This window comes from Lepidochelys kempii, chromosome 6, assembly GCF_965140265.1.
Source record: "Lepidochelys kempii isolate rLepKem1 chromosome 6, rLepKem1.hap2, whole genome shotgun sequence".
NCBI lineage: Eukaryota > Metazoa > Chordata > Testudines > Cheloniidae > Lepidochelys > Lepidochelys kempii.
In genome coordinates, this window is record NC_133261.1 from 77,350,997 (window position 1) to 77,639,354 (window position 288,358).

The 288,358-nt window shown below is 41.4% G+C and overlaps 1 protein-coding gene across 7 annotated transcripts; it reads right to left on the reverse strand.

Moving 5' to 3' along the window:
* Nucleotides 1–6,624: 6,624 nt before the first annotated feature.
* Nucleotides 6,625–129,065, reverse strand: SPRED1 (sprouty related EVH1 domain containing 1). Of its 7 annotated transcripts, none has more exons than XM_073348859.1 (7): nucleotides 128,060–129,065; nucleotides 116,931–116,974; nucleotides 66,355–66,529; nucleotides 45,987–46,155; nucleotides 44,308–44,357; nucleotides 20,230–20,385; nucleotides 6,625–11,626 (listed from the first exon to the last, which is right to left on the reverse strand). In XM_073348859.1, exons 2-7 carry the CDS (start codon nucleotides 116,960–116,962, stop codon nucleotides 10,967–10,969), a joined length of 1,242 nt encoding a protein of 413 aa, XP_073204960.1. In that variant the 5' UTR covers nucleotides 116,963–116,974; nucleotides 128,060–129,065; the 3' UTR covers nucleotides 6,625–10,966. The 7 variants fall into 7 exon arrangements, with proteins under 7 accessions (XP_073204960.1, XP_073204963.1, XP_073204964.1 ...); XM_073348862.1 differs by lacking the exon at nucleotides 116,931–116,974 and adding an exon at nucleotides 83,379–83,499 and having other exon boundaries at nucleotides 128,060–129,063; XM_073348863.1 differs by lacking the exon at nucleotides 116,931–116,974 and adding an exon at nucleotides 102,254–102,323 and having other exon boundaries at nucleotides 128,060–129,063.
* Between the last annotated feature and the right edge of the window lie 159,293 nt (nucleotides 129,066–288,358).

Below are 288,358 nucleotides of genomic sequence, written 5' to 3' on the forward strand. Positions count from 1 at the left end.
ATAGCACAGGTTAGGAGAAAGCCGATCAGCCGATGAATCGGCCGCGAACGCGTTTCCCATCGAGTTAAAATCTATTTTACAAAATGAAGACTACCACAAAGAATAACGTTATATGTTGCATCCGATGAAGTGAGCTGTAGCTCACGAAAGCTTATGCTCAAATAAATTGGTTAGTCTCTAAGGTGCCACAAGTACTCCTTTTCTTTTTGTGAATACAGACTAACACGGCTGCTACTCTGAAATGTTATAATTGTGATGAAACAGCTTGATTTGCAAAACTGCTACCTGATAAGACTTTAGCCTTTAATTACAAGACACAGAAAACAGCTGGATTTAAAAAGATAAAAGATCGTGTGACTCTTCTTTTTTATAGTAATAAGACAGGCAGCCATAAGCTTGTCCCTCTTCTCATTGGCCACTTTCATAACCCTTGCTGCTTTAATCACCTCAGTAGAGCCAAACTGCCAGTAATATATGTTGACAGCAAAAATACTTGGATGACAAGATACATTTTCGACGACTGGTTCCACAACAGCTTTGTTCCAGCTGTTTGTAAGCATCTGCAGTCGAAGAAACTCGAAGCCAAAGCACTTTTGCTTCTTGACAATCGTCCAACCCATCCTCCAGCTGAATCAGTGGTATCGAGTGATGGAAAAATTGAAGTGCTATACCTACCATTCAACACAACATCCAAAATTCAACCTTTAGACCAGGGCATTATTCAGAATTTTAAAAACAATTATTGATGGGAGCTGATTTTGGCAATCGTGTCATGCACGTCTTCAGGCATTTCTGAATTCCTGAAACAGTTAAACATGAAGGAAATTATTTATTAGATTAAAAAAGCTTGGGACGGAGTAAAACAAAAGGTTTCAGAGTAACAGCCGTGTTAGTCTGTCTTTGCAAAAAGAAAAGGAGGACTTGTGGCACCTTAGAGACTAACCAATTTATTTGAGCATGAGCTTTCGTGAGCTACAGCTCACTTCATCGGATTGAAAACTGCTGGATGAAGGCTCTTGGTGATGCCTTTTTTTCAAAGACGGCTCAGACTCTGAAAACTCCAGCAGTGGCACTGATTCAGAGCCAGATTTTGAAGGATTTTCGGAAGAAGACATCCTACAAACATGCACGCAGACAAAAAGAGGATAAAAATAAACTTCTCTTTCAAATGATAAAAGATTTTAGTTTGGATACGTCACCGGAAACCACCACCAAGGGGCTGGAGATGGATGAAGATTGTCCGACTTCAGAATTTCTGTCCGAGGAAGAAATATTAACGGGCTGCGAGGCTATGTCAGATCGTGAAAGTGATGGCGAGGATGTTGTTGAAAAGGTCAAATTTTCACCCACAGAAGCCCTTAGTACTGTAGAAACTGTTGTAAGATTTGTGGAGGAGCAAAATGCGGAAAATATCAAAATCATTCATCTGCGGCGAATGACAGACTTCATAAGAAAGAAAAAAAATGCAAGCCAGAAAGAGTGGAAAATAATGGCGTTTTTTCCTAAGTGAGTCATAGACACTTTTTTCAGTGTGGCCCTCTCAACCCGCAGTTCGTTAACACGCGATCATGATGGCTTGACTCCTGACATCTGTGCGTAAACGGGTCTGCACTGTATACTGCATACATGGCGACAGATATTTGGTAATAGAAATTCTTCAGTCTAGCAGACCAAGGTATAACAAGCTCCAATGGCCGGAAGTTGATGCTTGACAGATTCAGACTAGTAAGGTGCAAATGTAATGGTAAGGTTATATTAACCGCTGGAACAACTTATCAAGGGCTATGGTGGATTCTCCATCACTGGAAATTTAGACACATCCAATCTTGAGTTCAAAAAGATATGCTCTACTTCCAATAGGAGTAGATTCAGGAAAGTCCTGTGTTATACAGTAGGTCACTCTAGATGACCACAAATGACCCCGTTGGGCCTTAGAAGCTATGAATATAATGGGCATTTTCACTGTTCATTTTGCAGCAAGTAACATAGTACTGGGCTGGTTAGTTAAATAACCTACAGATCGACAGAGGGGAATGAAAACTTCAAGCTGAAGCCTGCTCTTATCAGCTATAAGAATAGGAAATAAAGTGAGGGGGAAAAGGTGTTGATGCTGCCTTATTTTTATAATGCTAACAGAGTACTAGGAACTGTACAGAGAAGAGACAAGATCTCTGCTGCAGTTTATAGTCTAGCTTGATCATAATATTCGGCAAACACAAAGATGGTATCAACTGATTTTGTACCACAGAAAAGCAGCAGGTTTCAGAGGTCCTTGTGTATTAGATGATGGTCCTGAAAGAACTTAAAGGTGACCTGTGTAAAGGTGACCTGTTTATGCACTCGTGTGTGAGATTTAAAATCATGTTACCTAACGTGATTTCTCTTTTCACCATCTAGAGAGACACCCTTTTAAGACTAGTCATGACGTTGGCTGTAGAAGTAGACGCTCTGTGGTATCAGCATTTGGGCAGAGTTCGGCAAACGTAAGCGGTTTCAATAGACTCCTCTTGGCTCACCTTGTTTACCTGCATCATTGTCAAAGATTTTGATGCATAGATAACTAATCCTAATGAAGATGTATTTATAGGGCTTCAGTTTCTTGGACTTTGTTAATTTCATTTTTGGGTGTATTTTTAGCAATTTTTGACTTGTGTTGCTTTCTAAAAATTTTTCTTCCCAGGGTTTCCTTGCATATACTGTAATGAGTAATACATGAGAATGGCCATACTGGGTCAGACCAAAGGTTCATCTAGCCCAGTATCCTGTCTTCCGACAGTGGCCGATGCCAGGTGCCCCAGAGGGAATGAACAGGTAATCATTAAGTGATCTATTCCCTGTTGCTCATTACCAGCTTCTGGCAAACAGAGGCTAGGGACACCATCCCTACCCATCCTGGCTAATAACCATGGATGGATCTATCCTCCATGAATTTATCTAGTTCAGGGGTTCTCAAACTGGGGGTCGGGACCCCTCAAGGGGTCTTGAGGTTATTACATGGGGGGGGGTCGCAAGCTGTCAGCCTCCACCCCAAACCCCACTTTTCCTCCAGCATTTATAATGGTGATATATAAAAATGTGTTTTTAATTTATTGGGAGGGGGGGTGTCACACTCAGAGACTTGCTATGTGAAAGGGGTCACTAGTATAAAAGTTTGAGAACCACTGATCCAGTTCTTTTTTGAACCCTGTTATATAGTCTTGGCCTTCACAACATCCTCTGGCAAAGAGTTCCACAGGTTGACTGTGTGTTATGTGAAGAAATACTTCCTTTTGTTTGTTTTAAACCTGCTGCCTATCAATTTCATTTGGTGACCCTCTAGTTCTTGTGTTATGAGAAGGAAGGAATAAACTTCCTTATTTACTTTCTCCACACCAGTCATGTTTTTATAGACCTCAATCATATCCCCCCCTTAGTAGTTTCCAAGCTAAAAAGTCCCAGTCTTATTAATCTCTCCTCATATGGAAGCCATTCCATACCCCTAATAATTTTTCTTGCCCTTTTCTGAAATTTTCCCAATTCCAATATATTTTCTGAGAGGGAATGACCACATCTGCATGCAGTATTCAATACGTGGGTGGTACCATGGATTTATATAGAGGCAATATGATATTTTCTGTCTTATTATCTATCCCTTTCTTAATGCCCAACATTCTGTTCACTTTTTTGGCTGCCGCTGCACATTAAGCGGACATTTTCAGAGAACTATCCACAATAACTCCAAGATCTATTTTACACATTCATTACGGTAACATATCTTTGTAATATTCCCTAGTGCATTTTGTCATAGTACTATTTCAAACAGCACTACGGTAAATATACTAGAGAAACCTTCCTGTGTACGAGCAAGGTCTACACAGACCAATTAATTCACAACACTTTAGAAACCAGGCTGACTATTGAGTCTGCATTACTGTAGACAAGCTCTTAGATACAGGTACTGTAACTATTTCTAGTGTTTATGGTTAAAACTGAAAATCAGATGCCCCATGCATTTATCACGAGAGGCTAAGAACATATGATTTTTTTCCAGCTCTAAGTGCATTACTTTTAATTAAATCTGCATGTTTTCCCTCAGAGTCACACTGTATTCTGATAGGTTTTGCTCTCTCTGTGAGATTGTCAAGTCAGATGGGTTTAGTATGGACTTTCCCCCGGTATGTGTTTAAATCTTTACTTCTATTCAAAAAAATTTTTTTTTGAATAAGGGGTCAAACTCAGCAGTAGCTTTTACTCAAGATTTGTCTGTTTTCATGCTGTGCTGGTTTTCAGAAGTTTTGAAAGTGAGTTACCTACATATGTACAGGGCCCAAATCTGGATATCCACACATCCTGAGGTCCCTTCCAACCCTGGTATTCTAGGATTCTATGATCAGATGAGGAAACAAAATTTTGTACCTAGAGCCCTGCAATCTGTGGCTATCCGCATCCACAAATCATTTTTGTGGATACAAATTTTGTATCCGCTAAGGGATCTACATGTGGATTTTGCTTCTGCATTTAGGTTCACCTTTCCTTGCTCTCTAGGGCGTTTCAGGTGGTATTTACATTTTTTTGTCATAGAATCATAGAATACCAGGGTTGGAAGGGACCTCAGGAGGTCATCTAGTCCAACCCCCTGCTCAAAGCAGGACCAATCCCCAATTTTTGCCTCAGATCCCAAATGGCCCCCTCAAGGATTGAACTCTCAACCCTGGGTTTAGCAGGCCAATGCTCAAACCACTGAGCTATTCCTCCCCGCAAACACAAGACAATCCACCAGGGCCTTCCAGATCCTTAAAAATGGGCATGATGCCTTTGTGAAATAGTTCCTGTGCATTGTTTATTTGAAACTGACCTTACTTAAATTATATGTTCCTAATAATTCATTGGCTGATATAATTCTTTAGGGAATGGAATTTGGCAACAGCTACCGTTCGCAACTTTCACTGACAGACAGCAAACCTCTGAGATGGACTGACATTTCAGCTACTTTGGAAATTTGGAAACATTTCCCGCTCACACCTTTTAAGTTCCTAGATCAAGGCATAAAGATTAAAGCTACCAATCAGATTTTCAAGGTAGTATTTCTATTTTCTTTGTACATAAATATAAATCTAGTTCTTAGTCTTTCATACTACTACAACTTCAATTTTGTTTCCTCCAGAGTGAATCTAGTTTGTTTTGTTACAAACACAGGTATATTTCCCACCTTTTATTTGATTTCAGGATTTTTTTAAAACTTATTTTCAATACAATGTATAGTAAGTTCTCTTGCTGACATGAATGTCTGTCTTCACACTGTTAAAAGTACATCATGCTCTGTACGGTAATTGCAAAGCAATTAAGAGCAACTGGAAAGTTTTTGCACTCTTTTCCCCTTGGACTTCTAGCTGCAAGCTACAGAGTATGTTATGTGTTGCCTTCAGGTCTAGATTTAACTTTTTGATACCCCAGAACCTGAGTTTAGTCTGGTACTCAATGCTAAAAGCAACCACATCTAGGCTTTTGCACAACCTGCCCTTCTAAAAGAACAAAACAAAGGTATTTGTCATCTACGAGTTGACAGCGGCAATGGTAGAGATGGATTTCTTGAGGCAGACAGTAGGGACCCCCTACATTTTAAATTATTGCAAATAGACCCTGCTGGAATACTACATCAAGTGTCCTTTGGTACTTATGCATTTCAACTTGGAATTTCCCCCAGGGTACTCTCTCCTCCCCCCTCCCCGCCATGGGATGTAGAAAACCACAAACTTACTGGTCTCTGTGTTAGTTTGCCTACTTCCCTTTTATGGCAATATCTACCTTTTCTGTCTATTAGCTGCTCCAGGAAGTCAGCGATGTCAATCACATGCTCAGTCCTTTTGACCATAACTAGACCAACTATCCTCAGGTATTTGTTAGATGTGTGTATTCACACACAGGAGTAGTTTGAGGAAGCATGCAGCAAAGCCCCTCTAGACATTACTTTATCATGTGTAACAAATGTGAGGGCATTTGCAAGAGCTAGAGGTACATGAAATTCAATTTAGAACAGTCTGTACTAAATTCTGACAACTGACCTTTCAAATCATATCCAACGTTGATGTTTTCTATAGGTCCACCTTTCACTGAATTTCTTCTTTGTTGAACAGATTTTTGTCCTTCATATACTTGCTAATTTATTTTCTATCCTACTCAATTCTTCCTTCTGTAGTAAGTGTTCATTTTTCTAATGTTTGTGAAAAATCTAAAAATTAAAATCCAAATATGAGGTTATAACAAAATTGGTTCATTGTCTTGCATGGTTCAACAGAAGTTAAACAAACAAATCTGATATAAGCAGCAAACCTAAAAATAGTCAGCTCTACGGTATGACTGCAGGGACAATTCATGTTGTACTATTTATGAACACAGAGTAATCTGGAATAGGCAAGTATTTGATTAAGACATAATAGTAACACCTTTAAAACTGATAGAGTAAAGAATGCAAGAGCTTCAAAGTAACACAGTGGTTGGTAACTTTTCAAATGTATTAGAGATTTGATTACACTTTAATTAGTAAATATTAATGCTATATGTATTCTATTCTCCAGCAACAATACTTAAATTCTGATGTACTGTTCTGAGAAGCCCCAAAAGACAATGGAAAAAACATGTCAGCAGTTTAATTTCATGATAGTTTTAATCAGGTAATTGCAGAAAAACATTGAAACTGTTGTATGATATTATCTGATGTCAACTTACAAGTGAATGATGTAACAAAACAGTTACAAACTTATATATGCATATTTACATTATATACTCAAAAGTAACAAGCTATATTCTTATACATAGAAGAAATACATCTATGACATGAGTTAAACTAAATCATACATCATTTAGTAGAAAGAAATAGCTGTTAAGATTTTAATGGAAATAATATACAAGTGAGGCACTTTTTGAGGTCGTTAGGGTGGAAAGCAAATGGCACTAAGCAAAAGAAGAGGCAGTGTTCACAAATGAAAATCTATGTACAGATTACACTGTAACTTCAAATACAACTGTTTCTCCACTAGGTAATGCTTTAGAAATCTCAAAACTAACAACAACTTTTGCAATTTAAGAAGCTTTAAGGAAAAAAATGCTTACGTTTATCAGTGCACCAAAGCATATGGAAGTTTTAACCACTTGGCTGCTGACTAACAGTACCATAAGGCTTCCTCCCACCCAGTAATCCTTATCTTGATATTCCTTTAAAGTCCAATTTAAAAGTTGTGCATTATTTACAAGTGGGTTTTCAATATTATCCTCTAGTACACATGGAAAGATCATCCAAAAGAGAACAAGTCAGAAATGGGAGTGCTACATTTCAACATGCAAAAAATCGATGCATTCTTTGAAATAGTTTATCCAGAGCATAACTCATGCACTAAGCATCCCTCACTTTGTTCTGGACACTTGTGAATGTTATGCAACCATTTACTGTGCTGTTCAACAAATAATTACTTACCACAGGTTTCTCTGTATTTTGTTTTAACCTTGCTTAGAAGATTATAGGCACCCCACTTCACAACTGTTGGGCTGATGGTGTGCTTGTTCACGGTTGTTTAAAAAAAGCTACCCAAAGAATTAAATTCCTCTATCTACACAAGTGTTTGTACCACCATCTTGGAACTAGTAAAAACCCCAAACAAAGGCAAAAAAACCCAACCCAGTTATTCTTGGAGGTCCACTGGTAGAATACTTTTTTCAGGCACCATTTTAGCCATTATCTTGATTTTAGTGACACATACTTTTATATTTTAGGCCCATCTCATATAATCTATGGTCCATTTTGCAAATGTGTACTCTAGCAAACACTATTATATTTTTAAAGTCAGCTGTAGTGGAAAAATTTAAAAGTTATAAGATCTCAGGAATCAGAGTAAGGATTCTTATTCCCACTTCCAGTTTAGGATAGTTTTTACTAAATTCATACCTCAAACAATGTACTGTTGTATTTAGCTGGCCATTTGTATGGGAATATAGCTACAATACATGATTGGGCTATGTAATCATGCTTACCTTTAGTTTTTCCAATAGGTGGTGCCCAAGTGCTACAGTTGACCTCGTTCCCCAAGAGACTAAATGCTTTCTTTTCATAACTGTAGACTTCACCATGTCAGGAAAGTGAATCTTCTGTGGCTGTTTCCTAAAACTTAGGTCTCCCGTATGGCAGCATAGAGCTCTGTTACAAAGTCACATGACTAAAATTTGACTTCTGACTTTTCAGAAAAAAATTGTATTACGTTTCCCTCTTCCCTTTCAAAAACTTGAGAAAAGATTTCAGAAGGAAAGGTAAACTTCACTTAACACTGCCACAGACAAGGGGTGGGATGCAAGGGACAGTCCCCGAATGGTTTTGCGAAGTGTCTACTTTTGAATACTCAGAAAGTGCCTCCAAAAGTGAATAAGAACCCAAACAGTAGAGAGAGGCATACCTCTCTGTGCTCTACTGCATCCAACCCATGTGTCAGTGTACATCATGTAATTCTTTTAATCAGTCTTAAATTGGGTGAACTGCTAGAAAGACCCATGGTAAAAAAGATGATAATGGAATTAAGTTTATTTTTTTTAAATGGATCGATTTTTTTAAAAGAGTAAAGGAAAGGATGGGGGCAAAATTTTAAGAGCAAAGTGGTTAAATGCAAACTGAAAATATTACTGCACACATTCAGTAAAAATATTAAAGCATATAAGTTGCATATAAAATACAGTACAGGACCAGGAGTTGCACTATGCTGAATAGTGCTCAGAGGAAATTCTTAAACTCATGTTTTCCTGAAGTATATACACAATACAACTCTACATTATTTTCCTATACAGCCAGCAAGTTCTTTTCTTAGGTTGTTCATACCTCATTCAATCTTGTTAAAAACCTAGCACTTACAAATATTTTTTATTCACAAGGAAAACATTCCCATTTCACTAATGAATAGTTTAAGTAACAGTCTATTCTAGGCAACCAAGTTTATCTGAAAACATGTGAAGCATGAAAATCATCCAGAGTAGCAGCTTTCAAATATATAAACAGTAAAAACGAGACTTAAGACTGCTGCTACAGTGTCATATTCTTGGACTTAGTTCATCCAATCAATTTTTAGTACAAAACTAGAAGCTCTTTCATAACTTCTACAGTTATCAATATATTTGTCTTCTTTTCAATGTGAAATAATACTTCAAGATGCTCTATGTACACAATGCTGTCAATTCGAGCTGTCATATAAATATAAATGTTTTCTTTAAAAAAAGTATTTTACAGACAGATAGTGTTATATACATTTGTTCAGAATTGGATTCCTGGACTACAGAAGAGAACTAACAAAAGCTTTAATATAAGTACGAAAGAAATGTTACATACACCCACACTGGAAAAATGCATAGAAAATTAAGAAGGTAATTTTTTAAAAATCAACTATGCAACTTTTTATAGGAAGAGTGTACAAAGGACATTCTTTCCCACTCCAACGCTATTGGGATATCTTCCTAAATGAACAAATGCCTTTACTTTTGTTAGAATTTTAACATGACATTAAACAAACATTATGAGTGAATGTATTTTGTTGTACCATGTAATAAGAGTCATGACAACTTGTTTAAAAATTCTCTAATAGTTAATGTGTTAGAATATTTGACCAATTGCTCTGTAAATTAAACATTTAGTAATACAGTACCATGGCCAATTTTATATATATTTTGTGTGTGCGCACACACAAATACGCACACGTATGCACACGCTCTCTCTCTCTCAAAAAAGTTTACTCCAATTTTTCAGGGGTTGTAAATTGTTAATTTTTTTTTAAACACAGAATAATTTTATTCTTGCCAGTTTAAATAAAAAGATTCTACAATGAAAAAAATTTTAATTTTTATTATTAATCTTTCAGTTTAATCATAGTACTTGATAAACAGTTGAACATAATCTTAGTTTAACAGACGGATAAATTGAGAACACTGATGACATGCCATTACAACTGCCTTATTGGACCTTTCACTTTGCGGAACATTTGTAAATGCAATAAAATATTTTTTGGAAGACACCCCAAAAGAAAACAACTTGCTGGCTGAGTAACAGAAAACAACTTCCTTTTTGCTATATTGTTGAAACCAAAGTCATTTATATAGAAAAATAAATGTTGTGTTCTTATTAGAACATTTTAGACAATTACATCTGTGCTTAACAAAAAAAATATTGGTCACTCAAGACTATAATAATTAATATTTTAAATGTTTTTAGAGATTACCAGAATGCATGGATACAACTCAATACAAACTGTAGCTGACGGGAAATAGGACTGAAAATACCGATTTGTCCATCTGGAATAGAAATGCTACTAAATAAACTAATTAAATATTTAAAATACTAACATGGAATGTGACTGTAGATATGATTCATACCTACTATATAACTGGAAAGGGGAAGGAAAGTTTAATATGTAATAATTCGTACCTTACACATTTAGTTAAATATAAACATTTGTTATTTATATATAAAGTTGCTTCCAAAAATCTATTAATAAGTGATTTAGTTGCACTTAAATCAGTTTCATTTCTCATTTGCCAAGTATTAACTTTTCTTAGTCTTAAATCAACTGTCATTAGTGCACTTGTAATTTCCTCTCAAATCATTTGTAATTCTTTTAAGAGCCCCATCACCTAAACCATGAATGTACAAAATGGCAAAAGTTAATCCCTTTTAGTATAACTGTAGTTTATATACTCATTTTATAGCCAATAATAAGAAAAGGCTTCCTTTTCCAAACTCCTTCACAACTTGCAACGAAACACCATGCACTGAAAGGAAATAGTTAGGCATGGCTACTAGCATTTGTAAAATGCTAAGGTCTGACAAGTCTTGCTGCTTCTTCCACATCAGGCTTCTCTTACACGAGATAAGATTTCCTCCTGCTTGCCAAAAGCTTCCACAAATCCAAGACAGATGCTTCCTGGAAACAAAGATTTTCAGCTCTATTCGGCACTAGACTGGTCATCCAGCAGCTTTATGCTTTCCTCCACAGCAGCCACACACCTCACCACAGTGATGGCATGCTCTCAAGGGGAGGTAGCAGCACATACATGGGGCAATGAATGACAAAGCTATCAGGGCTAACCATCGTAAGCAGAACTTGTCATCACTAGTGTCACATGAGCAGGGGTCAGAGAAATCTCCTTCAGAGTCTGACATGCAGTGATATAGCATGCTCTCTGCACAAAGCATGCAACTAACTTGGTATATGCATCTTTTAATAGGATCTGGAGCATCCTGACATTTCCCCCTGCCATTCTCTTCATGATTAAATCTCTCCTGGCAGTATACACAGCGAGAACGCTCACCATCCTCTTTCCTTCTTTTTGACTTTTTAAATTTTAATGAGGAAGGCTGTGTTTTAAATACCACAGAACTCTTCGGGTCTTTTAGTGAATTCAGCTTAGTCCCATCCCCACATGGATATAGATAGTCCGATTTTTTATTGTCAGACTTAGAAAACTGTATATTGGAGTCCACCTCATCCCTCTCCAGATCATTTTTCCACATGTCAGGATGTCTGTAGTCTGCATAACGACGTATTAAAATATCACGAGGATTTATTCTAACAATTTCCTCTTCATCCTGAAAGCTGACGTGTCTAATGGATTTCAGTGGGACCTGAAATGGTAAATAGAAGCATCTTGTTAAATTATGTACAGGGACACAGTTAGGTTAGTACTTCAGTCACCATACAAATCAGGGCACAGAACTTTTCCCCATTGCCAGGAGATAGTGCTTTCAGCTTATATATGACCTAGCACAATCTGCATAACAGACTTTTACAAGGTGTGAGCTCAACTTATCTTGTGAAGCAGATGATCAAATAACGTACAGGTAATAATGCAAAAGCCACCACCATCCATTCTTGAATAATTTCAAAATACTTTCTAATGGAGTTGTCTCTGCTTACTGAAGTAGTACTTCACAAGAAATGCATTAATGCTTATGGTGGGAGCTCACAGCCAGTTACCACAAAAAGAGTTTTTAGAACACAGCTGGCATCTATAGGAAATTTTGCAAAACCAAGATCAACATAACTTTTTCATAGTTCTATAAAGATTGGCTGGTGATGAGAGCCATCTTTCACTACTAATGAAAATAAGTTTGCTGTAAAGTTTTAGCTTATGAGCAACGATTAAAAGCAAACAATCCTTTCCCATCGCTGCCAACAGCAAACAAGTCCCTCAATTATAGGGGAGGTTAACCTCTGCTGAAATACTTGAGATTCATGAAGATTTAGTTGGCTCCATGGAATAAAGTTCAGAATCAGCCAACCTTGCCAATGGTAAACACACTAATATTGTAGAGCAAGATAGAGAGGGCAATTTTTGAAAAGCTGCAGGGCACAGTCCTCAATCAAAATATAGCAACAGAAATCTAAGGTACTGTAGTGGTGCTGGGTCTTTAATAGCAAGCATATATACCTGACTTCAGCCCAGAATGGGGAGTGGGATAGCAACGAATGCTGGGAAAGGTAGCACTACATAAAATTTTATAGTTCTGTCTTTAGTGCCTCATGGGAACAGTTTGTGCTTTATGCGCTCCACAATGGCCCTAAGAAACACTAGACATAAGGAAAAACCTGGATTGGGGCTCTCCATTAAGGCAGCTAGGGCAGCAGAAAGGATGGGCTGTGGGAAGGACCTGTTAAGAGGCCTAGAGACAAGCAGAAAAGAAGGCAAGGGAACTTTGGGGAGGACTATATTGTTCAAGGTCTGAAGGTATTATATAGAAGGACCTCCATGGAAGAGTGAAATAAATGAAGGGAAAGGCCTGTGGCAATACAGTGATGGTGCAGGCTTGAGGCCTGGCACTGGCGCCTGCTTGTTCAGGTGTCTCAAACTGGGGATTCCTCTACAGCAACATAGACTTCAGAGGAGGTGGAAGAAATCCCACAGTACACATATGTGATAACTGCTCCCCAGGGAGCATGAAGTTTTATATGAAGTGTTTTAGTATCTACAATAGTTCCATTCTTGTTCGCCATACAAAATATCCAATCTTTCTTTGAATCTTGCTGAATTCTTGACTTCTACAATATCCTGTGCAGGGTGGATTGATTTAAATCAGAGGTGGGCAAACTATGGCCTGCGGGCCACATCCGGCCCGTGGGACCCTCCTGCCCAGCCCCTGAGCTCCTGGCACGGGACACTAGCCCATAGCCCCTTCCCCACTGTTCCCCCTCCCCTGCAGCCTCAGCTCACTGCACCACCAGCGCAATGCTCTGGGTGGTGGGGCTGCGAGCTCCTGGGGCAGCGCAGCTGCAGAGCCTGGCCTGACCCAGGGCTCTGTGCTGCGCAGCGTGGCTGCCTGTCCTGGTGCAGCCGCGCCACCAGCCACCGGTACTCCAGGCAGCATGGTAAGGGGGCAAGGGGGGTTGGATAGAGAGCAGGGGAGTTTGGCCTGGTGGTCAGGGGTGTGGATAGGGTCAGGGCGGTCAGAGGGCAGGGATCACAGGGGTTGAATGAGGGCAGGGATCCCCGGGGAGCAGTCAGGAAGGAGTGGGGGGTTGGATGGGGTGGCGGGGGGCAGTCAGGGGCAGGGGTTCTGGGGGCGGTCAGGAAGGTGTGGTTGGATGGGGCAGGGGTCCCGTGGGGTGGGGGCAGTCAGGAATGAGAGAGGTTGGATGGGGAGGCAGGAGGGCAGCCAGGGGTGGGGGTCTCGGGGGGGGGGGGGGGGGCATCAGGGAACGGGGGAGTTTGATGGGGCAGGAGTCCCGGGGGAGGGGAGAGGAGGAGGGCTGGGCCACGCCTGGCTGTTTGGGGAGGCACAACATCCCCTAACCGGCCCTCCATACAATTTCCGAAACCCAATGTGGCCCTCAGGCCAAAAAGTTTTCCTGCCCCTGATTTAAATGAAAGCAATTTAAATCACTGACGGTAGTCATGATTAAATCAGGAAGCAGGAAACCTTCATTTAAATAATTGATTTTAATCTTGCTCTGCATTTGCACTTTAGGCATTTTCCTAAAGAAAAGCTGAATCTCATTTGTCTGTAACCATGCTGATCTGCAACTAAATAGAGCCTTTGCATTAAATTTGATCCTTTTTGCTAACCAGAAAGATATACTGTATCTATACATATTTCTTTAAACAATTATACAGATGAAAATATTTTTTTTCAGATTCTTAATTTTTACAATATTATTTTATAAAATGGATGCATTTTTGTAAAATGGATATATGATCCATTTCTTATTTACTAGATTAATTAACGCAGAAATTGGGCTTGTTTTTGGCTTAATTGGCATGAGTTGCTTGTTGGCTAGTTTTTGGCTTGTACCTTCTTTTTTTTTTTTTTTGATTGGCTCCTGGCAAGCAGGGGAGAGAGGCCAGAGTGCATAGCGGGCTGACTGCAGTCCCAGACTGCATGCCGGGGTGGGGGTGAATTTAGTCACATAGTCTTGGGGTTCTTAGGGATTGGCTTGTTTTGAAATTGGATTTGCTTGATTTTTGGCTTATTGTGAAAGTCCGGGTGCTTATTTACCACGTGAAAGTTGGCAACTATGCTTAAATGTGCTGGAGACTTTCTGGGACTTTCCGTGACTTCTGAAGTGTCTGGTGCTGGCTCAGGGGCTACCTGAGCTGGGCAGCCCCGAGACCAGCAGCAACAATTTGGATGTGTGAGAGGGGGCTCAGGGCTAGGGGCAGGGGTTTGGGGTGAGGGGTGGCGTTTACCTCAGGGTGGGTGGCTCCCCCCAGCATGTCTCTGCAGCTCCTAGGCGGAGGGGCCAGGGGGCTCCGTGCATTGTCCGCAGGTCCTGCCCCAGCAGCTCCCATTGGCTGTGGTTCCCAGCTTGTGACAAGAGCAGCGTGCGGAGTCCCCCTGGTCTTCCCGCCCCCTAGGAGCTGCAGGGACATGCGGTGTTGGGTAGAGAGCCTGCCAGCCTCACCAACCCTCCCCCAGCCCCAGTGGGGGTCCTGGGCCGTGCACCACTCCCAGCCCCTCCCTCCCAGCACCAGTGGGGGTCCTGGGCCGCATGCAGCTCACCTCTCCTGCCCCCCAGCGGGGGTCCCAGGCCACCCACCCAGAGCATCCACACTCTCTCCGGACCATCCCTGCAGCCCCCTGCCAAAGTTTTAGTTAGGGGTATATAGTAAAAGTCATGGACAGGTCAAGGGCTGTGAATTTTTGATTACTGCCCGTGACCTGTCCATGACTTTTACTAAAAATACCTGTGACTAAAATGTAGCCTTATTTATAACTGATTTATTAAACTAAAGGACATATCTGTAGTTAGTGAACTGAATCATTGCTTCTGGTCACTATGGCCTTCAAGATTTTAAAACTAGTTGATCTCATCCTTTCACATCTAGTTGTCATTAATACACTGGAAAACAAGCTTCCTTGCTTTTTTCAAATCCCAATTGGTTTCTTAACAGTCTGAAAGAAATAGTTATAGAACTGAAATAGTTCAATAAACTGAAATGAAGAAAATATTCTCTCTGCCCCTGCAGAAAAGGCTACTGCTGTGAAAAGCTGGTTTAGCACTTCAACAAACTAGTTTCAGGTGCTTAACCAGTAACTTTCACCCATTCAGCCATTTGGAAAAGTATTTCCTTTTATCAGTTTTGAGTTTGCTACCTTTACCGAATTCCAGTATTCCAGAGGTCACCTCATCCCAGAAAGGATACTGAAAGAGACTGGGACCGTTTACCATAAAGAAAAGACAAATAAGACAATAAAGGCATATGAAATAATGAATGGAACTGAATAAGCAGATAGAGAACTTCTAGTTGCCCTATCTTGTAATACAAGGAGTTGGGAACATTAAATGAAAATCCATTGAAAGGAAATACTAAGGAGCTTACAATCGAAGTATCAGAGGAGACAACAGCTGGATGCAGACAGGCAATAGTGAGGCAATTATGTTCAGTATAAATTAGCAGCAATCACAGCACATCACATGCATAACCTTTATTGAGTGCTTTATTGATATCAAAACACAGGTGAGTTTTAAGGAGAGATATGCAGGAGGATAGCATAGAGCTTTTGCATGTACATATTGCAGAAACTCCCCATAAAATAAGAGGCAACTGAGAAAAAGCATAAGTCTCAGTTCAGCCATAAAATGGGAATACTAGTACTTAACTTCCTCACAGGGTACTGCAAGGATGAATTCACCTAGGTTAGCAAGGAACTCTGGTAGTATGCTGGGGGTCATATAAGAACCCAGACCAAGAGAATGGAAACCCTTCAACTTTCCAGTCAGTTTTTTTCCTCATTCTGCTCTCAGGTGCATGATTTGTGAACCTTCTCACAGAAAAGGCTGAGGGGGTTGAGCCCCCTAATTTAGCAAATCCACATGATACCATAGGCAGGGGCCACCTGTGAGGACACGGTGGCCTCTATACTATCATTTAGACTGTACAGAAGCTGTTCTGTCAGGGATATCCAGCCCTTCGGACTGACATTCCCTTGGAGCCCTTCTCAGTGTGGGTTTCCAAAATGCAGAGGAAGAACTATTGCTGAGTTGCTCTGTGAGTTTAGGGGTGGCATATGCCAAGAAGAATATTTGTTCCCTTGGCCCTAATCCACAGAAAGTGTGAGGATGGGCTTCCATTTGATCTAGGAAAAACTGTGTGAGCAGAGGACTTATGGCATGCAGCCACTACTACTACCTTCTACCTTTTTCATGCTTCCCCTGGGCCTGAATTAAGAGGTTAGGGCTCCCTTCTGCTCATGGAAGCAGAGATATCCCTAAAGGTTAGGAAAGTTTCTGAACAGAAGAATTTATGGTTTTAGCACCAGAACTGGATATGGATAATCAGTTATTTTTAAAATATTTACTGCACACTTTGTCAAAAATCTGTTCATTCTTTCCTTAGAAGTGTATTACTCTATCACACATTTCCCTCTAAAGGGGTCCTTCACCCACACAACATGCTGAAAATGCATTCTAATTAAACGGAAATAAGTCATTCCTTAAAAAAACTGGCTAACTAATAAAGCATGAAGGACTTGATTAGGGTTAATAGTCCTGAAATTTGACCTCTTTTCCCCTCCCCCTTTATGTTTGTAAAGCTTGTTATTTTTATTTATTCATTCATTCACACACATGGATACTGTACCCACTTCTCCTTCCCCAAATCACCCCCAAATCTACCACCTGCTCAAATGTTTCAATGCTGATATATTAAAAACTTGCAGCAGTCCACCGCAATAGCAACCTCATAACAAATCAGTGGTCAAGGGAGCAGGGAAAATACCTATAAGGAAAGAAGTTTTAGTACTGAACTTCCAAAAGTTTTATACATGAAGAGTATGAAGTAATTTTAAAAGCTAGGTGATACACCTTGATAGTGTCCTTTTAAACAATTCAAAAGCAGGAAGTAAAGAAGACTACAACAGAGTATGACCCAAGATCAGTTATGTACAAAACACTGTTGGCGAAATAAATTATGTTTACAGTGTGCTTTTCATTCAGAACAATCTCATTCTCTAACTCAAAGTCAGAGTATATACCTGCATCTACATTTATATATTTCAGAATTCACATCGCCCAATAGTGAAACATGGTCTCTCCTAATACTATGTAGCAACACTACACAGCAGTTTGAAAAGAGAGTGAGAAAGAATACTATAACAAATTGGAACTCCGGCAAGAATTTCATTAATAAAATTACCCAGCTGAAAATTAGTTGGAATACTGGTGCTAATGTGCTTAGTGTCGCTAGAAGTACCAAGAGATTAATAGCTTCACTGTGGTCAGGGCCTTAATGTTGCATTTTGTTTGAAAGGCAGCACATCCAAACTAGGCTTGGACATTTGTTGAATACTGTACATTTCCCACGTTTTCCTAGATGATGTCCCATCCAACAAAGTGGGCAGATCCAACTCTGCTTAGTTTGCAGTCAGCCTACAATGGTAGGTTGAATACACAATTATACATGAAAGGTTGGGTTATGGCTGAATTTCTTTACTCTTGTCCATTAAAATTCTTAATCATAACACTGCACTAAGCAGTTTTGTATGCTATGGTCAAGATAAAAATCTTGAATTTATTCAATGGATGGTTAAAATATCCCTGCACCCAAAGAGGGTTTGTTTGAATATATGTATATATGATCAAAATAAAACTTACTGGCATTTACCTCATTATGCAGAACGCCACATACATATTAGTGTATACATAATTGAAGCCCTGCACATTAAAGTCAGGAGAAATATACATTCATCTTTCTATATTTCTGTAAATGAAAAAATCTAGAACCAATAGAAATCAACAATATTCCATGCTCTAAATGAGGGTTTATGCTAAAGAGGGATGTGAAGGATGCAACTGGTCCTTAGGTTTGAAAGGAATGCTTTAGGAATCTAAGATTACCTCAGTTTCCACCGATATTCTACAGTCTAAATTTTAATGTTAGTACTTCATGTAAAAAGCTGTAATAAAGCATTTTTATAGAGACGTATGTTCAAAGCACAGTAAAGACATTAACTAAGTAATCTTTACAATATTCCTTTGATGGGGGTAGTCACATATCCCCACTTCACAACTACGGGGACTGAGAAACAAAGGTCTGGTGACTTATCAAGGAGACTATGAGTCCGCAGCAGAAGCAAGACAAACTCAGAAACTCATGATTCCCAATCCTTTGCCTATTTCTCCAGATAGGACTGTCTTTCAAATCAAAGAACAAGGTTTATTTTACTACTTTTGGGTAATTAGTCAACTCCTGCACTAGTTGATACAAGTTTGTGAAAGGGGAGCTTATCTTTATTTGGAAGAATACCTAATGTATTAGAGGGCTCCCTTCTTATGCTTTTTCCAGGGGCAGAAGTACATTCTAATAAAATGCACTGAACTATTATTTGAACTTCTACATTTTCAGTACATGTTACGGACATACTCTCTAGAGTTTCCCTAGTAAAAAGTTCCCCAAAACGTCTTGGCATATAGTCCTCGATAATAAATTTGTTACCCAAGTCAATAAAAATGCTTACTACTTCTATCCTGTCTATCAAAAACCTTGATGCTTTGACACTTAAGCAGCAGCAAAATGCACACATCCTATTGGAAGACTAAGGTCAGTATTTTCCTTAGTCTTAATATTGTATGTAACACTATGTTTTGGAAAGTGTATTTTAACATTTGAATCAGTAAAGTGCCTTTTCCTGGGTCAGTGGTCTTTTCCTTTTGTAACTATTTATATATTGTTTTCATGTTGTACCAAACATTATATCCTGGTCTCTGACTGCTTACGATGCTATAAATGAAGTTTCTCTAATAATATTAATTAGAAAAATACTCTCTGCAATACACCCCAAGTATACATTTATTTATAATTTCTAACCAAAACAGTTTTTCTGTACTTGCCAAAAATGTTGTTTCACTGAGGACTAAGACCATGGCAAATTAAAAGTTTCAAAAATAAATGGCTTATCAAAACACAGAAATGTGTAATAACGACTTGAAAAAAAAAATCAGAATGTGGAAATAATGGTTTTTCACCTAATCTGGTTAACTCAGGGATGGCTAAACAATTTTACAAAACTTAACCTCCAAAACGTCCTTTGTGAGGTAAAAATCCTTTGACATTTCATCCAAAGAGGATATATCTACCACATTTCAGAACGTAAGGACTGCAGTACGTACATATAGGGGCTTATAATTCAAGTGTCATCCCAGCCATACCTATGTAGTGTTGGATTAAATGACTAATATAGAATTACATGGTCAGTGAAACAAGAAATGTTTCTATGGTTGGAACCAGGGTTGGCAATTTCCTGGGAAAAAACTAGGTTAGGATAGGGCACTGGCAAATACCAGTTGAAATTGGAAAAAATAAAATTAGAATATACTAATGAAAATTACTGAAAAATATCTAGCAATTTAAATAATAGTTTTGCAGTATATATAATATTTAAAATTGAAATGAGTCATAACATGTATAACTTCCTTGAGGAAATACTGAAAAAAAATACAGTGTCTGATGTTCAATGTCATATTAAATATATTAGTTTACACCTACTGCAATTTTACGTTTTATTTGTAGAATTTTAAATCAATCTCCGAATCTATGTCTTAGGTAACCACAATTTGAATATGTAACTAAAACAAAGTGTAACGTGATATGCATTAACAAAACAGTTTTTAAAACAGAAAATGCCTTGAACTGGAACTAACTAGTCTTTCCCAGACTGGTAACAACAACAGTTTCACATGGTAAAAATCATATCTGTAAATACCAAGCCATCCCCGGTCAGAAATCTCTTACCTGGTTGGGTTGGCTGGGAAAGTAGGCTCTTCTAGAGTTCAATTCCTCAAATGTCGAGGACCTTATATTTGGACTTTTATAAGGTTCGCTGGTTACTACGGTTTCATGTTGGAAAAGGTGTTCTTTTAATGAACTGGAAATATCTTCTTGAATTGCCTAAAATAGAAGAATTCAACTTTATTCTGTTCTTGATATGGATTTAACGTTTACATAAAAACGTTACTGGTCCTGTGCAGTAGTTTGTGTTTAATTGGCTTATTCAAATCTTTTCGGATCTCTACAAATCTTTAGCTTGTTCGGTTTTATTACAGTGACCACCATTATCCACAACAGTTGAAGTTTGACCTTTTTCAAGAACATCAGATTTTACCACCCAGTCAATTCTAGTTTTTAATTACATCTGTCAGTGCTAACAGAACTTTATATGGCATGTGGGGAGGTTGTTTTTTGGGAGGCAGCTAACTGGGAACTGCCTCATTCTGATTCACTACATCCTGTCCTCAATATATCCCAGCTCATTAAACACCTCAGATTCTTTAAGATTATCTCCATTCTGTTCAGTAGATTGATCGTCTGCACATACAGACCACTGTTCAACCAAAGCACACTTCCTGTTCCACAATCTCAAGCTATGAGTGGGATGTATCCTGCAGATATCTTAATATACATTTTCCACATGGTCTTAACCTTGTGCCCAGTTGTTTCATGTAAACTTAGTTTCAGTATTGGATAATCATTATTAATTTTGTGTATGCTTGCTGTGACTGTGTGGCACTCAGCCCCAGTATCTATTTTGAAATTCACTTTTTGTTCATTTATTTTCCTGTATAGCAAGCCAATCTGTTAAACAAACTTGCTTTCTAAACTTGAGACCCAAATAGTAATTCTGTTTGTGCATCACTACTCTCAGAACCTTTTCCTTCAGCAGTATGTCTGAGAGGTTTTTTTTCTTCACAATTTGTAGTGAGAGCAATACAAATTTGCAAACACACAGTACAAGCTACTGTCAAAATAAAAAATAATTAACACCTTTGTGGACATTTCTAGAACAAACAGTATTGGAGACTGGACTAAACACTCCCTCCTAGAAGTGGTTCTTCCATGTCAGATTTGAAGTGCATGGGTGGGGTAGAGAGACTTGTATTGCTGCTGCCTATGCTGTATTCATTCTGTGGACAGGGAATTTCATTCTTTTGGGCAGACTTACTTTGTCAGTACTGAAACAATTTAAAAAAAATATTGTTTGAGACCTTGTGAATGTTTCCTTCTAACATGTATCTTGTAAAATATATATGTATATATTGGAGAGTTTGAAGATTTTATGGTTTGATATTCGTAGAGATTTTTATGTAAACGTTAAATATGAGGTAGTCATATTTAGACTTCAAAATACACGAGAATTTTCCATTTTGGATGCAAATCAAGGGCTTTGGCATGTCCAAAAGATACAGAAAGTGCAAGACTCTGAACTTTTAACTCTCCTTTTGGTAGATATATGTTTAAATCATTTCTTCTTTAAATTAGCTCTGCATCTGAAGTATACAAAAGCACCATGTTCTGCATCTTTGAAGAGCTGGATGAGATGGAAGGAGAAGTTACTTATCTTACAATAACTTGAGTTTGAGATGTTTTGCCCCTATGGGCGCTCCACCAAGGGATGTGTGCACTCTTGTGCCCTCTCAACTGGAGAGTACAAAGCAGTGTCTGTGGGCACGGGGCGCATCACTCACCACCGGACTGGCACCCCCTCGTGGCACTCTGGGGATTATCTCGAGGCTGATGCCCATCTGTAGTTTGCACACAGTCACTCTGTCTCTGCTATCCGCCTGCTGCCCCTCTCGCAGCCTCAGGAACTACAACATCCTCTTTAAAAAGAAAAGGAGGACTTGTGGCACCTTAGAGACTCACAAATTTATTTGAGCATAAGCTTTTGTGAGCCACAGCTCACTTCATCGGATGCTCATGAAAGCTTATGGTCAAATAAATTTGTGAGTCTCTAAGGTGCCACAAGTCCTTTTCTTTTTGCGGATACAGACTAACACGGCTGCTACTCTGAAACATCCTCTTTGTGGCTCAGCCCTCTGGCTGTGTCACTGTCCATGTTCCCCCCATCTGGGTGAATTTAACTCCTCAATAGTCAGACAGTCCCCTCACTCACTGCCTCAGTGCCACTTGCCTAGTGGCTGAGAGGGGAACCTGGGCCTGCCCTCTTCTCTGGATGCTAGCCCAGGGACCCTCAGCTCAGCAGTCTGGGCCTTCTCTCTCTGGGCTCACTGTTCTATCCCTGGTCTGCTTTCTACTACTGGTTCCCCTTCTCTTCCTGGGCCTACCAGTTTCCCAAAGCCTCCTCCCTCTTCCCACGGAGTGAGTGCCTTTTCCCAGCTGCCGCTTCTCCTTTCAGCTCCTGGGCTTTATAGGCCCTACAAATTCCTGGCCAGCTGAAGTTCCTTAATCAGCTGCCTAATGGGTTAATTGTACCATCTAGCCTGCATTAAACCCTGCAGGGTGAGTGTGGGGTAGTTACCCCACCACAGGCCCATGCTTGTGCAAAGTAGCACCTTGTGCCTCCAAAGCAAGGGATATAAGGAGGCAAGGACCCACTGCCACTCAGTTCCTTCTCAGCTATTGAGAGCCTCCACAGCCGAGAGGAGGAGGACAGGAGGTGGAGCACCCATAGGGACAAAACATTTCAAAGACCTCAAGTTACTATATGGCAGCTATCTTCTCTTTTATGTCCCTATGGGTGCTCCACTGTAGGAGAATCCCAAGCAGTAACTTAACAAGGAGGTGGGTGCTGAGGAGGCACATCCAAGACAGTTCAGAAGATTGCATCACCAAAGGTAGTAGCATCCCTGAAAACAGGAATGATGGTATAATGCTCGGCAAAGGTATGAATTGAATCTCTAAGAGATTCAAGTCACAGTCCTACACATTTCTGATATGGAAACATCCTTCAACAGAGCTATATATGTGGACTGAGATCTAGTGGAATGTATTACCACCCTGTGAGGGGACTGCATCCCAGCAGATTCATAGCAGGTATAAAGACGCACCCCGAAACCCACTTTGCCAGTCTGTGTGTGGGGAAATAGGCTATCCTTTCATTCTCTCAGAAAATTATACAAATAGGAGAGGCCCAGAAGATCTTAGTCCCATCAAGGTAGAAGGCAAGGGCCCTTCTGACATGCAGTGTATGTAGGCTGGTCTCATCTGTGGAGGTATGAGGTTTTGGGTAGAATACTGGGAGTTGATTAATCTTCTGATTAATGTGATATTCTGAAGAGAACTTTGGGAGGAAGTGAGAATGAGGGCATAGTATCTTTTCTTCATAAAAGATGGTATATGGCGGGCCAACCTTAAGGGCACCAAGTTCTCCCGTTTGTCTAGCTGAAGCAATGGCAATGAGGAATGATGTCTTGAGGGAGAGCTGGGAGAGAGAACAGGTAGCTACTGGTTCAAAGGTAGGTTTCCTTAGGGCATTAGGAAAAAAATCGAAGTCCCAACTGGGAGATCTGATTCTGTACAGGGGGAAACAAGATGGTTAAGACCCTTGAGGAATCTAGCTGTAGTAGGGTGGGTAAAGACTGAAAAGCCTTTGATAGGTGAGTGCAAGTCTGTAATAGTGGCCAAATGTACTCTGAGCATAGTGACAGGTTTTCAAATCCAACAGGTAGCCAGGATTTTGGAGACCAGGACCTCTGAGGCTTGGGAAGATTAAAGAAAACACCAGGAGTGGAGCGCTTCCATTTTTGAAGGTAGTCTAGCTCCATACTAGAGAACCATCTAGGAACCATGTTGTCAGGTTCAAGAAGGAGGGATTGGAGTGGATCAGGTCCCCAAGCACGGAAACAGGAGATCCTTCCTGAGGTGAAGTTGGTGAAGTGTTGCCACAGAGAGGTGTAGCAGGCTTGAGCACCACACTTATCTTTCCCCGGACAGTGCTATGAAGAGAACCTTCACTCTTTTTTGATGCAGTTTGGAGTCAGGTCTTGAGGATTAAAGGTAGAGGTGGATAAGCATACCGTAAGCTACAGGGCCACGGTGTTATCAGGGTGTCTCCCAGTGAGTTGTGGCCATATCCTCACTTGGAGCAGAAGAAATGGCATTTTGTGTTCTTCAGAGTGGCAGAGAGATCTGCTTCTGGGAAACTCCAGGTCTGTCAGATGCTGTGGAAGACCAAGTCTTTGAGCTTCCCATATGTGGTCCTGATGGAAGTTCCTGCCCTGCAGGTTGACAGAATACATCGTAGCCATGTTGTCCAGCATAATCCTGAAAGACTGGCCCTGTATGGTGTCGAGGAAGTGCTGGCAAAGATACCTCATTGCTCTTAGCTCCAAAATGTTGATATGGAGCATGTTCTCTCGCGCAGAGCACTTGCCCTGGGCTCTGTCCCCTGGAGCTAAGCACCCCACCCCAAAAGAGAAGTGTCTGTTGTGATGATCTTTGATGGTGGGGGAATGAGAGAATGGAGTTCTCTCACAAACTTTCAGTGGATCCTTCCACCATCTGAGAAAGCCCAGAACTGTGATACATTTGAAGATACTGTCTGTTCAGGTTATGCTCAGATCTTAACCATAGCTGAAGGCACCTGAGGTGTAGTCTCGCATGAGGTCTGACAAACATGGAGGCTGACGTGTATCCCTAGAGTTGTAGGCAGGACCTTACAGTTTGCAGGCTGGGCTGTATTGTCAAGGTTAGACTGGACTTAGCGGAGACTCACACTTTGGGGAGATAGGCACTGGTGACTCGTAACTCTAGAGAGGCTCCAGTGAAGTCTATTCTTTAGACTGGAGCCAATGTAGACTTAATTTGATGGATACAAAGGCCCAGAGTCTAAAATAGAGCTAGAGCCTTGGATGTTGCCAGCTAGACCTCTAGAGCTGATCAGCCCCTGAGGAGCCAATTGTCTATGTGTGGGAATGTGCTATGTCCATGGATATAAATGGGGTACCATTGCTGAGAGAAGCTTTGCAAAGAGCCTTGGGGCTATGGAGAGCCCAAAGGGAAGGACTTGTACACTGGTAGTGTTCTGAGCTTATCCTGAATCGTAGAAAGTGTTTGTGGGATGGGTGGATGTCTACATAAAAGCAGAAATCCCGAAGATTGAGGGCAATGAACCAGTCTCCCGGATCTAGGGATGGGATTTATAGTGGCTAATGTCACCATCCTGAAGTGCTGAGAAAGGATGTAGTTGGTTTAGGTTTCTTAGGTTGAGGATTGGTCTCCCAACTCTGCCCCTCTTGGGAACCGGGAAATAGTTGGAATAGAACTCTCTTCCAACAAACGCTGGGGGAACTGGCTTGGTTGCCCCCAAGTGTAAGAGAGACTGGACATTCTGTTTCAAGAGATTTTAGTAAGAGAGGTCCCTGAAGAGGGATGGGGAAGGGGGGCTGGAGGGGAAGGGAGATAGAATGGAAGTGGATAGAATACCTCATGTTAATTACTTCCAAAATCCATCTGTCTGAAACAATATGTTCCCCGGCTGGGAAGAAGTGGGACAATCAAGCTCCAAAGGGGACTGGATGGAATTCTTCAGCACAGGATTCAGTAAGGTAGATTACTTGAGGTTTTTGATCAAAGTATCAGAATTGTTTTAGACAGAGGTGAAAAGGTTGTTCTAGAAGAGGGTGGTCTCCCTTCTTTAGGCCTAGATCATCATCTCTGAAAGTCAAAAAGTCTGGAAAAATCCTGCTGTGGGTTGTACTATAATGGCCTAGATCTCTGATATTTGAGACCTACTGTCTTTTTGTCATAGGCAAGTAAATTCCCAGTGACAGCAAGATAGTCTTTCAGACAGTGGAAAGAGGAGTCTGTCACAGGTGACTAGCTCAGGTCCTTCAAAAGAGATTGAATTCTTAAATTAAGAATTTATCTGTGAGTAAGGTGTGTGTGTGTATATAAATAAATACACACACATACACCCCCACCTTACTCACAGATAAATTCTTATATATATATATAGGAATTACTGGGGTAACATTAAGAAAAGCCATACACTCCCATCCCCACTAGAACTCATAGATCTGTCCCTTGGCCTACCCAGAGGGGATTTTTATAGCACCGTGTTAACTTTTACTCCTGGGGGAACTGTGCACCAAAACATTTTTAAATTCTGCAAATTTTATTTGTTAAAATAACAACGCCAGTTTCAATTATTTTGGCAATTTATTTCAAAATACCTGTCAGCAACTATGTCTGTAACAATACAGTCCAAAAAAAAAAAATTCCCGCAGGAGTAGAGAATAAAGAAACCCCTGTTTCTCTGCCCCCGCCCCTTCAGAACCCAGTGGGGGAGGGGAACACCTACACCTTCTACCCTCCTCGAGCCCAGCCACAGGTCCCCCCCAGCTCAGACACTCTCATACCCTCTCTTTCTCTAGAGTCCAGGGCAGGGCCTCCCCAGCCCATACACCTGCACTCCCTAACCCACAGAGTCCAGATGCACAGCCCTGCTGCCAAGACTTGGCTTGTACCGCCTATACCCCAGCCGTGCCCCCCACCCTGCCCCATCCCAGGCACTTACACCCCCTCCCCCGACACTCGCACCCCTTCCCCCCAGACCCCAGCTGCAGGCCCCACTGCAGCCCAGACAGCCACACCCCACAGAGCTCAGGATCCAGAGGGAAAGAAAGCCTGATGCTGGGTCCCAGGCTTGTGTGCAGTTTTCTACACACTGCCTCTTTTCTTCAGGGCATGTGAGGAACTGCAGCTCCGGGAACCCTCCAGATCCCTCCCTCTCCCACTGAGCAGTATTTTCTATTTGAGAGCTGGGCTCTGCCAGGTCCAGCGGTCCCTAGTGCAGCTCTGCAGCCCATTTCTGTTGGAGAAAAAGGAAATTCTATGCGCACATTAATTTCTGTGCAAATTCTGCATGCACAGTGGTGCAGAATTTCCCCCAGGAGTCAACTTTGCAGCTGCACCCTCAAGGCCCTGGGGTGGAGTGTAGTCAGAGGCTGAAACACCAACCTGCTTGTTCTGCAGGAGATAAGCCTGCTCCACCACTTCAATTAGAACCACCCGCAGAGTTTTTCCTTTCACCTGACTCCTTGCCATAGGTATTCCTGTGCTCAGTATGACTGTTTGGTTCATGTCATAACTTTAATGTTACTCAGTACTTTTGAATCAGTCTAGTCAATGCTTCAATTTTTGTGCCAATTAATTTACCATCTGTGTGTCAAATTGGGAAGTCCAGACTACTGGTGTTACACCATTCAGGTTTGTGTCTTTTTGCCATGGTAGTTTTAAAAAAATGATTCCTGATCCCTGTCCTCCCCTGAGAAGTTCCCAAACAACAACAGAAGTATAGATTTGAAGGGGTCTTCACAACATACTGCAGAAATATACAGCGTTTGCACAATATCTAGAATGCTTAAATTTAAATGAACAACAGAAAATGCAGTGTTAGGCCTAATCTAAGTCATCTTTTAGTTGCTGTTACTGAAATTCTTAAGTGTTCTAAAAGCATGCATTTCTTGCTCTCCAAATCAATTTTTTTGATATTACAAATTTGGTTGATAAAAGGTAATAGCATTAATGTAATATACTTAGACTTCTGTAAGGTGTTTGACAGATCATTTTGATTTCAAAAAAAGACTATTACCTTTTGTAACTGTTGTTCTTCGAAATGTGTTGCTTATGTCCATTCCATTGTAGATATGCACTTGCCACATGCAACGGTACTGGAAGTTTCCTCCCCAGTGGTATCCGTAGGGACCCAGCTCTGGCATCCTCTGGAGTGGTGCATGTGTGAATCACTCAGGAATCAGGAGCCATCACCTCTCCCACCCCCCCATCAGTTTCTTCTTGGCGGAACTCCAACAGAGGGGAAGAAGGGCGGGTCATGGAATGGATATGAGCAACACATCTCGAAGAACAACAGTTATGAAAGGTAACTGTCTTTTCTTCTTTGAGTGCTTGCTCATGTCCATTCCATTGTAGGTGACTTCCAGACAGTACCATCGGAGGCAGGTAGGAGTTCATGGACATGTCAATTGCAACACAGCTCTGCCAAATCCAGTGTCATCTCTGGCTTGCTGGGTGATGGCGTAATGTGTTGTGAATGTGCGTACCAAAGACCACGTTGCGGCCCTGCAGACGTCCTGGATAGGGACGTGCACTAGGAAGGCAGCTGAAAACGCCTAAACCCTAGTCGAGTGAGCCTTTACTATCGGTGGAGGCATAGCCTGTGCCAACTCGTAACAAGTATGGATGCAGGTAGTGATCCAATTCAAAATCCTCTGAGAAGACACCTGAAGGCCCTTCATCCTGTCAGCTATCGGGACAAAGAGCTGGGTCGATCTGCGGAAGGGCTTGGTGTGCTGCAGGTTGAACGACAGGGTGCTCCGGACACCTAGAGAGTGTGCAGCCGCTTCTCCTCATTGGTCATGTGAGGTTTTGGACAGAACACCAGGAGGAAGATATCCTGGTCGACATGGAAGTGCGACACCACAGTTGGCAGGAGGACCGGATGGGGCAGCAATTGGGCCTTGTAAAAAACTGTGTATGGGGGCTCCAAAGTGAGGGCTTTAATCTTGGAGACACATCTCGCCAAGGTAATAGCTACAAGGAATGCAACCTTCCATGACAAGTGGGAAAAGGAACAAGAAGCCATAGGTTCAAAGGGCAGACCCATAAGCCTGGAGAGGACCAGGCTAAGGTCCCACTGGGGAACAGGGTCCCAGACCGGTGGAAAGAGTCTTTCAAGAACCCGATCAACATCTCAGGCGACAACATCGACCTACCCTGAATGTGATGATGGAAGGCCGATATAGCAGCCAGGTGCACCTTGATCAAAGAGAAGTCAAGCCGTTGGTGCTTTAAGTGAAGCAGGTAATCCAGGATGGACTGCAGAGACAACTCAGTTGGGGAAGATATTCTGCTCTGAAGCCCAGCAAGAGAAACACTTCCACTTTGCCATGTAAATTGCTCTGGTAGAGGGCTTTCTGCCCTCCAAGAGTACCTGCTGTACCCGACTAGAGCTGGCTTGTTCCTCTGGATTCAGCCACGCAGCATCCAAGCTGTGAGGTGGAGAAAGGCGAAGTTCGGGTGCAGGAGTCGACTGATCCTGCGAGAGTAGGTCCAGGTGGCTGGGAAGTGGCCACAGGCTGCAACAGCCAGGTTCATGAGCATGCTGAACCAATGCTGGGGCGATTATAATGACCTGTAACTCGTCCCTTTTGATTTTTGACAGGACTTTACCAATGAGCAGAATTGATGAGAAGGCGTACATCAGGTCCTCTGACCAAGACAGGAGAAAGGCATCGGATAGCGAGCTTCTGCCGAGCCCTTGGAGAGAACAAAACTGATGACACTTTCCGTTCTGTCTGGTGGCAAACAGGTCCACTTGGGGAGCTCCCCACTTCTGGAAGAGCATTCTGACAATCTCCGAGTGAAGGGACCACTCATGGTAAGAGACGCAGCACCTGCTGAGGCAATTTGCCAGCTTGTTCCAGATGCCGGGGAGGTGCAAGGCTTCCAGGTGGATTGCATGCTGGATGCAGAAGTCCCACAGAGGGAGGGCTCCTGGCGCACAGGTGACAATCGAGTTCCCCCGTCTGTTGACATAGAATATGGAGGCCACGTTGTCCATCAACACTTGCACCACCCAGCTGGACTGTTGGGGAAGGAAGACATTGCAAGCTAGGTGGCTGGCTCTGAATTCCCTGACATTTATATGCAATGCAAGCTCCTTTCAAGACCATAACCCTTGAGTCCGCTGTGTACCGAGATGCATTCCTCAACCGAGGTGGGACGAATCTGAAATCAGGGAGACCATGGGTTGTGGGCTTGCGAATGGCACACCTTCCAACACCAGAATCGGGTTGCACTACCACTGCAGAGAGGCAAGTACTCATGGAGGGATCGTGATGACTTTGTCTAGGTGATGTCTGGAGAGTAGACGGATGCCAGCCACATCTGGAGGAGACGCAGCCTGAGTCTTGCATGTCGGACAACATACGTGCATGCTGCCATGTGCCCCAGTAGTCTGAGATAGACCCGGGCATTGGTGAGTGGATGGGCAGTGAAGTGGCAATCAGATCTGACATTGCCCTGAACGTGGCCTCTGGCAGGAATGCTCTGGCTTAGGTAAAGTCACGTACCGCTCTGATAAACAATATCTATTGGACTGAGATCAATATTGATCTTTGTTCATTTAACAACAGGCCCAGAGCTTGACAAGTGGCTTGCAACATCTCGACACTGTGCTGGACCTAGAGCAGCCCTGTGATGAGCCAGTTGTCGAGGTACAGGTAAATCTGGATACCTTGACGTCTGAGGTAGGCTGCCATCACTGACATGCATTTCGTAAACACCCTTGGCACCACTGCTAGGCCAAAGGGAACACTGTGAACTGGTAGTGGGTGGTCCCAACTATGAAATATAGGAACCGTCTGTATGCATGAAATAGCAATGTGTGAAAGTAAGCATTTTTCAGATTGAGGGAGGTATACCAGTCTCCTGGATCCAGGGAGGGAATGATGGAGGCTGTGATAAATGAAGGGGTGGGGGATAGCTACCTATTATGGACCCAGCCAGCAAGTTAGCTATAAAATCCCTCTTAATAGCTGTTCTCTACTTGTTTTACCTGTAAAGGGTTAAAAGTCTCACTGCTATGCACAGGTAAAAGGAAGTGAGTGGACACCTGGCCAAAAGAGCCAATGGGAAGGCTAGAACTTTTTAAAATTGAAACAAGACTCCCTTTTGTCTGTCTGTTTTTTGTTCGCCAGAGAGAGAGAACAGGGCAGCAACTATGCTGTAAGAAGCTTGGGCCAGGTATGAAAAATCATCGGTATCATACCTAGAAACTACTCACTTGAAACCCCAGATATGTAAGTAGATCAGGAAATGTCTAGGAAGATGCAATTAGGTTTCTCTCTCTTTATTTCTTTATGGCTTGTGGACTCCTCTGTGCTAACCCCAGATGCTTTTGTTTTGCTTGTAACCTTTAAGCTGGACCTCAAGAAAGCTATTCTTGGTGTTTAATTCTTATAGTTGCTCTTTTTTTTCTTTCTTTTTTTAAATCTAGCAATGGCCTGAGTTTTCAGATTTTTTTTTTTTAAATAAAATTTACCTTTAAGAACAGAATTGGATTTTTGGGTCCTAAGAAGTTTATGCACATGTTGTTTTATTAGCTGGTGGCAACAGCTAATTTTCTTTATTTTTCTTTCTCAGCTCTTTCCCGGGGGAGGGGGGGGGGGTGAAAGGGCTCGAGGGTACCCCATAGGAAGGAACTCCCAAGTGCGCCTTCCTGGGTTCTCAAAGGGGTTTTGCACTTGGGTGGTGGCAGCATCTACCCATCCCAGGTCAGAGAAAAGCTGTAACCTTGGGAGTTTAATACAAGACTGTAATGGCCAGTATTAATTTTTAGAATCCTTGCGGGCTCCCACCTTTGCCCTCCAAGTGCTAGAGTGGGGAATAAGCCTTGACAGAGGCCAAGACCACCATGTGAAACTTCAACTTCTTGAGGTATTTGAGGCTCCGCAGATTGAGGATGGGTTGTGGCCCCCCCCCCCTCTTGGCTTTTGGGATAAAAGGCACAGAGGGAATTCCTCCATGGCTTCCACCTGCAGAAGGCCCTGCACCTCCTAAGCAACTAGATGCTTGTGAGAAGGGTCCCTGAAGAGAGATGTGGGGGGATAGAAATAAACTGTAGGGTATATCCCCCTGCTACTATGCTGAGGACCCACTGGTCTGATGTTATAGAGGCCCAGGCAAGGAGGAAGGGGGACAAACTGTTAGAAAATAACAGGGGAGCAGGATCCAGGACACAGGCTGGAAGGTTGTCCTTGGGTGTATGCTCAAAATGCTTGCTTGTTACCTGGTTGGTTATGAGTGGAGCTCAAGTGAGCTGTGGGTGCTGGCTGATGGCCTTGCCAGCGCTTATAGCCCTTGCGGAAGGGCTCTGACTGAGGTTGGTTTCCAAACCTGTGGGGCTGTTGCAGCTTAAACTGCTTCCTCGCTGGCCCAGCATGTAAAGGCCCAGGAAGAGCAAGGTAGCCCTAGAGTCTTTCAGGCCATGTAATTTACTGTCTGTTTGCTCCAAAAACAGTGCCACGACATTTAATGGGAGGACCTGGATGGATTGCTGAACCTCCATCAATAGGCCCAACAACTGCAACCAGGACGTCCGCCTCATTGAAGTTACCAAAGCCATGGTCTGGGTCGAAGAATCTGCCGCACCTGAGGCCGCTTGGAGGGCTTCCCTGGCCACAGCTCTGCCCTCGTCGAGGATAGCCAGAAATTTATTCCTGGACTCCTCTGGCAGCAAATCTGTAAATCTGGCCATGGACTGCCAAATTTAAATCATAATGGCCAAGTAAGACCTGATGGTTGGCCACTCTCAGCTAGAGGCTGGACGTAGAATAAATTTTCTAACAAAGATCGAGCCTCTTTCCCGCCTTGTTCTTAGGTGTCGATCCTGGTTGGTCCTGCCTATTGCGCTCATTGGCCACTGACACAACTAGTGAGCTTGGGACAGGGTGGGTATAAAGATACTTATACCCTATAGTGGGGATTTTTCTTTCTGCCTGCTTGGAGATGGGGGGCACGAAGGAGGGTGTCTGCCACAGAGCCGTAGTAATTTTTACCACTTGTGCACTGGCAATGCCACCTTGGAAGTGGCTGCTGCATTTAGCACATTGAACAGGGAGTCTGAGGGCTCCACCAGTTCCTCGGCTTCCAGCCCCAGGTTAGAGGCAACTCTCTTCAAAAGCTCTTGGTGGGCCCTTGCATCATCCTGAGGAACCAAGTGAGAGGGCCCTGCTATTGCCTCATCAGGCGAAGATGATGATGAGGCAGGTACAGATGGGTCTGCCAACTCCGCTGCTTCTGATAAGGGAGCTTGGCTGAGGCTGGCCAGCCCTGGGGAGTCTGCTCTGACTTTGCGACCGAGTCACGGTGCAGGCAGACCAACCTATGCCCCTGTGATGGGTGGGGAAATCCCCCATGTGTTCCATAGTTGCCAGGGGGTCAGCCACTGGCCCTGGTGCAATGCTACCCCTGGTAGCCCAGAGGGGAATGCCAATGCCCCTGGTGGTTGGCATTGGCCTGCGAGCAGGGTCTCCTCCTTGCTGTCTGAGCCCGAGGAGGGAGAGACTTGTCCGGGGGACTGGGATGGTACCGAGGCTACCTATTTACCCCGATCCCGTCAGCTCTGGCTGTGGACATCCATTGAGGACCTGTAGGGGGGCAATGGCTCTTGGTGCTGTGACCCCAATGACCAATGGTAGCGTTCGGCAGATCAGTGATGGTAACCTGATGATCGATGCCTCACAATTAGAGAGCGGTGCCGCTTTGTAGATTGGGAACAGGAGCGAGAAGACTGACTGTCAGACTGTCAGTGTGCTCACGGTGAACTGTACTGGTGATCTGGCGACCAGGCTCTGGCATCTCAACCCTCTGGAATGGTGCTGTGAGAGCGGCTTGGGTGCTCCTGGCACTGGTGCTCTGGGCTTTGGTGCTGTGCATCTGTGCCAGGCTGCTGGCGATCGATGCCTAGAGCCCAAGGAACGGTGCCTAGAATCTGGGGACTGACGCCAGGGACTCTGGCAGGCCAGCTCCACATCTGGGGGTTGGTGGCGCTGTTCAGGCAAATGCTGACGGGGCACCCACTGTGGTGAGGAGCAGTGCCGCACTAATGGAGACCGCTGAAAGGGTCTCAAGGCAGGTTTACCCCTTGAATGGGGAACCTCAGCGGCCAGCATGGGCAGCACCGGAAGGGACAGTATGTCCTGAGTGGATGAAACCACCAGGTGCTGAGCACCTCTGCCACTTCCTGGAATGGGGGCAGGTCTTGACAGCTCAATGGGAGTTAGAGCCTGGCCACCATCCAGAGGGGAAGAGCTGCCCCATGCAGGTCTACTCTCCTCCAGCTCTCTCCTTCCCTTTACGGGACATAGGAGAACGCCCCCTCCTGGCCATACTTTGCTCTTTAGCTGGTATAGGGGATGGGGAATGGTGCCAGTCAGAGGTTGGTGCTGGCTTGGAGCAGAGTCCAATCTTGCCGGCTCTGAGGCCAGTGCAAGGGCCGACTCCATAAGGAGCGCTCGGAGACGAATGTCCAGCTCCTTTTTAGTTCACAGACTGAAGCTCTTGCAAATGTGACACTTGTCACTCATGTGGGTTTCCCCTAAACACTTCAGGCAGCTTTCATGGGGATCACTGATTGGCAAGGGTTTTTTGCAGCTGTCACAAGGTTTGAAGCCTGGGGACCAGGGCATGCCCCATCCCTAGGCTGAGTCCCGCACAGGACTAACTGACTATTTTTAAATTAACACTAAGGAAACTAGTAACTATACAACTTTGAACAACTATATACAACAAATTCACTACTGGACACAGTACAGACAGGAAATCTTGCGAAGCAAGGAGACATTCCAGCACAGTCACGGGCAGTAAGAAGGAACTGAGGGATGGGGGAGCCGGTGGCATCCCTTATACTGGTGCATACGTGTGCCACTCTAGAGGGCACCAGAGCCAGTCCCCTACAGGTACCACTGAGAGAAAAACTTCCGGCACCAGTGCACGTTGTGAGCACACACACACCTATAATGGAATGGAATGGATATGAACAAGCACTCGAAGAACTCCTCTAAAGATATAAAATTAACATGGAACACATGAAATGGATTAAAAGCTGGCTAACTGCTAGGTCTCATATGTGATTGAAAATGGGGATTCATCATTGCACAGGTTTGTTTCTAGTGGAGTCCTATGGGGATCGGTTCTTGGCCCTATGCTATTTAGTATTTTTAAGTAAAGACCTGGAAGAAAACATAAAATCAACACTGAATGTTTGCAGATAACACAAAAATTGGGAGAGTGGTAAATAATGACGAGATCAGGTCACTAGTACAGAGAGCTCTGGATTGCTTGGTAAGCTGGACTCAAGCAAATATGTATTTGACCAAATGTAAATGTATACATGTAGGTAAATATACATATTTAGGAACAAAGAACGTAGGCCATACTCATAGGATACAGGACTCTATTCTGGAAAGCAGTGACCCTGAAAAAGATTTTGGGTGGAGATCGATAACCAGCTGAACATGAGCGCCTGATGCAATGCTATGGACTAAAGGGCTAATGCAATCTTTGGATGCATAAATGGGGGAATCTTGAGTAGGAAGGTTATTTTACCTTTATACTTGGTACTGGTGCAACCAGTGCTGGCATACTGTGTTTAGTTCTGGTGTCCATAATTCAAGAAGGATAATTATAAATAGGAGAGCGTTCACAGAAGAGCCAGCCAAACAATTAAAGGATTAGAAACATACCTTATACCAGATTCAAGGAGCTCAATCTATTTATCTTAACAAAGAGAAGGTTAAGGGTTGACTTGATTACACTTTAAGTATCTATATGGGAATATTTAATAATGGGACTCTTCAATCTAGAGGAGAAAGATATAACATGATTCAATGGCTGGAAGTTGAAACTAGACAAATTCAGACTGGAAATAAGGCATAAATGTTTTATAGTGAGTAATTAACTCTCAGAACTATTTTCCAAGGGTAATGTTGGATTCTCCAATGACCACTTTTAAATCAAGATTGGATGTTTTTCTAAAAGATATGCTGTAGGAATTATTGTGGGGAAGTTCTATGGCCTGTGTTTTACAGGAGGTCAGACTAGATAATCACAATGATCCCTTCTAGCTTTGGAATCTATGGATCCATGCTCTGGCATAAAAAAGAAAAAAAAAGGTAAAAAACCCTAAACATTGGATTTATTGTGCAAATTTTGAGAGCTAAACTGTCAAACAAAGGCACCTAAGTTGTATCTACAAAATTTGCACATATTCAGCCATGTAACAGAAGTATGCAAAGCATCCATTTGTGTATGCATTAGCATAGTTTGGAGGCACATCTTAGGGTAAGTCTACACTGCAGCTGGAAGTATAAAATTTCCTGCTCAGGTAAAGTGTACGCATGGCTAGCTTTGAGCTAAAGTGCTAAAAAATAGCAACATACAAACAGCAGCATGGGTTGCTATAGTACGTTTTGTATTGCGTTCCTTCCTATCATCTGTCCCTATTTCCTTGAGCCCAGCTTACCAAGCGATCCAGATCTTTCTGTATTAGTGACCTGACCATTTCGTTATTTACCCACTCTCCTCAATTCAGGGCAGGGTGGAGATGAGGAGGAAAATGTATTGGAAAATCATAAGGTAATTGAGGAAGGTAAACTGTAGAAAGGTCGACATTTTGCCTAATGACACAGACAGTGTCCTTTTAATTATCTTCACAGTTTTTTTCCTTTTCAAAATATCAGAAATGACTATTTAAACAAAGCTGCTTACTTTATATGGGTGCAAAATAGTTAAGTGAACCAATAAACTTTTTTAGTGAACTCATAATTCAGAAATATCCAAAGCAATTTTATTAAATTTGAAAAAAGCTTTACTTTGGACAGGATATATATGCCAAGTTTTAGTCCAATGTGAATTTTTATGGCATAGTTATGAACATCTGAGAAACAGCATTTATAATGGAAATACTGACAACTTGAAGAAATCCTAGAAACAAACTCCAGTTACACTGAAAAAAATTCTTTAAATAAGAACCAAGCATGTAAAATTTTCCTTAAGAACAAAATTTGTTACATTAAATATATTTTACACAAACACACATGCACATCCCCCTCTTCTATTTTCCACAGCAATTACACACCGCCCACATTCAATATCCTTTTACCACAGCCTGCAAAGTTCAGCACAAGCATAGGTTAGTCAGTATCATCTGTAAAGTAATCTACGCCAGTTTTTAATGCACAACGGAAATCTGGTTTGCTCCCAGCTGCTGGTATAATAATTACTGTCCTATGGTTGCTACGAGATACTAACTTTTTTTTCCCCAAGACTACTAAAACATTTCTGTGCTCACAGGCAAAAGGATGCTGGGAAAAGCAATAAAATGAATCCAGCTGTAGCTCTCCAGTGGAATTCAAAGCCAGATGACAGCTGTGGAGAAAATGAAAACCAAAAAGCTTCTCTCTTCTTCAAAGCTTCTCTCCTCACTTTTCCCTTCTCTGCCTGGGAGAGAATTCAGCATTGTTTTGCAAACACTGTTAAAAATGTTCTGCTTTCAGTATTCTGAATGATTATACAGAAGAAAGGATAAAAGACCACATTTCCCTTACTTGTATTTTGCATCCATGAGGCCTGAAATTTTGCTGCCTGATTCTAACCAACAGGTGAAGGTTTTAAGTAATTTTTTTTTTCATTTGAGTAAGTGAAACAGATCTCAATAAATTTAAAGTAACCACCTTCTGCTTTAGCTATTTCTTAGACTGATGGAGCAATTTTCAGATTTGGCAGTAAAGCCTTCACTACAATCAATCACATGTATTTTTTGGCCTAGATTCTGAAAGTGTTGAAATGTTGTCAGGATTAGTTTGAATATTTTTAAACAGTTTAAGGAAAAATAAATAGGACATATGACATATATTCCTTCTCCTAAATCTGCTTTGCCTAACCACAATGGAACACTAATGTTTTTTGGTATCAGATTTGGTATACAAATTCATAAACCATAACAGGAGGTGGTCTACCTTTGAAAAAGCAAATAGGGAGAGATTAACACAAATTATTAGCTGATTTAATCAGAAAAAAATAGTAAAATTCCTCTTCCTTGTTTAGTATGCACTACCCCACACACAGAACTGCTATATTAAATTTAAATAAGGAATACGGATGACTGTCACATTTACTGCTTTGAGTTAAACCTAATTAATATGCTATATGCAAATAATTTGTGTAGGAATTTCTTAACCCTGTAATACATGAAACAAATGAAATTACAAACATCATAGTATCGCTCCTGAATTAGATTGCAGTTACTTGTAAGAGGCCATGTGTAACTTACTTCATACATATCTACAAAATTTGCATATATTCAGCCATGTAACAGAAGTATGCAAATGTGTACTTCATACACAAATGGATGCTTTACTTCATTTTCACACAAAAACCTGGACACTCATTAAACATTATCTTTACAAAAAGGAACATGACCAACTTACATCCTGTCTGCTGCAGTAAGACCATTTTAGATAATGTGCGTGAATCACAAGCCTTTTTGCTTGTGCAGGATTAAGTGCTTTGGCTAAAAACCTGAAGCACTTAATCCTGACAACAACAATCAAGCACTTCCTTGGAGTCAAAGAATATGACAATATTTCTGTTTTTAGCCATCAAGTTTAAATTTTCCTCTGTCTTTACCTGTAGCAGGAAACTCAAGGAAGAACTTCCTGTCTTAAAAGTACATCAAAACTGTAGTGAAACAGTGTTGGTGGCCTGTTGATCACACCAATATACCTGAACAACAAAATCTATCAGGCATTGTAACATATTTGATGTACGTATCTCGCAAGTCTCAAAATCAAAATTTAAAATAAGCATATCAATTTGAAAGAAATATGCAAGTATTCCAACAATACTGTATGCTTAGACTTCACTATCAGATGAAAACAGATGAAAAAATCTTGATTAGTTCTTCACTTTTGGTTTAGGATTCTTAACTTCATTTAAAAATAAAAAAATCACCCCTGTATCTATAAATTTATATTTGGTAGAGGAAAACAACTATGGCCAGCCACTTAAAACTGCAGGTACACCGAATGCAAAAACATGCACTTCAGCTGAGCCCACATGTCCTATATTTAAACAAGAAAATCCGATAAATACATGCCTCATTACTTAGCGTCCCACACATGAGCAATAATTGGGTATGTGTGCACCCACTGTACTCTCAGGTAAAAATTTGTCCTTTAGAGTGTTTGCTTGTTTACATGTGTTTGCTTTTTATGTTTGTATGTGGAGATATATACACATACACACACACCATTTATGACTGCACTAACCTTTTTATATAAATTTACATTTGGAATTAATGTAGTAACTAGTTAATAAATTGTACTTAAAATGTTAAGTTGAACCTACTGTAAGAAAACTGTTTTTGAAAAATAAATAATGTCAGCTAACCACTTATGGTGGTGAATTGGTATTTTATGGTGCTAAACAATAAAAACATGCACACTGAGTGCTAGCAGTGAAAGTCTTCAGATATAACACACAAGTGATTTAATAAATGGTAGCATTAGTCTCACTGTAATCAATAAATATAGCTGTACCATTCTTTCACTTAATAGCAGTTTGGGAAAAACTGAAGTGCTGGTTTTTTCTTTAAAGTATGTTTAAGATTTCAATACTTTGCAGTTGAAAAGTAAATATTAAGCTATATAGTCTGAAGGGCAAATGAAAATGATCTCAATTGAGAAAGAACCTGTTAGATTTGGTTGTCAGCTGGGAATTTTCTTAAGTTTCTTCAGGGTTCTTCATTTACACAACCTACCTTCTCTCCCTCATTAATTCTAGATAGGCATCCTTTAGCTTTTGTATTAGAAGGTATGAACTCATTTTCATTTTTTAAAATATTTAATTATTCATGTTCTGTGTTCTGTCTTGTCTTTACTAAAATTGTGTGGGGCCAAACTTGCATTCTTTATACTAATAATATTCCTATGGATTTCAGTAGCAGCAGAGCTTATGCTCTAACATACATTTCTTTCATTTAAACCAAAAAGCCAGCTGAACATAAAGTTACAGACCCTTAAAAAAAAAAGTTATAAAGCAAGAAGTTCAGTTATCACCAAACTTAGCTCCCACACATTAGAGGGATTTTATAACTGTGTAATGTTGTTATATATCATCTTTTAATAGCTCTACACTAGTAGTAGTATAAAGTGAGTCCAGAGACGATACGTAGATTTTTACTGTGAATTTCTAGGGTTTTGACAGGTTTACATAACTAGTTATTTTATAATAAAATGTATTATATGCTAAACATTGTATTACACATTTTACAATATTTACTATATGCTTAATATTATGATATTCTTACTGCACATGTACACAATCCTTTTGTGGGATTTGTGTAGTACAAAATAATTTGAGAAGACTGCAAAACCTTGTTAAAAAGGTGGATTAACAGTTAAGAACCTACTACAAATATCAGCAAAACATCTTTGAAATCTCAGTGAATTTGTCTAGCATCCAAACAAAAAATAATATGAACTACAGAATTCTGGTTTATGGTAAAAATAGTTGCTACTGTGCTGTGCTGTGAATTTCAGGACACTACCGTTTGTAGCAATATCTTTATCAATTTGAATACAAGTCCGCCACCTTGTATTTTAACTACAGATTGCGAGAATGAACTCTGTATTGGACATATTACAACAAAATTTTGGTTTAAAGCAAGTGGATTATGCCTCAAAGCTTAAAATAAATATTTTAGCATTTTCATCTCTGAGCAAAGAACAGTTCAGATTAGGTCAATTTGGGGCTTATCTTTTAGATGTCTCTGCCAATATTTTAAACATGCTCCTGCTCCTCTATTCCCCCCTCCTCCCAATTTTTTTTTTTTAAACTAAAGGCTTATTGTGTACATATACTGAGTCATTAAAATTTAAGCATGTATCAAAAGAAAGTACTACCTAATAATTGGAAGATATGCCTGGACTAGAACAGTGGAATGAGGATGAAGCCTTTTAAGATTTAGCGCAATAAAACTGGATGAGCTCTGTCTCTCCAGATATTTAGCACAGGAGCTTTTGTCAAGGAAGTGATTATAGACCTTTTCATATAACATACCTCCCAGAGTCCAGAGCTGGAGTACTTGCCTTGATGGAAGAGAGGTTAGGCTCTCAAACAAGGGGGGTGTAGTCTAGAGGGTTAGGGTTGAAGAGTAAGAAAATTACATGGTACAATCAATGAAATCATCTAGTGGTGCTGCTGTTATGCTAATCCTGCAATGAAGTAACATAAAAAGAGCACCGAGCCCTACAGAAGCATTGCTGTACAGGGTCTGGTTGAAATTTTAACTATAATCAGCCTAGCACATCTTAGCGTGTGACAGATTCCCCAACTCTTCCAGTCCGTAGAACACATATGGATAAACAGAAAGTTCAAAATTCAGTCAGAATTTGCCTTGTGCTGCAGCTTCAGCAAGGAACTCCTCATACTTCAAAGGGGGAGAGCTGATGCATTTTGTTCTGCTCCACGTGTGACATTAGTGCCAATTATTTATGGTTATGTGCAAATTAGATTAAACTTAAACTTCTGATCAACCCAATCTGTTCTGAGCAGTGGAGGTGGTAGAACACGGAGCTGAACAAAACTTGGCAGTTGTGTCTTGGGTAGGTGGGTCCTCAAGGGTATCTAGAAGCATAGCGGGATGGGGTGCTGCTGTGATTCCTACGGATAATGGTACTGGAAGTCAGGGAAATCGTAGGCGAGATTGGTGCAGCTGACTGTGGGAAGGAGAAGGAGAGCACGCAGGTGCCTGAAACTAATATTGGGCCCCTCACCCTGTGGTAGTGGTGCTTCCTCCTCAGGTGCTCCTTTCTTGCTGGGATGCAGCAAGGGGAACTGCAATAGAGGGGGTGTCTGGCTGCCTGTTCAGAGACAGAGTGGCCAAAACAGAACATACAAATAAATGTTTGCAGCCTTCCCATAGCATAGCAAAACATGACGTGCAGGAATGTGAGACAGGGTGCCAAATGCAAGACTGCATGGAACCTGACAGTTCTGAAAGGGACTGTTGGTGAAATACCCAGAACGGAGATTATTTTTATGATACCAACTTCATACTTCCTTAACCTCCCCAACAAATGGCATCTAACTCCACCACTACTTCACACACTTTAACAACAGTGAACTACAGACCTCCTCTACCCCATGTGAAGCTGTAAGTGTGCTCTGATCATGCCTCTTCCTGCCCTCAATGCACTCTCTACTCTAGGGAAGTAGGAAACGAGGGTGTAGTGCTGCCTATGCCAGCCTAGGATTCCTCCATACTGAGGGAATCCTGAGCTGCCCAGTTAATGCATCTTTCCAGAATGTCATCCCTGGTGGCTAGAGTAGTTGCTCCAAATAATTAATAAGCCTTAATTTCCCCCTCTAATATTCACATGATTGTAGAAGTTTTGGTTTCACTAGCAATGTACAGTCCTTGTCTGAAAATGTAAGTGGGCTACCCAATAAACACGTCTTTTTCTGTCTCATCTGCTGTGTGAATTTCTTCATTACCAAAATATCCCTTACTTTACTATGCCATGCAGATAGAATGGGAGAAGTTTTTTTTGTTATTTGTTTTGCCACCAAGAGACAGATCAGAAATATGACTACAATAGGGATTGCTAGTCATGATGGCACTTTACACTGTGTGTTCTGGACTGTATGCGATACTGTACTCAGATGAATTTGTACACTAATCTCAAACTAATTGCTATGAACAGGGGTAACAACCATCTTTTGGGAAGGCAACTGACTCTCCACTCTCCCTATAATACAAGTAATTCTATTATAAACTTGTCTAAATTATGTTAAAATATATAAAATTTTATAAAGTGATTTTCCCTAACAATATTATAAAGATTATTGTTCCTTCTATCTATACTTTATAACAGTGCTCCCAGTCTGTAGTGTGTTTCCCCTCAAAGGGGGGGGGGCACAGAGGAACAGTTGGGGGTGAGGGGACACGTGTCAGGGACCGGGGGGGGGCAGGAAGGGAGCACCACACAGCCCTGCTCCACCCTCAGCTCCACTCCACCCTCAATTGCAGCTCCACTCTGTCCCCATTCCCTCTCTGTCCTCAGGCCCACTCCTGCTCCTTCCCAGTTCTGACCCCAAGCTCCTCTGCTAGCCAAGTCCGCTGTAACGGACCAGAGGGTGGGCAGAGAGATTCCATTACTGGTAAGGGGGGGGGTGGGTGTGACAGGAAAAGTTTGGACACCACTGCTTTAGGGAATTTCCATCTTTAAATCCCTATTTTATTGTGTGATAAAATTAGATTGCTCTTGCCTATCCACTTGCACTACAATCCTTTCTATACACTGGAATTATATTAGTCCCTCACTAATAGTTTGTTTCTTAACCAGGACCTCAAATTATACAGGTAGTCTGCTAATCTTATCTTTGTCATTTTGTGCATTTTATATTCTAGCTCAGAATATTGGTAAAAAGGCAATGTGCAGCACGAGAGTTTAACATCTAAAGACAAAAATCTTTCCTTCAAAAAGTTGCTTTAGAATACCATCAGTTGTCTGAGTGACTCTGAAGTCTTTAAGGAGAACCGCATATACAAAAAAAAGAATCTTTTATTTAAATGGGATATCTGAAAAGGCGAAAAAGTAAGATTTTCTTTGTATTTGCTGCATAAAATAGTGGGACTTACATGGCACACTTATAAATGAAGAAAAGCACCTATGCTTTATTCGGAGGTGACATGGGTTTTTAATTATAACACAACTTGGTAGTTATTACTACATATCAATTTCAGAATACTCAATGGTGTCTCTGAATAAAGTGCCGTAATTTTTTGGTGGCAAATTTTAAGGAAGCTTTTAAACTTCTAATCTCATTGTTGTCTACCGAAATTGCTCAAGAACAGTTCAAATAAAAATTAATCCTGTAATGTTGCTAGGGTCAATAAAACCTTTAGAAGATGTTTAGGGACAGCTTTAATTGGGGCACCAGCTTTATTTAAAATTATCTGAAGTTTTCCAATATGACTAACCTGTTTGGATTGGACTCTTCCCACCATTTACTCTATGACTCTTTTAGGTTGTGTTGCACACCCTCCAAAAAAACAAACCAAACCAAAAACCACATGACCCTAATCATGCCCAGTGCCAGCAGAGTATACAACACCACAATGCTATTCTGGTCAGCAAATAAAACTGTATATTTTTGAAAGACCCAGGCTCCTCTGCTTTTCTTTAAATGTTACCAGAGGATCAGACTTTGTTTCAACAGGACACACATTCCCCTAGAACAGACAATAAACTTAAAAATTGGACTTTTAAAATGTCAAACCATCTCCTTGTTTAATATGCATTACAAAGATAAGAGAGAGGCTGGATTATAAGGTACTTTCCAAAATACTGAATCTAGAAAACTTAATTAAACTTAAAATACTATAAGTACTAGGAAGAAGCAGCAAAATAAAATTACAGAAGTCAATCAACTGTCATTTGCTCTAAATTATGCAATTGGCATAAAAGTTAAAACACCTACTTGAAAGCCATCCTCAGCCACTTCAGTGTCACTGTGCAATGGTGGACAACCTGTGGAAAAATGAAAAGGGCAAAAATAAACATTTGTTTTACTTCCTTCACTATATATTGCTTCAATCATTCCATCTGAACCTCCAACAACAACTTAGGATATAAAAACTGAACTAAATACATAGACCTTTAAATAAGTAGATCAACTGCTTTATCATTTATGCTGTTGAGCCTATAATACAGGTTCCTAGTACTTCTGCTGCTCTTGTCAGCATGGTCTTCTAACTAGCTTGCAGTTCTGCTTTGCTGTGTTCTTACCACTGCATATTTCTAGTCACCTATTTATTTGCTTTCCTCTCCTTGTCTTGTAAAAGCTTCTCCCCCCACCCCGCCCCAGAAATCTCTACCATGAATCAGAATTCATAGATACTAAGGTCAGAAGGGAATTAAGAAAGCACCCTTTTTTGGATTAAATATTTTAAGCATTAATATATTTTGTGCTACTCCCTCATACTAAAATCTTGCAACTCCCAGAATTATGTCTTAAGCTGAATGAATTGGTAAAAAGGCAATATGGTGCGCATATCTAAAGACAAAAATATTTCCTTCAAAGTTTCTTTGGAATACCATCAATAAGTGCACACAGACAATACACAAGGATCCACATTAAAGGGAAAAAAAAGTGTGTGCTCAAATGTTCATTGATTAGTCTTGCATTTTCTCTCAGAGCTCAACTCATGACAAGTCTTTTTAATAGAACAAAACAATTCGCATTCTTCCTTTTACTAGCACTGCTTCATGCACATAAAAAAATAATCTCAGAAGGATATCTACATAGAATATTAAACTCTCCATTGTTTGACTTTCCCTTTTATACGTCTGAAAGGTACACTCACTCCCTTTTCCATTGGCAAATATTTTTTTGCCTCCTCCCCATTTATTATGTTTCTACCTCAAAACAGTCTTTGTTTTACTGTCTTTCTTATGCATCAGTTTCTATGATACAAGCACAGCTCTGGGACTTTGTGTCAATTAGACCAGTGCTTAAGATTTTACATGAGACATTTTCTCCACAGATCCTACATAAAATTCATGCATGCACTTACTTCGACAGTGTCTGCTAAAAAAAATTACTATGAACGAAGCATCTCAGCAAAGAAAGTGATCTTAAAGGTGTCTGACCATTCAGCTACATAGTTCACATATTAAGGACATATAATTTGACATGCCCCTAGAGATACTAGCATGAATCCATTAATATATACAAAACAGTATCAACCAATGGGAATGATGGACTTGTAGTTAAAAAAGCATAGGACTGGGAATTTATGGATATGGTCAAACCAGTCACATCGCAGGCCTCTGGTATGATCTGGGTAAGTCACTAAACCTCTCTATGCCTCTGTTTTCTCATTTGTAAAATGGAGATAATGCTTCTTCATTACACAGGCATATTTTGGGAATTAGTTCATTAACAAAATATTAGGATCCTTAGATGGAAAGTACTAGAGAAATTCAAAGTATTATTAAACTGTATAACCATTACAACCACAGTCTACTGTAGAACAATGCAAATATTTAAGTACTTAACAGCATTACATCAAAATACTTTTTACGGTGTCATTTCACAGGGTTAATACGGATACGTTTAAAAAACAAAACAAAAAAACCCCAAACCAAGACACACACCTTGAGAGAGATCTTCTACAGCTCTACGGATGCCTCTGTCAAATGCTCGTGCATCAGCAGGACTCTGAAATGTGAGGCCAAACTTCTTGTCATCAATCTTCCAGTGGTGAAAAGTTGGGGTAACTTTGTTGTAAATGAGGTCCTTCTTTAATGCACATTCCAAAACCACCTTCCAGAAATGAAGAGGAAAAAAAATTGTAATTCTCTGAAAATATCACAAATTTCACAAAGAAAGAATATTCAATATACATCTTTGGAACTGTACTTGAAAAATGACTTCTTAAATACAGTTAACAAGTCCTTGTTTAATTTCTTCCCAGTACAAACAAGCAGTTTCAACTAAGGCCAGGTCTACATTAGAAACTTCTGCCAATATAGCAGTGTCACTGAGGAGTGAGATTTTTCTTTAGTGACATTTCTATACAAGCAAGAGCCCTAGCGTTGGCATCATTTTCCAGCATGAAAATGCTTTTGCCAGTATAGCTTTATTTTGCTTGCCAAACCAGTATAAGCTATACTGGCAAAAACACTTTTTTTGCCTGTATAAGCTGCATCTACACAAGGAGGATTGTGCTGGCATAGCTCTATTACAAAACTTCTGAGTGTAGGCTAGGTCTACCTTGAATACTGTGTCAAAGCCATTTATCTCCACCTTCTACAGGAGAAGTCACTGAGCGTAGAAATTAATATAGTAGCAGGAATGAATATCTGTAAGTAAGCCAAACCTACTTAAAACATTAAAGAAAATTTAAAAGCTGAAAACAAGCAGGATACAGACAGCTGTAGTTTTGCACTCTATTTGCTAAAACAGCCAGAAATATCATTTAAAAAATATCTATGATTTGTGTTGTACTACATTTGGAATAAAAACAGTGTTAATATTAAGAGAAAGAATATAAACAAACATCTGACCACAAACATACTCCAGGCATATGCAGTTTGTCCAGTTATGAAACAAAACAATCTTCCTATCACTCTGCCATTTTTCTGTTTTAAAGTTATCACACAGTAAAGTTCAGTTATATTACATTTGTTGCTTAAAAACGTCAATAGTGAACAGCCTGTAACAGGGGCCTTCTTATTTCATGTTTTTGCAGAGCTGTTTAAATTTAAAGCACTTCATGATAAGTTGTTACATGCTATTTTTTTCCTTTAACCGGCTGCCATATAGTCTTTTCAGAATGCTAACTTCAGCATTTGTTTTGTACTACATTTTGTTACACACATACAACACAGATAGGAAATATAAAATCTCTTATAGTAAATGGGAAATAAGGATTATTTTGAACACAGTACTTGGTTAAAGATAAGATTCAATCAATGTTTTCTGCAGATCATTTTTACCCACTAATTATAAATACCTCTTGAAATCAAAATTATGTTTCCTTCCACCCCCCAAGATTCCCTCATCACAAAAGCATCTTTGCCATTGGATTGCACTATATTAGGTTCTTATGCCAATCTCTGGCATTTTTCTGATGACAAAGTCCTATATTTAAAACAGCTCTGAAATAGACAACATTAATTATTAGACTACCTATTTTAGCCTTCCTTCTCCTCCCAATACAGGATTGTTCCTCAGTCTTTTTTAAATGCTTTGTCTAGTCCATTTTGAAGTATGTGATGTGATGGAACTTCCTTTGCTTCTCTTGGGAAACCGTTACACAGTTAAGGTGAATTTCAGACTATTTATTTTCCTATTTGGCTTTTGTATTCTTTATTCATCCCACTTTTCAGAATTCAATTGCCTTCTATTGCTACTCCTCTCTATGCAATATTAATTTTAATTTAGATCTTTTACTCTTTCCTCACATATGAATCTCTTCAGATTCAAAATTATTTTTGTTGCTCTTCTGTCAATTCCCTACAAATGGTTGATATTGAGGTACTCTATTCTAGGTATAACTGTCTATGAAGAGAGAAATTATGGCCTCTGTATACCTGCCTTTACATGTGCATCAAAAAACCCCCAAACCAGCCGTTGTCTATTTTTAATTTGCAGCCCACTATCACCCTGTGTCACTTTTGGTACTAGTGCTTTGTAAGTTTTTTCCTCCAGCTCAATGTCTTCATTTTGGATTGTTCCTCTTCTTCCCCCAGTATTAATATTTCTTCTTCATTTTAATAATATATCACCAGGTCCATCTGTATTATTTGTGTGTCTTATGCTGTTCAAAATGCCCCCTAATCTGGAACCAAAATTATGTTGTTTATACTCTCATCCACAACGAAAGATGTGAAGTACAGGAACACTGATTCCTGCAGTACCTGACTGGACATCTGCTCCCAGCTGTGTTAATCTAAACACCATGAGATAAATTTAAATGAAGGAGGGGAGAAAAATCAGTGCTTTAATTTTGATGCTAACATGTGACGGAAGTCTATTTTGAGACAAATGTCCTTTACAGTTGCATTAACCACCTTGCACCAAAAACTAGCATTTCTGGATGGCAAGAATGCTTACACAAGAGACATTAGCAGAGTCAACCTCCAGGCTGCCTATAAATTATAATGCTATTCACAAATCCAGACTGTCACCTGATCAAAAGAAAGGGGGTTTGGCGATTTTTTTTCTTTTGCTAAACTGTTTTATGGAATATCTGTTTTCTATAGTGCTCAATATATTTCTCTATGTGAAATACATATAGATCCCCAACCCAGTTTAGATACTAGGATAAAGTCTAAGTTGCAAGCCCATAGCCAGATATCCAAATTACTCCTGATACCCTACGTAAACCCAAAGGCCCTGTTTTCCCCTCTGTAGCATGGCCAGAAGAAGCAGAATGTCAAGAAAGCCTCCCCCATTTTCTTAAGCCCACAGATGACCCTCTGTGCTAAAGGCAAGTAGTTGGGGATTTTCAGGAGTTCCACTTCCATAAAGCGCTTAGAGATCTTCAGATGAAAAGAGTTATGCAAACTTGTTAGGAATTATGTTCATATGGACCCATGGAGTATCTACTTTTTTCAGCATGTGTCCCTGAAACACCAGCAGATTTCTGGATCGAATGAAGCAACATTATTCCATTTCTATAGTGTCTGGTCTTGCCCATCCAGAGTTTGAGTTGTCTTTCAGCATTAAATTATACCAGTTTTGCCGACACTCTGCAAATTCCCTCATCCCTCTTGTTGGATGGTACAAAGGCCAATGGCAATACATGCAGATGGTGCAGGTAGATAACCTTGATCTCTGGCAGATTTCATGGCTGGAATAAATCAGGAAGGTACAATCTGGTCCCACATCTAAAACAGTACTTAAGACGGTCATCCAAAATTTGAAATTTTCTTTAAAAAGCCCCCAACTCAATATAATGCTATGATATAATTTCCCAAAATAGGAAGAATAAAAGATTTCATCCTAGAGAAGGGAATCGCAGAGAAAGGCTCTTACAGTAATGCTTGGAATCCAGAGAAATAGCATGCAAGAACCAAGCTTCCTTATACTTCCTTACAAATATCTTGGATTCTTCCATTCTTAAAGTGCTTATTAACCTCTCATCTTTCTTAATACAACAGCCCTCCTGGAGAGACGTACAATATTGTGCCACATCCAACAGGATATCTATTTAGGTCCCTGCATATTCTGTGGTTGAAGAATTTTCCCTGATCCAAACAATGCTGCTAAATCATTCTGTAGAACAGGGGTCTCAAACACGTGGCCTGCGGAGTTATTTCCTTTGGGCCGCCACGCTCCCCTCCAGCATCCCTGCTCCTCTGCCTACCTCCAGGCACTTCCCGCTGCCAAGCTTAGCACTTTCCAGGAGGGAACGTGGAGGAACAGGGAGCCGTGCGCCGAGGGGAGGAGGTGGAGAAGAGGTGGGGCAGGGGCAGGGATTTAGGGAAGGGGTTGGAATAGGGGCAGGGAGGGAATGGAGTTGGGGTTTGGACTTTGGCAAAGGGGTTGGAATGGGGCGGGGAAGGGGTGGAGTGTGTGTGGGGGGGCTTTTGTACCTTTATATGAAAAGGTGCCAGCGATGCAGCCCTTGGGCCAATGTAGACGTCCTCATGTGGCCCTCGTGGTGATTTGAGTTTGAGATCCCTGCCGTAGAATCTAAAAGTTTTCCTTAAAATAGGTACTACCCATGTTTCTGATGATAAACTTGGTTCATGTTTCCCGGGTTACGTCAATGCAATTTTATCTTCCCAAGCCTGCAGATATCCTGAAACATGTAGTGTGGAGGTGTGAACTGGCCTGCTCATAGTAAATGATTAACTCAAACCTAAATAAGACAATCTAAATATCAATACCTATTTCTCTACTCTGCTTTTCCTACAATCCTGAATTGCCTGTTCTGATGCTTTCCAGGGGCACTCAGGGTTATGAGGCAGCTCACTATCACCCATCCATAGTGTAAGGACTGTGTCTGCAGTGGGTCAGCTCCATGACTCCATCAAGAAATCCCTGGGTCACACTTACAGATGTCATGCTATTGTTTGCACCTCTAAAGTGGCTATGATTCCAGCTTCCCTACCTCCTGCTCCTAACCCTGTGTTATACATGTCATTTTAAAAAAAAAACAAAAAACAAATATCTGTGGTATACTAAAATATGAAGATGTGGGCATAGTCCAAAAACTGGGTTTAACAGGGGCTACTGTTCTGATTATTCATTTTGATACTGAATAAAAACCCTCCACTAGAATACTCAGTTGAAGCTGATGCAGAATTCTCAGTTTCATACACCATAATCCAAGGACCTTGCTCACAGAAGTTAGGTTGCATTTGTCATATCATACATATAATTTTGCATCTATTTGGTATAATACTTTTTTTAAAAGATACAATTATTGATTTGAATTTTCTGAGTAATTTTTTTGTTTTTAAAAAGGATGATTTATTACTCTACCATTCCAGAAGCTAAATATTTATACTTTCAGATAAGATGTACATAATTGTTTCCATGATTCTGGCCAGAAAAATGTCATTTTACTACCATCACCTATTGTTACCAGCCTCTAATTCTGCATCACATAATACTTATTATTTTTCCCTAGTAGAATGTGTGCATATATATTCAAGAGACAGCATGCACGTGTACATGTGTGCTGTGAACAGAAAATATTGCTTGCTAAATTATCATGCATCCCACCTAGTTTAGATTTTCAACCTAATTAACATTTCATTGGTTTGAATGCCATAATCTCATAACAATTACAGCAGAGAACCTATAGACTTCATGAGAACACACAATGGACAAAACACTAAAAGGCTACAGAAATAAAGCTATTATACTTTTTAAAAAGTACAAACAGAATATTACTTCTGTGTAGTGCAAGTCAGAACAATTTTATATCAGGAGCATATGCAGTCTCAAAGTAATAGTTTAGACCCTAGAAGCAGAATATTAGCAGAGATTAATAAATTCTTAAGTACAGTAACAAAGTGATGTGGTTTTCCTTTCTATCATTATAAAAAGCAACATTAATTGTGTGTGTCTTTAATTGCCATTCTCAAAACTTTGCTTAAAATTGGCAAAGGTGTTTGAAGCAAGTTTTGATCAGAGTAAGCAAGTCTAGACTGAAAAATTCACGCTTTCAAACAGTTTAATTTATTTTACACAAGATTAACACTCAAGATACCTGTATTACTGCACAGAAAAAATTTTCAGTGAGTATAAAAAGACATTTGGTGTACACCTCCTTTTTGATATGATTAACTGAAAACTTCTATCTATTAGGAAGCTAATTAAGCAAGTTATAAACTCTAATTGGCTTCCAGCTGTGCTAACAAATTATATCTTTATATGTAAGTAGATACTGTCCCATAATAGATCACAAAGGGCTCAACCCTGCAAACACGTATGCATGTAATTTTACTTGTGTGAATAGTCCCACTGAAATCAATAGTATAAATGAAGCCCTCTATCTATTTTCAAAAAAATCACTAAAATGTGGGAAAGAAAAAGGAAAGCAGAGAGGTTTTACTTTTTGGGGAAATAGTAGGCACATGCAAGAGAACAAACAGTGACCCACTATGCTATTACAGCAATCTACCTACAATCATGGGCTACAATTATATGCAGCAGAAAAATACTTAGGTTTGCAGGAGAGATGTCACCTTGGCCAAATGTGGCTAACACCAATGCCAGGACATCTTCTGTTGTGTTACACCAGTAACTGCCACAATCGGCAGGGCCTACTTGGTAGGATCATGTAACTACAGTCTTGTTTAAAATGTGCATTAGACCTTGCTACAACCAGTTAATTTCTAAGGACTAGAAAGTCAGACACCCTTATTCATGCTGAGCACCTTAGTCCTTGAGTAGCCCAACTGATTTCAAGATGCTCCCAATTCATGGGGACTTCTTTGGGTGGGGTGTGATTGTCTATAGTGCATTTATACAACCCCATGTAAGGAAAGGCTCATGGTTTGAAGACTGAAGCCACCTATGCGAGTCTCCAAGGGAGGGTAGGGGAAAGAGAAATCCTGTGCCAGTCTCTGTCCTTCTGTTTAGGGGACTAAGGCCTTCTGCAGATTGAGATTATAAGAAGGATGATGACAGGGTGCTAAATCCTCTTCTTGGGGCTAGGGTGACCAGATGTCCCAATTTTATAGGGACTGTCCTGATTTTTGGGGCTTTTTCTTATTTAGGCACCTACTACCCCCCACCTCCTGTCCTGATTTTTCACACTTGCTATCTGCTCATCCTACTTGGGGCACATGAAATGGGAAGACCCCTTTTGGAATCCATACTTTGTTTCAATCTCCTTCAACTCTGCAGAAAATGCAAAAAAGTTGCTCTAGAAGAAAGCCCAGAGAGAAGGAAAGTGTTTCCATTTGCTTCTCACATGGATTGTGTTGTAGGAGGAAAGAGATGTCTTTGTAGAAGAAAACAACAACTCCTGAAGCAAGCCTCCTTCTCTCTGGGTTCACAAGAAGGAGAGGTTTGAAGATTTTCTAGATAGAACAAAAAATTAAACCCCTAAGGGAAGGCACCGCCTCATGACTCTGCATTTTGGGCGCAGCCTTCTCTGATCCTCTGGAGACAAACATTCCCCGTATGGCACCACTCTGTTTTGCTTCCCCTTTAGAGTAGCCCTCCAGACAGGATTAAGAAAGGGCTGCCTTCTTGCCTGCAGATTTGTATTGATGAGAAAAGCCCCACGGGGGCGGGGCGGGAGGGAAGAGCTCAAGAAGGAAGATTCTACTGTTCCACCCAAGAAAAAATATAGCCAAAGAGTTTAGGCAGACTGTGGAGGGGCTTAAAGCAAGAGACACAGACTGCACCCAAAGTGGGAGGTTTAGGCCATCTGATCCCCCCATCATATAGTACTGACTCCTACTCTGGGTGCTCAGAGTAGTGCTTCATCTACAGACATTTTGGAAGTCAGAAATCTACTCTGTTTGGTAGTGATGCTGGGAACATCAATTCAGGCATCTTAGAGCAGGACTTGCTCTGGTTCTTCAAAGGCAAATTAGCCACAACCACTCAAGGGGCAGAAGGGCTTACTGAAGGCAATATCTTGTCTAAGGCAGTGTGTGCTTTATTTTGCAATGGGGAGGGGACTGAGACAAACCCCAGGGGGAAACCTGGGGAGGGACCAAGTTCCTGACCACACAAGACACAAATCTCTGAGTCCATCCAGACCCTGAGGGGTGAAGAGAAGCTACCATAGACTTATGACTTGCTCTTATGAGTTTATCTGCCACGTGACAGTGAGCAGAGTATACTAGGGACTGAATTTATGGAGAGAGAATAGGGGGCGGCACCCTTTTTCCTGAGAAGGGCTCCTCTAGAAGCACAGCTACCATTTGTTTAAAAATTAGTTTTGTTGCTTCAGCTGATTTGGCTCTGCAGCTGGTGCACCAAATCTGCCTTCTGAGAGCTACGGAAGCAGAATAAAAATTGGCTGGGTCTTCAGGGGTTGGGCTACTTCCCTTCCTGCCAGTCAAGATAGATAAATATCCATGATTTCTATGTGTATGTTTCTAGTTCTTCACTTTCTTCCCATTTTATTCTCTTAAATGGGAACATTTTTTTGTTTATTTCATTTAATTGGTAGCAGATTTTTAGAATTTTTTTCTCTTCACATTTAAATAAAATGCCCAGGTTTGCTGAGAAAGACAAGTCCATGGCCTCATTAAAATCTTTATTATGATAACATTAACGGAAAAGACAAAACAGATTAGCAAGTGACTTGTGCTTTGTTTTCAACTGACACCATATGCCAATACCTTGAACTTCTAGCGATCATGCTGAAATACTTTAACCAAGCCATACTCCTTCAGGATTTGCAGCATATAGTCAATAGGACTTGTGCTCTTAAAAGCACATGAAAATCCTACCTTTAGGTGTCTAACTCCGGGATAGAAGCCTAACATTAGCCTTCTATTTTTGAAAATTTTGGGCTATGAAAGAAAAACTTCAGACTAACTGTTAATGTATTGGAAGACTAAATAACTTTTCACTGTTAACACCAAGTCAATTTTGATTTGAAGAGCTTTTAATAAAAATACAATTATAGCTTATGATGCTGAAAACACTTATGCACATGCTTAACTATAAGCACGTGCTTAGTCTCACTGAAGTCAACTGATCTATTCAAGTAACAAACATTATCTGCCCGTCTTAGCATTTGGAAGATTAGGGCCTTATTTTTCAATATTTTGTTTTTTGTCTATAGCGATTTTGTAGCAGTCAAGTAAGATATCCCAGCTATAGTGGCATTTTTAAAAATTATAAATGGTGGTTTTAAAAAAGTTTTATTATACACTTTATTCTCAAGATGCAATAGAACAAATTTCCAAATTAGATTCACAAAATCCTCAAACTCATCTAAATTACTCCACCCTGTAGCAGAACGCTGAAGACCCACTCAAAGTTCTGTCTCATACTACTGTCCACAGATATGTTTACTAGCCATTTACAATAAACCCTGTAAAAGAAAAAACCACTTCCTATTTGTAATACTGTTTTCCCACAGTTGTGTATTTGCTCCTTGTTATTAGAACAAATAGTAGCATTTATTTTCTGAAGAACATTTAGTATGAAAAGATAACAAATCATGTAATTTATTTTCTATCTAGTAACAGTAAACAAGATAAATCAAACTTTGGAGACACAACCCAGTGTCCTGCTTAAAAAAATTTTATTTTAGCATAATTAAACAAACTGTAATGAGAGGAAGTTAGTCACCTTGTGCAGTAATGACGGTTCTTCGAGATGTGTCCCCCTAGGTGTGCTCCACTTTAGGTATATGTGCGCCCCTGCACCTCTAATTGGAGATTTTTGCTAGTAGTGTCCGTTGAGCCCGTGCATGTGCTTTCCCTCCCTAGTAGTCTGCATCAAGGCTATCTAGCACTGTGTTGACGAACCTCCTTCACTTCCTTCTCCACCCCAGAGCCCTATAGAGAACTCCGAAGTAGAGGGGAGGAGGGCAGGTTGTGGAGCACCCATAGGGACACACATCTTGAAGAACCATCAGTACTGCACAAGGTGAGGGACTTCCTCTTCTTCAAGTAGTGTCCCTATGAGTGCTCCACTGTAGGTGACTCCTGAGCAGCACCCACCACTGGAGGCTGGGACTTCGGAATGGAGTCTGTTACTACAGAGAGTACTGTGGAGTCGAAGACAGCATCGGGAGCCAAATCTTCAGTGATCACGTAATGTTCTACAGAAGTATGGGCAGACGCCCAAGTCATTGTTCTACAGACTACTGAGATATCTCTATCTTTAAGGTATGTAACTGAGGTAGAAATTGACCTCATGGAGTGCGTATGGACTCTGGATGGAAGCAGGTTGAGCCCTGGATAACACTGATTAATGCAACCAGAGACCCATTTGGATAGTCTTTGAGCCAATATCACAGAGCTTTTAGATCTTTCTGTGGATGAAAGGAAGAATTTGAGGGATTTCCTGAAGTCCTTAGTCCTGTCCAAGTAGAATGCTAGTGTCCTTCTAACATCTAGCATATGCAGAATCATCTTCCTGTTGTCACAATGTGCTTCTGGGGAAAAAAACAGGGAGATAGAGCTGTTGATTCATATGGAAAGTGCAGAGAAAGTAGGGAAAAATTTGGGATATGGCCTTAGAGTTACTTTGTCTTTAAAGAAGGCCATGAATGATGGGTGAGCCATCAGGGCCACTATTTCTCCTATGTGCCTAGCTGAAGTGATGGCAATTAGAAATACTGTCTTCATGGACAGGTGTGAGAGACAACAAGTTGCCATGGACTCATAGGGAGATCTAGTAAAAGCCCTGAGAACTATATCTTGAAGCACTTCCGAGTTCAGTACCCACTCATGGTCGTGACACAAATTCCGACAGACTGTCGGCTGTCACGTTCTGTATCCCTGGTAGATAGCTGAGAAGAGCATGTTGTGATGGATGCACCAGTTCCAAAGTTCGAGTGCTTCCTTGCAGAGTGATATGGAAGGTCACTTCTGTGGAAGGCCATTTGCCCTGAACCTTGTAGATGTGCAGGTGAGCTCCCCAGCCTATTAAGGAGGAATCTGCCCCAAGGTGGGGAGTGTGTAGCGGGAGGAATACTCTTGCTTGTACTGCATCAAGATTTGTGCTGATTAACCCCAGTACAACGACTGGAGTTTGTGTGCCGCTACAATGAAAATAATCTTGGAGAATACCTTGGGCAGAGCAGTCTGTACTGTTAGTGGTCCTGCCCCAAAGGTAAACTGTAGGAAATCTCCTGTACGATGGTTGTACTGTGATATGGAAGTAGACATCTTGTAGGTGGAGGGCTGGAAATCACTCTTCCTGCTCTAGAGCTGGAATAATGGCTGCTAGTGTGACCATCTTGAACGTCCACGCGTCCCGTATTTGTTTAATGCCCTTAGATCTAGAATGGGCCTCCAACCTCCTTTCGCCTTTGGGAAATCAGGAAATAATGAGAGTAGAACCCCTTGCTACTGAGTTGCACCGAGACTGGTTCAATGGCCCCTAGGCACAACAAATGATATATTTCTTGATGAAGTAGATTCTCATGAGAAGGGTCCCTGAAGGGGAATAGGGAAGGAGAGTTGGAATGGGGGCCACGATGAGAGATCAGGGAAATGACTTCCTCTTGGCCACTGTCAGACTTGTCACTGGGTAAGGGTAGCACTGACTGGGGTTTTGACGGGTACACAGCCTGATGACAAGAATGATTCTGGGTGCCAGAATGTGCTCGGTACTGGGGTCCTGGTACCAAGTAATGGGGATTGCAGTTCTTCCCCAGCCATCACGTCTCCAGGGTACCAGAGCTCATGTGGTACGATGGGCTCACTTGGTACCACGGAGCAGTGTCTACGGTACTTTTTTGGTATTGGTGGTTGAGAAGGGGCAGAGCACTCCTTGGATGAGTTTTGTTGCAGCTGGTACAGAAAGTTTTGTCGATGCCACTCTTTTAGCAATGGTATGGTAATTGTCTTTCCCTGGGTACTGGGGCCACAGGTCTCCAGGGTACCAGGGCTCATTTGGTACCGCGGGCTCACTTGGTACCGGAGAGGAATGTCTGTGGTATGTTGTCAATACCAATGGTTGGGAAGGTGCAGAGCACTCCCTACATGGGAGTTTTGTTGCACCTGATACCAAAAGGTTTTCCTCTGTGCCGTTCTTTTTGAGACGGTACAGTAATTGTCTGTCTCCTTAGGGGGTGGTACCATTGCCTCAGAGCCTGACTGCCTGAGCCCCTGGCTTCTCCAGGCGGTGTAGCTGGTGCCACAGAGCAGACTTCATAGCAGAGGCTCCTTTCTGGGTACCGTGCTTCAGAGTTATTGTTGCTGTCGGTACCGAGGTGACCGCCCTGGGGAGCCGCTCCGGCTGGCCAACTACTCAGAGCCTATGCGTTTCTGGTGCTGTTGGTACTGTGGTGGCCGCACTGGGGAACCCCGCTGTCTGGCCAATGACTCGGAGCCCTTTTTATGAGCCTTCACAGGGAGAGTCTGCTGTTTTTTTTCCATGACTCTATCCCCTTTCAAGTTAAAGACTCCGGGGATGATCTGGGGTCACCACCAGAGTCTCCTGGAGGTTGAAGTACCTTCGCCATAAGGAGCAGTTTTAACTTCTGCTCCACAGTTCCTGCAAGACTGCTGTTTTAGTTGTGGCAGGTGAAGCACTTCTGTGAAACTCTCACAGGCACCAGACACTGTGTGAGCGTCTGGCCATTACAGGAATTGACTCCTTGCAGGACAGGTGCCTCTGGCGCAGGGAGAGCCGGACATGCCCCTGGGCAGGGGGCTATCATCCTCTAGCAGTGGGGAATGCAGAAAAAGGTCTTCTTTACGCCTCTTCTTCCCCCCCCCCCTTTTTTTAAGCCGAAAAAACTTAAGAGGCTACTAAACACCTGGGGGTAGGGGTGGGCATACTCTCAGAAAGAAAAAGAACTTTAGTTTCCTGCCCTGTCTTCTTCATTTTTCCTTTAATCCCAAAGGAGTAAATATATAAAAAGGAAACACTAACTGTCATAAATGTAAAGGGAAGGGTAAACCCCTTTAAAATCCCTCCTGGCCAGAGGAAAACTCCTCTCACCTGTAAAGGGTTAAGAAGCTAAAGGTAACCTCGCTGGCACCTGACCAAAATGACCAATAAGGAGACTAGATACTTTCAAAAGCTGGGAGGAGGGAGAGAAAAAAAGTGTTTTTTGGTATGTGTCTGTTGGTATGCTGCTTTACCGGGGATAGAACAGGAATGGAGTCTTAGACCTTTTAGTAAGTAATCTAGCTAGGTATGCGTTAGATTATGATTTCTTTAAATGGCTGAGAAAAGAATTGTGCTGAATAGAATGACTATTTCTGTCTGTGTGTCTTTTTTTTGTAACTTAAGGTTTTGCCTAGAGGGGTTCTCTATGTTTTTGAATCTAATTACCCTGTAAGATATCTACCATCCTGATTTTACAGGGGGGATTTCTTCATTTCTATTTACTTCTATTTCTATTAAAAGTCTTCTTGTAAGAAAACTGAATGCTTTTTCATTGTTCTCAGATCCAAGGGTTTGGGTCTGTGGTCACCTATGCAAATTGGTGAGGATTTTTTACCAAACCTTTCCCAGGAAGTGGGGTGCAAGGGTTGGGAGTATTTTGGGGGGAAAAGACGTGTCCAAACTACGTTTCCCAGTAAACTCAGTTAGAGTTTGGTGGTGGCAGTGGTTATTCTAAGGACAAAGGATAAAATTAATTTGTACCTTGGGGAAGTTTTAACCTAAGCTGGTAAAGGTAAGCTTAGGAGGTTTTCATGCAGGTCCCCACATCTGTACCCTAGAGTTCAGAGTGGGGGAGGAACCTTGACACTAACTATTAAGGAAAACAAAAAACAAAAACTACTTACTTATGCTAATGACGCAGATAAGGAAGGGACAACTGCTCGCTCTGAGGCCAAAGGGGTTGAGTGCTAGATAGCCTCATGGCAGACCACAAGGGAGGGAGAGCACATGTGCGGGCTCAACAGACACTGCTAGCAAAAATCTCAGATTAGAGGCGCAGGGGCGCACATACACCTAGCGTGGAGCACCCATTGGGACACTATTCAAAGAAAAAGAAATAGTTCTATGTATTTTAGCATGCAAACTTACAGTTTAGCAGCTTTTGAATTTAATTAGCATTCTGGAACAAGTACGCCCGTTAATATCTTTCCAACTTCTAGTTAGAAGAGACTGAAAAACAGGATGGAGTCTCCTAAAGTGCTGGATTTATATACTGAGGTATAGTGCGCCTTCTTTATACAAATGCATCCCTGCATCTCTCAAATTAATCAAAAATCCTTTTTTTCCAGAAAACATGTCACCTATTCCATCTGTCACTTCTGATGGGTGAACCAAATTAAGCCAGCCTCCTCTTTTTACTTTTATACTGGATTCCACTACAAGGAAGAACTGGAGAAATGTGCAAGCCATAACAGAAAATCACCATAATTAAACAAAAAGCCAAATTAGTTGTCACGCATTCTCATTTAACAAATAAGATTTACAGAATTCGAAAACCTTGAAGCTTTATGCTAATATATATTTAATGACAAATATGTCTCTCTTTACACAGGCTAACAGAGAAGCAGACCTGACCATGTTAAAGTGGAGTGTAATTGTTCCAAGTAGACTGGATGGAGACAGATCTAGGTAAGTGATTAACAAGCAGTCCTCAGACTTACGTGGGATGCCACTTACAACGCATTTCAATTGACTGCCTGTTTCGTCCCTACAACGCTTGATTTGCATAAAGTTTGCTTGAAATCACCCCCTGGTTGCATTATAGTAGTATGGAGCTGGCAGGGATCGCTTCTGATTGGCTTTGAGGCAGCAGGGTAGCTGCCAGGTTGCATTGCCACTTGTTTTTGATTGGCTCCTGGCCCCGGGCTTGCCAATCAGAAAGCTTGAACAGTGATTGGCTGAGGCTCAGCATTTGTGCTGTTCTCCCTGCCTTTCTGAGCCTATGTTGCCAGCATTCTGAACATCATATGTGAGTTTATATGTTTATTTGAATGCTGTTTACAAAATATAGTGTACAGTAAATACATTGATGTTGCAACATTAGTCATCTATAATTCATTTAGTACAAAAATCTGGGTTATTGTGGTGAAAATAGTGTATCAAGCCTGTGTTATGGAACCAATCCTCTGCTTCATACCATTGATTCCTATGGGGAAAGCGGTTCTGACTTACAACAGTTCGACTTACAACACAATTCGTTCCTCGAAATTGCATTGTAAGTCCGAGGACTCCCTGTAATAAAGGAGGAAGTGTGTAATTATGTCTAGGGTATTTTGTGAGACTACTTTACATTCCAAAAGAGATCTATACAAGCTGGGTAAAGTTGTCCAGTTGCAAGCCTCCTTTAACTCTCCTAAATTAAATCAATATTCTTGTTGCCACCACTTTGACTTCTTTCCTAAACTACTATCATGCTGTTTGTCAATATCATGCAACATTTTAAACATATTATTTAGAGAGATTGCACTGAGTTTCTTAAATTGACCATCACATGCAATTCTGAAGGCTCTACATAGGATCCAGCTAAAGTTTGTTCATCACTAATCTTTAAGTTCTTGAGTAATTAAAAGGATCTTCAAAGTTAAGAATTCAGTTCAGAATAATCGGTAATTGCTTGCTAAATGCTTTCTATTTAGTGAGGTTACTTTAAGATAAGCTTTCCTGTCTACAATTTAATTGGTCAATCCACACTCACAAATAATTCTAATAAACCCTAACAATGTAAATGTTAAAAAAAAAAAATCAATCCAGGCTGCCTGCTAGAAATACTCGCAATTCATACTGATCATATATTTATGCTATCAATAAATGAGCTTCTTTTCAAGTTAATAGCAAATTACAGACAAAGCAAACACTCTAGCCTGCTTTAAATCAGAAGATAAAAAATGAAAATAAGACAACAATTTCATGGGAGTAAAACAGAAGAAGACTAATTTAGGAAGACTGTATATATTCATGAAGGTAAAAAAACACAAACTTCTGAAAATTCTACTTTCCATAGGCCAAGAATTCATATGGGTAGGATGGGAATGATATTGGAAAGGAAGCCATAGTCACTTGTGCCCCAATCCTGCAAAGACTTACACAAATGTTTAAAAACTTTAAGCACAAATAATCCCACTGAATCTTATAGGATTACTCATATGCTTAAGTCTTTGCAGAGCTATAGCCTTAATAACCAAAACATTACAGGACATACTATGCAAAGCTAAAATAGTTAGTCTTTCCCAGAAATCGTAGAGACAGACTAAATAAATATATATATTTGCTGTATCCAAAGATTATTTAAAAACAAACTGAAAATATAATTAAGAGGCCCACTTTAAAATTAAAGACTAAATATCGTATTGAAGAGATTCAGGTTTGAAGATCTCAGCTGCAAGAACACATACTGAAACTTTCTTGGAGACACTAATGCCATTCAGTGACCATATAAAGTAAATTTTGAAGTGTATAAAACAATGCTTCTGGAAAATTTAAACTAATTTGCTTTTGAAAAAACCACCATCTTGCATCCTATGCAGCCATCATCATAATTATAGTTATATATAACTATTTCTCAAAATCAGAAGTTGATAAGGATATTCTAATCTATATTAGAAAAAAAAAAGGATTTTGTGAAGGATCCCACAATTCCTATGTCACTTGTTCCACTTTGAGTCACAGTGGTCTCTACAGGCTCTTTTGTGGAGGAAGACTGAGGCTTTCTCCATTCCTTTGAGTTTAACAGTTGTGGTGTCCAACTTTCTTGACTTAAGGACACAGTTCTGTTTCCTGTCAGAGCACTAGCAAATAACTTGATAGGGACAAGACAACCAAATCTCAACTCTGTTCAGATTTAAAAACAAAACAACACACTTCTTGTCCATTTGAAGAAAAGAGAAGAGAATGGGCCAAGACTTACATGCTTGAACATAGAATCTACGATAAGATCCTTCAAACTAGCAACTACACAAATTTTAGCAACGTAGGAAGGAGGTTAATCTAACAGCTCTTAGCATCATCCGTTTGTTCCTTGATTCTAAGGGTATGTCTACACTGCAAGTAAGCCTGTGCTTGAGCCTGGGCTGAAGCCTACTCCCCACATCTACACTGTAATTACACTAACCCAGGACTCGACAGGGCTGGAGGGTCCAAGCTCAATTTAAGCCACTACCCAAGGTCTGAGCCCTGTTGCTTTGCAGTGTTGACGCAGCCCCCTTGACTTGGGCCTGGGAGTCAGCTGGAAGTATCCCACAATTCTATAGGGATACTTCCTTAGTCCTCTCTATCCCAACAATCTGAAATCCAACCTATTGAAAACAGAATAGGTTTTCCACCTCCACCCTTTTGCAAAGAGCAGCAGTTCAAGTGAGCATTAACTCATTCTCTTCTGATCACTAATCTGAAAGCTTGCTATCAAAGAGCCTCCTGGTTTTGGAATGGAGAGCAAACTGATCAAGACTTTTGCTTAGTGAGCTGCTTCCTGGTAATGTGCAGGGAGGGCAGTCACGTGTCTCAGTCCCAGGGCTAGAGTGGCCACATTTCTGGGGGCCCTAGGGACTCTGGGATATGGTTACTTTGACTTGGGTCTGTGCATTGCAACATGGACACCAGACCACCAGGTTCAAGCAGGGGTTAGAAAAGTCTTAACATAGGGTTAAAATACAACGGAGATGCTCAAGCTCAGGCTCACCTAACGAGGGTCAGCTGACTCAAGCCCCATTAACCTTGGGCTTACATTGCAGTGTAGACATACCTTAAAAGGCTGTCTTACAGTGTGCTACAGTTCCTCTGATTAAATACTGTCTGAGGATGTCCCCACCTACCCTAACTACTAGCTGGATATGGGGTCATTTATTTTATCCTAACAGTTATCCTAAATCACCTAAGGTATCAGATCTTTCTGGTTGAGTCACTAAATTAGCTTTTGATTACCGCAGCTTTCCTTTGAAGTCAGGGACAATACAAATGTACAGCTCCCTTCTACTCGCTTACCAAACATCTATCCCCATAATTACCTACACAGCAACTCCTTTTCCAAGCTGTATCGGTATCTGTATTTTACAGGAACTTCTCACATCGTTTGCTCAGACTGCACTGGAAACAAACTTCTTGCCTGCATTCTAGTTATCTTCCTCATTCTACTGGAATTCATTTAAAGAGGCACCTTCCCTAGAACTTAAGTAACATCTAAGTACAGGTGTAGTCAGGTGTACGTCAGTAGTACAGAAAAAAAATATAGTATTGAAATTGGTGATGGGGTGCACACACACACGCATACATTCAGATTAATCAACTTTTGGTGGATGAGATTCCAGAAAACTAGATAAGGGGTCTGCCCTCCAGGACCAGAGCGTGCTCATGCCAAATGCAAAACCTCACTACCTTCTCAGTGAAGCGGATACCAAATAGATCCACATAAGGCAGGAACCAAAAAATTTGGTCCAAACAAAAACAAACAAAAACACAATACAACTGATTTAATTTCCAACGCCCCACCTCACATCACCTTGGTAAGTCTGTCCATTTGCTACTTTTGAAATGGGCTTAACCAGTTCTAAAGGTTGTAGTTTGATGTTTGAGTAAATAGTAAATTTGCACTTTATTTTCAGTTTGAATACAGAGTAACCACTAAAACAGATTTCCAAGGGACGTGGTGAATCCTCCATAATTTTGTGTACTGAATTCAGTATTAGATGGTTTTCTAAAACACATGCTTTGGTCCAACCACATGATGTTGGGTACATTACAGGAAATTACCTGTGTTATGCAGAAAGTTCAATTATATGATCATAATGATACCATCTGGTCTAAATATCTGTGATCCTACAACATGAAAAACCAGAAAACGAAAAACAAAAAACCCCAAAACCAGTACTGGGTGAATATTTTCTTTTTATATCCCTCCCCCCTAAATTCCTGAACAGGAACTGAAAGACCTCTTTGTGCTCTAGAACCAGAATGAGAGAGAAGGTCAGAGAGGATGTGTCTTGGGACTGCATGAGGAATCTCCCCAATTTAGAAAGCACAGCTTCTGGACATACTACCAGCAAAGGAAGAGAAAAGTTTCAGACCTCCTATGTGAGGAACAAGTTTTGAGATGTCAGGACTTTGGAGGAGAAGCTGTTTCAAATGGTAGCCTCTCTAGCTCATGAAACTGGGAGCAGAGGATAGAAAGGACTGTTCAGGCAGAGTCTAAGACGACTATGGCTGCTTGCAAAGCCAGAGAAAAGGATTCAAAGATTCTTGTAGCAAGCTCTCCATTATCTGGTCTGCAAACAACTCTCTGGAGATGCTTCCTGCTCCAGTCACTTCAATGGAGATTTTTTTTGTGTTGAGGGAAGTACTGATTGAGATAAGGAAAAAAGAGTCATTCCTGCAGTCTGAAGATAATTTAACTGACTTGTCCACATGACTATAGTATGGCTGGATTAACTTTGAAAATGGATTTTCCCTTTTGAGTGGATCATTGATTTCATAATCTTTATCAGAGAATCTAAGATTTGGAACAACTGCTCTGATCTTCCTACACATTTTTAAGAGCTTCTTTAGATGAGAGAGCAACGGGCTGAAGGCTCTTTATTTGTTACAGGGGAGTGAATAAGATTCACCAAGTTTGTCAACTTCAGTACTGGTATTCACCAAGTTTGTCAACTTCAATACTGCTATCTTTTCCTTCATGCTGAACTAGTCCAAGGATGATGGGGAAAGTTTGCCCTCTTCCACGGATGACTGACTTCTGAAGAGCTGATGGATCACCAAAGCTCACCAAGAAACTCCTTTTAACTGCTTTTCCCTTTTTGGTCAAGTCACCCCCTTTTATTCAATCAAAATAGCATGTTGCAGAGAGGGATCTGGCTGACAGCCTAAGCATGTCACAGGTTGCATTGTGCAGGGGGAAAAAGAGAGAGTGCTACTTTGATGGAATTTAGCACCGTATTTAAATTTAGAGTTTATGGCGGTCTGGTCAGAGGCTGGTTAGAACTAGGAAAAAAGGTGTGTGAGAAAAAAATCTAAACAACGTGGGATCACTAATACCCTCAGCTTCTGAGCCTGCTGGGTGCTGGACAGTGGGAGGCGGAAGAGGGTCCAAGGCTTTCAACAGGGTTTAGGAACCAACCACCACTTGCCATGGGGATGGTGACAGCATCATAGGACCTCCTTCCTAACAGCTGAGATAAAGGCAGAAAAGTTATCAGTACTGATGGAGGAGCAGGTATTCACATGTGAGAATTAGCAACACAGATCTAAAAAGCAATTCTATCTTTTATCCTAGAAGGAAACTGCACATTTCATGCATGTAAGAGATGAAACTCTTTTAAAGAGTTCATAGTCCTGAAGTTTGGACTGCAGGGGTGTAAAATGCAGCATGCACTAGCATGCTGCACTGTAATTCCGCTTGGTGGTTTTCAGGCAATGCAATGTTTTCTAGTATTTATTTTATCAGAGTCCAGACAGGTTATTTTCAAGCAATAACTAAAGAAACTACCTTAGTATAAGTGCAAAATTTGACCCAGAATAAAATGTTTCTAGTACAAGATGGAATTCCTTCTGTACTTTTCTTTTTAAAAATAAACTTCAAGAATATTGCATGCTTGTACTTTTCTACTTTCCAGCATTTTGCTGACTTCACTGATTTTGCCAGTGCACAAACAGAAAAGAGAGGTTAGTTTGAAACTCTATTAGAAAGACAGAGGGGAGAAAAACTAATTGTTTGCCAAAAAGTGTATTTTTGAACTTCTGAAAGGGCAACACTTAATTTTAGAGATACAGGAAGAAAATTTAAAGAATCAAAAAATAAAATACTTGCTCTTTTAGGCATATGAATATTTAGAAAGTGTAAAATCATGCAACAAAGAGTGGAAACAACTATAGCTAAGAAGTTTAATTATTCTGTAGAACAACAACATGTAAGTGTTACTTTTAGGCTCTATCAAGTTATACATATGTTGTATTCATAATGTGATTTGTTACCGTTTTATCCCTGAGTCGTTCTCCGTGGATAAGAAAATCAGCACAGCTGTTCTCTTCCTGACGAATGACTTTGAAGATCGTAACACAGCTTAGTCCACCTCCTCCAAGTGGTAACCATCCACCACTTGAGTCATCCCGGGTCATCACCACAGCTCGCACTCTTGCATAACTATTACTGAAAGAGATGCAACATGAACAAATTAGTTTTTCCATAAACACAAAATGACTGAGCACCTAATCTTATTTGAAATACCAAGACCACCTTAATAAAAAATAAATGGCTGTTAAGTGCTTTCTAGTTCACAACTGAAAAGAGAGCAGATGCTACAATCTGGAAATCTGCCCAATATTAAAACTGACTTTTAACATGCTTTTATTTTAAATCTAACTTTAAAAAATTGTTTTGTATGCCTCTCCTTTTCCTTGGTCACTTTCGATATAATTTCTTGTGGTAAATATCTGGTGATCAGAGACATTAGGAAAGAAATCTTACCAGCCAACATTAGTCTTAGTAAAGACACAAATGGATTTAGAAACCATATATTTAATGGTCTAACTATATCTAGGAAGCATCACTTTTGACTGAAGACTAACTATAAAGTGAGTCAGGTTTCCACTATCAGTTGGACAGAAAAGTAAACAAATGAGAAAGGGCTTGATCCTGCTCCCACTGAAATCAGAGTAGGAACAGGCCCTAAGCTAGGAAACCTGTTTTTTTTTTCCAGTTTGCTTTACAAACTATATGTTTTCACCAGTTTCATAACTTATGTTTATAAGCAATAAATAAATAAATAAATAATAAAAGTAGCGGGTATACTACAGGGTCCCATGAAAAAAGAAAATATTAACTGACAATAGATATTCCTGCTGATTGAACTATGCAATTGTTATGAACACCTAAAATTACCTCTTGTACTGAAGTGGCATTTTTAAGAGAGTACTAGACTTATTTTAGGACCATTTGCTCCCAACATCATCTTTTCTGTTTGATACATGATGAAATTTACTTACATTTTATATAGCTCTTTCGAAATACTGTAAAGCAGAGAAATGCTAAAAATTTTAATTTAAAAAAGCGTGCTATATTAATTCTTCAAAAGTCTGACAATTTGTTTTGTTTTTTGTTTTTTAAAAAATGGAAATGCTAGTTTATGACCTCCAATTTGCAACTTCTTGTGTTTAAAGGAATTAAAGAGAGCACATGGTTTATCCAGGAACTTGTGTGATTGTCCCATTTGCACAATCATTTATGCACTTTATAAAAAGCAATCCACTATTTTACAAGAAATGAGGACCATTTGTCTGGCTTACACTGGGTTTCAGAAATCAAGTTTGCATAGTTACGCCACCTGAATGATGTTATATGAACTATGAGAACTGAACTAGAAATTTACAAAAAGATATCTGTACAAGAGTACTATTTATAATCAAATGCATCTTTTTGGGATGTGGGAGAATGTTTTATTACACAAACAGTTAAATTTTAACACATTAAGAATTTCTGATATTCCATGCAGATCTTTTCAAACCTTTTAACACACCAAAAGTCATTGTTGGGCTTTCCTGCTTTAACTTGTAATTCAAATAAATAAAATAAGCATTATGATGTAAATATCTAATGATCAAATACATAAAGCTGTGCAAATGGGGCTGTACAAACTGGAAAATGAAACAAAAGTATACAAGATCATTTTAGCTTAGGGGTGACAAATGAAATACAAGTTGTTCACTGAACCTGTGTCTTTCATCGCTAAAAATTGGTAGCTCAAGTAAACATTTGCGGTCTGTGTAATGACACCGATGGGAGCCATTTTAGCACCATCATCAATTAGCAGCCTCTCCTTCACCAGGAACATCCCAAAAAGCATCAAAGCAGCACTGCCATGCACTCACTCATTCTTATATTCCCAGAAGCAGCCAGATGACCAAGTATGAGTCTCAAACTTAATTTTTCACAGTGCAGTATTACTGCGAGTCTAATCATTGGTCTCAGATCTAGATTAAGAGAATTTCAGTTGTAAAGACAAGATCTTAAAGTGTCTGCTTATACATTTAAAATCCATTTGCTTCAGACTTTCCCTGGTCACTGTTCCCCTGGCAGCAATATAAACTGCTCCTTTTGAAGGAAATCAAGGATATTAGGGCTTCCCTGTAAATAAGGGGGAAAAAAGTGTGCAATGCCACAATCTTGTCTGACAAAATATTACATTTCTGCTCTCTTTCCACCAGGCCAACTTCAAAATTTAATGTAAGGAAACTGTAGTTCACAAACCAGCAGAATGCAGTACCTTGAGGGGTTTCAGACTAAAGTTTAGTACTTTCCTTTATATGTTTACAGAAGTACTGCTACTTCCAATGTTACTAATCTGTACTTTTACTATATCCCCAAATACAATTTACAGATACAGAGAACTTCCCTTTGTCCAAAAGCTCTCCAAGTTACAGTAACACCATCTTCACATTTAACCTTATGCTTAATTGTACCATCTAATCAAGTATATTGAACTATGACAACATTCAAACCGTAGACATTTTGATCAACTACTGTGAAATCCATTTATACAACTGATAAAGGCCAATTAGTGCAAGATTCCAATATAAAAATTCCTAACACAAATAAAGATGGTACAGTACATTCACAACCCCTTCATACTAAAATGATGAAAACGTCTCATCCAAACATCAAAGGAATAAACTAGGGCTGTCAAATTATTTTTAAAAATTGTGATTAATCGCAGTTTTAATCGCACAGTTAAACAATAATAGAATACCAATGTAAATTCATTATAAATATTTTTGGATGTTTTTCTACATTTTCAAATATATTGATTTCAATTACGACACAATACAAAGTGTATAGTATTCACTTTACATTTATTTGTATTACAAATATTTACACTGTAATAAAGATAAACAAAAGAAATAGTATTTTTTTCAGTTTACCTCATACAAGTACTGAATTGCAATCACTTTACTGTGAAAGTACATTATGTGGGGAAGGGGGAGAGAGGGCAATTACAGATAGGACCTGGTAAATGAAAACGAACTTGTCTATCTTAGCGATTGGCTGTACAAGAAGTAGGATTAACTGGATTTGTAGGCACTAAAGTTTTACAGCGTTTTATTTTTGAGTACAGATTAAGTAACAAAAACAAATCTATATTTTTAAGTTGCACTGCAACAACCAAAAGGTTAATTTTTCAGCATCTTTTGCAAATACAGCAGAGATGGCTCTAACTTTCTGCCATTGGAGTTATTAGTCGCTAAAATCTTTAACACTTCACATGTTCATGTGCCCTAGAACTCAATCTACACTTGGGAATTTTAAGAACAAATTACTACTGCGTGCTACCACTGGCTTCTGTAGACAAGATTCCAAGATCTTTCAGAATTATCACCAAGTCAATTAAACCTGTGACATGACAATTAAACCTTTGACAGTCTTTAAAAAATGGAATAGTGGTAAACAGAACTGGAAGTCTCTACTTAATCTCACAAGAGCTATCACAAACAGCTGAAAAGGGGCAGCAGCTTTACCAAGTCTTTTCTAAAACTCCTTAGTGTGACCTTAGAGTCAAAGATCAGTTTACATCAATTATGAACATATAAATTACACCTACAAGAACTGGATGCCCTCAGTAAGAAAAAAAGAATGCAGTTACCTGAGAGAACACTGAGCTACAGTTTGTGAATTAAATAGAAAAGGTTATCCGAGAGTACAACTATACTCCCTTGGCACTAAATTAAAAGCTACTAGTTTCACAGAGTGGAACAGGTTTCCCTTTCAGATCTGTAACCTATCTGCTGTACACACATTAAACTGGAAACAAAATTTGTTTTAATACATCATATCAGAAATTTATAAAAAATGTCTTGAGTTCTGACTGGATAAAAGTTCAATGAAGTCTGACTGCAAAGTAGCATCCTTCATTAGTAGTACAAGATACTTCTGAAATTACATTTGAAACAAAAGATAGGGAGTAACTAGCATGTCAAATATAACTATTAGTGGGGCAACAACAATGCAGATATAAACCCTGAAATCCCAGCTTGATCAAACCTTATAAAAAAAGTTACCTACCTTTTGTAACTGTTGTTCTTAGAGATGTGTTGCTCATGTCCATTCCAAGTAGGTGTGTGTTCTAATCTTAAACACAAAAAAGTTTACAAGAAGTGGAAGATTGGACAAATGACCAGGGATGAGTATAAAAATATTGCTCGAGCATGCAGGAGTTTGAAATCAGGAAGGCCAAATCACATCTGGAGTCGCAGCTAGCAAGAGATGTTAAGAATAACAAGAAGGGTTTCTTCAGGTATGTTGGCAGCAAGAAGGAAGTCAAGGAAAGCGTGAGCCCCTTACTGAATGAGGGAGGCAACCTAGTAACAGAGGATGTGGAAAAAGCTAAATGTACTCAATACTTTTTTTGCCTCCGTCTTCACGAACAAGATCAGCTCCCAGACTACTGCACTGGGCAGCACAGCATGGGGAGGAGGTGACCAGCCCTCTGTGGAGAAAGAAGTGGTTTGGGACTATTTAGAAAAGCTGGACGTGCACAAGTCCATAGGGCCGGATGCGTTGCATCCGAGAGTGCTAAAGGAGTTGGCAGATGTAATTGCAGAACCATTGTCCATTATCTTTGAAAACTCATGGCGATCCAGGGAAGTCCCGGATGACTGGAAAAAGGCTAATGTAGTGCCCATCATTAACAAAGGGAAGAAGGAGGATCCTGGGAACTACAGGCCACTCAGCCTCACCTCAGTCCCCGGAAAAATCATGGAGCAGGTCCTCAAGGAATCAATTCTGAAGCACTTAGAGGAGAGGAAAGTGATCAGGAACAGTCAGCATGGATTCACCAAGGGCAAGTCATGCCTGACTAATCTAATTGCCTTTTATGTTGAGATAACTGGCTCTGTGGATGAAGGGAAAGCAGTGGACGTGTTGTTCCTTGACTTTAGCAAAGCTTTTGACACCGTCTCCCACAGTATTCTTGTCAGCAAGTTGAAGAAGTATGGGCTGGATGAATGCACTATAAGGTGGGTAGAAAGTTGGCTGATTGTCGGGCTCAACGGGTAGTGATGAATAGCTCCATGTCTAGTTGGCAGCCAGTATCAAGCGGAGTGCCCCAAGGGTCGGTCCTGGGGCCGGTTTTGTTCAATATCTTCATTAATGATCTGGAGGATGGCATGGATTGCACCCTCAGCAAGTCTGCAGATGACACTAAACTGGGAGGAGTGGTAGATACGCTGGAGGGTAGGGATAGGATACAGAGGGACCTAGACAAATTGCAGGATTGGGTCAAAAGAAATCTGATGAGGTTCAATAAGGACAAGTACAGAGTCCTGCACTTCAGACGGAAGAATCTCATGCACCCCTACACACTAGGGACTAAATGGCTAGGCAGCAGTTCTGCAGAAAAGGACCTAGGGGTTACAGTGGACGAGAAGTTGGATATGAGTCAACAGTGTGCCCTTGTTACCAAGAAGGCCAATGGCATTTTGGGATGTATAAGTAGGGGCATTGCCAGCAGATCGAGGGACGTGATCATTCCCCTCTATTTGACATTGGTGAGGCCTCATCTGGAGTCCTGTGTCCAGTTTTGGGCCCCACACTACAAGAAGGATGTGGAAAAATTGGAGAGAGTCCAGCAGAGGGCAACAAAAATGATTAGTGGACTGGAACACATGATTATGAGGAGAGGCTGAGGGAACTGGGATTGTTTAGTCTACGGAAGAGAAGAATGAGGGGGGATTTGATAGCAGCTTTCAACTACCTAAAGGATGGTTCCAAAGAGGATGGATCAAGACTGTTCTCAGTGGTAGCGGATGACAGGACAAGGAGTAATGGTCTCAAGTTGCAATGGGGGAGGTTTAGGTTGGATATTAGAAAAAAAACTTTTTCACTAAGAGGGTGGTGAAACACTGGAATGCGTTACCTAGGGAGGTGGTGGAATCTCCTTCCTTAGAAGTTAAGGTCAGGCTTGACAAACCCCTGTCTGGGATGATTTAATTGGGGATTGGTCCTGCTTTGAGCAGGGGGTTGGACTAGATGATCTCCTGAGGTCCCTTCCAACCCTGATATTCTATGATTCTATGCTACGTGCATGATCGTCGGAAGGTTTTTCCCTAGCGGTAACGGTTGGATCGGCTGTGGGGCCCGTGGAGTGGCGCCTTCATGGCCAGGTATATATGACCCACTCTTCCGTCTCCCTTATGTCGGAGTATCCGGCAAGAAGGAACTGATGGGTCTTAAAATGGAGAAGAGCAACACATGTCAAAACAACAGTTATGAAAGGTAGGGAACCATTTTTAATTCTTTGAGTGATTGCTCATGTCAATTCCAAGTAGGTGACTCCCAAGCAGTCCCAAGGGAGTCGGAGTTCACAGAATTGCAGATTGTAGCACAGCTCCACCAAATGCAGCATGGTCTCTAGCCTGCTGCATGATGGTGTAGTGCGACATAAAGATATGACGAGACGACCATGTTGCCTCCCTGCAGACATCCTGAATGGGGCCCTGCACCAGAAAGGCTGCAGATGAAGCTTGAGTTTTCATGGAGTGCTCCATCAATGCTGGGGCTGGTATCTTTGCCAGGTTGTAGCACATCTTGATACAGGAAGTAATCCAAAAAGAGATTCGTTGAGGAATGAGACCGGCAGTCCTTTCATTCTCTCAGCAATGGTGAAGAAGAGTTGTGTTGACTTCCTGAACGGCTTTGTCCACTCAACGTAAAAAGCCAACGCCTGTCTAACGTTCAGGGAATGGAGCCTGCATTCCCTGTCATTAACATGTGACTTTGGGAAGAACGCTGGTAAAAAGTTGTTAGAGGTTCGAAAAGGGGCATCATGAGCCTTGAGAAGACCAGGTTAAGGACACAAGGGGAACCAGTTGCCACACCTGGGGGTACAGTCTGTCTAGCCCTTTAAGGAAGCATCCAACCACGGGGTTAGCGAATACCAACTGCCCACTGTGTGTGGGTGGAAGGGGGTAATAGCTGCCAGGTGCACCTGGATTGATGAGACTGCCAGCCCATGCTGCTTTAAGTAGAGTAAGTAGTCCAGTATAAAGGGCATTGAGGACTGCAGAGGAAGGGTGCCCTTCTGTGCAGACCAAATAGAGAACCTTTTCCATTTGGCTAGATAAGTGGCTTTCTACTGCCAAGAAGAACTTCCCTAACTGAATCAGAGCACTGGAGCTCTAATGGGTTTAGCCATGGATTTTCCATGTGGTGAGGTGGAGAGACTGCAGGTTGGGGTGCAGAAGGCAGCCGTGGTCCTGCGTGATAAGGTCTGAAAACAGGGGCAATGTCATGGGTGGTGTCCACCAAGAGGTTCAACGCCGGCACTATGAGAATCAGCAAAGCCTTGTCCTGCCGGACCTTGAGGAGGACCTTGTGGATTAGAGGCAACAGCAGGCATGCATACAGCAGGTGCCCCGTCCATGAGAGGATAAAGGCGTACATGATTGAGCCAGGGCTGTGATTCAGGAAAGAGCAGAACTTCTGGCACTTCCTGTTGCTTCGTGTCATGAGATCCCTACCTCAAGGAGATACTGCGGACGATGTCCTGTTGGAAAGGTTTGGAAAAATATACTCCCACACAGACTGACTGTGAATCGAGCCACCACAGGAGGGACTCGAGAGCCCGAGGAGAAAGCATGACCAGACTGTCCTGATGGTCCCGGTTTGATCTGTACGCTTAGGCCAGGCACGCCTGGAGGGGATGGAGCTGCAGCCTTGCATGCTACACCACATAAGTGCACAGTGCCATATGCCCGAGTAATTTTAGGCAGTTTCTAGATATCGTGGTGGGGAACCAGTGGAGACCTTTTATGATGGCGCTCATGGCAAGAAAACGAGACTCGGGCAGGAATGCCCTGGCCTGGGTGGAATCCAGGAGGGCCTCAATGAATTCTATTGTTTGAGTGGGAGCCAGAGTCGAATTTGCCATGTTGAAGAACATTGTAAGTACCAGGTTCACATGTTCCTCCACCTGGGCTTGAGACGGACCCTTGATGAGCCAGTTGTCTAGATACGGGAAGACTTGCACCTGACACTTTTGAAGGAAGGCTGCCGCGACCGCCATGCACTTGGTGAACACCTGAGGAACTGCTGATAGGGGAGGACTATAAATTGATAATACAAGCTGCTGACCACAAACAGGAATTGTCTGTGGGAAGGGATTATGTAGATGTGGAAGTACATGGAAGTCCCTCAAGTTGAGGACAGTGTACCAATACCCAGATCCAGAGAGGGAATGATGAAGGCCAGGGAGACCATGCGGAACTTCAGTTTTTTCCATGAATTTGTTGAGGTTTCACAGGTCTAAAATGGGCCTGAGCCTGCCTTTGGCCTTGGGGACTAAGTAGTAGTGGGAGTAGAATCCCCTGCCCCTAAAATCCAGATGAACCTCTTTTACCACCCCCAGCTGTAGGAGCGTTTGCACCTCCTGCACTAGAAGTTGCTCGGGAGAAGTGTCCCTGAAGAGGGAAAGGGAGGGCGGGCGGGTGGGAAGAGAATATTGCAATTCTACTGTGCTCAGGACCCGAACGAACGATCTGAGGTTATTTGAGCCCAGGTACAGTAGAAATGAGATAGATGGTTCACAAGGGAGGGGAAGGATCCGGATATTGAACTGGCACTCTGTCCTCGGGCACACCTTCAAAAGTTTGGCTTTGAGCCTGAGGTCTGCTTAACTGAGCCCTTCCCTTGGCCGGAGGAGGACTGAGAAGTGCCTTCTTCTGCCCCACTTCCTACTGTAGTCCTGTATAGGTGGGACAGGGTAAAATCGTTAGGTGGTCTGGGGCTTAAATGCCTTTCTTTGTGGGGCTGGTGCGTGCAGCCCCAAAGACTTGAGGGTCACTCACAATTCCTTAAGGCTATGCAGCCTTGAGTCTGTCTGTCTGTTCAGCAAAGAGGCTGGAGCAGTCGAAGTGCAGGTCCTGAATTGTGTTCTGGACCTCATGTGGGAGCCCCGAGACCAAGAGCTGCATCTCATAGTTATGACCGTGCCCATAGTGCAGGTGGCTGAGTCAGCTCAGTCCAGGGTTGCCTGAAGAGAGATCCTGACGACCTCCTTTCCCTCCTCCAGAACTGCTCCCAACTCCAAGCGGCAGTCAGCTGGGAGCAATTCTTGGAATCTGGCCAGAGAGCTCTAGGAATGATAAGCATAGAGGCTCAGGACTGCTTGCTGATCCACTGTGTGAAGCTGGACCCGCCCCGATGGAGTAGACTTTCCAACTGAAGAGGTCCAGCTTCTTAGCATCCCTGGATTTGGGGGTAGGCCCCAGTTGCCCCTGGAGCTCTTTGTGGTTCGTCACCTCCAACACCAGGGTCCCCAGAGGTGCTCATATCCCTTAGAAGGCACAAAGTATTCGCGTTCTGCACCCTTGGCTGTCGGCGGGATAGAGGTGGGTGTGTGCCTTGGTGGTATTCTGTATGGTTTTGATGAGGGGCAGAGCCACCCTCAAGGGCCCTTCAGGGCCAGTATATCTACCATGGGATCTGTATCCTCAGAGACCTCCTCTGCGTTCAGGTTCTGGGCCACCCTCCCGAGCACGTCTTGATGGGCCCTGGTGTCCATAGCAGGCAGAGTGGTGGAGGTCCCTGCTATCACCTAATCCGGGGAGGATGAGGATGACTCCCTCGGAGGCACGGGGTCTTCTTGCCCCTCTGGCTCACAGGGATCCCCTTGCGCCACCCAGTGCCACAGCCGCTTCAGTGAAGACATCTTCATCAGCCTGGCCTTATGCATCCTTACCCCAGGGAGGCTCCCAGGCTACAGATGTAGCTGATGGAGGGATTCGTGCCTCCGACTCCACTGACAGGGACCTGGAACCCGGACCCTGGACTTGGGTGTCCAGAAAGGCCACTGTGTCAGTCCCTGCCACTGCGGAGGCCAGGATATTACAGGCACTGGCTGCCCTTCATTTTGCCTAGGGAAGTGCCAGGAATGGTGCCGGCTCTGCCTGGAAGCATAGGAGTCCACCTTCGCCTCCAAGGAGAAGTCCGAATCTGACCAGGGCATTGCAGATGGAGACTGTGCCGGGGATCGGTGCTGTGGTGAATGCAATCGGCACTGCATCATAATGGGCTTGCCCCTATTCCAGATCAGCATTGGTGCCAACGATGTTGCTGGTGCACCTGCTGGTGGAGAGAGGAACTGCGCCATCGTGGCAATCAACTCCCTGGCCACCTCGAATGTAACCGGCATGGAGGGAGCATCCAAGTCCTCCTCCAAATCTTCCTGCACCAGGGAGTCCACTGTGGCTGGACTCAACGGACCTCCCCCGAGAGGCCAGAGTCAACAGCGCCAGTCTAGGTGGACCCAACTGGGGATGCACCCAACTGGCACCTGCCTGCTCTGCTGCCAGCAGGGGAGAGCCCCGTCAGCTCTTTTTTTCTTGTGCGGCACCAGCGACTATGACCAGTGCCTCGCACTAGACCTGGTCCTTGGTGCCAAGGAATGGCGGTGCCATTGCCCTTTGGATGAGTCCTTCCTCGGTGCTGGGGCTTCCCGTACTGAGTCCGGTGTGCTGCACACTGAAGCACCTGGCGCCAGTTCAGCTGGGATTATAAACCACTGGAATATACTACTAAACATTAACAGTTCTTCCTTCTTCCATCAGCATTGCAAAAGTTTAAGAACCTACTCCCATGCAATTTCAGGGAAAGAAAAACACACCACCTTTCAGTTTTTACAGTATTCCACTTTTGAAACTACCAGTGCCAATATTCTATTCTCACATTCAGCGTTGCTATGCTTTTATTTAACCTCATACAACTGTATATAAATTGGAAATGTAACTCAAAGAAATAGTGATCGCATCTGAAGTCACACTGTGAACCTATGGGTAGAGCAACTACCCTGTGCATATTATTAGAACTCACGCAAAATATTTTTCAGCATTTTAAAACTATAAAGTCACCTCCAAAAATTGGATCCACAACTGGAATTACTAACTGTAATGCATGTGACACTGGCTACCATCTAGGATTTCATTTATTTTTTTAGATAGGTAAATACTTCCCCCTAATTTGTTTCAATATTGCTAAAATTTCTATTTGTAAGTATGTAACTAAAATGTCTTAACAAAATTAACTTTTTGTAAATATAGCTAACATAGTACAAGATGAATTCCCATAAATCCATGGTCAGTATATTATGGCAAAGATAGTTGTTATATTGGCTAAGCAGTCAATTTGTCAGGGAAAAGTCAATTTGTGCAATGGAGTGTCTAACAGATTGATGCATTTTCACAATGTTGGAAGAGGGGAGAAAAGAAACTTATATTATAAAAGTCTATGTGCCAACTACAGGACCACTATACTATAAAAGGACACTATACTATAACAAAAACCCCTCCGCCATGCTCTACGTTGGCATCTCAGAGTGAGCTCTTCCTGGATCCACACTCCCTACCTCAGGTTGGTGCTTTGTAAGCCTATTTTAAGTTTTTTGTTTGTTTTTTTTGTTGGGGGAGAGGGCAATATAAAATGCTTTTGTTTGCTCTTTGGGAGAGATTGCAAGAGCTATTCTTCTGCCACTTACAGTACCTGATATCCAAACAGGAGAGCACTTTATGCTTGCAAAGAGACAGGGCACGGGAGCCTTTATGTATATATAATTAGAAACAAGATAAAAATGTGTGATTACATAAAAGGTATCGTACTAAACACCAAAATAAAGTCAGACAAATCTACCGTTTAGGTTAGGTGAATATCTGTACTTATAACAGGGTGCTAGTCCTTTGGGCACCTGTGTGGAATGGGATGTTTGCTTTAGGTATGTAGCCCTTTGAAAATGGCGTTTTGGGAGTAGCAGCCTCCAGATGGAGGACATGACTAAATCCTAAGAGAGATGCCGCTTACACCAGCAAATAGACTGTCAGAATAGCTGTATCTTCCCAAAGGCTTTTGCTGTCCCTAGCTATGTTGGTTACTGATGTGATTTCCTATTTCCCTCTCTCCCCCGCCCCGGATACACATTCCTAACTGACAAAGCTATGCTGGCAAAATTTTTAAGTGTAAACATAGCCTGAGAAGAGTCATGTGACTGCAGGATGAAAGCAAGACCACTGCTATAGAAGAGGCAGCCTACTCTCAAGTAAGGGAGAGACCAGAGTCTTGGCAAGACCTGGAGAAGTGGGGCTCTGGACAGCAACCACGCCTAGGAAATGGAGTCCACCAGCCAGACCAGATCCAAGAATTCTTAGAGGGAGTACAGAAGGAAACCCAAGGAAGGGTAAGAATAAAGGGCCTAAGAGGAAGGCCAGGTGATAAGAAAAGGAAATACCTCCAAATGCTGCTGATGGACAAGGCTGAAATGGATGACTACTTCATTATTTAGGGTCTTGGGGTTGGAGAGCCCCACACCTTGGGGCAGAAAGGACTCAGACACTGTTTTCATCTTGCAAAGCCAGGAGAACTGTTTATTGTATTGTGACTTAATAAATCAGACACCAAGAAAGGAGATTTTACTCCAGAACGCATTGAGAGAGAGTTCTGAGGCATGAATGACTACTTATTCCATTCCCAGAACCCAGACAGTGTAATATACTTATGTTTTCTTGAATTTTATTAATAATGATTCCTTGAAAGCCAACTGAACAAGATCACTAGACCTAGGTTTTCCTTATTTAAAAATGTAGATTTAATATTATGACCATAAAAATGCTTTAGTGCTCTTCTGCTCCCAACCTCCCACTTGACATATTAGAAGCCCTCACAGTATGCCCTACAACAAAACACTGTTAGGTCCATAATAAATGGACAATTGGTAAGAAACTGATCTGAATTCAAGAGATGATTATAGAAAGCAACTAGGCATTTAAGAAACATGAAAAATATTTTTACAGTGTCCTTTTAGTAAACACTATTCCTTATTCAGGTGTGTGAGCGAGAGAGAGAAGGAAGATGGTTTTAACAGTTATCATTACTTTTCCCCCACAAGGTGTGTTTAAAATGGTAACCATTCAGAAGGTTTAATCACTAGAACATACTCAGAAGCCACCTCCAGCAAGAGAGTAAAAAAACCCAAAACAAATAAAATAAAAGCTAAAGCTCCTCATTTAGGACACAGTAGTAACTACAAGGGCAAAATGTACTACAAAGCCAAGTATTTATGTTTGAAGCAAAGAGTCTTTTTCTGTTTATGATGCTTCTAATGTCCTCTGAGAATTTGTTCACTCTCCTGTGCCCAATTCAAAGCCTTCCTAAAACCCACTTCGCATTATGAAGCCTGGAAGTAGAGGAGAATGTACGTAACCAGTATTCCCAACTCTCAAAATTTTATTGCCGCTCCACCAACTTTTGGGTGTTTTTTTTAACCTCACGAAAAGACGAAAGGCTGCCCACTCACAAATTTTTCATTCTTCAAACTAGCCACCATCTTCCATTACTATCAATGGGGCTAAAGCCAGCACTATGGCCGCCATTTCTTTACAGTCTATCTGCATATGGAAGTGACGTTGTCCTTAATAAAACCGACTGCCACCTCCCACTGTTTTCAATGAGATTGAAGCCATGCCCACAGGCAAAATGATTCCACTCTGGTTCAAAGGGCTAGACAAAAAACAGGGTATGTGGGGAGCAGCACAGACACTGTGAAGGTGGATATGGAGAGTGAGGGCGAGCAGGCAACTGCAGGGAGCCAGAGGTGGATTTAGTGATTGCAGAGTGTGGGGAGTGCTGTCCTGTCTCAGGCAATGTGTGAGCAGAGACAGGGTAGAGGGTGTCAGGGAAGTGTTACTTTTTGCAAAAGGCTAAACCAATTCCGTATTGTTTTTATTGTGACACCATTGCTTATATGAATGAATAAATTCTTTATATGTATATGGAATTCATCAACCCTAAAAAGGTAAAGAGTTCTATGTGAGAGTGTAAACCAGGGGTTCTCAACTGCGGGTCGGCACCCCTCAGGGGATTGCAAGATTCTTACATGGGTGGTCGCAAGCTGTCAGCCTCCATCCCAAACCCTGTTTTGCCTCCAGCATTTATAATGGTGTTAAATATATAAAAAAGCATTTTTAATTGTTGGGGGGAGGGGGAAAGTTGCACTCAGAGGCTTGCTATGTGAAAGGGTCACCAGTAAAAAAGTTTGAGAATCACTGGTGTAAACCATTATGCGTTAATTAGGTCGGCGGTTCTCAAACTATTTACCATCCAGCCCTTTTTAAATCAAAGGAAATAAACTAGGAGGGGAGAAAGTCAAGACAGTGTTAGGAAATGGATAGCAGTTCTCCTTTCTGAGGTGTGAGGAGAGGGTAAGTGAAGTCTCCATCTGAGTAGCCAGGGAGAGGTGTGCATTAAAAGGTTGACTTTTCAACCTAAAATCATCACACACATTGGTAGAGGAGCATAGAGGAAAGTTAAAAATCAAAAGACAGACTTAAAAACTATGATTTGATGGTTTTTAAAAATCTCATTATTTTGGGGTCCAGTCTCATCAGCTCCAATCTCATCCTAATATCTGATGTCCTAAGGTTGGCAATACTGTCTACCAAGAAATAAGAACAAGAAAACTGAACCATCAGGATGTATATTACAGCCAAAAACTATACTAAAAGGAATATTAAGGTTGCAAAATTAAACACTCAAAGTTAGGAAATACCAGAATTAAGGTTAGTCACACAACCTTATTTCAGCTTCCCTGTTTGGATACAGTTTTAATCACATACTATTTCCCCCCCATAGAACCCTTGTCTCATGCAGTTACTGAATATTTATTTTTATCCTCCACACTCAATGTGTTGCTCCACTCCTTATTTAACACACAACACCCAAATATAGCACTGAATACAAAATTATTCATTTTTTTCTGGGATGTTTCTATGGTACTCTCACCAGCAGTTTATTTATCCTTACAACACTTCTGTGAGGTTAGGTGGTAAGATCCCTATTTAATGGTTGCAGAATTGAGGCACAAAGAGATTAAGGCCAAAATTCTCAAAACTCTCCACTAATTTTGGATGTGTAACTTGGAACATCTAGGGCCTAATTTTTCAGAGTACTTAGCATATTTTATATGTTCAAAGCAGAGCTCCCATTTACTTAGTTGCAGGTTTTGGGGGTAATATACTAATTAAAAAAAGTGAGAAACAGAAATTCTATCATGTTGAACATGGGCACACAATATATTTTTTCCTAACCTCATTCTTGAAAAACAGCTGAGCTGTTGTAGCTGAAACTTAAAAAAAGTAAAATAAAATAAAAAGCCAGAGGCAGATACCCTGTATGGGGAAATTCAGCTCAAACAAGTAAAGTTTGCCAAAGCTATAAGCAACTGAAAGAACAGGATCTTATAATGGAAAGTGTTGGAAAACCATAACTATAACAGGTGATACCAGTTGTGTTTGTAATACTATTGGTTATTGAGCAACAACAACAACACAAAAAAACAAACAAAACCTTATTGCCATCTTTGCCCCTTACATCATCTACCTGTCTGTCTGATCCTTACTTACTGTGCCACATTAAGTCAAAACTGTACACTTTTAGGAGCAGAGACCAATTTGCCACTTGTGAGGTACCTCCACCAGAATGCTTGGAAAAAGACAAGAAAAACCAAAGAAAGTTTTACAAGACCTTTTAAATAAAAACAGCACTAGAATACTTTGGTATTTTGTCTGAAATGAAGTCTGAAAACACCAACATTTACAAGGAAGACAGGCTTTGTAACTTTTTCAACCAATTCACCAACCCTAGGACAAGTACAGGTATGTATCCTAAGGCAGACTTAAACTGAATCTTAGATGACCTGACAGACAGACAGATAGACAGACAAAAAATGCAGTCAGACAACACCCAGCCTCCAAGGAAACAATTCTGCAACATTTTATAAAAAAATACAAAAATAAAGTTTGGAGTCAGCAGTGGCTTTTGTTCTCTCTGGAATAGCACTGGTTATTACAATTTATGATAAAATATTGGCTTAATAGCAAACAATTTTCAGTTAGTGTTTGTATCTGAACAAGCTAAAGTTCACCAATTTACAATTATTTAATTTTCTCAAGGCCAGATTCTGCCATCCTAGGTATATATAGACCGTATCACTTTAGTAACTAGACACCTCCTGGCTATGTGAGTGCAGTAAGACGACACAGTCATCTTGGTTAAGGATGGCATAAAAATCACCCTCAATGTGCACGCTGAGGTGTGGACATGTTTGGAACAAAATGACTTGTTGATTAATTCTTGATAAATCAAATGAGACTGGGATATTTAAAATAACTAAGTAGACTACAGTAAAATTTTACGTGTAAGCGTGGCTGCTAAGAATTCATGCCACCCTCCACTCATTAAAGTTTTCAAACGAAGTACCTTTGTGTCTTCGTCTATGCTGCCCCTCATGCTTGAGAGAAACTCTGTAAACATCCACAAAGCTACTTCATTATCATCCTTCACATCCCTAACTTTGCTATGATGCCTTCAAAACAAAACAAAAATACACCATACCCCCCCACCACCATCGCACAGTTGGCAATGGTTAGAGGTCTCTGATGTGCTGAGACCACTACCTATCACGCCAACCAGTACTGTCTTACTGTTTCCTTGTACGCCTCTCTGTCTGTAGACATGTTATCTCTTGTCTTTTACTTGGAGCAGGGAGCTTCCTTTTGTTCTGTCTTTGTGCAGCAGCTAGCACAATGGGGTTCCCACCACTAGAGAAACACTACTACTAACAACATTCCAGATCCACCTCCTCACATGGGTTGTGAAGCTCTAAAGCCGGCAATACCACAGGGGCAGGTTGCAGCTACGATACACAAGTGGTCTCTGCATCCCAGTGCCTCCAGCTCTCTGTGGCAGCTCCTTCCACAATAAGTGTCTGGCATATTTAGTTAGACCAACTGCAGAGCCACCGACAAATTCCACCACCTTTTCTCCCCAAGGGAAAATGGCAGTCCAGGCCTCAATCCTTCAATTTACACCTATATTCAATAAGCTTACTCTTAATTCAAACGGTTCCACATGAAGTAGAGAATCACAGAATTAAGGTAGTTAGATCCTACCTTTAGTTTAAACCTACCTTTCCACTCTTATATCTGTTTACAAAGTCCATATTATTCTTTGTTTCCCTTCCCACATGGGTTGGGTGGGAAATACAGGCAGAAACACATCAAATCAAGCAGTCCTGAGCAAATACATAACTAAATAAAACAGAGAAAAGAATTTTCATTTTTTAAAAAAAGTCAGTGTCAATCTCTAAATGGACTATGAGCTGTGTGTGTAAGTAGTATTATGGATTATAAAAATATGCTGAACAAAAATATACAGTGTTCTATAGCACCTGAAAGTATTATTACAGTGAAGTTTGTGTGAACATTTGCATTATAAAGACTGACTTCTAAAAAGAGGTAAGTTGGTTATATAAATTTGCTCCTAAAATGAAACTCTGTAGTTAAGAGTTTTAGGTAAAGCTATCTTAAAAAAAAACAAAAACAAAAAAACCCCAAGAATATCCCCATCATTTTAGATATTTGTATTAGTAACTAGTAAATTTTAGGGCTGTCAAATGATTAAAAATAATAATCATGATTAATCGCGAGATTAAAAAATAATCACGATTAATCACAGTTTTAATCATGCTGTTAAACAATAACAGAAGGCCATTTATTTAAATATTTTGCGGGGTTTTCTACATTTTCAAACATACTGATTTCAGTTACTACACAGAATACCAAGTATACAGTGCTCATTTTATATTATTTTTATTACAAATATTTGCATTGTAAAAAGATAAACAAATCAATATTTTTCAATTCACTTCATACAGATACTGTAGTGCTATTTCTTTATCATGAAAGTGCATTACAGAGTGGGGAATTACAGGTAGAACCCCATAAATGTAAACAAACTTGTTTGTCGTAGCAATTGGCTGAAGAAGTATGACTGAGTGGACTTGCAGGCTCTAAAGTTTTAGATTTTTTTATTTTTGAGTACAGTTCTGTAACAGAAACAAATCTACATTTGTAAGTTCCACTTTCATGGTAAAGAGATTGCACTACGGCACTTGTATGAGGTGAACTGAAACATACTATTTCTTTTGTTTATCTTTATTACAGTGTAAATATTTGTAATCAATAATAATATAATAAAGCAAGCACTGTACACTTCGTATCGTGTTGTAATTAAAATCAATATATTTGAAAACGTAGAACAACATCCAAAAATATTTATCATAAATTTAAATTGGTATTCTATTATTGTTTAACAGTGCAATTAAAACGGCGATTAATCATGATTAATTTTTTTAATCCAGTTAATTTGTTTTGAGTTAATTGCAATTAATTGGCAGCACTAATAAATTTTCTAGTTTCAAAACAAAGAAATGACTTTGTCCCTTTAAGTGGACTACTAGCTTGCAATCTTTCATTAGATTTTCTTTTCAACAGCAAAAATATGTAAAGGAACAGCATACAAGTTAGATTCAAATTTTGATCTAGCTTAAAAAACCCTATGAAATCTAAATCCTAATTTTAAATCCACCACTCAGTGAATAAAGAGAAGATACACAATAATTAGCATGCAAGGCTCCAGAAACTGATTTGCATTAGCTGTTCAGCTATTTTCTCAACTGCATACCTTTCAGTAGAGAGACTATAATGCGGCATACAGACAAACAAAAGAAAAATGCTTAGGCTTCTATGTAAGCAGTCCTTAAAAGAAGAGAGGAACTGTATGATGCAGGGTTGTTTTAGTGGTTTTGCAGCTGGTCACTGGTAAGAATCCAGATAAAGTCAGTAAGGAGCCAGAAATGATTTTTAAGTAGCCTATGTGCAACTTCATGATTCATATTTCTACAATCCCAGTCATAATCAGCACTGTTCTTGGCAGTCTCAAATGCCTCAAAGGGACTGAAAGGAATGGTGACAACTATGCTCTGAATACTCCCTCTAATTCAGAGAGTTGAGGAACACTGGCAGGATATCATAAGGAAAGCCTTTGACAGCTACCACTTAATTTTAACTCCTGTGTGGCTAGGCAACTTTGTTTCCAACTACTGCCAAGCTTTCATCATCATAGAATATCAGAGTTGCAAGGGACCTCAGGAGGTCATCTAGTCCAACCTCCTCCTGCTCAAAGCAGGATCAATCCCCAATTAAATCATCCCAGACAGGGGTTTGTCAAGCTTGACCTTAAAAACTTCTAAGGAAGGCGATTCCACCACCTCCCTAGGTAACACATTCCAGTTCTTCACCACCCTCCTAGTGAAAAAGTTTTTCTTAATATCCAACCTAAACCTCCCCCACTGCAACTTGAAACCTTTACTCCTCGTTCTGTCATCTGCTACCACTGAGAACAGTCTAGAGCCATCCTCTTTGGAACCTCCTTTCAGATAGTTGAAAGCAGCTATCAAATCCCCCCTCATTCTTCTCTTCCGCAGACTAAACAATCCCAGTTCCCTCAGCCTCTCCTCATAAGTCATATGTTCCAGACCCCTAATCATTTTTGTTGCCCTCCGCTGGACTCTCTCCAATTTTTCCACATCCTTCTTGTAGTGTGGGGCCCAAAACTGGACACAGTACTCCAGATGAGGCCTCATCAATGTCGAATAGAGGGGAACGATTACGTCCTTCGATCTGCTGGCAATGCCCCTACTTATACAGCCCAAAATGCCATTGGCCTTCTTGGCAACAATAGCACACTGTTGAATCATATCCAGCTTCTCATCCACTGTAACCCCAGGTCCTTTTCTGCAGAACTGCCGCCTAGCCATTCGGTCCCTAGTGTGTAGGGGTGCATGGGATTCTTCCGTCTGATGTGCAGGACTCTGCACTTGTCCTTATTGAACCTCATCAGATTTCTTTTGGCCCAATCCTGCTATTTGTCTAGGTCTCTCTGTATCCTATCCCTCCCCTCCAGCATATCTACCTCTCCTCCCAGTTTAATGTCATCTGCAAACTTGCTGAGGGTGCAATCCATGCCATCCTCCAGATCATTAATCAAGATATTGAACAAAACCGGCCCCAGGACCGACCCTGGGGGCACTCTGCTTGATACCAGCTGCTAACTGGACATGGAACCATTGATCACTACCTGTTGAGGATCTTTCACAAGGACCAAGTTATGGAAGATAAAGTAGGGTTTCAAGTGAGTGTGCATAAATGAAGACAACAAACAACAAAACAGTAAACATATCTTAATTCAAAGGAATTAACTGTAATGGAACATTATTTGCTGCTGGTCCATGTAGTCCAGCCGCAGCCAAACACGTCAGAAAAAGTTGAGAACTTCCCTCATCAGTTACACAATAGCGCGCAATTAATCGTGCAGTATTCTTTTGGGGAGATACTTTCTTGAACAAAGAGAACAGCCATGAAGCTGAGTGTATTATTCTGAAGTTGCATGCCTATAATATTAGTTAGCATAATCATCCAGCCTGTTTAAAAAAAAAAAAAAAAAGCAAAAAAGCAACTGCAAGGATGATCCACGGTATACATTTTTACACATCCTTATTTTGACAATAGCCAAGTGTTACAAACAGAGACTATGAGATGGTTTGTTATGCCTGCATCTTTTTGCTTCCTCTTTGGACTTTTTAAAAAAGGATTACACTTATTAAAAACAAAGGTTGGCTGAAATTAGCTGAAAGAAATTCTGAAGAGGGATTCAAAAGGAAGCAAGTTGAGCCTATATTGCATACAGGATCAAGCAGTCTGCTCCAGCAAGTGGGCTCAGCATGAGAGAATGCAAACTCCACATTAGGTAGCTATTTTGCTTAGTAAGTAGATATATTGGCTGGTACTTGCTGACTTGGATACAAGAGGTGAAACCTCACCTACAGTTTAAGAAGAATGGGACGTTTGCATTGTTAGGAGAATTAGGGAGTTTCTTGCTGCAACTCCATTTAAGTTACAAACTTTTATTAGACAATAGAAAAACTAGCAAATTCTAAGAAATGTTTAACTAGTTTTCTATTAGTCAGTTTACTTCTTAAACAGGATGGATAAAATCAATTCATTTTTTAAAAAGTTAAAAAGTCTCTGATCTAAAATGAAATTTTATTTAAATAAAAACCATGTGGTTTTGTGGGTTTTTTTAAAAAAAGAACATTTAAAATTATGGCAACCTATGTTAAATTCAAAATTATAATCTATTACAATAATTAATATTAAAAAAAATTATTGAACAGTACCTTTTTGCTGCTAAGTTTTAAAGAAAGTCAAATCACTGAGCTGGTGGAAGTCAATGCCTTAGCACCTGGAAACAAGTTTAGCACTTTAACAGCAGCTTCTGCAGGGCCTGAGAGGGTATTTTCTTCTTTTCTGTTTATTCAACTTGTTCCAGTTTATTCAACTAGTTCAGTTTAATGACTAGTTCGTGCAAAATTAAAAACAAACAAAACAATTGGGAGCTGAAAAGGCAGAAAAACTTGTCTTCATCTTTCAATCTAAGAACAAAAACCATGGCTGACAGGATGAGAAAGACTAGTTCTAAAACTCTGAAGGACATGGTGACCAGAAACAAGCAGTTTAATTCACTACCTACAGAGAATACTTCCTTTGTTTAGTAAATCAGATCATATTTTTCATTTAAAACTAAGTTTTGATCATTTCTTCTTATGTATCCAAGCATTTAAGGTAGTTTAATTTTTAAAAAATCCTTGTTTTGTGAATTGAATTTCCATCCAATATAGCTTGACAAACATCACAAGTAAAGAATCAATCCTCATCTTCTCAGTAAGAAATGCATCCATTCACCATTTTTTAACACAGCAAAAAACATGCAAAAATTAAAAATCTGAATGTTAAGCTATAAATAAATACATATTTTGCTTAAATAAATATGTACAGATATAGGGTATTCTCCTGGTTATCAAAAAGAAGTGTAGTGTAAAGTGTATATTTAGTTACAAATCAATGTTTTTAATAGTTACCAACCAATGAAAATGACCCTTGCTTAGGGAAAATAACTATAAAGCACAAGTGCAAAACAAGATTAAAACTGTTTACTTAAATCATGGTTTAAAATCAGTCCAACCTGTTATTACATTTCTACCTATACAAAATATTTACAAAATAAGGGACCTTATTCAAGCAGTGGAAGTGGATATACATTAGTCTCCCTCTCCATGACCACATAATTCTGTCTTCCCATATCTATGTAGCTGCCATAACCTAGAGAAATTGCATTTTTCAATTTTTTTTTGACAGTGATTTTTGACAGTGTCTTAAAAAAAAAAATCTCCAATAGAGTTATAAAAGCAGGGACCTTGCCTACAGGAAGATAGACATGCCATCCAATTTCTCATTCTGAATATTTAATTCCTAACTGAAGCTGTAGATGGAAAAGACCAAGGAATAAGAATCCAAACAGGGCACAGCAGCAGCAGCCCAAAGAGGCTCATATGCATATTTACTCTTGCCTCTTTTTTCCACACGATCAGAGATGCAATCTGTGCCTCGTGGTCAGAGAAAGTAAGCGTGGGACTAATATTAACCCCCTGTAGATCATCTTTGATATTAGGTGATCACTCTTCTGTGTTACTAAAAATGCCCAAGAAATCCTAGCTGGATTCTGCTGGTTGTAATGTCAGAATAATCCCAGTCACTGAGGAAAGCGGAAGTCATAAAAAACTGGTGTACTATCAGAAGCAATGCTGCCATCAGGATTTTATTAAGCTTCCTTGAAGCTGAGACCAAAATAAATGTCAAGTGTGTACTACTTCAAGTGGAGTATTCTAATGATGACCCTTCAACACCTCTAGTAACATTCACATAAGCATCTTGTAAATTTACTGGCATAAAATTCCTCATCTGCTGCAAATCCCACCTTGACGCCTCAACGTGGCGCAGCAGTGACCCTGGCTGTTGGACAGAGATGGTAGCGGAGTGCATTCTACGGCAGGTCTAACCATGCTATCAAGGTGTTGGACTATCAGCCCAGCGAGGGGGTTGCTTCCTCTGTGGAGGGGCGTATAATCCCTCATTCCGAGGCTGTAAACTAGCTAAATTGAGGAGGTAAACGCGCCACTGACAGCCCAGCCAGCGGGTGGCTGAAAACAATGGCTAAAACAATATGGAAAACCAAGTCTCAGTTCTCTGCACATCCCTCAATCCCCACTCCTGAGACAGTGAGGCATTCGGACAACGAGAGGCTGTAAAGAATCTCAGGTGCCAGGTCACCAAAAGGAAACCGCAAAACTCTCTCAGTGTGCACTTATAAACGGCAGAACACGGACGAGGGAGGAATCAATAAACCATCTCATGGAGGAAAAGGCAAAAACAGCCTGCAATGTACTGGGTGTTTGCGAAACACGACGAAAGAAGGAGATGGAGGTCAGCTGGAGGGATGGAAGCATGGTCATTCTAGGAAAAGGAGAAGGCAAGAGAACAGTTGGAGGAGTCAGAATCACCATAAACAAGGAATGGTCTTCGAAAATTGTCTCATGCTATTTGAAGTCATTGCGTATCAGGGTGCTTTACCTCCGATTGAACCGAAATAGTACCCTCAAAATCATCCAGATCTATGCTCCCACAAGTGCATGCAAAGATGATGATGTGAAAGGATTCTATCAGGAATTGGAGGAAACCCTCACTCAGAGTTCCAAATATACGATTGTGATGGGAGATTTTAACGCCAAGGTTGGAAGAGGGAGAGAGGGAGAAAAGTTCATAGGAAGGTACAGTATCTGAGAACAAAACATGCGAGGAGAACGACTAGCTATTTTGGCAGAGATGAGGAAAATGTTCATTGATAACACCTGGTTCCGAAAGAAGGCCAACATAAGATGGACCTGGATCGCACCAAACGTGAAGATAAAAAATGAAATCTATTACTTTCTGACCGATAGACGATGCATTGTGCAGCATATGTCAGTAGTGCCATCGTTCAATAGCGATCATCGCCTACTGAGAGGCGGACTCAAGTTCACTGTGAAGGTGGAGAAAAAGGCGCTGTGTATGATGAACAGAAGACACCAACCGGTATCTTTTGACAAGGCAATCCTGAAGGAAAACATTTCTAGGGAAGATTGGAGCCTCCTGGACAACTGCAATGACAATTATAACAACTTCAGTAAGAGACTGAAACAGTGTGTGAAATCAGCTGAGCGTGAAAGACCAAGAAGAGCTAGCGGAAGAATCTCGGAGAATACAAAGACTTTATTGGAGAAGAGGAGGAAAATGAAAAGAAATGGCAGTGACAGGCTTGAGTACTCCCTTCTCTGCAAGCTCATATGAATGAGGTTGAAAGAAAACTTCGAGAAATTTCAAACCGAAAAGCTCCTAAAGGCTGCTGAAAATCGTAAAAGTCTCAAAAAATGTGAACGGGAACTGGTGTTGTACAGGTCATCATTATCAGCTTTGAAGAACAGCACAGAGAATCAGTAACCGATCTAACACAGATGGAGGCAATCTGCAAGGATTTCTATACCCAGCTGTTTGCAGCCGGTATAGACATCCCAATGCCATCACTTCAACAAACCGAAGAACACATACTGCTGGTTCTCATCAGCGAAGTCCGTCACACAGTCCATCAAATGAAGGAGGGGAAGGCTCCAGGCACGGACGGTCTGACAGCAGAAGTTCTTAAGGCGGGAGGTCAGGAACTTTGGAAAGCTTTCGACCAAATGTTCAGCCGCTACCTGGAAATCCAGAAGTTACAGTCTAGTTGGAAAGAGCCCAATACCATCTTGCTGCATAAGAAAGGCGATTGAAAAAATCTAAAGAACTATCACCCGATCTGCCTGCTTTTGCATATATATATATATATATATAAGTTGTTCACTAAAATAATAACAAATTGACTTGCAAAACCTGGATGAACAGCAACCTAGAGAGCAGGCCGGCTTTCGAAGGAATTACAGCATGACAGAACACACCTTCACTCTAAACCAACTACTAGAGCGTTCAAGAGAATACAAGTTTCCCTTGTGTATTGCCTTCGTGGACTACAAGAAGGTGTTCGACAGCGTAAAGACTAATGACATTCTTGAAGATCTTTCAGAACAGGGCATCAGCGCGAAATATATATTACTAAAGGAAGCAAATTCTGGCTGCAGCATGGACTTATTGCTGTTCGATACTCCGCTCTGAATCCCCATGGAGAAAGGTGTGAAACAAGGAGATACAGTATCACCAGAATTATTCACAGCCTGCCCTGAATTGGTTTTTCAACGAGCAGGCTTGAAAGGCGGGATTAATATCAACGGCGAGTGGCTAAACCATCTCAGGTTCGCAGATATAGTGCCGATAGCTGAAAATACAGCCCATCTTGAGAGAATGCTTAAAGAACTGAACATGAAAGTTAGTCAAATCAGACTAAAAATGAACCGATCGAAAACGAAATATATGAGATCAGATGTTCTGCCAAGAACCCAAATAACTCTTGAAGGAGAGCAGATCCAAGAGGTTGATAAATACATTTATTTGGGCCAGGAAGTCAACATGCGCCACGATCAGAAAGGTGAATTGTTGTGCAGAAAAAAAGCTGGATAGTGCGCAATGACATCAAGGACATCCTCCAAGGAAAGATCAGCAAAACTCCTCGTGCGAATCTTTTAAACTCAACTGTGCTTCCAGCAATGTTATACGGCAGTGAAACATGGTCGCTGACAAAGATAGAAGAACATCAACTGTGTCACACAGAGAGTGATGGAACAAACATGTTTGGGTATTTCGCTCCGCGATCACATCCCCAGCGAAATAATTAGGCAGCAGTCTGGAGTCCAAGACGACATTGTTGAAAGCAGGCTCAGCAAAATGCGGTGGGCGGGACATGTGGCCCAACTCAGTGACAACAGACGGACTGCAGCTATATCCAAGAGCTATCCGTAAGAACAGAAATTGCCAGGCGGTCGGCCTGCCTCCAAAGAGGTGGGATGATTTCCTAACAAGGAGACATGGACAAGCATGGCAAAGGATGGCCAGAGCAAGAGAAGATTGGAAGACGTGTTGTGATTGGCTCAGTCTCAACTGATGAAGGGCCGACAGTCTACACAGTCTATGCAAAATTCCTCATACTGCTTTAGGACGCTAGGGCAGATATTTACAACTCTATTTTTAAGTTCTGGCTGTGGACAAAGGGTCACCTATTTTGGGTCCAAGACAAGTCATCTTTCTCTGGTCTTTTTTCAGACATGGAAGTAACAATACCAAGTCAGAACTGCTGTACTAGAAATATAGTTCTTATATTGAGGAGATAATACTGCTTTTGAGTACAGTGGAGGAAACCTCAACATCACCATTCTTCAAAGGGAAGAAAGAATAGCTATGAAATATTCCCTAGACACAAAACTCATCGATATAACTCACGAAGCATGGGGTGAGGTCCCAGAGGATTGAAGAAGGGCAAACATAGTACCTACTTTAAAAAAAGGGGGAACAAATTGGACCCAATGAATTATAGACCAATCAGCCTCACTTTGATACCTCAAAAGATACTGGAACAAAATTATTAAACAATCAATTTGTAAAAAAAACTAGAGCAGGGGTCGGCAACCTATGGCACGCTTGCCAAAAACAGCACACAAGCCGATTTTTAAATGGCATGCTGCTGCCTCCCGGGTCCCAGCCGCTGGCCCCGCTCAGCTCGCTGCTGAACGCAGGCCGGGACCCCAGCAGGCAGCAGCATGCCATTGAAAGTCCTGCCCGACCTGACCCGCTCTCCTCCGCACCCCCAACCCCCGCCACCGCGGGGGCAGGGTGAAGAAGCTTGGTCCTGCCGGCTGCTGCAGCAGGGCAGGCAAGGTCCCCCTCTCCCCTGCCATGCTGGGTTCCTGCCCCATCTCCTCTCCCTCCCTGCCGCCGATCAGCTGATGGCCCTTGCGAGGGAGGGGGAGAAGTGGAGCCTCCAGGGAGGAGGGGGAGAAGAGGGGTGGGGATGGGGCATATCCCCTCCAGCTCCCTGCCGTGACCTGCTCTTGGCGGGGGCAACCCCACGACTCTAGCCCACACCCACATCCCCAGCCCTCCGCCCTGACCTCAGCACCCCCCCCCTCACACCCACTCCCAGCCCTCCGCCCTGACCCCGGCACCCCCCTCACACACACCCAGCCTCCTGCCCTGACCCCTGCACCCCACCACACCCCCTGCCCTGACTCCTGCACCCCCCCCACATCCCCAGCTCCCCCACACCCCTTGCCCTGACTCCTGCACCCCCCCATTCTCACCCCACCCTTGAGCACCAAATGGGAGCTCCTGCACCCCCTCCCCCACATTCCTACCTGCACTTCTTGCACCAAATGGGAGCTGCCCAAGTAAGCACTCCACACCCAAACCTCCTGCCCCAACCCAGAGCCCCCTCCCTCATTCTAGCTCCTGGCCAGACCCTACATCCCAACCCCCATGCTCCTTCACCCCCAGCCCTGTGCTCAGTGCACTCCCACCCTCAGTTCAGTGCAGAGAGAAAGAGAATGGCCTAGAAGCAGGGAGAAGGTGGGTACCCACTCTATGTGGGCAGGGCCGGGATCCCAGACTGGCAGAGGGCTGAGCAGGGCCAGCAGCTGGGACCCTGGCTGGCAAGAGCCGGTGGACGGAGCCCCAGACCGGCCGCAGGCTGAGCGGCTCAGCCCACTGCCGGTCTGGGGTCCTGGCCACTGGCCCTGCTCAGCCTGCGGCCAGTTTGGGGTTCTGGCTGCCAGCCCCTTGCCAGCCCGGGTCCCGGCCGTAGGCCCCGCTCAGCCTGCTGCCGGCCTAGGTGAACGGAACCCCAGGCTGGCAGCGGGCTGAGCGGGCCAGCAGTTTAAGATCAGCATTTTAATTTAATTTTAAATGAAGCTTCTTAAACATTTTGAAAACCTTGTTTACTTTACATACGACAATAGTTTAGTTATATAACATATAGACTTATAGAGAGAGACCTTCTAAAAAACGTTAAAATGTATTACTGGCACGCAAAACCTTAAATTAAAGTGAATAAATGAAGATTCGGCACACCACTTCTGAAAGGTTGCTAACCTAGTATCCTCTAGATCAGGGGTCATCAGGAACAGCCATCACAGATTTGTCAAGAATAAGTCACACCAAACCAACCTAATTTCCTTGTTTGACAGAGTTACTGGTTTAGTAGATACAGGGGAAGTAAACAGAAGCTTGATTTTAGTAAGGCTTTTGATACAATCCCACATGATATTCTCAAATAAATTAGGGAAATGTGGTTTTGATGAAATTACTACAAGGTGGATGTACATACAACTGGTATGTATGAAAGGCCATACTCAAAGAGTATCATTCTCAAAAAAGATCAATGATTCACTGTCAAATTGGGAGGGCATATCTAGTGGGATTCTGCAGAGGTCTGTCCTGGGTCTGGTACTATTCAATATTTTCATTCGTGATTTGAATAATGGAGTACCAACTATGCTTATAAAATTTGTGGATGACAAAAAGCCTGGGTGGAGGGAGGATGGCAAGCACTTTGAAGGACATGATTAGATTCCAAATGACCTTGACAAATTGGAGAATTATCTGAAGAAGTCAATAAAAACAAATCCCAGGTACTTCACTTAGGAAGGAAAAAAATTCAGAATCACAACTACAAAATGAGGAATAAATGGCTAGGTGGTAGTACTGCTGGAAAAGTTCAGGGGATTACAGTAGATCATAAATTGAACAGAAGTTAGCAACGTGACTTGCAGTTGCAAAAAAGGCTAATATTCTGAGGCGTATTAACAAGAGTATCATAACACAGGCATGGGAGGTACTTGTCCTGCTTTACTTCATGCTAGTGATGCCTCAGCTGGAGTACTGTGTCCAATTCTGGGTGCCACATGTTAAGAAAGATGTGAACAAACCAGAGACAGTCCAGAAAAGGTTTAGAAAACCTGATCTCTGAAGAAAAAAGTTTAACTAATGGGGCATGCCTAGTACTGAGAAAAGAAGAGTGAGGGGGGACTTGATAATAGGCATCAAATATGTTAAGGGCTGTAACAAAGAGGACAAGGATCAGTTGTTGTCCATGTCCACTGAAAGTAGGAAAAAAGGTAATGGTCTTAAACCGCTGTTAGGGAGATTTAGGCAAGGTATTATAGTTAGATTTCTTTTTTCCCCCTAAGAGGTAGTTGGTTAAGTACTGAAACAGGTTTCCAAGGGAGGTTGTGGAATCCAAATCACTGGAAGTTTTTAAGAACAGGTTAGATAAATACCTGTCAGGGATAGTCTCGGGCAGAGGTCCCAACACTGTGGGGCATGACCCTCTACAGGGGCATGGAGGAATGTTCAAGGGGGCACAGCAGGGCCTGGGCCAGCCCACACAAGTGGTGGGGAAAGAGCGCCACCCAGCCCAACTCTGCTCTCACCTCACCTGCTACGCCCTAATCTTTGACCCATCCACAGCTCCTTCCGCAGGCCTGCTCCCACCCCCAGCTCCGACCAGGTTTCCCCCTTGCCCGGGAGACGCAGCCCCGCTCCTGACCCTGGCTCTGAGTGGGGCATGACCCTGAAAAGTTTGGGGACCAGTGGTCTAGGTTTACTTGGCCCTGCCACAGCGCAGGTGGCTGGACTCGACCTCTCAAAGTCCCTTTCTGCCCTACATTTCTATAAGAAGATTTCAAGATTGTCACTGTGTGTGTCAACCTGAAGCTTACAATGTCTGCTGAAAGAAAAGGAAGAAAAGGAGTGCTAGTGGCACCTTAAAGACTAACCAATTTATTTGAGCATAAGCTTTCGTGAGCTACAGCTCACTTCATCGGATGCATTCAATGGAAAATACAGTGAGGAAATTTATAGACACAAAGAACATGAAAAAATGGGTGTTATCATACACACTGTAAGGAGAGTGATCACTTAAGAGGAGCTATTACCAGCAGGAGAGCGGGGCAGGGAGGGAAACTTTTGTAGTGATAATCAAGGTGGGCCATTTCCAGCAGTTAACAGGAACGTCCGAGGAGCAGTGGGGGGTGGGGGAAATAAACACGGGGAAATAGTTTTACTTTGTGTAATGACACATCCACTCCCAGTCTCTATTCAAGCCTAAGTTAGTTGTATCCAGTTTGCAAATTAATTCCAATTCAGCAGTCTCTCGTTGGAGGCTGTTTTTGAAGTCTTTTTGTTGTAATATTGCAACCTTTAGGTCTGAAATCGAGTGACCAGAGAGATTGAAGTGTTCTCCGACTGGTTTATGAATATTATAATTCTTGACATCTGATTTGTGTCCATTTATTCTTTTATGTAGAGACTGTCCAGTTTGACCAATGTACATGGCAGAGGGGCATTGCTGGCACATGATGGCATATATCACATTGGTGGATGTGCAGGTGAACGAGCCTCTGATAGTGTGGCTGATGTGATTAGGCCCTATGATGGTGTCCCCTGAATAGATATGTGGACACAGTTGGCAATGGGCTTTGTTGCAAGGATAGGTTCCTGGGTTAGTGGTTCTGTTGTGTGGTGTGTGATTGCTGGTGAGTATTTGCTTCAGGTTGGGGGGCTGTCTGTAGGCAAGGACTGGCCTGTCTCCCAAGATTTGTGAGAGTGATGGGTCGTCCTTCAGGATAGGTTGTAGATCCTTGATAATGCGTTGGAGAGGTTTTAGTTGGGGGCTGAAGGTGATGGCTAGTGGCATTCTGTTATCTTTGTTGGGCCTGTCCTGTAGTAGGTGATTTCTGGGTACTCTTCCGGCTCTGTCAATCTGTTTCTTCACTTCAGCAGGTGGGTATTGTAGTTGTAACAATGCTTGATAGAGATCTTGTAGGTGTTTGTCTCTGTCTGAGGGGTTGGAGCAAATGCGGTTGTATCGCAGAGCTTGGTTGTAGACGATGGATCGTGTGTTGTGGTCTGGGTGAAAGCTGGAGCATTGAGGCAGGAATAGTGGTCAGTAGGTTTCTGGTATAGGCTGGTGTTTACGTGACCATCGCTTATTAGCACCGTAGCGTCCAGGAAGCGGATCTCTTGTGTGGACTGGTCCAGGCTGAGGTTGATGTTGGGATGGAAATTGTTGAAATCATGGTGGAATTCCTCAAGGGCTTCTTTTCCATGGGTCCAGATGATGAAGATGTCATCAATATAGCGCAAGTAGAGTAGGGGCATCGGGGACGAGAGCTGAGGAAGCGTTGTTCTAAGTCAGCCATAAAAATGTTGGCATTCTGTGGGGCCATGCGGGTACCCATAGCAGTGCTGCTGATTTGAAGATATACATTATCCCTAAATGTGAAATAGTTATGGGTGAGGACAAAGGCACAAAGTTCAGCCACCAGGTTTGCCGTGACATTATCGGGGATACTGTTTCTGACTGCTTGTAGTCCGTCTTTGTGTGGAACGTTGGTGTAGAGGGCTCCTACATCCATAGCGGCCAGGATGGTGTTTTCAGGAAGATCACTGACGGATTGTAGTTTCCTCAGGAAGTCAGTGGTGTCTCGAAGATAGCTGGGAGTGCTGGTAGCGTAGGGCCTGAGGAGGGAGTCTACATAGCCAGACAATCCTGCTGTCAGGGTGCCAATGCCTGAGATGATGGGGCGTCCAGGATTTCCAGGTTTATGGATCTTGGGTAATAGATAGAATACCCCTGGAACCCCGACCTGGGGTGTGTTTGTGCGGATTTGTTCTTGTGCTTTTTCAGGGAGTTTCTTGAGCAAATGCTGTAGTTTCTTTTGGTAATCCTCAGTGGGATCAGAGGGTAATGGCTTGTAGAAAGTGGTGTTGGAGAGCTGCCTAGCAGCATCTTGTTCATATTCCGACCTATTCATGATGACGACAGCATCTCCTTTGTCAGCCTTTTTGATTATGATGTCAGAGTTTGCCAGCAATGCCCTCTGCCATGTACATTGGTCAAACTGGACAGTCTCTACATAAAAGAATAAATGGACACAAATCAGATGTCAAGAATTATAATATTCATAAACCACACTTCAATCTCTCTGGTCACTCGATTTCAGACCTAAAGGTTGCAATATTACAACAAAAAGACTTCAAACACAGACTCCAACGAGAGACTGCTGAATTGGAATTAATTTGCAAATTGGATACAACTAACTTAGGCTTGAATAGAGACTGGGAGTGGATGTGTCATTACACAAAGTAAAACTATTTCCCCGTGTTTATTTCCCCCGCCCCCCACTGCTCCTCGGACGTTCCTGTTAACTGCTGGAAATGGCCCACCTTGATTATCACTACAAAAGTTTCCCTCCCCGCCCCGCTCTCCTGCTGGCAATAGCTCCTCTTAAGTGATCACTCTCCTTACAGTGTGTATGGTAACACCCATTTTTTCATGTTCTTTGTGTCTATAAATTTCCTCACTGTATTTTCCGTTGAATGCATCCGATGAAGTGAGCTGTAGCTCACGACAGCTTATGCTCAAATAAATTGGTTAGTCTTTAAGGTGCCACTAGTACTCCTTTTCTGTCTGCGAATACAGACTAACATGGCTGCTACTCTAAAAAAATGTCTGCTGAGTCAGTGCGAAGTGACAGAAGCAGCTACAACCACGGTTGAGAGATCTTTTTGTTTAGAATATCAGCAGGTTCAATTTCACTGGGATTCACAGTCTATCATCATCCATTTTGACTTTATGAATTTCACACGAGTGGTGTACAGCTATAGCAGGGCATGCATTTATGCCATACCAAGAGTCCTAAACCATTGTGATACCAGAGGTAACTCAACCAATCACCACACTTACTTTACAGCTAATATGAGGAAGACTGCACAGATGGTGGATTATTTGGCCCAACAGCCACCACCCCTTTGGGATGGCATGGGCTTTCAGCTGATAGAACGAACAATTCTCATCCATTCTTCCCAATACTATAAAAGCCTCCCTTTTCTGAAAAAATGTTTGAAAAGACAGCAAGTGAACAGAGAAAAAACCCTTTCCTGACATTTTGGGATCTTGGAGTTATAATCCAGTTTATGGAAGTCGCCGTTCATGCTTATTTTGTCTGTATATAGTCTGCCTAAGAAGCTTGGTGGCCAACATGGCCTCCACTCTGGGACATTTAAACTAAACATCATGTGAAAAGTGTTAATGATATAATACATTACATCCTCAATATAAAAAGACAATCTTTAAATAAATAGGGCTTATGTCCTCTTTAGCTTCTTTACGATGAAAAGTTTTTGCCATCAGAAAAAGTTCCCCACATCTCATCCTCAACTGTTCCTTACATTAGAAATTCAAATCTGGTATATCCTGGGACACTAACATGACTCAAGAATAAGTGGAATTAGGATTATCACAAAAGACTGAAATCTCAGTAATTGAGAGGGTAACAGTCTTATACTAAGGTGTAACGATTTAATCAAAAGGATTTAAGTCACTCGTAATCCTGATTTAAATCAGCAAACAGGAAACCTTAATTTAAATAACCAGTTTTAATTTTGTTTTGCTTTTGTACTGTAATTATTTTTCCAAAACAAAAGATAATTCTCACTGGTTGGTAACCATTAAAATATGTTGATTTGCAACTAAATATAGCCTTTACATTAAATCTGGTACTTCTTTTTGCTAGCCAGGAAGATACAGTGTATCTACCTACATTTAACATATTTATTCAAATTAATTTTTACTTTATTGTTAGAACATGGTGAATGACCTCTCATTAACGAGTTTAAAAAAACCCTAATGATTTGCGCCAAGCTGCACTAGATGGACATTGGAATGCAAATAAAAAAATAAAAACATTTAAAAATAATTTTTATTTTAACTAAGAACAATCAAAATATGCTTTGCATTTAAAACTGATTAAACAAACAAAAGAGGTATTATGTTCAGTTAGCAAATTGGATAGTTTCCTTCAGCACTGAAAACTTGCAGAACTCATCCTCATATCATAATTTGATTCATAAATTGGAAGAGGAAAATAAACTTTCCTGCTTTCTCAATTTCTGTTTGGTTTCTTAACTTTGAAACAAACTAGTCATTAAACTGAACTAGTTGAATAAGCTGACATGTAGAAATTCTCACTGCACCTGCAGAAGAGGCTACTACTGTCAATAGCTGGTTTAGCACATCAACAAAACTGTGGTTTTAAGTGCTCAACCAGTGACTTCCACTAGTTCTGTGGTATGGCTTTGTTTAAAACTCTAGCAGAAAACATTTTTTATTTAATTCCAATTTTAATAGCTTATAGTAAATTTAGGCCTTAGTATATATTGTCATAATTTTAAGTAGATTTATTTTAAAAAAAGAATCCTGTTTTTATTTAAATAAAAACAGTTTTTTAATTTATTTTCATCCACTTAGTTTAACATCTATTCCTAAGGCCTTGTCTTCACCAGTAAAAAAGGTTTTGTGTTTTTTTTAAAACCTTGGAGCAGCTAACATGTATGAGCTACCCTAAGCAAGAAACAAATGAAGACAGGGCACTTTAAAGTTTTACACAAGGTGAGCTAGGTGAGGTCAGCCCCAGGCAGAAAGATAATGCTGGCGTAGCCTAGTTTACCTTGCAGTAAAACTTAAGTGCCTTGTTTTCACTGTTTCACTTGGGATAGGTCATGCACAATAACTGCCCTGAGGTAAAATTATATTTATACAATACGCACACACACCCCTTTTTTACCATTGATGACAAGGTTTAAGAGTCTGTACTCCACCCACTACAGGTAAGTTGATCACTCCTGCACAATAGCACTCACAATAAATATCTTTCACACCACCACCACCAAGCTGTCAACAAACCCAGGGAAGACCAAACTTCATTCCTGAATATTTTTAAGATTAAAACAAGCAAGAAAATAAAACTTACTTTTCAGGGCTTCTTTATATAACCACCAACACGAAAGGGCACAACACTAGTTTTAAAAAATCCTTTGCAGATCACCTTCTAAAGGCAGATTCTAGAATATTTCCAGGCAAGATCCTCTGAAGGACAGTGACATGCTTTGTCTGGAAAAATCCCCTATGCCGAAACAAAAGAAAACCAAAAGCCCAACTAAATGGACAGTATGCTAAGACTAGGTCTATACTATACTAGCACTTTTGCTGGTAAACTTTTGTCAGTCAAGAGTGTGAAAAAAACACCCCCTGACCAAGGTAAGTTTCACCAACAAAAGCACCGGTGTGGACAACGCTGCGTCAGCAGGAGATGCCCTCCAGTTGACATGGCTACTGCTGCTCAACGGAGGTAGTTTAATTATGCCAATAGGAGAGAGCGGCTACACGGGAGGCCTTACAGTGGTGCAGCTGCAGCAGTACAGATGTGCCGCTGTACAGTCTGTAGTGTAGCCATAGCCTAACTCTCTCCCCTGAAAAGGCACAGGCAAAATCCTTCAGGCCAAGCAAGAAGAGATAGTGATATTGGTGATTAGGTGTATGTCCTCAGGAACATAATTGAAGACATTAATTTGAAAACCGCTTTGTTAGTACTTAGATTTCCTTAAATTACAGATCCGCTGTTTAATGTGACTTTTTAAAAAGGAAATAGATTACTCACCACTATTTTTAAAAAGTGAACAGGAGATGGGGCTGCTTACAAATGCAGCGACTCTGGCAGCAGAAGTGGAATAAAAGATAAGAGATGGTGCTTCAAAATAGGGGATAAGGGTGGGGAAACAGAGAAGCCCTTGAGCCAATCTGTCCCCATCTAAAGAATCTGGGGTAGCCATGTGAAGGGAGATGAAAGAGAAAGAAAACAAAACACTACCGCAACTTTACCTGCAGGAGCGGCAGCTTGAGAGTGAAGCACATTAGAAGGAGAACCTGGGTGCCCTTGCTTAATATACACACAAACTGGTGGGAAACACGTGTCTTATTTATGTGTGACAGAAAACAGATAGCAAACACGTAAGCTTTACTGTGTAGTTCTGCTATTTTTCATATATTAACATAGTTTGTTTTCTTCAGTAGCTAACCTTTAGCTGCATTTGAAGATGTGCTGATTACTTGAAACACATTTTCGGTTTAAACACCACAGAAGAAGAAAAAAAGTGGATAGTGTGGGACTAAGGAGTTGGAAAAGAATGAGAACCACTAGTGTAAGAAATCTGTAGTCAGACAGAAGAATAGATGCACAACAATCTGACCTACTGGGTATTTTCTGCAGAATGGAATCCATGATCCCACCATCTTCTACAGTCCTTGAATTCAGAAGTTCTTCCTGTGCCAGGGGAGAAATAAGGATCTGAAACATTAAGAGCCTCAAGTCTTCTCCATTTGAAGCCTAACTTCTTAGATGTGAAATCAACTGCAGAATAGAGTGCTACCATAAACTGCACGTAGTTTCTACATCCCAAACGAGGATTCTATCAATTTTTTCCTAATATTCTTTGCTAGAGTTAATTATATAAATTAGAGTCCAGTTGGTGAAGCACATATGACTGTTATACAAAAATTAAACTTCTTTTGTGTGACTAAAATACACAAGGAGGAAGCAAAATTGGTTCTAAAAGGGGAAAATGAGGAGGGGAAAAAATCTCGTAGCAGAAATACAGACATTCTGGCCATTGTGAGAAGGGTTTATCCATCACTCTGGTAACAACTGGTTTGCAGGGAAACTGTTGATTCCAAACAAATCAACTGAAAAATTTATCCCAGACATTTAAATATTAGCAAATCTAGTCTGTATAGCTTTCATCTTCAGTGATAATCACTACTTGGATGGCTGCAAATATTGTACAATATTTCTATTTACATTTTCGAAGTTAAATAACGAAGTTATACAACACTGCACAGCATACTTAGACACTGATCAAGCACACTGGGTCAAAACTTTGGTCCAGTTATTTTTTATATATTTTACATCATATATATTATGGTAACACACAAAGGTTCAAACTAGTTTTGAAGCGCCATTGTACTAGGAACTGTACAAATGCATAACCAAAAGTATTTATAAGCATGCATTTTGTAGATTAATCCTGGTAGTACTTTATCTAGTGCAACAGATGTTCCCAAACAGATGAGTCCCTATGTTAAAACGCCTTATTAATTCACCACGAACAGGACTGGGCCTGTGGTTATTTTAGCAAAAAAACAAATTACTAACATATAGAAAACTACTAAGCTTCTGAAGTTTCATTTCTGATTCAACATGGAAATACAATACCACATGATATTCATGTTAATGTGTCAGTGGCTACCAAAAATAGATTATTAAAACCACAGGGGGTTTTTTGTTTTTTAACATGCTATATTTTTGTTGTCAAAATACGGAATGTTCACAGTTTGCTATCCTGCAACGATTTAGGGGAGTGAAAACAGTAGCAAAGTTCTCTCTACACTACTGAGGCCTCAACACAATTTTATCCAGCTATAAGACTCAAATCTATTGCCCTACATTCATGGCTTTTTTCAACAGAGGTAAATATTCAGTCTGGTTCTACCTGTCTTATATTCAGAACTTCCACCAGCCACTATTTTCAAATGAGTTAATACATACCAGATGAATGTGCTCTGTCTAAATAGACCCGCAGGTTGATGCATGTCGAAGCAGTTTTCTGTCACTTACATTAAAAGAAATCACATAATGTGTATCACCAAATCAAGAACTAAAAAAATAAAATAGCAGGTTGGCTTTTCAAGAATAGCCTCAAAGAGGTACAAGTGATGATAAAAACTTTTCAGCATAGAAAAGTATCCACTGTGAAGAGTACTAAAACCAGTCATTCTTTAAACAGTCATTTTCATTAATTATAATGATACTTCTACTCTATGTACTTACACTTATATTAAGCCTGTTAACTTTATATAATTTTAAATGCAACTACTATGGTCCTGAGGACCCTATATAGTCCTCTCTATAAATTTTACTAATTTATTAGTGATTGTGATTCTTCATATTTGCTCCAACTATACGCTGTACTTATCTGCATTTATTCGCTCTTTTTGGCAACCTTTTTCCCCTTAAAAAAAATCTATTTTAAATATAAAGACATATACAGGAACACTACAAGAGTTCCTGGAATTCCTCCCTTACAAGGATCCCACTATTTAAGGTGAGGATCCCTGATGATTTATCTGGAACACAGAAAAATGCAGGGATTTGAAAGAAGAGCTCTGTAGTGCTCAAAAGCTTGTTTTTTCCACCAACGGAAGCTGGCCCAATAAAAGATATTACCTCATCCTGGCCTCTCTCAGGAATCTGAAATTGTAAGTTTTAATGTTGGGCTCTGATATACTATCTTTTAAGGATAAGTAGGCTCCATGTTCCTGAAATGCAGGCATTTCCATATGAACAATCTAAACATTTTACAGACATGTACAGTGACAGTACTAAGGAGTCATGTGGTAGAAATTCCTCTGCCTAGTGCAATCAATATCAACTTGGGCCATACGCCTGCGAACACCGAAGTACCTGCATAGGTTTACTCACATGCGAGGTCCGGTCATACATGTGAATTTCCACACACGTATCAGTATCCTCTATGTTTGGCACATTGTCCTGTAACTTTATATTACATGTAATGATTTGCAGTTCATATTTTACTCATCTAAATTTTGTATTTCAGATACATTGAGAAGCATTAAGTTGGATAACCCTCACTCCGCGCCCCTTCTCTGATGCCCCGCCCCACTCACTCCATCTCCCTCCCTTCATCACTCGCTCTCCTCCACCCTTCCTTACTTTCAGCAGGCTGGGACAGGAGGTTGGGATGTAGGAGGGGGTGTGGTCTCTGGGTTGGGGCTGAGAGGTTCAGAGTGTGGGAGGGGCTACGGGCTGAGCCTGGGGCAGGGGTTGGGGTACAGGCAGGGATTTGGGTGTGGGCCCAGGGCTCGGGCAGGAGATTGGGGTGCAGGAGGGGATGTGGAATTCTGGCTCTGGGAGGGGTCTCGGGAGCGGCTTAGGGTGCAGGGTGTGGGCTTTGGAGGGGATGCAGGGCCGGGGCCAGGGTGCGGGTAGGGTTCAGGCTGTGGGCAAGGTTTAGGATTGCAGGCTCTGGTCAGGTACTGCTTATCTCAGGCAGCTCCCGGGCGGCAGCTCAGCAGGGCTAAAGCAGGCTCCCTGCCTGCCCTGGCCCAGTGCTGCTCCCCGGAAGTGGTTGGCATGTCCAGCAGCAGCTCCTGGCGGGAGAGGGGGTGTACAGGCTGCTCCATGCTCTGCCCCCATCCACAGGCACTGCCCCTGCAGCTCCCATTGACCGTGGTTCCTCATTCCCCACCAATGGGAGCTGCAGGGGCAGTGCCTGCATGCGAGGGCAGTGTGCGGAGACAGACCCTCCCTCCCCCCAGGAGTTGCTGCCGGACTTGCCAGCTGCTTCTGGGTGCAGCATGGCGCTAGGGCATTTCAAGCTAGACCAATAAGCCTATTTACACTAGGGATGTACATAACTTTTTAAAAAGTTAACTGTTTAATTTTAATAGTTTATGTAATTTAAATCAGTTAACTGATTAAATGGAGAAGGCCACGGGGACAAGGGTTGTGCTGGCCATACCTGGGTGTTAACCATTAGGGTTGGTTAACCGGTAAGACTGATGCTTACTGGTTAACCATTTAGTATTTTACACTAATAATTACCCTAATTTAGATGTTTGCCCTTTGATGGATATGCTCCAGCTGTATCCAAGCTTCTACTGACTCACTGTACAGCATGCAGTAGTTAAATGGTTAAAAACTGATATCCATCAGAATAAATTTCTGGTGGAAAATGATAAGAGAATTAATCGCATTGCCCAATGTTCTATCCATAAATCTGTTCTCCTTCTCGCTTCCCCCTCCTGTCTGAGACTCTGGAACAACAGTAGGGGTTAGGAGTGTGTCTTCCCACTAGTAGCGTACACGAACGTCAGTTGTCCGTCTGTCATGGTCCTTCAATCTGACAGAGGAAAAAGCAGCACATTCTGAAAAGACCCAAATGGGGTAGGAAATGTAGATGCCTATGTTCACATTTCTATTAGAAACGTGAGCCAGAATTCGTTATATGGAGCACTGAACTTATATACAAAAATCTGGCAGTAAACAAAGCAACAGCATATAGAACTACTAGATCAAAATTTGCGGTATGGAATTACAGAACTCTGGGATGTTAGTTCCATTCAGCTGTGCTTTGCCTTTTAATGAAATACTGTACTCCAATCCTTCTAATGGGCAATGAAGCTACTTCTAGACCCAGAGACAAGTTAACATCAGAGAAACCTGTAAAGCACAAAGCCTATATACACACATACTTCTAAAATTCAGTTGAAAGGGCTTTATAAGATGGAATCTATTTTACACAAGTTGTCTATCCAAATAGGGTAACTCTGGAAGGAAAAAAAACCCCTCAAATTAAAGTCAATCTGTAGCTGGAACTTGCCTTTTAGATTGCCCTCACATGTGCAATGAAGCTGGCTGCCTACATGTGATTTTGACTTCTCTAGGATTAAATCAGAAAATTAAAAAGCACAACCCAGCACTCAGGATCATCATATCAATCTAACACTTGTGGCTTGGAAGACTCTGGCACCCAATCAATTAACATATTACATGATAAACAATATTTTTTGATGAACAATGCCAGCAGGCAACTGTGCTATTAATAGGTAAACAATACCCCCAAAAAAGAAAGGCTGCGGGAGAAAGAGGGGCAAAATAGCATAGCACCCTCCATCCCCACACCTGCAGCAGACAGGAGACTGAAGAAGGTAGAGCAGTAAAGACATCCCACTTCCTCTGAAGGGGTGTGTGGAGTACAGCACAGTAGACTTAGGAGGGAAAGGAGAGAGATTCTCCGCACTTCCAAAGCTGATGAGGGAGAAGGGTCTGAGTTTTAGAAACTTAATAGCTGAGATGAAAGAATCCCCCAACAAGGCTCAGAGACAGCATGTGAGTAAGCATACCCTATTCCTTTGCAGAGAGGGTGGGAATAAATTTCTCACAAGGGCATAGCCCCATGACTTATAAAGTCAAAGCAGTGTTTTGCTCTAGGATTATGTGATCAAATGCACTGGAATTGGATTATGTTCCTTTCCTTTCCTTGACTGTTTAACTAGAGATGTTAAGAGGAGCTTATTTCCAGTCTTTTTCAAACTATATAATCTTGCTTTACAATTCTGGTGCAGAGACTATATTCAGTTTTTAATAGCAGGGCAAATTTGCAACATCACAGTTAAAATCCTTATTGCTTAAATTTTAATTAAAATTGTTTAAGTGAATTTATTTGAAACAAAAAAACAAAACCAAAAAAAGCAAGTCACCTTTGCCCTGTGCTCATAACCCCACATGATCATACTGTTGTACAGAAGTTTCTTGCCCTAGACCATTTTCTGCGAGTAAGGGTAATCAAACCTCATTTTGTCATATGACAATACAAAAACTGAATTAATTACCTTGCCCTGTTTTCTCCACTCCATTACTTTCCCCCTGTAATTATATGCACATTATAACAATACTTCTATAATAGTAATCAATTATAGTAATAAGTGGGCCTGTTAAGAAGGAAAAGCTTGTGAACTCAAACTAGCTCCAGCACCTGCCCATTCCCCTCTGGAAAAGCACACAGACATCTACTGATTCCATCATATTAAAATTGTATATGTAACTATGCATAAACCATAAATGCAACATAATTCACTCAGATTCATAAAAATCTGCTATTAAGTCATTATGCACTACCTAGTTATTACCAGTTGTATGCTATGTAAACTGACTTGCCATTTGAGACCCACATGTAATACTGTCCCATCACTCCACAAGTGTCTCAGTAGTCCAATAAACCGTATTCAGAGACCCACAACAATTTCGGTATATGAGCATGTGGCATCCATTTCAACTTTTTCTTCAGAAAAGCAAGTCACTGTAGCTGCTTTTAAAGATTTTGTGTTTATAGTAAAGATAGATCAGAAATCTGGAAAGACATTTCAGAACAGGAAAGATTACTTACTAGAATTTCATTGGTTATAACTGATCTGAACATTCATTCAGATTCATAATAGACCAAATCCTTATTCCCTACCCACAATTAGGAAGTTAATACAATTCTTACTGTTGATGCAGACAAAAAGCTTCTATCTATGGAAAAGCAAAGGGAAAAACTTAACTCCAGTATTTTTAAATGGTATTTGTGAAGTCCTAAAGGATCTGATTGCTAAGTGATTAAAAATGAATTCAACATTTTTCTAATGATGAAACCTCCAAACAAAGTCTTAAAATTTCACCACATACCAATGTTATAAGCAAGCTAGTAGCAGTGGTCAATTATATCTCTGTCCTTGCCAAGTATTCACTGTCTCTCCCTCCCCCTCGCAAGGTTTAAGCAAATTATTTACACACACAATTGCTGTGATTGAATGATTTTAATTGCTAAGTGACATCAGGGAAAGGGTTGTTTTTTTTTCTACTGAAAACACTGTACTTTAGCACAGATGAAAATGTCATCTGCGGGGTTTTGTTTTAATGTTATCCTCATAACATTTTATTTTGCTTGATTTGATACCTAGCTATACAACAACAACAACAGCATAAGCATAATTTTTTTTTAATACTTTTTTTGCATAATTTTATGGAAAAAAGATGTTAAACACCCCTGCATCCTAAACTTTACAAGTTCCAATGTAGCTGTTAAGTGACTGGAATGGTGAAAACTGTTCCTCATTTTGTCTTAAACTTGATACCCAAGTAATTCAAGGGTCCTACCAGTCTGCACATTTTCCACACACATACTTACACTTTAGTCTTGCTGATCAAGTTAGGATAATCTTTCTAACTTTGAAATTTCTACTTAACAATGGTTTAAACAAAAGTATAAAATATTCCATTATGATATAAACTGCAATTCCTCCTTAAAACCAGGTTTTATAATCCTAATATCAACTAAAGCTTAAACTATCATGGAAAGCACTATTATTTGTTAAGGGTTTTTCTCATATGGGTTATGTGTCAAATAGATTTAACCCCAGAAATGTAACATGATCTTATAATTATTATGACTAAATTACAACTTTTAAAGTAGACAGACATCAGAGTAAGGAGACCAGGCAATCATGGATTCAGGTTATGTACTCAATTAAAGGGAAATTAATAGAATACAATAGTTTTTTCTCTATCAGGAGAAAATAACTGACTTCATTTCTGTTTTAACAACTGACACTAGTTGACTAATCAAGTTGTATTTTTGTTTCATATGACGACACTTACTAACCCATCCTCTAACAAATGCAAAATAAAACGCTTAGCAGCTGCGAGGTGAACAGAAAAGCTGCTCTATATAGTAGCCAGGATCTGCACTACAGGCCTTCCTCTAACTCTGAAACTCATTTTCTACTGCAGAATGATGAAAAGACACTGCACAGTACAAAACCACACATTTAGGATTCAAAGATGCCCAAGGAAATACATTTTTATAGGAACAATACATTCTTATGAGGAAAAAAGAGGAGCTGTAGGAGTTAAACCAAGTCACAGGTAAATTAGAGATGAGAGCTGAAAAAGCTGACAATCTTTTTAACAGAAAGAAGCCCTTAAGACTCAGAATAAGCTTCCTTAAAAAAAAAATCTTCCCCACATGTACCTGCATTTACCATTAAGTATTTTATTAAATTTAATAAACCCAATAAGGCACACTTTGTACCACATTAATGCATACAATAGAACCCTTATTTTATGAACTAACTTGGGACTGAGCTCATAAAAATCAAAAAGTTAATAAAACTGGTCTGGAAATTATAGTAGATATGGTGCACAAATTGCAGTATGGACCTTACAATAATGAAGAAATTAAATTTTATTATCTGGTCCATTTTTTGTTGTCCCAGGCTGACTGACAATAGGATTTTTCCTAGCTTGTGATAATGCACTAGGATAACAGCTTTACAAGTGGAGTCCTAAAGGTTTTCATTAAACCAGCCAAAATCTCTTGGGGAGAACCTGGCCAGGGTCTTAGTTTCTTAACTAAAAATAAAACCCAAGGAAATAAGTAGTCTATTTAACAAGGAAAGAACCTTAAAAATGGCTATTCTGAAGTCATTGTACAGTAAGGTGTCCTTAACAGCAGAGAGGCTTGAAATGTAGAGACACACATTATGTGTTTTATCTTAAGAGTGGCCAACAGGCTTGGAGTTTCTGGAACCTAAAGACTAGGATTAAAAACTGGGAGGAAAAATTTAAAAATCGGAAAATGCTACTAGAAGCCCCCAAACCCACAAATCGAGGCAGAAGGTTCAAAGGAAAAGGGGGGGGGGAGAGAGAGATGGACCTGGTTTAGAGGAGAAATGAAAGCAACAATAAAAAATATATATATACATAACAAATGGAAGAAAGGGGGAAGTTGATAGTAATAAACATAAATCAGAAGCTTGAACTTGTAGATAATTGATAAGGGAAGCAAAGAGACACAGAAGGCAAAATCTATGGTCAGCAGAATTCAAGACAATAAGAATGATTTTTTTTTAAAGTTCGTTAGGAACAAAAAGAATACTAACAATGATATTGGTCCATTACTAGATGGAAATGTTAGAATTATCACTGATAATGCAGGAAAGTCAGAAGTGTTAAATAAATATTTGTTCTGTATTTAAACAGACAGATGTAGTCATGCCACTCTTTCCATTCCACCAGTATCTCAGGACAATGTTAAACAGCAGCTACTAAGTTAGACATTTTTAAATCTGGAGGCCTAGATAACTTGCATCTAAGAGTTTTAAAAGAGCTGGCTGAGGAACTTGCTAGACCATCAATGTTGATTTTCAATAAGCTTTGGAACACAGGGGAAATTCCAAAAGGAAAAACGGGATAATGACAGGCGAAAAAGCTGAAAGCACTCTATTAATAAAGAATTAAAGGACAACAATATAATTAATGCCAATCCATATGGGTTTGTGGAAAACAGAACCAGAATTAATTTTTTTTAAATTTTTTAGATTTTTTGACTGATAAAGGTAACTGTGTTGATGTAATTTACTTAGACTTCTGTAAGGCATTTGCCTTGGTACTGCACAACATTCTGATTAAAAACTAGAAAGATATAAAATTAACATAGCACACATGAAGTGGACTAAAAGCTGGATAACTGAGAAGTCTCAAAATGTAATTATAAATGAGGCGTTAGCAACAAATGGATGTTATTCCCTAGTGGGGCCCTGCAGGGATTGTCGGTTTTCAGCCTTAAGCTATTTAATGACCTAGAAGAAAAGAAAAATCACTACTGATCAAGTTTACAGATGACACAAAAATTAGGAGAATAGTAAATAATAAAGAGGTCAGGGGATACAGAGCAATCTTGATCTCTTGGTAAACTGAGTGCAAAACAAACAATATGTTTTAATTAGGGCCGTCGATTAATTGCAGTTAACTCAAAAATCAATCACAATTATTCGCAGTTTTAACTGCACTGTTAAACAATAGAATAACACTTGATATTTATTAAATATTTTGTATGTTTTTCTAAATTTTCATATATTATATTCTGTGTTCTAATTGAAATCAAAGAGTATATTATTTATTACAAATATTTGCACTATAAAAATGATACAAGAAATGGTATTTTTTCAATTCACCTCATACAAGTACTGTAGAGCAATCTCCTAGTTGTGAAATGCAACTTACAAATGTAGATTTTTTTTTTTTGGTTACATAACTGCTCAAAAAAACACTTCAGAGCCTACAAGTCCACTCAGTCCTACTTCTTGTTCAGCCAATCGGTAAGACAAACAAGTCTGTTCACATTTACAGGAGATAATGCTGCCCTCTTCTTATTTACAATGTCACTAGAAAGTGAGAACAGGCATTTGCATGGCACTTTTGCAGCCAGCATTGCAAGGTATTTACATGCCAGATATGCTAAACATTTGTGTGTCCCTTCATGCTTCAGCCAGCGTTCCAGAGGACATGCTTCCATGCTGATGATGCTCATTAAAAAAATAATGCGTTAATTAAATTTATGACTGAACTCCTGGGAGGAGAATTGTATGTCCCCTGCTCTGTTTTATCCACATTCTGCCACATATTTCATGCTATAGCAGTCTTGGATGATGACCTGGCACATATGGTTCATTTTAAGAACACTTTCACTGCAGATTTCACAAAACGCAAATAAGGTACCATTGTGAGATTTCTAAAGGTAGATACAGCACTCAACTCAAGGTTTAGAATCTGAAGTGCCTTCCAAAATCTCAGAGGGACAAGGTGTGAAGCATACTTTCAGAAGTCTTAAAAGAGCAACACTCAGATGCAGAAACTACAGAAGACAAACCACGAAAAAAGAAAATCAACCTTCTGCTGGTGGCATCTGACTCAGATGATGAAAATAATCATGCGTCGGTCCCCACTGCTTTGGACTATTATCAAGCAGAAGCCATCATCAGCATGGACACATGTCTCCTGCAATGGTGGTTGAAGCATGACGGGACATATGAATCTTTAGCGCATCTGGCATGTAAATATCTTGCGATGCCAGCTACAACAGTGCCATGAAAACACCTGTTCTCACTTTCAGGTGACGTTGTAAACAAGAAGCAGGCATTATCTCCTGCAAATGTAAACAAATTTGTTTGTCTAGCGATTGGCTGAACAAGGAGGAGGACAGAGTGGACTTCCAGGGGCTAAAATTTTACATTGCTTTATTTTTGAATGCAGTTTTTTTGTACATAATTCTACATTTGCAAGTTCAACTTTCTTGATAAAGAGATTGCACTGCAGTACTTGTATTAGGTGAATTGAAAAATACTATTTCTTTTGTTTTTTTTACAGTGCAAATACTTGCAATCCAAAATATAAAGTGAGCACTTTACACTTTATATTCTGTGCTATAATTAAAATAAATATATTTGATATAGAAAACAAATATTTAAATAAATGGTATCCTATTATTGTTTAACAGTGTGATTAATCACAATTCATTTTTTAAATTGCTTGACAGCCCTAGTTTTAATATAGCAAAATGAAAACGTATACATCTAGAAACGAAGAACGTTGGCCATACTTACAGGATGGGGGACTCTATCCTGGGAAGCAATGACTGAAAAAAAATTGGGAGTTGTGGTGGATAATCAGCTTAAACATGAGCTCCTAGTGTGACGCTATGGCCAAAAAGACTAATGCAATCCTTGGTTGTATTAAACAGGGGAATCTTGAGTAGGAGAAGAGGTTCTCTTATCCTGATATTTGGTGCTGCTGTGACTGCTGCTGGAATACTGTATCTAGTTCTGGTGTCCACAATTCAAGAAAGATATTGATAAATTGGAGAAGGTTCAGAGAAGAGCCACAAAAATAAATTAAAGGATTAGAAAACATGCCTCAGTGTCTCAAGAAGCTCAATCTATTAAGCTTAACAAAGAGAAGTTTAAGGTGTGACTTCATTACAGTTTACGTATCTGCATAGAGAACAAATATTTAATAATGGGATCGCCAATCTAGCAGAGAAAGGTATAACATGATCCAGTGGCTGGAAGCTGAAGCTAAACAAATTCAGACTATAAGTAAGGCACATATTTTTAACAGAGAGTGTAATTAACCACTGGAACAATTTACCAAGGGCTGCTGTGGATTCTCTATTGCTTACACTTTTAAAATCAATATTGGATGTTTTTCTAAAATATATGCTCTAGCAATTATTTTTGGCAAGTTCTGTGGTCTATATTATACAAGGTCAGACTTGGTGACTTTGGAATCTACAAATCTACAAAAAATGATCAGGAGATAGAAGGGGGGGGAAAGAGTGCAGAGAAGAACTTTTTGGGCTTGTATATATGGGAAAAGTGACCAATGTACAGAGAGTCTAGAATAAGAGTGTCCAAACAGAGAGTTAATCTTGAATAGCTACAGCACTTGAAATAAGGTAGCCCTCTACCTTATTCTGGAATAACTGCTCCATGTACACAAGCTCCTGTTCAAGATATTAATTAGCAAATGAAAATGTAATAATTTTCACCTTACTTCATAGCAACTAACGTGGGTGCATTCTATCTTCGCTGCATTAGAAGGCAGACATATTAACATCAAAAACTAGAGACTGATAACTGTACACTTAATACCCCAAGAACTTAGTAAGGGGTAAGGTACATTTTAAAACAAAGGGAGGTGTATTTTTGCATTAAAGACAAACATACCCATAAAATACATACACGAGCATCTCCCTTCACACCAATGCTCTGTGCTGCTTACCTATAATACAAACTATAGGGAAACAATATATTTTAACGATGTGATGCAGTAACACTGTTCCAACTTTTTTGGCTATTGTTTTCAAACAGAAAATATCACTGCATAGAATACTGAAGTGTCTATATCAAATGGTAGAGCACGATTCCCTAATCTCTAAAATGTTTCTGCCACTTCTAGTTAGTAAGTGGCTTTTATAGTTTTGTAGCCTCAATTTTCAGTGCCCCAGGCAAGCACTTAACTGATTTGTGAAAAGCCTCCAATATCTAACATGGGCTCGTTAACATGCAGAATTATTTTCCACTGCCATAGCAACAGTGTATGAAATGTTGAGGGTGGGGGGACTGGGGGGTGGGGAGGAACAGGCTCCACAAGAGGATGTTTCAAGTTTATGATAACATAGTATTGATATCTTAGCTGTTTTAAACTAGAGAAGTTCAGGATAGCATTTGTTACTAACCTACTAAAAAATTAAGTTTCCTGAAAGGTGGCACAGGTGAAGGGGAATTAAAATTCAGCCTGCTGATCTGCAGGGACTTATTTTCTAGTTAGTTATTTTGTATGCATCAAGGGCCTCATTTTTAGAAGTGTTGAACATCTGCAGCTCCCACCAGCTTATTCTGACCCCTTGGGTGCTCACCATCTCTTAAAAATCATTTCAATATGCTTTCACTGATCTCAGTAAAAAATAGAGGAAGGCCAAAGTTTTCAACTGTGTCCACCAGTTTTTAGGATCTCCTTTAAAACATCTATTGATCCGTTTTAGACATGGTGAGCACCCAGAAATCTCATTTACTTCAACCAAGGTGCTTTGTATGTTGGGGGGGGGGGAGGGGCAAAAAAAAATAAAAAAAGCCTGGCACTAGTTTTGTAGAGAGCCCAATAAATGAAGCACCAAATTAGTGGACACCGTAAAATACATTGGCCCTAACCCTTACCTGTAAAGTGTGCTTCTGTCAGGTGTGCACTACCAATTAGGCAGAAAGACAAAGCTCAAATGTTTATGTGATTCTCCTCATCACGCTAATGTTTTAGGAAGACTAAGAAAAGAATATGACTAAAGCATATTTAAGAGTAAAAATTTTCACTCAATGAAAGAGAAAGGAATGGGTGAATATGAGAGAGACTTCCAAACTGATACGTTATAACTCAGCTTCCAGGTAAGTATTAAAATATCCTTTTATGCACAGAAAAAGTACCATCAAGCCAAAGAGTTTTAAGAAGCAGCTCACAACAATCCAGGCGAGAAATATTATAGGGTATTGTACAGACTTGCCCAGGAGTAACACCACTAATATCTGAAAACTGTAGTAAACAAGAGACAATTTGATTAGTATATGAAGCAAAGAATCAGAGTAAAATTCTATCTAAATTACATACAAAAAACCATTAGGACAAGGTCAACGTTTCAAAGTACATTACTCAGGAGTTTGATAGTGTCAGAATTAAGGCTAGAAATCCTATTTCTGCCCTTTGACCATAAGCATGATAGTCTAATTATATGATCACATGCTATTTGTTCTGCTCTTGCCTGATTCTGTCCGCAGGACGAACAGTGAAGGAGGCACAGGGCTGCAAGAAGAGAAAGGATGTTTCCTTGTGTTTAAGGCATTGTACTGGAGGGTTCTATTCCTGGCTCTGCAACCCTGTCAGAAGTCTTCCTGCTTACACACTTAGGTTAAAAAAGCAAATGCTGGCATTTTCAAACTTTTGAGTGCTTGACTTTGCAATATTAATGTTCTTTGAGCATGTTTTTGTATGCCATTTGCAAGTGTTTTTAAAGACCCAACTGAAAACACAATAATGCCATAATGTGGAATCACAGTAACTGCCTACATGGGCTGGAGCCCAGGAACTTTAAAAGCCACAGCACAGACCTCCAACAAGTGAGCTACATGAGTACCTTGTAACAGAAGTGGCAGTTATCCTCTGGACACCAAAAAGGGAGTTAGGACACACTTTGCCATTGCCTTACAAGTATTTGATAGACAGAGGAATGAAGGGAATTGGGAATTTTGGATTTATTTCTGCAGGGGGGGGGGGTGTGAAGAACAGCATTGCCAAACAAATAGCTTAATCATATTCATTCTCAAAGAAGTATGATTAAGTATTGGATAAATCCTACTGGAGACCTGGGACCAGATTCTAATCCCTGCTACTACCCCTTTATAACATTCCAGATGTGTAAGAAGCTATAAGGGGAGAAGAGGGGCCCACAGAAAGAATCCCACAGCATAGAGCTGGCATGCATACCACTATGCTGCTCCTCCATTGTGGCCTCAACATAGTAGTTTACTGGGAGAAGGAGTGGAAGCACCAGAACATGGAGCACTTCAGTAATTCTGGACTGCAGACAAGCCCACAGGCAGCCAGATAAAGATGCCATAAATTAGAGCAACCTGAGTGCTCCCCTTCCCCACTGCCCTTTTTATCTACTGCCTTCCTGAATGTCAATGGCATGGCAGAAGCCATTCCTGCTGCCATTCAGGACCTGCCACTTCACAAAAATAGGGCTGTGCTTTTCTAGAGTTGGAAATCACAGGCAGCATATCATGCTGTGAGCCACACCTTATTGATTCTGTTTTAGCCTTTTAAAAATAGGACACGTCAGTTTTAAAAATTATCTTAAACTTTTGTGGCTATATTACTAAGAAGGATATAAATCAGTAAGATAATTTTACAAATCCAATTTACTCTTCACTGTGCTTCTTGTGTACTCTCTGCATTAGTCTCAGCTCCTGAAAAAAAAAAATCAAATAAGTCAATTTCCTTTCTGTTCATAATCAATTTCAGCTTCAATGCCAAGGTGTCACACATTACAGGTGAATGTTTGTTTAAAATTGTTCTTTACTGAGTTATTTTAAAATGAACAGGGAAGCATTTCTACAGGTTTAAGAGAAGCTTGTTCTTACAAAAATTAAATATGGGAAAAATGCAAGTTGACAATATTCATTTTAGTGTTTTAAATAGAGAAATATTTGGCTTTTCAAAAAATGCATATACTAATTAGGAATTTGGGGTGGAACTTTGTAAAGGGTGGTGAACACATCAGTTTTTACTTTTATGCATTTATTCTCATCTTTGAAAGTCTCCTTCATCCTCTTTCTTTAACTAAGTGATATTTCAAATTCTGGTACTGTTTGTGACGTTCTTCTGTGACACACATTGGGATCGTATTATTTGGTCATTTGCGTTGCTCACTGAACTAAAGTCTGTGCTTGTCAGAGGGAAGAGAACAACTACTTACATTTCTGCTATCTCCTGCTATCACCAGCAGGAGAGTGAATTTGTGTGGGGGGGTGGAGGGTGAGAAAACCTGGATTTGTGCTGGAAATGGCCCACCTGATGATCACTTTAGATAAGCTATTACCAGCAGGACAGTGGGGTGGGAGGAGGTATTGTTTCATATTCTCTGTGTATATATAAAGCCTACTGCAGTTTCCACGATATGCATCTGAGGAAGTGAGCTGTAGCTCACGAAAGCTTATGCTCTAATAAATTGGTTAGTCTCTAAGGTGCCACAAGTACTCCTTTTCTTTTTACATTTCTGTGGCATCATATCACTAATCGCTTTATTCAAATGTTACGTTGTCAGAAGCAATACATTCTTACAGAAGAGGCACTAAAATGACAACACATGGACTTTTTCCCTTTCAAGTTAACACAACGATCATGAGATGAAACAATATAGTTGTAATGTCTACTTGAGTTAAACTCTAATACTATTTTAAAGTAAATCTTCAAAAGCAAGTACATCTGAGATAAACATGTGTGGCACAAAAAGTGTTCTGTCAATATTAGGAAGCAGGATACAGTTAAGACATCTGTGGCTTTTGGTCTATCTGCCTGTAAGGGAATTAGGTCCCAACCTACTGAGTTTAAGTGCAGCTTTTTCAAGCTTGCTATACACTTATTTAATCTATTTTTAATGAATCTGTGGTGGCACTATGAACCAGTGGAATAGAAGCTTTTAATGTTCATGTGTTCTTTTCTATTTCCGCACGACTGACAGAATCTATAAATACAATGATCATGATTTATTACTTTGGGAATGACTTTTTTTTTCCTTCTTCTCCTACTTTACTTGGATTGAGTTGGGATTTTATTCAGCACTGCAATCATATGCAGGAAACCACTCACTACTGAACTAAAGGTGCTTTTCAGAGTGAACTGCAGTGTTTAGAACTTAAATGCATTTTCCCCCCTTCAAGGACATACTTGAAGAAATTGATATTAATTCTGTCTACCTTAAAGGAGGCCAAGAGTAGAAATAAAATAGTATCCAAGCCACCATTTTTATAGCTGATAAACTGAAATAATAGACCAACAATATGGGATCTGGGGGTCATAGTGGATCACAAGTTAAATATGAGTTAACAGTGTAACACTGTTGCAAAAAAAAAAAAAAAAGCAAACACAATTTCGGGATATAGCAGCAGGAGTGTTGTAAGACAGACAAGAAGTAATTCTTCCGCTCTACTCTATGTTGATGAGGACTCAGCTCGAGTATTGTGTCCAGTTCTGGGAGCCACATTTCAGGAAAAACGTGGACAAATTGCAGAAAGCCCAGAGAAGAGCACCAAAAATTATTAAAGGTGTAGAAAACATGACCTATGGGGGAAGATTGAAAACATTTGGTTCGTTTAGTCTGGAAAAGAGAAGACTCAGAGGGGCCAATACTTTTCAAGTACATAAAAGGCTGTTACAAGGAGAGAGAAAAATTGTTCTCCTTTAACCTCTAGGATAGGACAAGAAGAAATGGGATTAAGTTGCAGTAAAGGCGATTTAGGTTGGACGTCAGGAAAAACTTCCAGTCAGGGTAGTTAGTCATTGGAATAAATTTCCTAGGGAGGTTGTGGAATTTCCACTGTTGGAGATTTTTTAAGAGCAGATTAGACAAACACCTGACAGGGATGGCCTAGAATCTAGATAATACTTAGTGCCCTGCACTCATGGTAGGACTGAGCTAGATGACCTCTCATAGTCCCTTACAGTCTTACGATTATGAGAATGGTAGGTAAGGATTAGATAAATTCAAGACCAAAAAATGTCGTCTTGGTCTCTACATTGATAAAATGTGTCCAAAGCCCTCCCTAGATCTAGAGGTTGGTCTTTATTACAGATCCTTCTTGATAAAGACACGTACCATATTCATGTTCCCAGTGGCACATATGAACAAAAGCCACTGGGAGATATGGGCCAGCAATTTTTTATGGGCCACCAACTGCTTCTTCTTAAGCTAATGTCGAGTCAAAAACTTGTTCTCTTCTTATCCAATACTGGATACATGAAAAGGAGAACCAAGGTGATCCATATTTTCCCGTGCTACTCTTATGCAGGATAGCTGTTTTTATAAATAAACTATTCCACCTATTCTTCTCAGTTGCTTAATAAGTAAGCTTTTCTAGTACACTGTGCTAAAGGTTTCTTTATTTCCTCAGAAAAGGGATCTGGGCATCACTGCAAACAGATCAGTGATGACTTCTGCTCCGTGTGAGGCAATGGTAAAAAACAAACAAACAAACAAAATGTTAAGCAGCATGAAGAATGGGATTGTGACTACTACAATTAAAATGCTTTTTTCTAAATCAGTGGTGGGGTCTCATCTGCAATACTGGGTATATTACTCATCATCCCATTTCAAACAGGATACAACAGAACTAGAGTGGGTTTCAGTAAAGAGCAGCATGAGTCAAGGATATGAAAACACTTCATATGAAGCAAGGATGAAATGTTGGGACTGTTTATCTTGGAAAAGGAGATGATTAAGAGAGGACAAGATAAAAGTATGTAAAATAAAGAATGGCATAAAGAAAGTGAATCAGGAACTTCTGTTCTCCCTGTCTCATAACACAAGAACAAGGGGACATCCAAAGAAATTAATAGGTGGGAAATTCAAATGCAATTCAAGGAATTGCCAAGGAAATCATTGCCACAGGAAGTTGAGGCCAAGAACTAACAAGATTCAAGAAGGAATGTTAATATCAAGAATATCCAGAATTTATCATCATAATTGAAGATGAAAATTGTGTGAAAGGGATAACGTGCTTCATGGCTTAAATAAATTTAGAATTATGAAACGAGACCTAATATAGGGGTAGAATATTCCACAAGTACCTACTGTGGGATTTTTACACCTACCCCTAAAGCACCTTGTACTGGCCACTGTCAGAGAGACAGTACTAGAACAGATGGACCGTAGGTCCAATACAATATGGCAGTTCCTGTGTTCTCTCCAGATTCCCTAAAACATACTTAACCCAGGGGGAATCTGCAGAGTATATTTGCATATTTAGGCCTGCACAAAATTTCATACTACTTTATGTGATATTTTTATGTCATTTATGTCATGTAAAACTCTATACATACTGTAATTTCTTTCTGATTTTTTTTGTATGCATTAAATACATTGTCCCTTGTCTTAGAAATACAAGATCACTTCTCTGCAGGGCAGATTCATTTAAATCAAAGCAATAAAATCAACTGTAATCCTGATTTAAATCAGCAAGCAGGAAACCTTTATTTAAATAATTAATTTTAATCTTGTTTTGCAATTGTACTTTTAGTTATTTCCCCAAAGTATGGTGGATTCTCATTGGTTGGAAACCATTAAAATATACATATATGTAACTAAACATAACCTTTATGCTAAATTTGGCCTCCCCTCCACCCCCACTAACCAAGATGATAAAGGTACATAATTGTAATGCCAGTAATTACATATTTTAACTTAATTTATCCAGATTCTCAATTTTTACATTTTTATGTTAGAAAATGGTGAATTATGCATTTCTTATTTACTAGATGATTAATATTTTACTTCTGATTTGTATTAAGCTCTATTTGAATGAAAATTCAGATTAGATTACTAATGCACAAAAACAGCATATTTTTATTAAATGTGCTGGCTACATAAGAAAAAAGGTTTATCAAAAATGTTATATATAATGCTGATTTATTAAACAAAGGAAAAATTACTTGTAGTTAGTGAGTTGAATTGACTGTTTCTGGTCACAATGTCCTTCAAGACAGTAGAACTAGTAGACCTCATCCTATCAGAAATAGTGCCTACAGGTCAACTCGTTCCTACTTCTTGTTCAGCCCATCACTAAGACAAACAAGTCTGTTTACATTTACGGGCAATAATGCTGCCCGCTTCTTATTTACGTCACCTGAAAGTGAGAACAGGCACTGGCATAGCACTTTTGTGGCTGGCATTGCATTACATACTAGATATGCTACACATTCATATGTCCCTTCATGCTTCAGCCACCATTCCATAGGATATGTTTCCACAGTGATGACGCTCGTTAAAAAAAATAACGCATTAGGTTTATGACTGAACCCCTTGGGGGAGAATTGTACGTCTCCTGCTCTGTGGTTTTACCCACATTCTGCCATATATTTCATGTGATGGCAGTCTTGGATGACGTTCCAGCACATTATTCAATTTAAGAACACTTTCACTGCAGATTTGACAAAAATGTAAAGAAGGTACCAATGAGAGATTGTTAAATCGTGAGTCGAGTGCTGTAGCTATCTTTAGCAATCTGAGAGGGACGAGGTGTGGAACATGTTGTCAGAAGTCTTAAAAGAGCAACATTCGGATGCAGAAATTACAGAAACCAAACCACAAGGGAAATCAACCTTTTCTTGGTGGCATCTGACCCAGCTGATGAAGGTGAACGTGCGTCAGTATGAACTGCTTTGGACTGTTCTCAAGCAGAACTAGTTATCAGAATGGAAGTATGTCCTCTGGAACGGTGGTTGAAGCAGAGAGTTACTGCTTAGTATCATTTTTGGTACTTAACCTAAAATAGATTATAATAAATTTAGGCCTTAACATAAATGTTCAAAGTCCAATTTTAAAATAGGTTCATTTTTTAAAATAGCCTGTTAATTTAAATTTAAAAATTCATTTAAAAAAATCTATTTTTAATCCATCCTTATTCTCTGCCCTTTTTGCTTTCCGTTTCAACATTGTGATGTATTATTTTTCATCATTTCCAGCATTAACTTTTCACACTCCTATCTCTGAATTCTGTTAATCCATTTACACTGACATTGGCTCTCCCTAATGAATTCTCTCTCCATGTCCAATTCCAGATCATCACAATAAACTAGGCAGAGAAGTTCCCCATCCTGCTTTTGTAAACAGGGAAATTAGAACAATATCATATGTTGATCCATAGTGAAATTAGGATTTTTAGATTTACTTGATATTCTTTCAGATTGTTAAAATTAAATTATAAACCTTAAATCTTTAAACTCAGTGTTCACTTTCTTAAGTAAATGCATCTTCATGCACTTATACATATACATTTCAGTAGCGCAGCAGAGATGCATGGACGTAGACAGTAATTATATGCAGAACAAACAGCATATACACAAATATCTGTCATAATGAAGAACTAATCTGCATATACCTTTACAGATGTGCAGAAAATGACTAACGGATAAACTAAAGAAGACCTGCAAAAGGAGGCTTAGGTCCTGCAGACACAAATCATATACCTAACCTTTATTCATTAATAGTCCCCTCTGGGCATGATCAGGGCCAACATTAATAAATGTAATTAATTTCCAAAATACATACTGAATGTCCCCACTATTCAGTTCAACTGAATATGTAACACAAACAACAACAACTTTCTTTAGTTTCTCCAAATAATGCCACTGGCTCCAGCTCTACTATGACATCCCAGAATAATTTTTTCTGTGATATCACAACAATCAAGGAATGCTGCTAAAGCTGACCCATAAGTGTTTTTTCTTGACTTCTCAAATTATTATGTAACCTGAAAGTTCATTTGCCTTCAGAGTAATAGCTGGGACATAAGGCCAAGTAAAGAGTATGAGAGAGCCAATAAAATTGGAACAAACTATGCCCCAGAAAGAAACAAGTTATAAAATGGCAGTGACAACCTAATTAGTGAATTCAGAAGGGACACTATCAATTTACATTTTTAAAATCTCTCATTTTATATACATCCTACTTGTACTACAAACAAACATTAGACTATTAAAAGGGACAGAAATTTTAGAAATCTAATTTTTTTTTCTATTTAGAGAGTTTGTCCAAGCTGCAAAGATGCATTAAACAAAATAGAACAAAACAAAAACCCACCAATGAAAACAGACTAGTTAGTTTCATTTCCAGGATCAAGGTCTCATATTAACCTAATCATTCAATATTTTGGCTGGAAATACAAGGGGATACTTTAAAAATAAAATTAGGTTGTACAAAAATCTAAAACAAATGTAAATAAATATTTTCCTAGAACTTAAAAAGTTTAATTCTATTGCAATTTTATTTTAAACAGCTAGTCTAGTTTTTGGGGGATACATCTGACCCAACAATTTTTTCCCCCCACACTGAGTCTTCCGTGTGTATGTCTTGCAATTGGATAGCTCAGATCTGCCATGACATGACAGATTGATATACCTCTCTGAGAACACGGTCCTTTCATTGTCAAACTATGGACAGCAACATACCTCCACCATAAAAAAAATTTTTTTTATACACTTAAGAGGGGAACTATTTGACTTGACAGTTAAAGGAAATGAGAAGGCAATATGAACATAAGATCACCTTTCATCCATAAGAATCTCAGAACAATTTACAAATCAGAGCCTAAATATACAAGCCTTCAATATGCACAAATGACCCCCAAAATTGAGTTCAGGAGAAACAGTAAAGAGGGCTTGCAGAACCAGGCACCACTTCACCCAGTGAAAGGCAACCTGCAACTAACATACACAATAGGAAATAATGATAAAAAACTGCTAATAGGATGTCACTTACTTTTGGACTAATGGGTCCCAAAACAGCACTGTATTACAAAATGAGTTTAGTAATTTCATCCAAGGTTAGTGGTTATTTGTCCACATAAAAAAATGCCACGTAGTTTTAACGGTCATATGCAATGTTTTTGTAGCCATGTTGGTCTCAGAATATTAGCGAGAGACATGGCGGGTGAAGTTGGCTTAATAAAAGATATTACCTCACCCACCTTCTCTCTCTATTTCGTAGTAAATTTATTCTGTTCAACGGCAGCCCAGTGGTGGAATTATTGGGGTGCTTCTGGTCAAGAATGGGGTACATAGAGGAAAGAGTAAAACTTTGCAAGGTGCCTGTTCACATTATGTATAGCTCAAACCAACATTAGCAGCTCACGTCCAAGAGCAACAAGAAAAATCTTCACTCTTCCACTATATCAAAATGACAAACATGAATCAACATTATTTTTATTGTCCATCAGCCAAGTCAAACTGCCATGAAAACGGTCCAAGCCAGGCCCAGCACGGCCCACACAAAAAAAATCTACTTGTTTACCCTTTACCACGAAGATGAAAATTAAAACAAAAACTAATCAAAAAACAAACTATTTTCCCAACTACAAAAATACCCTGTCCATAGTAAGCAGAATTTTGTATGGCTGCCTTCTACATAGTCATTTAAAAACACAAGAAGCAGTGACACCTGATATAGCTTTTAACTTTCACGCCCTTTTATTTTACTGACATGATTTACAGTAAGATTTACAATATATTCTTAGATGAGATCAAACTCTGAACAAACACACAGTCCAATCGTTAGTCCTTCTGCATGAATGGGAGTTTTGCAAGCACAAAGACTAATGACCAAGCTTCAACCAGAGTTCTCAGTTACTTACATTGCAACAAAATGTCTTTTCAAGTACCCGTATTTGTCTTTACTTGATGAGAAATTTGTAGATGAATACATTAAGGCAATAATGTTGTTCTTTCCTCTGTTGCTATGTGAAAGACACATACAAAACAGATGAAACAGTGAAACTAAGTGCTGTCAAACCACAAAGTAAATAAACAAAATGAAAAAATTAGAAAAAGTTGTTTTAAATTTTTCATTTATAGTGATCTTGAGTGTTACCTGCAACCCTTGTAGGTAAAAAAAGCTGTTCACACAGAAAAATGATCTTTAAGTTGACAGAGCCTTGTAAATTTTTACGTTAGTCTTCTGTTTACATTCAAGTACCTAGAAAAATTAAAAATGGACCCAAACTGAAATACCATAAGCAAATTTTCACCCCTCATTTCTAATATACTGTTGAAATCACTCAAACATCATTCTGCTGGTTTGTTAACAACAAAACTCCCCCAATCCCTCCAGAAAGCATCCCTGTCATATATTTGTTAAATATATTGTTTGGATAGTTTATCACTGTACATAAGCATTTTAACACAGCAACCCACTCAGTACTTCTAACAAGGGGTTCAGATTCAATTTGTTTTGTGGCTGGGTAACTAGAATCTAACAACTAACTGTCTCTGAATATTTGATTTTTTTTTAATTGGGATGCTCAAAATTTTATAAACACACTAATTAAAATAAAATTAATTTGTACTACAGCATCCTCTACATTGGTTCAAATTTTTTTAAAAAAGTGTTCTGCTCCTTTGATATTTAAAAAGGTCTTTTCAGCAAGAGAAAAGTGTCTATATATGAAAGTGACTATATATAAGAGAAAAATATTTCCTTTTCACTGACTTTTCAATTTTAGCGATCTGAGGAATTAGTTAACAGAAGATACAGCATTATCTAAGATGTGATTTTCAAGTCAATGTCATCTCATTAAGGTTAGACTTATTAGAAACACTAGCATCTGATATTCCTTGATATAGAAATAAATAGTAGTGTTCTACTGATAACAAAAAATAATTTGAATTGTTTATTGCTATGGGAATTGGCAAAATGGTTAATATTTTGTCTTGAAAGCAATGCAACAAAATGCACTGGTAAATTTGGTTTTTTGGTATTTTATTTCTGATTCACTGTTCCTAAATACGAAAGGTTTCAGAGTAACAGCCGTGTTAGTCTGTATTCGCAAATAGAAAAGGAGTACTTGTGGCACCTTAGAGACTAATCAATTTATTTGAGCATAGCTTTCGTGAGCTACGGCTCACTCCATCGGAGCTGTAGCTCACGAAAGCTTATGATCAAATAAATTGGTTAGTCTCTAAGGTGCCACAAGTACTCCTTTTCTTTTTCCTAAATATGAAATTACCCTAATTATCTTCTTAACACTCCTTTCCTTAATAAATTTTGAAATTTAATAAAGAAAGTGATTTCTGGATTAATGTCTCTTTGAAAGCAATCTTCATTTTAAAAACAAAAAAAGAAAATCAGCAACAAAAAGTACAGGTTTCTCCAGGCTCCCTAGCAATAAGCAGTCTCTCCCCCATTGCACTCTAACATAAACTTCTTAGTCTCTCTTTCTATGCAGATCTAATCTGCAAGTCTGTTCAGTACAGACAGTGTACTGCACTGTGAATGGACAGCCAGGTATTTTATGAATGGAGTAGATCACGTGCTCCCAGCACCTCCCCGAGCTGATATTTCCCACATAATTCTGTCAACAAGCAATTTTTTTTTAAAAAAAAAAATACAAGTAGACCTGGAAATCCTAACGTTCAAACTTCCTACAACAACCAGTCCGTTGACGTGCAGGAAAAGGCCTCTACAATTTGAAAGGCAGGTTTTGTTGAATGTCAACGGTGATGGTTTAATGGTTTTTTTTTATGAATGGAGATTGTGGTATGCAAATTAGAACGATTCACAAAAAAGAAAACATGGCGACTGCTTCTGCCTCGTTACACCGATACTGAAGCAATTCACCTTCTAAACCACCTCAGTGTAATGCTTCGTGCTTTACAGACTGGAGCTCAGGATTTCTCAAAACTCTTGTTATCCAACTTTGAAAATGTAGTCAATGTTTTAAAAAGAAAAATGCTTTTCCTTAACGAGGTATATCTTAAGGAATGAAGGTTTTATTTAGAGGAATGCATGCAAATAATTTGCCTCCCACTGCCAATGACATTTTTGTCATATAAATTAACTCACTATTAAAAATATTTTTTTTAAAAAGCACACGACTGTTATTTTCCATCACCAAGAGTTGTCTCTGCACTATGACGAGCCACATCACTCGTAAAACAAATTATTAGCAAATGACTAAATTGTAAATCATTATTCTGGAAAGGATTACACAGCCTGTAGCAGTCAGAGCCAACAGTAACCCTTATGCACTTTATACCCTTAAGTGTTTCTGATAACGACTGAGATCAACCCACCGCAAAATACTTTGCGCTTCTGTTTTTCAACGCCATAAGACACATTTACTAGTAGAATATTATTTCTTCCACTCCATCCAAAATGTAAGTATCACAGACTAATAGGATAAATGGGTAGGACAAATATCTAAAAACCACATGAGGCCGACTGATTATCCAAGCTAGGTACATTAAAAATGTACGAGACTTGCTTTTCCCTTAAAAAAGAAGTCACAGCAGCTCATTTAAAAACAAACCAAAAAAAGCGTTAGGGAAAGGTTTAAACTTTATTTGCATTGAGTCATCCAATTAAAATTCAGCAGCAGTCTCCTGCAGGATGAAGCTCCCACACCCTAGTTTCCATGTGCAACATCTAGGAGATAAGATTTGATCCCAGGCGGCATGTGGAAGAGCGGGGTGCACTGTCAGTATGTTTGGACATTAAACCCCCACCGTTCCCCACCTTCAACATGCTACCTGGCCACTTTTTTGTCATGCTGTAATTGCACAGCACTTTCATAGAGACTGGCTCCCAATCTTTATGAAAGAAGCTCCTCAACCACAAGAAGAGACCCTCAGGGTCTCCGTACGGGTACGGACTGATGCGCAATATACACACGGGCACAGACCATCCAAAAAGCTAGAGCAACGCAGCGTTGAAATGCCAAAACGTAAAAGCAGGGGAGCCAGGAAACGGAGGAATCCGACGAAGATTAATAATATTTGCTTACTCGTTGTTAGAAGTCGCCGTCTCTTCGCTCATTTTCTCCTCACCGCGATCCGACAGCGAGATGGAGCAGCAGCAGCACCGACGCAGCCAGGGCGCAGCAAGAACTCACCAGAAACCTCACCATTGTTAACCCCCGGATCTGCCTCCCCGAGGGGAAGCACTAGCAACGCGGCAGGGGCAAGGGCAAGTCTTTCATCCGAGAGCCGCAGGGGACTTGGCTGTCCGGCGCTGGAGCGCAGCCCCCTGCCTCAGCGATGGTGGCAGCCGCAGCCCCTCCGGTCTTCAATGGGAGCAGGCTGGCGCCGGGGGAAGAGGAAGGCTCCCAGCAGCAGTGGACTCCGCGCCGCCGTCCTCCTGCTGCAGCTCATCTCCCGCTGCAGCTCCCTTCCGTGCCCTCCGCCTCCTCGCCGAGCGGGCTCTCCCCTCGCAGCGCGCCCCGGGGCAGCGGGGAGGGGAGCAGCCGCGGCAGAAATTCCTCCGACCAGCAGCGGCCGCGATCCGGGGGGGAGCGGGGGAGGAAGGAAGTGGCGGGGGCAAGTCACCCACCCCTCCCTCCGCGAGCAACAGCCCCGAGCGAGGAACAAGCCGGGCGGCCCCGGGGGGTGGGGGTGGGGGTGGAGCGGGGAGGCGCTGTGAGGCAGCTGGGGGGATGGGGCGGCGGGGTGCGTCACGGCTGTTTGTGTGCGGAGAGGGGCAATGGGGGCGAGGAGCCAGCGGGCGTCCCGCGGCGGGGCGGAAGGGAGAAGCCCCCAGCCGGAGGCGGCGATAAGTTCAGCAGCCGCGTTCCGGCCCCAGCAGCAGCAACTCCATTAGCCGCAGCCCCGCGCTCTCCTCCCACCGCCTCCTCGCAGGAAAACTGGGCGGAAGCGTTGACTTCAGGCTCCTTCCGCCGCCACAGCTTAAATCCCACTAACCACGGGAGGGGGCCGGCGGCAGAGAAAATAATCCCCTCGGGCCCCCCCGCCCGCCGCTAGAGAGGCCTGCAGCGCCTCCCCTCGCAGTGTCTCCAGGGCAAGCTAGTTTCCTGAAAGTAGTTCCTTCCCTTCCACTCACTTCCCAAGGAGTTGTCAGTGTCACACACACACACTCGCAGAAGCGCGGAGGGATCTATAAAGCACTGCAAGCGACCCCCCCCTCCCCCCGTGTGCAAGATCCTGTGGCTGTATGTATGTGTGCGAGGCAGAACCGAAGAGAGCTAGCAAGAGAGCTGGAGCTGCTGCCTGACTGCCTGCCAGGTCTGGGAGGGTGAGGGCCCAGAGGCTGCAGGGCTATAACGCAACCCTTGCACAGTGTAGGCAACTCGCTTCCAGTCCTGCAAAGTTGGATCGGCCGGTGCTGTTCCCTTCCTGTACGGGCTGGAGTCGTTGGCCGGCAGGGAGGCTGCCCTGGTGCAGCACAAAGCGCGTACATGGCACAGGCTCATCTGTTACTCTGCACATAAAGTGGGCTCTGCTGCCACACTGCAAGGGGGCGGACCGGGTTAATGCACGCAGCGCTAGTGCTGAGGTTGCATTGCTGCACCACAAAACATTGCACGGCATTCATCTAGTTCTGCTGGGCTAAACTGTATTTGCTTCTATTCACGAAGGAGGGAATGGGTTAATCTATAAGGAGCCTGCTCCCATGGAAAGCAGTGGGATTTTTGCCATTGAGTTCAGTGGGAACAGGATGCTGCTCCGGTTACATGCCAATAGCTGCTGCAGAACATGCTCATTGAATGCATTAATCTTCTTGCCAATGCAAGGAATCAATATACTTTCTGTAAACCTGAGCCAATGCTTTTCTGTCCATTCAATCATTTTTTTAATGCATGGATTTGTTTCTGACAGGCTTGGAGGGGGTTTGCTAATAAGCACGAGGTGTAAGATTGCAGACATGGAGGAATGCGGGAAGGGATAGTGTTTGCCGTCAGAGGTTGTTGAAGCGTGGCCTGACACACTTCAAACAAATGCCTCTCCTTCTACAGTACACGCAGGAGGCCTGAGACTGCAATTTATCCTTACTATCAGAGTTCGCATAGACACATGCAAAGTGTGCTTAGTGAATCAAACGTTTCCTCCTTAAACGGTCTTAGAGGCTTGGCAGGCTTCTTTACCAATGTGGATGTAACTCTGGGATATCAGCAACAACAGCACCAATGTCTCTTTGTTTTGTCTTGGGGAGAGGAGGAGGCGACTAGCAGAGGACAGAACTGAATCTTTAGTAGATTATACTTTCAGTGTGTCCTCCTTTACCTAAATTCTTAATTGATGCTGCTTTTAGGAACAACAATAGAATGGAAAATCTAGAAACATGGTTAAATTGTTAAGGATGTGCTATGCTTGGCTTTAATCCATCCAGTTTAAATCCTTGTGGATGCATTATCCATAAAATGCACATTACTCACTGTACCCTTTCAGTTTTGAAGAGAGCCCTCTTTATAATTAGTTTCTTAATTGTGTAAAATCTGGAAGCAGTTTACCTGTGTAGTTTATTACATGATGACAGAAGAGAAACAGTATTAAAAGGTATATACAGTGATGGTGTAGTTGTGTTGGTTCCAGGATATTAGAGAGAGAAGGTGGGCAAGGTAATACCTTGTATTGGACCAACTTATGTTGGTGAGAGAGAGAGACAAGCTTTTCCACTTATACAGAGCTGGGAAGAAGAGCTCTGTGTGAGCTTGAAAGCTTATCTCTCTGACCAACAGAAGTTGGTTCAGTAAAAGATACTACCTCAGCCACCTTGCCTCTCATGAAAAATATATGAAACACAGACTTGGCCTCCTCTCTAAAACAAACACACAATAAAATGGAAGTACTTGTAACTGTTCCAGGATAGGTACACAGGAGGAGGTGGGTTTAAAAAACCCAGCTGTAACCCTTTTCAGGACCTTATATAGTAAACGTGTTACCGTAGAAGAGCTTCTTTGCCTGATTTAACTGAAAATTAGAGATACAATGAAACTTGCTCTAAAGGTTATCTCCCTCTCTTATGGGGCCCCTTATAATTATTCCACATTTCCAATATAATTTTGTTTCACTTCTGTTGGTCAAACAGTTTCTTACTGACCATCTTGGGTAGTTGCTTAGAACAGGTTTCCCTTTCTCAGTAGATGTGGTGTCTTTTGTGTTCAAGTTTCAGCAATTGTTCCCAGAAATGTTTTTGTGAGGAACTGTCCTTTGCTCAATGAGTGAAGCAGTCCAAGAAGATGCTACAATGAGAGGTATCTTATATTTATTTGTATTACTATAGCTCCTAAAAGCTCTAGTCATGGACCAGGACTCCATTGTGCTACGAACTGTACAAACATACAGCAACAATGATGATCTCTGCCCCAAAGAGCTTACACTTTTTTTAGTTTGTTTGTTCCTTCTGTCAAGGAACTTCAACAGAACCATTTTTAACTAACACAGGACGATGTATTGATGCACAAAGGTCCTTCTTTTATACATATATTAAGTTCCTTATAATATTCCTACTGATAGCAATTTGGTGTGTGTAAAAAGCGTTCTAACTTAAATATAATGGAACAATTACAGTAAACTGCCATCACCCTTTCTCTAATAATGGCCTTTAACACATATCTCAAACATGCTGTAATAATATTTTCTTCTTTCTCTTAGAAGGATGGTAGGAGGAATAATTAGTAATTGTTTTATAAAAGCATAAGGCATTTACAAATGTAACAATTTTTAAAATGTTCTGCCAAAGACTAGATCAATCATGTGTGGCACAATTCCATTTCAATAAATAAAAATGTATCCATTTTTGTACAAGACATTTACAGTATAATTAAGGCTTCTTTGGGGGTGGGATTTATAAATTTCACTGGGGGTTATTTTTAGCAATTTTTAAATTTTACGTAGATGTCCAGAAATCAGGAGTTTTCAGGGCTTTCTCTTTGTATATACTGTAATGAATAATCTCTTTATAATGTTCTACTTTTATGTAGTGCTGTTTCGAACATTAAGGTGAAGAAGGGAACCTTTAGTGCACACCAGCAGAGCCTACACGGGCCAATTAATGTGCAACATGATAGCGTGCTTTAGAAATCACATTCCCATAGTCTGCATTACTGCTCTGTGCAGACAAACCCGTACATACTAGTAACCATTTCCAGTGTTTACTGGATAAACATTCAATTTCTTTTCTTTTCTATTGGGGTTGTTATATCAGTGTTTATCAGTTAAAACTGAAAACCAGAAGTCCTAAATATAATCTAGCAGAATAAAATTATTTGTATCACAGCATGTGTGTGAAAGAAGGAAAATATTTTTACTCTGAGCCATAGACACAGGATTTATTCTAGTTATCTAAGTGAGAGTGTTTTTCAGTTTACTTTCTGTTTTGAGACTGGCAGATAATGTGATTTCCTGTTAATTTAATCCTTGTTTTATACCGGTTTCAAAGTTTAAATGGCTAAGATCCTTTAAGTTAATAGTTTACAAAGATAAGTTGATTAATATGTTCCAGTACAAGAAATGCTCAGGAATCAGTTCACTTTGTCAGATGATGATATAGCTCTGTTTAGATCCAAATGCAGCAGAGACAGAGGCTCATGAAGTAGAAGAGAATACTTGGAGGTTTTTTTTGTAATTGGGTTTTTAAATATGTTGTTTCACTGTGGTAGTTTATGAGATGAAACATTTTGCAGAGTATCATGAAGACACAAAGGATTTCAAATAACTGCAGCATACTAATCTTCATTTCCCAGAATAGTGGTGTGGAACCTGTAGCCTTTTAAACAGCGGCATTCAAGGGTGTGTCTTAAGAAGAAAATGTGAGCTGCACCTTGCATCTTTTTATCTAAGTGTTATAATGTCAGTACATGGAAGAAGTAGGGAATTCCCGGTCCTCCAATGCCTCCCACCACTTCTTCAACCAGCTATGCCAGCTCTGCTCCTGGGAATATTCCTATGCTGGAGATTCTATAGCAGGAGACGTGTGAGTGATTTCTGCTCCCTTAGGCAGTGTCTGGGAGAGGCAAAGAGAGCAGAACAAGGCAGGGAATCTGCCTCTGTGTTGATTGTGGCACCTTTATTTTTAAAAAGTAGTATTTTAGGCCCATGGGGTAAAAAGGTTGGACATCACTGTCCTAAAATATTTGCAAGGCCTAAATGATCCGGAAAAAGAGGTAAACAGTGAGGTGGCAAAATTTGCAGATGATATAAAATTACTCAAGATAGATAAATCCAAAGCAGACTGCAAAGTATTACAAAGGGATGTCACAGAACTGGATGACTGGGCAACAAAATGGCAGAGGAAATTCAATGCTGGTAAATGCAAAGTAATGCACATTGGAAAACGTAATGCCAACTATACATACAAAAAGATTAGCTGTTACCACTCAAAAAAGAGATCTTGGAGTCATTGTGGATATTTCTCTGAAAATATCAGCTCAATGGGCAGCAACAGTCAAAAAAAAAGCTAACAATGTTAGGAAACATTAGGAACGAGATAATAAGACAAAATATAATAATGCCACTATATAAATCCCTGGTATGCCCACACCTTGAATACTCCTTCTGAAGGTCGAAACAGCAGACTGGACTTCTACATAGAGTGCTTCCGCCGACGTGCACGGGCTGAAATTGTGGAAAAGCAGCATCACTTGCCCCATAACCTCAGCTGTGCAGAACACAATGCCATCCACAGCCTCAGAAACAACTCTGACATCATAATCAAAAAGGATGACAAAGGAGGTGCTGTCGTCATCATGAATAGGTCGGAATATGAACAAGAGGCTGCTAGGCAGCTCTCCAACACCACTTTCTACAAGCCATTACCTTCTGATCCCACTGAGGGTTACCAGAAGAAACTACAGCATTTGCTCAAGAAACTCCCTGAAAAAGCACAAGAACAAATCCGCACAGACACTCCCCTGGAACACCGACCTGGGGCATTCTATCTGCTACCCAAGATCCATAAACCTGGAAATCCTGGATGCCCCATCATCTCAGGCATTGGCACCCTGACAGCAGGATTGTCTGGCTATGTAGACTCCCTCCTCAGGCCCTACGCTACCAGCACTCCCAGCTATCTTCGAGACACAACTGACTTCCTGAGGAAACTACAATCCATCGGTGATCTTCCTGAAAACACCATCCTGGCCACTATGGATGTAGAAGCCCTCTACACCAACATTCCACACAAAGACTGACTACAAGTCGGCAGGAACAGTATCCCCGATAATGTCAAGGCAAACCTGGTGGCTGAACTTTGTGCCTTTGCCCTCACCCATAACTATTTCACATTTGGGGACAATGTATACCCTCAAGTCAGCGGCACTGCTATGGGTACCCGCATGGCCCCACAGTATGCCAACATTTTTATGGCTGACTTAGAACAACGCTTCCTCAGCTCTTGTCCCCTAATGCCCCTACTCTACTTGCGCTATATTGATGACATCTTCATCATTTGGACCCATGGAAAAGAAGCCCTTGAGGAATTCCACCATGATTTCAACAATTTCCATCCCACCATCAACCTCAGCCTGGACCAGTCCACAAAAGAGATCTGCTTCCTGGACACTACAGTGCTAATAAGCGATGGTCACATAAATACCACCCTATACTGGAAACCTACTGACCGCTATTCCTACCTACATGCCTCCAGCTTTCACCCAGACCACAACACACGATCCATTGTCTACAGCCAAGCTCTACGATACAACCGCATTTGCTCCAACCCCTCAGACAGAGACAAACACCTACAAGATCTCTATCAAGCATTCTTACAACTACAATACCCACCTGCTGAAGTGAAGAAACAGATTGACAGAGCCAGAAGAGTACCCAGAAGTCACCTACTACAGGACAGGCCCAACAAAGAAAATAACAGAACGCCAATAGTCGTCACCTTCAGCCCCCAACTAAAATCTCTCTAATGCATTATCAAGGATCTACAACCTATCCTGAAGGACGACCCATCACTCTCACAAATCTTGGGAGACAGGCCAGTCCTTGCCTACAGACAGCTGCCCAACCTGAAGCAAATACTCACCAGCAACCACACAACAGAACCACTAACCTATCCTTGCAACAAAGCCCGTTGCCAACTGTGCCCACATATCTATTCAGGGGACACCATCATAGGGCCTAATCACATCATCCACACTAGCAGAGGCTCGTTCACCTGCACATCTACCAATGTGATATATGCCATCATGTGCCAGCAATGCCCCTCTGCCATGTACATTGGTCAAACTGGACAGTCTCTACATAAAAGAATAAATGGACACAAATCAGATGTCAAGAATTATAACATTCAAAAACCAGTTGGAGAACACTTCAATCTCTCTGGTCACCCGATTTCTGGTCTCAAAGTGAGTATCCTTCAACAAAAAAACTTCGAAAACAGACTCCAACGAGAGACTGCTGAATTGGAATTAATTTGCAAATTGGATACAATTAACTTAGGCTTGAATAGAGATTGGGAGTGGTTGAGTCATTATACTAAGTGAAACTATTTCCCCTTGTTTATTTCCCACTCCCCCCATCCCCCCACTGTTCCTCAGACATTCTTGTTAACTCCTGGAAATGTGCTGGAAATGGCCCACCTTGATTATCACTTCAAAAGGTTTTCTCTCCCCCCACCCCACTCTCCTCCTGGTAATAGCTCATCTTAAGTGATCACTCTCCTTAGAATGTGTATTTTTTCATGGTCTGTGTGTATATATAAAATCTCCTCACTGTACTTTCCACTTTATGCATCCGATGAAGTGAGCTGTAGCTCACGAAAGCTTATGCTCAAATAAATTGGTTAGTCTTTAAGGTGCCACAAGTACTCCTTTTCTTTTCACCTTGAATACTGTGTGCAGTTCTAGTTGCCTCATCTCAAGAAAGATATATTAGAAAGGGGAAAGGTACAAAGAAGGGCAACAAAAATTATTAAGGGTATGGAACAGCTTCCATATGAGGAGAGATTAAAAAGATTCATACGATTCAGCTTAGAAAAGAGACGACTAAGGGTGGATAAGGGAGTTCTATAAAATCATGAATGGTGTGGAGAAAGTGAATAAAGAAGTGTTCTTTACTTCTTCACATAACACAAGAACCAGGAGTCACCCAATGAAATTAATAGGCAGCAGGTTTAAAACAAAAGGAAGTACTTCTTCACATAGCACACAGTCAACTTGTGGAACTCATTGCCAGGATGTTGTGAAGGCCAAAACTAAAACTGGGTTAAAAAAAGAATTAGATAAGTTCATGGAGGACTGGTCCATCAGTAGCCAGAATGGTCAGGGAAGCAACCCCATGCTCTGGGTGTCCCTAGCCTCTTGTCTGCCAGATTCTGGGAGTGGATGACAGGGGATGGATCACTCGATAACTGCCTCTTCTGGTCATTCTCTCTGAAGTACCTGGCATTGGCCACTGTTGGAAAACAGGATAGTGGATTAGATAGACCATTGGTCAGACCCAGTATGGCCATTCTTATGTTCTGTTTGGAGCAGAAACTAGTGATGCTGAGTCAGATATTCTCTTAGTGTAATTTATTTATTTACAAAATGTACACAAGTCCTGTTTCCTTGAACAGCAGTGCTAACAGCCTGCATACAAACAAACCCCTTTTGCAGATACTTCAGATAAGGCACCACTGCTCTGTCACAGGTGGCTGCCTTGAGCCTCTGCCACTCTCCAGTGCTTAAATACACTCTGCAATTTACATCTGGGAAACCCTTAGTCCAAAGCTCCCCTCCATCTCTAGGGTCTGGAAAAGATGAATCCTAACTTGCAAGCCATTAGAGTCTTGTACCATAACAATATATATGTCTAAGATATACCCCCACTTTATTACTGATATAAGGATGGATCCTCAACTGTGGCCAAGATACATTTGGTGCAGCTGGGAGATATGGGGCAGGCCAAGGGTGGCTTTGTGGCTGGTCACAACTGCTGAAATGTATGCCTGGCTGCCAATGGCTCAAGGTGCCATTTTGGCATCCAAGGACCATCACAACGCAAGGGTGCTCTGGCCTCAGTTCTTTTCATGGGAATCCATCCTATGACAGGGATTAGGAATGGGGGTGGCATGAAGCCATTGATAAGATAAAATAAAGAAAATGTATTTCATTAGTAAGTCATAAAACATACAAGAATTAATATAATCATGCAAAGTATCATCAAGTTTTCTGCAATTTATTCCTTTTACATTCACAATTTTAATGTAAACTGACCTATCTAAAACTGGCCTACCCTAACCTGAACCCATCTTTGGCATTCTCAACTGCTCAAATATTTGAACTGAAAGCATTCAATTAACAATAAATTATTGTGGTGTGGCAGCAGTCTGGTACATCTTGCAAAGGTTACTTACTTGGCAAGAGGGGAAAAATTTAAACCAGGAATAAATTTGACTCAATATACTTATTTAGCACCCCTTAAAATGGCTTACACTTTTGCTTGTGAATACCTCTAAAGAAATAGCTGAAGATAGGAATTTCTATTTATTCCTATTGGTTGGTACACGTCTTACATTTATGATTGGGGAATTAGATAAAGAGTGGGAATTAGCTGGGTTTGGGTGCATAACTCCTTATCAGCATGGGATTCACATTAAAAATGCCATCCCAAGTATTCAGTCCAGGACTGTTTAATTGTGGGGATTAAATCAACAACTCTGAGTTTAGGTTTTAACTCTAAAATAATAATTTGGATGTGTTCCTGCACAAATCACAATAAATTATGATCACATCCAGCTATTAGTGGTAGATTAATTAACCTAAAACTAAAGTATCATGGATGTTAAAATTTTCCTGAGTTATAGCATTTTGAGGAAAATTGTCCAAAGTAATTATCTTTTCTGGGGGAAGGGGAGGTACTGTTGCCCATTTTCTAAAGTCACAATCCTAGTGCTAGTTAAACACTGGGTGGTCATTACACATATCCTACTAATAAGGATTTAGCTGAATTGAGCTGATTAAATCTATATTAGTACTTCAGCAAAGTCAGATCTTGTTAACTTCTAAACAAGATTCCAGATACTTACAGAAGATACAGAAAGCTACCTTCCTCATCAGAGACTTTGTATATTGAAAATAGACTTTTTCTATCAAATTACAAGAACAGATTACAACCAAATCTCTGTAAACTCTTGCATGATCTAGGTGGATGTGACTCAAACAATCTGAATTTCAGAAGTTATTCCAGTGATTTGATGTGTATTTAAAATAATTTATACCACAAAGAAAAACAAATACTAGTACTAGCTTCTGTGTGTAGGCAATATGGAAGCCCAAGGTGGGGGGGGGGTAGGTTGCCAGGTTTTAGGTTTTTTGGTCTTTGCAGTAGTGGTCAAAGGGAGACAAGACAGGAAGACATTCTGTGTTAAGTCATAAACCTGAGTAGAGATGTTTAATCTCAATTCTGTTTGTATTGCTGGTAATTATTCCTCTAGAGGATATGGTAAACAAGGAAGTTTGGAGAGAATTTAATGTCAATTTGTGGATAAAGTTACATGGGTTTGGAATGAACTGTTTGTTTCTGAGCAGGCACCGGACAAACACTAATTCCCATCTTGAGCACTGGTCTGTGGTCCTGAAGTACTGGAGTTGTTGGATATATTAGTTCTACAGTCTGTCCTGTTTGGAAAAGGCCAGTGAGGAAGAAATGGGTTCACTGGTAAAGTCTTGAAATACTTCGAGGGTCGTATGTTGCCAGTTTCACTTAAGAAAGTTATGTACAGTCTCGTCTCAAGACAAAAGCATTTCTGGATTCTGACAGTCTAACAAACTATTGCATTATAATATTGCATTTTTGGTTAATATCACTGAAAAGTCTGTGATGAGCCAACTCTCACAGTAACTTGCTGCCTCAGAGTTGCTTGACCCTTGTCAGTTGGGATTCTGAGCATGGTACTGCATAGACATTGAACTGGTTTACTTAGTAGACATTGAATAATGAGCACATCCAGGACTGGATTTAGGGGCAGGCAGCCGCCTGGGATGACCGGCGTGGGTTGCTGATTTTGTTGTTAGCAACAAAAGGGAAAATAGAATGTTTGAAGTAATTCCGTATGTGGATTCATTCTTCACTAATCTCCTGGAATGTTCTGGACCTTTGTAGAATCTTGTGGAACCTTCCAGGCTTTCTGTAAATACAGATTTACAGATCCTAGCATGCAAGTTTATCATTTTATATGATAAATGATATGACAAGGATAAATCATGCAAATCATGTATCAAAGTCATGAAATGGGCTACAAATGCAATTTAAAAAAAGATATTCAAAAGTTTAACAAATTGGGTGGGGGGTGGAGGCGCCAAAGACGCTCCTCTCCTGGGGCACCATTTGGTCTAGGGTGGCCCTGAGCACATGTACATATTGGTATTAATAGATCAATCAACTGCCTTTACTGTTGATCATATGGCATAATTGACTTGCCTATGAACCACACTGGGAGCATCTGGAGGTTTGCCCTGAAGTAGCTCCATTCCTTTCTTGCTGAGAACATTCAGAGAAAGCTTTTGAGCTACTGTTCTTTCTCTTTGAGGTGCTCTTGTGTGGGTTCCACACTATTCAGTCTTGTCTCTCTTTTTTTCAGTGTGTAGCTGAGGCTGACAGGAGAGTTAATGAGGAGACTTGTCTTCAGAATGCTGCTGAAACTCAACACTATCTGCTATTTCCTCCAGCTAAACAACTGCAGCTGAGCATCTTATTCAGAGTCTGGGACAGGGATGAGAGCTAGCTGAAAGATTCAGTTGGGATAAACCAGAAGTGATGCTGTTTGTCTGGAAAAAGCAACCAGAAGATATGGTGAAGAGTATATTTGTCCCTTTGATTGAGGACGTGTATCTGCCATTTGCAGTCAAGTAGTAGTCTAGTAATTCCCTGGCTACTTTTAGATGATAAGGTAGCAGCAATGACCAAGATGGTCTTTGTTCATCTATGTTGTGACCATTTCATTCAGATGTAGGCACCACCACCTCAATCCAGGCCTTTGTCATTTTGAGATAAAATTAGTAGCTTATAAAACCATAAAGCATGACTGTGATTATCCCGTCTGACCTCATGCCTAACACAGGAGTTTCCTGAATTAATTCCTGTTTGAAATTCTTTTAGAAAAACATTCAATCGTGATTTTAAAATTGCCAGTCACGGAGAATCTCTTCATAAGTTGTTCCAATGATTAATTACCCTTACTGTTTAAAAATTGTGCCTTATTTTTAGTCTGAATTTGTCTAGCTTCAATTTTCAGCCATTGGATCTCGTTTTATCTTTGTCTGATTGATTGAAGAGCCTATTATCAATTTTTTTTATTCCACATCTAGATACTTATACACTGTGATCAAGTCATCCTTAATCTTCCTGGGTAAGCATCTGACTCTCTCGCCAACTCTTCTCTTGCTGGCTGGGAGTAGCATAGTGACTCTCCTCCTGCTTTGGTTCCCCCTACCAACAGCCGCTCTGTTCTTGTGGTGGTCTATCTCTTCCTGTGACTTGGTCCTTTGGTGGGCCAGGTCATTTTTACTCTTGCCTCTTCGGGAGAAACCTGAGTCTAACAATGCCACTGGTCTAGCAGTTTCATACCACAGATTCAGCTTAATTTCAGGCTTTTGGGTGCATGATTCAGGCCCATGGTTCCAGGGTCTTCATACCCCCACTGTCTATGGGCCCAGAGAGGAACCCAGGCTTACTCTCTAACCTGGGATCCAGCCTGGGGATACTGTATGAAGCAGATAAGGTCTGTTCATTCAGATGCTCTGCTCTATCTTTGGTCTGCTTCCTTCCATGGCCTGCAGCTAGGCTTTTCTTTCAATCACTTGCCTGACTGATGCTTCTGCAGCACCCAAAATCAAGGGGATCCAACCTAGCTGAGGAACTAAAAGAAACAAAAAGGTTCTGGCATCCGACCTACCTGCCCCAAAGGGGATCTGACACTTGGGAATCTCTAGTTAGGTTCCAGCCCCAGCTGATCCTTCCAGGCAGTCTCCAGTTAGGATTTGGCCCCAGCCAGGCCTTCCTTCAGAGGACTAGCTCAAAAGGTCTACTCTCCCAGTTAACCATCACTAATCTAGACTTTTCCTCTTTTATCTCCTCTCTCCAGGCTTGACACCAACTGCAAGTGTAGCAGGGTGAGGCTGATTGTGCCACAGATTCTTCTTAACCTCTTAAGGCCCAGTGTGGGGTTGGTACACCCTATCACACTTCTCTTTGATAAGCTGAACATATTGAGTTCCATGAGTTTATCACTATAAGGTATGTTTTCTAATCCTTTAATTATTTATATGACACTTCCCTGAACCGTCTCCAATTTATCAAAATCCTTCCTGAATTGCAGACACCAGAAATGGACGGAGTATTCCAGTAGCAGTGTCACCAGTGCCAAACACAAAGGTATACCTTGCACTCCTACTTGATATTCCCCTGTTTATATATCCAATAATCACATTACCCCTTTTAGCCAGAGCATCACAGTGGGAGCTCATGTTCAACTGATTATCCACCACAATTCCCTAGTCTGAATCAGAGTCACAACTTCCCAAGATAGAGTCCTCCATCCTGTAAGTATGGCCTGCGTGCTTTGTTCCTGTATGCATGCCTTTACATTTGACAGTTTTGAAATCCATATTGTTTGCTTAAGCCCAGTGTACAAAGTGATCCAGATCACTTGATATCAGTGACCTGTCCCTATCATTATTTACCAAACCCCCAATCTTTGTGTCATCTGCAACCTTCATCAGCAGTGATTTTATGTTTTAGTCCAAGTTATTGATAAAAATGCTAAATGGCAAAGGTCCAAGAATAGATCCATTCAGGACCCCACACCAACTTGATGATGATTCCCTCTTTACAATTACATTTTGAGATCTATCAATTAGCCAGTTTTTAATCTGTTTAATTATGTCATGTTTATTTTGTATCATTTTATTTTTTAAATCAAAATATCATGCAGTACCAAATCAAATGCCTTGCAGAAGTCTATTACATCAACACTGTATCTTTATCAATCCTGTTATCTCAAAAAACTATATGAAGTTAATTTTACAGGATCTATTTTCCATAAACCCAAGGGATTAATTGTATTATCTTCTTTTAATTTTTTATTAATTGAGTCTTCTGACAGCTGTTCCAGTATTTTTCCTGGGATCAGTGTTAAGTTGACAGGCCTATAATTATTCAGGTAATCTCAATTACCCTTTTTAAACATTGACACATTATTAGCTTTCTTCCAGTCTTCTGGAATTTCCTGAGTGTACCAATAGTTATTGAAAATCAACATTAATGGTTCAGCAAGTTCCTTACACAGCTCTTTTAAAAACTATTGGATACAAGTTATTCAGACTTGCTGATTTAAAAAAATGTCTGATTTATTAGGTGCTATTTAACATCCTCCTGAGTTACTGTTGGAATGGAAAGTGTTTCATCATCATCAACATATATGACTACATCATCTGAAATACAGAACATAAATATTATTGATCACTTCTTTTTCTGTATTATTATTGACAATTCTACTATTTCCAAAAGTCTTGGGATCCACCTATATGAGATACTGCCTCTCTCCCTGGATGATACTGCTGCAACTAAAATCAGCACAGTGCTCAAGCTGGAGCCCCTCAATTTAAAAATTGAAAGAGGGTCTGCCAATTGGATATTTTCCATGCTGAACGCTTGACTTTAAACTTATTTCCTCATTGTTTCAAAATAGAGCAAATCTTTTGATTCATAGATTCCAAGGTCAGAAAGGACCATAGAGAACATCTAGTCTGACCTCCTTTTCACAAAGGCCATAGAACTTTCCCAAAAATATTCCATTTAGAAAAAAAATCTAATCAGGATTTAAAAATTACCATCAATAGAGAATCCACCACCACCCTTAGTAAATTGTTCCAACGATTAATTTCCCTGATTGTAAAAAATGTATGCCTTACTTCCAGGCAGAAATTGTCTTTGATCTTTCAGATTAGCCCATCCTTTCTCCTAGGCTTCGCGGAATGGAGAATATAGTGAAGGATAGAATTTGCTGGGAAATAGGAGTGTTTCTTTTAGTTCCTCCCCTCACCTCCCGTCATGGGGGGATCAAGCTATACAGGTGAATTTATTATTAAGGATGTTACTTCAGTATTTCTCAGACATTCTCTCCCAAAGCCTAGGATAGGTGCTTTTTATTATTTTGTTTCAATCAGAACAAATTATGTATGTATATGTGTGTATATATATAAATAATGGCAAATAGAGGAAAAGTTTCCAATGATATACAGTCAAAACTTCAACCCTGTCCTTTGAAGCATAATGCAAAAGCAAGTGGGTAGTAGGAGGAAAACACAAATAATCCAAGCACAGTAAAAGCCATTGAAATCCGATAATTTTTAAAAGTTACATTAAGAGGCCTGTGCTCAATGTAGACTACACAGGGATCTGTCTCTCTTATTCGAGGCTGAATATAATCTATCCCATGTCTCTTCTTGGTTTTATTTATCCTTATCCTTTATCAGTCCTGGAGAAGCAAAATCTTCAAAAGGAACAGCAATAATATCCTAAATATATTCAAAAATTACAGCGTTGCCTGCAGGCCAGCAACATGGAACAGATAAAACAATTCACCACAGTCTGCTCCAATATACATAAAAAAAGGAACTACAGACATATTTTTGTTTCATCTGCAAAAGCCTCTGTTGTTTAGGGGAAGTTGTGGTCTAGTGACGGAACACAAGACTAAAAGTCAGCAGTTCTGACTTCTATTCCCAACTTTGCTACTCTAGTGTTGTTTGATCTTTGACCAGTTATTTAAAATCTGTGCCTCAGTTCCCTTATCTGTAAAATGGGGATGATAATGCTTACCACCCTTTACAAGGTGCTTCAGAGATTAAAGGATAAAAAGTGGTACATAATTGCAAAGTATTATTTTTCTCAACCTCTGTGGTTCCAATACAGGGAAGAAGCAAAGAAAAATGAACAAGCAAAGTCTAGATGTAATTTTGTGCACTTAGCTTGAGTGACAGTTGCAAGTATTGTTGACTGAGGCCATGTCTACACTACCACTTGTTAGCAAAATTTATATTGCTCAGGGATGTGAAAAAAGCACATCCCTGAGAGACAAAAGTTTCACTGGCATAAGTGGCAGTGTGCACAGTGCTGTGTCGGCGGGAGAGCTTCTCCCTCCGACATAGCTACCACTGTTTGTTGGAGTTGGCTGAATTATGTCGACGGGAGGGCTCTCTACACAAGAGATGTGCAGCTGCATCGGTACACTGTAGACATAGCCTTAGAAAAGGCCATGTGTATTATCACCGAGAAGACGAGAAAAATTGCCAAAGCAAACATGTACAACAGTACACAGGGATCATCCAGTTACTTCCACAGAGCATGTCTGTTTACTACCAAGGTGATAGTAATCAGCAATGGAGAGTCTTGCATAAATTTTCCTCTTCTGGATCCACAGCAGATATTGTTCTTGCCTCTCTTCAGTTATAGGATGACATGATGATGGGAGTAGTAATAACATTTTGTTCTAAAAGAGCCCTTTTTCATCCATAGATTTCAAAGTGCTGTACAAAAGTGGATGAGCATTATTGTTGCCATTTTACAACGGGTAACTGAGGTGGAGGGCTCAATTGTACCTTGAGAACAGAGTACTATGTTGGGGTTGGTGCAGAACCACATTGTATTAATGCAGCACCAGGAAGTATTCTGCTTCAGGGAAGCTGAATGCCTCCCAGTGTGCAGGGGAAGCATATCCACTGGTATATTGTTCAGAGTGAAGCACATCGTAACCACCCCATGACAATATGCCATGCAAGAGTTGTAGTATGCCAACTCCTATGTGTCTGGTAGCGTTCTGGTGTACCATACATTCAGAGGTAAGTGCTGTAGGCACCTAAGCTCTAGGCTCTTCAGGGTTTAGCCCTCAGTTGGTTCCCAAGGCTCATACACTTAAGAAGAAAGAGGACTTTATTATCACAATTGCCTGAAATGGCACAAACACCCAATGGACAACTTCTAGAACACTGATAAAGTAAGACAGATAAACACAGCACATAGCAGTTCCCAGTCTAGGGTTGCCACCTGGCTGTTTTTTAACTGGCCTGGCTGCGTTTTTTTACTGCCTTGATGTCCAAAAGATGCAATGTCCGGGGCGGGGGGGGGGTGTGCAGTTTGGCCTTTCCCTGCTCCTCCATCCTGAGGTGAAGGGGGAGGAAATGCTCAGCAAAGACTTCCTATGGGCCTATCGCTTTAAGAGCCAGGTGTCCCTTGGAGGGTTCATCTGCCTTCCCCTCCTTCGCAGCATGCTCCAAGGTCATCTGGATCCTCTAGCTGCTGTCTTGTCAAGAGGAAGGGGGCAGGCGGGTTCGTTGCTGTGGGTCTACCTTCCCCACTGGCTGATGGTGGATTTGACAGTGATCTGGTGCCTCCTTCCTCTCCGGCCAGACAGCTAGTGGCAGGGAAGGTAAGATGCAAAGAGGCCTTGAACTGCCCTCAGTCCTGTACTTGCAAGCTGCACCACTACTTGCATGAGGGGGCGTGTGGGTGGAGAATCAGACTGCTGGTGGTGGTGGTTTGGTGCCTAGGGTTGCTAATTTTCATTGGATGTATTCCTGGACGTTTCATCACATGACATAATCTTTAATTAAAGGTTAATCTTCAATTCACGGAGACTCCAGGACAATCCTGGAGGGTTGGCAACTGTATGGCTGAGAGAGGAAGAGAAAGGTTAGGCTGGTGTGTGTGGGAGGGGGGCAGTGGCTCTTTTTTCTGCGCCTTGGAGGTGGCAACCCTATGCAGCCCCCAAAGGCCAGACCAGTAGAATGCTAATAAGATAACAGTGTGACTGTACTGCCTCCACACTGTCATCCTGCCTGCAGGTCACAGCTGTGTATCCTCTGTTGCAAATAGTGTTAGACTCCTGCCAACAACAAGGTGTATCTCTGTTCAGCTTTGAGACCCTCCAGCCCCAGCTCCCAGACTGCCTGGTCTTCAGCCTTCCCTTAGCAGCCACCTCCTAGGTGGCTGCCCCCAGCTCAGTCACCAGCTCTGAGTCATGTTCCTTCTGATCTCTGGATATTACTTCTCTTTCCTGTGCTGAAGGGATTGTGGAGGCCTCTCCGGGAGGGTAACAATGCCCAGTAAGGAGCCAGCATGTGCATTACAATGATGTCCCTGTGCAGTCTTCTTTGTTGGTCAGACCAGAAGAGAGTAGAGCTGTGTCCCCAAATCCTCTGGGGAACTGCGTGTCCACAGGGGAGTACAGAGAGAGAAATCCCTGCATTTAGCTAACACAGGGATTTCAGTTGTACATATTATACCTTATATGGGCTGCTCAAAGTGCTGGGGAAAGGCTCTTTGTACCTTCCCCCATTGTGAAAGGACCAAGGACAATGTGGCCTTAAGTGACTTGTCTTAGGTCACTTCATGAGTCAGAGGCAGAACTGCTAACATCCAGCCTTTTTTCACTCTGCTAGATTGCACAGGGATGAATGAACCTTTCTGTGACTTGTCACAATATGTTGTTAACATCTGACATCACAAAATCATGACACATACACAAAATGCTGTGCCGTGGAGACTCCTTTTGAATATTAGGTCCATCTCTGTGGCTCGGTCTTTACTTTGCCTTCAGTTTAGTGTAATATATGTATTATTTCTCTGGAGTAGGGGGGTTAACAGTGAGGTGACAACATTTGCAGATGAAACAAAATTATTGAGGTTAGTCAAGACCAGAAAAGACTGTGAGGATCTCCACAGGGAAATAAACAAAGGGAGGTGAATGGACATCATGATGGCAAATTAAACTGGGTGTTGACAAATGGAAGGTAATGCACATTGGAAGGAGTAATTTGAACTACTTCTACACATTGATAAGTTCTAAATTAATTGTTACCACTCAGGAAAAATAAAAAGCAAAGAAATTGTTCGGATATATAAAGAAAGTGAGAAAAAACAATACTGAAAATATAATGCCATTATATAAATCAATATAATGCCTTTATCTTGGATACTATGTTCAGTTCTAGTCACCCCATTACAAAAAAACTATAGCAGGAATAGAAGGGATCCAACAATAGTCCCCTCAATTAGAAGCATGAACCGATTCCTCTTTGAGGAGAACTACTGTTTAATTTAGAGAGGAGATAAATAAAAGGGAGCACAATAGAGGTATATAAAATAATGAAGGTCAGTCTTGCCCCCCTGTTTACCCATTCTTATAGTACTAAAACAAAGAGCCATGCACTGCAATTAAAAGGCAACAATATAAAATTAATAAAAGGAAAGAGTGGGCCAGATTCTTTTGGGAGCAATTAGGGAATGTGTTAAGACATTCTGATTCTGTGCCTCGCCCCCATCTCCTCTGCATTTTAGAGCAACCCAGTGGCTGTTCTGACATACGCTAGCTGCCATTTTTCTCAGGGGACCATCTGCCAGCTAAGGCTAACCAGAGCAGAGTGTCCTCCACTGCTCCTTCTCCCCACTCACAACATATCCATCCCTGCTCCTGATATGCCCTCTGTGCTTGGAGCTGGTGGGAAGGTGGTATAGGACTCAGCTATCCCAGCTCTCCACCCACTGAGAATGCCCAGCTAGGGGGTTACAGCAATTCTCTGATCCCTTTGCAGTGCCTGAGAGGCACAAAGGCAGCGATGCAATTATTGTTTTATGTAACATATAACCCAAGGAACTAAATACCTCAAGATATCAATGGGACCAACAGCTTTGGTTGGATTAACAAAGATTTGACCAGTACATTAGCAGAATTACAGAGGGACTCTGTGATGCTAGATTGCTGTGATCGCTTTCAGCTGGGGTGTAAAACCAAGGTGGTATTAATATTCATTAAAAATCTCATGGCAATTTTCACACAGGCAGGGTATGGATAATCACATCAACAGTTACATAAATTAGGATAAACATTGCTAGGAGATATGAATCCTCACGCTTCAAGGCATAAGCCACCCACGAGCTGCCTGAGTTTAGGAAGAACCCTCTCCATTACATAATTTTTCAGTATGGGGGTTTCTTTCACCTTCCTCTGAAGCATCTGGTACTTGTCACCCTTAGAAATGGATCCTATAGACTAGATGGATAGCTAATCTGAACCAGTATGGCAATTCCTATGTAATCTAATCCTTTTTGATAATCATGTCACAATTTCCACTGGTGTAACTGTTGAGTTCCTAAGGTTATTTAAAAATGTATGCCATATTTTTCCATAAAAGTCCATTTTTTAGCTCTTTGATGTACGACGATATTGTGAAGGAAATGTGTATAGATGTGTGCAAATGAGTGGGGTTGCTTTAAGTTTATAGAGATAGCTGTTCATGAAATAGCAATGCATCACTAGCAGAGAAAGTGGGAGGACTATTACATAAGTTAGAGCTATCCAGGGATATCTTTAACTCACTCTCAAGTGATATGTGCATTTCTCCCTTCTTTGAAGAAAAGAAGTCACAGGTGTGACTAGTTCTTTTGGGCCAAATGATACATCCTCCCTACAGCACTGAGTCAGTGTTCTCATCCCTGATTGATCCCAGAGATATAGCACAAAAATGCTACCAAATGCTTGTTAATAATTTGAGAGAATTTAAGCAAGAGACCTGCATTACAGGACTGTCACTTATCTGAAGGGAAATTAGAGTCATTTTATGTTTACATAATGTCTTTAATCTCAAAGCACTTTTCATACTATACATGGGAACCTCTCTACCTGCCACTCCAAGTAGCAGCTTCTGGGATAGAGGTGGCTATTGTTCAAGGCAAGGCACGGGAGCACATACTTTTATATAAGCATGTGCTTAAATCCCATTAAAATCATTGGGAATTAAGGCACTTGCTTAAAATCTAATTAAGCATGTGCTTAAGTGTTTTATTGCATAAAAAAGGATTGCTCACTTGCTTAGAGTTAAGCACGCTTAAGTGTTTTGCTGAAGCAGGACCTTATAAGGTACAGCAACTTTACAAAACTTTTAATACAGGATGCTAGAAATATCGTATCCTATTAAAACTTAAATGACTTTAAATAAAAATTAAACTCACCACAGGTAGGTGTTACATGCATGTTACTGAGGAACAGCATTTAATGAAGCAAGTACTTTTTAAAATCTCAGATTAATCCGAAGCTCCCCAAAAACTGGACTTTGCAAAAAAACTCTCCAAACAGTTCCATCCATGGCTGGGAGTTCCAAATGTATCCGCTCTTTGTCTTTCTCTGGTGCTCGGATTGCAACGGTCACTGAGTCGCACAGCTTGCTTTAGGCCCACAGCCAATTTGATTACAACAACAACTTGTGAAACATAAACCGGTAGTCTTTAGATCCACATCGAGCACTTTGCTAGGGAGTTGAACTTTGCTGAACAAGCCCCAGCATGGCCACCTAGTAAATCTGGACTCATCCAGTAGGCTTACACCAGGCTCACAGATTTAACACACAAGAAAATTGGGAATTCATTGTGAAATCGCCTTCCCCAGTCCATTAAGAACTGTCACAAACTAATGGGATCCTGAAGTAGTCTGCAGTTATAGCAGTATATGTTAGTGCTCTTATGGCAGAAGTTCTAAATGGTATAAACATCACAGCAAATGCATCAGGTCTTTTTGATGTATTTTCAAGTAACCTGTTTGTGAATGAAATTACTATCTACCAGCTTTTCAGCAATATCTGCCTTCTTCAGGGCTTACACCATCAGATGTGTTCAGTTCTTTATACAATGGCACCTCAAGAGATCTCCTTTATCCAGGGGATAGTAAAGATAGCAGTTAGGAAAAGAATGACCATGTAATCTGTTTCCTGGACTACGGTAGGAGCTATTATCAGTGTTTATACGGTAAACTCTTTTGTCAGCATTTTTCAACTTGATTGTAAAAGTTCGCTCCATGCTTCCCAAAACATACCAAGGCTCACACAAGACAAGAACAACTTAATCTTTTTTTTAAAAAAAGTTCAGTTCACATTGCTTCAATCTGCTTACTTTAGTTACATGAATTCCAAAGGGGGTGTTGAGGGTTGCAGTTTTAAAAACATTTTGCACCGCAGTAACGGACAACTAAATTGTTTGTCAGTTACGTTGGAAGTCTCTTACAAAGTAAGACAGCACAAGATTGTAATTTGGCCCACAGCTGCAGAGGGAAATAAATGAGCATAAGGGCTCCCCCAACTCTCATACATGGCTTACTCAGACTGCTACTCTGAACACAGGGGGTGAAGAGCAGATGCCCTGGGGCCCCTACTCCCAACCTTATGCAGGTGGGAAAATGGGTGAAGAGTGGGTAGCACTTTGGCTCTACCTCCCATCCTCTTCCTGGCCGCTGCTGGCCAATACTGCTAAACCAGCATGGGGGAGAAGTAATGTGCTTCTATTAAAGAGTTGGTGAAAATTGGAAAAGGAATTGTGATTCTCTGAGTTCCTTCCTTAAGGTAGTGCAGCTGTACATTGCCACTTACACAGGGCTAGACATAAAGGCTCAGGGCATATCTTCACTACCGGGGACATTGACGCTGCTGCAATTGATACAGCAGGTGTTGATTTAGCAGGTCTAGTAAAGACTTGCTAAATCGATGGCAGAACACTCTCCGCTCGACTCTGGTATTCCACCTCTCCAAGAAGAGTAAGGTAAGTTGATGGGAGAGCATCTCCTGTCGATGCAGTGAAGCGAAGATATCACGGTAAGTCAACCTAAGTGACGTCGATCCCAGCTACATGATTCATGTAGCTGGAGTAGCGCAACTTAGGTCGACTTACCCTGGTAGTGAAGATAACCCCTTAGTCTTATCCATATTTGGTTCTTTCACATCTCTTTGCTCTCTGGATCAATTTATTGTATCTTGTCCATAAACTTCTCAATAAAATTACATGACAGCAAATAAGTGTTGCAAGTTGGTATGTGGCCCAGAATCCTTGTGTGTAATTTTTAAAATGTAAAAATCTCAAGATACTCAGAATTTTTGTAGAGGTGGGAGGAAGAGACATTGGTTGGCTCATGTTTGGCAATCAGAAATCAGAAACTTTCAGTTCTAGGATTTGAATCCAGATTGCTAACACTTGCAGGCAATTCACTGGTCAATGTAAAATGAGTTTGATGGTCTCTGTCCAATTCTTGGTGGACATCAGTCCTGTAGATTAAGGCCAAGGAAGTGAGGTTTAGATTTAGGTATAAACTAGTGTTTAGGATTCAGATTGGAGACCACATTAGGTTTTGAGTTCAGATTAGGTGGAACTAAAATAATCTATAACTGAAAGTAGACAATAAGCCCTTCCCATTATGGATACAACTCCGGAATCAAAGCTGTAGGGAGGTTAGGGATTCAGATACAGGGATTCAAATCCATATCCCTTTAAATCTGAAGATAGTAGTTTTCAAGGTGCTGCCTTTGGTTCATATCTAGTCTCCACTTCACAAAGCCACCATCGCAACTATCACTAATTGGCACATTTCTTGACAGTCTCAGCAGACAAGCTAGATTGTGAATGCTAAACTAACCCCACTAGCTGTGTCCTCCCATTATTTATATAATACACTCCTCAGGGCAGGGATCATCTACTACTTTGTGGTTGTTCAGTGCCTAGCACAATGGGATCCCATTCTTGGTTGTCTTTTGGCACTACCATAATAAACATGATTAACAATAATAAGTTGGGTTAACACACGTTTTTGGGGAGGTGTGGGAAAACTGCTTTGCCGTCAATGAATCAGTAGTAATAACTTATGTATTTCTTATCCTCCTCACCCTTTAAAAAAACAAACAAACAAAAATTCATTAGAGACAAAGAAAATGAATTTATTTGCACTAAGAACAATGGTAAAGTAATGTAAATGGTCTGATTGAATTCACAAAAGTGAAAAATTCAGATTCAGGTCGTTCACGCTATTCTTAAATCACACCATCATATGATGTATAAGTCTTTGGCTACATCTATATTATGAGGTAGGACAGTGATTCCCAGCTTGCGTAGACTTACTCACTCTAGCTCTCATCTGAGGTAGCTCATGAAAAATAGTAGTGTAGCCATGGCAACATGGATAACACAGCCGTGCCACAGGCTAGCAGCTCTGAGTTTGTACCCATAGGGTTCATACAAGTTTGTACTCAGGGCAGTTAGCAGGTGGCATAGCTGCCTGTGCTACTGTGGTGATGCTACTATTTTTAGCATGTGAGCTCAGATGAGATCTAGCGTTTACACGAGCTGAGAATCACACTCCTCACTCATAGTGTAGACTTAGCTTCAGATCTCTGCATTATCTTTGGAAAGCAAGGGAATTTAAATTATCTTGAGTTTATGGGTTTAACAAAAATGCTTTAACTTCGCTGAACTGTTCAGGTGCAAGTTGTCTTTGTGGGGGAGGGAGAGAGAGAATTTCTTCTCTTCTGCCAAATCTAACTTACACTATGGCAATTCACCCAAACAGCCTATTTTCATTTAGGAAACGTGTGGCAGTCAAGAAGCATACTGCTCCTCTTGTGATCTGGGATACTACAGAGTATTTCCAGTTATTCATTATAAATAGGAAATTTGTACAAGTGCAACATAGAACACGTGGTTGGAAATGTGCTCTGTGTTTTTGGTGGAATTCTTCCATTACTAAGTCACTCCTCTCTTAAATGTCTGCAAAGTGCCATTGTTTTTTATACTGTGCATCTCACCCCCACCCCCCACCTGTTATTTCTGAAATCTAAAGCATTTATATCAATAGACCGTGACAGTTATAGCTAATGTGAAAATATTATACATTTCCAAAATTAGAATACATATTAGGTTATGCTGTTATTAATTATAATTATATTATAGTCAAACCTATAGGCCTCAATTAGATCTGGCCCCACCACTGTACATATACATGGGAAGCAATAGTCCCTAACCTGAAGAAGGTACAGTCAAAATAGACAAGACAGACAAAGGGTGGAAGAGAGTATGGTTACTGATGAGGAAATGAGGCACAGCAAAATTAAGTGACTTGCCCAAGGTCATCGAGAGAGTCTGTGGCAGAGACAGGAATTGAACCCAGATCCTGTAACTTGTATTTGCCTTGATTAACTACAACACAAGGAACACCTAAAGCAGCACGAGATAGTACTGCATAAGCATTGGACAAGTATTTTGGAAAATTAAAGTGGTTTAACAAATATTAGTACCTGATCATGCTCTCATTGACGCAAACAGCAAAGCTCTCATGGAAGTAGGACAGCCCCTGCCCTTCTTTTGCATGTAGGTCGTATAGATTACCATCTGATACTGAAAAACAGAGGTGTTTATTAGTGAAAAAGTGCCAATCTTTGTCGACAGTAAAGATAAAGAAACAAGCTGTAAAAGGATACTTTTGAACAGACCTCCACAATCGTGGAATCTACCTCAGAGATAAAGAAAAGGAAGAGAAAGAGAAAAGCTTTGAAATACTTAACCATAGCAATTGCATCACTCTTCTTCAAGATCATTTTGTTAAGACACATTTACTGCATGGAGGGGGACATGTCAAGCAATGAACTATTAAAGACCCTGTTCTGAGGGGACCTGTATGCAGACTTAGACTAAAAAGGTTCGACTCCAAATGGATTAATCCATTCCTTGGGTCACTGGGAAGTCTCTGAAACAATCAGGCACATCGTCTACCAATCTGTTTCCATACTGAGTATCACAATTTGATTGAAATGGTGAAGGGAAAGCAGAAAAATGAAATAAGTGGGGAGAACCACGAACCTAATCATTGAACTCAAAGCTTTAAAATCATTTTTAAGTGGGAACTAAAAGGCATGTAGATAAGAAATACAAGGCATACACCAAGGATCAGTCCCAGTAGCCAATTAGTGACTTCCGTAGGAATCTTTAGTCAGTTCAGCATTTAATTTTATGTATCTCCTAAGTATCCAAAGGGTTGATAGGATTGATGTCTTGTTTCTTTATCCATTTGACAAAAGATAAAAGAAATTTGCTCTTATAGGAGACCCTCACTCCATGCAAAGGTACACAGGGCCACCCACTGCAAAGTATATTTATAGGGTGTTGTGGGGACTCCTATATCTCCACTTTCTTTTTCAATGGAAGACTCAAGGTATCTTCTACTTGCCTACATTTTTCCATAAACTTCTACCATTTTTTAATGGATTGCACTGTATGCCACAGTACTGAACTAATGTCTCATATTCTTTGGGAGCCTTTGAAATGAGAGTATAAATGTAGTAATAGTAGTAGTAGCAGCAGTAAGCAGAGTGTAACATGGGTGTCCTCCTTTAGAAGATCACCATTTGCAGTGAATGGGAGGGTTGACCTATTTGTATTCAAGAGGTCATGTTTTAATTTTTGACAATATGAGTCAGGTTTGGGCATCAAGATTAATGCTGTCACTTTAATGAAATAGCGAGTTGTTTTGAATTGCTTCTCTTGACTTGCTCCAAGCTACCCAACAGCATGCTGTAGAAACAGGTTCACATAAATCCTTCATGCCTAAATGCAGAATTATGGAGTCCATTAAGAAGTTTAAAAGACCTGTTTGGAAAGGCAGAAATCCAGTAAAGCTTCTAATTTTTCCATGATGACTGATGGATTTGGAGCACTCTTAAGGGGTGGCTGCATAATATTAAGCGTTTAGCGTGTGCCAACCTTGCCACCTTACGTGAACCCTGTAATTACCTTTATTCACACACCATCTTCAAAAACCATCTGAGCAGCGCACTTACAACTATATTAGTTTTCAAAGATTTCAGGCTTCAAAACAGGGAAAGAAGGAATTTGTCTCCAGGAGTGGGGAGGAATCAAGCAAAACATGTTCATCTCACTTATTCATCTGTTTTATGTCACTTGATGTACTGAAGCTGGCAAAGAAGAATCAGGCTGTGGGGTGTTTTATTATGAGGTGATGCTAGGGAATCAAGGACACTCTTCGGTCTGAAAACATCCAATAATGGAATAAAAGTGGGACAAAAACATGGTGGGTGAAGTACAAAAAGCTGTTATCTTGATTTGGTGATAAAGCTTTTATTTAATACTTGTGTGCTTCCAAAGATTGGATGTGGCATCTCGTGTTTTGCTGTGTAGGACTCAGACACAGTGTCTAACAATATACTCTTGCAGTTTTTCAATAAGTCTATGGTTTATGTGGTCTACATTGACAGCATCAACTAATGGAGTTACAGTCAGTGATTGTGCATGTCATAGAAACATACGATTCCATTTTGTGTTTTCAAGCACTGTGCAATATCCTCCCAAATCCTATCCTTCACCTTAATACTTAAAGTTAACAAATGCTGCTCATATCATTACCAAATATACATATTGTTGCTGTGCTTTTTAGGTTTCATATTCAGAGAGTATATTCTGTTTTTATAAGACCTGTAAAGAATTTTGGGCCAGATTTACACCTGGTTTAAGTGGAAACAACTTCATTGATTTCAGTAGAAGCACATTGACATTCACCAGGCCTGAATTTATATCAGATGTAAAGAAAGCATCTTCCTGTAGATTAAAGCAAATAGTCTTCACAACATTCCCTCATCTTAGCAGTGCAAAGGGCATTTCCAGGGGAAAAGGACTGGGTTCTATGTAGGCTTCTATGTAGCTAGACCCTCTCCAGATGCTAGAACACCTCATTGGGCCCAGATACAGCTGGATATAAGTTTGAGTAGCCTGGAACCTGTTCTGATTTACACTAGGATTCTGCTCCAGGATTGGGGGGTTGTAAAATTAGTGTACAGCCAGCTTTACCTGTCCCTAGCCAGTGTTGTGCCGAGTTCTGCTTGGATGGAGGACAAGATCTGGCTTTTAATCTTAATCTTTATTTTCAAGACTGTTTTTCTACTCCCCTTATACTAGCAATAATTTTTTGCTATTAGTAATATATTCACAATCAACATCTTTCAGGGCTGGTGAGCACCTGGGATTTGCTTTGGTAATATCCCAAGCTGGCAGCCACTTACTGCCTCATATTTTACTCATGACCACACTTATTACTTAAATAAATGTCAGTTAATGTATTGTGATAATAGACATTGAGTGAACACATACTAAGATCTCTGGCCCCATCATTCTTAACCCTCTGGGCATAGATCTCCTGAGGTTCACCTGTCTCAGTGTAGTCGCCATCACCTCACTTTCAAATCCCCCATAGAAGGTTTTCTATCAGACTTGTCATCTGCGTGTGGGGAAGGGAGCATAAGCTGAAGTTCAATGGGAGATGTACATTGTATCACCCCAAATTCCACAGGGAATCTTGAAACAAGATGTTAACAGCAAAAGGCAAATCAGTTCATAATTCCTTCTGTGAGAAAAAATACTGCAGATGACAAAGGACAGATCTGTCAGAATTGCTGCAGTAAAATTACATATGTCTGTGACCAAAATGTTCTCATGGGAGCTGCAGAAATGTTAGTATATGCTACTCTCAAATTGCTTACAGAATTGCTGGAATAGTCACATTGTTATTTTTAAACACTGTTCTGAGGAAGTTCCCTTTCCTTTCTGTGCCATGTGGGCATAAATGTTTTAACCCTCCACATCACAAAACCTGTGCTCTTTGCATGCTGCCTTCCGCTGAATCAGGAATCTCCACTCCACAATTCTGGGTAAATCATGCAGTGGTTCCTGTCACCATCTTCGTGACTGAAGTGGTGCTAACATCTCAATTCTCTTTTGATAATCATCAGCCGGAAGGAACATTATTTGGTATCAAGCTGAAAGTCTAAGAGTCCATATCTGTCAGCTAGCCTGAAGGAAAAACAGCTCTGAGCCAAGGTGTTGTTATTCTACGTATAATACTATGGCTTTTTAAAATGGGCACAATGAAAGGGTAAATGAGTAATTTTTCCTACTGTGATTTTTCACTTAAATGGCAGTTCTCAAACTCTGCATAGGAACTCTCCAAAATGTGATCAGCTTTTCAAATGGAACCCATTTTTTGGTTATCCAGTCTGCAGAAAATGTACCAGAGAGAGAGACAAACAAACAAGACATGCACCCTCCTATCCACGTCTGTGCCCACTTAAGAGCTGCTTTCCCAGATTGAAACATTCTCCACAAACTGCCTCTGCCCTCTCTCTGCTTTCACATTCTGTTCTTCTGCTCATTCATTCTGCTTCTCCAGTCTAGGCTCTCTCTCTCTCTCTCTCTCACTCTCTCATATTGCCACATTCCTGTTCTTTTGGGAGTCACTCTTCCATTTGTGCTGCCTTATCTCTAAATCTCATTTCTCTTCTCTTGGGACAATTGACTCACTTTAGCACTGTAAATCTTGCCTGAAAACTAGAACCTAGTCAAAAACTGGAAAAATATGTCCATAAAAATGTTACAGTATTTATTTCCCATTTCTTGTCGAAATTTTGACCTTTTCTCAACAACTCTGCTGAAAACCTTCAATTCCACTTGACAGAGAGGCTAAAGTATATGAAGGATGCTATATAAAACCATCACATATTTACCGCAAAACATATGAACAAATGAATCCGTAATGGTCTTGAAGAGGGATTATTTGTTCAAATGGAACCCAAATATGCAGCCCTTATTCATATAGGAGAGCATGTATACCAGTTGTCCCACTGACTTCAGTGGGACTACTTGCATGAGTAAGCCTTCTCCAATGTGATTGAGTGCTGCACAATTGCACAGAGGATATTCCCACAAAGCATCTATGTTTTTATACTATACCCATCATGTTATCCAAATATAGTCATCAAATTTTTGAGACACGACACAACTCTACCCAGTATATACTGTATGGCTTACTGGAAAAGGTTTACAGCTTGAGCTCCCTGTGTCTCCCTTCATCAACTCCTTAGGACAGGAACCACATTTTTGTTTTTGTTCTGTGTTTGTACAACGCTTAGCACATGGGATCCTGGTCCATGACTAGGGCACCTAGGAGCTACCGTTGTGCAAATAAACATTACTAATAAACTCAAGTGAGAAAACAGTATGGGAACCACATTTGCCAATTTCTGGACACCACTAGTAGGTGTATAACATCTATACAGGCATTCCTTTATTTATAATCCCTGTATTATTTTGACAGAAAAATGCCAAAATACAAAAGGCTACTAAAAAACAACCACCACCAAGTTGCAGAGAACAAAATGCCCGTGGATACCAGTGCTCTGTTCCGTGAGGAACTGCTAGCAGTAAAATACACTGATAAAAAGTAACAATGTGTCCTCACTCTTCCTTCTCCTTGATGAGCACCCACTTGTAGATTCCATCTGAGATTAGAAAACACAAAAACAAACCTACATGTGCAACTAATTATGTCAAAGACATGGGAGGGGTGAATAGAACAGATCAAATGCTGAAACCATATGATGCCACAAGGAAAAGCATGGCTTGGTTTTAAAAAAAATGTAGGCCATATGGTCTAATTAGTAATGTACAATGCCTTTGTTGTCTACCAAATATAGAAAGCTGTAACTGGAAATATGTTATCCTTTCTGGACTTTCAGATGTGTGTGCTCTCCAGCTTCCTATTCCTGCTAGATGTTGCAAGGGTGGTAACTATAGCACATCCCACTGAGTATCATTTCATTACAACACTTCCCCCTTATTCAAGGAATGGCTGAAATTGGTGCTTGACTTTTCCCCAAATTCAGATTCTTTTGAGAGAAGTAGAAAGAGAGACACAAGATACAATTACCCAGGATACCGCGATGAGCCAGGTGTCCACCTAGAGGACTGCTTTAAACAATGCCGTTCTTCCTTTGACTACTAGAGGGATTCTATACTAAAACTGTGGAGTCATTAGGAGAACCTTCGTATTGAGCTGAATGGCAGGGAAACCTTCTTGATTGTAGGGATGTATTAGGCTGTGGAGTATTTTTCCAAGGAAAATGGGTTATTTTGGGGCATTTAAACCCGGACAAATCCCTGGAAAGTATACCTTAGGGAAGTGGTGTGCAAACTTTTCCAGTCACGTCCCCCTTACCATTCAAGGAATTTGTCATGCCCTCCCCTCCATTGCCACCCTTATTCTGTGCTGCTGCTGGCAGCACCACTGCCTTCAGAGCTGGGCGGCTGGAGAGCAGTGGCTGCTGGCCAAGGCATTCATGTTATTTGCAGTGCAGGACTACTTTTTTAATCCAGGTCCCATCCCACCCACAATACCCACTCTATTTTTATCCTGCTACCACTATTACGGCAGCAGGTCCCATTTCTTCACCCCCTCACCCGCGCAAGAGAACCTCTTATGCCCCCTCCTTGGGTGGGGGGGAGGGGGGGATGAGTCTCCCAGTTTGTGCACCACTGCTATAGGGAATAATCCTATATTTGCAGAAAGATGGACCTAATTATCTTATATTTTACCTCCTGACTAACTTTTGAGATTCTGTAATCTGTGCAGACACTGAAATCCTCAATTTTTAATAGGCTCAGAAAATAGAGGGGGCGAGATCCTGAGCTAAAACATGAGTAGGGGGCAGGGGAGGTGCAAAAATAGCTTAAAGTTAAACCATAGTCAGGGATCAGCATGGCTCAGGCGTCTAAACACCCCTTTCTTCCAATTCTTCTCCTGTCTACCCTCTCTGGAGCAGTGTCAAGCTAGCACGATTCTACTGGGGCTGCACTGGTGGTGTGGCATGAAACAGCTGCACCACTCTTGAAACTCTTGCCCATAATGTACATCACTCTGAAAAATAAATTTTATTCGCAATATACTTGGTGCTTGAATAAGGGTGAGGCATACATATTTAATATTGTTGCAGGCATTTTTGGAAAGCTCTGTAGGTGGTGATTCCCGCTGGGTTCAGGATCCTAGTCTGCTCTATAAAATGTGGATTTTTTTCTGGGCAGTCACAATTGCCAATTTTAAAATAAAAATGTCTCAGCTAATTGGATCTTTTCCCTCTCAAAATATACAATTTCAATGCCATTCTAGTGACTTCCACTTAAATAGTTTTTAAATAAAAAATTCAGAATCAAGCAATTGGCATAAAAGAAATAAACATACACACTTAACTCTTCCACTGATTACTGCGATAATTTTTCATTGAATTACTCCATGTGAATATAAAGGAATAATTGATGCTGGAAAGACGTCATGTGATTGCTCAGGAAAGTCAAAATTGAGAACAAGACCCCCACCTACACAACCCCCCAAAGCCTGAAATATGAATGTTTAAGGAGCTATATTAGTCAGACCTTGCAAGATACAGCTTAGGTGGGCTGATGCCTGGCCTCCCTGTTGTGGGTATAATTTCCCACCCAGAAAGGGCTTGGGCCTGCACAGTTGATGTGAGCTATGCCTGTAACTTAAATGAGACTAAGACTGGACCCAAAATGAACTGTGGGCACAAATCTGAGCAGGGTGCACCTCTAACAACCTGATTTTTGCCACCATCAGGTCATTAGCATTTGCTAGGTTTATACCTGCAAAAAAGTGACCATCCTTCTTTTACCCCTCTAAGAACTGTCCTGTGTTATGCTAGCTGTGATATGCACCTTGGTGGTCATAGGCATAAACCAGATTAACTGCTTATTTCAGTCAAATAAGAATTTGACTGGACTTTAACACCACAAGGTGCTACACTGTACTATAAAATTGTAGGATTGGAAGGGACCTCAAGAGGTCATCTAGTCCAGTTCCCTGCACTCATGTCTAGATAATACTTAGTTCTGACCATAGAGTAGTTCAATCCCTTGTCAATTTTCAGTTTGTAAATCAAAACTATTTAACAAGCACAAAAACACCCAAAATGTATGCCAGCAAAGGTGTAAATTCTAAAGACACAACTTCGCTTATTTAAAAAAAAAATCATTGCCCTAAAGAATGTGGTCCCAGGCTGAAACCATTTATACTGAGTTCAAGAGCCCAGGGAAATTTATAGCCACATGCAAACCCACTGTAAATCTAGATTTATAATGGAAGTTCTGAGAGAAGGTCTGATTCTCTGCAGCCTTAAATTTTGTGCCAACTGGGTGTAAAATGCTATCATTCTGCTCTGAATTCTGGCAGTTCACACTCACTTGGCACAGGTGTAAATGACTACACAAGGTGTGAGGCAGCAGGCAATCAGGCCCACACTTAATTTACACAGCATGTTGGGCTTAGGGTGACCAGATAGCAAGTGTAAAAAATCAGGGGGGAGGGGTAATCGGTGCCTATAGTAGAAAAAGCCCCCAAAATCGGGACTGTCCTTATAAAATTGGGACATCTCGTCACCCTAGTTGGGCTCCACTATAATACAGTGACTATAAATTAGAGGTATCATCATTTTGTGTTCAGTCATTTTGTGTTAATTCATCCTAAGTAGAATATGATCTGGCTGGATACAAAAATGTCACCAGAATCTGTGCAAGTAGACTGTGTAAATAAGGAACATCTTAAGTGAACAGGATTCTTGATAATTTCCTCAATATTTATACTGCTGTCTAAAGGATTTGAACATGTTACGACTCCAAGTCTGGAAGGTTTACTCCCCTGTTACATAAATTGGAAGCCCCTGATTATTCCATAAATCAAGACTTTCGAAACACTGTGTAGACCATGAAAGATTTGTAAAGGAAGCACATTTTTACATTCTTGGAGGAGACCTTTATAATAAAGTTTTCTTAATGACTCTCTGAATTTTGCATTTTGTTTAGAGATAAATTTGCTTCTGTAGCATATTATTATGATTATTTATTATTTGAATTACCCTAATGACTGGTACCTCAGTCATGGACCAGGATCCCTGTATGGTTTATAGGGTTGTCAACCCTCCAGGATTGTCCTGAAGTCTCCAGGAATTAAAGATTAATTTTTAATTAAAGATAATGTCTATGATGAAACCTCCAGGAATCCATCCAACCAAAGTTGGCCACCCTAGTAGTGTTCTGCCTCTCCTCACACCAGCTGACTTTTCCCTTTTAGAGCCCCCCTTTAATTATTAAAATAATTTCCATGGAAGTATTGTTGCATAAGGAGTGCATCTATTCCAGCTGTTTATTCCTCACCTCAAGGTTGCTCAGTTCACTGTTCGTGACATCGTCTCCTCAGCAATATCACAAACAGAAACTTAGGCCTTCAGATGAAGAATAAGCACTAGAAACAAATGAGCTCCTAAGTAAAAAAGCCAATCCTGAGCATAGGTCCAGCTAGAACAAAACCATGTGTTTATAACTTTGGTTACATTCTGTATCTATTCTATTCCTGACAGAGGGGATGAGCTCTGATTTCAGTTGAGGGTCTTGCACACAGAAAACACAAAACTAGTAGCCGTACAAAAGTCTGATATATTAATCTGAGGTAGCAAAAGTGGAGTTGCTAAGGTGTTAGGATTTTGAGTTTATGTTGCTTCTCTTGGAGCTTTATCTTAAGAGAGTGTGGCAGAGGAATCCGCTTATGTTTACTGAAGGAACAAGAGGCCTGTTTGGTGTCTTCCAGTGTCTGAGTTAGGGCCCTGAAACTTCTGCTTCCTAGCAGAGATCATTCCAACTGATTGTAGCCCTGAAGTAGGAAGATGCTATAAAGCTAGGCACCCATTTGCAGCTAGTGTATCTGAACATTAGGCATGTTTATCAATCTTCCACTTGATGTATTTTGTGTATATATTTCATGGCAATGAAATGAATGTTATGAGTTATTGTTATTATGTAAGTACTTGATGTGAAACACTGCATACAAAGGGTTAAATACAGGGAACCCTATCTTGAGGACCCCATGAGGACTAGCTACAATATCACCACAATTAAGGAGATCGGGTGTAACATGTTGTGACAATAAGGTTGTGACATGAGAGTCCAGAATAGCAGTTTTCCCAGGTCATGGGACAGAGAGTTGCTATGGGCAGGACAGAAAGACCGTGGGTTAGTGAATGCTTGTTTCTGGCTAATGGACTGGACATAGTTTCATAGATTTTTAAGGCCAGAAGGGACAAATAAGATTATCTAGTCTCACCTCCTGCATAGTACGGATCACAGAATTTCACCAGGTGATTCCTACATCAAGTCCAATAACTTCTGGCTTAGCTATAACACATCCTTTAGAAAGACATCCAACCTTGAGTTAAAGACTTCAAGTACTGAAGAATCCACCACGTTAATTACCCTCACTGTTAGAAAATTTGTGCCTTTTTTCTAGTCTGAATTTGTCTAGCTTCAGCTTCCAGCCATTAAATCTCACTATTCAGCTGTTAAATTAAAGAGCCATCAAATCTTCTCCCCATGTAGATACTAATAGACCACAATCAAGTAATCTCTTAACCTTCTCTTGGATAAGCTAAATAGATTGAGCTTCTTTACTATCTCATGGTAAGGCAAGTTTTCCAGACCTCAAACCATTCTTGTAGCTCTTTTCTGAACCCTTTCCAATTTTTCAACATCCTTTTGGAAGTGTGAACAGCAGAACTGGACACAGTATTCCAGTAATGGGCCCACCATTGCTGTCTACAAAAGACAATACTACCTCCCTATTCCTACTCAATATTCTTCTGCTTATACATCCCAGGCTCACATTAATGACCTCCCAGTGCAATGCAGTAGCTAAGGCGGCATGTCAAGTTGGTTATCCATCACGGCCGCCAAGTCCTTCTCATAATCACTACTTTCCAGGATACAGTCCCCTTCTGCTAGGTGTGACAATACATTCTTGTGACCTACATTTCTAGACATGGTGGTGTGTTAGTTGAGGTTTGCGTAAGCAGAGTTCCCAAAGGCCTCAGTCAGGATGGTGGCCCCATTGTGCCAGACACTGTTGAAGCACAAAGGAAGAAGGGTCTCTGCCCAAAGAGTTTACAGTGTTATCAGGAAGAAAATACAATGGTGAGGGTAACAAGTGATAAGAGGGAAGTGAGGAGGGAGGAGTAGGGTAGTGATAATAAGACGTATTACGTGCACAACTTGATAGCACCAAATTATCTGATGGTCCCCTCCCGCCCCCACACCATTTTATAATTACATAAAGAGAAAAACAGCTATTTTCAATTGCCACTCACCAAAGCATCACAGCAGAAGTGGGTCTCAAGGATGGATATGCCAGAGGAGAAGGAGGAGCTGAATCTTTATTTCTGGTGATTATGTGGAAGAAGGAGAGAACACAGTTTTACCTTCACATCCCTGGGGTAGTTTGCAGTGCTGCCATTTAGGAAAAACAACAACATCCTTTTATTTGCGAGTGGAGAATTTTTGAGTCATTGACACACCATAAATATAGAATCCCACAGTGCCATTTTTATAGTCCATTTTCAAAGCAGAACCACCACATTTTAAATCTAGGCACAGATATGTAGATGTGTGTTTCTGAAGTGCAGACTTACAAACAAACAATTTCCACAGCCAAACTTGCCCTAAGTGAAAAGGAATAAACTCAGAAAAGTTTTACTTTGCTTGATATCTGCCAATAGTTTCAGCTTAATACATTTTCTTTTCCAAAGGGCAAGCATCTGGCCCCTAATACCTTGGTACTTATTTTAAGAACATTATTTTTAAGGGTCCAGTACATATATGCTAAAGAGCCTGGAGCTGGTAACAAGGTTAATTTTAAACAAAAACCCTGCAATTCAGCAGTACTTTTCTCCAACAGGAGTTAGAGAACATAGATGGTACATTTTTGCTAATTCTGTAACCATGATAAAATATACAAGTCTGCATTTTATTCCTATAATTCACAACTTGGCAACTATTTTCATAACACCTGATTTTTCACAAGTTGGTGCCCATTGAAGTGTGTTTTTCTTGGTAGTTAAAGAGTCAATGAAGTAAGATGCATTGTTCCCAGATTAGTGGCTTAGTACTTTTCACAAGAAAGAAAAGTAGAGACACATAAAACAAACATATACAAAATCAAAAACCTCTCAGCTATAACAATGGACTTATTTTAACCCTGAAAAGGGGTTGCTGAGCTGTTATTAGCACAGATGCATAAAGAACATTTTAATGACTTTATGGATTCACTATATGTTGCAGTAACAAAAGATTACTAGAATTGGACAATGTACAAAGATATGCGACCTTAAAGAATTCATATAGTGGAAGGCAACGTTGTCTAATCATTAGAGCAAGGGCTGGGTGTAAGATCTTTGGGCTTGATTCTGATCTTACTTACACCACTTGACTCCAGTGTCAAGTGGCAATGTGTTGCAGAGAACAGAATCAGTCCCCATGTTTTTATTTCCATCTCTGCGCCTTAGGGCTAGTCTACACTGGCAACGCTAAAGCGCTGCTACAGCAGTGCTTTAACATGGCTTGTGTGGTCGTGGCAGAGCACTGGGAGAGAGCTCTCCCAGCGGTGTAAAAAAAAAAACCCACCTCCACGAGGGGCGTGGCTCCCAGCACTGGTGCACTGTCTACACTGGTGCGTTACAGCGCTGAAACTTGCTGTGCTCAGGGGTGTGTTTTTTCACACCCCATGAGCAAGAAAATTGCAGCGCTGTAAATTGTCAGTGTAGACAAGCCCTGAGTAAAAGTTTCTCCTTTGCCCCACTTATGTTCCATGCTGGGGCTGTCCTTGGAGTCCATTGATGAAGTGGCCAAACAAGGATGCCTGAGCCCACCCTAGTCACCACTGATGAAAGGGTCTTTACCAGCCCAACATAATCTGGCCAGGAAAGCTGCAGTGAAGGTTGGCTCAGGGAGAGGCTGCATACCAACCACTATGTGGATCCAATCATCCCAGAACCCTGCACAAAGAGCATGGAGAGACCTAGAGTAGCAGTCATGGTGGGGGCGGCAGAGCAGCCCGGCACTTGGAGCAGGAGGGGCTGGACCACTTTGTATGGTACTCTCATAGAGCTTGAATGTTTAGGCTTTCTATGAGTAGAGTATATTTTTCTTTGTATGACCTTGGACAAAGCATTCAGCACAACGGGGCTCTTTGGATGCTACATTAATATACTTACTGCATAACCTCTCGTGTCTGTCTTCCTATTTCATGCTGGTGTTGTAAGGCTCAATTAATAATGTTTGTAAAGTACAGTAGACCCTCAGAGTTACAAACACCTCGGGAATGGAGCTTGTTCGTAACTCTGAAATGTTCATAACTCTGAACAAAACGTTATGGTTGTTCTTTCAAAAGTTTACAACTGAACATTGACTTAATACAGCTTTAAAACTTACTACGCAGAAGAAAAATGCTGCTTTCTCTTCATTTTTTAGTAGTTTACGTTTAACACAGAACTGTACTGTATTTGTTTTTTGGGGGAGTGGAGGGTTCGGTTTTTTGGTCTCTACTGCTGTCTGATTGCGTACTTCCAGTTCCAAATGAGATATGTGGTCAGCAGAACTCTCAGGGTCTACTGTACTTTAAGATCCTCAGATGAAAGGCACTATGGAAGTAAAAGTTATTGTTACGATGGTATTTATTTTATGATTCTTACACAGGAATTGAGTTATAATGCCAACCCAGTGCAGACTATATCAGCCAGTTAAAAAAGCTGCATCTAAATTCTCATTTCCTTTTCTGTTTTCACTAGCATCAGGAACTTAAAATTTATAAATAAATCCAGATATAGAAAGAGTGCTACTTTTTTTTAAAAAAAGATAAAACTGAACATGTGTAGTTTTTTAAAATAGTAATTGGATATGAAACTGATTTTCAACTTTGTTCTTTTTCCATTTAAACTTAGAATTCTTTCTAAATTCCAGTAAACAGAAACTTTGGCCCAATGTACCTACAAGAAGATGAAAACTAAACAATAAATGCCATGGAACAATATTTTGTTTTGTACATCTTCTTGCATCCCATACAGTATGCATAATTAGCTAAATAATTCTTGCCTTGTTCCTATAAAAAGTCACTTCTCACTGACTTGACATCTCTGAGGGCCCAGTTCAGTGCTTAATTTTTGCCAGGGCCGAGCCGCGGCACCTCTAGGCTTGGCAGTTCATAGCACCGGCACCTCTGGGCCTGTTGAATCAGTTATGAATGTAAAAAAATTGCTTGAGCCCTGGCATCTCTTTCATTACAAATTAAACACTGGCCCAATTCTTCATTGTTCTGCACCTTGAGTAGTGATTTACATTGGAGCCAAAGGAATACGGAGACTATAAGATGTTACCATTTTGATTTGGTAACATTTTGCACCTTTTTTGGAATTACTTGGAGCTAGTACAATGACTACACAAGATACAGAGCAACAAAGAAGCAGGCCCTTAAACTCTATAATAGGAACTTCCTGGGTAAATGTATGATTCTTCAAACTGTTACTTGAGTATTTCCTGCTCTTCTGAGTAGTTTCACTGGCCTCAGTAAGACTATTTACATGAGTACAGATTACTTGCATGAGTAAGGGGCTGCAGGACTGGGCCGGAAATTTGGTCGCTCTGCCTATGCAGTGCTTGTATAATAGTAATAGATAAAGTGATCATTTACACAGATTGCCTTGGCCTAACACAAACAATGGTGTTTCAAAAAGTGACCTTGCTCATTTTATAGGTCACAGGCAGTGGGGCCCTGTGTGCAGCTTCATTTTTGCCCCCCTCCGCGACCCAGTCAGGAAAAAGAACATTCTCTCTTATCTTCTCCCTCGTGTTTCATTCTTTTTTTCTTCATTCTTCTCCTATGTCATAAGTAATGGGAAGTAAATGAAAATAAAGTGAGGTACCTTGATTGGGGCAGGGGGTGCAGGAGGGAATGCGGGAGTGGGCTCTGGGAGGAAGTTTGGGTGTGGGGTGCAGGCTCTGGGCTGGGACAGGGGTGCGGGAGGGGGATGGGGGTAGCACTTATCTTGGGTGGCACAGCTCCCAAAGCGACCGGCACACACACCCCTCTGGCAGCAGCTCCTAAGAGGAGGGGCCAGGAGGTCTCCGCGTGCTGCTGTCTGCAGGCACCACCCCCACAGCTCCCATTGGCTGCAGTTCCCAGCCAATGGGAGCCCCGGAGTTGGCGCTCAGGGCGGGGGCAGCGCACAGAGACATCCCGCCCCAGGGGCCACAGGGACATGCCAGCTGCTTCCAGGAGCGAAGTGACGCAGAGGGAGGGTGGGAGGCAGAGCGGGCAGGGAGCCGCCTTAGCCCTGCTGCTGGCACATCTCTGCGTGTCCCTTAGGGGAAGGGGGACAGCGGGTCTCCACCTTCCCCCCCACCCCGCCAGGGACATGCAGAGATGTGCCAGCAGCCAGCTGCTTCCCGGAGTGGTGTGGGGCCACCAGCCATGGCATACAGGCAGCCTGCATGCCTGAGCCCTGCTGCATCGCTGGCTGGGACTCGGGGGCAGGTTATCAGATATTTCTCCTGCATTTTGGGGGGCCCCCCTGTCGTTGGGGGCCCTGTGCCACCACTCAGTTTGTTTCATGGTAAATCTGCTCCTGGTCACAGGCCACAAATTCAGCTGGTGTATGAAATTTGTACTACCTGAGCCCCATATTTAAGCCTATATACAAAAAGAAAAAAAAGTAATTTCATAATGTTGTTTAGTGGTTGACAGTGGATCTCCATCTTTTCTGTTTTTCAAAAATTATTTACATTGAAACAAACCCCATTCCTAATGATCAGCCCAAGCAGCTGTACTTGTGGCCTGGGACCTCTACAGGGACAATAGGTAGAGGAATCCTATAACTCCTCACGTGCCAGGGAGTGGCAGCAAAGCTAAAAGAAAAGTTCTAAGGTTTTAAAAGATTTTTGGTCCAGATTTTCAACTAGTACAAACTGGCACCTCTACAATGAAGTCAATGGAGTTGCATCAATTTACAGCAGCCAAGGATCAGTCCCTTAGTGGTTAAATAGGCCACATTCTACAATTATCCCTACATAAACATCTTTCTGCCATAAGCTCAATGTGGAAAGAGAGTCACAAACTGTGCCTTGGTATGAAAAAGACTAATCAGTTTGGGACATTTTAATTATAGCTTTTATTCTAGACTGGATGCTTTCTACGCAGGTCATACAAAGTTCAGTCCTAAACGAGAAACCTTTTGAGAGTTGTGTTGAATTACAAACCAATGATTTAGGTCAGAGTAACTGTGTGGTTAATTTGTAAGGCAGCATGATGCAAGTGCTGGATAACTGAGTTCACCACAAAAATTGTAATTTTTTTTTAAATAGGCCCTAATGCTCTACTGCCTTTCACCTTATGTAGTCATTTACATCTGTGCAGAGGGCTATCAAATCCCACTTCTTCACTCAAACCACTGGTAGCACACCCCCCTTTAGATATATAGTTGTATAGTAGACAACTGTGCAAGGCAATGGAGAATTGGCTCCTTATTTTTAGTGCTGGTCTACAGGCTACAGTCAGGAAAGTTAATCCACATTAACTTTTAGCGTGGATTAGTTAAACCACATTAAACTCATGTGTGCACACTCAGAAACTGGGATGTGGGCGATCATGCCCAATGGTCAGAACAGAAGCAGGCAGCCACACATAACAGCCCAGTGTTAGACCCAGAATCAGAAGCAAGCTGCCAGATCCAAAGTTACAAATCATAGCCCCATGTCCAAGCTAGGTTGCCTGCAGTGAGGCAAAGCAGGAGCAGTGCTGAGTCAAAAACAGGAGCAAAGCTAGGAACAAGCAGGAACTCGCCATGAGCAGTTACTAAAATGCTCTTCTTGCTGGGTTTAAGAACTGGTCTGCTAACTCTTCCCACCAATCAGGCAGTGTAGCCAATCAAGCAGCCTAATACAGCCAGCTGCACTCACCGGGTTGCAAGGAGACTGGCTCTGCTGCAAGGCCTGATTCTTGATAGCAGCCTTAATTTGGTTTATCTTAATTCACTTCCAAAAAGGATTAAATTTAACCGAATTAAGGCCACTTTAATTCCAAATAAGAATATCTACAAAAGGGTTTAATGTGGTTTAACCTACTTTAAATTTATATCTTTAGTTAATTCAGATTAATTTTCCTGAGTGTGCCTATGTATACAAGCCATAGCTGTTATTAAAGCATCTCAAAGAATTGTCAAATTGCAAATTTCATTTAAAGGTAATGGTACTTGGTTATTAGAAGAAATCTTATGATACACATTCTAACCCCAATCCTGCAAACAGATGCATGAGTGTGGACTGCTGAGAAGTCCTGTTAACTTCAGTAGAACTCCACATATGTGCAGGAATGCATGCTATTTTACCTATTTGCCAGCTCAGGGCCTAAAAGTAGAAATTTGACCATTGCAAATATTTTGTTTGAACCAATAAGTTACACTACTCTAGTGTGCTATACTTCGGCTAACAAACCCATTTCATGGATTGGTCAAAACTAAGGTTAAGATTTTGTCACCGGTCTGTGACATTTACTAAAAATAATGGTGGGGCATTGAGAGGAGGGGATGACTGAAGCCTGAGCCCTGTGGGGTTGGAGGTGGGTGCGGATGACAGCCTGAGACCCACTGTGGGAGGAGCAGCACCTGCTGCTGCTGCAGCTGACAGGTCCAGGGCCCCCACTCCCCATGGCGGCTTGGGGTTCTCAGGCTGGTGGCTTGGAGCTCCAGGGCCCCACCAGCGCCCACAGTGGCTTGTAGCTCCAGGGCACCGCCAGCTGACAGCTCCAGCCTGTCACCCCAGGGCACAAGGCTGAAGGCAGAAAATATCACGGAGGTCTCTGGAAAAAGTCATGGAATCCATGACCTCCATGACAAAATCTTATCCTTACTCATAACTTACTAGCTTCCTATGAAGTAGCTATGGAATTACCGTCAGTTCTTCATTCAGCCATTTGACCTACAGGACAGTAATTTACACAGTGCTTCCTCACTACTTGTACAGAGCTATATCCCAATTTTCCGCTACTAGTGGAACTATTTGATAAATATAATTACAACCTGTAGCTTTTTATTTAAAATTTACTGCAAAAATAAGTAACAAATAATATTTTGGAGTAGTCAATAGGATGGAGGACATGGAGGTTTTCAAAAATTGACCCTGATCCCACCATCATTTGCCTATTTCCAAACTTTTGGTGAAATAAATCATTTAGGGTAACATTTTTTTAAAGTCAGTGCAGCACAGCATTCATAATAATAATATTCAATCTTATATAGCACTTTTCAAAGGATATAAGTATCATTTCCCCATTTTACAGATGTGGAAATTGACACACAGAGAGGTAAAGTGACTTGTCTAAGGTAACCCAAACAGGCTAGTAGAAAAGCCAAGAAGAGAACCCAGGTCTTCCGTGTCCCACTCCAGTGCTCAGACCACATTCATGAAGAATTCAAATTTCTCTGGACACAAACCAAAACACTGGATCCAAACACTCTCAAACTTTGGTATTGTGATTGGAATCTGAACATGGATTTTGTTTTGAATTTTGCAGTTAGGCAAACCAAAACTCTGGATCTAAACACTCCCCAAACTGTGGGTTTTGAAATTCAGATCCAGATCCGGCTGCTGTATTTTGCATCTTGGACCAGTTGCTAGCTGATCTATGTATCTCTCATAGCATCTATGATTATTTGAGATTAGGTCTATTTTGGAACAAGAATAAACTGTATATCATGTAACATAGTTATGGGTTATGTTCCCAGCTATTGCTAAATTTGATCCATCTGAGGAGGGAGGGTGGGGACAACAGGACCGGGGTCTGAGAGGGGCCTGCGCTGACGCTGGGCATGGGAGCTGTGAGAAACACGTCACCCGCAGCCACGGCGTCAGGCACTATGGAAACTTCAGTGGGGCCCCCCTCTGGAGGGGAAGCCAACTGCTCCGTCCGGGCGCTAGAGGGCACACTCACAGGCTTGGGGCCCGACCGCTCGGCATCGGCTGTCGCCTCTAGGGGCTCGGCGATCTCAGGTGAGATGCCACCCGCGGCCGGACAAATAGAACCAGTGGCGCCCCCAGGACCAGAGCAGTGGCTACAGCTGGGAGTGAGGGGCAGGGAGAAGGAGGAGGGGGTGGTGGAACTGAGCCGCTGCCCAGATCGAGGCCCACTGGAGGGAGGGGGTCATCCTCCCCCTAGGTGACCGGGGTCAGACACAGGGCCTCGATCTCCTCCAGTCGGGGCAGATGGCGTGGCGGCATGCGGGGGTGGGGCGGCGGCGGCCACCTGGGCGTACATTCTGGGGGCTAGGGATGGAGCGCCCCCAGAGCTGGTGGAGGGAACGGCTGGGGAGGAAGGGGCCACGGTAGATGTTGGGGCCGCAGCAGGGAGGACAGCACCACCAACGGGAGGTTTTGTTTTCTGGGCGGGGCCTTTGCCCTTTTTATCGTCCTGGCCCTTTTTGCCAGTGGAAGGGGCAGCCATGGCGGCGGCAGAGTCTAGGCTAGTGGTGGCCGAGAGGGTAGCTGCTGGGATGGGCAAGGGTGGTGGCAGGGGAGGAACTATGGGATCACTGGGGGCAGGAGCAGGAGTGGGGCTGGGGCAGAGGCAGGGTCCTCCTCCACAGTGGAAAGAGGCAGGAGGAGGCCCTAAATTGGGGGTGGGACAATGGACAACTAAGGCAGGGGAGGAGGGTCCAGCAAACAGGGTATTGGGAATAGGGAAGGTGGGACAGGGCCAACCACTCCTCCCTGCTGGACTGTATGCAGGAAGTGGGTGGGGGGGAACTATAGGGGGGCAGCAGGGGAAGGGAAGAAGCAACTACTCCTCCCAGCTAGGCTGCAGGCAGGGGAGGAGGGTGCTAACAACAGAAGGACACAGGGACAACAAAGGAGAGGGGGACAATCATGGGCGCAGAGCGGGGCGCCGGCTTTTCTGGCTGCACTCGGACGGGGAAGGACTATGATTGCATCAAAAGAGGTGTAGTGATCAGGGTAAACAACTTAAAAAGGGGGGGGGGGGCACAAGCGTTCCGAAAAGGGACATGGGCACACCAAACTGCGGGTTGGGCGGGGCAGGGGTCAGCAGGAGTCAGGGGGAACAGCAAACAACTGAGGGCGGAGTAAGTAGAGCACAAAGGGAGGGCGGAACCAAACTCCTGGGGAAGGGCGGGGCAAGCAAAGCAACAAAACTTGCAAGGGTTGGGCAGGGCAGGTACACTAACAAGCCCAGGAACCTAGGATAGGGCCAGGGTGGGACAGGCAAATAACCAGGGAAAAATCTTCCGGAGAGCTATGGGAGGAAGGGAGGAGAAACGTGGGCTGGGGGGTAATGGGAAGGCCCCCCACCCAAATGCAACTGAGGGAGGGGGGCCAAGTCCAAACAAAAGGGGGGGGGGAGGAGTGCATTCATAAGTGCTTGTGGGGCTCACTCCAGTCCTTGCTCACTGCTAGAAACAGTCCCAGATGGTGGTGGGCGAAGAAGCAAGCAGCCCCGTCGAGGGGCAAGCAGCAGGCGTTGATGGTCAGCTGGGTTGGTGGAGGGGGTGGTGGCAAAAAGGGGTGGTGGTGGTGGTGGTGAAGGAAGTTGTGGTGGGGCGGAGGCAGCAGGATGGGGGGAGGGCTCCACGCCTCTCCCCCGGCCCCCCACAGCAACAAAAGGCTACCCAAGAGCACAGCTGGTAAAGTCACTCAGTCCAATAACCAACCCCCTCCACAATTCCTCGCAGAAGTCTTCCTCCTCCTTGACAAGGCAGCCAGCGCAGGAGCAGCAGCAAGCGGGCAGCAGCCAGCCAGGTGAGGGCCCAGGCAGAAGGGGTGACAATGGTGGTGATGGCAGGGTCCTCGCTTCTCCTCCCTCCAGAGGGGTGGGGATAGGGGGGCAGGCTGGCAAGGCCCCCCTTCCGCACAGCAGCGGCTCCCAGAGGGGTCCTAGCCAGCAGCAGCCCTCCAGGGAGGGAGGCAGAGAGCTCCAGCCAGCAGCAACAGCCCAGGGAGGGAGCTCTAAACAGCAGTAGCAGCAGCCCAGGAAGGGAAAGAGCTCTAGCCACCAGGGCAGCCCGAGAAGACCGATCTCTTCTTCCTGTAGCAGGGGATGGCCTCCTGCTCTGTGGGGCTTGAAATCAGCCCTTGGAGAGGGCTGCTGCTAAGGAAAGCAGCAAGCCTTGGCTGATTGGGGGAACAGCCACAGCTGTGGCCACGCCCTAATCAGGGCCCAGCTAGCCTTTATAAGAGGGCAGTGGGCCAGGAGGACAGTTTCTCTGTCTAGATGTTGAGAGGGAGGGGCCTGCCTGCCTGCTGGGAGCTGAGCAGGGTACCTATCGGTGGAGCAGAGCTGGGGAAAGGCTAGAGGAGCTGGGGAGCTCCGTCCTGAGAAACCCCCAGGCTGCAGGCCTTGATGAAGGCCTAGGAAAAAGGTACTGGGGTTGCAGAGGGCAGCCCAAGGTTAAGCAGAAGCAGCAGGTCCAGACCCTTCTTGCCGATGATGAGTGGCAATTATACTGCTGTCTGCCCCAGGGAGCTGGGGCTAGATGGTGACTGGCAGTAACCAAAGGCTGAGGCGAGGTGGGGATAGAGGGTGGGGGTCCTCTGGGGGGGGGATGACCTAGATCTGTGGGGGTACTGCCAGGGGGTAGCACCCTGACGTGAAAGGGGCACTGAGGTCCGGGAGGGATTCGGGGCCCAGCGGCAAGCAGGACACCAGCCTGCAGAGGGCGCTCCAGAGGCTGGAAATGCTAACTCCCTGGACGATGAGCAGGGGGCGCCCTGGGTGAGTCGCGACCCACCATACATGAGCTGAAGAGTAAGGTGTCATGGTGGGTGGAGTCAAATATTCATAAATTTGAGAACTGAACCAATTGATGATCAGGTAGGGAGAAGCTCTGAAAAAGGAGTATGAGGCCACCCAGGTGGGCTTAGTGGATGAACCTGATTAGATACATGATAGTGTCTCCTGGATTCAGTGGCTAGGTCCCAATGCTGGTGATGAATTTGTCAGTCTCTTGCACCCAGTAACGCAGTCCATGGTTCCCCCACATGATCAAGCCCTTAATAGAGTACATGCCCTATTGTGCCATATTAATTAATGACAATACTACTACTTTGGAAGGAGGAGACTGATTAGCATAAATTACATGTTTCATTCATTTCTAATGACTTTTGAATAGCTACTTGTTTATCCCACTCGTGGGTTAAAACTGTATTGGTACCACACTTGAGATCTCCCACCATAACAAGCTGTGCTGCTGTTTCCATTTTCAGAGTTTCTGCTGTTATTACTGCTACTACTATAGGGGGGTTGGACTAGATGACCTTCTGGGGTCCCTTCCAACCCTGATATTCTATGATTCTATAGGAGGAGAAACAGCTGCCTTTACTTGCCTTGCTTTCTTTGCTACGTTTAAGGCATGCTGACAGACTGCCTGACAGTCCTGCTGCCTCCAGTTCCCAAAAGAAGCAGCCTAACGTTAGTGTACATGTGAATCAAGCACAATTTCCATTTTTGGCAATAATCTCTTTTGGAGCAGAAGCTTTGCAGGAAGGATAATAGAACAGCACTGAGTATGGAACATATTAAGAGAACTCAAGGCCAGATTGTGTCCCTTACTTCTGAACATGCAGAAGGACCCCTTCACACACACTTCTCTCCTCTTCCACACAGGAGGCATTTTCAGCTGACTTTACAACATCATCCCCACTTTCTTCTCTGAAGATGAGGATCTGAAACTGGGAAAGGGTAGACAGGGAGAGAGAAGGGGCAGGTTGGATGTGGCTCCCCCAAAAGTGCCAAGGGGAATTCCTTGATGAATAAATTCAGTCTCATGCTACATTGACTTTTTGATGGCCCCCTTGTACACCACTGGAGCAGAGCTGCCCCAGAGTGGGAAGGACAGGGATTCCTGGTATATGTACAGCTGCATGGCAATCCATTGGTTTCATCGGCAAAGTCCTCTGTTCAATCTGTAGAGGTAAAATTCCATCCTCCTCAGTGAAACAATCTAGGGGGGAGCCTTGGGATTTTCCTCCCTCCAGGATCCCCTCCCACAGAGTTTTTCCATAGGTAGGATGGGTTAGGCAACAGTGCAGGTGAAATTTAGGAAGGACAAAAATGGAGGACAGGGGATGAGTAAAGCTGCTGAGGTCATATCTAGTGACAATTACTAGGGTGGGGATAAATTAGTGACTATTATTTGTATAAATACTATTATTACTTGGGGTCTAGGGACTGCAGCTATGGATCATGACCCCATTGTGCTAGGCACTGTACATATACAGAACAAAAAGGTGGTCTCTGCTCCAAAGATCTTACAGTCTAAGTACAGCCTGATATTACCGAGTATAAGAGTGGCCATACTGGGTCAGACCAATGGTGCATCTAGCCCAGGAGCCTATCTTCAAACAGTGGCCAATGCCAGATGCTTCAAAGGGAATAAATAGAGCAGGGCCATCATCAAATGATCCATCCCCTGCCAGCCACTCCCAGCACCTGGCAGTCAGAGGCCAAGTGACACCCAGAGCATAGTGTTGCATCCCTGATCATCTTAGCTAATAGCCATTGATGGACCTATCCTCCATGAACTTATCTAGTTCTTGTTTGAACCAAGTTATAGTTTTGGCCTTCAACATCCCCTGGCAACACGCTGACTGTGTGTTTGTGTGAAGAAATACTTCCTTTTATTTTAAACCTGCTGCCTATACATTTCATTGGGTGACTCCTGGTTCTTGTGTTATGTGAAGTAAATAACACTTCTTTATTCACTTTCTCCACACCATTCATAATTTTATAGAACTCTATCTTATCCACCCTTAGTAGTCTCTTTTCCAAGATGACCAGTCTGTCTTTTTAATCTCTCCTCATATGGGAAGCTGTTCCATACCCTTAATTTCTGTTGGCCTTCTTTATACCTTTTCTGTTTCTAATATATCTTTCTTGAGATGGGGCTATCAGAATTGCACATAGTATTCAAAGTGATTTGTCTAAGGTAACCCAACAGGCTAGCAGAAGAGCCAATAGAACCCAGGTCTTCCGTGTCCCACTCCAGTGCTCAGACCACATTCATGAAGAATTCAAGTTTCTCTGGACACAAACCAAAACACTGGATCCAAACACTCAAATTTTGGTATTGTGATTGGAATCTGAACATGGATTTTGTCATGCCATGGATTTACATAGTGGCATTATGATTTTTGTCTTGTTATCTATCCTTTTCCTAATGGTTCAAACTTTGTTAGCTTTTTTGACTGCTGCTGCACATTGAGTGGATGTTTTCAGAGAATGGTAACAGCTAGTCTATATCCAGTCATTTTGTATGCATAGTTAGGATTATGTTTTCCCCAATATGCAACACTTTGGATTTATCAACATTGAATTTCTGCTACTATTTTGTTGCCCAGTCACCTAGTTTTGTAAGATCCCTTTGTAATGCTTTGCAGTTTTGAGATCCCTTTGTAATAGGGCTTTGAATTGATTAAAAAAATCACGATTAATCACACTATTAAATACTACCTTTATTTAAACGTTTGGCTGTTTTCTACATTTTAAAATTGATTTCAATTACAACAGAATACGAAGTGTACAATGCTCACTTTATATTTTTGATTACAAGTATTTGCACTGTAACAAAACAAAAGAAACAGTATTTTTCAATTCACCTAATACAAGTACTAGAATGCAATTTATTTATTATGAAAGTTGAACTTACAAATGTAGAATTATGTAAAAAAACTGCTTTCAAAAATAAAACTATGTAAAATTTTGGAGCCTACAAAATTGGCTGAACAAGTTTGTTTACATTTGCAGGAGATAATGCTGCCCGCTTCTTGTTTACAATGTCACCTGAAAGTGAGAACAGGGGTTTTCATGGCACTGTTGTGGCTGGTGTCACAAGATATTTACGTGCCAGATGTGCTAAAGATTCATATGTTCCTTCATGCTTCAACCACCATTCCAGGGGACATGCGTCCATGCTGATGACTGGTTCTGCTTAACAACAATCCAAAGCAGTGTGGACCGACCCATGTTTATTTTCATCATCTGAGTCATTTGCCACCAGCTGGAGGCTGATATTCTTTTTGGTGGTTTGGGTTCTGTAGTTTTCGCATCAGAGTGTTGCTCTTTTAAGACTTCTGAAAGTATGTGCCACACTTCATCCCTCTGAGATTTTGGAAGGCACTTCAGATTCTTAAACCTTGGGTTGAGTGCTGTAGCTATCTTTAGAAATCTCACATTGGTACCTTCTTTGCATTTTGTGAAATCTGCAGTGAAAGTGTTCTTAATGAACCACATGTGCTGGGTCATCATTTGAGACTGCTATAACATGAAATGTGGCAGAATGTGGATAAAAGAGCAGGGGACATACAATTCTCCCCCAGAAATTCAGTCACAAATTTAATTAACGCATTATTTTTAATGATCATCATTAGCATGGAGGCATGTCCTCTGGAATGGTGGCCAAAGCATGAAGGAGCATACAAATCTTTATCATATCTGGCACATAAACACCTTGCAATGCCAGCTATAAAAGTGCCATGCAAATGCCTGTTCTCTCTTTCTGGTGACATTGTAAATAAGAAGAGGGCAGCATTATCTCATGTAAATGTAAACAAACTTGTTTGTTTCAGCAATTGGCTGAACAAGAAGTAGGACTGAGTCAACTTGTTTTACATTGGTTTGTTTTTGAGTACAGTTATGTAACAAAATTTACAATTGTAAGTTGCACTTTCATGACAAATTTCACTACAGTGCTTGTCTGAGGTTAATTGAAAAATACTATTGTTTATTTTTACAGTGCAAATATTTGTAAATACACTTTGCTTTCAATTAGAACACAATATAATATATGAAAATGTAGAATATCCAAAATATTTAATAAATTTCAATTGGTATTCTATTGTTTAACAGTGTGATTAAAATTGCAAGAGAGATTCATTTTTTTTAATTGCGATTAATTTTTGAGTTAACTGATTAATCGACAGCCCTGTTTTGTACTGCTTTGAAGTCTGCTTTGGACTTAACTACCTTGAGCAACATAAGTTCTGTTTCCCAATCTTCTAGATCTATCTTGTGGTAAGGGCAAGATTCTCTACCCAGATCAGAAGTCTCTCAGCTTGGCTTCTGGATTTCAGGGGGCAATAGATGGAGTGCTCTGCAAAAGTCAAAAGATTCTACCAGAAAGCAGAAAGACAATCTTTCATTTCATTAAGTTTTCCAGGTTATAGGCTATCTAAGCAGGTCACAAAGGAGGAGACCTGAGACAGTAATTCATTCTGAGCTCCATCAGACACCACCTGGCTGTAATTCCAGCCTTCTAACATCCAGTAATAAAGTTTCTAAAATAGATGCTGCATGTTTGTTCTGCTGTGCATGAATGATTTCCATCATGGAATCTAAGACTTGTTTTGACAAAGCTCATGGGGCCCTATTCAAATCTTTATTGGAACATTCCATCTACCATCTTTCTGTATGTGGCATTCCTCAGTCATAATGTCAGCTCAGAGTTAGCAAAATCCAGGCCCTGGTGGTGGATCCCCCTGAAACACTATGTTCCATAAAAATAGAAGATCCTGTCTCCCTGTTCTAAATTCCTGTTTTAAAATGGTCTCTGGTTTCCGTCTCAATCAGGCCATTAGCTGGTTTGTATTTTTCTTTCAACACTCATTCATGTCCAAGGTTTAAGTTATTATCAATATAGGACCAAATAAATCCAAAGGTTCCTAGACTTTTTGTGCCATATGAAAATAAGACCAAGTGTCAGTCCATCGATCCAAATGAATCAGACCACGTAAACCTGGCTGCTATAACCCGGCAAAGGTGTTCAGCCCCTTATGTGAATTAGCGTATATTCAGCTAAGAGCTTGTCTATACAGCATGGTAAAGCACACCAGAGGACTGTGATTTGTAAAGTGCTGAAATAATGTGCCCTCTAACTTTCCCATTGACTCTGCTGGACTGCTCTCAATTGCATTAACATAGTCCTGTTTGCAACTAGATTACATCAATGTGAACTAGGCACCTTTTAGAGCACACCAGCAGGGTCTACACTGGGCAGTTAAAGCCCAACAGGTTAGAGTGCTTTAAATCACACCCCTCTGGTAAGCTTTGCTGTACCATGTATACAAGCCATCAGTCTAAGGAAGCCTCAACAGCATGCCTTTGCAACATCTCTATCACTGAAATATGCTGCTTGGAAATATGTTCCTTTAAAGGCCTTATTCCCTCAATATGGCCTCTAGCTTAGCAGTCCAATTGCAGTCACTTAACGTAATGACTCCTCAGAGGCACCTTCGACGGTCCCTACTACTTTTAATTTCGCAAGCATATAGAACCATGAGGGCAATTCTTGAAGGACAAAAAAAAATGGTTTCTTACCACACTGACTGGGATTCCTTAATGGACATTGGTTGCTAGAAGTTTCCAGGGGTGTGCAACACCCAAGAATGTGGATTTATATAGGAAATCATCTTGAAGAGCCACAGTTTATATATTCATAGATTTTAAGGCCAAAAGGGACTGTTATGATCATCTAGTTTCTATGGTACCTTTGATTTGTCCTCAAGCAATGTCTTTTAGTGTAAATGATTAAAGATTTTTAAGTTTTTATTTAAACTAGCAAAAATTGCAATAGGGCCTTGTCCCCATTTTCCTCAAAATAGAGGAGTGGCTTTTCGATTGTGCTTTCCAGACATATGTACTAATGTTAGTTCTCTCTGAAACTGCAGAAATTTCTCAGTTTATTCCTTCTTGTAATTGTACATTTTAGGGCATTTCTGATTCTTTATTAGTCATAACTTGATGAAATGTAATAGTTGTTTGGTTCATGCTTCTATAATGTGGCTAGCTGGGGCTCGACCCTCTCTGGGGCGGCAGGGAGCCACACCGGCTCACTACACACAGATGATAATTGGGGAAATTAGTCCGGTTGTGGGAGTCTCCCTCGGCAGCCCTTGCAGCAACTGAAACAAGCACTGTAAGCCTGGGCCCTAGGTTAGGGCAGGGCAACAATAAGTCAGGTGCTCAGGCCCTCCAGCAGGGGCTGAGCAGTAGCAAACAGTATATAAAAATAGGCCCAGGGTCAGGGTAGGGCAGGTAAGTCAGTAGCTCCAGCCCTCAGGCAGGGGCTGAGCAAACAGTTCAATGTTAGCAGGCCCAAGCCTCTAAAGGACATGGAAGAGGGGGAGACTGCCACCCACAAGTTGGGTGGCAGGGGGACACAGGCCCTCCCACTCCACTGCATCCCAGCCCAGGGCCCTAACAGCAGCAGAAAATCTGCTGCTGTGTCAGTGGGGATCCTGGCCACAACACACTGACATGGGCTCTGGCTGTGTTACAGCCAGACTAGGGTCAGCTGTCCCTGGGCTACTTCCTAATCCCGCCTCTTGGAGTACCTGGGTCCAAGCAGTGTCCTCTGGGGCATCCAGCACCATGCGTTCCTCAGGGTAGCAGGCAAGCAGCAGGCCCGGCAACTCCTCCAGGTAGCGGCTGCAGGGCAGGTCCAGCAACTCGTGGCATGCACCTTGGGCTGCACAGGCTTCTCAGTCATAGACCAGGCTGGAGGCATCTGAGCCCTCAGGGAGTTCTGAGGGTGAGCTTTTATACTTCCGGGTCACCGCCTGACCCTCTGAGGGGCAGGCTCAGAGCTCCCTGGCTCCACCCTCTCCAGCACCCGGATGGGCTCCTCCCTCTCCGGGGTAGCGGGGAGCCACACCGCCTCGCTACAGCTTCCTTTTATCTTTTTAAAATGTAATTAAGGGTAACTTTTTCAAAAGTGCCTAAGTGAGTCAGGGGCCTAAGTCCCATTTTCAAAAGTAGGCATTGTGTTTCGTTGTACCTCTCTGGTGCCTCCTGGGAATGAAAAGGAGCACCTTTCTTGTCTTGGACCTCCTTCTCTGGGTGGTGGCATCACTGTTGTCTGGGTTTCCAGACATATGTCCAGATTGGGGTACACCCCTGTGTCTGTCTGCCTGTACCTTTTAGGGAGTCTGTCCCCTTCCTGGGGGTGGGAGTTTAAAATAGTCCAAAAGAAAAATACCTCCATAGGCCACAAAAAGGACTGGGTCCCCGTGGTGTCATGCAAGGTGTAGGCCAGAAGGTCTGGGCTCTGTATGTCCAAACAACCAAGGCCGTGTCCCAGGACTCTGAAAAATAAGGAAAAGCTGGTCCCTCTATTTCCACAAAAGGCCCAGGCAGCTGGTGCTCTCAAGCAGTTTCCCCAGTAAACAGCCCATTTCCTGGGACCCAAAAGCTTTGTGCACTAGCTCTGTTTGCTCCTGAATAATAGCCAGTCTGAGCAGGAATCTTCCCTTTTAATCACCCACTGTTTTTCAGGATTAACACATTCCGCAGATGCAGTGGGTTGGAACTGATTGGGCCTGGAGAAGCTCTTTACCCTTTCTTGACAGGGCTGGGGACCTACCCTGCACATACCCGCTCCCTCAAGACAGAACTTGAGATCTTGCTATCTGAGCCTAGTTCTCCTATTTCTCATGAGAAAAAGTCTTTATTAATGTGTGCTTTTCCTGCACAATACTGGACTTTAAAGTGATAAAGTTGAAGTGACAAATCCCACCACATGATGCTGGAGGTTGTTTCCTTCATTGTACTTAGCCACCACAATGGTGTGACTGGTAATGATGGAAATGGTGTTGGGAAATGGTGATTATTAAGGCCCTAAAACACACCCCTCATAATGCAACACTGATAAAATTACTAAGAAGGGGTTTTTTTGGTGATGATTTGCAAACATAATGTTGGACTTTGCGTAAAAGGCTTTTGAAAACCCATGTTTGAAGAAGTAAACAAAATATTCACATATTGGGGTTGTGGCATTCCATTACCTCCTCCCCCAATAGAGTAAGGGAGTATGATAATACACACATATTGAATAGTGATATTGAAATATCAAGATGAAACATCACTGCATGGTATGAATAAGAGCTTTGTCAGTTATACTTTTATAATTTGCATTTATGGACAGTGAATGAGTTTAGATGAGCCAACACTTGTGCTAAGGCCTCAGCCTACCTCACTGGCTTCTCCTCTTGCAAAGATTTGCTGATGTGCTTAAAATGATATTATTGCTGACAAGACAAAAGTAATATGTTGTGCTGGAATATTTTAGGTAAAAAACACACAAACCTGTAATGACAAGAAGCCGCCTTTACTGGGAAAACCCTGGAGCAGGGTGACACAAATAGAATGACATGGAAATTATACGAACAGCAAAAGTTGTGTGACTAAAGTTGTGTGACTTGAAGCTTGCACATGCGTATTGTACAGGTTACCCAAAACAAATGCTTAATGCACTTAATGTTGATTGCAGAGAAGTTAATGAATATGTGATGAGCAACTGTATAAGAATCCAAGTGAACAATGCTCAAATTAGAGAAACATAGGACCAGAAACTGAAGAAACAGGATTGAAGAACCAGACTAGGGATCAGAGGAGGCGACGATGACCATCATGAACTATAGGAGAACTTGATGCCTCAGAATGCGGTAACTTGGGCCCCCTACCAAGCCATTGTATCTTGCATAAATATATGTTCAGACACTGAAGTGACAATAATTCTATATGATATTCTAAAAATAAGGCAAAATTTAATTAAGCCTAAAGCAGGTGGACTCGTGACTTAGTTTTCCACCTTACACTTCCAACAAAGGGATTACCTAATACATAATATCTGTGAGACTCTATGGCCCACTTCACCATGGGTGCTTCTTTTCCACACAATCACTGAGTGGGCCTTTCCCCTAGGGAACTACTTCCAACTCAAATATAGGACTGGATGCACCTTACCATTCCTTTCTTGAAAAAGGACTGCCCCTAGGCTTACATCCAAGGCATCCATCTGCAGTATAAAATCTTTTGTGACATCTGGATTGATGAGGACTAGTTCTCAGCACAATTGGTCTTTCAAGGTGATAAAGGCTTCCTCACAGTCTTCCATTCATTGAATTGTCTACACGCTACCATTTATTATTTGGTCCATCAGAGGCACTGCAATTATGGTGTATGGTGAAATCAGGTACAAATCTCCTATAGTAGCCAGCCAATCCAAGGAAATGTCTCACCTGTCTTTTTGTGCAAGGGATGGTACATGTTGCCAAAGTCTGAACTTTGCTGACCAGGGACTTGAGCTGAACTCTGCCCATGGTATATCTGAGAAAGGTGACTTCCTGGTTTGCCAGCTTCCACTTGACTTTGCCCACAAAGCCAGCCTCATCCAGAGGTTGGAAGACTGCTTGTAGCTGTCACAGGTGTATACCAAGTCATCACCATATATGACAATATTGTCTAAATATGCAGTGTGTCACTGCTAGGGGGGTCTGAGTACTCAATTGGAATGTGGCAGTGGCCCCATGCAAGCCAAAGGGCATAGTGCAGAACTGAAAGAGCCCAAAAGGGGTTGAGAAGGCTGTCTTTTCTTGGGATTCTGATGACAAAGGGATCTGCCAGTAACCTTTTATAAGGTCTAGGATGCTGATATATTTGGCAGCCCTAAACATTCTAGAAGCTCATCCACTTGCAGCACTGGATAGGTGTTGAATTTCAAGACTGTATTCACTTTCTAAAAGTCAATACAAAAGGGTATTGGGCTTAAGGATAAGCACAATCATGCTACGCCAATCACTTTGGGATTCTTCTATTACTCTTCTACACTGGGTATTGGCCACTGTCAGAAGACAGGATACTGGGCTAGATGGACCATTGGTCTGACCCAGTATGACTGTTCTTATGTTCCTCCCAAATCTATGATAGTCTGTAACTCATCCCAGACCATTTCCCACATCTTCCAGGATAGGGGTCAAGGTGTCTCCCTAACTTGCTGCCCTGAGATCTTCTCCATGTGGTGATACATTAAATGGGTCCAGCCAGGTGAGAACATGTTGGGTAAAGATTTGATGAGTTGGCATACTTGGGTTCTCTGCTTGGGTTGTAGTTTGGCATCCATTTGCACTTGTGCTGGATTCTGGAGGATGGAAGCTTGAGACCCTACCTCAAGTTCTGGCAGTCAAGGAGCTACAATCATTTCCTTCTCGTTCTTCCATGGCTTCAGCAGATTTATATATTATAGCCAAGTGTCGCTCCTCTTCCTGGGCAGATGGACTTCATAGTCTACAGGGCCAACCCATCGCACCACTTCAAAAGGCCCTTGCCATCTGAGCTAGCAATTCAGATGCATTGCTGGGAGCAACCATAGAACTCTGTCACTTGGTTGAAGGTCTGTAGGTGAGCATTCTGGTCATATGCTTGCTCCTCCTTTTGTTGGGCACCTGAAAAGTTTTCACAAGCAAATGCCCCCAACCTCTTGGTTGTTCGTGAAGGTGGAGGATGTATTAGACTGAGTTAACAGCCCTCAAGGCATACTCCTTCCTCCCTTCTTGGAAGACATCCAGTAGTCTCCAAAGATGTCATCTTATAAAAGCTCAAAGGGGAGAGAAGCCAGTGGAGGCTTGCAGCACCTCCCTTACAGCGAACAGGAGGGTGCAGTAGTTGGTCCCAAAGCTTGGGATCAGAGACCATGAACCTCTTCAACATTGCCTTTTAATTGAAACTCTTGACCAATCCATCTGTTTGTGGGTGGTACATGACGGTCCATAGGGACTTGATCTTCGGCAGGGCACACAGCTCCTGCATTAACCCAGGTGTAAAATTGGTCCCTTGATCTGTTATTTCCTGGGGTTTTCCCACCCATATGAAGAGTTTCATGAGTTCTGAGGTAACAGTCACTGCCTTTGTGGAATGCATCACGATGGCCCGTGGGCAACAAGTTGTGTAATCTAAGATGACAAGGATGTACTGGTGCTCTTCTCCAGAGGTCCTGTCAGGTCCATTCCAATCTACTTGAAGGGGGTTTCTATCAGCAGGAACTAGATTAGGTGGGCTTTTGGGACCCCTTTTGGGACAGCCAATGGGCACTTTGGACAGGAATCAGTGATCTCTACCTCCTGTTGGACCCTAGGCCAGTAAAAATGGGATGCTATCCGGGACAGGATCTTCTCCTGACATAAGTGTCCAGCACCAGCGATATTGTGTTTTAGGTGCAGGAGTGCCTGGTGGTACATCCGCTGTGCCAGCAGTTGTGTTCTTACTTTGCCAGTTTGTTTATTGTGTTCCACATGAGAGAAGCATTTATCACAGAACACAAAGTGGCACCGTTGCCTAACCTATTGGGTTTCCACTATTTTGTCATTTATGGAGGCGATTTGCTCAAAGGCTCCCCTCAGCACTGCATCTCCTCTCTGCTCTTATACAAAATCTGTGTTGTGTGATGATGGTTTTTAGTCCTTCAGTGATAATCTTTTTACTACCCTCTCTCTCTGTGACCTGGGTGGGGGGACCTGCAGATCCCATGCTTCCTTCAAGGGGGTCTTCTGGTTCCCATAATCTGGCTAGCCTGACAAATCTGCTTCAAGCCCCAAGGCAGGGCCCACGGTTCTGGTATCCTGTCCCCGCCCCTGCTCTTGTATAACCTCACGGAAGTACTTCCAGTGACAGCTGATAATGACAGAATAGGCCAGGGACAAGTGATAATGCCACTGTAAGTGCCTCCGTGTGACACCCCACAGCTAGCCTTACCCATGCACTAGTATGCAGTCACGTTCCCATGGATACACTAAAGGAAGATTGTCTCTCTGTCAGTTGTCTGTCTGTCTGGCACTTTTAGTTTAACAGGTCCTTGCTTATGCCCTGGGTTCTCAACTGTCCAAACCTGGGCATAACCATACTCCATAAGGAGGCACTCTCTTTGTATGTGCTTTGCTTGTCCATATGAAAAGCAAGTCGTCAGGCTGCTGCCCAAGCCCAATTTCTGGCCCAATGGTGAACCCCCTTGAAGTGGGAGCTGGGTTCTTGGCTCTGAACTGACCCCTGCTGGGAACATGGTCGGGGTATAGTGTGCTGATTTGAGTTTGCCCTAGGTAATCCCAGCCTACCACTGGGGCCTGCAGCCAGAGTGGTCATTTTAAATGTTGGAAGACCGAAGATGCGGGCACTTGTCCTTGGCCTGTGGAGTGTAGTTTCCCTGGGCTGACCCTTAGGTCAGTTTGGGCTAATTTCTTAATCCTGGGGAATAGCTCTTCCCTGTCTCTGGGGTTCCTCAGCAGCCATGAAGTTTTCTGTTGTTAACTGCACCACTTCTGTTAATGACCCTGGGTAGTGTCTCAGTACTCACTGTCACCCCACAGTTGGGAGTATTTGTATAAGTTGTTTAATCAGTATTAACTCAGGCACTTGAGCTCCAGTCTGCTCTTCAGGCCGTAGCCACCACCAAGTCATCCTTCAATTTTTGGGCCACCGCCTGTGGTTGGTGGTACCCAGGGGTACTTTCCCCACAGAATCAGTGGCGGTGTGTCTCCTCACTGATGTCCAAGAAGTCCAGAATGGCTGCCTTAGCTAGTGAGTACTTCCGTGAAGCCACATGGTCAAATCCTTGATGGGTGGCCTGGTCCCGGCCAGTCAGGTATAGGGCCAGTTCAAGAGCCCAGTGCTCTGGAGGCCATTGGGAGGCCATGACCACCAATTCAAAGGTGGTCAAGAAGGCTTCAGGCTCAACCCCTGTCCCCATCTTTGTTAGTTTCACTAACACTGAGGGGAGCATAGGTCCCTGGCCCATGGTCCAGGCTGATAGGCCTCTCTTTGCCCCAGACAGCTGCAGCACCATCACCAACTGCTGCACTAACTGCTGTTGTTGGTCTTTATCCTTGTTGGCTACCCCATGCAGCAACTGTTGGTCACCTGAAGCTGCTGCTGAGTGCCTACTGTTGCAACAACTATTATTCAAACTGCTATTGCTGTACCTCCTGCTGCGGATAGGTCTCAGCTAGACCCTTCTAGCACTGCTCAGAATCCATACTGGTCTAAGTCTATTATCGCTCCTGTGCATGGACTTTCAGTCTCTCCACCTCACACTCTCCGGCAGAGTTGGAATCATAGCCACATTCTTCACCATTTGTGATAGGTTGTACCTGTCTGGCACTCCCTTGGGGTGAAGAGGGCACCTTCCTTTTCCTGGACCTCCTTCTCTGAATGATGGCATCACTATCGTCTGGGTTCCAGACTTGGGGTATGTACTTCTTAGCAAGTTTGTCCCCCTCCAATGCTGTTAAAGTAATCCAAAAGAAAAAGGCAAAATACCTCCATGGGCTCAGACAGGGTAAAGGCCAATAGCCCCTGGGAAAAGGGTCTAGGCTCTTTATCTCTTGTATGTCCAAATAACCAAAACTGAGTCCCAGGTCTCCAAAAAGTAAAGAAAAGCTGGTCCCTCTGTTTCATAAGAGGCCTCAGTTGGCTGGTGCCCTCAAAGAGTTTCCCCAGTAGACAGCCCCTGTTCCCTGGGACCCAGGAGCTCTGTTTGCTCCTGAATGCTACCTAGCCTGAGCTGGGATCCTGCCTTTTAAGAACCTACCCTTCTCCAGGATTAACAAGCCTTACAGGTGCAGTAGGTTGGGGCTGATTGGACCCAGAAGAGCTGTTTCATTCCTTCTTGACTGGGTCCGGGAGCTGCCCAACCACAGATTCTTAGAGGTAGATCCACAAAGGGACTTGACTCAACATTGCAAGACCTAACATTTAGGTGCCCTGGAATCCACAGCTCTGAGCGAGGTGCCCAGGCTCGACTACAGCATGCATGGAGAAAGTCAGGTTGTGACACTTTCTCGGGGCACCCAGAACTACAAGTCACCTTGTTACTCCTCTTCCTCAGCAAAAGAGAGACTTGCTGGTAAACTGTGTGTCAGTTCTCCGATGCTCACAGTCAGAGAGCCATCCAAACAATCTCCTCCAGAGCTCTACCAACCTTTACTTTGCCATGTAGGCAACATTGGGTACACCCCAGTTCCCAAGCCCCCTGGAGAATCCAGCCCATCACTGAATACATGCAGAAATTCCCAAGTTTGCCAACTCCAAAGAGACAGCGTGCACACCAGCTTGTTTGATTCAATTAAGAATTCACACTTCGCTTAATATTACAGTACTGTGATGTACTTAAGCTAAAACAAGGAAAAGTTGATTAGCAAAGATAGAGATTTAAATGATACGAAACAAGGATAATGGAAACCGCTATGGTTACAAATAAAACAGAAATATAACACACTTCTGAGAAACTAAATATAACTTTAGATGGCTAAAATCTTTGCCTAAGATAAGCTTATCACCTAAAGCAGCTCTCAGAATCACCAGCCCCCAGAGCCAGGATCCATCTTTCATGGATGCAAAAAGCACTGCCCTTTTTGCTCCCTCAGTGATGGATAACAAAGGCATTCTTTTCCCTCCTTCTTATAGTCCAGCCGATCTTTGAAATTAAGCCTTTTGAAGCATACCCCGGATAAAGTTCTTCTCTTCTGCTGCTTGTTCTCTGGTGTGCTGCTACCATGCTGCTTTCTTATCTTCCTGTTAACCTCAGATGTAAATGACCTCCCATAGTATTTGGCTTATCCTGGTTAATTTATATCGGAGATCTAGGCAGACAGGTATATCAATATTCCTTTGTCTGGGAAAACCTGTTTAATCAATCCAGCCTGGTTACCTAGTTTTAAACATATATTTTTAGTACATATATACAACTGCTTGAAGAACACTCATACATGCATCTTGCAATGCTTATGATGACCAGTATGATGTAAGCGTTCATTTAATATTTCACACAACCTTCTTTAGAGATCAATATTGTGACAACAATGTGTTAGCTGTGGTGAATATGTCAGGGCTGATAGAAGTTGCTGTTACAGAATGGTGAACCCTTTGCCAGTTAGAATTGAGAAGTTCTGGAGTCACACAGGTACCTAAGAATGCGATCCACAAAAGCCAGCAAGCTGAGTGAGGAGCCATCTAAGCTAGCCAGTGAGAAATGCTAAGAGAGGTGTTGCCCAAATCTGAGCCAGAGGGACGTGCCTCAGTCTTCTTGGGACTCACAGCCATGACTCTTACTTGGAGCTATGTGTCTAAGGCCTTTCTTGCAAAAAAACAACAAAAACAAACAAGGAGGGTGGTGGCCCCCCCAACCTTAAGCCCAGTGTTTAGAGCACTCACCAAGGACCTGGGTTCAAATTCCACCCTCTGTGTGATGTGGTTCAGGGATCTGAACCCAGGTCTTCTCCTCTCAGGTGAGGGTTAGGGTTATTGCTAGTTAGCTTACTCCTTCAGTTTACCCAAAAAAGTGGTTCTCTAAAAGCCCTCTTCCAATTGAAATGAGTTCATTGTCTCCTTTTACCAGGACCCAACAAGACTGCCTTATAAATACACATTACAAAGAGGGTAGGAATTTTCATATTACTCCACCTTTCAGCTGGGCCATGAAGAACACTGCTTCACTGTACAGGAAGAAATGAGGGAACTGTCAGCCAGGAGGTGGGTCAGATGATGACTTTTTCAGGGAGTATCGTGAGGGAACTGGCAGCTGGAAGAGGGAAGTTAGTCGGAGGAGCTTTCAGGAATTTGCAAGAGAAGGGAGCAGCTGTGAGTGTTCTTGACTTCATTTCTCAGTGCAATTTACTAAGGATATTTTCTTAATATTGTAAGGGTTAACATAAAAGCACTATACATTTATGGATCTGAAAATTCAAAGTCTTACTTAATTTTTACTTAGTCCGAGCTCATGCAAACTCCCATTGAAATCAGTGGGAGCTTGCCTGAGGAAAAACTGAGTAAGGACTTCAGGATTTGGCTCGGAAAACTGTGTTATGGTTAGTGACTACACCTTCTATGCTAACATCCTCAGGCTATCTACAGCAGGAGTGCTCCATACTGTGGGCCCATTTGCACTATCTAACATCTACACGAGATTTACTGGAAAGAAAAAAAAGTGGCTTAATGTGAAGTTCAGTAAATTGTATAGCACCGTGCAGAGATCAAGCATTTGTAAAAATTACAAAGGGCTTAATGTCTGACTCCAGAAATGCATGGTGGAATCGGTTCTTGTATAAAACTAAGGCAAAGTAGACTTCCTTAAATCTGCAGAATAATAATAATGACTAATGCTGTATGTTTGCCACAGTCGTCCTTACAGACATGGATTCCCTGATTTAAGTGTTTTCTAAAAATTGTCTAAGATTGACATGTTGGGAGTTTTGCCTGCAAGTGGTTGAGTGAGTGGATGGTTAGATGCACTGAGTGAGTGGGTGGGTGGGTTTGCAGTTGACTGAGTGGATGAATGTGGAGGTGAAGCATTGAGAAGAAACTTTGAGACTCTTAAGAGAACAGTCTGATGAGACTGCACAGGAAGCTAACACAGTGCTGTGTATCAGTGTAAAATCTCCAGGGTGTCCAAGAACCAGACTAGTGGACTCCAAATCAGATTCCCAATAACTAGACTATCAGGCCAATACAGGACATCTTGGTAAAGGCAGAATCAATAAGACAGCTGTAAACTCCATCCTAAAATGTTAAAATTTATTTCTCCACTATGTAAAAGCCAGATCGCGCTTTGTCATTTAATATATGTGAAGAGGGTGCAACATGCTACCAAATCAAGGAATCAGAATTTTTACTCCTAGACCATCAAACTCTGAAATCCTTATTGAGTTTTTACTCAGTTTATACTCAGGTAAATCTTCCATTGGGCCAGATGGGCAGGAAATCTCTGAGGTTGATTGTGTGGAGTTTCCTGCAAATCACTGCCCCCAAGGAAATGGGTTTGGAAGCAAGAGAGTTGAGGGATATATGGCTTTCCAATCTTGTGTATTCTGCAGCTCAGTGGAAAAGAGGCCCCATGAAGCCATGAAGGCAGATGTTGTCTGCATGGACAACCACCCATCTGCACTGCGCTGCTGGCTCCCAGCAACATGGCTCCTTCCAGAGTCATGCTGACACTGGCTGGGTCACCGTGGATCTGCTCACTAGGAGCTGCAGAGGTTACTTCAGGGAAATTCATATGCTTCTACCCCACATTAACTTCTAAATAGACTTCTACACAGAAATCCAGAGAAGATGGTGATTCAGGGAGCAGCTGACTTCTTCTTGTGCACACTCACAGGCTGCATGAAGCTCAAGCAGAAGGGCATCTGTAGGGTGCAGATCATAGGGCTAACCTGCTGGCTTGCTTTATTATATTCTGCCTTTATTTACTGGTTTGCAGTTTGTTTTATTATATTTGGCTTGTATTTTTGTATTGGATTAGTTCATTATGTTTGGCTGTAATGCAAGGAAGCTACAGGATTGTATCCTGTATGATTAGCTTAAGCAAGCAGCGTAAGTATGGCTAAGTAGGCTTATGACCATAGGCACTGACTCTGAGGGTGCTTTGGGGCTGGAGCACTCACAGAAAAAAAAATGGCAGCCCCGCCAATCAGCTCCTCTCCCTCCCTCCCAGCACCTCCCATTTGCTGGCAGGCCCCACCAAACAACTCCTCCCCCTCCATCCCAGTTCCTCCCACCCACCACAGATCAGCTGTTCAGTGGCGTGCAGGAGGCACTGATGGGGAGGGGGAAGAGCAGGGACAGGAAGAGGCAGAGGAGGGACAGGAAGAGGTAGGGAAGGGGTGGGAGATTGAGGAAAGGGGTGGGGGTGGGGGGCGAGGCCTGCGGCAGAGCAGGGGTTGAGTACTTTCCGGGAATTCAGAAAGTCGGGGCCTCAGCTTGAGACCTTTGACACAGAAAAATGGCCTAACGGTTTCCCTTTTAGATGCTGGGGAACTAGACATGTTTACCTATGAAAGTCAGGACTTAAGGGTGACCACAGGGTACACTGCAGAAACATGGAAGTTCCAACCATAAATTAGTTTGGGCATGAAATAACAGGTTTGAGAATGAGCTAATTGGCGCTAATATGTCTGAATATGCTAACATATAGAATAAGGGTATCTCAATACAGTGTGGGTGAGGAAGTTAGATTTGGGCATGGAAAGTTGGTTATTAGCATGAATAGCTAAGGCCCAGTAAGAGGGCAAACCACCATGTGGAAGTAGCTTTTTCTTCTTCTTTAGCTTTTGGGACTCTTCACTGTTTGTTGATAACTTAGCTACTCAGCATTTGACCCAGCATTTATTCACCATCAATCTCGAGAGCATTGAGCAACCTGGACCATTGGATCCATTTGGCATGCCAGGAATGAGACTGGTCCTTCATCTCTTACCACCAGGTTCCCAAGGAAGGGTGTGAGTATGCTAATCTAGGAAGCTTTTGTAAAGAATAATACCACATGTACCCCCACAACTGTATTATTCCCTTTTGGTTATGTGGTTGGGAGCTTTGATAGCTTTTTCATTTATTTTAATAATAGTCTCGAAGGCTGTGTGTTTTCCTCAGCATAAGTGTTCTTGCCATACACCCCGAGGGTCCTTACAAGATATTGAACTCACTATGTTTAATTCTGTGTAGCCTGATTCTGAGACAAGAACTTTATCTTGTCTTCTGGTCAGATCAATTGGTGAGCCTATATAATATTAACCCCTAAAAATCAGGCAACGAGGATCACAGGGAAGGAAGGCAGGCTATGCCATTAAGGCAGTACTGCCCGCTATTCAATTAGGCAGAGAGATACTCACTTAGGCCATGTCTACACTATGAAAGTACTCAGATTTTACAGAAGTCAATTTTTGGGAACAGATTGTATAAAGTCGAGTTCATGCGTCGACACTAAGCACATTAATTTGGTGGTGTGTGTCCACTGTACCGTGGCAAGCGTCGAGATTCCGAGCGGTGCACTGTGGGTAGCTATCCCGCAGATCCCACTGCCCGTTGGAATTTTGGTCTGAGCTCCCAATGCTTGATGGGGCCAAAAATTTGTCACGGGTGGTTACGGGTAAATGTCATCAGTCAACCCTCCCTCTGTGAAAGCAATAGCAGACAAGCATTTCGCGCCCTTTTCTCTGGATTGCCCGAGCAGACGCTGTAGCATGGCAAGCATGGAGCCCGTTCAGCTCACCACAGCAGTTATGACTATTGTAAACACCTCGTGCATTATCATGCAGTTTATGCAGAACCAACACAATGAAAAACCAGGCGAGGAGGTGACGGAAGCGTGGTGATGAGGACATGAGCACAGTTTTCTCTAAAACCGAGGTCCCTGGCAATTTGGAGATCATGGTGTTACTGGGGCAGGCTCATGCTGTGGAACACCGATTCTGGGCCCGGGAAACAAGCACAGAGTGGTGGGACCACATAGTGTTGTAGGTTTGGGATGATTCCCAGTGGCTCCTAAACTTTTGCATGCATAAGGGCATTTTCATGGAACTTTTGTGACTTGCTTTCCCCTGCCCTGAAGCGCAAGAACACCAAGATGAGAGCAGCCCTCACAGTTCAGAAGCGAGTGGTAATAGCCCTATGGAAGCTTGCAACGCCAGACAGCTACCAGTCAGTCGGTAATCAATTTGGAGTGGGCAAATCTACTGTGGGGGTTGCTATGATGCAAGTAGCCAACACAATCATTGAGCTGCTGCTATCAAAGGTAGTGACTCTAGGAAATGTGCAGGTCATACTAGATGGCTTTGCTGCAATGGGATTCCCTAACTGTGGTGGGGCTATAGACGGAACGTATATTCCTATCTTGGGACCGGACCACCAGGGCAGCCAGTACATAAACCGCAAGGGGTACTTTTCAGTGGTGCTGCAAGCACTGGTGGATCACAAGGGACATTTCACCAACATCAACGTGGGATGGCTGGGAAGGTTCATGATGCTAGTGTCTTCAGGAACTCTGGTCTGCTTAAGTGGCAGCAGGAAGGGATTTACTTCCCCAACCAGAAAATAACTGTTGGGGATGTTGAAATGCCTATATTATCCTTGGGGACCCAGCCTACGCCTTAATGCCCTAGCTCATGAAGCTGTACACAGGCACCCTGGACAGTAGTAAGGAGCTGTTCAACTATAGGCTGAGCAAGTGCAGAATGGTGGTAGAGTGTGTATTTGGACGTTTAAAGGGTCGTTGGTGCAGTTTACTGACTCGCTCAGACCTCAGCGATACCAATATTCCCATTGCTATTGCTGCTTGCTGTGTGCTCCACAATCTCTGTGAGAGTAAGGGGGAGATGTTTATGGTGGGGTGGGAGGTTGATGCAAATCGCCTGGCTGCTGAATACGCACAGCCAGACACCAGGGCAGTTAGAAGAGCACAGCAGGAAGCGCCGCGCATCAGAGAAGCACTGGCCAGGGTACTGTGTGACTCTTCTGTTTGTTTCTCCTTCATGAAAACCCACCCCCTTGGTTGCCTCTAAATTCCCTGTAAGCCACCCACCCTCCCCTCTTCGATCATAGCTTGCTTCAAAGGAAATAAAGTCACTGTCGTTTAAAAAACATGTATTCTTTATTAATTGATTATAAAAATAGGGAGATAACTCACAAGGTAGCCCAGGTGGGGTGTGGAAGGAGGGTAGGAGGGAAGGAAAAGGCCACTTCAAAACTTCTTGAATGACAGCCTTCTGTTGCTTGAGCTGTCCACTGGGGTGGAGTGGTTGGGTGCCTGGATCCTCTCTTCCCCCCCCGCCCCCCCGTTCTTGGGCATCTGGGTGAGGAGGCTATGGAACTTGTGGAGGAGGGAGGGCAGTTAAACAGGGGCTGCAGTAGCAGTCTGTGATCCTGCTGCTGTTCGTGAACCTCCACCAGATGCCGGAGCATGTCCGTTTGATCCCGCAGTAGCCCCAGCATTGCCTCATGCCTCCTCTGATCTTCCTGCCACCACCTCTCCTCATGTTCATCAGCCACTTTTCAGTACTCCTCCACACATTCTGCTGAGCTCTGTTAGTGCTGGACAACCGCATGAGCTCAGAGAACATTTCATTGCATGTGCGTTTTTTTCGCCGCCTTATCTAAGATAGCCTTTGGGATGGAGGGGGGAGGCTTGAAACATTTGCAGCTGCTGGAGGAAAAAAAGGGAGTGAAGTATTTTAAAAGATACATTTTACAGAACAATGGCTATAGTCTATCACAGTAAACAACACTATTCACGTTACGTAGCACACGTGATTTTGGTACAAGGTCGCATTTTGCATCCTATATTGAGTGCCTGCGGCTTTGGAGTTAGAGATCACACACGCAGTGCTGGGCAACAGAATTTGTCTTGCAGGCAGCCATGGTAAGCCATAGTCTTTCGGCTTCTGCAACCTTCATAACAGCAGCGCCCTCCTCTCCCATACCAAGCAAAGCATGTTGAGTTGGCCATTTAGTGCTGCGGTTTTCCTGTTAATGTGCAGCAGCAGAAGCCAAACTACCCCCCACATCCAGTTCTCTGGGATGATTGCTTTACCCCTCACCCCACTGTGTGGCTGGTATCAGGGAAGATCCCTGCTATCCAAACGCGAACAGCTCAGCGCCAATCCCCCCCTCCCACCACGTGGCTAACTGCGGGGAGGATTTCTTTTCAGCCACAGGCAAACAGCCCAGTAGGAACAGCCACCTCTGAATGTCCCCTTAATTAAATTCCCCTATTTCAACCAGGTTACCATGAACAATATCACTCTCGTGAGGATAACACAGAGAGATAATGAACGGATGTTACTTGAATGCCAGCAAACACCGGGACCATACGCTGCCAGGCTTTGTCATGCAATGATACCAGATTACTTGCTACTAGCATGGCGTGGTAAAGTGTCCTACCATGGAGGATGGAATAAGTCTGCTCTCCCCAGAAACTTTCTGCAAAAGCTTTTAGAGTACCTCCAGGAGAGCTTCATGGAGATGTCCCTGGAGGATTTCCGCTCCATCCTCAGACACGTTAACAGACTTTTCCAGTAGCTGTACTGGCCACGAATGCATCCCAAGTCCTTAGGGCTACTTAATCATTAAAAAATGCTTGCTTTTATAACATGTATTATATTTAAAAAGGTACACTCACCATAGGTCCCTTCTCCGGCTTGGTTGGGTTGGGAGGGTATTTCAGTCAGGGTGATAAAAAGATCCTGGCTGTCGGGGAGAACGGTGTGCTGTGTGCTCTCCTCAAGCTCATCCTCCTCCTCATCTTCCCCACCTGCAAAATCCTCAGGCATGGCGGAGAGTACCCCATCATCGGAGTCCACGGACAGCGGTGGGGTCGTGGTGGCGGCCCCCCCTGGAATTGCATGCAGTTCAGCATAGAAGTGGCATGTCTGGGGCTCTGTCCCGGAGCATCCGTTTGATTCTTTGGTTTTCTGGTATGCTTGTCTGGGCTCCTAATGTTTTATGCAGCACTGTGTTGCGTCCCTGCTGTAGCCTCTGTCCCTCATGGCCTTGGAGATTTTTTGAAATGTTTTGGCATTTCATCTTTTGGAGCATAGCTCTGATAACATGGATTCATCTCCACATACAGCGATCAGATCCAGTACCTCCCATTCAGTCCATGCTGGAGCTCTTTTTTGATTCTGAGACTGCATGGTCACCTGTGCTGATGAACTCGCCTGGCCAAACAGGAAATGAGATTCAAAAGTTCCCGGGGCTTTTCCTGTACACCTGGCCAGTGCATCTGAGTTCAGAGTGCTGTCCGGAGCGGTCACAATGGTGTACTGTGGGATAGCTCCCGGAGGCCAATACCTTTGAATTGTGTCCACACTAACCCTAATTCGAAACAGCAATGTCGATTTTAGCGCTAATCCCCTCGTTGGGGAGGAGTACAGAAAGCTGTGTTAAGAGCCCTTTATGTTGAAAAAATGGCTTCGTTGTTTGGACAGGTGCAGGGGTAAGTCAATTTAACGCTGCTAAATCCGACATAAACTCATAGTGTAGACTAGACCTTATAGAGGATGCTCCCTTCCTCAGTGTTTACTCAGTGAATGGAGATTTGGCTAGACTTTAGGTTTTTGCCCTTGAGCAACATACATTTCCAGCATGGGCAAGTCAGAGTTAATATCTGTGGGACAATTAACATACAATTCCCCTGAAAAATGATGGGTGTTGTACATTAATTTCCAGTGTATATTAATTTCCAGTTGTACATTAAGTTCCTGGAAATTCTTGAAATTATGTGTAAAGAAACAAGAAGTCAGGCACCATACAAAATCCCTCACCTTAATCAGCATAAAAAAAACCCCAAACAAAAAAAAATCACACATGCTGAATTATGTACCCCCCAAAATGTGAATTCCCTACACTATACCCACACCTGGAATTCATATAATCGATAACACATGGCAGGCAGAATTGTTTAATTTAGCTTTCTATATACAGCCTGTAGGTTAGGAACAGTGAAGAGTACTCTGCAATTTTAGTGGTTGTTGTCTGTGTTTACCATAATTACAGAGGTATTTTAAACTTCCACATTATGTTGTAGGCATAATATTAGGTAGGGAATAGCAGCGGAACATTTTGGGTAATCTGTTATTGTGGACACATCCTGAAGATTAGCTGATGCTATATTTAGTCACTATGTGGTTAGCTGTGACTAGACTGAGGATGTCATTCCCCACCACCCCTCCCAAGCTGCAAACATTGTAGAGTTTCAAAGACTGAAATGTTGATCTTAAAACAATGGATTTAAAATAAAAAAAAATAATGTAACAACTTCAGTTTTAATTAAATTCCTGAACTTGGTAGAAAAATATAACCAGGATCTGCCTCACACTTACTATTATGTTTATATTGTTGTAAGCTATTTTAATTCAATGGAATTGCTCTTGATTCTAACCAGTGTGACAGCAGAATCAAACCCAACATATTCACCATTAATAACCTTGCCTTTATGGACTCTGATCATGTTCCCACTGGATGGAAATAGGACTGGGCCTATTAAAGGTTTCTGAATTAAAACAAGAAAAATACAGAAAACCTGTCACAAATTGCAAATCATTAACACAGTACATATGTAGCCTTTAAATTAAAAGGCTTTGAAACTGGAAAGATTTTTATCTGCAAGAACTGAGTTCAACATTTGGGGTGAACGTGCGACTGGCTTTTATGCAGGGACCTCCCCGCTCTCGTGTGGCCAATACAAGTGCCAGTTACAGTTGTAGTGTTTGGACCCTGGAAACTGCTCCATGGACACTGTTGGGAGCCCAGAGACCCAAATGAGTACAGGAGGAAGTAGAGCCAGAGTATTTCTTGTGTGTGGGACAACAAATTATTGGTAAGTTACCCATTACTGGTAAGTTGCAGGCGTTTGCAATAAGCGTAAATGGGCCATGAACCAAGCTGAGCCATATCATGGGATAGGCCATTTTTGATCTTCACAGCAACTACTTAACTATAGTCATAGCTGAAACCATTAATCAAAGACTTTATCCATTGCGCTGGAGTTACACAGGCATCATGAAATTTTGTGTTTAAGGTTTCTGAAGAAATGTTTGAGACGTGATTAACAAAGAATTATACCATCCTGCTACATGAATGGTACCTACCGCACGTGTGATGACGTGTTTAAGTCTATCATAAGCATTTGGATTTCTGGTATATAGGCACAACATGACAACCTTGGGAAAACTTTTCAAAAGTCTCTAGATGACTCAGGAGCCTGAGTCCTATTTGCAAAACCTCATAAATCCCTTTTGAAAACGGGACTTAAAAGCCTAAATCACATAAGTGCTGCTGAAAATATTACCTATTATGAATAGGAACCGTTCCATTGTTTCTAGTGATGGTAAGTAAATTAGCTGAATGCACAGGGGATCCACACAAAGATGCCTAACAAACTAGGGATAAGCACAAAAGCTGCAACTTTATTAAATAAACAAACAATAATGCAAACATACAAAGGAAGGGAATGGACATGAACTTTGCAGCAATAGATGAATGTAGTTGCTTAGCCCGAGCATGACCCTCCCTTTGTCTGGATTGGCAGACTGATCCAGAGACCTCTTGGTGCCAGTTGGCACCGGATGTGCATAGGATTTTACAGGGATACCCTGGATCAGATATATGTCTGATGCTGGCAGACCAGGTGCTAGCCAAGGCCCCTTGGCCTCACTGAACACTGACAAATGTATACCTGGAAACCAGTCTGGCTCACCTGTGTGTTAGTATAGTTAAAATAGATGTTAAGTTTATAAGAATGTGTTTAGTCCTGATGAAATGCTTGTAGGATGCTGCATGTATTGACCTCACTTATAACAGCTATATTGCATGGTATGAACTTACACTGAGTGTTTGCATTGTAACTTTCTGTAACTCAGATAGGCAGGGCTGTCCCTAGGGTAGTGCAGGGCCTGGGGCGGAAGTGATTAATCCATCACTCCCGGGACCGACCGTGCCGGGCAGGGGAGGCAGTGCCCCCCAAACAGCCAGGCGCGGCCCCACCCACACTCCACCGCCCAGGGCCCCGCTTTGATGGTGCCACTGGGCTCCAGGGGTTTGGGGCCGTGCTGCCCACCTTCCCAGGGCTGAGGAAGTGCAGTGGCATGGCTGGGTGCTCTCCCTCCCGGTGCTTGGGGGCTGGGGAGGCTGCAGTGGTGCCGGCACATGCTCTCCCTTCTGGCGCGCTCTCCTTCGGGTGGAAGGGGCGGGACTGGGGGCTAGCCTCCCCCAGCCAGTGGTTCGCATGCCAGCCAACCGTGCCAGCCCATGGCCCCCGCCAAAGCACGGGGCCTGGAGTGGTCACCCCAATTCACCATACCCTAGGGACGGCTCTGCAAAACAGGAAAGAAGCATTAATGAATGTAAAGTTCATGTCCTCAACACAAGAAGGCCCACTGAAACCAAATGAGCCCTTGTGAAAAAAAAAAAAAAATCAAAGGATGAAGAATTTGTTGATTACCCTCCACCCCCACACCCATGAAGAGGAGATGGGCACGAACACTTGTCCCATCTTGAAATGGCCTGCAAGCTATGAATTGTGTCAGTTTCAATACCTGAAGCCTAGGTTGTTCCTCCAGAACATAAATACAACCTTTGCAATAGAGGAGGCTGTTCTGGAATCAGAACTTGGTGTTGGGTCAGGAAACCACATTATTCAGGGTCTGTCAAATCTAGGTTGCAAACAGGTTGTCAGAGAGCAAATGTAGAGTGTCAGACTGCTGTTGTTCATCCCATTGTCAAAGTAGGACACTTGAGAACAGTGGCAGAAGGCTCTTCACAAGGTTTGAGATATTCATCTTTGCAGGTTAGGGCATCAGCCTTCCTGTTTCTCATCCTTTGGCAATAGTTTACCACAAAAGCCAAAGTGAGCGAAGAGGAGGTGCCAGCAAATCTAGCACTGGTTAAGATGTCTAGCAGTCTGTAGGTATTCCAGGTTCTTGTGGTCCATCAGGACTGGGAATCGGACCACTCCGTGAAATCCACCTTGATAGCCAGTAATTCCTTGTCCCAAATATCATAATTTTTTCTGCCAGGGTTAGCTTCCAAGAATAAAAGGTATAGAGTTGGAGTTGGTTGTGGTGGCCTGCATGCTGAGATAAAACTGCACCAATGGCAAAATTTTAGGTGTTGGCCTCAATCAGAAATGGTTGAGTGGGTGAATCAGGATGGGTGCTGAGGTGAATGCCCTCTTGAGTCAATTAGCAACCAACTGAGGACCAAGCAAACTGAACCCGCTTTTGTAGGAGTGCCATTATGGATGGAACCAGCCTAGAAAATCCTTTACTAATTGCCTGGAGAAATTAGCAAACCCCAGGAGTCACTGCACCCATATACATCCTTGGTGTGGAACAGCCGGATATTGTCACGAGGGTCCTGTGTTTGGTGATGGGTGGCTCAGGTGGGACAATGTATCCAAAGAATTCCACAGTGTCCTTATAGAATTCACATTTCTTGGGCTTCAAGTAAAAGTGGTTTCAGTGGAGTCTCTCCAACACAGGCACTTGACAATCATCATGTGCTTTCAGAGAAAATGAGGATGTTGTCCAAGTAAATGATGACAAATTTGTCCAGCATGTCCCTAAAGATGTCATTTATGAAATGCTGGAAGGTCACTGGGGCATTGCACAACCCAAATGGCATGACCAAATACTCAAAGTAGCAATACCTGGTATGGAAGGTGGTCTTCCACTCATCCCTTTCCTGGATCCCCACTAGGTTAAAAACACTGTAGAGGTCCAACTTTGTGAAGACCTAGACAAAGCAGAGTCTTTTGTATGGCTCACTAATACGCAGTATGAGGTACCAGTTTTGAATTGTAATCTTGTTCAGAGCTTGGTAGTCCACACAAGGTCAATGAGAACCATCTTTCTTCATTACAAAGAACACTGGGGATGTAGAGGGACAAGTTAACCCTTCTGCAGGTTTTCCTCAAGATAGCTTGAGTGCCTGTAGTCCGGGTTCAGAGAGGGAGTAAGTGTGTCCAAAGGGAACCTCTGCTCCCAGCTGGAAATCAATGGGGCCGTTGTAGCTTTGACGGGGAAGTAGGGTGTTGACTTTCTTTTTGTCAAATAAATTGGCCAAGTATTGATATTTAACAGGAATCCCTAAAGCCATCTGGGGAGGTCATCAGGGTTGCTGGGGGTCACTTTTGTATCCTCTGTTTGCATTCCTGAATTCTTTGGAGGACCTAGTAAGCCACAAAAAGTGTTGCTAGTCCTGGGTTAGCTCTTGGGAAACAGGATTGTTGGCAAAAATGGGAGCCAAACCATACCATTGACTGGCAGTGGAAATGTGGGTCACATGTGATGACCCAGGGGATGACAAAGCCAACTGATCAATATGGTGCATGAATTAGTCCAAACTGGAGGATTTCTCAGTGGCTCTGAAGGGTAGTTACTTCTAAGAAAGCTGTCTAGTGGGTGATCAACAAAATCTGGAGGAGCTCCAGATCCATAAAATAATCTGAGACACCCGAGTCCGCCAATGCCTCTAGGTTGGTGTTGGGCATCACAGGGTGCTGGAGCCAGAGAGGGAGTTGAAGATGCATTGGATGCTGCTTGACCATCACCAGAGTATCAACTGACAAGCACTGTTGCAGACTGCTGGGGAGGAGTGCCAACCCAGCCTGGACCCCCCTATTGGGGCTGGGGCTTGGTGTTTCCCTGACCAGGGCATAGGTCAGACCCTGGCAGCTCAGCTTGAAGCAAATTATCTTGGTTCTCCACAGCATGGGCATAAGCCCGATGCCCTCTGTCGATTCTTCTCTATGTCAGAGATGTGGGGCTGAACCTGATGGACTTGCATGGGTTTGGATGACAGAGAGGGGACTGGTACTGGGGAAGCCAGCACGATTGCCAGGATCCAAGAAGGCCATTTTTTTTCTTGGGGGCATTCAGTCACTGTCATCCATCTTGATGCATAGGTTGACAAGGCATTCAGGCTAGACAGGGATTCCACACATGCCCTTCATCTTTAATATGGTCATTTAGGCCAAGTTGGAAATGATAACACTGGGTGGCCTTGTTCCACTCAGTGTCTATACCAAGCATTGGAACTCCGCTGCACAGAGCAATTGGCTGGCCTTTCTACCACAACACCTGAAGCAGGGTTTTGGCTGTATGCTTGCTACTCGGGTCCTCCAAGACCACCACCATAGTTCAAATGAAGTCCTCAAATTGTCCCAGAAGCTGGCTTGATTTTTCCAGAAGTGGAGACTCCTATGACAGGGCCCACAGTTCAGCAGGCTGATAATCAATCCCACACAGGTTTGATCAGAAGGGTAAAGTTGCTGGTATAGCAGAAGTAGGAACCAACACTGGTTTAGGAACCCATAAAATTTGTCATGATCACCATTCAACTTGTCAAGCAATGGGAGCTTAGGGTAATGCAGTGCAGGGATCAGAACTGAAGATGAAGTGGCTTCAGCCATTCTGGGCCTGTAGATTCTGTAGGCCTCCCACTATCTCAGTCAGAGATATTGGCCTTTGTAGGATCCATGCTTGCCATATCAGCTCTAGTTCCCTTATTGTTTGTGTTTTTAGGGCTGCTCAAACTGTCGAAGACTGGGACATGGGTGGATGTGCCTATTGGCTGGAGCAGGAGTCAGCTGTCAGGAATATTAGCCCAGATGTCAGAGTCAAGGGTGAGTTACCTGGAGTGAGGCAAGGCAGGGTATAAATGCTTTGATCAGCCAGTGAACTGCTGCTGCTGGCCTTTCCACCAATCAGGCAGTCTACTATAGGCCAGCTGTGTTCATTAGGTTGCCCGCAGACTGGCTCTGCTACAGGCCCTGATTTCCGACAGCATGTCTACATTGCATGGTTAGTCTGGGGAATTGGTGCCCAGGTCTGAGCATTTAGGATAATCTAGCCAGAATATGAGCCTACCCATAGCAAAGCCTTAGCTGCAAGCATCTCTGGGACTAGAAACTGAGATAGCAGAGCCTGGGACATCTGATATTCCCAGATTGCCACTGGGAGGGCAGGCAGAACAACATCCAAGGAGCACTGTGGAGATCAGGTGCTGCGGGAAGTACCCCCCAAAGGGTCAAGAATAACAGCACTCTGTGAACCTCTGATTGGCCAAGTACGGAATATAATCCTGAAGGGTGCTCCGGGGAGTTGTCTGGGCTACCACATGGACTTGTGGCCTGCTGCAGTGGCGTAGCTAGGAGTGGAAATTTGGGTGGGCCCCGACTTTTGGGTGGATGGGCAATGACAGACAGTTAGGTCAGCTTCTCCCCTGGTGCTGTGCCCTCTTCCTACCCCTGGTGACCCCAGACACAGGGCTTCACCTGCTGAGCTGGGCATGCGCATGGTGTGGTGCAGAAAATGGCAAGGCAGAGCTGCTGGCGCGTAGCTTTGTGAAGGGCAGGCACATAGCTCCATCCTGGATTTCAGGTGCCTGAGTGATACTCCTGGCCGCTGTGGCAGCACTACACCCCGGCTCAGATTTGGGTGGGCCTGGATTCTACGCTCCTGGCCCGCTGTGACTTCAGACCACACCTTGCTTTCTAAACTCTGGCTTCCAACCCTGGTTTGACTCTGACCCTGCCTCCTGATTCCAGCCTAGATTCCAACCTCTGGTCTCCAGTCTCCAAGCTCAGGCTTTAACCCTCCCGCCCCCAGCTGTGCAAGTAAGCACAGGTTCAAACCTTTAAAAAAAGGAAAATGTTTGAGTGTGGTGTGTATATACAGCAGTGGGATTTGGGCAAAAAAAAAAAAAAAACACGTAGGAGCATGGGCTACAACTGCAGCATAGACATATGCTTTGTAGTGTTGTGGGGGAGGGGGGCTAAGGCAGGAACTGGCTGAGATGTAACTGAGCTGAATTAACAAAGCAACCATGAAACAGGAACACTCCCCGTTATGAGTAGATGAGAAAATCCTGTACAGGTAGTTGAGAAGCTCCTGAGCCTTCCTACACACTAACTAAACTAGATGTCAACACTATATGTTTTCACTGCAAACAAACCAATATTTACCAATTCATCCTACCTTCACCCTGGTGAGGTACAGTGGTTAGGTAAATATGGTTAGCCCTATGGTACAAATGGGGAAATTGAAGCACAGAAGGGTTTAGTGTCACCCCAAGATACACAGTAAGTCAGTGACAGAGTCCAGGCACACACAATATTACCTAAAATGGATAGGGAAAGAACATAGTTTCAGTTATGTAACATGATTTAACAGTGAACCAGTATTAAGAGTGATTATTACTGCAGTCACTCAAACTAGCACTGCAAACCCAGTTACTGGGTAGATCTCTGCAATTGAAAATAGAATCTCAGCCCAACAGAGAAACAAAAGCCTCTGCCTATACTATGTGATGGTCATACTGATAACCCTGGTAATGATCCCCCTATGACAAACAAACATATACTGTGCTGTTCAATTGCCCACATGTACCTTAGTGAAATCTCAGTTGAGAGACTAACTTGCATCAGCAGATCAGGAGACAGGATTCATATTAGTCTGGAAATGGCTACAATGGATGATAATCTGCTTCTGTTCTTGATGCCTAACACAATTTCTTCCTACTTCTCACCTAGAAAAGAGAGATTCTATTTTTTTTTATGAAGATTACCCTCTCTATCTGAGTGGGAACACCAAGGCGCTCCCACTTTCCTCTCAGCAACGTTCCCTATCCTTGTTCTTTTTCATAGCCCATCTCTCTACTTTCTCTTGGCCAGTAAGCCAGTCTTAACCAGCTGCCAGCTGTTTTAAGGAGGGTGGGGGGTGGAGAGAGGAGAACCCTTCATATTAAACTGTTTCCTCTCTCTGTCTTTCAAGAAAAGTGTTTACACACCATGTGAGAAATTCATCCCTGGTGTAACTGCATTGACATCAATGGACTTACATAAGGGATGAATCTGGTCCTGTAAATCTATTATGCAACATTTTCAGATGAACAGTTCTATAATGAATAAATGACTGCCAGATGTGTAAAAAGCAATCCTTGTTCTCCCTTTTTTGAGGTCTGTGCACAAATTCTCATGTGCAGTTTGTTAACTGACTTATTCATTAGCATATATATATATATATATATATATATATATAGCTGCCACTTTAGAGCAACTCCACAGAAAACATTTAAAATGGCATCATGCAGAAGAATGACCCAAGAAAGGCTGCATTTACTGCTCCAAATTATGCTGCCCTTTTTTTCTTTTTTTTTTTTTTTTAAATAAAGGAAGCTCTGACTTCCTCTGCTGCATTTGATTCGTCTCCAGGCTGGAGACGGACTTAGGAAAGGGGTGCAGAAGAGAGCTTCAGTCTTGATATATCAAGAAACAGAAATCCAAAGTTAACTAAACACAGAAAAGCTTCCCTTTGGGTCCGCAACTTCCCAGGAGTATACTTAGAAGTATCACCCTGAGGAGGCATATCCTACTTTCTGCCAAAATTCTTTAATGTTACCCCATCATGTTCTGGGGGGAATGCTTCTGAAGGGTGGTCAAAAATAAAGTAGACTCTTAGCCTTCCTGGTCCAGGCATGATGGAGTGCTGTTTGCAGACACATGCAGTTTCTGTGGGATGCAACCATGTTAAAGATCAGGGCAGTGATAAGGTGCACAGAAGAACTCCATGGCATGTAGATCTCAATTAGGCCTCCTTTTGTTGACTGAAATAAGAGCTGAAATTAAAAGTGGCCCGGATCTTTCAGTCTCAGGTTCGTCTCCTACTCGTATCTATCACCGGGGGCTTGTAATCTTTACATAAAACCCAAACCAATAAAGGTACAACAGAATTTATTAAAGGGGGTGGCAAGAACTCCCAGGATAAATAAGGTAAACAATTAATGATCAGGCAAATTACAAAATAAGGCAGGCTGTACCAATGAGGGAACTGTGAATACAACCAAGTGATGCTTACAGTACCATTCCTGGCAGCTTGATTCACTGATGTCTTCTCCTTAGGATAGCACAGCACAGCGGGACTGCTGGATCCCTCAGATGGAACCAGGGAACCCGAAACAGGATCAGATGAGTGCTTCTTCAGGTAAGTTGCTAAAACCCTCCGACTCCCTATCCTGCGTCGTCGTGCGTGTGGTGAGTCAATCCTATACAGGTGGATCAGGTGTGTGTAGGTAAGTATGACAAGTAACCCTTGCAGGGTGAATGGCCTGCACTCAATTACCGAGTTTGTCTCAACCAGACACTACCACTCAGATGGGCAGCCCCGATCTGATTTGAACACTGCCTTGTATAGACTTTTGGTCACTCGGCAGATTAGGTGATTGACAGCTACTGTCATTTCCCGCCAAAACAGAAAAAGCTCCAAACTACAGCTAGGAGAGGACAAGAAGGGCTTACAAGATGGACGCCCAGTTGTCCTTTAGAGGAATTCAAGATGGCCTTATGATTTTATCACTACACCTTGAGTACATTTTCTGTGTTTTGCAATAAATCAAAGTAACAGACGCTAAGACACTGATTTCAAACTTGCATGTCTGACAATAGGCACCTAACTTGGGGTATATCTAAACAAGAGCTGGAGGTGTAATTTCCAGCTCAGGAAGGCACACTAGCAGTAGCTCTGATAGAGCTAGCGTGCTAAAAACTCTTCTGAGTACAATTCTGTCTGAAACCCTAATGGCACAGGATACTCTACTCACCACAGAGTGATGCCTCCTTCAGTCAATTAGTTCTGCCTGGTTCAGTGCCCCCTTTCTGATCTTCCATCATTGCAGCTCTCCTCCCACTCATGGAGTCACAGTATGGCTGCTTTGGGAGTCAAATCTCCAGCCAGGTCTCACAGTGGTTTTCCCTTCAGGCAGCCCTCAGTCAGCTGCCCTGACTACATCATTCCTGCAACGACCCAGGCAGGATTCCCATTCACTGCCCATAGCAATACCACTTTGCAGTGGATGGCAGGGGAACCCAGGCCCACCCTTTATTCTAGATTCCAGTCCAGGGCCCTATAGCAAGCAGTTAAGGCCTGGGCCTTCACCAACCCTACTACTATGTTCCCTAGACTACTTTCTACCATGCTTCTTTAAGCTCCTCCTTCATCAACCTTCCTAGTCAGCCTTCTCTCTCTTAGGGCTACAAGGTAAACCCTTCCTCATGGGTTCCTACCTCCCCTTCCTTCTCCCTTACCACAGGGAGAGAAACTGCAGACTTCTTCTCTGCCACCTTCTGTGCTGCCTCCTTGCAGTCTGAAACTTCCTCCTTTTCAAGCCCTCCTACGATGCACAATGCACGATGCACGACTCAGCAGAGCTACCTTAAGACACAGAACCTCCCAAGCCTCTTCCTTGTCAGTGCAGGATTTATACACCCTGTTGCAGGGGATAACAACATTTTCTCAGGTTTATCATCTGGATTGACAAGTGCCAAGCATTATTATTATGTGGGCAAATCCTGAGCTCCTTACTCAGTTCTTAAATCAGCTGTTTTTGGGTCATTATGCCAACACATATTGGTTTCAGTGGGAATTGGCTTGAGCAGAGAACTGATAAAAAAAAAAAACAAGTGAAACCTGACTAAGAAATAATATTGTGATTGTTTTTGTCTTCTTTTTTTCTGCCTCGGAATGGATTCCCTTTCTTCCTCTCTTGGCTTAGGAGGTTGCAGCCATGGGTGCTCTTTTCCCTAGACCTATGATTGTGGCAGAGGATTCTCCTCCTTGGTGTAAAAATCAAATTGGAAAGCTCATAAGAGCAGGCTTTCATGGTCCTTGTTCCTCCCTTAATAGGCCTCCTCCTTCCCTGAAGTGTTTCAGTACTTCCCCCTCTAGGCCTCATAAAAACCAAAGGGAAAAAAATAACAGGATAATAAATAATAAAAATAATCAGGAGTTACAAGAATTTTTCAAATGCCAGCACAATCAGGCACTGAGGCATTTAAGCACTGCTATTTGCATCCATAATTACTTGAGCTTCCCAAAAAAATAGAGCCTCCACATGCAAATCAGGGACTAATATGTATTTTCCCACTTTTTGGTTTGAGACAGGAGTGGGATCTGTTTATAACAGAAGCTAGAGCAGATGATGGCAGATATTGAGTAATAGCAATAGAGTACTGAGTAATAGCAACCACCCCCCATCACATTCTTGTATGAGGAGGGAGGAACTAGACACCTGCTGTTGATTGGTAATCACGGGGGGGGCGGAATCCTCCAGCTAGGGATGAGGGTGTTCACTTTAGTGAGAAAGAGCAGCAAAGCCAGCCAGGAGGGGGCTGTCAAGCTGAACATTTGCTTCTATAAGCAGGGTTGAAGAGATTTGGGAAAAGGGGGACAACTGTACTCGGGCCCTGAGCTCAGGCTCCCCCCCCCAACATCTGAAGTCTGTGTAAACAAAGTGAATGGGAAGAGGTGGGGCCCCTGTGAACATGAAGTATGGGGGCCCCACATTTTTCTTGATGGGCCTGGCCTGTCTCAGACAGCATTGAGAAAGGAGGAAAACCCCCTTCCTGGAACACTGCTAAATGATTAATCCACTTTGTTCTTTGCTTCACATGTATGGAGGACTGGAGCAGTGAGACTTGCATGATGTTGCTGCCTTGCCACACTCAGAAGAAGCCTCTTTCTTGCTTTCACTGCTGTAACTTCCCCTTCATCATTTACATTGACTGGCTGATTTGCCTATTCTGCCTGATTCACAATAGCAGCAGAAGTCCCACTACCTCCCAGCTGGTGTATATTGGACTTTCAGAGAAGGAGCCTGGGATGCTGGATTTACCCTTGCCCTCTATGACATCCACAGGTGATTCACAGCACTTGATTTAAATCAGGAAGTGGAGCGAGGAGCTGGTGAAAATAGAAATTAAGAATCCAGTGCTGCCTCCACTGAAATAAGTGGCAAAACTTCTATCTAGTTCCATAGGAGCAGGATCAATCACAAACTTTCCAACAAAACTATTAACCTTTTTTTAAAAGAGATTGTGGTGTTATATCCAAAACAGCCACCAGTATTTGAAAAGTGCATACGCTGGGGGACACCCTGCCCACCTATTCCAAATGAAAGCAAATCTTCCTAGTCACTAGTGAACATCTGCTTACATAACAAAAAACACTACCTGGCTCAGCAAAATTGACATTCTGACCCACAACTAGAACAGCGGAGGATGTAGATGTGGATTGAGGTGTATCACTAGACTGATGGGAATTGGGGAGCTGCACAGCATGTGCCTGCAATAAAATTGGCTTTCAACTAGCACTGTTAGTCCCTCACTTTCCAAATAAAACAAGATGTTTTGCAGTAGTCCCTTTTTAGTTCACAGCCCCTGTATACTGGTGTCTATAATGGCCAAATTCTGAGCTGATTTATACTGTATTCCATGAAACCCTGATGAAGTGACTGGGGTTGCTTAGGATATATATCAGGTAGATTTTTGATTCTCTGTGTATGTGTGTGTGTTTAGATTTAATGCATTTATTACTCTCAAAACTCTCTAGCTGGTCCCTCCTTCTTATATATCTTCTGCTCATTTCCTGCAGCTGTAGTAGTATTCAGAATCCTTGGCTGCTTGTTTTTCTCTCCTCTCTTTCTTCTTCCTGAATAATTTGATCCTCGGGTATACTACCAGATGAGAGATATTATGTACCATTTCCCAATGGCTAGGTTAGAAGCCCAATTATGTCTCTTGAGGCAGCTAAATGTTGGCAACCACATCCTTTTTTTGCAAGACAGCTATATAAAATTTTCAATGTATGCCCAAAGCACAATCTATGACAGAATTGCTGGTGCCACATGCTTTATTCAGGAACTGAATAGAAGCCAAAATGTCAGTGGTTAGGACATTCTGGGCGAACATAATGATGTCAAGAGGGAGAAGCAAATCAACTATTTATTCTAGACCTCACGCTCCTCAATATTGTCTTTAGATCTCTGCTATGTCAAGTGGGGTCATGATATCAGCAAAAGGTAATGTGTCCTGCTGCTTCCTATAACTGTGGGGGGAGAACAGCTATTATTCATTTCTGAACTCCCTGCTGGGGTGGCTATATTGAGAACGGCAATCACTCACTATACTGTCTGAGAGCCTGGTGCAATAGCCTGTAAATAGGGGATTGGAAACCAGTTTCCAGCCTGCTTTATTTGTTTAAACAGCAGAAGGAAAACTTCAAGGTTTATTGAAGGGAGTAGTCTGATTAAAAACCCAAGTTCCAAACTCTGTAGACTTCCAGGATCAAAATTTCAGGACTGGCCCAAACCAGACCCTCAGATGTGAACATCCTTGAGCTTAGGGAAACTTTGGATAAGTTCCTATGGTGTTTATTATTTTAAAATATTTAAGGCTCCTACACTACAACTGATAATTGTTTTATGGTACTCTGACCCCATGTAACCCAATTTGCTTCAAGCCTTAATTTTTGTTCATTTGCACTAACTGGTGCTGTAAAATTGTGAGGTACCTGAAAAATTTGTATCCACTTATTTTCTAAAAGTGCACCCATTGTATTTGCATCCATCAAAACGAATAATACCATAGTGATAATCTAGTCTAACCTGCATAACAGAGGCCATAGTTAATAGCACTTTTTTGACCCTTCATTCAGAATTCAAATAGGATTCAAAGTTCAGGCTAGTTTTTGTTTTATCCACACTGATTGTGTCTCTTACACTGGACTCTGACATCACATTTCAGCAAAGTGGCTACCTACCACAGTAGGCTCAGAAATGCCAAATGCAATTGAAAGATGCTTTTAAAAATACATATAGTTTATTATGACAAGAAGCCTAACAGAACATCTGCATTCTTTAATTAAAACCATCTGTGAACACTGTAGACACTTGTACTTAGTACGAAGGTTCAGACTGAAGGATAGTGTACCTTTCCTGCTTTCCTTTTCCATCTAAGCAAGATTTCTACCCCCCCTCAATTTGGGAATAAGATAATTCCCACTTCCCTCACCCTCTCCTAGTATCCCTGTTGAAGGCTGGTGGGCCTCACCTTCTCTTAGATGGCTGATAAATTTACTAGCCTGCATACCCCTTTTCTGCCCTTGGTCTTTCAGCCAAGTGCTTCCTCTCTGGTTGTCTCCAAGCCAAGGGAGCAGCTGGAAACCAGTAGCAGGATGAGTCTGGGGAAGAGTATTGACCTGGCCCCACCTCCCAGTATCCAGCATCCATCTTTCTTTCTGACACAACCATCCCTACCAGCTCCTAAAAAGCCTTTAGGAATTGGTCAGGCCCTGTGGTGATAAAAGGGTACCCGAAGAGACAAAAATTGCCTCAAAGCTCCTGTGTTGCTATGCTGCCCAGCATGTAAAAAAGGGTGGAAGGAAGAGCATTGTGGTGGCAATATTCAATACATACATAGCACTGCAACAGGGAGCATGTCCTCCTGACCTGAAGACCTCCTGCAGCTGCTGGTTTGGCATCACTGTCTGAAACAATCCTGCTTGGGCTTGTTTCTAAATATGAAACAGTAAGGCCCAAATTTTGCCCAGTTTCCCTTCCTGTAGCCCATGGACGTAATTGCTTTGGTATAGTCAACGATAGGGCAGAATTTGGCCTAAAGTGTCACCAATGTAATGCCAGTATTCTTGCAGATTTTTAACTGAGAGATCCTGCAAGAATGTTTATTACCTCTAAAGATTTATGCTGAATATTTCTCAGTCAGAAATAGCACAGGATCTCATCTCTAACTGGGGGAGATGGAAGGTGCTTGTGTTATGTGAAAGACGTCTCTGCTCAACACAGTCAAAATTTAGCCTAAGAAATGGCTTGACACGGTGAGGTGAGCTGCTATTCAGCAACTCACAGAAGGTGTTTAATATCTTGGAGGACTGGGCCTAAGAGGAAAAATCCTGCTCTTGCTGTTTTGAGGGGCATGGACTTTGATGGCGATAATTGCATGGAAAGTGCCTGAGCCATCCTGCTGATACAAGCCCAGATGGCTCAAGGTGGCTAGGGGAATGTGAGGTGAGGCGCCATCTTGCAGTTGCTTTTGTCTTTCATTAGAACATGTTGCATACTGCAGCCTATGCAGTAGGGGACTGGAGCCCTGTCATGAAAGCCTTATACCCAAGGCTTTTTCAAGTAAAGAAGACTAAACACAACAAAACCATTCCTAAAATACAAAGCAGACACTGAGTCACTAGATTCAAGTATTTTGTACTTTACATATAACGTGAAGAAAAACTCCTGCATACTCTCTTCCCGTACAGTTCAGCCACAGAGCTAATTTCAAACACAGACACCCAAACGTCTGCCACACCCAAACCCATACCTCATTATGAGGAACAGCCCATATTTTAGACGCAAATTTACCTCGATCCTGCATGGACTTGGTGTTCTCAATTTTTGTATAGTAAATTGCTCTCATAGGAAATATTGAATCATGAAACACAGGTTAAAGAGATGTTCCTATGTAATTGCCTCCATGAGTTCATGTTAGGATGTTATCCCACATTAGGTTTCACAACTGTGCATACTTACAAACCTCCCTAAACCCCACTGTGTATTAACAACAGCTTCCTTCTTCACAGAAGTTAGACCAGAAATATAGTTTTACTCTCACAAACACTTACTTGCTAGCCAAAAAGCTCTATTTGCTTCCTCCCTTACAAATCTTGCCCTCTGCAAATTAGCCTTTTTTTCTGTAATTAGTATGAGGTAGCTTGCTTGAGCAAATTGGTGACCTGTTGACTTATCTAGCTATCAAGAAAACAATCCACCAAAAAGCCCTCCCAACCCCATTTGCTTTTAAATACATTTTTAAAAATCCTTTTTTAATGGAAGTCACTGTTTATAGAATGCTCCTTATCCAGAGGAGCTCAAAGTGCTTAATAAAATGAAATGTTTCCCTAGCGTTGAAATGCAGCCACCTCTGAGGTGGAATATGGCAGCTAGGGTGACCACATAGCAAGGGTGAAAAATCGGGACGGGGGTGTGGGGTAATAGGCATCTATATAAGACAAAGTCCCAAATATCGGGACTGTCCCTATAAAATCGGGACATCTGGTCACCGTAATGGCAGCCATTCTGTTCCAAGAGCAAATTTGCAGGTGGCAAAGTGAATGTTAACTATTTTGTGTCATTCTCTTCTTCCTTTTCAGCCTCAGACCCATACCAGTTGTTTATCCACTAAGGAACCTGTGTAATGGATAGTACCAATTTTCAGTTACTGGCAGTCCATAGGAGCAGTGTGCCCCATCTTACTATAAATATGACTTGTGCATGAAATTTAGGTTGCTTGCATTGCTTTTTTTTTTTTTTTTAGTTCATGAATCCCAAAATGTGCATTGTGTGATGAGCCCATTTTAAATGGTAGACTGATGGGATGCTTCAAACCAAAACTATATTTTGGAGGGTCACCAAAAGTGTTGTGCTTTTCCTGGGTTGTGTTTATTTGTCTTCATACATGCATATATTTCCCCCCCGTTACTCTCTTCCTATTGTGTTTCCTGTTAAGCGAGCCTTTCCTCCCTGCTTCTGATATAGAAGCTACAGCAGATGCAAGGAGGTGGATCAAGCTGTCAAATTCAGACACCATCAACTATGGGGATACTTAGTGACTCATAGCTATACAGTAGAACTGGTATTGTGTTATACTATCTAATAATTACCCCCCCCCATAGAAAAAAACTTAAATGTATAAAACAAGACCAAAAAGACTGGATATATAAGGAGAGAGAGGAGATTGATTATCTCAATCTTAATATGTTTTACAGCAAATTTATTGAGCTCTATAGATTCAGTTCATTTGCAGAAATCTTTTATTTCAACATATGATACCGAGCACTGCAGTATTAAAGTGCACTGTGCATCCAAAGAAACAGCATCAGCTAATTTGTATCTAATAATGTTAAATACCTAAGATTATCATAATTGAAAGAGATGAGGAAACAATATATTTTTCTCTATTTTCAATTTGTTTGGTATTTGACAGCATTTTGTGTGCAGCCAGTTTCAGTATTTCCCCTGCACAGTCATTCAGCTAGTTTCCCCTGTTGTTTGTGAGTCTTTATGTAGCCGGAAGAGAGTGAAAAACATTGTAGAGAGAAACAGAAAAATGTTACAGTAAAACCACAAAAACTGGCAAGGGGATTTTCAGGGGGAGGAAAGGGATTCTGGGCCAGACTCTAGTATCTGAAAAACATTTTAACTTGTTTTTTAAAAAGTGATCATACTTCAACCTGCAATGCTGCTCAGTTCAACAACCCCAATTCAACTCAACTCAATTCAAATAGAGCTAGAAGAGAAATGATGAGGCTAAGTGGCCCACCCTACAAGGAAGCTACTCCACTGGTAATTTGCTGTATCCTAAATCCATTACCAAAATTGGTTCATGGAATATGCCTGGTAAAACAGTCCAACTAACAAAAGAAATGGACTGAAATAAACTAGATATTCTAGGCCTATGTGAAATGAGACGGGTAACATCAGGACAAATAACACTGTCAGCTGGACATATCGTACTATATTCTGGGCTACTGAATGCCAGTGATGTACAGAGAGAAGGCGTGGGTCTGACACTATAAAGGAGGGCAGCCAAAAGCCTGATAGAATGGGTACCAGTGTCAGAAAGGATTATAACAGTATGATTTACATCAAAGTTGCAGAAAGTGTCCATTATTCAATGTTATGCTTCAATAAATCAAGCTAGCCAAGAGGTAGATGGCTAGGACATACATGGAGAAAGACTCAAATAATATAGCAAGATAGGCATTGGACTGGAATCCCCAGGACAAGAGGCAATGAGGTAGACCAAGGATAACATGGAAACAAAGAACAGAAGCAGCATTAAAAGCTATCAAAATGACAAGGAAAGAAGCTGAGACTGCAGTAGGAGACTGGCAAATATGGAAGACAGTGGTGAAGTCCCTATGTTTTGCATAGAATAGAGAAGCATAAGAGACAGATTTCAAGTTGGTTGTGGCTTTTTAAGGATAAGAATAGTTATTGTATATGCACAGTATAGAGATCGCCTTAACAATGTACTGGAAAAATGCATCACTATTGATTGATGTTTATCTTGTAATAAGAACATTTGGCCTGTATAGAGCCTCACTGAAGTCAATGGTGCAAGTGTCTGCCCACAAAAATCTGAATGCAGAATCGGAGCCACCCTTATATTTGTCTAATACACAAACTTTTGATTTTGTAGGTCCTAAAAGTTCAGGAATAGGCATATTTGGAAGCAAGGGAAAAATCACCTTAAGTCACATATAGAAAGATAGGAAACAATTTTGGGGCAGGGACTATCTTTACATTATACCTGTATATAGTGACTAAGAGACTGGGGGCACTGATCCTTAATTGGGTCCTCAAGTTGTTACAGCAATGCAAATAATGGTTATAATAATAACTGTCAGTGATCTTTCTTTTATAGTGCTAGAACCAAGGTCAAGTGGCTTATTGGTACAGGTGTCTCCAAGAAAAATACTCATTGCAAGATCTTCATTTTCTGTTATTGTATTTCTCTAACAGTTTGTGGTTATCAATAGTTTATTGGCACTGAAGAGGAATGGCAGATAATGGAATGAACTTGTACAGATGTACGTGGCAGCAGAATTTGGTTCTAAGGGACAAATGAATACCTGATGTTATTTGGTACAACTCCAGTTAACTCAGTGGAGTGGCTCCAGTTATACCAGGTTTGACTTTGACTCTCACTCATTGGTATTTAAGAATACCATTGATACTGGTGAGCATATTAATACAGTCTATGGCAATCTTCGCTTGTTGGTGGAGTTGTGTTGGATAATATTCCAGTGAAACTTAATACAGATAGATGCAACTGCAGTATCAGCAATATCAATTGCTCACAATATATTTTTGCTTGATACCACTGTTGCCCTTTTTGGACCGAGCAGTTAGCCAATATTCAGTGTCTTGCGGGTCGTCTCCATTGGAAGGAGAAACGGATGAGAGTCTGATATTCCTTTGGTGCAATCCAGTTTATTTACAAAGAATGTACACAGAATCCTGCTTCCTTGAACACAGTAAGATCAAACAACAGGACACAGTTTCCATTTCCAAATTTGCGTCCAGCCCTCTATCCAAAAACACTCTTTCTTGGTTTTCTCTTAGGGCCACACTACACGTCCTTCTCTTGCTATCTCCTGATTTTCTACTTGCTTTCTGGCTACTTCTTTACTGCTTCTGACACACATTTCTGCAATCAAAATCAATCCCTCACCCTCACGTTTGTGTTCAGTGTAGTCTTTGGGCAGTGGCTTCCACTGTTTCAACTATTACTAAACAACAGGGCATTTACCTGTTCCCCCATTTAGCCTGAATGGGAGGTAGTTATCATGCCCAACAGCTCCAGTGAGAGCTGTGACTGCCCACAGATTAAAGACATGCTTGCTGGGAGCCACCCAACCTCCAGCATAATATTAAAAAATTTGGGAGTGGGAACCACAGTAATATTTTTTGAAAAATATATATAATGATATCTTCCTGCTATGAAGGTTATGAGGCTTGTTTGTAAAGTGTTTGAGAATCAGAGATGCAAGGGACAGATATCCTGGAAATGCAGTTTTATTATTATTTCTCATTTGTAATTTCACCTTTTCATTGGGCTAAATTCTACCACCCTTACTACTCCACTCACACCAGTATAAATAAGGAGTGATTCCACTAAATGAAATGGAATTACACTGATGTAAAGGTGGTGCAAATGAGATAAAAATCAGAGCCAAGCACCTATACTTGGATGCCCTATGGGCTAACTTCTCTGTTGAGCCCTGCACAACGTGTACAGAAGTTGCTGCTGGGGGGGCAAAGGTGATTCTGTGTTGGTCCAGGGGCCAACATGGTATCTAGTGTAGGTTAGACCTAGGTCTACTCTAACCTATGGCAGCTGCTCATGGCCACCAATGGGATGCTTTGCCGTCTAGAAGCTAGAGTGTAAAGCACTCCTTTGTCTCCTATTCCTGCATTTATGCCAAGGCTGAGCTGGCTTTGTGGCCTTTCTACAGCAGCTCAGCCACCATAGAAGGGCCTCTTTGGGGCCACAAACTGGATCTTCTGCATAATTTTCATAACCCATGCTGCCGTCATCCGTTTGATCCTTTATAAAAATACAAAGTGTTTCATTCACCTGCATGCTTAAAGGGACACTATCAACTTAAGTCCCATTTCTGTTTGACTTATTGCTGTTACATGTAATCCCTAAGGTTTCTATGTCAGCAAGAGATTAGAGAAGAAAACGTGGTTTCATTTATTTTTGCAGTATGTATAATTTGTGCAATTGACAGCATGTCGTGCTCACCATTTCTGATGTATTATAGTCAGATAGTGACTCAGTTTCCCCTGTGGTGCAGGTCTTTCACACAGGAACGAGGAGAAAAAATAGCAAAGAGCAGCTGTAAAACCACAGACATTTCCAGTGGATTTTGAGGCAGGTGTAATAGCTGAAACCACACAAGCCATTTTGAAATTAGGTCTATTTAAAAATTGGTGTTCTTTTTATTTAGTCGTTTCAAGATTCACTGAAGCAGCTGAAGGACCAGAAAACCAAGGGAAATTAAAACATTACAACAGTATTGCTACAGTATATAATACAGTAGAACCTCAAGAGTTACAAACAGCTCGGGAATGGAGGTTGTTTGTAACTCTGAAATATTTGTAACTCTGAACAAACTGTTATGGTTGTTCTTTTAAAAGTTTACAACTGAACATTAACTTAATACAACTTTCAGAGTAGCAGCCATGTTAGTCTGTATTCGTAAAAAGAAAAGGAGTACTTGTGGCACCTTAGAGACTAACTAATTTATTTGAGCGTAAGCTTTCGTGAGCTACAGCATCCGATGAAGTGAGCTGTAGCTCACGAAAACTTATGCTCAAATAAATTGGTTAGTCTCTAAGGTGCCACAAGTACTCCTTTTCTTTTTGTTAATACAACTTTGAAACTTTACTATGCAGAAGAAAAATGCTGCTTTTAACCGTCTTAATTTAAAGCACAGAACAGTTTCCTTACCTTGCCAAATCTTTTTTTTAAACTTCCCCTTTATTTTTTTTTAGTAGTTTACATTTAACACAATATTGTATGTTTTTTTGTCTCTGCTGCTGGCTGATTGTGTACTTCTGGTTCCAAAATAGGTGTGTCGTTGACTAGTCAGTTCGTAACTCTGGGGTTTGTAACTCTAAGGTAAATGTACAGTATATATATTTTTTTCTCTCTCTCTTTTAAAATCTCAGCTTCTCTGGCTTGATTGTTGCCTCTTCACTACATTCTCTAATTCTAATTCATTTATGATATGATTATGTAGGACTGTAGCAGAGAGAGGAAATGTACTATGTTTATTAACTTTGTTCTGCACTGAATAATGGTTGCAGATTATGCTTTTTAATGCAGGTGAAACACTGCTTAGACTGGGCACTATACACTATATTGGACAGATGGCTACTTTTCTTTCCGTAATGGTACCTCAGAGTGGGCTCAAACCTGCTCCCAGTGAATTTAATACCAGTTTTTCCTTTATATTCAAAGAGAGCAGAATAAGGCCCCAGAACAGTATCTTTCAGAAAAGCCATAACATATCCCCTGCAGCAGATAAGTTAGTTAATATGATCAACTCTGTAAAGTTTTGATTCTATAAATATCCCTAAAATATAAATAAATAAATACCCCACTAAAACCTGGCCTGGCTTAATCTCGCTGCTGGTTGCCGATTGTCCCTCTCATACAGGCTTAGTGATTACTGTCCCCCTTTGTGTCTCACTAATTTTCAAAACACTTAATTGAAAGGGCTTTCCTCAAAATTCCTGCCCTTCTGTACAATTCAAAACACAGCAGAGAGCAGCAAAATACTTTAGAGAAGGAAAGAGATTAACTGGTAGGAAATTTAGGATCCATTCGTTGTGGTAAAGTGAAGCCCCAGCATCTCAAAGGGCTTCAAAAAGTGAAAGAAAGATGAATCAATGTATAATTTATTTATTCCCTATTAAATATAGGGTTGTAGGATGATCTTTCTACACTGATGATGACTATGTGTCATGTTTGTGACACATCAAAGCTTGAAGGTTGTGTTTCACTACCACAGTGGGGTTGCCTTGGTGATCTAGACAGTATTTCAGATTTTTTCCAGTAGAAATATGGTAATTCACATTTCTTGAATGTAAAATGTGATTAAATTTAACAGACCATATTTTAAAAACTTGGGCTTTCTGTGCATACAAATAACTATTGGAAGGCAGTGTGAGTGCAAAAAAAACCATGGTGAGATTATATATTGCTAATATGTGTGATTTACCAACTATGAAAACAGGATCTTCAGGGCCCAATTTTCATAGCTGTCCATAAATTATGGATATAATTACCGTGATTGAACATTCACTTGCAGTAACAGCTCAAACACATGGCCAATTAGAGGTATAACTGGTAATTTGCATATGCAGTTACTGAGAGTGTCAACAGAATTGTAATAATTTAACGCATACTATGCATGCCAAAATAGTATAATTCTGGTCATCTGTTATGATGTCCATCAGTCCTGCAGGAAACTGGTTGCAAACTTGATGAGACTGGTATTCTCCTTGGCTGGTATTCCCAAAGTTCAGACAATTTCCTCATGGATCTGGTTCTCTAGTTCAGTGTTTCTCAACGACCGGTCCACAGACCGGGGCAGTGCCTGAGATCTCCCTGACACAGTTTAGAAAGGCAGCAAGCCGGTCCCTGGTATCAAAAAGGTTGAGAAACACTGCTCTAGTTGTTGCAAGCATCTTTCCCTACTTGCACAATTTCAGATTAGCCTTTTTAAAACATAGCTGTAGTAGCTGGACATTGCTTTTCCCCTGTGGCTGAATTCCAGTTTAACTACCTCCAAATGAGCATCTTAAATTGGTACAGTTGGATGACAATGATTCAGATTTGTCATCTAAGGCTGGCAGTGTGACTCACAGACTATCAGTTTGCTGATGGAAAGTTCCCTGCATGTCCTGGAATGAGCCATCACCTCCAGATGCACTAACCAAAGGTGAAGCTTTCATTTCAGCATCACAAGACTGTGGCTTGAATTTCTGATGTTAATGTACCACAGTTCCTTGGTGAGAGAGAGGAGGGAAAAAAATTTAACTTCTGCATTCTGTTTGCTTCTCTTGAGCTTCTCTTGAGCTCTGTAGTTTGGAGCAAGCATAGAAAGGTATTCAATTCCGCACTGGACCACATCAAATAAATAAATTATGTTTAAAGAGTACATTAACCACCTAGAAATGAATAAATAACCTAGAAGTGGCCCAACCCCTGTCTGCACTCTTTGGCATGCCACATCAATCCACCACCTAACCAGAGCTGTTTCTACTAATCACACAGACTAAACAAAAATAGGAGAAAGATACTTAATTGGATTTGATTATTAGAAATTGCTCATGTGCCCTGAAAACACATATTTAGAAAGAAAATAGTCCTGCTCTACTGACTACTTAGTTGATAAGGTACAGCCAGAGCCAAATTATATTTAATTACAATAACGTTAATTACAGGAAGTAGGAAAAAAAGACACCTTAGTAAGCAGAATTGTACAAGATAATCATAACACATGAAACCATGGGAAAATTCAGCTGGTTTAGAGGTTTTTTATGAACTTGAAATGCAGATCAGGTTCTTGGACCTTTCAAGAGAACTTGGGCCAATATGATGTGAAACCAGTGGAAGTTTGGCAGCTTAGGTTTAGAACTTTGGGGTTCATTTCAGCCCTAACTCTTAGGAGGGTGTGAATTTGCAAGAATTAAACCCAAGGCAATGTTTGCATGAATCCGACTGAAGCCACCAAGTGTCTCTTGGCCTAAACCTGTTTGAGCAATTCAGATGCCTTCTAAATGATTAGCCAATTGAAACTGAGCCAGGAGTTTTTTTTGCTATTTTACTGAGTTTTAATCAAGGCACAGACCATGAGATCTAAAATATTCCCCGCCCCCTTTTTTGTCAGTTGGAAGAGCCAATATCCCCTGTGTAGTTTCAGCTTTCACAAATGCCACAATCTTGTCAGCATATTGCATAGCTTTAGGTCATGTAACATCTGTTTTGTCTGTTCTTGCAATCACTTCAAGCTTCTTAAAATTATACCCCTATAGTGGGCTGGCCCTCATGATTGATTCCTGTAGACTTCCATTTCCTTTTTTAGGGGCCCTTTACAACTGTTCCTCAGAGGAATGTAGGAGAAAACCAAAGGGCAGCCATGTCATATGCATTATTTCCTTGATTAGATCATTATATGCTACAAAGTAAACTGTCCCTCATGAAATCCAGAAAAAGATTGGCAGAAAAGTAGCAGAACTCCATCCTGAGCCTCTATAAGACAGAAGTACTGACCTTTTTAGCTAACCACATAGCCATGGGGCACATATGATTGAAATTACGTTAAGCCATCCTTTAATTTAGATAAATAATCAACTGAATGGGATCAGCTTTGTACAGATACCACACTAAACCTATTCACATATGTAAACTCTGTGAAATGAGAAGACATCTGCCACGCCGATGTACTGCCATCTCCTTCCTTGTTTAAAATGCTAAAAACAGTGTAAGCTCCCCATCTCCTGAATATAAGTTAAAACATGATCTAAACCCAGAGGCCTCTAAGGTTTAGAATAATTATGCAGGCAATGAATGTTTCCTGAAAAACTCTGCTCAACACTGTCAAGTTTAAGGATGTGGAAATTACTTTAACTTGTAATAGCGTCTCATTAAATTAGCTGACCAATTAGAGGGGGGCCTCTGAAATTTGATCCTTAATTAAATACAGTGACTAATAATATATGGCACTTTTTAGGCTATTGGTCATAGATATTTTGCTTTTGAATTATGTTACATACCATTACAACTGCAAATACCTTTTCTATTGAGAGGATATGGTAAAACATTCAGAGTATATCTGAATGCCAAGAGCAGCAATTGGAGTGGATAATAGTTTTAATTACTTGCAAAACCCTGAATGTGGGGATTTGAGATTTTCATCATGTTGGATAAATATAATACCATAGTTTTCTTCTTCAATAAATGTTGCTTTTAATGGTCTGCACACACTCCTGTAATTCATCCTACATAACCTAGTAATTATGAACAACACAGAAGATCAGAAGACAAACTAGGTACCACAGCAATGTTAAAGTTGGAATGGAGTGGAGTCTAGTGGTTAGAAGGAGAACTGAAAATCAGGATTCCTGGGTTCTATTGCATTCTCAGCTATGGGGCTCTGTTGTTGAGTTCTGTTGTTTACTGCAGAGCCTTGTACATAATCTGGACCCAGATTTTCTTCAGTGTGTACCTGATGCTGCCCGAGTGGACAGGCACAAGTCAGAGATTTGCACGCATGTACGTTCTGGAAATGCTGCCTTGCAGCTGTTACTGAGACCACATGAGTCCTGTCCCCTTGCCTGTCCTGCGTAGGGGTGTGTGAGCTGGATGATGGCCAGAGAGATATCTACCTGCTTCTCTTAAGCGCTTTTAAAAATGCCTGCAGCTTCCATTGACGTCAACTGGCCTATGAAAGTCATGTCCTGGAACTAAGAAGTCCTAGGCCAAATTCAGAGGTGATGTATAAAGTGATATAAGGCAGACTCCTTCAGTCTCATCAAGACTCCCTTAGGCCTACCCATGGATTTACTCATGGGTCAGCATAAGGGATCTTAAATTGGTATGAGTAACTCACATACTGAGGAACTGGAATAAGGGAGATGTTAAAATAGGGGTTTGTAACTTATACATTTTGCACCCAACTGTTAGATGATTTTCTGCTACCCTCTTGTCTTCTGGGATCTCGGCATGTGACTTACACCATCTTAGGCATTTACGAGGCCAACAGAGATAATATATAACAGTGTGTATATGGGAGAGATAAGTAAAACCTTGGTGTGTGAGTGGGAAAGTCAGTCAATCTAAGTCCAGAAGGAATCTAAGGTGGTGTAACAGGCACATTGATGGGGCCAGAAGAAGAAAATTGCAGTTTGAAGCCAGGAATAAGTGTGCATGTAAGCCTTCATTAGCATTAGTCACAACTATCTGGGGCAAAAGCCCTGAAAGAAAGATTGAGAGTCTAAATGGAAGGGAGAAACTTGTGATTTGTATGCGAGGAGGTTATTTTATTTTTAACCATGAATCAGAAAATAGATAAGGAGAGAATCTTTGGTAACAATATTATTCAGGCATCATTTGACACCACATAGTCTTTACGTCTCCCACTGTAATGTAATGGGTCAATTAAAAAAAAAAAAAGCAGCAGCAGAGTAGCACTGGAGAATGCGGCATAGATTGTAAAATATCTCCAGTAGCCGTAAATTGCTTCCCATTACATATGGGAAGTTAACAGCATTGTTTAGTTAAAGCAAATCTGGGGTCAAACACTTTATTTCCTTGCATCTTAGAAAGGAAAAATTTAACACTGGCGTTTAGTATTTTTTGCTGGGGTGTCTCCAGTAATGGATATCTTTGGTCTGACATAATTACAGAAAAATGACCTGGGGAAATGAGTATGAAACACGGTTATATTGGTCTTTTTATTTTTATTGTGGGTGGATTTCCTTATTTTATAAGGTTTCTCTTTGATAGTTTTCCATTTTAGCTTCCAAGGTTCCATCAAGAAGCATGGCTGCCTATGCTAGGGTCAGGTAAGCTACCCACAAACATTCTGACAAACAGGATAAAATTAAGGCTGTTTTGTTTTGGAGTTACTAGTCACTCACAGAATTGGTCCCTGGAGTTAAGCTCACACAAAATCAAATTCTTCAGTGTTGCAAGAGGAATCAAGCGGTGGTAGGATAGACAGTTTTCCTTACTTACCTTGCAATTAGAAGGCTGATACACGGAATGAAATTTCAAGTGATTCTTTGGCCAATTTTTACCAAAGAAAATTCTGGAAGTGACTTGACAAGAATAAATATGAACAAATATCAGGTGCTTTCCAACAAAGTTTGCAACACACTTGAAATTATTCTTTGTTGGTACACACAGGAGGGGGAACACCTGAGGGATTTCTTCTCCACATTTGAGAAGTTCACCTGAGAGTTCTCAGATGTGTCTAAGTATCTGGTGCTAGCACTGAAAAACAACCTTCAGAAGTTAATATCAGTCCATTCATCTCATTGTATTTGCTGACTATAGACAACACTATGAATTTGCATAATTGGATGGAGAACATCAGTTTTTTAAGTTGCTGGGAGGATATCCGAGCTATTGGTTTTGAACATCTTTAAAAATTATTGTTAGTGGGTAGTCTATATCAAAAATAAATTTGAAGGGGCCTTCTTTGTCTGTGATAGTCCCCAGTTGTTATGATTCCTTGCATAATTATAAAAATGGCTTTGACCAGCACTTGATTATTATACAACATATCTCTGACATGTGCACACTTTTATGTGTGCTGATTTAAAATTGTCGGTATGAGATAAGAGAGCTAGAGTGAGGAAAGAACTTGGGCCCAAATAGTTAAAAATGTACAGAAATTCATAGACTCGGACTTAAAGGCCAGAAGGGACCATCAGGATAATCTACTCCTGCACATTGCAGATTACAGAACCTCATTCACCCACTCCTGTAATAGACTCATAACCTCTGGCTAAATTATTGAAGTCTTGATTTGAGGACTTCAAAGGTACAGAGAATCCAGCATGTAACCCAGGCCCCATGCCACAGAGGAAGGCAGAAACTCCCCACAGTCTCTGCCAATCAGACCTGGGGGAAAATTCCTTCCCAACCCCAAATATGGTAATAAACCAGACCCTGCACATGTCAGCAAGACCCACCAGCCAGACAGCTGGGAAATAATTCTTCGTAGTAACTCAGAGCCCTCCCCATTCAGTGCCCCATCTCCGGCCATTGGAGATATATGCTAATAGTAGTCATGGGTGTGCCATATGCTACTGTTGGCAATCTCATCACACCATGCCCTCCATAAACTTATCAAGCTCAGTCTTAAAACCAGTTAGACTTTTGGCCCCCATTACTCCCCTTAGAAGCCTTTTCCAGAACTTCACTCCTCTGGGGGTTAGAAAACTTTGTCTAATTTCAAGCCTAAGCCAAGCTTTTTGAGTCTCCTCTCATAAGGTAACTAGTAACCTCTCTCCAGCCTTACAGTTCACATTTCATTATGACGTGTTGTAGTCTCACCTTTAATCAGTTCCTTACCCACCTTTTGATTCTCATATGAAATCCCCATCTATCTCCAAATTAACTTATACTTTTCGCACATGGAACTGTATAAAATGCCTTACTGAAATCCAGGTAAATTAGATTTACTGCATTTCCTTTGTCTAGACAATCTGTATCTTCTCAAAGAAAGAGATCAGGTTGGTCTGGCACAATCTGCCTTTTGTAAAACCAAGTTGTATTTTATCCCAGTTACCATTTACCTCTATATCCTTAACTACATTCTCTTTCAAAATTTGTTCTAGGACCCTGAATACAACTGAGGTCAAACTAAAGGGCCTATAGTTTGCTGGATCACTGTCCCTACCCGCCTCCTTCTTAAAAATATATACTATATTTGCAATTCTCAGTCATAAGGTAATATGTTTTTAAGTACATCAGAAGCAGGAAGCCTGCTAAACAACCAGTGGGGCCCCAGGATGACGGAGATACAAAAGGAGCACTTAAAAACGATAAAGTCATCACGAAGAAACTAAATGAATTCTTTGCTTCAGTTTTCATGGCTGAGGATGTTAGGGAGATTCCCAAACCTGAGCTGTCTTTTGTAGGTGACACATCTGAGGAATTGTCACAGACTGAAGTGTCACTAGAGGAGGTTTTGGAATTAACTGAGAAACTTAACAGTAACAAGTCACCGGGACCAGATGGCATTCACCCAAGAGTTCTGAAGGAACTCAAATGTGAAATTGCGGAACTATTAACTATAGTTTGTAAGCTGTCCTTTAAATCAGCTACTGTACCCAATGACTGGAAGATAGCTAATGTAACACCAATATTTAAGAAGGGCTCCAGAGGTGATCCTGGCAATTACAGACCGGTAGGTAAGTCTATTGTCAGTACTGGGCAAATTAGTTGAAACAATAGTGAAGAATAAAATTGTTAGACACACAGAAGAACATAAATTGTGCAAAAGTCAACATGGTTTCTGTAAAGGGAGATCATGTCTTACTAATCTATTAGAGTTCTTTGAGGGGGTCAACAAACGTGGACAAGAGGGATCCAGTGGACATAGTGTACTTAAATTTCCAGAAAGCCTTTGACAAGGTCCCTCCCCAAAGGCTCTTACGTAAATTAAGTTGTCGTGGGATAAGAGGGTAGATCCTTTCATGGATTGAGAACTGGTTAAAAGACAGGGAACAAAGGGTAGGAATAAATGGTAAATTTTCAGAATGAAGAGGGGTAACTAGTGGTGTTCCCCAAAGGTCAGTCTTAGGACCAATCCTATTCAACCTAGTCATAAATGATCTGGAGAAAGGGGTAAACAGTGAGGTGGCAAAGTTTGCAGATGATACTAAACTGCTCAAGATAGTTAAGACCAAAGCAGACTGTGAAGAACTTCAAAAAGATCAAAAAAACTAAGTGATTGGGCAACAAAATGGCAAATGAAATTTAATGTGGATAAATGTAAAGTAATGGCTCATTGGAAAAAATAACCCCAACGATACATACAATATGATGGGGGCTAATTTAGCTACAACTAATCAGGAGAAAGGTCTTGGAGTCATCGTGGATAGTTCTTTAAAGACGTCCATGCAGTGTGCAGCGACAGTCAAAAAAGCAAACAGGATGTTAGGAATCATTAAAAAAGGGATAGAGAATAAGACAGAGAATATCTTATTGCCCTTATATAAACCCATGGTACGCCCACATCTTGAATACGGCGTACAGATGTGGTCCCATCATATAAAAAAAAAAGATATACTGGCATTAGAAAAGGTTCAGAAAAGGGCAACTAAAATGATTAGGGATTTGGAACAGGTCCCATATGAGGAGAGATTAAAGAGGCTACAACTTTTCAGCTTGGAAAAGAGGAGACTAAGGGGGGATATGATAGAGGTATATAAAATCATGAGTGGTGTGGAGAAAGTGAATAAGGAAAAGTTATTTACTTGTTCCCATAATATAAGAACTAGGGGCCACCAAATGAAATTAATGGGTTGCAGGTTTAAAACAAGTAAAAGGAAGTTCTTCTACACTCAGCATACAGTCAACCTGTGGAACTCCTTGCCTGAGGAGGTTGTGAAGGCTAGGACTATAATAGGGTTTAAAAGAGAACTGGATAAATTCAGGGAGGTTAAGTCCATTAATGGCTATTAGCCAGGATGGGTAAGGAATGGTGTCCCTAGCCTCTCTTTGTCAGAGGGTGGAGATGGATGCCAGGAGAGAGATCACTAGATCATTACCTGTTAGGTTCACTCCCTCTGGGGCACCTGGCATTGGCCATTGTCGGTAGACAGTATACTGGGCTGGATGGACCTTTGGTCTGACCCAGTATGGCCATTGTTATATTCTTATGAGGTATGACCCACAAGTTTATGGATTCATTAAAAAAAAATCCTTGCCATTGGCTTTCCAATTTCAAGTGTCAGTTTGTTTAATATCCTTGCAGGGAGATTATCTGGGCCCATCAATTTGGTCCCATTAACCTGTCTGAGTTTGACTTTCACCTTGGATGTGGTAATTTCTACTTCCATATCCTCATTCCCTTTAGTCACCCTGCCACTGTCCCCAAACTCCACATTACTCTTATTAAATACTGAGGCACAGTATTCATTTAGGTGTTGGGCCATGCCTAGATTATTTTTAATCTCCACCTCATCCTTAATGCTTTGTGGTCCCATGTTTCTTTCCTTGGTTTCTTTTTATTTATATGGCTAAAAAACCCTTTTACTATTTGGTTTTAATTTCCTTTGTCAAGGTCCAACTCTACTTGGCTTTTTGCAGTTCTCACTTTCCCCCTACGCTTTCTGATCTCCAGGATATAGCTTTCCTTGCTGAGCCAAATCTTCTTCCATTCCTTGTTGGCAGCTTTCTCTTAGTAACCTGTTTGAGATGCTTGTTCATCCATCATTTTTAATAGCACTTGTCCTCCAATTGATATCTGGGAAATTAAAGTCTCCCATAATCACACTATTCCCAATAGTATTTACTTAATTAAAATATTGAAGAGGTCTCCATTCATATCCAAATCAGATCCTGAGGATCGTAGCAAACCCCAAAATATCCCAATGGAGCCTCTGTTACCTTTCTTCCCCACAGTGAGTTTGACCTGAACATTTCCATTATATCCATTCCACCACTTCTAGTTTCTTTACAGTCTACCTTGTCATTAATATGGAATGTTACTCCACCACATTTACCTTTATTTCTGTCTTTCCTGAACAGCACATACCCTTCAATATCTGTAATCCATTCAGGATTACTATTCCACTATGTTCAAATTTTCCCTATAATATCTGGTTTCACTTCCTGCACCAGTAATTCTAGTTCCTCCATTGCATTGGTGTACAGACATCTTATTTTTTTCTGCTTAGCTTCAGCCCTATTCATCACCTGATTAGGTATAGACCCCATGATCTTATTATTATTAGGAATAAGGCTCTCTTATCCTAGTTGCTGCACAAACATAGAGGAAGACTTGGTCCTGTCCCAAAACAGTTTATAATCCAATTTAAGGCAAAATGCAAGTGACTGTGACAAACAATAAAAGGAACAAGATAAGGAAAATGAGGGGGACAATCATAAATTCACATGGTTACATAGACTGGCACATCTACTTCCATCATATAAACCCCTTATTATGTTGATCAACTTGTCTGGAACCCCACAGTTTCTAGCAATATTCCACAAGGTCTTTCTGTGTACACTATTGAACACTTTCTTAAAGTCAATAAAGTTGATCAGGATGAGTTTTTGCTGAGCAGTTTTTTGATGACCTGTCAAAGAGTGAATAGTTTACAGCATGATCTACCTGGATGGCACCTAGCCTGTTCATCTTGTAATATTTCATCCACTGCTTTCTTCATTCTATTTAGCAAAATGGTAGCCGATACTTTGCCCACTGATGGTAGCAATACAATACGTCTCCAGTTCATGCATGGAATAAGATCACCTTTTTTGGCAATGCCACAATAACATCTTTTCCAGTTTTTTGACACTTATTCTTTCAACCATATTTCATTACAGAGTTTTATTAAAACATAATAAGGAGTTCATAATAAGGAGGTTTGTTAGAAACATTTTAAGGAGTTTATACGATAGGAATAAATGCAGAGTAAGATTGGATACAGGCCTGGGTGAGTGGTTTGATATTATGATTGGAATTAGACAAGGGTGTGTATTATCACCAAACTTTTTTGTATTACCAATAGACTGAGTGATGAAGTGGGCAACAAAAGGCATCATGGGTGGTATAAAATGGGTTAGTGGAGATGAGTTATATGATCTTGACTTTACTGATGACTTTGTTTTACTAAGTATGATATAGAATGGAATGATTGTCTTTATTATCAGAGATAAAAAAGGAAGCAGCAGGACTGAAAATAAACACAGGGAAAACCAAGATTATGTAGGTAGGAAACTGGACAACAGGTGAAAAGGTGCATATAGATAGAAAATCAAATAGGTAGAAGAATTCTGCTATCTGGGAAGCGTGAGGACTTTTGAAAGTGTCTATAATAAGAGATATTCATACAAGGAATAGCAAACACCACTTTTGGAAGGATAAACCCCATGTAGTCAAACAGAGGTCTCCAAACCAAACCAAAGGTCCATGCAATTGTTCTGAGCACACTACAGTACAATGCAGAAACTTGGCTGAAGGCAGTGACTAACAAAAAGAGATCAGATGCTGCCCATTACAGGTGGCTGAGGAAGATATTACACATTTCATGGAAAGACAAAACAACAAATGTGAGGGTCAGGGAGCTGTCAGAGCAGGACATGTTGGAAAATATCAAAGAAAGAAGGCTCAGATGGTTGGGACACGTACAGTCTATGGAAGATGGGAGACACGCTGAGCCAGCATTGAATTGGGTACCTGCAGTAGAAAAGAGAAAGCCAGGAAGGCCAAGGAAGAACTGGTAGTGATAGAGGATTTTGAATGCACTGGCATCACCTCGGAAGAAGTATAACAACCAGTGAGTGACCATAATCCGTGAGGAATGACTACCTGCTATGTCAGTGGCACAGGAGGAACTAAGGTCTAAGAAAGGACATAGACTGGGAATGTGTGCATCATCTGCTTTTTATGCTTTAAAAGGATTTTTTTGAAAAGTCAATAAATAAATTACAGCTACCTCCAATTACCCCAGAACACAACAAAGTAATGATTACCATATTTGTCACAAAATATAGTAAATGCAACCACCTATGCAATGTTTGTTAGGGCACAAAGAAATGCCTGGTGTTCAAAATTTGTTTCTAATGCCTTATTCTATGGATGTGCGTGCCACCAATATGTGTCTATTCTGGAAGATAGGCTGGGTAGTCTAATGATTAGAGCAACGGCCTGATAGTCAGAACTCCTGGAGCGTGTTGTCAATTCTGCCACTCACCTTCTTTGTGTTTTTTTTTGGCATGCCACTTCACTTTGTTGCCTCAGTTTGTCTAATAACTAAAATAAGTATCTTACCACCTAATAATGGCATTTTGAGGCTTAATTAATGTTTGGAAATAAATTGATCTTCCTTAACTGAAAATATAATAAAAGTGCAAAATATACATGTGTTTCTGCCTCTAAGATCATTTTATAGTATTATTATAATGGTATTTTGTTTTTGGGAGAACTATTGCATCACCAATCCTTCATCCAAGCCATTTTCAAAGCACAGAAGAACATATAATGCAGGCCTCAAAACTATATGTGCACTCAAGAGCTATGGGCGGAGTGTTACGGATACATTGTCATGGTCTTTCACCCAAATAGATCCAAAATTAATTCACAAATATTATATGTACGGAAATCACTTCATATAGCATTGAAGGGCAGCCACCTCTAAGTTAGAATGAGGCTGCTGTTCAATAATATACAACATGATTGTACCTGGAAACTGATGCAGTTCCCATTGAACCAATGAAAGTAATAATGATTTAGGAAAGAAAGTAAAGAATCCAATATCCAACTGAAATAGGCACCTTAGGTGAAGTACAGAAGGCAGAATGTTGGTACTAAAACTGGAATTTGTTTGAGACACCTGAGCTAACACTCCTAACTCCTGCGTAAATATTGGGATCTTAAAGAACCACAAATGGTCAGGATTTTTATTTTACATAATGCCTGAAATACAATTTAAAGAAGAACCTCAAACTTTCATATTTCTAAGGTATATTGTTGAAATCTTTCTCTGGTATTTGTACAATTGTAATAACTTCTGCTTAAAAGTTACACGCTGGTCATATTTTATTAATTGGTTTTGTTTTAAACCAATTCAGATTCAGGTATGGTGCTGTCTTGGTGGGGCCAGTGATATTTTGTTTATGCATATCATAAACATATTGCCAAAAACAATGTGAAGTAAGCTACTTCTGATCCTGTTCGGTAAAAGGTTAGATATGATTTGCTTCAAAAGTGGGCAAATAATCTTTTGCTGGAGACCACATCACCCAAAGAGGAATTTACAGCTGAGGCAGATTTATGTACTGAAAGACTCAAAACTAACAACCCCCCTTGTACCTCTTTTATTCTTTATTGCTGCTGCTGCTGTTGCAAAAAAAAGGGGTATTATCAAGGAATTACTGTCATGAATAAAGCAGATCCGCTGGTTGCTATGTATGCAAAGAAACCTTGTAACTTTCAAACTTATAAAAGGGAAAAAGAATACTACTTTTGAAGATGATGGTATTACTTTAATTCAGCAAAAACAACTACAAGATATCCCATGAATATATAATAATTGTAAAGACCATCTAAAAATGAACTATCACTGTAAACCTAAAGGGATTTCCCCCCCACTGTATCTTAAATGCTGATTGTAGATCAAGATGACTTTCTTTACACCTTCTTTTACATGGTCTGAAAAATTGGTTTAATGTACAAGTGCTTTTTTAAATTTCATTGAACTTCCGTTCTTTAGCACCATGCAACTTCATTTAAACCTCTAGGAAGTTCAGGGGCTTTACTTTAACCTCCTGATCATTTTATGGTGAGTTGGTGAGTTTCTAGTTCCCTGTTTGTGCTGCAATATGGGGTAGTTCCCAATTAGTGGTGAGAAAGAGAGAAACATCAAAACCAAAGGGATCCCACACAGTTTGTTCCAGACATTTGCTGCTGGCTTAGGAACAAAACTTATAGGGGAACTTTGCAACTGCTTTTACAAAGTAGATGTTACACAGTTTAAATACCCTCATGAAAATGTCTACTTTTTACATACCAATCTTTCTCTCTGAATGAAGAAAAAAAATAAAAAGCACGTGGCACTAGTTCACACAGGCATTTCTTAGGATGCCTTAAACAAAACCATCCTTTAAAAGGTAAAAAATGGTTTACTCTCTTCTCAGTAGCATGTCAGAAGATGGTATGTACCTTAAGAAAACTGTGTAGCACACTTGCCTTTCCTCTCTGTATGAAGCTTGGTTAACATTCAGCTCAAATCACAAGTAAAAGTGTTTCCTCTTTAAAAAGTTCTTTGTTATAAGATGACAGGACTGTGGCCAACTCTCGACTCCATTATAAAGTCATTATTCATAATGCACGTAAGCAAAAATGCATAGCAGGATGTGGGTTATTGGGAGATAGCCACATGCCCAGTGGCTTTGCTTTCATACCCTTGATGTTAATTTAGGGAAGTCAGTGATGAAACTCCCACTCATTTCAGTGGGAGCACACTTGGGCCTTTAGATCACAAACACACATGAGCTGCCACGTCTTACTGTGATTACAAAATTACTTTTAAACACAAAAGTCAATAAACAGTTATAAGAAACCCCCCAGAACAATATGATAGATATATTGATTTAACTCTTACAGATAAGGAGGGAAAATCTTTTTATAATTGTACTAGAGCTGAGCAAAAACCAGAATTTCCATATTGCAGGAAATTCTGATATTTTAACATTTTTTTGCATCTTGGATTGGGACAAAGAACTGAAAATGGTAAAATGTTTCATTTTAGCATTTTCAATCAAAGTAAAACATTTTGCTATTCCTGAATTCAAATGTTTTGATTGTTAACCTGCAACCATTTGACTTCCAGGAAGCATCATGTGGCTCCATCATGTGAAATGTAGCCTGGCAGGGAAGCCTGGCCCACAGGAAAGAATGGGGGTATGAAACACACCAATGACAACTTGCACAAAGCAATGAATTTAAGGAATAAGGAAATGAATTTTAACATTAAACTGACCTGAAGTGAAGCATTTTGATTGATTATTTTGATTCGGATTCAACGGCTGTGTAATGGAAAACCAAAAAATTTATGCAAAAGCAACATTTTCCTGTGGAAAAGGTTGATTTTGCAGAAACTACATTTTCCATCAAAAATCATTTTGACAGAAAATTCCTGACTCTCTCTAAAAAGTAGTCTATTTAATTTTAATGGAGATAGGCTCACGTAGTTGTGAGAGAAAGACAATCATGATTGCCTTAACCCAAGGATAAAGGGGACAGATTAAGGGTATGTCTGTACAGCAGAAGCTGTGCATGGTCTAGCCTTCCTTAGCTAACTTGAATCCAGCTAGTGCAGGTATCGAAAACAGTGAAGACAGCACAGTCTTCACAGCAGACTAAGAAGTCAATACATAACCAGGGTCTATGCTGGACATAGAGTACCCATGCTGAAGCCCATGCTATGCTCTCTTCACTGTTATTGTTATCCACTCTAGTTGGATTCAAGTTAGTCCAGGCTTTTGCTTTTAGCTTTTGCTGTACAGACATATCCATAGCCTATGATGATGAATGCTTACAGTATGAAGGCTTGAAGGGTCAAGAGATTGGTAATGTGCTATGAAATCTCTCATATCTATGTTGCTGCTTAAAATCGGGTTCAGGTCAGTAGTGGCCAAAGTTTCCCACGGCTGTTTTTGGACCATATGAAATAAGACAGTGGTCTCAACGCATTTCTCAGTGGCAGGCGTTCACAAGACAAAAAAATACAGTGTAGCCACGGTAGTGTGAGTATAATCTTGTCTGAGATGCTAGGTGTGTACTTGGCACAACTTTTTATGAGGTTTGAAAGAGTTTTGTAAACTACTGTAAAGTTATTTTTTGTGTCTCTGCGCTTCCTGGTTTCAGGCAGAACAGGAATGGGAAATATCAGCATACTGTGAGAAAGGCTGTTTTGCACTACATCTGATCTGAGTGAAACAAGGAAGTACTGAAAAATCTCATGACTGTCTGTTTTTATGGGATTTTCAGACCAATTTTGAATTTCCAGACTGAAGAGATTTGGATGAGATCAGATACATTTTGGAAAAACATCTGAACTTCTGGAAGAATATCGTAATTAATATCGTAATTATGCTGGTATTCCCCCAAATCCTTGCTGTTCACCCATTACCAATGTCCCTCTCTTGTGTTGGTAAATGTATATAAAATAGCTTTACTTTAGGGGAAAAAAAGGTTAGAATAGTGCACAAATCTGAGATGTGCCTGAAAGCATCATGGAGTAAGGAATATATCATGAATCTGATTCTTCCATTGATTACAGTGGTGTAAATAAAGTACAAGTCCATTGAAGTAAATGGAGTTAAACTCTTTTAAGTGAGAGAAGAATTCTGCCCTATCTCATTAATACCAGGAAGTCAAATCCCAGACACACTGGGCCTAATTAATCGCTGGTATAACCTGCATTTGCTTCAATGGCATTGTATTAGGGATGAATTTGGTCCACTAATTTTTGCTCTAGTCCTCTCTTCCTTTAATCACTGGCTTCAGATACTGGAGTGGCTCTGTTTATAATAGTTGGGATAGTGTTTATGGTTATGGTGGCTTAGACTAGCTCAGCCATATCAGTTGTTTATCTGCAAAGCAAAGCTAGACTTCCAAGGCTAATATTGATCCCATGTAATTTAGGACTTTAAAATAAAGTTGAGACCTGTTTTTGCTCATTAAAGAAACAGATGTGTTGAAGGGTGAGATAAGGTTTGGATAAGAACCTTTAAGCATTTTATTGAACTTTAAAAACTTTTATAGACTTTGCCACCAACCTGAACCAGATTTGAAGATGCATGAGGAATATGAATGAGTCAGTTTCCTTTTCAACCCTAAATTTATAGCTTCTTTTAATGATATGTAAATCAGTATCAAACTACATTAATTTTCTTACATGTAACACCACAAACTTAAAATAAAACCTTGTTGTGTATAAGTCATGGCATGGTTATGGGAAAACACTACAATTATGTGCTCAGTTTGCTAAATCACAATGGGATGGGAATTTTCAAGGGACTGGATTGAAGTGACACAAAAATCAGGAAATGACCCCTGCGATGGGATTTCAGAGGCAGTAGATTAGAAACAATGTGTTCTTACAACTTCTGTAACTTTGGGACATACCATCCAGAATGAAAAATAGGGGTAGTGAAACCTGACATCTGAACTATAATGAGCAGTGATTTAGTTGAGGATTACCACAAAGAAAAGATTTCTGTATGTGCACAGTTCAGAAATGAAAGCAAGCTACAGCTGATTCTCATTGTTCAGGCTGGTACTGAAAAGGAAGTCTTCATCCCACTAGACAAATTCAGAATACTGAATTGGAATCACTGGGAGTTTTGTTCAGCCAGCGAATCCTGTGTCTGTCAGATAGCGTGCTCAAGCCAACCTCTCTGTGGTCAGAGAGTGGTGCGGAAGGGAAGCTGCTCTCCATACTGAATAGTGTCTTTGTTCGTCCTGCCGCAGCAGTTACATTCTGCAGGCCCTGCAGATACAACAGTGGCTGTATGAGAACGGAATGGAAATGAGAGTCTGGCTCCCTCCAGAAGTCTTGCTTCTTTTCCATTAGAACTGCAAAGGAATGCTGGTAGCTAGAAAAATAACCCTTCAGCTGGAGCAATGTTTTCATTTCTCTGAAACCTTATTGAGTCAAACGATTTGACAAAACGAAAGTAAATTTAATTGTAGATGAGCATCAATGTACCTTGTTACTTTGCAGAATGGAACAAAATTTTCTGACAAATTAAAGGCAGAAATTATACAATCTCATAAAGGCTACCTGCAAACAGTCAGTTTAACTGTATGTTACACCATTTAGCAGAATTCCAGTGCCTGCTGAGCTTACCTATGGGTTAAACAATTACTTTGGTACCTGCAACTCAAATTACAAGTTAAACCATTAACCGCTGACCTGTACACCTGTTGCAATCTTTTTGTGGGTAGAAAAAAATGTGTTTGGAAAGAAGGTGTTCAAAAAATGACCATCATTTTCCTTTTTCCAAAATGGGATATATTGTTCTCATGGCACTTCAGATCATATAGTCTTTTAACTGGATGTGGACTGTAGTTGTGCAATACGCCATTCCTGCTTCTACTGCTGAACAGTAGGATCTGGCTTCCTTTTTATAGCTAATTCTGTCTTGTAGAATCCAGTTTAGAAAGACAACATTTTGAAAGAGCATTTTCAGATACACACACTCACCAGACACTTTAATAATATTCAGTGTGAAACTCTGAACAGTCAGAACTGTCTTTAAAAATGGATCATCAGGACAGTCCCTTCAAGAAGCCAGAACTGAAGAGCAAATGTGAAACATACAATCTGAGATATTAACACTGAAGTATAGGATACCAATTTTTAGAGGATTATTTGTGGATGTATTTGTTTTTTTTCCTGCCATGTTTTGTGTAATAGCAAAGGCAACATTTATTATACCGTGTTATTTTCGTTAGTTATTTCAATCTTTTCACAGGTACCTCCTGTTTTGATCTGCTCTGCCCTTGTTCTATTCATTATACAGCTATGATGTTGTTTGTTTCTACTTTTTAATGTGCATGCTATGATATTCCTAAGAACTTAATATTTTAAGTTCCTAGACCTATACTGGTTGGAAGAACCTATATGGTTTCCTTTAAGAACTGAAATATTTCAAAGAACATGGCCATGAAAGGGAACAGAAAATGTTAGGGCTTAATCTTGGAAACAATTACGTTATTAGGTCTTACTCAAATGAGTAGTCCCACTGATGTAAACAAACACAGGATGCAGGACAGGCCTCTTACTTCCTAAGAGCTCCATCATGGGCCCAACTGTGTGCCTGTGCAGGGGAGTGTAAGGAGCCCTCTTACTCCTCTGCATGGGCTGTTTCAACAAAGCCTTTGCCAGAGAGATAGTAGCTACCACTGGGCAGCCACGAAGTAGCCACCCAAAGTTGAGGGCCCTCTCTAACTTGCCGGAGGTGCTCAGCGCCTCACAGTATCAGATCCTAAATGGTGAACTGCAAATGTACACAAGTTTCTGGAATGAAATCTCTTTTAACTAGAGGCGGATGGGGCATTTGAGGGGCATTTGTCCCTGCTCATTAAACATTGCTAGTGTCAACGATTACGAACAAAGAATTTGAAGCTGGGAGGGAAAAGTTTCCAATGGGGTTTCTATCACACTTAAAAGGCACACATATGGATCCAGACTTTCAAAGGAGTTTAGTACATCAGATTATGAATTCTGAATCTCTCTCACATCGTGCCCACAACTGTGCATTGTGCCGGCACTGCACAGAGCCTTAGACAGATTGTTTATTTTAGTTTGCACTTTAACATACTGGGCCAAATTAATCCCTGCTGCATATTAAAACGAGAGTTGCATGCACATTTTGGCACCGTCTGTATAGAATTTGGCCCATTCTGACCAGCACATCTGAATAACATAAACCCTAAGACTCACCCAGCACCAGCTGAAATAATAGAATAAGTAAGTGACAAATGTCAATTTTAAAATGTACATCCAGACATTCTTTGATCTCTAGAGTAAAGCAAGATAACTTTCTGCATTTACTTTTAAAATCACATGCATAAAGAATACAATTTGCATTGAAAGAGAATACAGAGTAAAGAAAAAAACATTCTTGATATAGACTGGTGAAATCAGCCATATGCATAAAGATAACTTCAAAAAGTTATCAGCATTGCATACTGTAGCAGAGGTTAACAGCTTTATTTACTTATTAACTCTTGAATAATTTTCTTCACTGCTTATTTACCTAGAGGCTAGGAAAGTAGGACAAAGCCTATCCTTTATTTACTTAGCAGCTTACCCACCAATGGCACACTAGTTATTTTTAACTAGGTCCAATCATAGATCTGTTGAGCTGTGGGTGGGGCTTTTATTTGCTTTGTTGTTAGAACAATAATGAGGTGGGGTCTTATTCACCCACTTGGTAGGACCCTACAATTCTGAATGCTTCACTGTTTATCTAGTGACTGTACTAGTATGTGCTGGGTTGGACGATGTTTACCCAAATACTAGTCCACTGACAACTAGGTGTGGCTTTATTGGACTGTTACTCACACAATTTTGACAGAGAAGCTCAATTTTGTATTAGCTGCAATGCTTAAAGACATTATAGAAGGAAACACAGAAGGATAAACTAAAACTTTATTTCTAGTAACACATACTAATTGGTAATGTTTTGCTTACGGGAATTTTATCTGGATTTAAGGACCAGAGGCCGGAAATTAGGTGTTAGTGACAGTGACAAAAATCTATTTTTGTTAACCATGTGGGCAACAGTTAAATAAAGGGAACATCTGTGTATCATGCAGTGCTATGCTGCATCTAATTACACCATCATCTTGTTCAAGGCTAAATTAGTGACTAGGAGTGCAGATCATATCCTCAAACTGACAGGCTTTAAGACCTCCCTCTCCAAACCTAACGCATAGTGAGAGGGAAAAATAAAACTTCCTGTTTCATATTTAAAATAGGTATTGACTCATAATTGTAGTTGTTGTGAGGGTGAAAGAGACTTTGAGTAATCTAGTTCTTGCAGCATTGTGTGCTTAAGGCTTCTGCTTAATAACATTGGAGGAAATTTTGTCAAACAGGGGCTCACCTGCAGTGAACCTTAGCCAGAGAAAGTTCAGAGGTAGAAGTTGTGACATTTTTACATTGTGATAATAATTAAGAAATTTCAAATACTTTGAAGAATAAAAACATAAGAACAGCCACACTGGGACAGACCAAAGGTCCATTTAGCCCAGCATCCTGTCTTCCGACAGTGGACAATGCCTGTTGCCCCAGAGGGAATGAACAGAACAGGTAATCATCAAGTGATCTAGCCCATTTCCAGCTTCTGGCAAACAGAGGCTAGGGACACCAACCCTGCCCATCCTGACTAATAGCCATTGATGGACCTATCTTCCATGAATTTATCTAGTTCTTTTTTGAACCCTGTTATAGTCTTGGCCTTCACAACATCCTCTGGCGAGGAGTTCCACAGGTTGACCGTGTGTTATGTGAAAAAATACTTCCGTTTGTTTGTTTTAAGCTTGCCGCGTATTAATTTCATTCGGTGGCCCCTAGTTCTTGTGTTATGAGAAGGAGTAAATAGCTCTTTCTTATTTACTTTCTCCACACCAGTCATGATTTTATAGACCGCTATCATATCCCCCCTTAGTAGTCTCTTTTCCAAGCTGAAAAATCCCAGTCTTATTAAACTCTCCTCATATGGCAGCTGTTCTATACCCCTAATCATTTTTGTTGCCCTTTTCTGAATCTTTTCCAATTCCAATATATCTTTTTTGAGATGGGACGATCACATCTGCACGCAGTATTCAAGATGTGGGCGTACTATGGATTTATGTAGAGGCAATATGATATTTTCTGTGTTATTATCTATCCCTTTCTTAATGATTCCCAACATTCTGTGAGCTTTCTTGACTGCCAGTACACGTTGAGTGGATGTTTTTGGGGAACTATCCACAATGATTCCAAGATCTCTTTTTTGAGTGGTAACAGCTAATTTAGACCCCATCATTTTATACGTATAGTTGGGATTATATTTTCCAATGTGCATTACTATCAACAAGGATTTTCATCTGCCATTTTGTTACCCAGTCACCCAGTTCTGAGATCCTTTTGTAGCTCTTTGCAGTCTGCCTGGGATTTAACTATTTGAGTAGTTTGGTATCATCTGAAAATTTTGCCACCTCATTGTTTACCCCTTTTTTGAGATCATTTATGAATATATTAAATAGGACTGGGCCCAGTACAGACTCCTGGGGAACACCACTATTTACCTCTCTCCATTCTGAAAACTGACCATTTATTCCTACTCTTTGTTTCCTATCTTTTAACCAGTTATCAATCCATGAAAGAACCGTCCCTCTTATCCCATGACTGCTTACTTTGCTTAAGAGCTTTTGGTGAGGGACCTTGTCAAAGGCTTTCTGAAAATCTAATTACACTATATCCACTGGATCTCCTTTGTCCACATGCTTGTTAACCCCCTCAGAGAATTCTAGTACATTGGTGAGGCACAACTTCCCTTTACAAAAAACATGTTGACTATTCCCCAACAAATTATGTTCATCTATGTATCTGACAATTTTGTTCTTGACTATAGTTTCAACCAGTTTGCCTGGTACTGAAGTCAGGCTTACCGACCTGTAATTGCCAGGGTCATCTTTGGAGCCCTTTTAAAAAGTTGGTGTCTCATTAGCTATCTTCCAGTCATTTGGTACAGAAGCTGATTTAAATGGTAGGTTACAGACTACAGATAATAGTCCTGCAATTTCACATTTGAGTTCCTTCAGAACTCTTGGGTGAATACCATCTAGTCCTGGTGACTTATTACTGTTTAATTTATCAATTTGTTCCAAAACCTCCTCTAATGACACCTCAATCTGGGACAGTTCCTCAGATTTGTCATCTAAAAATAATGGCTCAGGTTTGGGAATCTCCCTCACATCCTCAACCGTGAAGATCGATGCAAAGAATTCATTTAGTTTCTCCGCAATGGCCATATTGTCCTTGAGTGCTCCTTTAGTATTTCGATCGTCCAGTGGCCCCACATAATTAGAAATGTGGAAGTGCTAATTTTGGTGCTAAGGCATTGTATCCCTAGGCCTAGCTAGAAGGATGTTATAGCTCCAGATGCATCATGTCTTTCACCCAAAATTATTTCATAACATGACTGATCTATTCTAAATGAATCATGACCTTTCCAAGAAAAAAAAAAGATTTTTTTTAAAATAACCCCTATCTAAAAGCAGCAGCTCATGAGAGAGTTCCCTTGTTTAATTCCCAGGAGTATATTATGACTAAAGAAGAAAAATAGTTTGTTATAGACTTTACACTCTGTTCTCTGGCATTCTGCTACCCAATTAAGAATAGCCTTTGAAGAGAATTCATGATGTTGCCACTTTATGCTGGCGTTGCTGGTGTAAAAGAGTTGCAAAGCTGTCCTAAGGAACCCCTCATGGAAAACTTCCTGTATAGACACTACCGCAGGCGCCCACAAGTGCAGCATGAGAGCATGTCCAGAGAGATCCTATATCCCAGCTATTTCTGGCACGTTGAAGCTGCATGGATGAAGCCCCTGAAGCTGCTCTGACCTATGTTGGGGATCAGTTTACCTCAGCATTTGGGCACACAAGCCCCAATCCCTCATTCCCTGAGCTAGCCTCAGTGACAATGCAGGGATGACTTTGGGACACACAGACAAAAATTGCAGTTGTTTCTCAGCTAAAACAACTTGGTTGGATAGACTATGAACCAGCCTCTCTCAACTGAACTGTCTAATGGTGTCTCCTCTGTGTTCCGATACAATAATAAAGAACAACATTGCAATGGGATTCACTCACTACTGGGGGCTAGGGATCAGCTCTCATGTGGTCTAGGCTGCCTTCTGTTGTTCGCTTATCCCAAGGCCCCTCTTGCTCTCCAGGACTCAGGGTGCTCTCTCTTCATGATTGGGCCCTTGGGCCAGGTCACTATATAGTTTTCCTCCTCTGGGGTAGCCAACTCTCACCAGACAATCTGCCCATGTGCCATCTCAGGCAGCCTTCTGTAATTCCTGGTCTGTGCCACTTTCCTAGTGGCTCATAGGAGAACCTGGGCCTACTCACTACTCTGCATTCCAGCCCAGGAACCCTATCAGCAGCAGCCAAGGTCTACACAGTCTCAGTCCTCGCTGCCCTTACTCTGGGCTTCTTCCTTCCACAGACTTTCTTCCCTGCAGCTCCTCTGGACAAACATCTCCTGTCAGAGACAGAAGCTCAGGGCTTTTGCTCCCCACTGGCTTTCTTCCTATCCACTATTCTGTGCTCAGAGAGTGACTACCAAGTCTCTCCTTATAGCGCCCTTCAACTTGCCACTTTATGGCTTTATACAAGTCCAGCCTGCTCCTGCCCAGCTGGACTTCATCGTCAATTGGTGCATATCAGTCAGGCCTGACTCTCCCCCAGGTGCAGCCTATAAGGTTAATTGGCCCCTTCTGAGCCACCTTAGTCCCTTCAGGGTTGGTTTGGGGATCCCATCATATACATATTTCAAAAATAAATGAAGTTAATAGGAGTTAAGAGTGCCTTATAGGTTCAGGCCCTTATAAAATCCAACAGAGTAGTAAACCCGAAGAGGAGGACTATTCATGGAGATGCTGAGAGTTTTCGGAGAAAAAATAGTGTGACCCAGAACCTCTCAGTGCCAACTGACAAAGGACACAGAGGAGGGGGTACAGGGTTTACAGGAATCTCCTGATTTAAATTCTAGCTCACCAAAAGAGTGTCATTTAAGGTCTCTAATAAAAGCACATGACACTCTGGTCAGCAATATCATTGTAAAATGTATATACAGATACTATATAAGGAATTAGGTATACATACTGAAAATGTGTTATTAACTTTCTGTGTCTAGGGCCTGGTCACCCACAAAGGTGAAAAACAGATATTCTGTCAGATAAGAGATGTTTATCCAGCTCTCTCTTTAAACATAAATTAAATATTGTATTATTCACAATGGGTCGCCACTCACCAGTCTGAATTGACATCATGAGAACTTCAAAGAAAGCAAGTAATAGGAAGAGGAAAAACAATGGAGGGAAGAGGAAAAGAGCCATATCTTAAGGTGCACATCAAAGGTTTGTTCTACTATATTTGAGGGCAAAGAAGACATTCTGGCACCTTTCACTTGGGAAGTAAAAAGGCAGCAATTTTCCTTCATGAAAAAGAGTCTCAACTGTGCTTGGTTGAAGACCCTGGAGAGAACTTTGGTTGAAATAAGAAAGGATGTTAACCTGTTAGTTAAGTTTAGTCTCTACAAGTGTTATGATTTTGTTTTATATGTAACTATTTGTTTACCATTTGTTTCCAATATTTTTATTCACTATCACTTGAATCTTTATTTTTTTTATAATAAACTTATTCTTGTTTTCATTATAAATAGATTCATAGATACTAAGGTCAGAAGGGACCATTATGATCATCTAGTCTGACCTCCTGCACAATGCAGGCCACAGAAGCACACCCACCCACTCCTGCGATAAACCTCTCACCTATGTTTGAGCTATTTAAGTCCTCAAATCACGGTTTAAAGACTTCAAGGAGCAGAGAATCCTCCAGCAAGTGACCCATGCCCCATGCTACAGAGGAAGGCGAAAAACCTCCAGGGCCTCTTCTAATCTGCCCTGGAGGAAAATTCCTTCCTGACCACAAATATGGCGATCAGCTGAACCCTGAGCAAATGGGCAAGATTCACCAGCCAGATACCGAGGAAAGAATTCACTGTAGTAACTCAGATCCCACCCCATCTAACGTCCCATCGCAGGCCATTGGGCCTATTTACCGTGAATATTTAAAGATCAATTAATTGCCAAAATCTTATTATCTCATCATACCTTCTTCTCCAAGAACTTACCAAGTTTAATCTTAAAGCCAGATAGGTCTTTTACCCCCACTGCTTCCCTTGGAAGGCTATTCCAAAACTTCACTTCTCTGATGGTTAGAAACCTTTGTCTAATTTCAAGTCTAAACTTCCCGATGACCAGTTTATATCCATTTGTTCTTGTGTCCACATTGGTACTGAGCTTAAATAATTCCTCTCCCTCTCTGATATATATATATTTATCCCTCTGAGATATATATATATCAGGGTTGGAAGGGACCTCAGGAGGTCGTCTAGTCCAACCCCCTGCTCAAAGCAGGACCAATCCCCAATTTTTGCCCCAGATCCCTAAATGACCCCCTCAAGGATTGAACTCACACCCTGGGTTTAGCAGGCCAACACTCAAACCACTGAGCTATCCCTCCCCCCCAAAGCAGGACCAATCCCCAATTTTGCTCCAGAACCCTAAATGGCCCCCTCAAGGATTGAACTCACAACCCTGGGTTTAGCAGGCCAATGTTCAAACCACTGAGCTATCCCTCCCACGCAGCACCAAAAAAAAAAAAAAAAAAAAAATTTATAGAGAGCAATCATATCTCTCCTCAACCTTCTTTTGGTTAGGCTAAACAAGCCAAGCTCCTTGAGTCTCCTTTCATAAGACAGGTTTTCCATTCCTCGGATCATCCTAGTAGCCCTTCTCTGTACCTCTTCCAGTTTGAATTCATCCTTCTTAAACATGGGAGACCAGAACTGCACACAGTATTCCAGGTGAGGTCTCACCAGTGCCTTGTATAACGGTACTAAAACCACCTTATCTCTACTGGAAATACCTCGCCTAAGGCATCCCAAGACCGCATTAGCTTTTTTCACGGCTATATCACATTGGCGGCTCATAGTCATCCTGTGATCAACCAATACTCAAAGGTCCTTCTCCTCCTCCGTTACTTCTAATTGATGTGTCTCCAGCTTATAACTAAAATTCTTGTTATTAATCCCTAAATGCATAACCTTACACTTCTCACTATTAAATTTCATGCTATTACTATTACTCCAGTTTACAAGGTCACCCAGATCCTCTTGTATGATATCTCGGTCCTCCTCTAAATTGGCAATACCTCCCAGCTTTGTATCATCTGCAAACTTTATTAGCACACTCCCACTTTTTGTGCTGAGGTCAGTAATGAAAAGATTAAATAAGATTAGTCCCAGAACTGATCCTTGAAGAACTCCACTGGTAACTTCCCTCCAGCCTGACAGTTCACCTTTCAGCAGGACCCGCTGTAGTCTCCCTGTTAACCAATTCCTTATCCACCTTTCAATGTTCTTATTGATCCCCATCTTTTTCAATTTAACTAATAATTCCCCATGTGGCACAGTATCAAATGCCTTACTGAATTCTAGATAAATTAGATCCACTGTGTTTCCTTTGTCTAAAAAAATCGTTTACTTTCTCAAAGAAGGAGATCAGGTTGGTTTGGCATGATTTACCTTTTGTAAAACCATGTTGCATTTTGTCCCATTTACCATTGACCTCAATGTCCTTAACTACTTTCTCCTTCAAATTTTTTTCCAAGACCTTGCATAGTACAGATGTCAAACTAACAGGCCCGTAGTTACCTGGATCACTTTTTTTCCCTTTCTTAAAAATAGGAACTATGTTAGCAATTCTCCAATCATACGGTACAACTCCTGAGTTTACAGATTCATTAAAAATTCTTGCTAATGGGCTTGTAATTTCATGTGCCAATTTCTTTAATATTCTTGGATGAAAATTATCTGCCTCTCCCTCTCCCCCCAATTTAGTGCCATTAAGCTGTTCCAGTTTCGCCTCTACCTCAGATATGGTAATATCTACCTCCATATCCTCATTTCCATTTGTCATGCTACCATTATCCCTAAGATCCTCTTTAACCTTATTAAAGACTGAGGCAAAGTATTTGTTTAGATATTGGGCCATGCCTAGATTATCCTTAACCTCCACTCCATCCTCAGTGTTTAGCGGTCCCACTTCTTCTTTCTTTGTTTTCTTCTTATTTATATGGCTATAGAACCTTTTACTATTGGTTTTAATTCCCTTTGCAAGGTCCAACTCTACTTGACTTTTAGCCTGTCTCACTTTATCCCTACATGTTCTGACCTCAATAAGGTAGCTTACCTTGCTGATCCCTCCCATCTTCCACTCCCTGGATGCTTTCTGCTTTTTCTTAATCACCTCTCTGAGATGCTTGTTCATCCAGCTTGGTCTACAACTCCTGCCTATGGATTTTTTCCCCTTTCTTGGGATGCAGGCTTCCGATAGTTTCTGCAGCTTTGACTTAAAGTAATCCCAGTCCTCCTCTGCCTTTAGATACACAAGTTCTTCAGTCCAATCCACTTTCCTAACTAATTTCCTTAATTTTTGAAAGTCAGCCCTTTTGAAATCAAAAACCCTAGTTACAGATTTATTTTTGTTTGTCCTTCTGTTCAGTTTGAACTGAATTAGCTCATGATCACTTGAACTAAGATTGTCCCCTACAACCATTTCTTCTGTGAGGTCCTCATTACTCACCAAAACCAAATCTAAAATGGCATCCCCTCTAGTCCGTTCAGCAACTACTTGATGAAGGAATCCATCAGCTAACGCATCTAGGAAAATCTGAGCCCAATTATTGTTACTAGCACTCGTCCTCCAGTCTATATCTGGGAAGTTAAAGTCTCCAATGATTACACAATTCCCATTAGTATTTACTTCATTGAAAACATTAAAGAGGGCTCTCTCTATATCCAGATTAGATCCTGGCAGTCTATAGCACACCCCAAGCACGATCACAGGGGAAGCTCTAGTAGTTTTCTTCCCCAAAGTGCTTTTTGCCCAGACGGACTCTGTCTTATCCATTCCATCACTTCTTATTTCTTTACATTCTACCTCATCATTGATATACAATGCTATTCCATGACCTCTACCTTTATTTCTGTCTTTCCTAAACAGCACATACCCTTCAATACCCGTAGTCCAGTCACGACGACTATTCCACCATGTTTCTGTATCCCTAGAATATCTGGTTTCACTTCCTGCACCAGTAGCTCTAGTTCCTCCATTTTGTTACCTAGGCTCCTCGCATTGGTGTACAAACATCTTATCTTTTGCTGTTTGCCCTCGCTCACATTCTGTACCTGATTAGGCATGGTCATTCTACAGCCAGTATGACCTATTAGACTGGTATCTATACTACCCTTCCTCCTTATGTCCATTCTCCTACCCAGGATCACTACTTTGCTTACCCTATCTCAGGATTGTGAGGGTAAGCAAAGTAGTGATCCTGAGTTGAATCTTGCAAGCTGTACTGTTCCTTTGGGAACAGCAGGCCTGGTAATTCTGTTCAGGGGATAGAATGCTCTGAGGACTCAGAGGTTGGTGTGTACCTATCACTACCTCTACAGAGGGAACGAGGCTGTTGGTGCGTGTAAGCCAGAAGCTGGTGGTTTAAGGGAGATGATCCACAGCAAGCACAGACAAGATTTTCTCACACTAGGGGCCGGTGGCGAGGAGGTGTCTCACAATCCTGGTTACCCTTGGGGAGAATCACGGTGGCAGAATATTACACCCAGTACACTGGTCAACTAAGGATCACGTTCCAAGCACTTATACATTAGATTCTGAGTGATTCACAAGTGAGAAGGTTGGAATCAAAGAAAAGGTTGCAGTTTGTTATTTTCCATTTGTTTATTTTGGTCAAGGGAAATAGAAGAAAGAAAAGTATAAGATGAGTAAGCAGGATAGATGGCAAAGAGATCAGACTGATCCACCAAACTGGACTGAGCACCAGGGTGGAACAAGCTTAGAAGACCAACATAACAAATTGTCAGTGAGGAAGCCATGAAAGTCAAACTGGTTGAGATGGAGGTTCAGAAGATAGTGAAGCAGACCAAAATCTGGAAAAGGAAGCTGAGAAACAAAAACAGACAGCAGAAATGGCAGTGCTCCAGAAAGCATTGGAGCTGGAAGACAAAAGGCTGAAGTTTAAATATTAAATATTTAAATAAGTTTAAATATGAGCTTGAACACAGATTACCTTCCCCAGACTCGTGGAAGAGCTCTGTGAAACTCAAAAGCTTGTCCCTTCCACCAACAGAAGTTGGTCCAATAAAATATATTAGCTCACCCACCCTGTCTTTCTCAGATCCTTGGACCAGCATGGCTACAACATTGCAAACAACTGATAGTATATAGTTATGTATTGGGGTTTATATTAAAGTTTAAATTCTTCTATCAGATCCATGTGGTGTGTGGTAAACAGGTATTGCGAGTGAAACACAACATGGAAATGTAGATTAGTTGGATACTACTGAATTGCAAAATAGAGATATAACATGCTCAGGATACCTAATTTCTGAGCTGAGGCAAAAGGATCTCTAAAATAGGTAGGGTGTAGTTTAAAAATCGGTATTTTTACCTTTAACATATCACAAAATCAAATCTTCAGTGTTCTAATAATGCACATAAGTGAAAATACTATAACATCTTTTAAAGATACATTGTAATAAGGTGTTTCTTTTTGTTTTTGTTTTGTTTTTTCCTAAATGAACTTACTTACAGGTTAGCACCAGGACATTTAATTCTCAATTTCTCTCAGGTGAAGTAACTAATGAGAATCATCCTGTTCGGATTATGAAGTCTGTAGGGAGATATGTGGGATATTCAGTAAATATAGCATATCTACATATATCTACTAATGCAAATATTCCAATACCAACACTGGACCTGATATGGATTTTGGGAACTAATTACTGTCTTTTTAGACAATTTCTGTAAATAAAGGTAAAAAGCGACTCCATATAGTTCACATTATTTATAAAGGGAAACTGTATGCCATGGACTAGCACACTCATTTCAAAAGATACAGGAAAAGTGGGGTTTTGATGGGGAAGGAAGCTGGAGAAATATACTAGACTGCTAACCCTCCCCCTACACATTTGTTTGTTATATTCTCCCAGTGCTGCAGAGTAATTGTAAGTATAATGAAAATTCATGTCTGAGAGTAGGGGGAAAGGTTTCAGCATTGGTAGCTGCTTTAACTTATATACATACACTTTATACTAACTGGTTTTAGAGTAGCAGCCGAGTTAGTCTCTATCTGCAAAAAGAAAAGGAGGACTTGTGGCACCTTAGAGTCCACAGCATATGCTCAAATAAATTTGTTAGTCTCTAAGGTGCCACAAGGCCTCCTTTTCTTTTTACACTAACTGTAATTGAATTGTTATTATAATGTAAACTCCAGCATTGTTCGGTTGTTGATAACTTCCACTATTTCTTAAAACCAAAAAGCTAACTACAAAAATTAGGCCTTGGTTCAGCAGAGCATTTCACTGCATGCTGAATTTTAGCACTTGAGTAAGTCCATCCCTGTTCAACAAAGCATCTAAGCACAACCATTGGCAAAACTTACATGTTCAAGGTGAAGCAGAAGCTTAATCAGGATCTTAGTTATTATTACCCCTTTGGTTTTATACTTAATACAAGTGTTTTTAGAATCTTGGGTATATCAATTATAGCATATTTACACAGTAATTGCTCTCATTTCTTTGGTCATCTATCCAGTTATATAAATTAATTATTTGTGCTAAAGTAGACTGAGCTCCATTTTAGGAGGTGCTAGACATATATTACTTATCCCCACTTTCACATGGGGAACTGAGGTGCAGAGGTGCTCAAGCTCACACAGGAAGTCTGTGTCAGAGCCATGATGTAGTGATAGTCAGTTAGGTGGCATTAGATCCTTGAAATGTATTATATCAGTTCCTCAACTATGCCACTGTCTTCCTGTTTATATCAGTTCCTCAACTACACTGCTTTCTTCCTGTTCATATGTGGTTGCATCTCATGATGTTAACTTTGTTCTCCTGAGCCATATTGTGGTCTAACAGAGCCAAAATTTACTAATCTTTTTGATACAATGCAAGCCCCATCTCGTCGAGAGCATTTACCTCAGGGGATAGCATAAGGTGATTAAGAAAAAGCAGAAAGCATCTAGGGAGTGGAAGATGGGAGGGATCAGCAAGGAAAGCTACCTTATTGAGGTCAGAACATGTAGGGATAAAGTGAGACAGGCTAAAAGTCAAGTAGAGTTGGACCTTGCAAAGGGAATTAAAACCAATAGTAAAAGATTCTATAGCCATATAAATAAGAAGAAAACAAAGAAAGAAGAAGTGGGACCGCTAAACACTGAGGATGGAGTGGAGGTTAAGGATAATCTAGGCATGGCCCAATATCTAAACAAATACTTTGCCTCAGTCTTTAATAAGGTTAAAGAGGATCTTAGGGATAATGGTAGCATGACAAATGGGAATGAGGATATGGAGGTAGATATTACCATATTTGAGGTAGAGGCGAAACTGGAACAGCTTAATGGCACTAAATTGGGGGGGGGAGGGAGGGGCAGATAATCTTCATCCAAGAATATTAAAGGAATTGGCACATGAAATTACAAGCCCATTAGCAAGAATTTTTAATGAATCTGTAAACTCAGGAGTTGTACCGTATGATTGGAGAATTGCTAACATAGTTCCTATTTTTAAGAAAGGGAAAAAAAGTGATCCAGGTAACTAGGGGCCTGTTAGTTTGACATCTGTACTATGCAAGGTCTTGGAAAAAAATTTGAAGGAGAAAGTAGTTAAGGACATTGAAGTCAATGGTAAATGGAACAAAATGCAACATGGTTTTACAAAAGGTAGATCATGCCAAACCAACCTGATCTCCTTCTTTGAGAAAGTAACAGATTTTTTAGACAAAGGAAATGCAGTGAATATAATTTACCTAGATTTCAGTAGAGTGTTTGATACTGTGCCACATGGGGAGTTATTAGTTAAATTGAAAAAGATGGGGATCAATAAGAACATTGAAAGGTGGATAAGGAATTGGTTAACAGGGAGACTACAGCGGGTCCTACTGAAAGGTGAACTGTCAGGCTGGAGGGAGGTTACCAGTGGAGTTCCTGAAGGATCAGTTTTGGGACCAATCTTATTTAATCTTTTCATTACTGACCTTGGCACAAAAAGTGGGAGTGTGCTAATAAAGTTTGCAGATGATACAAAGCTGGGAAGTATTGCCAATTTAGAGAAGGACTAAGATATCATCCAGGAGGATCTGGATGACCTTGTAAACTGGAGTAATAGTAATAGCATGAAATTTAATAGTGAGAAGTGTAAGGTCATGCATTTAGGGATTAATAACAAGAATTTTAGTTATAAGCTGGAGACACATCAATTAGAAGTAATGGAGGAGGAGAAGGACCTTGGAGTATTGGTTGATCATAGGATGATTATGAGCCGCCAATGTGATATGGCTGTGAAAAAAGCTAATGCGGTCTTGGGATGCATCAGGAGAGGTATTTCCAGTAGGGATAAGGAGGTTTTAGTACCGTTATACAAGGCACTGGTGAGACCTCACCTGGAATACTGTGTGCAGTTCTGGTCTCCCATGTTTAAGAAGGATGAATTCAAACTGGAACAGGTACAGAGAAGGGGCTACTAAGATGATCCGAGGAATGGAAAACTTGTCTTATGAAAGGAGACTCAAGGAACTTGGCTTGTTTAGCCTAACCAAAAGAAGGTTGAGGGGAGATATGATTGCTCTCTATAAATATATCAGAGGAATAAATACTGGAGAGGGAGATGAATTATTTAAGTTCAGTACCAACGTGGACACAAGAACAAATGGATATAAACTGATCATTGGGAAGTTTAGACTTGAAGTTAGACGAAGGTTTCTAACCATCAGAGGAGAGAAGTTTTGGAATAGCCTTCCAAGGGAAGCAGTGGGGGCAAAAGATCTATCTGGCTTTAAGATTAAACTCGATAAGTTTATGGAGGAGATGGTATGATGGGATAACATGATTTTGGTAATTAATTGATCTTTAAATATTCATGGTAAATAGGCCTAATGGCCTGTGATGGGATGTTAGATGGGGTGGGATCTGAGTTACCCAGGAAAGAATTTTCTGTAGTATCTGGCTGGTGAATCTTGCCCATATGCTCAGGGTTTAGCTGATCGACATATTTGGGGTCGGGAAGAAATTTTCCTCCAGGGCAGATTAGAAGAGGCCCTGGAGGTTTTTCGCCTTCCTCTGTAGCATGGGGCACGGGTCACTTGCTAGAGGATTCTCTGCTCCTCAAAGTCTTTAAACCACGATTTGAGGACTTCAATAGCTCAGGTGAGGTTTTTTGCAGGAGTGGGTGGGTGTGCTTCTGTGGCCTGCATTGTGCAGGAGGTCAGACTAGATGATCATAATGGTCCCTTCTGACCTTAGAATCTATGAATCTATAAGTTGTTTATAAGGGATGCCCTTTTCTGCCTCTGAAAGAGGTGGAGTTATTTTATTAAATTCCACATATGAACTTCAGGGATGGATACATTTTATAAATCATATAAACATAAAATGTCAAAAAAATGGCTTCCTGAGATTCATTATTTACTACAGGTACTGTATTTTTGGTGGTCCAGTAAATATATTAAAGGGATACTTACATAACAAAGCCCTATCAGTCAAGGTCACACTCACTGAGCCAGTAATGTTTGTTGGTTCACTATTTGAAAATGGCTCATATTCTAACGGACTGCCTGTTCCATGATTTCTAGAATCTTTGTTCTAGTTATTAACATGAAGCAACTTGAAGCTAACAATTAAATCAAGATCACAGAGCATAAAATAATTTAATGTCTTTCAGCCCTAACCTGTGGCTTTGCCCCAAGCAAGAGGCAGTGTGTCCTTGGGCTGCCAGAGGAGTGGACTGTGAAACAGCTATTATTGCTAATTCTTGGTTCCTGTTCTTGCTCTGGTGTGCGTGTGTGTAGAAGTAATCTGTGCTAACTCCATGCTGGATTACTTCCTGTGGCACACCAGCTCAGTTGCACAAATGATGGAGCCACACAATAGAATTCTTTCGTTTCATCCTTCAAGAGCAATGTTACATTTGCATCGTTGTATAAAATTTGAATGTCTGTAGTGAGAGCAGGTGACCTGATGAATTCCTTTATTTTATGTCACCGGAGTCTTCTGAGCCCTCGGTTATGATTGACGTTATCTTGATCACGATAGATATTCTGATGGGTTTTCTTGCATATTTGGTTAACCCTATCTCTCACAGAAAAAGTCTGTGCATCTGTAACATATTAGGTTGCAAATTTATGAACGGTCAATAGAGAACGTGCACAGCAAGGCTAGCTGAGCAGTCAAAAGAAAACAAACAACCCAACCAACCAAAACAACAACAAAACTCACTTGCTTTACATGGTCTTTCCTCAGCATATCGTACCATTACAGGTTCAAGTTTGTGGACTTCAAGGTCCCAAAATCTTCACTGTAGACTCTCTCTCTTCTGCATCAGAGTATGTTTTTTGGGAGCTCACTACTCCCATGGCATAGGGAAGAGGAAAGGGGTAGCTGGATCACTCCTGCCGTATCTATGGAATGGTCTCTTGGGCTAGATTGTGATAGGATGATGTTTTCATTGTAACATCAAATTCACTATGCTGAGTTCAGGATTTGTTGAAATATTTTAGACTAAGCTTTCGGCCTGAATTAGAACCTGAACTTTTTTTGTAAACTCTTCCCCTGTCCACAGGTGCTAGTTAGCCTTTCCTGCATTTTCTACAGTTTATAGACTATAACATGGCTAATCACATTGCTTTTCTTCTGAAAGACCCATTTAAGTGGAAATAAGGACTCCGTTTAGTACTAAGACTTCTAAAGCTAGGAAAAAAATATTTATGTTTATTACATTATTTCTCTTTTGTTCTGTATCTTGATATTAATGTTTGCCGTGTTGTTGTAGCCTTATTGGTCCCAGGATATGAGAGAGACAAACTGGATAATATCTTTTCTTGGACCAGCTTCTCTTAGAATAATCTTTTGATAATCTTTTGAGCTACACAAAGCTCTTCTTTAGGTCTGGGAAAGGTAATCAGAGTGTCATTGTGAAATACAAGGTGTAACAGATTGTTAATCATAGGAGTTAACATATGTTACAAGGAACCATTCAAAATGAAGTGGGTCATTAACATCTCGGCAGTCAGAGGACAAAACAGGGTTAGGTCTTGTAAAGAGACATAAAAACAGTATCTCTATTGAGTCCAAGATTTTTAATGTCTAGCAGAATTATGAATTTAAGCTCACAGACTTGTCTTTTGAAAGTGTTGTACAGGTTTCCTATGAGGATGTGGATTGAGAGGTCAGATATAGAATGATGATTTTGTGAAAAATGTTCACACCTACGTGGCAGGTGTTTTTCTCTTTTATCATTTTTCTGTGGGATTCCATTCGAGAGCATAGTGATTGTCTCGTTTTACCCACATAGGTGTTGTAGGGGCATTTGATGCACTGAATGAGGTACATCCCATGTTGTCATAGGCCTGTGTCAGACCCATGTATCTTGAAAGGCTTGCTGTGGGGGCTACTCATCATCAAAGCAGTGGAGATATGTCTGCAGGTTTTACATCTGTTGTTCTGGCAGGGTCTGGTGCCGCTTTGGGTTGGTGTGTCCTGGTCTGCGGGGAGCTTGCTTCTGATGATGAGCTTGGTGAGGGTGGGTAGTTGTTTGAAGGCTAGAAGAAGTAGTTTGGGGAAGATTTATTTCAGGATGTATGAATTGTAACTGTTTCATGATATCCCATACAGAATCCAGTGTGGGGTGGTCGGTGACAACTAGAGTTTCAGTGGAATTATTTTCCTGTATTGAAGCAGGTTCTCAGGGTATTCCATAATGCAATCTACTTCTTTGGTGCAGTGTACTTGTTTGGTAAAGGAGATTTTAAGAATGTTAAGGTGAGTACTCCAGACTTTCTCCTCAGAGCATATTCTGTGGTATCTTTGTGCTGGCTATAGATAACAGGTTTCTTGGTGTGTCTGGTGTGGTTATTGGATCTGTGGAGATAAGAGGGGTGAGCCATGGTTTCCTGTATATAGTTGTCTGTAGGGGTTCCATTGCTGAGGCTGATTGTGGTGTCCAGGAAGTTGATACTGGTGTGGGAGTGTTCTACAAAGAGGTTGATAGATGAGTAATGGTTGTTGAAGTCGTGGTAGAAATTTATGAGGGAGTTTAGGTTGTCTGTCCAGAGGATGAAAATATCATTGATGTAGCTCTGTATATCATTGGTTTTGTGGTGCATTTTTCTAGAAATTTTTCCTCAAGGTGGCCAATGAAGGGTTTGGCATGTTGGGGAGCTATCCTGGTACCCATGACTGTTCTGATGGTTTGGACAAAGTGTTTGTTGTTGAATGTAAAGTTGTTATGGTGAGGATGAAATGGATGAGTTTGGCAATGTGTTTGGGGTGGATATCTGGGTGTTGTGCATTGTCTCAGACATTTGAGGCAGGCAACTATGCCATCATGGTGAGGGATGTTGATGTATAAGGAGGTGACATCCATGGTGGCAAGGATGGAATACTGAGAAAGGTTATTCATGCTGTGGAGTTTCTTGAAGAAGTCACTTGTGTCCTAGAGGAAATTGACCTGTTGTGTGGTGAATAGTTTGAAGGTGATTTCTATGAGCCCTAATATTCTTTCCATAAGAGTGCAGTGGTCAGATATGATGGGTCTGCCTAGGTCCCCTTGTTTATGTATCTTGGGAAGCATGGAGGATGAGGTTATCGAGTTTATCTTGGACCTGTTTGATGATATTCATAAATTCCTGTGTGAATTGTGGTACAGTAACTTATTTGAGTTGTTTATAGTAGGTGGTGTCAGAGAGTTGTTAACATAATCTGGTTGACATAGTCATCACAGTTGAGGACTACAATGTTGGCCCGTTTGTCTGCTGATTTGAGCAGTATCTAGTGACTGGATTTCAGGAACTCTATGGCTGACCTCTTAGCTGTGGAGAGACTGTGGTGGGTTTCATGTTTGTTAAGGATTTCAGAGTTTATTTTTTTCCTGATGCAATCGATGTTATGATCAAGTGTGTGGTTTTATTCACTACAGTGTGTCTGGTCAGATGATTCTTTTTTATGACTGTCAGTGGGGACATGTTGTCTTTTTTGTTTGTGAAAATTCTTTGAGTCAGAGTCGGCAAAAGAATTCTTCTAGTATGCTGCATGTTAGTATGATATCTGGGAGGAATACTTTTCACAAAATGATCATACAGTGTCTGACCTCTCAGTTCTCATTCCCACAGGAAAACTGTACAACACCTTCAAAAGACAAGCCTGGGATCTTAAAGACTTTGCTAGATACTAAAAATGCTGGACTAAATAGAGATACTAGTTTTATGTCTCTTTACAATAATCTGTAACCCACTAAGGCCAGGTCTATACTAGAAAGTTAGGCCAGGTTAACTATGTTGGTCAGGGGTCCAAAAATTCACTGACAGAAATGGTCCAATAAAATATCTGATCTCACCCACCTTGTCTCTCTCTTGATATTAATGTTCTTTGCTGCTCTATTACTTCTGCGGGAATTCTGTGCCACTGTGCAATGCAGAATTTGCATAGAATTAATGTTCTGTGCAGAGTTTCATCTTTCCCTGCAGAATTGGCACTGCAGAGCTGCTTGCTGCCAATAGGGGCCACTGGACCCAGCAGAGCCCAGCTCTCCAGCTCACAAATACAGGACACTGGAGTGGGGGGAGCGGAGAGCTGGAGGTGTTCCCAGCAGCTGTGGTTCCCAGCATGTCTTAAAGGAAGGAGGCAGTGTGCAGGAAACTCTGTACAAGTCCGGGACCCAGCATCAGGCTGTTTCTCTCTCTGGATCCCGAGGGGTAGGGGTTGCGGGTGTCTGGCACCCTGCAGCTGGACTCTGGGGAGGAGAGGATGTGGGTGTCTGAGTACGGAGGGGCAGAGTTTTCCCCCAAGATGTGCCCAGCTGGCACATGTGACACACGCATACTGAGGCGCCCAACAAATGCATAACAGAGAAAAAGGAACTGGGTTGTCATATGGTTTCTTTAAGTCACTATTCTTGGGGGAATCTTTTTCATTGTCTGTACTGTTACAGACATACTTGCTGACAGGTATTTTGAAATAAATTACCAAAATAATTGAAACTGGTGTGATTATATTTTGTTATGCTGACAAATAAAATATCAGAACAGCTCTCCAACTCATTAATCTGTGAAATAGGTAGCTCATTTAAATTCCAGAACTGGGAATGAGCTTCCTAAAGTAACTGTGTACCATCTCACAACCTAGTAGGTATTGTCAGTGATAAGTCCATATCTATAAGTGACATAACCTGAGCCATTGAGGCAGATGATTAAGTGGCAAAATCCTCCAGTAATAAACATACTTTTCTCTGTTTTAGGGTGTTTTGGCATCTACTTCCTAAACATAGGGGTAAAACCTATCAAAATTCTGTTACAGTCCATCCCATCTCCAGCTCCCAAATACACACATCATACCCTGGTTAAAAACCTGATTTTTCACCTGATTTCTGTGTCCTCATCAATGTGACTAAAAAAAAGCTGCTTACTTTTAAATTAAGGGTGCTCACTAGCATTTCCCATTCCAATTCCTTGCTTATCACTGGCATTTTTTAAAAAAATCTCTTTCTGTCACAGCTCCACTGGTTGTAGGGTGCCACTGTCCATTGGCATTTTTACCACTGTGTTAACTATACCAAGGCTTACCTGCTCTGAGTAGTGTTAGACATAGATAGGATGGCAAAAATGCCTGTGTCTTCTTTTCATTTCCATTGCCAACACTGGTGGAGCTATACTGGGCAGTACAACATTTTGAAAATGCCATGTTAGACAAAGCCTAACAGCAGTGTATGGTAAGTTTGGAACACTCCTCCCAGTTCTGTCAAGGCCAGAGCCCTGGATGAATGAACATGAACAGAAAATGCAAGTGATAACCCATCAGTTTGTTCCTATAATAAATCTAAGTAACTGCAAAACATTAATTCACTTTTAGTGACCAATTATGCTTGAATAAATTTAAATATTAAAAAACAGGTGTGACTTCTTTTCCATTCCAATGAAGATCCCACCAACATTTATTTTGCTTTATTTCACCTATTTTTTTATAACCTGATTTAAAAAGGAATCAAAACATTCGCCTTTTCTATAAAGTAAAATATATTGATGAACATTAAAAAGGATAATTTAGCAAATAAAAAAGCCAATCGAAATGGTTAGATCACTTATAAACAAGATGACAGCAGGGCAAGATTAGCTACATCAGCAAATCAAATTTGCTTTTTAACTCTAAGTGCCACCAGAGTCCTAGAAAATCTTACAGAAGGCAGGCTTCTCAAGGCTTTTCAATCTGCTGAATTTATTGGCTTTCTTTTAGTAAGATGCTTCACTTACTTTATGAGCTCTCTCTCATACACAGACTATGTCCATATTATTTAGGATGCCATGTGGTCACAACAAAAGTCTAGCAGGCAGAAATGTCCTTGGTTCAAATCCCAGCTGAGCCACTGACTCATTGTGTACCCTCAGGCAAGGCACTATTTCCTTGTGCTTCTATCACATGTGTTGGAAAGGTGGGTAAAAAGGAGGAACTAAATGGGAAAAAAAATATACGCTGATATAATTACATCAGAGATGCTTATAAATTACTCAGATCAGAAAAAAGCCCCAAGCTTTAGCTGGCAGAGGCAAACTCAGGCTTTTGGTCAGTCTTTAAGGCCACATGGTAAAGTTTTCTTTTTGCTCAGATAAGGAACATGGTTTTTATTACATCTGTAGGGATGACAATCCTAACTTTGATCATAGACTAAACTCAGTCTTTTAGTAATCCCATAAATTTGAACACGAAGCTGGCATTCTTACCATCTCTGGAACATTTAGAGATTGCATCACAGCTTTGCCTGGAGGATGCTGAATTGCTCATCCATGCTTTTGTTATCTAGCTAGCTTATTGTAACTCTCTCTTTAGAGATCTCCAACGAGGATTTTGCACTCATTTGTGCAGTTTTATAAAGCTTTTGGCAAGATTTTAATCCACATTAAAATGTCTTCTCATGCATAAAAATGATGGTATCTACTTCTCATTCCCCTGTACTGAGGACATTAAACTGGCTTCCATTAAAATAATTAACAGATGCTTTGTTTATATTTAAAGCACATGGCCTCTCTTGCAGCTCCTCAGATTTAGTAGCACCCTAGAGCAGGGATTGTCCACCTGAAACCCCCAAACCAGCTGTTTTGTGCCATGTCCACCATGCTACAATCTTTTGTGGCTAATTATTTCTAAATTTGTGTTGATTTTTAATTTCTCGGCATGTTTTCAGTCATTCTGATGGGTGCATATTTTCAGTCTAGAATTTAATATCTCTATATACCGATATATGGGGGAGGAAGGCAAGGTGGGGTGAAAGTTTGGCTTCTGAGGCATAGATTGATCTAACCTAATTTTTCGGCTCCCACCCACCCGCCCCTGCACTCAGTTCTGTGGAGGGCACTGCTTAAGGATGGTGGGAAGCCAGCTTCACAGTGACTGGCTATAGCCCAGGTCCCCACTCCTTCCTGCTGCTCAGAGTGCTCAGCTAGCTCCACACCACCTGTAAGCAATGCCTTTCCCAAAACACCTCCTTTTGGTGAATACAAAATATAAAGCAAAATTAAATTCTCCGTTCGCACAAAGTTACTGATGGTACCACCCAAGGCAAATGCACAGTGTACTTTGAGCAGCCTTAACGAAGAAACATACTGAGGGAAAAATAGGTACGCTTCTCAGACTTAAATTTTTAAAAATTTCTCATTCGGCTTTCCAATAAGCACAGACAAACAAGTAGAAAAAGAATGAAAATGGATCATCTGCATTTATAACACAGAATATAGTAAATCTTCATGATAACACAGTATGGCATGCTTAAAGCAGCTTACAAAAAGTGCTGGAGTTTGTTACTATTACTCAGCAATGGAACATCACAAGTCAACAACAAAGCTGTGCAAACAATATAATGTAATCAAATCTCACCTCTTACTTTGTTGAAAATTTGTCTATGGCTAGACTCCTATTTTCTTAAATGTATTCATTGTTTGAAATTATCTGCTGAATAGTTCTTGGTATGTATCTCATTCATAAACAGCTTGTTGAGAGCATGTGACATTTTACATTCTGAATGCAAGCTATTCTGTTTGGTCATATGACAGATTTCTGCTCCCTGGTTCAGTGATCAAGGCTCTTTCAATCAGGAGTGAACACTTGCAATTAGAAATTAAAAATTCACTGTCTGAAAAGAATGTGTGATATGTGCTTTTTCTAAAAATATTCTGTCAGTGAACACATTGGCTAGAACAATGGTTCCCAACTTTTCCAGATTACTGTACCCCTTTCAGGAGTCTGAAGCCCGAGCCCTGCCACCTGGGGCTAAAGCATGCAACTTAGCTTTGTGGGGCCTTGTGTGGTGTGATGTCCCAGGCAATTGCTCTGCTTGCCAACCCCAATGCCAGCCCTGCAATTGCAACCTCCCTAAACCTGTCCTGCACTCCCCAAGGTGGTCATGACCCCCAGTTGAAAAACACTGATTTAGATGAATTGACATACCCCCGGAAGACCTCTGTGTACCCGCAGGGTTACGGGTACCTCCAGTAGTACGCGTACCCCTGGCTGAGAACCACTAGAATATATCTGGAATATTCAAATAGAGCGTCTAGAACAGAGTCAAATTGATTTAAAAATTCAACTTAATATTTTCAGATTTCCTCTTCTCACCTAGTTTCACCCAGCTACTTAGTTAAATTAGCTTGCTTAAAACTTAAATATCTTTATAATGTCCTCACGATAGCAAATGGCCCACCTCAGGGGTCTCTGTTTTGTTTGGTCACACGTGTCACTCCCTGAAATATATGGTATCAGAGCCACAGGAAATGCTTTCAGCTTGATATAAACTTCCTTCATAGTGGCATTACACCATTCAAACATGGACGGTGCCTATAAAATCTTACAGTAAAGTCCATGCTCCTGCCGATAAGAACTTTGTTTGATTTCCCAGAATAAAATATGTTCTAAACTACTATTTGAAAGCTTCCCAATCCTGAATTTGCACTTATGGGGTGTGGAGCCCTAAAAGGAGATGAAAATAGCCTTTAGAAAGAGCTTAGAGGCTTAGCTCTTCTGAACACATTTATTATTATTATTTAAATCACTGTAGCATCTAGGAGCTCTAGTAATGGACTAGGACCCACTGTGCCAGGTGCTGTCCAAACATAGAACAAAAAGATGGTCCCTGCCCGAAGGTGCTTACAATCTAAGTATAAGACAAGACACAACAGATGGATACAGACACACAGGGGCATACAAAGACACAGTGTTGGTCAGCAGGACAGGCTGTGTACTCAGCACGCTAATAACCTAACCATTGTCAAGTTTTTTGTAGTCATTCTGGAAAAGGAGAGTTTTATGGAGGATTCTTAAGGAGGATAATGTGTTAGTTTTGCAGATTTGACAAAGAGCTCATCCCAAGCATGAGGAAGCATGGGAAAAAGCACAAAGGCATGTGTTTGAAAATTTAACAAGTGGGCAATGGAGACTGGCGTCATTGGCTAATTGGTGTCAGAAGCTGACATCTCGATAATGAATGAGAGATAACAGGTAGGGATGAGAATAGGCTGTATAGGTAGGGATGAGAAGGGGCCCTGGATGTGAAGACAAGTAGCTTGTGTTTGATATGATAGAGATGATGGAGCCAGTGCACTGATGCAAAGAGATGGGTGACAAGGTCAAAGGAATGGGCTAGGGAAATTATCTTTGCAGGAGCATTCTCATGGATGAGAGTGGGCCAAGATTGCATTTGAGAAGGCCAAAGAAAAGAATGTTTCAGTAATCAAGACACAAGATGATGACAGCCTGGATGAGCATTTTATTTGTGTAAATGGAAAGGAAAGATCATATCTTGAAGATGTTACGCAGAAAGAATTGCAAGATTTAGACATACTTGGATGTGAGCACCTAGAGAGAAGTGTGAGTCAAAGATGATAGCAAGGTTGCAGGTTGGTGATGTTGTCCACAGTGATCAAGAAAGAAGATGTGGGGAGGGCTTGAGTAGAAGGGAAGATTTAGAGCTCTGTTTTAGCCATGCCGAACTTGAGCTGACAGCTAGACATTCACGAGGAGATGTTAGAGAAACAAGCCAAGATTTTAGTTTGGACAGAAGGCAACAGGCAAGAGGGACGTCTGTGAACTGTCAGCATAGAGCTGGCAGTTGAATGTGTGTTTATGGATGAGATTACCCAGAGATAAAGTGTAGAGAGAGAAGAAAAGGGGGCCATGGGCTGAGTCGTGTGGATCCCCCACAGAAAGTTGGAGTGGGGATGAGGAGAATACTCAGAAGGACTGAAGGAATGATTAGAGAGATTGGAGAAGCAGGAGAGCACAGAGTCATAGAAGCCAGAGGAGGAAAAGATTTCAAGAAGATGAGCATGATTGACACTGTTGAAGATGGCTGACAGGTTAAAAGAGGATGAGGATGGAGTACTGGTTCTGAGATTTGTTTAGGAAGCTCTTTTGAGACTTTGGCAAAAGCGGTTTCACTGTAGTGCACTGAGTGGAAGCCAGATTTGGGAGGGTCTAGGATGGAATTGGAGGAAAAGGAACTCAAGACAGCAATTGTAAACAGCATATTCAATGATTTTAGAGATTAAAGGGAGATGGGATGGTATTTGGAAAAGCAAGTGGGGTCAAGGGTGCATTTTTTTAATGGGACAGACAAAAGCATGCTTGTACAGTATTGTGAAAAGAAAGGGATAAAGGAAAGTGAGAGATTGGGAAGAGTGAGGCAAGGGTTGAGTGTGGACCCAAGGGAGAACAGGAGATGGCATGGAGTCACTACGAGAAGTGATGGGGTTAGAGGAGGGGATCAGACAAGATACTTCTGTGTCTATGGCAGGGGAGGAGATGAGTTGTAGACTGTGTAATCGGGTTGCCTAGGTGGTGCTTCCTTGTGATCCGTCAGAGCATGACTCACTCAGCCACCGGTTCCCCGATGGTTGGATGGCACCCCTCCTTGATGCAGTGCCATGGTGCCTTAGCCTTCCAACTATGGCACATTGGAGAGTCCCACACCATCCAGCCAGGGTATTAGACTTCAAAATAAAAGGAAAACAGTAAACTCAAAAGTTGGGTCATCTGAGGGTTCATTGGCAGGGTCCCACTCTTCTACCTGGGGTTCATCTCTGTTGAGCTAGTCCTTTTTGTCAGTCTTTCTGGGCGCATTTGTCCCATTCATCAGCCAGCTTGTTCAGGCAGCAAGTGGTCTCAGATTCTTGGCTGAAATCAGGCTTCCCTTGTCGAGGGAGAAGAAGAGTTCTGCTCTCCTTCCTGGTCATCCCCTAAGTAAGGTTGGCTTCTTCCTTTTAAGTCCCCTCTCCACTCCTGACAATAATAGCAGGTCTACCAGGGTGGGCTAATTGTGTCCACAGACCCTCGTTAACCCCTTCCATGCCAGTGTGGGGCCTGTCTATCCTAGCACAGAAGGGAAGGGAAAGAAAGCTGAGGGGAGGTCATGTCGTATTTTATCAATTTTCTCTTGGAAAATATTGGTGAGATCCTGTGAAGAGAGAAGTGGAGGCAGGAAGAGGGGAAGGTTTCAGAAATGACTCAAAAGTGGTGAAAAGGAAACTGGGATTGCAGACATGGCATTCAATTAGGTTGGAGAAGAAGTCATTCATTCTAAAGGAAGAATGAGAAATTTCTTTTATGAGTTAATGCTAAAAGTAGATAAAATAATGAATGGTATGGAGAAGGTAGATTGGGAACTTCAATTCTCCCTGTCTCATAACATAAGAACAAGGGCCATTCAATGCAGTTAAAAGGTGGAAAATTCAAAACCAATAAAAGAAAATATTTTTTCACACAATGTATAGTTAAAGACTGGGGATTCATTGCCATGGAAAGTCATTAAGGTCAAAAACTCAGCTAGATTCAAAAAGGACTTGGACATTTATAAGGCTATCAGGAATATATAAAGTTGCTATAATTAATGTTTTTAATTAATGATTTTGGAGGGGATATTGAAATTCATTCTTCGGGGTTTAAGACAATCTATAACTACTAGAAAGTAGAATTGGGCATAATTTGGGAAGCAAATTATCCCACATTTGCCTACTGCATGGTTCAAACAACTTCCTCCAAATCATCTGCTTCTGGCCACTGTCAGAGATATGATGCTAGACTAGACTGACCTCTGATTTGATTCAGTAGGGCAATTCCTATGAGTTTTCTATGCAGTGGCCCATGAGTGCAGCCACGTGGAACCACGTTCTGTGTTGCTTAGTTTAGTTATGCTAAGCATCATGGACACAATGGACCAGATTCTGTCTGGCCACTCAGGGCAGAATTTGACTCAGTATGTTCAGTTAGGTGCTGACTTTCACTCACAGTTGGTTATTAGGTGGTCTATTGGAATGCATCAGTATTAGCTTTTGGACTGCTGGTCATTCTGCTCCATAATCAGATAACAGTAAATTAACCTGAGCTTCTGGATTAAAAAAAGGTGAAAGAATGGGAAAAAAATAGGGAAATTCAACAACAGCTCATACTGAATAGCTGGTGCAAGGCTTCTTGGGCCTCATCCTGTGAGGTGCTGAATCATCCTGGAATGTATTAAGTGGCCTCAACTCCTGCTGAAGTAATTGAGCTATAGAAGGCCTCATAGTGATGAAGCAGCTGCAGGCCAGAAGGCAGGACCCACCTTCATTGTGTCATTGCCCCTCTGAAGTCATTGGCTCATTTCACACACACAAACAGCTGCACCACCATCTCAGGACCAAGACTCCATGGAGCTGTGGGCCCCATTACCTCCCTTCAGTCTCAACTGGATCTACACCCTATAAACTGTTGGACAGTTACAATAGCACCTCCCTCACAGGAGCACCATGGCACCACTTTCAGACACCTTATATTCTGGCATAGTTGACATGTGGATGTATTTGTAGCAAGAATAATAACTAGATCAACCACAGTGCAACAGCAAGATGTTTTAAAACTTAAATATGGAGTGATGAAGAGGGAATATTCCCAGATTTAAATACTAGCTTTTCTTAAAAGGCCATTGTGACAGGTTGACATCCCACTCCTGTCTTCTGGTCTGTTTATGTGGACTCAGAGATCTTCAATTGTGAAACATCACAGTGAGTGTATTTACATTTGCTCTTCCCACCACTTTACTGATCCATACACCATAATTATTTACAATTTAAGTTTCTCCTCCGTTCTCTGTGAAGGAAAGGAGAGGGAAGAGATCTCTCTACTCAGAGGTTGGCTCCGGCTCCGCACTTCCTTCCTGTGCCTCTCTCCCTGCCCCAGCACTTCCTTCTCGTGCCTTTTATCTCCTGTATTAATGGGTCAATATGCTTGTTAGTTCTCCCCCAGCCCATTCTCATTTCCTAATTAGGTTCTGTCAGGTCCACCCACGGGGAATTAATTGGTGTTTAAGTGACCAGAGTGCTGGCTCAGCTGTTGGTTTTCAGCACTCTGTCACAGCCATGAATATCTGGATCAATCTGAAAACAAATATTTTATATACCAAAGTAATCCAGACATGCTAAGCAGCAGTTCTGCAGAAAAGGACCTGGGGATTACAGTGGACAAGAAGCTGGATATGAGTCAGCAGTGTGCTCTTGTTGCCAAGAAGGCCAACGGCATATTGGGCTGTATTAGTAGGAGCAGCAGCCTGAGGGAAGTGATTATTCCCCTCTATTCAGCACTTGTGAGGCCACACCTGAAGTATTGCATACAGTTTTTGTCCCCCCACTACAGAAGGGATGTGAACAAATTGGAGAGAGTCCAGTGAGGGCAATGAAAATGATTAGGGGGCAGGGGCACATGCCTTATGAGGAGAGGCTGAGGGAACTGGGGTTATTTAGTCTGCAGAAGAGAAGAGTGAGGGGGGATTTGATAGCTGCCTTCAACTACCTGAAGGGGGGTTCCAAAGAGGATGGAGCTAGGGTGTTCTCAGTGGTGGCAGATGACAGAACAAGAAGCACTGGGGGAGGTGGTCTCAAGTTGCAGTGGGGGAGGTCTAGGTTGGATATTAGGAAACACTATTTCACTAGGAGGGTGGTGAAGCACTGGAATAAGTTACCTAGGGTGGTGGTGGAATCTCCATCCTTAGAGGTTTTTAAGGGCCAGCTTGACAAAGCCCTGGCTGGGATGAATTAGTTGGTGTTGGTCCTGCTTTGAGCCAAATATTTGAACCCTAATATTCTATGATTCTATAATACGTTTAGAGATAAATTACAATAGAATCTGTACAATTGATTTTAGAAAGTGCAGAACAGGTGCTCAACAGATAAGATCAAATATACATAAAATATTTGTTTAAAGTTCTTACCATAAATGTCTCCCCTCCCATGTTCAGACATTATGACTGTCTGCCTTTTTTGAAGGCAGATGGACACAAAATTGGAGGAAGAAGGCGTAGAATTTATGGACCTGTCAATAAAGAAAAGCTCAAAATATATTTGAGCTTAACTCTAAGCCAATAACTACATGTGTGCACCTGTTAATCTGCACTTTCTTACTCAACAGGAACAGAGCAACATTCTTGAAAATCTACCATATTTGAACTTAACTGAATGTGCTTGTGATTTATGTACTACTGTTAGACCCATAACAATTACTGCTGCTTTAATAAGCTCCAAACTAACTTCTGATCCATCCGATGAAGTGAGCTGTAGCTCATGAAAGCTCATGCTCAAATAAATTGGTTAGTCTCTAAGGTGCCACAAGTACTCCTTTTCTTTTTGTGAATACAGACTAACACGGCTGCTACTCTGAATTCTGAAAAAAGGTTTTTTTAAAATGGTATCATTTTAAGCAGTTAAGTTGGACTGATGCCTTTTGGCTTTTTGTGGTCAAAATCTCTCATGCAAACCACGATATTTATTGCTTAAAAAGCATCTATACCACATTCATTAACATGTATTTGAGTGTGGTAGGTGCTTTACAGATAAGTTAAAACAAGTTCCCTGCTCCCAAAGACTTTCAAAGTGAAACATTGGGACCATTACTACCATAAAACCTCAGAATTATGAACTGACCAGTCAACAACACACTTCATTTGGAACAGAAAGTACACAATCAGGTAGCAGCATAGGAAACGCCCCCCCGCCCCCAAAGAAAAAACCCAAATACAGTACAGCACTGTGTTCAACATAAACTACTAAAAAAAAAAAAAGGGAAAGTAGCATTTTTTCTACATAGCAGAGTTTCAAAGCTGTATTAAGTCAATGCTCAATTGTAAACTTCTGAAAGAACATTCATAATGTTTTGTTCAGAGTTACAAACATCCTTCATTCCTAAAGTGTTCATAATGCTAAGGTTCTACTGTATTTCTAATCCATCTGTAGAACTGTATTTAATAGGAATGGGCGTTCCATATACAGACTGAGGATATTGCATGGCCATGATTATGTAGGTGGTAGGTCCAAATTATTTCTTAAAATTTACATCAACTTAATCAGTAAATTAACAAAAACATTTCCAGGTGCATGAACACATCCTCATATAAATCGTATTGAGGTACTAAGGACAAATATACTCCCTATTCCCTTACTGACAGAATTACATTTCATCATATAATACAATCATGATGAAGTGTGTGTATAATCATGATGAAGCTTAGACTAGTTTCTAAAGAGATTATTAAAGGGTGGGAGGTGGCGGGATGTATCTGGCTTTCTAAGTGAATGGCTTGTCTATTTATCAGTTCCAAAGATAGATTCCATCCAGCCCAAATTCATGTTCCAAGGAGGTTTGTGTACACGGGGTGGGGGGATTTAGAAGGACATTTCTGCAGAACAGCCTCCCCCACACCCCAGAACATCAGGTGTTAGTCTGTTTTTTGTCTCTAAGTGAAGCAATGTTGATGAGATACCGGGAGAGGTCAAAGATTATAAAAGAGCTGTGGGAGTCAGTGCATCTGTTTCCAGGTCAACAGAGGCTCCTCTCCAGAGGCAGGCCCTATCGGTTTTTGTCTTAATCCTGTCATGAAAATTGTTGCCTGGTTACATGGCTTTATCATCATCTGATACAGTTTTTGTTGCCTGATACACTGGTTCTTTGAATCAACAAGCCTGGTTCCCGCAATCTTTTTTCACAAAAATACAACCCCCAAACCTCACATCACCATTACTGGGAACTACCAGGCACTACGAACACATCTAACACAAATGTAAGGTGCTATACATAGGAAGAAAAACCAAATGCATACAGAATGGGGGATAACTGGTTTTGAAGTACGGCTGAAAAGGATCTGGGAGTTGTGGTGGAGCACAACCTCAACATGAGTCAGTAATGCGATGATGTTGCAAAAAAAATTAAAAATTCAATTTTAGCTTGCATTAACAGAGTCATAGCTTGCAAATCATGGGAGGTAATAGTACCACTCTACTAGGCACTGGTTAGGCCTCAGCTGAAGTACTGTATCCAATTTTGGTCACCAATGTAGAGAAAGGATGTGGAGAATCTGGAAAGGATCCATAGGCAAGCATCAAAGATGATCAAAGGAATGGAACGCAAGCCAGATGAGCAAAGAATGAAGGAACTGGGTATGTTCAGTTTGTAAAAGGGGATATTAAGGGGGGATATGATAGCAGTCTTCAGATACTTGAAAGACTGCCATAAAAAAGATGGAGAAAAGTTGTTCTCTCTTGCCACATAGGGCAGGACAAGACGTAATGAGTTCAAACTACAGCATAGCCGATTTAGAGTAAATCTCAGGAAAAGCTTCCTAACTGTAAGAACAGTATGAAAATGGAACAGACTGCCTAGGGCGGTTGTGGAAACTCCTTCACTGGAGGTTTTCAAAAGGAGGCTGGACAGCCATCTGCCTTGGATGGTTTAGATACAACAAATCCTGCATCCTGGCATTGGGTTAGTCGAGATGATCCTTGTGGTCCTTTCTAATCCTATGATTTTATGATTGTGGGATGCCTTAAAAATAAGCTTTATTCTGTATTTTTCATAATGTTGTTCTTTATTCCCTTGAAGTGTAGGTCATCACCCCACTTTTCAGGAAGATTAAAACTTCAAAAGACCTGAGTTTCCTAGAAGAAGTACAGACTGGAGGCCCACTCTGTACAGCTGTGAGGCAAACCTGCAGCTAGACCAGGGCTGCTCACTTGACTACAGTGACTCACTTCTCCCGTGGAGCCTGCAGTGACTCATCTCTCAGGTACGCTGCAGTAGTCTATCCCTGGGCAGCATCTAGGTAATATGACCCGTAGACATACGTATTTCACCCTGACCGCCAGAGTCACAAGTTTGTTTTTAAAAAGAAAAGGAGTACTTGTGGCACCTTAGAGACTAACAAATTTATTTGAGCATGAGCTTTCATGAGCTACAGCTCACTTCATCGGATGCATTCAGTGGAAAATACAGTGGGGAGATTTATACACATAGAGAACAGGAAACAATGGGTGTTACCATACACACAGTAACCAGAGTGATCACTTAAGGTGAGCTATTACCAGCAGGAGAGCTGGGGGTGGGGGAACCTTTTGTAGTGATAATCAAGGTGGGCCATTTCCAGCAGTTGACAAGAACGTCTGAGGAACAGTGGGGGGTGCGGTTAGGGGAATAAACATGGGGAAATAGTTTTACTTTGTGTAATGACCCATCCACTCCCAGTCTCTATTCAAGCCTAAGTTAATTGTATCCACTTTGCAAATTAATTCCAATTCAGCAGTCTCTCGTTGGAGTCTGTTTTTGAAGTTTTTTTGTTGAAGTATTGCCACTTTTAGGTCTGTAATCGAGTGACCAGAGAGATTGAAGTGTTCTCCAACTGGTTTTTGAATGTTATAATTCTTGACGTCTGATTTGTGTCCATTTATTCTTTTATGTAGAGACTGTCCAGTTTGACCAATGTACATGGCAGAGGGGCATTGCTGGCACATGATGGCATATATCACATTGGTAGATGTGCAGGTGAACGAGCCTCTGATAGTATGGCTGATGTGATTAGGCCCTATGATGGTGTCCCCTGAATAGATATGTGGACACAGTTGGCAACGGGCTTTGTTGCAAGGATAGGTTCCTGGGTTAGTGGTTCTGTTGTGTGGTGTGTGGTTTCTGGTGAGTATTTGCTTCAGGTTGGACCCAGATCTCCAGACTCCTATTTCTGTGTTTTAACTCCAAGACTGTCCTTTTCTCAAGAAACTTCTAGCCCACTTTTGAAGATCACAGAGGTTTGGATATTTTATAGAAGATTAAATAAACCTTGAAGCAATCAATTTATTTGAATGTAGCTGAGAAAACTTAGGAAAAGAAAGACATATTTCTTGACTTTTACATAGTAAAGTTAATTCAGAAATCAACCAGAATAGAATATTGTTATTGATAGAATTTGTAGCACAACATAACCATAAAGTAGACTAGTATGATGTATAGACTACAGAACCAAAACAGGCAGGAATGGTGTATCTTCCGTGCATTGGAAGAGAAATGTCAAGTCACAGGAGAAGTCTGTGATAGAAACAAGGATTGGACCCAGATCTCCAGACTTCTATTTCTGTGTTTTAACTCCAAGACTGTCCTTTTCTCAAGAAACTTCTAGCCCACTTTTGAAGATCACAGAGGTTTGGATATTGGGGGGCTGTCTGTAAGCAAGGACTGGCCTGTCTCCCAAGATCTGTGAGAGCGATGGGTCGTCCTTCAGGATAGGTTGTAGATCCTTGATGATGCGTTGGAGAGGTTTTAGTTGGGGGCTGAAGATGATGGCTAGTGGCGTTCTGTTATTTTCTTTGTTGGGTCTGTCCTGTAGTAGGTGACTTCTGGGTATTCTTCTGGCTCTGTCAATCTGTTTCTTCACTTCAGCAGGTGGGTACTGTAGTTGTAAGAATGCTTGATAGAGATCTTGTAGGTGTTTGTCTCTGTCTGAGGGGTTGGAGCAAATGCGGTTGTATCGTAGAGCTTGGCTGTAGACAATGGATCATGTGGTGTGGTTTGTTTTTGCAATAGTAGTACTCAGCTAGGAATCCTTCTGCTGCCTTGCGGTGTTACAGCCTCACGAGATTTCCTGCCTGCTCTTGATCTTGTTCCTGTTCCTACCCCAGCCTTGTTCCAGCCTGCTTCAGCCTTGTCCACACCATATGTTGATATTGCTCCAGCCCTGTTCCTGACCCGCTTGAGCCCTGCAACTGCCTCCTGACCTAAACACCTTTGCACTGACTCCAACCTGGCTTCGACCTTTAACCTGCATACGGACTCTGACTACCATCCTAATTTGGCTCGTCTACAGACTCTGACCCCAGTTCTGACCCATGACTGGACGCTGGTTTCAGCACTGCCCTTGAGCCAGTCCTGACTCTATATCCGGCTTCAATTCATGTCCACCACTAGACTATAATATAAAATAGATTTCTCCCAGAAATTAATCGGTTTTCCTGGTAGAATATAAGAACAGTCAAACATGCAGCAATTTACTGTACAAGCTACATTATGGACCCACATATGGAAAGTCTTTATACTTTTTTCTTTGATCATAATCCAACTTCAGTCACACAGCAAACATGACTCAATATGCTGAAAAAGCTTCGAATACTTCTTATAACATACAACAGATTATACAACCAGCTTTACCTCAAATGGTTTAGAAGTTGCCTAGCTACGGGACTGAAATGGCTGAGGAACTCCCTCCTAAAGTGACAGCAAATGAATCTGCTGAACGGAAAAGGGCAGAGGCTTCAGGCTCCATCTAGTGACCAAATTATACCATTGCTTTCACAAACAATCCCAATAGGGTGCAAAGCATGGAAAGAATATGAAGCAATGCAAAAATTTTAAAAGATCTTTGCTTGAGACTAAGAGTATAAAAAAACAATGCAAGATTACATCACAACACAATCAAACAGAATAAAACAGGGATTAAATTAGGATCTCACAGGAGAGCAGTAAAGTTACAAGGATAATTAGTTAGGTGGCCTGGCTGCTATGAGATTCAGCATGATTAATGGCTGGAAGCAGAACACTGGTCATTTCTGCCATGTTTTACCATCAGGAGAATATCCTGCACTTTACAGTGTAGAGGTGTGTGATTTTTTTGTTTTTTTGGCCTAATAGTTTAGTCACCAAAAAATGCAGTTTTGGGTTGACTAAAACTATTCATTAATTCAGGTTGAATTCAGCAAATAGTTTTGGCTGGAAAAAAAATTTTTTTTGTTTAAAAAATCAAAATGTTTAGTTCCGACATTTTTGAAATATGACATTTCAACTTTTAGTTTTGTAAAGATATTTTGTTTTGAAATGAAGCTAGATTTATTAAAGGTGAATGAGTAAAAAACACCCCAAAACTAAATGAAACTACACAAACAAAATACTTTCAGGTTAAAAAAACAAACAAACATTTTTTTCAGCCACAAATGAATTTTTTTACATTTTTTTTGTTTCAGTGAGAATTCCCCTCCCCCACACACCAAATTTCAATTTTCGCCCGATCAAAAAAATTCTCCACCTGCGATTATTTGCTTAGCTCTGTTACAACACGAGTAGCTCAATGTGGGAACAGTAAAACTTTAATATTGACTACAGTAGTGAGTTTGGCATTGTTCAGCAAGAAATGAAGAAGATATTCAGACTCTTCATGCGAGATGTTCATTGGCTGTACAATTGTGTTATATTCCATAAGCATACAAATCTTTATTACATCATGGCAGGAAAAAAACCCAAAAAACCTAGGTTTCCAAATGCCTGTCAGGCTTACAGCCCATGAAAACTGGTATGGTGAACACCATTTCTCCAACCAGAAGCCACTGCAAGCTTTAGGGAGTATGGTTTCTTTGTTGTTTGTGCTTGACATTTCTCTTCCAGTGCACGGAAGATACACCATTCCTGCCTGTTTTGGTTCTGTAGTCTATACATCATACTAGTCTACTTTATGGTTATGTTGTGCTACAAATTCTATCAATAACAATATTCTATTCTGGTTGATTTCTGAATTAACTTTACTATGTAAAAGTCAAGAAATATGTCTTTCTTTTCCTAAGTTTTCTCAGCTACATTCAGATAAATTGATTGCTTCAAGGTTTATTTAATCTTCTATAAAATATCCAAACCTCTGTGATCTTCAAAAGTGGGCTAGAAGTTTCTTGAGAAAAGGACAGTCTTGGAGTTAAAACACAGAAATAGGAGTCTGGAGATCTGGGTCCAATCCTCGTTTCTATCACAGACTTCTCCTGTGACTTTGTACTGTATAATAAGAATAATAATGTTTCCCTATCTCAAAGGGAGTTGCAAGACTTCATTCATTAATTTTTTATCCACTGCTTTGAGATGGAGGCACTATGGGACGTGAAACAGGTTATTTGTGGTAGTTCCCATTCTAGTCTTGAGTAGACTCAGAAAACGGAGAGCTGTGCAAAAATGAAATAATTAAGTTTGACTTTTTCAGACATTGTTAAAGATCCATTTCAGGTTGAGCTTGGTGTCCCACCAGAAGTCAACAGCAATAGTTGTCAATAACCTTAAATTTGAGAGCTCCAGATACTTTTGAACTAATTGTGTTGGGAAATCATATAATCTTAAAGAAATGCAGAGACAATTTCTTATACGTGCTAAATCTCGAAGCAACTTTTCATTTGAATGTTAGAGAGCCAAGGTGGGTGTGGTAATATCTTTTATTAAACCAATCTCTGTTGGTGAGAGAGACAAGCTTTCAAGATTACACAGAGCTCTTCTGCTCCGTGTAAGCTTGAAAGGTTGGCTCTCTCACCATCCAGCAGACCTTGGTTTAATAAAAGAAATTACCTCACCCACCTTGTTTCTCTAATATCTTTGGACCAGCACAGTCACAACACCACTGCATACATTTTGAATGTTGTCACAGTACTGTACCTTGATTAAGGGAAAAGCTGTATAAGCAACATGCTTAAGTGACAACATGAGCGATGGAAAGGAAATACATATTGGAATAGAGTTTACTATTAAATTCTGCTAAAGTTTCTCAATTTGTGGTGTTTTAATTCTATTTCGGATGGCGCCTACTAGTGAAATCTGGCACTGAGCTACTGTACTTATGCTGTTAGTCAGGGAAAGGACTGCAACATAAAAGGAGGCAACTTAATTGAAAACTGATCTGTTACCATTTTGGAGTAATATGTAATGCAAGTTTCAGTAACAGACTAATAATGATATGTTAACTTGAATTGTGTTGTAGGGGTTCTGCTATTGGGGCAATATATACTAGGGTTTGTTTATATTAAAGATGTTTGCAGTGGCCTAGCTACATTCAGGGCAGCCAGCTCTACACTAGCAAAGGTTTGCCAGTATAGCTATACCAGTGTAACTATATCAGCAAAACCTCCTACCGTTTATACCGGCAAAAAAGTTGCTTTTGGCAGTATAGCTTATATTGATTTGGCAAGTGAAATAAACTATAATGGCAAAAGCCCTTTTATAGTGCATCTATACTAGGAATTTGACAAGTATAGAAATATTGGGGAAAAAATATCATATCCCTAACCAACACGGCTATAATGGCAATCATTTTTAGTATAGATCTGGCCTTATATAAATCTCCACTGCAGATGTGCTACACTAGTATAAAGTGGAGCTTGCATACATGTGACTTATCCTGGTTTGAATACTGAAATTTGCACCCTTACATTTTAGAGTTCACACCTCATTGAAAAAAATGGAAACTATTGTTTCAGGGTCCCTATGGAATCAAGTAGACATCTCTGCACTGGTTGCAGTCTGTTTCTGTTTCAAAGGGGTTTTCTTTGCAGTTGGAAGAGATAAAAACTTAATTAAAAAAAAAGATAGCTTGGAATCTGGAGCATAATTCTGTGGCTACAGAATCGCAAAGCACATGGGGCCCTGACTTTCACTTACACGTTATAACTTCTCAATAATTGCTTTACCTACTGCAGTCCTCTCCCTTATGCTCCCCTGGGGTAGAAGTTACATCATTTTAGGGCTTGGCTACATGAGGCCACGCATTTGATTCAGTTTACTTTAATTATGAATGAGAGGGTCAGATAGGGGTTTAATGCAGTTTAACTAAATAACTTAAAATTTACAACTTTAGTTAGTTCAGATTAATTTACTTGAGTGTCGCTGTGGAGACAAGCCCCAAGACTATTACACAATCTCACCTGCTGAAAGTCAGGTATGTGCTTAAGTGTTTTGCTGGATGAGAAGTACAAACAGCAGGCCACATTCAGAAGTGATGTTTAAGGGAGTGTGTGTTTAACTTCCACATTGGCAAATGGGCATGGGATGCAGTATACCAGACCCTCTGAGGCGTCCTGTTGGAGGCCTTGTGGCCCTGCCACACCCCACCCCCAAAAAAGGGCAGTGGAGCGCTGCCTAGAGTGGCTGTGTGGGACACAGCCCATCAGGGCCCAGCAGCCTAGTACAAGAAGAGCTGTAGGGCCAGAGGGAGTTCAGTTCTCTGCTGGAGCTGTAGGAGTGTGGCTAGCGTGTGGCTGGCTCACAGAGCTATAGAAGGCAAGGCAGTGCTGCCAGAAGCTGGGGAGAGTGAGACGGAGCCCTGAGCTGGTTTGTGGGACTCCATTATGACAAGGCCCTGAGATAGGGGTGAAGACAGTGTAGGGCCGTGAGGAAGTGGTCCAAGGAATTAGGCAGGGGGAATGGAAGTATAGTCGCCCAGCTGGAGAGCTGTAGCCAGGAAGCCCCAACAGGGTGAAGCCATTGTCTCCAGGGAGGGAGCCCTAAGGCTCTGCTCTACCCCAGAAGAGGGACAATCAGAGAGAGAGAGAGAGAGTGTGCAGGAATGTGCACTTGGCCAAGGGGGCACTCACGAGAGGTGAGTGTACCCCGTTACAGGGTGAGTCCCATAAATGCAGGTCAGTAAGTCTAAGAGTACCAAATAAATGTAAGGGAGAGTAGACGGAATCTGTGTTGGTAAGACTTACACATTGAGGGCACCAGAAGAAAGTGTAACAGACTAATTTTAGGTTTCAGAGTAGCAGCCATGTTAGTCTGTATCTGCAAAAAGAAAGGGAGTACTTGTGGCACCTTAGAGACTAACAAATTTATTTGAGCATAAGCTTTCATGAGCTATAGCTCACTTGAAAGCTTATGCTCAAATAAATTTGTTAGTCTCTAAGGTGCCACAAGTACTCCTTTTCTTTTTTTAGACTAATTTTAGACTCATCTCTGACTTTGGTCCACTGCCTCTGAGTCCTGTCTATTTTACTAAGAACCAATCTGGTATTGATAAAGTTAGACCATTTTGCAACATCACTTACTGTGCAATGTAGAAGATGCTACAGCAGCTTTACAGCAATCAAAGATCCCACTACACAGGGGTTATCATTCCCTTGCCTGTTAAGTTGTCTCTATGGCAGCTTGGTGTCAATGGTGCAGTGCAAATCTGTTGTAACACTGCTAGAGATTTGGCTCAATGACTTTGTTCAGATGTATTTGCTTGTAATTGCTGCATGAAATGGGCATGCAAAGTAGATTAATTCATTTTACAAACACTGTTTTCAGTTGCTGTAAAGGAATCTGTACATCAGAGTAAATTGACAACAAAAATGTCAACCTTTTTTATTGAGGCAAGGTGGGTGAGGTAATACCTTTTATTGGACCAACTTCTGTTGGTGAAAGAGACAAGCTTTCAAGCTACAGAGCTCTTTCTCAGGTCTGGAAAAGGTACTCAGAGTGTCTCAGCTACATACAAGGTCAAAAAGAAAGTTTAATATAAGTAGTTAGCACTTATTGTATGGGATCATTCAAGGTGAAGTAACCCGTTAACACCCCGGTAGTCATCGCACAAAAAGAAGGGGGTGGGGGCAGTGAGTAACAGATTGTTGTAATTAGCCATAAATCCACTGTCTTTATTTAGACCATGATTTTTAGTGTCTAGCAAAGTTATCAATTAAGCTCCCAGGCTCGTCTCTTGTACAGATTTCCCTTGAGGATGAGGACTGATAGGTCAGATATAGAGTGATTGCTTTGTGAAAAGTTTTCCCCCACAGGTGATGTGTTTTCTTTTGTCTATCATTTTCCTGTGAGTTCATTCGAGAGCATAGTGATTGTCTCCTTTCACTCACATATTTGTTATTGGGGCATTTAGTGCACTGGATGAGGTACACTACATGTTGTGATAGACATGTGTAGGACCCATGATATACAATACTTAATATCAATGTGGACAGAATTTAAGATCGATCAGTTATTAATATCACTGAAGTTCCATTATTTTCTACTGATGTTAAGAATTTATTAAGGGCAACAGCAGAATTCACCTGTGACTGCCACATGCTACTGTCAACATGAGCTTTATGAATTAAAGTATCCAAAGTACAGAGGAGGCCCCTGTCCATGTGATATAAGTATAGAGATCAACAATTCCTCCTATTTGTATACATTGTATTGAAGTTCTTTTAAACTTAAATAGTCAATGATGCATATAATTGAGGTAGCACTGTTTGTCCACTGATCTCGAAGTGCTGACAAAGATAGATAAGTATCATTATTCTCATTTTACAGAGATGAATGTAACTTAGGCAGGAGGAGGAGAAGTGACTTGTCCAAAAATTACTAAGCAAGTCATATTTTTCCATACTGAAAGTTTCTGAAGAGAACAAGAACCCTAAACACTACTCACAGAAGATTTTAAGCTGCTTAAATAAGAAACAAAAATAGTTTTCATTCCTTTTTAAAAAAAGAAAAGGAGTACTTGTGGCACCTTAGAGACTAACAAATTTATTTGAGCATCGGACTCACAAAAGCTTATGCTCAAATAAATTTGTTCATCTCTAAGGTGCCACAAGTCCTCCTTTTCTTTTTGCGAATACAGACTAACACGGCTGCTACTCTGAAACCATTCCTTTTTAAGTCATCTTAAACTGTATAACATGATCTCCCTAAAACTCTGGAGAACATGATCCCCTTGCTGATGCACTTCGAGGATTTGGTACTAGGACAGGCTTAAACAGCCTACTGTATTTCTTGTACAGTATCAACATAGTTGGAATGATTTTTCTTCAGGGTTTTCATGTGGATTTGTAAGCGAGCCACAGTTGCAGTGAATATTGTTTTCCTCTCACTAAGTCAAATACAGCTTCCAACCTCATCTCATTTTCTGTTTTAAGCACTTATGGAAAATTTATGGGAACCACAAATTTGGTTTTGGTGAAAACTGAAATGACGATCAAACTAACCTTGCTTCTACATACACTGGAACTGATTTTGATCTCACAGTGGTGTAAATCAGAAGTATCTCCATTCTTCAGCAGCATGAAACAAACTCTCCTGCTTGCTTACAGTGCTCCACAGACCCTTTGATTCTAGGACTGAGATACATTACATAATACTGTGAGCCTAAGGAATAGCCTTAATCTCCTTGACTATGGTGAGAGTGGAGATGGGTGGAATCTTGAATTTGCTGAGGCTGGAACATCTTCTTTAGCCCTCATATATTCACTACTGCTAACCCTAAGCATTCAAAGTCATGAGTCAGGCCCTCAAAGGCCATGAGATTGGCTTACAAATCAAGACATTTAAAAAAACAAGCCTGAGCTTCTTTTCATGTGCCTTCTGGTTTTTGAGCCTTTATAACTGTGTTTTCAAGCTTTTCTCTAGACCCACAAGAGCGGGAAACTTACTTGTTTTATTTAAAATGAAAGCCGGGATTCTTACAATCGCCTAACTCCAGGAGCTGGGGCTTTTTGCTAAATGCCAGATATTATGAGACTTGCGATTAAAAACAAGAGTGAGCAACCATAGGCACCGACTTTCCCGTGGGTGCTCGACCTACCCCCCTACCCCCAGCCCCACCCCCACTCCACCCCTTCCATAAGGCCCCGCCCCTTCTCTGCCTCTTTCCACCCCCATTCCAACCCCTTCCCAACTCTGCCCCCTCCCTGCCCCATTCAACTGCTTCCCCAAATCCCTGCCCTGGACTTGCCTCTTCCGTGCCTTCTCCCCTGAGTGTGACATGTTTCCTCCCCCGCCCCCCAGTGTGCTAACGTTGCCAAACAGCTGTTTGGCGACAGCCGGGTGGGAAATGCTGGGAGGTAGGCAGAGGAGTGGGCAGGCAGTGCGCTCAGGGGAGGAGAAGGAGGTGGGGAGGGGTGAGGGAATCTTGGCTGCTGGGGCGTGCAGAGCACTCACTAATTTTCCCCGTGGGTGCTCTAGCCCCAGAGCACCCACAGAGTCGGCACCTATGTGAGCAATGCTGAATTCAAATATGTTTTAAAATATCAAAAACACAACCAAAAACAATATCCTAAAGAATGAGTTATTAGCTAGAAGAATAATTTAGGCATAATTCATGATGAGTGATCATTCTTGCACCTTCCTATGATCCAGAAAATGACTTGCTTCCCACAGTTTCCTTTCGGCAACCTACCATAACAAAACAACCACTGTCTAACATCTCTGAGTATGGGTTAGTTACCTGGTAATAATTACATCTTCCCATGGTAAGAGGGAGAAATTGAGCTAAGAGGTAAACTTTGCTTTGCTGAGAGGATCAGTGGCACAGTAATTCAAACTTCCTGCCAAGTGATGGAAGTAGGGTTTCCATAAAGGCTTTGAGTTAGATCCTCAAGTGGTGTAAATCAGTACAGCTCCACTGAAGTCAATGGAACTAAACTGATTTACATCAGCTGAAGATCTGGCCTTCCAAGCATCACGTAGCATTTTTGCCACTCTCCATGGACCTGTGATTTCCTTTTGCTTGTCAAAGAACCATCTTCATATATTTTATGAGAAGTCACTGAGCATGCAGTATAGCTAATGTGATGGCAGCGGTCTTAAGTCATTATCAGTGGCAAATTCATGAGCTTTTTGGATACTCTACTTATTAGCCAAGCAAGAGGAATTAGACTAAAGATGGGAGTTCAAATGTATAAAAGACAAGCAGGACAAGAGGAAGTTGGCCAGAGACCTCACTGAAGCTATACTGAGGGGACTTAAGCAACAAGAAATCATCAGAAGAACTGTTTACATGTTAAAAATGGAGATACAATACACAAGGACTATGCTGAGAGATCATGTTGGAGCTAAAGATGGCCATTATATTGTGGTAGAAATCTGACAGTAGCCAAAGAGAGCTTTGATTACAGCATGAATGGGCTCTATAGCTACTGTTAGAACTGCAGCTCTTATCAGCCCAGGGTTTTCATGGTTCCTAAGGGCCCAGATCTCTAGCTAAGAAATCTAATTCAACACAATGTTCTAATTTATTTACTTTATTAGCTAAATTTCTAACAAACAACGACTAAAATAAAACGACCAAATATATCAAAGATATTTTAACATACTGGTCCTATATATGTATTGGACAAAATGTAATTATCAAACCAAAAGGTTTATTTCTGGTAAAATAAAGATGTCTTCAACAGATCTAAAATCCTGGAATCTTTGATTAATATGTTTCTCTCAAACTCTAGATATTGTAATTCAGAGATGGCAAAACCTGTTTAGTTGTCATGTTAATTCCCTCAGCCAATGGAAGATTATATTCTTACGTACACAGATTTTTCAAATGCTGGCCTCCATTTTGCACTTGCCAATATATGCCCCTTCCAAAACAGGAAGCAAAAACAGAGGTTAAATTAAAGCTGGGCTGAATGTTTTTGTTGATCTTACACTAAGGATGTTAATGAGACCCTGGATGTGTTTTCTTAAGCAAAGATGAGTATTTTAAGCATGGAACTTTTTAGTAGTAATTTTTTTTCTATGTAAAATATGAAATTTTGCTAACAATTAAGGAACTAATTAAAGATACAAGTACAAAACATCCACAATTTCAGTTGAAGATGATCAAATGTGCTGAAAGTAAAGAAATAATATTTGGATTTAAATTTTAAAATGTTTAAAATTAAAAATTCATGTTTTTAAATTTACATAAACATCATTTTTATCCATCCTGATTGTTTGACACTCTTACTAGCCTTGTACCATATGAATACAGAATCTGTGCAGCACATTGTCTCATATCTCAGTATATGCATTTTCTCATGAGACAGAGAAATTATTTATGTATAAAATTTGCCAGGGTTTAAAATGCAGAGATGTTTGTTGGGTTCAGGACTAGATTATGGACAACACAATTAACAAATTAGAAACCTGCAGTTTCTTAACTCTGCCTGCATTAGCAGGTGCAGAGGCAATCAGCAGAAATTGCAGACTTTGTGGAACCATGAACAATCTGGCCAATAATACTATTCCAAATACCGCAATCCAGCCACATTGTTTTAATTGGATAACATGACATTACAATGACAGATGGCAACTTCAGTTGAACAGATTCAACCAGCCTGATAACATTCTGCCACTGCTCCTCTGTATAATTTTTGAGATAAAAGGCTACAGATTTTGAGTTTATATTGCTATAATTTCATTCAGAGTTCACACTTACATACCCACTATTCTATTATGAACACAAGAAACATTTAGGGCTCTACACAGAGCTTTTATGCTAGTTTGTCATAATCATGTGACAAGTCAGTACGTGGCTATAGCTTCTTTCCACAGATGTCAGAGCTGAGACCCAGAGCAATTTCTAAAGGACAGCAATTGTCTTGTTATATTAAGGGCCAGTTTATGGCTACTGCAACTACAGACAACTGGAGGAGGAGGAAAGTTGCTGAGGAGACATTCTGCCTGAGGAAATGCACCAAGGAACAACAGCTACTACACCCTTTATAACAGTGCAATATGATATCCAACAAAGCAGTCACCTTCAAGAACTGGCAAGTACAGAGGGAAGGGACAGGACAGGACCCTGGCCATACACTCCACTCCCCACAGCCATAGACTCTTTGGAATGTAGAGAAGTTCAGGTTGCACTAGCCTTTTGCTTCTCCCTTGAATTCAGGGATCTCAAAATAAAAACAAGACCCAAACACTTGCTGGCTGCCTCCTGTGCTCTGTTTGCCCTCACCCTCCTCTTCCTCACCCAAGCAAGAGCACCTACAATCCAGCCCTAAGTTTTTCCCAGCTCTTGTCTGATTCAATGGATGTTAATAATGGACATCTGAGCACTACCTACATTCTACACAGCTTTCTGCTAGTCTGAAAAGCTTTCAGAGAAATGGCTTTGATATTCTGAAAGGGGGTGAAGGGGACTCTGGTTCTTGATGGGGATACCTTTAATCAACAATGATTAGTTCCCTCCAGAGAGTCATTCTGAGTGCTGCAGTGCTCCAAATGCTTTGGTAGCACACTTGGAAGCCACCACTGCAGGGGAGAGATCATAGTGCAAAAGCAATGGGTATGTTCCAAACACTAGGGCCTATAAAACTTGCGATAGCAGGTACTTATATGGCTTCCATTACCATAGTATCTAAATGCCTCACAATCTTTAGTGTATTTATCTTTACAGCACCCCTGTGAGGTACGGAAATACCAACTCCAGTTTAGAGACAAGGAGCTGAAGCACTAGCCTGAGGCTAAGATGGAAGACTATAGCAGAACAAAACATTGAGTCCTGGTCTCAAGTTCCACACCAGCACCCTAACCACCAGACTATCATTCCGCCCTACGCTCTACAGTCTCCAGCCTTTGGTGGGATTGGATAAATACTGTTAACACCACAAATAGTTGCTCACAATATAAAGGGGGACTTTGCTTGAACAGGAAAAAGAAAATGTTCAAATAGATACAAAGTCTTAGTGATTAATTACAGAAAGAAAAGTCAGATAATTCCTGACTATGCCCCTAGGGGCTGCTCAATATGAGGTTACAGTATCCTGATCAATAAACTGGACTCAAAGAGCCCGTGTTATCTGGAGGGACTATTTTTGATGGTGGTGGCCACCAGTGGAACAGGGAACGCAGGGAGTTAGGCTGGAAACAACACAACCACATGGACAGAGCAGTCTTCAGGGTTTAATAAAGTTCCACTTGTTCAACTTAATCTGCGCTCAGCCTTACTCTTTGCTAATGGAACATGGTGGCAGCGTTGGAGCTGTGAGGTCTCTGATGTGCAGCACCTGTCAGCATGAGACAGGGAACTCAGTCTGAAGCCCTTCAGTGCCCTGGATTTTGCAAACACAAACCTAGTCCAGGGATGGATCGGGTGGAACAAGGAGTTTGAGCTGTTCACAGGCCTGGCCATGCAAAGGGAAGATACAGCAGGAAAACTGAATGGTTTTTACCTTATTGGGAACAAGGTGGAGAGGTCTGCAGCACTCTGAAGCTCACCACTGCCAGCGATCCTAGAAGCCCTGCAGCCCTATTGCTTCTCAGAGCAGAACAAAATTGTGGAGTGACATAGGGTTTTCACTAGAGACCAATCCAAAAAGGAGGGGATAAACCCCTATGTTACTGCCTTACGCATGCTGGCTGCAACATGCAATTTTGGGGACCTGACAGACTCCTTAATTTGTGACAGGCTAGTCTGCAGGATCACTACCTGCAGGAGCATTTGCTTGGGGAACGTGATCTCACATTAAACAAAGATGCTTAGACATGGAGTGTGCAGGGGAAGCCTTAAGAGAACGGATGAAAGCAATAGGAGGCACACCCTCAAATACATGGGGTGATACAACAGCAAAAGAGAGCAGGTGCCAGGGTTCCATAACCATAGTGAGATGCATTCACTCTGGGAGACAGCAGAAGTGGATAAAGGAGAACTGCCCAGTACTAGAACAATGTTCCAAGGAATGTAGTAAGTTCCACAGAGAGAGAGAGTTTGCTAGATACTGAGACAGGTGACAGAGAGACAGAGTTAGGTCACTCCCGATGTGGTCATCTGTTGAGGAGACCAAGCTACCTCAAAGACTATGTAACCAGCTGAGTCTGTGATAAAGACAGAACTGCAACGCGACTACAAGCGAGCAACTTCTAGCTGAAGGGACACAGGGTAAGGATCTGGGCATCATTCTATGTTTATATTAAATAGGGAAGATGTACCATGATCAGTAAAACTCGATTCAGAGGTCCCAGGTTTCCTGGGGACTGTTATTAAGGGGACAAAACAGGAAAACAGGGAGCGAGGGAGTTAGGCTAGAAGCAACACATACAGATGGACAGAACAGCACACAAGATTTAATAAAGTTGTTCTTGTTCAACTTAATCTGCACTCGGCCTCACTCTTTGCTAATGAAACAGGTACAAGGCTATTCTTGTCTCTCGGGGTTCCATGAAACTAGTACCCAAGATTTCCCTGTAAGTCCACCCTTCTGGTAAGGGAAAGTCATAGGCTCTTGGTTACACAAGTCTGGGCTTGGCTTGACTCTGGTATTCTGGGTGTCATTTGGTAGCCATATTGGGGGCCCTTCAGTGCTGTCCCGTGGCTGGCTGCTCATGCTGGTGGCCACATCTTCCACTTAACACACAGTCTCTCCTCCTGCACTTAAGAAACTACATGACTTCTCTAGTTACCTACAAGGACAGGGGTGTGTATGTGTGTGTGTGTACCCACAAGAGCAGGTGTGTGTATGTGGTGCTTGCTTGGAATTAGATGAAAAGAGCTAGCCAGCACTTGTGGGGGCAGACAGACCTCTCAGTCACTCTCCAGTGTCAGATTTCATTTAACATAAAGTCTCTAGCTGTTGTGGTTGTGAAGAAAACCTTCAAATCATGAAGTTAGTGTAACTGATGCAAAGATGCCTGCCTGAGTTTGCACAGAGCCTAAAATAATAATGCTAAGGGATGAAGTGCCCCATTCATTTCATTAGGGGCTATCTCAGCTGCCAATGAGGATACTTTAAAGGTCAACATTGTTAACTATTTCACTTCTTATCCAAGCATGAACAAAAGGATAGAAAACACAATCACTTCAGTGGTGCTAGATGGAATTTGAAATAGGAGAGAGAGACAAAGAAAGAAACATTGCTGGAACTTGAGCCAGGATGTTCCAAGTTAGTTGGGCATGATAGGTTAGGCTGTTATAGATTTTTGTTGATGATGGTGCTGTTAAAGATCCATGAGAGGACCGGTTTAGCTTCTCTTGTAACATGGATACGCACTCAGCTAACATTCTACCACGCTCAGTTAAAACAAGATTTCCACCAGCTCCACTCAGAAGGCTAAGAGAAAAATATATCTTATTTTTTCAGCATTTCTTCCAGTCCCAGCTGGAACCAAGAAGCACTGAGGTGAACGTTCACTGTGAATTCACAAACGGCACTACGCTGGCTATCCCAAAATGGCAGGCAAAATGATCTCAGTCAGCCCAGCCTGTAAGCTAAGGACAACATCAAGACCAAGATGTCTCAGGGTTGGGCACCTAAAATCAGTGCCCTCTTTTGAAAATTTGGCTGTAAATGCTTAGGGATTCCAACCTTCAGCTACTGGAAAATGTGGACATACATTTCTCTTCTACTGAGCTCTAAAACTAGCCACACTCAGATGTCTAAAGCAGTATCAAATTCCACAGAATAGTGGGCTGCCACATAGAACACCAACTCCCTTGAGCATTATCTCTGGGATTGAAGCATGGCTGCAAAATGCAGGTGTTGTGCTGGGAAAGGAGAGAAGCAGTTTCTAAGATACCATATTTAGGTATAGCTCCTTTAAGTTCCATTGGTAAGAAAATACTCTGTTTTCTCCGCTCTAGATGTACAGTTTAATACATACTATAGATGCTTGCCTCTGATTTCCTGGCAAAAGCTTTCGTTGGACATACGACTGAGTTACTGAAGCTTCCCTCAGGCGGAGAAAAGTTGAAACATATTAGAATCATAAAACTCAAATGTTATGAATAAAAGGTTAAAAAAAGATTTACAAGCTCCTTGCACTTTCTAAGCATGATGCAATTTAACTACCATTTGTCTGCAGGATACAAACAAGAGGGACATTTGGCAGAACATAACATTTGGCACTTCCATCCCATCTTTCATCTGAGGATCTCAAAAGCACTTTATAAACATTGAGAGCCCCATTTCTTTTTCACACCGGTTTTATACCAGCACATCCACATCTACTGCACTAGAGTTACTCCAGATTTACTCCTGTGTACGTGAGAGGAGATGCAGGTTCTACATCTACAAGACGTGCAGGAACACAAAGGATTAAATTAGATTTCATGGTCCTAATTCTGATTCCTGTTTTATATTGGGATAACTCCACTGCCTGCTTTACAGTGGTAAGAGAGAGCAGAATCAGTCTCCATGGTGCTAAGTGCATTTGAGATATGAGAAACAGATACTGGGGGATCTGAAACTCTGGCTATTCCAAGTTAGCTGGGTAAGATAGGCAGTTATGGATTTTTGCTGATTATGGTTCAGTGAAAGATTATAGAAAAGACCCATTTAGCTTCTCTTGTAGCATCACAGGATGTTTGTTCAGTTCATTTTCCACCATGCTCCTTTAAAACAAAATATTAAAGTTGGAAAAAATGAGCAGGCAGTTGGCAAAACTTGGCATCTGACAACCTGGCAGCAGTTACCATATTACTGAAGTGTATTTACAAATGTTGGCCTCTTCATCCGCAAGGGAATGCCATAAAAGTACTGACCCTAATCTCTCCCTTCCCAGACACACCAGTAAGCCCTTGCTCCCAATCACACACTCCCTTGCCTTGTTTAGGTGAGGAAAATTTGAGAGGCTTTAGTGTAAACTGGGTGCAGGCATTTTTATCACCATGTCAGCTAAGCCCTGTCAATGCTAGCACTTCCACCATTACTGTTCTTGGTGGGACTGAGTTGGTGGAAGCAACACCAGGAGACTATAGGAATAGAAAGCAAATCTAGCCAAAACCAGACCAGAACGAGGAGGTTCTTCATGTGACTTAAGGCTACTATATAGGTATATGTATACATATAAAGCCATCTGATTCGGTTCTCACCTACTCTGTGTCACAGTTTCAGGGCAACTGCATCTGTATTCCATCTCTGTGGTTACCAAGAGTGACCACTTTTAGGCTTCTGGTTCCCAGCTGTCACCTCCATCTCACTCCCTCCTGATTGGGGTAACTTTATGGCTGCACAGCTCCCTGCCTACACCGAGATATCTCCAGACTGCCTAAAAGGCTTGCATCTGAGCTTTTCTTTCTCTCCAAGGGCTATGACCAGTATATTGCCCATAGTTTCACACAGCTCTTTTAAGCAAGCATTTTAATCCTTAACGTGAAAGCATTACAGAGAAAGCATAGAAAATAATAAAAGAACCTATACACATGCTAAAAGCTTACCAGAGGTCACCTTCAACTCTAACCTTGGATGCTGGCCGGAGTCAGTCCTTCAAACCCCATAACTGAGCTTTCCCTGTGGTTACAAGTTCATAACTGTCTCAGATTCAGAACCAGAACACTGACTGGACAGTTCAGCCATTCCTTTTTACACCTGAGGCCTTTGATCTCCAGTCTCCAGGACCAGACAATGACCCACTCTCCTCAGCATAGATTTTTGCATAACTGGCTGGGTTTTTGCATAACCGGAGGTAGGGAATTTGTATTAATCTCTCCCTAGGTATTCCCCAAGAAATCCACTTCACACGTATTATCCCAAAAGTCCATTCTTGTCTGACACATTTTCAACAGAGTCCTTTGAACTCCCAGGCTTCACATCACACCTCCCCACTGCCCCTCAACAATATATAAACTTTACACAAGTTTTTTTCAAGGATATTGCAGGAAATTGCCATATCTGTCATGCCCTGGTTTTACATCAGAGTAAATCCATTGACCTCAAATTTAGTTACTCCTGATTACACTTGTTGGAACAGAATCTGGCCCATACCCCATACAGTATTATATTCAACATTCTATCTATTACCAAGGAGTAATAACAGAGTAATTTTAGGCCTTCTGTTAGGTTAACTCTGCAGACCATAACAGTACAATGCAATGCTCTGTGAATAAATCAGTTGGAATAGGTACAATTTCCTGGATTGATACCTGTATTTCTTTCCATTCATATAATTTTTGATGATCACACCTTTACTGTTATCCAATTTAGATTATCAGAGCTAAATTCAGTCCTGAATAGATAGACAATAGATATGGCTCCTTTTGACATTAATGGAGTGTCACCCCCATACATCAGGGTTAAATTTGATCCGGGCACTCATCTGTTTACTGTAAGATATAATTAGATCATGTTCAAATTTATTTATTTATTTGCAGTTATTACTGATCCAGATTATTCCCTCAAATGTGTGTGTGGAAGGGGCCCTCCAAATTCATATATCTCCTCTCCCATGCAGAAGGGGTGCTCAGACAACTGCAGAAAATGGTCCCTGCTCCCGATGCAGAACCCACATGGAACACGCAGAAGCCTCTCTGGTGGGAGGGATAGCTCAGTGGTTTGAGCATTGGCCTGCTA

Excerpts from the sequence above, each read along its gene's own strand:
- SPRED1 (XM_073348865.1), bottom strand. The coding sequence starts at position 125,031 with ATGTGTCTTTCACATAGCAACAGAGGAAAGAACAACATTATTGCCTTA. Across the intron at positions 20,386-44,307 it reads TGGCTGAGGATGGCTTTCAA|GCAATTCAAGAAGATATTTC; the intron begins GTAGGTGTTTTA and ends CTTCTATTTTAG. Across the intron at positions 11,627-20,229 it reads TTCCCAGCCAACCCAACCAG|GTCCCACTGAAATCCATTAG; the intron begins GTAAGAGATTTC and ends TTACCATTTCAG.